This window comes from Ranitomeya variabilis, chromosome 1, assembly GCF_051348905.1.
Source record: "Ranitomeya variabilis isolate aRanVar5 chromosome 1, aRanVar5.hap1, whole genome shotgun sequence".
NCBI classification, from domain to species: domain Eukaryota; kingdom Metazoa; phylum Chordata; class Amphibia; order Anura; family Dendrobatidae; genus Ranitomeya; species Ranitomeya variabilis.
The window spans coordinates 710223597-710511954 of record NC_135232.1 but is presented as its reverse complement, the minus strand read 5'-3'; the positions used below and the strand labels follow the sequence as shown (position 1 = coordinate 710511954).

The 288358-nt window shown below is 47.6% G+C and overlaps 5 protein-coding genes across 9 annotated transcripts; 3 read left to right on the top strand and 2 right to left on the bottom strand.

Annotated features, from left to right (window-relative positions):
* The first annotated feature begins 63343 nt into the window (after positions 1-63343).
* On the top strand, positions 63344-100125 carry LOC143778220 (B2 bradykinin receptor-like). 2 transcript variants are annotated; one of them, XM_077267367.1, is made up of 3 exons: positions 63344-63765; positions 74992-75075; positions 98878-100125. In XM_077267367.1, exons 1-3 carry the CDS (start codon positions 63414-63416, stop codon positions 99975-99977), a joined length of 1536 nt encoding a protein of 511 aa, XP_077123482.1. In that variant the 5' UTR covers positions 63344-63413; the 3' UTR covers positions 99978-100125. The 2 variants fall into 2 exon arrangements, with proteins under 2 accessions (XP_077123482.1, XP_077123483.1); XM_077267368.1 differs by lacking the exon at positions 74992-75075 and having other exon boundaries at positions 63346-63765.
* Positions 100126-106804: 6679 nt separating this feature from the next.
* Positions 106805-124121, bottom strand: LOC143759233 (uncharacterized). 2 transcript variants are annotated; one of them, XM_077248945.1, is made up of 3 exons: positions 110052-111059; positions 109885-109963; positions 106805-109534 (listed from the first exon to the last, which is right to left on the bottom strand). In XM_077248945.1, the coding sequence occupies exons 1-3, from the start codon at positions 110659-110661 to the stop codon at positions 109174-109176; spliced, it is 1050 nt and encodes a 349-aa protein (XP_077105060.1). In that variant the 5' UTR covers positions 110662-111059; the 3' UTR covers positions 106805-109173. The 2 variants fall into 2 exon arrangements, with proteins under 2 accessions (XP_077105060.1, XP_077105052.1); XM_077248937.1 differs by adding an exon at positions 124005-124121 and having other exon boundaries at positions 106805-110279.
* Positions 124122-125584: 1463 nt separating this feature from the next.
* Positions 125585-216396, bottom strand: ATG2B (autophagy related 2B). Of its 2 annotated transcripts, none has more exons than XM_077267366.1 (43): positions 216237-216396; positions 213371-213732; positions 209086-209248; positions 208860-209009; positions 207647-207749; positions 207410-207572; positions 206896-207075; positions 206110-206206; positions 204882-205064; positions 204636-204790; positions 204368-204470; positions 196867-197128; positions 196574-196724; positions 194588-194680; positions 193321-193509; positions 192867-193140; positions 192665-192776; positions 190762-190957; positions 190475-190617; positions 189988-190145; positions 189253-189425; positions 188920-189070; positions 188590-188789; positions 186947-187027; positions 186736-186842; positions 186362-186454; positions 186187-186257; positions 185558-185625; positions 185088-185258; positions 184865-185006; positions 184361-184563; positions 183793-184022; positions 183518-183626; positions 181947-182141; positions 181018-181119; positions 159225-159303; positions 158425-158614; positions 158282-158351; positions 129775-129857; positions 129015-129136; positions 127914-128068; positions 127643-127792; positions 125585-126624 (listed from the first exon to the last, which is right to left on the bottom strand). In XM_077267366.1, the coding sequence occupies exons 2-43, from the start codon at positions 213530-213532 to the stop codon at positions 126394-126396; spliced, it is 6213 nt and encodes a 2070-aa protein (XP_077123481.1). In that variant the 5' UTR covers positions 213533-213732; positions 216237-216396; the 3' UTR covers positions 125585-126393. The 2 variants fall into 2 exon arrangements, with proteins under 2 accessions (XP_077123481.1, XP_077123480.1); XM_077267365.1 differs by having other exon boundaries at positions 185088-185261; positions 216237-216374.
* Positions 216397-216465: 69 nt separating this feature from the next.
* On the top strand, positions 216466-221294 carry GSKIP (GSK3B interacting protein). Its single transcript, XM_077267369.1, has 3 exons — positions 216466-216685; positions 218143-218403; positions 219911-221294. Exons 2-3 carry the CDS (start codon positions 218146-218148, stop codon positions 220070-220072), a joined length of 420 nt encoding a protein of 139 aa, XP_077123484.1. The 5' UTR covers positions 216466-216685; positions 218143-218145; the 3' UTR covers positions 220073-221294.
* A 6554-nt stretch (positions 221295-227848) lies between these two features.
* Positions 227849-274571, top strand: AK7 (adenylate kinase 7). 2 transcript variants are annotated; one of them, XM_077267363.1, is made up of 18 exons: positions 227849-228055; positions 229679-229861; positions 230570-230678; positions 231940-232034; positions 232117-232227; positions 234306-234389; positions 234508-234596; positions 235602-235692; positions 263807-263884; positions 264179-264328; positions 264676-264804; positions 266314-266428; positions 268512-268640; positions 270295-270363; positions 270987-271184; positions 271794-272014; positions 273546-273704; positions 274425-274571. In XM_077267363.1, exons 1-18 carry the CDS (start codon positions 227930-227932, stop codon positions 274461-274463), a joined length of 2175 nt encoding a protein of 724 aa, XP_077123478.1. In that variant the 5' UTR covers positions 227849-227929; the 3' UTR covers positions 274464-274571. The 2 variants fall into 2 exon arrangements, with proteins under 2 accessions (XP_077123478.1, XP_077123479.1); XM_077267364.1 differs by having other exon boundaries at positions 227851-228016.
* Positions 274572-288358: the final 13787 nt, after the last annotated feature.

Here is a 288358-nt window from a genome sequence, read left to right as displayed (position 1 = left end):
GAGGACCCACAGCCTATAATGGAGTGGACTTGTGAAATTTGACAGACTTTTCCGGGTGCAGCAAGAGTGGCTGTCCTGTGTGAGTTTAAGAAGCCACGAAGATACCAAGAAAGGGATTTACAGTTTCCAGGAGCACCTCCAGGACCCAGAAGCAACAAGAAGACCACGTTTCACGGAGCTGGCAGAAAGCCATGCGCACCACCGTACTAGACTTTTGGGGGCCCCACGGGACTGGATCTCAGCCCCCAACATCACCGTGAGTTTGTTCCTGTTTTGTGCACATGTTAGGGCCTAGTGTAGGCTTCAAAAGTCAGTACACGGGAGCCGTGTGGCCTGCTTAGTAAAGGCCAGGGAGGTTGTACGTAGAGTAGCATCATTATTTGTTTATTGTTGTATTTACTTGTGTGACGTATGTTGATTCTGTAATAGTTGGAGCACCGTGCTATTTTACGGACAAGCTAAAGAATATAACTCTTTTAAATTATGTTTTGCCATTGCATACCCCTGTTTGCATCTTCCTCATCCACTTCATTCCTTGCCTTCCAATAAATCTACCCTTTATTGTTTGCACCTCATCTTGTGTACGGTAGTCTTCCTGTACTGTGGTGGTCCCCCGGCCATCGCTTCACTCACACTGTACTAATTGTATTTGTCACTGACATCTATTTAGCTACTTATTGTATATGTATTTGGAGCGCCCCCACTGCCACAGGGCCGAGGGGCACCCGGTACCGGTCCTCTGTGTCTCAGTTCTGGGGTTGTCACGGTGGCTAGACCCGGTCCGTGACCCTGCTGAGGGGCGTCCAGCGAAGATAGAACGTGATGATGTTGGGGTGTGGGGTGCGATGAATAACAAGGACACAGAGTTGCAGTCTCTTTACCTCTTTACTGAAGGTCTCGAGGTACTCAATCCAGAGCACTGTTAACAGGGCTGTCTGAGACCGGCCGGTCCGAAGGCACATCAGGAGTCCCCTTAACAGGTGGGAATCAGTGTCTACCTTCTAGCGCCTGTGTGTTGTAGTCCTTCCCTGCTGAGCACCCCGGGATAGTCCTCACAACTGATTCTGTCTGTCTCTGATGTTCGTTCTCTCCGTCCCCCAGATGATATGGTCAGGACGCACCCGTATGACGGGGTAGGCGTGGAGTTCTTCCGGGACCCTAGAGTCGCCCCTCTCCCACAGCTGCCTCCGTTGTCTGCTTAGGTGATTTGGGTGAGACAGCCAACCTATAATTGGCTATCCTGCCATGGTTTGAAGTAATGCTTAGAGTCTCTTACTTGCTCGGCGTTCCGGCCACCAACTGCGCCTCAGAAGGATGTTGCCTTGATCTTACAGCACGACTCCTTCTGGTCCTATCGCCTCTTTGCTGTATTCCCGTTTTCTCACTTTTTGTCCTTTCTTAGGAATCTGTCAGGATCCCATCCCTGACAGGTCCTCTCTCTAGCTCTTCCCAGTTACTTCTCCCTGTCTTCCTGTCCAACCCCCAGTTTTACCAGAGTGTGAGGAGTGGCCTACTAGATAGAACCACTCCCCCTGGTGGCTGGAGTGTGAAGTGTAGTGTGTGTGTTACCTGGTCAGGTGAACTCCTTTAGTGCAATCAGACGTAACATCACTTCCCTTAGTGGCAGAGCGACGTTATTGCAACGACCAGGACTCTGGGGCGCTGCACTCCCCCCCGGTTAAATCCAGTACTCCCGGACTGGGAAAACAAGAACAACAATACATGTTAACAGAAAACACAAAATTTTGAAATATCATAAACAATTAAACATAACAGTGCTTCCCTTTATGGGAGGTGAGGACTCTTGAACGTTGCGAAAGTTAGGTCATGCACAGTTTATGACTCTCAGTTCAGTGGTTGAAACAGCGGGGACCCCGGGTAAACAAAGGGGTCCCCTTTGTAGAAGTTTTTGGAGCAATTCACTGTCCATTACTCCGTTTGTCCATTTTAAAACCTGTAACAAAAGATATGCACACAAACATTTTCAACTAAATAGCAGCCCTCATTAATATCTCCAAGTTTTGTAGCGGAGGGGAGTTTGATTCTGAGTGCTGCGTGTGGACCTTCGCAGCGCAGGGGTTGCTATTGGCCTAACAGGGCCCGCTATGCTTGCTACCACTGATGTAGTGCACTGTCTTCTAGCTACGCCTCTAGTGAGTCTGGGTAGCACTGGCAGGCTGGAGCTCTCAGAGCTGCTGTTACCAACAGTGGGTACGGCAGGTTCGCCAATAGCAGAGGGAGGACTTGCCGGTTCAACGATTGGCATGGCATCTTCGGGCGGGATCTGCTGAGGTTGCGGGCCTGGACGATCCGGCACCACCGTTAGTTCTAGTGGATTTGGTTGATGGAACATTAGGGCAGGTACCACGATGGCCTGATTTATCTGAGTCCAGGACTGGGGAAAATCGCCAAGAACAGTGTGTATCATCTTCTCTTTTACAGGTGGGGAGGTTCCTGGATCCGTTTCCCTCTCTCACAACTTATCAGGGCAGACTTTAAGGTGGTCCCTGGATATCGCCGTCGAGGTCTCCCCTCCATCCTTGCTGATGAGACAAACCTTTGTGTTGTCGAAATCGGATGGCAGGACGGTATACGGTTCCGCTTCCCATTGGTCGTCGAGTTTGTGTAGCCTCATCTTTTGCTTGAGTACGTGCTCACCGGGTGACAAGGGAATCGCAGGAGCATGGTTGTAGTCTCTTTCTTGTTTTTGTCTAGCCTGGGCGAGACTCCTTTCCACGCATTCCTGTACTCTGCGGTACTTTCGCTGCCTTTCTGCATCCCAATCTGCATCCGGCGAGGTATCTTCGGGGACTAGGACCCCCATGTCCAGGTCAACGGGTAACTTGCTAGATCTTCCTCGCATCAGGTACGCTGGAGTGCAGTTGGTGGAATTTACTGGGATATGATTGTATATGTCCACCAAGTCAGGCAACTTTGTTGGCCACAGGTTCTGCTCCTCTACGGGTAAGGTCTTCAGTAAGACAAAAGTGGTGGTCAATCAAATAACAAAAAATAATAAAGCCACAATTGGGCTGCAATGATAATTTGTGTAAAATTGTACAATTACAAGAAGACCACTACTTATTAGATGAATGGCAAACCATTCGGTGTAAGAGTAAAACAAAGATCCTAAAACTATGGAATCCAAGATATAAAAATAATAAAACTTAAAATAAATCAATAAAAAATCTAAAAAATTTTTTTGAGAAATAATAATGAGGAAAGGTACAATGCACTAAAATGCCTTTATTACATAAATATGTATTTATACAGGGCAACAATAGGCAACTCAAAAGTGTGCCTGTAACTGGAGGACAAAATGGTAAAATTAAACAGCAAAAATAGCACCAATATTGTAACGGACACCGAGAAGGCAGAATATAAAAGAGAAAAAGTTCATACATATATGTAAGAAAGTATAAAAACATATATATATGTATATATTATGTATATAAATAACAAATTTAGTAAAAAATCTGTATATAAAAAGATGGCCGTAAAAAAGGGGGGGAGGGGAGATATAAACACTGAGCAAAGCTGAATAAGGTACGATCATAAAATATATATATGTGCAAAGACGTGTATAGTAAACACATACTACATATAAGGTGCACACAATGAGTAATAAGGTGCAAATGAAAGTGCAAAGTGTAATGCAAGCTGGTTGAAACAAAAAATATATATATATATATAAAACAAAATGAGTGATAAGATACAATTGAACACACAAAGTGTTAAAGTGGTGAGGGATAAACTCTAAATCACGAAACTTGCTCAATGTGAAAATTACATACGGCCACAAAAAATATATATATATTTACCAATGCCCGCTAAGTGTCCAGGTCCTCCAGATAACGCACACCCCAGGACACTTAGCGGGCATTGGTAAATATATATATATTTTTTGTGGCCGTATGTAATTTTCACATTGAGCAAGTTTCGTGATTTAGGGTTTATCCCTCACCACTTTAACACTTTGTGTGTTCAATTGTATCTTATCACTCATTTTGTTTTATATATATATATATATTTTTTGTTTCAACCAGCTTGCATTACACTTTGCACTTTCATTTGCACCTTATTACTCATTGTGTGCACCTTATATGTAGTATGTGTTTACTATACACGTCTTTGCACATATATATATTTTATGATCGTACCTTATTCAGCTTTGCTCAGTGTTTATATCTCCCCTCCCCCCCTTTTTTACGGCCATCTTTTTATATACAGATTTTTTACTAAATTTGTTATTTATATACATAATATATACATATATATATGTTTTTATACTTTCTTACATATATGTATGAACTTTTTCTCTTTTATATTCTGCCTTCTCGGTGTCCGTTACAATATTGGTGCTATTTTTGCTGTTTAATTTTACCATTTTGTCCTCCAGTTACAGGCACACTTTTGAGTTGCCTATTGTTGCCCTGTATAAATACATATTTATGTAATAAAGGCATTTTAGTGCATTGTACCTTTCCTCATTATTATTTCTCAAAAAAATTTTTTAGATTTTTTATTGATTTATTTTAAGTTTTATTATTTTTATATCTTGGATTCCATAGTTTTAGGATCTTTGTTTTAAGGTCTTCAGTAAGTCGATCACCACTTGGTTCATCTTTTCACACATCCCGTTGGTTTGGGGATGGTACGGTGTGGTTCTGATCTTCTTACACCCGTACAGATGGCAGAACTCTTGGAACACCTCTGCTTCGAATGCTGGTCCCTGATCGGTCAGTACCTTCTCCGGGTACCCATAGGGCCTACAAAAGTACTGCTGGAAGGCCTTGGCAGCCGTCCTGGCCGTTAGATCCTTGACAGGTACAACCACCAAAAATCTGGAGTAGTGATCTACGATGGTAAGAACGTAGAGATAGCCTGACCAGCTAGGTGTCAGCTTCACATGATCCAGCACGACCAGTTCGAGCGGCCGTTTGGTGATGATGGGCTGCAAGGGAGCCCGTTGGCTGTAACGGTCCTTCCTGCGTAGGCTACATGAACCGCACTCCCGACACCACTTCTCAATGGCTCTCTTCATGCCAATCCAATAGAACCTCCCTCGGAGTAGCCTCTCCAGCTTCTTCCATCCGAAGTGTCCGGCTCCATCGTGGTAGGCTCCCAGAACCATGGGCGCATCTCGCCTCGGCACCACTATCTGCCATACCAATTCATGAGTACACAGGTCAATACTCCTCCGGCACAGCTTGCCATCATGGATAAACAGTTTGCTTCTCCCCTTCCACAGCTGTCGTGTCTCCTGTGGATCATCTGGGCTGGGATGCACCCCTGCCTGCGTCAGGAGCTCTTTCACCCGACGGACCCCGGGGTCACCATCCTGGGTCTCCGCCCATCCGTGATGCGGCAGGGGATTCAGCGTGGCATCCTGTTGGTTCTTGTACCAGTTCTTCACATGATGGGAGTACTGAGCGGCTTTGGGGCGATGGAACGCAGGCAACTCTACCTCTTCAAGTGCCTCCGGGTCCTCCCCCGTTTATGGCAAATTGGGCATCCGGGACAAGGCATCGGCGTTCGCATACTTGCTCAGCGAAGTAGCAAAGATAGACTACTCAGTTTTTACATTTGCAAAGCGAGGGTGATGCAGCAAATCTGAACAGGTGCTGTAAGTCCCGACTTCCCCACAGCTTGAGAACCCATGCAAAGTTTCATCTGGACGCCGGGACAGTCTTGGGCTTGAGGTCCAGAAGGAGTATTTAGAGCCATACCCCTGTCCCCAGTGACGAAGATGTTTGCCGGATCACAGAGAAAGGGAAGGATGGTGGTTCTCGGGGAAGCTGTTATGCCAGAAGGAAGGTCCCTAAAATCAGCAAGAACAGTTGGCTAGGGACAAGTCAGGCAGAAAGGAGACGGAGATTTATAGGCCTGGAAACATCACTAGAATGGGACTCTGTCTTATTCTGTATGCTGCAGCAGTGTGTAACCAAATTGCACGGTAAAGCTGAACCTGACAGTCTCCTGTCTTGTCTGAAGCTACCACCAGACCCACAGTCTCATGTATTGTCTGAAGCTACCGCCGGACACATAGTCTCCTGTCTTGTCTGAAGCTACAGACAGACCCAATCCCATGGACGGAGAGGTAGAAGGTACTCCTGAAGGAATAGTGAGTAAAGAACCAACTCCACTGCCACATTACACACACCTGTCATAATCCTGTTTAAAAGAGGGGTTTCAGGGCAACCAGAACTCCTTTCCGGTCCACAGTAAACAATCAGAGACGGAGTGAGAAAACTGGTGAAGTGATAAGAACAAGTTACAATTGCTTTCTAGGGTAAAAGCACTTATCTTACTGGACTACAGTGTAATCTCAGATGTAATGACTGTTGACTGTTACCAGTCACATTGTATTGTAAGATCTATATTCATCATGTGATTAACAACACAAATACCTTTAAGTTATTAAAAATTGCATCTAAAATCTAATTTACAAGGTCTTAGAAAATAGAGGAGTATATTGTAGCTTGGAGAGTTATAGTTTGGACAAGGCTATTTTACACCCTCAGGTATACACTGGCCTGGCCAAACTGTACCCAGGTTTTATCTGGACAGGGGTTAATTTGGCCTGTTACACCTGTACTATGTTGGGGCGAGACAAGCCAGAGAACAGTGCTATGTGGCTTAGGATGATTGTGTCACGGAAAGCCTAGGTGGGCAAGAGCTAATAACCCGGGCCCCTGCAATTTCCCTCAGACTAGGGAAATCCTGACTGACCCTCTCCTAGAGTTTACACTGATGGTGTGCATGTCTAGGCCTCCACCCTCACCCTATCTCCTGTTTCAACCCTAGGCTGAAACCACCACCCACCACCCAGTGAAGAGATCATACACCAATACCCACAGTTGGCACAGACAAGGATAACTGAAAATATGAACCAAGACGCAGTCACTCAGGAATACACTATAAATGCACAGGGCAAAACAAATACAAATATAGGAAGGAGCAAATAAGACAAAGGGAAATACACCACCAGATACGATACTCCAACTCCTAGCTCACCACTCCAGACTGAGATAACCAAGCACTAGACAGAAGCTATAATCGGCGACGCCCAATGTTCAAAAGAACTATTTAAAGGCAGTGGGCTTGGCCCAGCTTCCAATCCGAGCACCAGCTAAATTAACCCCGGACCAGCTAGATGAAATCTAGCCGACGCTACTGAGCGCATAGTGGACAAAAGCGGAATTACCGCTGTCTGTCGAACGCCCTAGTATGAACAGCGCCGACATGACATTACCCCGCCTTCTACGAGGGACCCCAGGGCCCTCACGACTTATAGGACCCGGCTTGTCCGGATGGCGGCGGTGAAACATACTGACTAGCCGATCTGCATGAACATCCGAGGCTGGTACCCAGGACCTCTCCTTAGGCCCATAACCACACCAGTGTACCAAGTACTGTAAAGTGCGACGCACTACACGAGAGTCAACCACCTTGGAGACTTCAAATTCCAAATTACCATCCACCAAGACTGGAGAAGGCATTGGTGTCGTATCCACAAGACCCACCGTCTTTTTTAGCAACGATCTGTGGAACACGTTGTGTATCTTATACACCGTAGGAAGTTCCAATCGGTACGCTACTGGGTTAATGACGGCGGCGACCCTAAATGGACCAATAAACCAATTTAAGGGATGGTATCTTGAGTCTTATGTTTTTTTGTGGATAACCACACCCAGTCATCCACACTCAGATCCGGACCTGGCACACGCCTACTGTCAGCCACACGTTTGTACCTAGCACCCACACTCAACAGGCGCTGTTTAACTCTCCTCCAGACTGATGACAATTGTGCTCCTAACTGGTCTTCCTCCAGAACGCCGGAAGAGCCCCTCTGACTCAAAGTACAAAATTGAGGATGTAGCCCGTAAACACAAAAAAAGGAGACTCCCCAGACGACTCCTGGTGGTGATTATTGATGGCAAACTCAGCCAAAGGAAGGAATGTCGACCACTCCTCCTGGTTATCAGAGACAAAGCAGCGTAAGTACTGTTCCAAATTTTGGTTCATACGCTCGGTCTGACCATTTGACTGAGGATGAAACGCAGAAGAATGAGACAACTTGATCCCCAGCCATGAGCAAAATGCTTTCCAAAATTTTGCCACAAACTGAGTACCCCTATCAGACACGATGTCAGACGGAACCCCATGAAGTCTGACCACCTCCTGCACAAATACCTGAGCCAGAGTCTTAGCGTTAGGCAACGAAGGCAAAGACACAAAGTGCGACATTTTTGAAAACCGATCAACAATCACCAAGATGACCGTGTTCCCAGCTGAGGAGGGCAAATCAGTGATGAAATCCATGGAGATTTCCGTCCATGGCTTACTAGGTACCTCAAGAGGAAGTAGTGTGCCAACAGGACGGGAGAGGGGCGTCTTAGCCCTAGCGCACGTGGTGCAAGCTGACACGTATGAGACCACGTCCTGTCGGATCTTGGGCCACAAAAACCGACGTGACACCAACTCCAAGGTACCTCTATCCCCTGGGTGGCCAGCCAGGACAGCATCATGATGCTCCGCCAAAACCTTTAAGCGGAGATGAAGCGGTACAAAAGATTTGTTGATGGGAAGTTCTGGTGGTACCTCCTCCTGAGCCTCGGCAATCTCAGCCTCAACCTCGGTAGTGAGAGCCGAAACCACAACACCCTTTTGGAGGATGGGTACTGGATCCTCTCGAGGTTCTCCCCCCGGAAAACACCTGGACAGAGCATCCGCCTTAGTGTTTTTAGACCCCGGTCAGTAAGTGACAACAAAGTTGAACCGCGTGAAAAACAATGCCCAGCGAGCCTGCCTGGGAGACAGACGCTTGGCAGACTCCAAATAAAGCAAATTCTTATGGTCGGTAATAACAGTAACCTGATGAACTGACCCCTCCAAGAAGTGTCGCCATTCCTCAAAGGCCAACTTGATTGCCAACAACTCCCTGTTGCCGATATTGTAGTTACGTTCGGCGGGCGACAGTTTCTTGGAAAAATAGGCGCATGGACGCAAATCACTCAAAGATGAGCCTTGTGATAGTACCGCCCCCACACCAACCTCAGACGCATGGACTTCCACAACAAAAGGTTTTGATACGTCTGGCTGCACAAGAATGGGGGCTGAAACAAAACTGTTCTTAAGAAATTCAAATGCGCGCACAGCAGCCTCAGGCCAAACGGAGAAATTGGTACCCTTTTTAGTCATGTCAGTTAGCGGTTTAGCAATGATGGAAAAATCTTTGATAAACTTCCTATAGTAGTTAGAAAACCCAAGGAACCGCTGAAGTGCTTTCAGGTTATCAGGCCGTTCCCAATGCAGCAGCGCTTGTGGAGCGCCCCCACTGCCGCAGGGCCGAGGGGTACCCGGTACCGGGCCTCTGAGTCTCTGTTCTGGGGTTGTCACGGTGGCTAGACCCGGTCCGTGACCCTGCTGAGGGGCGTCCAGTGAAAGGTGGTGCTAAATGGTGATGATGCTGTGGTGCAGTGAAGTGCCGGTCGCAGTAAATAACGAGGACACCAGGTTGCAGTCTCTTTACCTCTTTACTGAAGGCTTCTGGGTCCTCAGTCCGGAATACAGTTAACCGGGCTGCGCAAGTCCGGCCGGTCCAATGGCACCTCCAGAGTTCCCTTTGCAGGTGGAAATCTGTGCCTACCTTCTAGCACTTGTGTGTTGTGGTCGTCCCCTGCTGTGCTTACGGGATAGTCCCCACAACTGTTGTGTCTGTTTCTCGTGTTCCCTCACAACTCGATTCTGATGTTCTTCCTTGTCCCCCCAGATCTTATGGTAAGGACGCACCCGTATGATGGGGAGGCTCGGAGGTTCTTCCGGGACCCTCGCGTCGCCTTACTCCTGTTGTTACCCCCCTGTGTCTTCCTAGGTGATCTTCGTGAGACAGCCCACCTCTAACTGACTGTCCTGCCGTAGGTTTGAAGTCTGGCTTGGAACCTAGTACTTCCTCGGCGTTCCGGCCACCGGTTATGTGCCTCAGTAGGATGTTGCCTCGTCTTACAGCACGACTCCTACTGGTATTCTCCTTGTTGCGTTGATCTAGTTTCTCACTCAGCACAATAAATATCGCTCCTTATCCTTTCTTGGGGCACCGCCGCAATTTCGTGCAGGCACGGTCCCGTAACGTTCTCTCTGTTCGCTAGGCCTCTGTCAGGATCCCACCCCTGACAGGGACCCCTCTGATTCTTCCCCTGCAACACCCTCTGCCACAAGGTGTTGCCTGGTTCCAACCCAGTCAGCTTTCTCTCTAACTTCCTGCCTAACCCCCAGTTTTACCAGACTGTGAGGCGTGGCCTAATGAATAGTACCCTTAGCTCCCCCTGGAGGCCAGACTGTGAAATATATTGGTGTCTGTGATACCTGGTCAGATGAACTCCTTCAGTGCCATCAGACGTAACATCACTCCCCTTAGTGGCAGAGCGACATTACTGCAACGACCAGGACTCTGGGGCGCTGCACTTGCACCTTAGCGGCGTCCATTTTAAAACCAGAAGAAGACACAATATAACCCAAGAAGGGCAACTCTTGAACAGAAAATACACATTTCTCAAGTTTTGCATACAGCTTATTCTCTCTGAGAAGCTGTAAAACCTGCCTGACATGATCTAAATGAGTATCACGGTCGCAAGAATATATGAGAATGTCATCTAGGTACACGATAACGAATTTCCCAAAAACATGTGAGAACACATCATTAATGAAATGTTGGAACACTGCAGGTGCGTTAGTCAGCCCAAATGGCATCACCAAATTTTCAAAATGACCCTCAGGGGTATTAAAAGCCGTCTTCCACTCATCACCTTGACGAACTCTTATGAGGTTGTACGCCCCCCTGAGGTCAAGCTTGGTAAACCATGTAGCACCTGCCACCCGATTGAACAAATCCGGTATCAATGGCATAGGGTATGGATCACGAACCGTAATCTGGTTCAACTCCCTGAAATCCAGACACGGGCGTAGTCCGCCATCTTTCTTCTTAACGAAGAAGAACCCTGCTGCCACAGGCGAGGATGAAGGTCTGATGTGCCCTTTGCTCAAACTTTCAGCAATGTAATCCTTTAACGCTTGTCTCTCCGGACCGGAGATGTTAAACATCCTTGCTTTAGGCAATTTGGCCCCTGGTTTAAACCTGATAGTACAGTCATAGGGGCGATGTGGTGGCAACTCTGAACAACCCTTCTCAGAGAACACATCCACAAAATCCAGAAGTGACTCCGGAACGCTTGAAGTCACAGCAGACGCACATGTGGCCAGGCAATTCTCCTGGCAGAACTCGCTCCACTGAATTATGTCCTGAGTTTTCCAGTCAATAACCGGGTTGTGCATAGACAACCATGGAATACCCAAAACCACCTGTGCAGGGAGATTCTTGAGTACCTTACATGTAACCTGCTCGAAATGTAGAACCCCAATGTGGAGTTTCACCTCAGCCACAAACTCAGTAATCTCCCCCTGTGAGAGAGGAGCAGCATTGATGGTGACCACACGGATAGGATGAGGCAGTTTTTCGATCTTAAAACCAGAAGTGCGCGCAAACTCCTCATCAATGAGCTTTGTGGCAGAACCACTATCCACAAAAACAGTAATTGGCAGCTCACTGCCAGCGATAATAACCTTAGCAGGGAGCATGCATTGAGAAACCACCATGGAGGATATACATAAGCTCAGATTGGCCTCCTCCACACCCTCTGAGCTTAGAAGTTTTCCGCCGTTGCGTTTTTCTTAGACAGCAGAGGACAAATGTTAACAAAATGACCAGTTTTACCGCAGTAAAAACAGGCTCCCTGCTTCCTGAGCACAGGGGCTCGACGCTTAACCTGTGACACCCCTGCGATTTGCATAGGCTCCGTGGGCTCACCTGCAGCAACCTCACGTGAACCTAAACCCTCTCCCATAGGCGGCGTCTCATGCTCCCCCTGACGCAAACGGCGATCAATGCGGACAACCAGACTCATAGCGGAATCTAGAGAAGCAGGAGTCTCGTACATCAGAAGGGCTTTTTTAACCCTTCCAGAAACCCCATGAATAAACTGACTCCGCAGCGCTGGATCATTCCACTGTGTGTCGACCACCCAGCGGCGAAATTCAGAACAGTATTCCTCTGCAACTCGCTCCCCCTGGTGAATAGTGCGTATCTTAGATTCTGATATAGCCATTCTGTCAGGCTCATCGTAAATGTTTCCAAGAGAAGAAAAAAACTCTCCACAGAGTCAAATGCAGCAGAATCAGATGGCAAAGAAAACGCCCATGCTTGGGGATCCCCGTTTAATAATGACAACACCAGGCCCACACGCTGAGCCTCATTACCCGAGGAGATCAGGCGCATACGGAAATATAGTTTGCAAGCTTCACGAAAAGAAACAAATTTACTGCGTCCCCCAGCAAACTTTTCAGTGACCTGTAGGGACAGCACCTCCGACTGGCGGGTTATGGAAGTCATGGGATCCATGACAAAAAAAAAAAAAAAAGAAACCCTTTTTTTTTTTTTTTTTTAAAGGCCGATTATAATGTCACGGGAAGCCTAGGTGGGCAAGAGCTAATAACCCGGGCCCCTGCAATTTCCCTCAGACTAGGGAAATCCTGACTGACCCTCTCCTAGAGTTTACACTGATGGTGTGCATGTCTAGGCCTCCACCCTCACCCTATCTCCTGTTTCAACCCTAGGCTGAAACCACCACCCACCACCCAGTGAAGAGATCATACACCAATACCCACAGTTGGCACAGACAAGGATAACTGAAAATATGAACCAGGACGCAGTCACTCAGGAATACACTATAAATGCACAGGGCAAAACAAATACAAATATAGGAAGGAGTAAATAAGACAAAGGGAAATAAACCACCAGATACGATACTCCAACTCCTAGCTCACCACTCCAGACCGAGATAACCAAGCACTAGACAGAAGCTATAATCGGCGACGCCCAATGTTCAAAAGAACTATTTAAAGGCAGTGGGCTTGGCCCAGCTTCCAATCCGAGCACCAGCTAAATTAACCCCGGACCAGCTACACGAAATCTAGCCGACGCCACTGAGCGCATAGCGGACAAAAGCGGAATTACCGCTGTCTGTCGAACGCCCTAGTATGAACAGCGTCCGACATGACAGATTGTTTCGATTGTGAAACCCATTGCACAGAAGTGAGCCCGTAATGAAATTCCCCTCAAGGGAACTGTGTTGCCAGTATGGCCCGTAGTTAGCTTCTCTGCTTCCGATACCTTGGAATTCCCACCCGGGACACTCACTTCATCTCATGTTCTCTGTCTCGTCTTGGCCCGTTAGCTCTCTTCCTCCAGGACCCATATGCATTTGATCGCTCTGTCCTACTGTCGTTTTTCCTTTTTTTTTGTTAATCACACTAACCACCGTCTCCATTTCCCCTCACTTCAGGACACCCTCGTCATGCGGCACTGCTTACTGTCCAGACCTTAGTTTGGCTTGCTTCAGATGCACACTGGGTCGTATCTGAGGTCCTGATTGGAAATTATTGACTCTAGCTCTCCTTACTGTCAGGCAGAACAGAATAGCAACACTATTAATGCATTTCACAGTTTACATTACATGAGACAACAATACATGTGTTTTTCAAGGGGGATTGTGGGCAGTATGTCCATCTCCTTACATTTCCCCCTTTTTTAATGATGGCTGTCCCCGGCCATGCAAAACCTGAAAGACATCAATGCGTTCTCTTGCACATAACATATATTAGACCAGTTGGAGTCCTTTTCTTATTCTGAGAGTGACTCTGACCTGGTCCTACTTGGCTAGGACCCTGAAACCACGACTATCTAAGTGTCTTCTTTTTTATCTTTCTCCTAACCCAGCACCAAACTTTTGGGTTAATTTGGCCCATCTGAGCTGCAATGTCTCTTAATCCAGCAGGAGGAAGTGCAACAAGCGCAATAAAAATGGGGCAGGGGACACAACTTGGCCATTTTGGCCAACAACGTAAAGTAGTCCTGGATACTTGTGGGTCCTAGACCCGCAGCAATGTGGCCCTCAGGAACATCAAACTGCTCTTCTTATTAGGTGAAACTAGCACAAAGCAGCCTTCTCCATCTTCCAACTCCATTCTCTTTTCCTTTACTGGTCTTCCGCCGAACTTACTTAGGCCCAGGGTTTATTCCTTGTCCCGGCCTCCTGCACATATATCGCCAAGTCCGCACTCTAGACCACATACAGAATGGCTGGGTTTGACACGATCACCAGCAGTTTGGTGGACACCTTGCATGTGGCTCCTAAACTCCTCCATGGACCTGTGGAGACTCAGGATGGTTTATGTTATGATCCTTAATGGCTGAGGATCACAAATAGACCAGCCAGTGAAAAAACTAAGGACGAGCTCTAGGGAGATGGTAACTGGACTGATCGCAAATCTGAACCTATCCAACACAACTAGAGGTAGCCGGTGAACGTGCCTAAAAAATTTCTAGACGTCTCGAGCCAGCCTGAGGAACTAGCTACCCCTAAAGAGAAAGAAAGACCTCGCTTTCCTCCAGAGAAATAATCCCCAAAGATATAGAAGCCCCCAACAAATATTAACGGTGAAGTAAGAAGAAGGCACATACATAGGGATGAAATCAGATTCAGCAAAAGAGGCCCAGAAAAGCAGAAAATAGAGCAGGGGTCTATGCGATCAATAAAAAACCCTTACAAAATATCCATCCTGAGATTTCAAGAACCCACACACCAACTAACGGTGTGTGGGGAGAAACTCAGCCCACTAGAGCAACCAGCAAGCGAGGGAATTACATTTTAGCAAGCTGGACAAGAAAACATGATAAACACTGCTGATCAAAAAATGAGCAAACAAAACTTAGCTTATCCTGGATGGACTGGGAGCAAGGTAGACAAAAGGAATCTGAGTAACACTGATTACATCGACAGCCGGCAACAAGTGGAAGTAACACAGAGCTATATAGGAACCTCCCAGAGGATAACGAACCAGCTGATAGCCAGAGACCAGCAGGATAACAGACAAAGCCACCAGGGGGAGCCCAAAGCAAAAGTCACACCATACCACCAGTGACCACAAGAGGGAGCCTGAAAACAGAGCTCACAACAGTACCCCCCCCTTGAGGAGGGGTCACCGAACCCTCATGAAAACCGCCAGGGCGATCAGGATGAGCCACATGGAAGGCACGAACCAAATCGGCCGCATGAACATCAGAGGCGACAACCCAAGAATTATCCTCCTGACCATAGCCCTTCCATTTAACCAAATACTGGAGCCTCCGTCTAGAAATACGAGAATCCAAGATCTTCTCCACCACGTATTCCAATTCTCCCTCAACCAGCAGCGGGGCAGGAGGCTCAACCGGAGGAACCACAGGCACCACATACCTCCGCAACAACGAGCGATGGAACACATTATGAATAGCAAATGATGTTGGGAGGTCCAGACAAAATGACACAGGGGGAGCCCAAAGCAAAAGTCACACCATACCACCAGTGACCACAAGAGGGAGCCTGAAAACAGCTCACAACAGTAAAGAGCTGAGCCTTCTCTTGAGACAGCTTCAAATTGTCCACCACATGATTCCAAATCTGATACAACCTATCAACCACAACATCCACTCCAGAACAGTCAGAAGGTTCCACCTGACCCGAGGAAAAACGAGGATGAAACCCCGAATTACAAAAAAAAAGGAGAAACCAAAGTAGCAGAACTAGCCCGATTATTAAGGGCAAACTCGGCCAACGGCAAAAAAGTAACCCAGTCGTCCTGATCAGCAGAAACAAAACATCTTAAATAAGTCTCCAAGGTCTGATTAGTTCGCTCGGTTTGGCCATTCGTCTGAGGATGGAAGGCCGACGAGAAAGACAAATCAATGCCCAATTTAGCACAAAAGGTCCGCCAAAATCTAGACACAAACTGGGATCCTCTGTCAGAAACAATGTTCTCAGGAATCCCGTGCAAACGAACCACATTTTGAAAAAACAGTGGAACCAACTCGGAGGAGGAAGGCAACTTAGGCAAGGGCACCAAATGGACCATCTTAGAAAAACGATCACACACCACCCAGATGACAGACATTCTCTGAGAGACAGGAAGATCTGAAATAAAATCCATGGAAATGTGCGTCCAAGGCCTCTTCGGGACAGGCAAAGGTAACAGCAAACCACTGGCTCGAGAACAGCAAGGCTTAGCCCGAGCACAAATTCCACAAGACTGCACAAAGGAACGCACATCCCACGACAAAGAAGGCCACCAAAAAGACCTGGCCACCAAGTCTCTGGTACCAAATATTCCAGGATGGCCAGCCAACACCGAAGAATGAACCTCGGAGATGACTCTGTTGGTCCATCTATCCGGGACAAACAGTCTCTCCGGTGGACAGCGATCAGGTCTATCCGCCTGAAACTCTTGCAGCACACGTCGCAAATCTGGGGAGATGGCAGACAAAATCACCCCTTCTCTAAGGATACCAGCCGGCTCTGAATCTCCAGAAAACAACTCCGGAATAGGTATTCTAGGCTCAGACATAGGACTGTGAGCAACAAAATCCTGAATACTTTGAACCCTATCAGCAAGATGATCCAGACTGGAAGCCAAGCTCTGGACATCCATGTCAGCAGCTGAACTCAGAGCCACACCAAGATTAAGAGGAGAGAAGCTAGCAAGCAGCTAGACACAAGGCAACAACAAGAAAAAAAAAAAAATTCTCAAGGCTTCTTTTCTCCTGCTTCTGCCATGCAATTAACACTTTGTAGGCCGGCTGTACTGTTATGATCCTTAATGGCTGAGGATCACAAATAGACCAGCCAGTGAAAAAACTAAGGACGAGCTCTAGGGAGATGGTAACTGGACTGATCGCAAATCTGAACCTATCCAACACAACTAGAGGTAGCCGGTGAACGTGCCTAAAACATTTCTAGACGTCTCGAGCCAGCCTGAGGAACTAGCTACCCCTAAAGAGAAAGAAAGACCTCGCTTTCCTCCAGAGAAATAATCCCCAAAGATATAGAAGCCCCCAACAAATATTAACGGTGAAGTAAGAAGAAGGCACATACATAGGGATGAAATCAGATTCAGCAAAAGAGGCCCACTAGTACTAGAAAGCAGAAAATAGAGCAGGGGTCTATGCGATCAATAAAAAACCCTTACAAAATATCCATCCTGAGATTTCAAGAACCCACACACCAACTAACGGTGTGTGGGGAGAAACTCAGCCCACTAGAGCAACCAGCAAGCGAGGGAATTACATTTTAGCAAGCTGGACAAGAAAACATGATAAACACTGCTGATCAAAAAATGAGCAAACAAAACTTAGCTTATCCTGGATGGACTGGGAGCAAGGTAGACAAAAGGAATCTGAGTAGCACTGATTACATCGACAGCCGGCAACAAGTGGAAGTAACACAGAGCTATATAGGAACCTCCCAGAGGATAACGAACCAGCTGATAGCCAGAGACCAGCAGGATAACAGACAAAGCCACCAGGGGGAGCCCAAAGCAAAAGTCACACCATACCACCAGTGACCACAAGAGGGAGCCTGAAAACAGAGCTCACAACAGGTTTATCTAGCTTGATCCCCCACATGAGCCCTCAGGTATGGGGGGACCAGGACCCTTGGGATGGACACCTCCAGTCAGGGTTGTACTGCTGTGGACTGTCTTTTGGTCTCTGGTCTGATCTTCACCCTGGAGTTGGCCACCGTTAACTACCCTCTCCGACCTTCTACCTTTAGAAACTGGACCCACCCCAGGTTGTAAAACTTGGGCATGGGAGGGAAGAGAGCCGCACCATACAGAACAAACATTCACATATACTGTGTGCTTGGTGTTCGTGGTCAAAGAACAAGACCATTTCCTTCGTCATACGCTGGACCAAGTCCTTTCCTCCAACACCATCCAGTTGGGCCTGCATCTGTTCCTCCGTCTTCTTTCTCAGATCACCGCACATTGGTGGTAGGAGGTGCTCGCTCAAGGGTGGGGACTATTATTGGCGTCGGCAGGGAACCCACCAGCCTCTGGGCCCATAAGACTTCCAGCTGTTTGGCCCTTCCTCTGGCTATGAACCAGGCCAAGGTCAGGGGCTCAAACTCTGGCTGGCGTCGAACCTCTGGTTCTCCCCAAGGGGTCCAGACCTTCTCTGCCCGACCACTCAGCCTCATCTCTTCCTTTATCAGCACCATTAACTGCGGCAACCGACTGTGTCCTATCCTATCATCGGACTGCTTGTCAAAAGTAAGGCCTCCTCTTGCCAGTCTACCATTATCAATTTTGTCTTCGACATTGTGCAGTACTGCGTTCTCCTCCACATCCAGCAGACAAATGGCGCCGCCTCTCAGCGTCCTACGTCACTGCTCCACCTTTCGCTGGGTGGGATTCTATTCGTCTCACCATCCCATTCTGTTATTTACACCGCTCATTTCCCTGTGTCACACCTCCATGGGCGGGCCTTTTCCTTCCAATTTACTTTACTGAAGGAGCCGCTCCCCACTGTGGCCTGGCACTTCCAGTCACGACACTCCCTCTGATATGTGTAACCTCTGGAGGGCTGGATGGCGCTTTGCGCCTTTTTGTACCTTCTACGCGTATAATCGGCAGGACCTTCTTGTTGTTCTGTGCCACAAAGTGCCATTTCAAAGTTCATGCTCAGCGCCATTTTAGACCGAATAATGGTCATTATGCTCCACATAACTCGAGTCTTCCCAGCATCACTCTACTCTTCTGGCTGTAAGAATCGATCCTGACAACTATGTCAAGTGTAACGTGGCCTGAGGCTGTAGCCGTGGGTAAGTTACTTGTCTCTTAGGTCCCGCACGTTACATGAAGGTGGGGATCCTAGATGGGGTTGTAGACTTGTGCTCTGGGGGTATTACTCCCTTGCAGGTCGCATGTTACCGACTTTGGTTGGCCAGGACCAGATATTGAGGGCTTCAATGTGGAGCCCACAAGTCGAAAATAAACTTTTTACTTAACGATATCTTTGTGGGAATTATGTACAGTAGGTAGCGGGCACACATCTTTATGAATGTTTCCTTTATAACACCGAGCATTTTTCACAAACAGTCTCAATTTATTGCTGCAATATTGTAGAGGCTTCCTTCCTTCCAACTTTATATCAACTTCTACCCATATTTATCTTTTAACCCCTGCTTGCTCTACAAACCAAGTCATGGGTCATGCCACCCATGGCTTTGCTGAGGACTGTGCTGTTTCGTATATGTTCTTCAGTTTCTATGTATGTTGTTATATTTTACTCTGCTGCCACCCAATGGTCCTTTTCTGTATGGCAGCTTGTTATTCATTTATTCTTGTGGGCATGTCTTTCCCTTCCGGTTCAGGGGTCAAGTCTTCTCTTCCTCTGGCAGCCATTTCAGTTTCAGTTTCATGCTGTTGTGAGAGGACGCTTTTGAACCAGGCTTAGGAAGGCATCAGTCTTTCGACCACACACTCTCTCTTGCTGCTCACACTTGCAGTCATACTTGGTGCTACAGATTACTGTACCTTGTCTACACCTGCATTTCTGGAGAAAGTACTGTATTACCAGTTATACGTTGACGATGCTGAAGTTGGTTTCTTATTCGTTCAGTTTCTTATTCGGGCTGAAGTTGGTTTCTTATTCAGCAGTTTCTTATTCGGCTATTTTTTATTTTCTGTTTTTTTCAGGTTTTTGTATAAAAATAAACCATTCTGAGTATATAATAATATGCGGTCATGTGTCCTTTTGTGAATACACTTAAAAACAGATACAAAATTTAGAAGGCTGGCACAAAAATGGGCATCAAAGTGGGCAATGAGGTATGGTATTGAAGGGGTTAAATGCCTTTGTGCCACTGATCTAACACCTGATTTACATACCTACTGATGCCCCACATGAAATCCATGTCACTCCAGCCTGGCACAAATGGGTTCTGGGCATCAAAACTGGCATCAAAGTGGGCAAATCGCCCATTTTCACAGATTTGAATAAGTAACAGCTATTTTTAAGGGGTTAAATGCCTTTGTGCCACTGATATAACACCTGATTTACATACCTACTGGTACCCCACATGAAATCCATGTCACTGCAGCCTGGCACAAATGGGTTCTGGGCATCAGAACTGGCATCAAAGTGGGCAAATTGCACATTTTCACAGATTTGAATAAGTAACAGCTATTTTTAAGGGGTTAAATGCCTTTGTGCCACTAATCTAACACCTGATTTACATACCTACTGATGCCCCACATGAAATCCATGTCACTCCAGCCTGGCACAAATGGGTTCTGGGCATCAAAACTGGCATCAAAGTGGACAAATCACCCATTTTCACATATTTGAATAAGTAACAGCTATTTTTAAGAGGTTAAATGCCTTTGTGCCACTGATTTAACACCTGATTAACATACCTAATGATGCCCCACATGAAATGCATGTCAATACAGCCTGGCACAAATGGGTTCTGGGCATCAAAACTGGCATCAAAGTACTCAAATCACCAATTTTCATAGATTTGAATAAGTAACAGCTATTTTTGAGGGGTTAAATGCCTTTGTGCCACTGATATAACACCTGATTTACATACCTACTGATGCCCCACATGAAATCCATGTCACTCCAGCCTGGCACAAATGGGTTCTGGGCATCAGAACTGGCATCAAAGTGGGCAAATTGCACATTTTCACAGATTTGAATAAGTAACAGCTATTTTTAAGAGGTTAAATGCCTTTGTGCCACTAATCTAACACCTGATTTACATACCTACTGATGCCCCACATGAAATCCATGTCACTCCAGCCTGGCACAAATGGGTTCTGGGCATCAAAACTGACATCAAAGTGGGCAAATCGCCCATTTTCACAGATTTGAATAAGTAACAGCTATTTTTAAGGGGTTAAATGCCTTTGTGCCACTGATATAACACCTGATTTACATACCTACTGATGCCCCACATGAAATCCATGTCACTCCAGCCTGGCACAAATGGGTTCTGGGCATCAGAACTGGCATCAAAGTGGGCAAATTGCACATTTTCACAGATTTGAATAAGTAACAGCTATTTTTAAGGGGTTAAATGCCTTTGTGCCACTAATCTAACACCTGATTTACATACCTACTGATGCCCCACATGAAATCCATGTCACTCCAGCCTGGCACAAATGGGTTCTGGGCATCAAAACTGGCATCAAAGTGGACAAATCACCCATTTTCACAGATTTGAATAAGTAACAGCTATTTTTAAGAGGTTAAATGCCTTTGTGCCACTGATTTAACACCTGATTAACATACCTAATGATGCCCCACATGAAATGCATGTCAATACAGCCTGGCACAAATGGGTTCTGGGCATCAAAACTGGCATCAAAGTACTCAAATCACCAATTTTCATAGATTTGAATAAGTAACAGCTATTTTTGAGGGGTTAAATACCTTTGTGCCACTGATATAACACCTGATTTACATACCTACTGATGCCCCACATGAAATCCATGTCACTCCAGCCTGGCACAAATGGGTTCTGGGCATCAAAACTGGCATCAAAGTGGGCAAATCGCCCATTTTCACAGATTTGAATAAGTAACAGCTATTTTTAAGGGGTTAAATGCCTTTGTGCCACTGATATAACACCTTATTTACATACCTACTGATGCCCCACATGAAATCCATGTCACTCCAGCCTGGCACAAATGGGTTCTGGGCATCAGAACTGGCATCAAAGTGGGCAAATTGCACATTTTCACAGATTTGAATAAGTAACAGCTATTTTTAAGGGGTTAAATGCCTTTGTGCCAGTGATATAACACCTGATTTACATACCTACTGATGCCCCACATGAAATCCATGTCACTCCAGCCTGGCACAAATGGGTTCTGGGCATCAAAACTGGCATCAAAGTGGGCAAATCGCCCATTTTCACAGATTTGAATAAGTAACAGCTATTTTTAAGGGGTTAAATGCCTTTGTGCCACTGATATAACACCTGATTTACATACCTACTGGTACCCCACATGAAATCCATGTCACTGCAGCCTGGCACAAATGGGTTCTGGGCATCAGAACTGGCATCAAAGTGGGCAAATTGCACATTTTCACAGATTTGAATAAGTAACAGCTATTTTTAAGGGGTTAAATGCCTTTGTGCCACTAATCTAACACCTGATTTACATACCTACTGATGCCCCACATGAAATCCATGTCACTCCAGCCTGGCACAAATGGGTTCTGGGCATCAAAACTGGCATCAAAGTGGACAAATCACCCATTTTCACATATTTGAATAAGTAACAGCTATTTTTAAGAGGTTAAATGCCTTTGTGCCACTGATTTAACACCTGATTAACATACCTAATGATGCCCCACATGAAATGCATGTCAATACAGCCTGGCACAAATGGGTTCTGGGCATCAAAACTGGCATCAAAGTACTCAAATCACCAATTTTCATAGATTTGAATAAGTAACAGCTATTTTTGAGGGGTTAAATGCCTTTGTGCCACTGATATAACACCTGATTTACATACCTACTGATGCCCCACATGAAATCCATGTCACTCCAGCCTGGCACAAATGGGTTCTGGGCATCAGAACTGGCATCAAAGTGGGCAAATTGCACATTTTCACAGATTTGAATAAGTAACAGCTATTTTTAAGAGGTTAAATGCCTTTGTGCCACTAATCTAACACCTGATTTACATACCTACTGATGCCCCACATGAAATCCATGTCACTCCAGCCTGGCACAAATGGGTTCTGGGCATCAAAACTGACATCAAAGTGGGCAAATCGCCCATTTTCACAGATTTGAATAAGTAACAGCTATTTTTAAGGGGTTAAATGCCTTTGTGCCACTGATATAACACCTGATTTACATACCTACTGATGCCCCACATGAAATCCATGTCACTCCAGCCTGGCACAAATGGGTTCTGGGCATCAGAACTGGCATCAAAGTGGGCAAATTGCACATTTTCACAGATTTGAATAAGTAACAGCTATTTTTAAGGGGTTAAATGCCTTTGTGCCACTAATCTAACACCTGATTTACATACCTACTGATGCCCCACATGAAATCCATGTCACTCCAGCCTGGCACAAATGGGTTCTGGGCATCAAAACTGGCATCAAAGTGGACAAATCACCCATTTTCACAGATTTGAATAAGTAACAGCTATTTTTAAGAGGTTAAATGCCTTTGTGCCACTGATTTAACACCTGATTAACATACCTAATGATGCCCCACATGAAATGCATGTCAATACAGCCTGGCACAAATGGGTTCTGGGCATCAAAACTGGCATCAAAGTACTCAAATCACCAATTTTCATAGATTTGAATAAGTAACAGCTATTTTTGAGGGGTTAAATACCTTTGTGCCACTGATATAACACCTGATTTACATACCTACTGATGCCCCACATGAAATCCATGTCACTCCAGCCTGGCACAAATGGGTTCTGGGCATCAAAACTGGCATCAAAGTGGGCAAATCGCCCATTTTCACAGATTTGAATAAGTAACAGCTATTTTTAAGGGGTTAAATGCCTTTGTGCCACTGATATAACACCTTATTTACATACCTACTGATGCCCCACATGAAATCCATGTCACTCCAGCCTGGCACAAATGGGTTCTGGGCATCAAAACTGGCATCAAAGTACTCAAATCACCAATTTTCATAGATTTGAATAAGTAACAGCTATTTTTGAGGGGTTAAATGCCTTTGTGCCACTGATATAACACCTGATTTACATACCTACTGATGCCCCACATGAAATCCATGTCACTCCAGCCTGGCACAAATGGGTTCTGGGCATCAAAACTGGCATCAAAGTGAGCAAATCACCAATATTCATAGATTTGAATAAGTAACAGCTATTTTTGAGGGGTTAAATGCCTTTGTGCCACTAATCTAACACCTGATTTACATACCTAGTGATGCCCCACATGAAATCCATGTCACTCCAGCCTGGCACAAATGGGTTCTGGGCATCAAAACTGGCATCAAAGTACTCAAATCACCAATTTTCATAGATTTGAATAAGTAACAGCTATTTTTGAGGGGTTAAATGCCTTTGTGCCACTGATATAACACCTGATTTACATACCTACTGATGCCCCACATGAAATCCATGTCACTCCAGCCTGGCACAAATGGGTTCTGGGCATCAGAACTGGCATCAAAGTGGGCAAATTGCACATTTTCACAGATTTGAATAAGTAACAGCTATTTTAAAGGGGTTAAATGCCTTTGTGCCACTGATCTAACACCTGATTTACATACCTACTGATGCCCCACATGAAATCCATGTCACTCCAGCCTGGCACAAATGGGTTCTGGGCATCAAAACTGGCATCAAAGTGGGCAAATCGCCCATTTTCACAGATTTGAATAAGTAACAGCTATTTTTAAGGGGTTAAATGCCTTTGTGCCACTGATATAACACCTGATTTACATACCTACTGATGCCCCACATGAAATCCATGTCACTCCAGCCTGGCACAAATGGGTTCTGGGCATCAGAACTGGCATCAAAGTGGGCAAATTGCACATTTTCACAGATTTGAATAAGTAACAGCTATTTTTGAGGGGTTAAATGCCTTTGTGCCACTGATATAACACCTGATTTACATACCTACTGATGCCCCACATGAAATGCATGTCACTCCAGCCTGGCACAAATGGGTTCTGGGCATCAGAACTGGCATCAAAGTGGGCAAATTGCACATTTTCACAGATTTGAATAAGTAACAGCTATTTTTAAGGGGTTAAATGCCTTTGTGCCACTAATCTAACACCTTATTTACATACCTACTGATGCCCCACATGAAATCCATGTCACTCCAGCCTGGCACAAATGGGTTCTGGGCATCAAAACTGGCATCAAAGTGGGCAAATCGCCCATTTTCACAGATTTGAATAAGTAACAGCTATTTTTAAGGGGTTAAATGCCTTTGTGCCACTGATATAACACCTGATTTACATACCTACTGATGCCCCACATGAAATCCATGTCACTCCAGCCTGGCACAAATGGGTTCTGGGCATCAGAACTGGCATCAAAGTGGGCAAATTGCACATTTTCACAGATTTGAATAAGTAACAGCTATTTTTAAGAGGTTAAATGCCTTTGTTCCACTAATCTAACACCTGATTTACATACCTACTGATGCCCCACATGAAATCCATGTCACTCCAGCCTGGCACAAATGGGTTCTGGGCATCAAAACTGGCATCAAAGTGGGCAAATCGCCCATTTTCACAGATTTGAATAAGTAACAGCTATTTTTAAGGGGTTAAATGCCTTTGTGCCACTGATATAACACCTGATTTACATACCTACTGATGCCCCACATGAAATCCATGTCACTCCAGCCTGGCACAAATGGGTTCTGGGCATCAGAACTGGCATCAAAGTGGGCAAATTGCACATTTTCACAGATTTGAATAAGTAACAGCTATTTTTAAGGGGCTAAATGCCTTTGTGCCACTGATTTAACACCTGATTTACATATTTAATGATGCCCCACATGAAATCCATGTCACTCCAGCCTGGCACAAATGGGTTCTGGGCATCAAAACTGGCATCAAAGTGAGCAAATCACCAATTTTCATAGATTTGAATAAGTAACAGCTATTTTTAAGGGGTTAAATGCCTTTGTGCCACTAATCTAACACCTGATTTACATACCTAGTGATGCCCCACATGAAATCCATGTCACTTCAGCCTGGCACAAATGGGTTCTGGGCATCAGAACTGGCATCAAAGTGGGCAAATTGCACATTTTCACAGATTTGAATAAGTAACAGCTATTTTTAAGGGGTTAAATGCCTTTGTGCCACTAATCTAACACCTGATTTACATACCTACTGATGCCCCACATGAAATCCATGTCACTCCAGCCTGGCACAAATGGGTTCTGGGCATCAAAACTGGCATCAAAGTACTCAAATCACCAATTTTCATAGATTTGAATAAGTAACAGCTATTTTTGAGGGGTTAAATGCCTTTGTGCCACTGATATAACACCTGATTTACATACCTACTGATGCCCCACATGAAATCCATGTCACTCCAGCCTGGCACAAATGGGTTCTGGGCATCAGAACTGGCATCAAAGTGGGCAAATTGCACATTTTCACAGATTTGAATAAGTAACAGCTATTTTAAAGGGGTTAAATGCCTTTGTGCCACTGATCTAACACCTGATTTACATACCTACTGATGCCCCACATGAAATCCATGTCACTCCAGCCTGGCACAAATGGGTTCTGGGCATCAAAACTGGCATCAAAGTGGGCAAATCGCCCATTTTCACAGATTTGAATAAGTAACAGCTATTTTTAAGGGGTTAAATGCCTTTGTGCCACTGATATAACACCTGATTTACATACCTACTGATGCCCCACATGAAATCCATGTCACTGCAGCCTGGCACAAATGGGTTCTGGGCATCAGAACTGGCATCAAATGGGGCAAATTGCACATTTTCACAGATTTGAATAAGTAACAGCTATTTTTAAGGGGTTAAATGCCTTTGTGCCACTAATCTAACACCTGATTTACATACCTACTGATGCCCCACATGAAATCCATGTCACTTCAGCCTGGCACAAATGGGTTCTGGGCATCAGAACTGGCATCAAAGTGGGCAAATTGCACATTTTCACAGATTTGAATAAGTAACAGCTATTTTTAAGGGGTTAAATGCCTTTGTGCCACTAATCTAACACCTGATTTACATACCTACTGATGCCCCACATGAAATCCATGTCACTCCAGCCTGGCACAAATGGGTTCTGGGCATCAAAACTGGCATCAAAGTGGACAAATCACCCATTTTCACAGATTTGAATAAGTAACAGCTATTTTTAAGAGGTTAAATGCCTTTGTGCCACTGATTTAACACCTGATTAACATACCTAATGATGCCCCACATGAAATGCATGTCAATACAGACTGGCACAAATGGGTTCTGGGCATCAAAACTGGCATCAAAGTGGGCAAATCGTACATTTTCACAGATTTGAATAAGTAACTGATGTTTTTAAGGGGTTAATTGCCTTTGGGCCACTGATCTGACACTTAAAATACACAGACAGTGATGCCCTGCATCAAACCCAGGTCCCTTCAGCCTGGCCCAAATGTTTTCTGGGCATCAGAACTGGCATCAATTTAGGCAAACAGCCCATTTTCGCAGATTTGAATAAGTAACTGATGTTTTTAAGGGGTTAAATGCCTTTGGGCCACTGATACCACAGTGCATACATATAAAACAGGGAGCCCCACATCAAAAACAGGTGTCTTCAGCCTGGCCCAAATGGGTTCTGGGCATCAGAACTGGCATCAAAGTGGGTAAACAGCCCATTTTCACGGATTTGAATAAGTAACTGATGTTTTTAAGGGGTTAAATGCCTTTGGGCCACTGATACAACACTTAAAATACACAGACAGTGATGCCCTGCATCAAACCCAGGTCCCTTCAGCATGGCCCAAATGCGTTCTGGGCACCAGAATTGGCATCAAAGTCGGCAAACAGCCCATTCTCGCAGATTTGAATAAGTAACTGATGTTTTTAAGGGGTTAAATGCCTTTAGGCCCCTGATCTGACACTTAAGATACACAGAAAGTGATGCCCTGCATCAAACCCAGGTCCCTTCAGCATGGCCCAAATGGGTTTTGGGCACCAGAATTGGCATCAAAGTCGGCAAACAGCCCATTTTCACAGATTTGAATAAGCAACTGGTGTTTTCAAGGGGTTAAATGACTTTGGGCCACTGATCTGACGATTACAATTCACAGATAGTGATGCCCTGCATCAAACTCAGGTCCCTTTAGCCTGGCCCAAATGGGTACTGGGCATCAGAACTGGCATCAAAGTGGGCAAACAGCCCATTTTCACATATTTGAATAAGTAAGTGATTTTTTAAGAGGTTAAATGCCTTTGGGCCACTGATCTGACACCATTATTACATGCATTTTGATGCCCTGCATGAAATTCATGTCACTTTAGCTTTTCCCAAATGGGTTCTGGCCGTGAGAATTGGCATCAAAGTTGGCATTGATTTTAATGATTTGAATAAGTAACTGAATTTTAAGGGGTTAAATGACCTTGGCCACTGATCTCACACCACTATTACATACACAGGCTGGAGACACACGAGCGATTTACACACTAGGAAAGTCTGACGAGTGCAATGCAAGTGTCATGTGAGTGTCAGGCGGTTTTTGTGCGAGTACAATCTGACTTTTCACACCTAACACCCGATCTACAGCCGACTGCAGTGCGATTTTAACATGAGATTTTACATACAGAAATGTTATTAATCATTTACACATAGTTTTAAAACGTAATATTCTTCAAAATGTATATATATATTCTAGATAGATAGATAGATTAAAAGCCTGCAAATGATCAGCCACGTACATTTTAATCAGAGTGACAGGTTAGATTACGATAGAATAGAGATATACACATAGAATAAATGTGTGGTGTGGGTGTGTGTATACATATATACAGTATATATATACAGTGGTGTTCAAAAGTCCTGCATAAGTTAGGATAAATTGATTTTTCAAGTTTTAAACGTTTTCTGTCGAATATCTTCAATGCTAATATGACATATTATATATGGTTTTGTTCAGAATACAATTTTGCATTCTCTCCCTGTAATATTTTTAGCTTTTGAAGCAGTTTTGCCTGATATTATTGCAACAATATGGGAATTGAAAGCACAACTAAATATTGTACAGCTTCAGATCCAAAATTAGCCAATCACAGATGAGGTTCTTGTGACCACTCATAACCTGGATATGGCAGCCAATCACATTACATCCCATCTGCTGCTTTGTTTGTTTGTTTTATCTGTTGGTCTATCTAGTGAATCATACTGTAGAGTTTTATGATGGGAGCCTTCAGATTTTTGTCAGCGGAGGATCGTGTGCGAGTTGTGGTGCTACATGAAGAGGGTTATACTGGCCCCCAGATCGCAAGGAAGGTCGGCTGTAATCAGAGTACAGTCGTAAGAATTTTGCAGAAACATAAGCAGCTTGGAATTACCCAGGACAGGCCCAGATCTGGTCGGCCCAGAAAGTCAACTAAAAGGGAGGATAGAGTACTAATAAGAACATCCCTTGCCAATCGAAAACTCACCTCTCCTCAGCTTCTGCGAGAATGGCAAGAAAAGTGCAATATTGAGGTAGCAACATCAACTGTTAGGAAGAGATGTTTGGAAGCAGGATTGAGAGGGTGCAAGGCCCGAAAGAAGCCATTGATGACATCCATACAAAGACAAAGGCGAAAACTGTGGGCATTGAAATATTTAAAATGGAGGAAGGAGGAGTGGGGAAAAAGTGCTAATTAGTGATGAAAGCACTTTTTGCATTTTAGGAAATGATGGCAAGTCTTATGTGAGAAGGTTCCCACATGAAGAGTACAAGCCAGAGTGTTTGAGCTTCTCTGTGTTACATCCGATGAAAGTAATGGTCTGGGGCTGTATGGCAGCCAATGGTGTTGGAAGGCTTCATATTGTGGAGGGTATGGTTAATGCAAAAAAATACATAGACATCCTTAATAAGAAAATACTTCCTTCTGCTCAACACCTCTTTTCAGGGGATTACATCTTCCAGGATGATAATGCTCCTTGTCACAGAGCTAAGACAGTAACGGAAAGGAAAAAAAAGAACAAGGTGGCTACTATTGACTGGCCAGCTCAGTCCCCGGACCTCAATCCAATTGAAAATTTGTGGCACAAGGTATCATTAGAGATATCTAGAAAACAGCCAAGGACCAAGAGTGAGTTGATTGAGGCTCTGATACAGGCCTGGAACCACATCATCACTCGTGAACATCTGCAGAAGCTTGTTCACTCAATGCCACAGAGATGCAAGCTGGTGCTCAAGAGCAAAGGCTGGCCAATAAAGTATTAGAAGCTAAAGATGCACTCAAAAGGCCCTTTTCAGGACTCTGAATTAAATAAAAAATAATAAATCTTAAAAAGTTAAATTTAAGTCTGTGTGAACTTGTATTGGAAGTTAATGAACTTAGAAACCTGTTCACCATTCTACACACTGTACTGGTGTAGGTATGGTTATGCTGTAAAAAAAATTATCAAAAATGCGCATACCATAACAATTTATACACTTGGGACATTCAAAAATGAGTATGGCATACGATGAGGGATTACAAAAACATATATGTCCCACCAGTTTCACTGTAGAGATGCAGAAGTATGAAACATATAGTTTTCTTCACGCCTATGCAGGACTTTTGAACACCATTGTATATATATATATATATATATATATTATAACGCTGATAGTGTCACTCTGTCCAAAGCCTTTATAGACTGCGCAAGCGCGACGCGTCTGCAAAGTCTGGATCCCACAGTGTGACGCATCCGGGGAGGAGGATTGTGGCCCAGGAGATCGCGGTATGAGTAAGCACTGAACGCATACCGCTATCTCCAACGGAGAAGCAGAGACGCACCAGGAGGGTGAGTATGAAGGGGGAGGGTGAGCCATGCTATATTCACCTGTCCCCGTTCCACCGCCGGGTCTTCCGCATCCTCTGGCTGTGACGTTCAGGTCATAGGGCGCGATGACGTGGTCAGTGCGTGCCCCCTGCCTCAACAGTCACAGCCAGAGGACACGGATGACAGAGTGGCGCGCGGCGGTGGAACAGGGACAGGTGAATATCGCAAGTGCCGGGTGTGACGGGGCATGCGACAGAGCAGGAAGAGACACCACGCCAGTAATCAATCCAATAAAATTTATCAGAACAGGGAACTGGGACAACACAAATCAAAGTAATTCTGCAGCGTCCGTAATTAGTCTACAATGAGTCCACACAAAGGGAGCAGATCCGGGGGCGCCACCTGGCAATCCGAAGCCAGGGAAAAGAAAAATAATCCTGGGATGGGTTTACTGGATCCAGCAGATGAGGGACACAACACCATTTCACGTGGCAGCTTTAATCCTCCACACACGGGCACCAGGATCTCGCCTCAGCATACGATCCCAGCCCTTCGCAAGTCACCACACAATTGAATCAGCCAACACATGAGTCTATTGTTCTTTGTCCTGGGATCCATCCCTCCATGAGGGAAAGCTCCCCCTTCTGGTTGTTGACTCAAGCCTGATTACATAGCAGTCCAGGGACACAGGCCGGGGGAGGGACACGCTGTTACACCGGGGGCCTTAGCCAGCGGCGACTCCAGCACCTGACCCCCATAGTGCGCTGGTGTTCCCGCCTGCTTAGGCACTCGGCGCCCAGCGACGAGAGGTGAGTCTGTCATTTTTTTTTTTTAAATCGCAGCATCAGCATACGGGGCATATTATGCTATGGAGCATCTTATGGGGGCCATCAACGATGGGAGCAGCACATGACAGAATGGGGGCGCAGAATGGGTGCAGCACATTACAGAATGGGGCGCAGGATGGGAGCAGCACATGACAGAATGGGGGCACAGGATGGGAGCAGCACATGACAGAATGGGGGCACAGAATGGTTGCAGCACATGACAGAATGGGGGCGCAGGATGGGAGCAGCACATTACAGAATGGGGGCGCAGAATGGGAGGAGCACATGACAGGATGGGGCGCAGGATGAAAGCAGCACATGACAGGATGGGGGCGCAGGATGGGAGCAACACATGACAGGATGAGGGCACAGGAAAAGAGTAGCACATGACAAGATGGAGGCGCACAAAACAGGATGAGGGCGCAGGATGGGGCTGCACATGACAGGAAGGGGGCGCAGGATGGGAGCAGCGTATGACAGGATGGGGGTGCAAGATGGTAGCAGCACATGACAAGATTAGGGGGCAGGATGGAAGAGGCGCATACCAGGATGGAGACCATATACCAATATAAATGCTCGCCACCCGGGCGTAGAACAGGTTCAATAGCTAGTGGGTGTGCGTATATATATATATATATATATATATATATATATATATATATATATATATATATATATATATATATCTAACGCCAAGAAGACCAAAAACGAACGGCACTGTCTGTGAAACGAGGTTATTCAAAAATTTTATTAATGAATAATAGTCCTAGCATCAGCCATGCATCAAGATCATAGGTGCTCTTCTGAAAATACACGAAAATCCATGACCATATGCAAGAAGAAAGAGAAGGCACTCACCGATCTAAAATTCCCAACTTTATTTCATCTTCATGTTAAAAAAATACTGACCTGTGGAAGCGCAAGCACAAACGGCCGTCGTCTATCCCTGCTCACAAGAACTCCGCTCCTCACTCCCCCGGCCATGGAATTTTTTTAACATTAAGATGAAATAAAGTTGGGAAATTTAGATCGGTGAGTGCCTTCTCTTTCTTCTTGCATATGGTTATATATATATATATATATATGTATATATATATATATATATATATATATATATATATATATACACACACTGTATATATATAGTCTTTATATTGCAGAGAGAGATACATAGAAGAATAGCCGGTAATTCATTTGTCAGCCTCTCTAAAATCACTGCTGGAGCCGACAGGATAGAAGACATGGTTTACATACACTAAGTAGATGCAGAATAGTTAGATATGTACTGTATATGTCAGTGATCAATACAATTAGTATAGTGTGTGTGCAAATTAGAGGACATGTATGTAATTAATAAAAGATTATTTTGGGGGGAAAAAATGTTGCGGGCTCCCGCATAATTTTCCAATCCAGAGAGGGAAAGCCAGCGACTGGAGGCCAATGTTTATAGCCTAAGAAGGGGTTAATACCCATGGATCTCCCCAGGCTATGAATATGAGCCCACAGCTGTATTTTTAGTGTTTACTAGCTATTAAAATAGGGTGGCCCCCCAAAAATGACATGGGGTACCCTTATAATTAAATTCCAGAAAAAGCTATGCAGACAGCTGCGGGCTGATATTCATAGCCTAGGAAGGGGCCATGGATATTGACCCCTCATGGCTACAAACACTAGCTCTCAGCCTCCCCAGAAATGTCGCATTTTTAAGATTCACCAATTTCAGCACTTAGCCTCTCTCTTCCCGCTGCCCTGTATCGGTGGTATATGGGGTAATAGTTTGGGGGTTGATGTGACCTTTATATTGTAAGGTCACATCAAGCCCGGCTTAGTAATGGAGAAGTGTCAAGAAGACACCTATCCATTGCTAATCCTATAGTTGTTACAGGTTCAATAAAGACGCAGCCAGGATAAAGTCTTTTAATGAAATAAAACACTAAACACAGTTTTTCATCCTTATTATGCAGCTAATACATACAACGCCCTTGTTCTCCTGTAATTAAAAAAAAACAAAAACAAAAACCCAACAATATACCATACCTGTCAGTCGTTCTGTCCCACGCAGTAATCAATATCTGGGGAAAATACAGTTTGCAACTAGGAGCGGTGCTGAAATGCAACCGCCATGGCTGCAAACTACTGGGGAATGAGGAGATGCTGCCAGTGCAGCTACAGAGACTAGTGCTGATGTCACATAGTCTGCCCTCCCTTCCGGCTTGAACTGCAATGAACTCTGCAGCGTGGGAAAATGAACTGGCATTTTCCCACGCTCCAGAGTTCAGCGCGGGTCAGGCAAGCAGGGAGGGTAGACTCAGTGACTTCACCGCTAGTCACTGAGGCTGCGCTGGCAGCATCTCCTCATTCCCCAGTAGTTTGCAGCTGGGCTGGTAGCATCTTAGCACAGTCCTGGTTGCAAACTGTATTTTCCCCAGATATGGATTACTGCGTGGGACAGAACAACGGACAGGTATATTGTTGTTTTTTTTTTTTTTATTCATTACAGGAGATCTATAGGATTAGTAATGGATAGCTGTCTTATTGACACCTCTCCATTACTAAGCCGGGCTTGATGTGACCTTACAATTCAAAGGTCACATCAACCACCCAACTATTACCCCATTGCCACCGCTACAGGGCAGTGGGAAGAGAGAGGCTAAGTGCCATAATTGCCATAAATCATGCAGCTGCGTCAACAAAAACTAAATCTCTGAGCAGTCACAAATACTCGGAGATTTCCCGAGCAACAAGTATATTCGCTCATCACTATTAACTACCTGCAAAAAACACTTGATGAACTTTCGATAGTAGTTTGCAAACCCCAAGAAGCGTTGCAAATAGTGATGAGCGAGTATACTCGTTGCTCGGGCTTTCCCGAGCACGCTCGGGTGGTCTCCCGAGTATTTGTGACTGCTCAGAGATTTAGTTTTTGTTGATGCAGCTGCATAATGTATGGCTGCTAGCCAGCCTGAGTACATGTGGGGGTTGCCTGTTTGCCAGGGAATCCCCACATGTAATCAAGCTGTCTAGTAGCTGTAAATCATGCAGCTGCGGCAAGGAAAACTAAATCTCTGATCAGACATAAATACTTGGAGACCACCCGAGTGTGCTCGGGAAAACCCAAGTAACGAGTATACTCACTCATCACTAGTTGCAAACCCTTCAAGTCACAGGGCTGAACCCAATCACTAATAGCCTGCACCTTCTTGGGATCCATGTGAAACCCCTCATTGGAAACAATCAAACCCAAAAATGATAACTCCTGTACAAAAAATTAACATTTCAAATTTGGAAAAAAGTAGTTTTTCCCTGAGTCTATGAAGGACAGTACGCGAATAGTGAAAATGGGTTTCACTGTCAGGGGAGTAAACCAAGATGTCGTCAAGGTAAATAATCGCAAAGTGACCGATCAGATCAGCAAACACAATATTAATAAAATTTAGAAAAATGGCCAGGGGTGTTTGTTAGCCCGAAGGACGTAAAAAGATTCTCAAAAAGAACTTCTCACGTGAGAAACGCCGTCTTCCACTCGTCTCCCTCTCAAACACTTATCCAATTATAGGCTCCCCACAAATCCAACTTTGAAAATCATTTGGCCCCAGACAACTGGTTACACAAGTCAGGAATGAGAGGAAGTGGGTAAGTGTTTCTCACAGTGATTTTGTTGAGTTCCCGAAAGTCGAGGCAAGGACTCAAACCACCATCTTTTTTCTTTACAAAGAAAAAGCCAGCTGCCATAGGAGAAACATAAGGGCGGATATGCCCCTTACGAAGACTCTCGGCAATATACTCCTTCATGGCCAGCCACTCAGGACAAGACAGATTAAATTGATGGCACAATTAAAAGATGGATGTGGCGGTAGAACCTCAGCCTCGCTTTCAGAGAACACGTCTTCAAAGACCTTCAGATACTCCGGAATAGCTTCCAGACCGACAGACAACACAGATACACACTTCAAGGACTTAGATAAGGACCATTGAACAATTTCCTCAGTAACCCAGTTAATAACAGGGTTTTGATGCTGTAACCAAGGCATTCCCAACACCAACCCACTATATTTGCCCACTTTGATGCTAATTCTGGTGCCCAGAACCCATTTGGGCTAGGCTGGAGGGACCTGGGTTTGATGCAGGGCATCGCTATTTGTGTATTTTAAGTGTCAGATCAGTGGCCCAAAGCCATTTAACCCCTTAAAAACAGCAGGTCCCTATTCAAATCTGTTAAAATTGGCTGTTTGCCCAGTTTGATGACAGTTCTGATGCCCAGAACTAATTAGGGCCAGGCTGAAGAGACCTGGTTTTATTGTGGGGCTCCCTGTTCTATATGTATGCACTCTGGTATCAGTGGCACAAAGGAATTTAACCCCTTAAAAACACCACTTACTTATTCAAATCTGTGAAAATGGGCTGTTTGCCCACTTTGATGCCAGTTCTGATGCCCAGAACCCATTTGTGCCAGGCTGCAGTGACATGGATTTCATGTGGGGTACCAGTAGGTATGTAAATCAGGTGTTAGATTAGTGGCACAAAGGCATTTAACCCCTTAAAAATAGCTGTTACTTATTCAAATCTGTGAAAATGTGCAATTTGCCCCCTTTGATGCCAGTTCTGATGCCCAGAACCCATTTGTGCCAGGCTGCAGTGACATGGATTTCATGTGGGGTACCAGTAGGTATGTAAATCAGGTGTTAGATTAGTGGCACAAAGGCATTTAACCCCTTAAAAATAGCTGTTACTTATTCAAATCTGTGAAAATGGGCGATTTGACCACTTTGATGCCAGTTTTGATGCCCAGAACCCATTTGTGCCAGGCTGGAGTGACATGGATTTCATGTGGGGCATCATTAAATATGTAAATCAGGTGTTAAATCAGTGGCACAAAGGCATTTAACCCCTTAAAAATAGCTGTTACTTATTCAAATCTGTGAAAATGTGCAATTTGCCCAATTTGATGCCAGTTCTGATGCCCAGAACCCATTTGTGCCAGGCTGGAGTGACATGGATTTCATGTGGGGCATCAGTAGGTATGTAAATCAGGTGTTAAATCAGTGGCACAAAGGCATTTAACCCCTTAAAAATAGCTGTTACTTATTCAAATCTGTGAAAATGTGCAATTTGCCCCCTTTGATGCCAGTTCTGATGCCCAGAACCCATTTGTGCCAGGCTGCAGTGACATGGATTTCATGTGGGGTACCAGTAGGTATGTAAATCAGGTGTTAGATTAGTGGCACAAAGGCATTTAACCCCTTAAAAATAGCTGTTACTTATTCAAATCTGTGAAAATGGGCGATTTGACCACTTTGATGCCAGTTTTGATGCCCAGAACCCATTTGTGCCAGGCTGGAGTGACATGGATTTCATGTGGGGCATCATTAAATATGTAAATCAGGTGTTAAATCAGTGGCACAAAGGCATTTAACCCCTTAAAAATAGCTGTTACTTATTCAAATCTGTGAAAATGTGCAATTTGCCCAATTTGATGCCAGTTCTGATGCTCAGAACCCATTTGTGCCAGGCTGGAGTGACATGGATTTCATGTGGGGCATCAGTAGGTATGTAAATCAGGTGTTAAATCAGTGGCACAAAGGCATTTAACCCCTTAAAAATAGCTGTTACTTATTCAAATATGTGAAAATGTACGATTTGCCCACTTTGATGCCAGTTCTGATGCCCAGAACCCATTTGTGCCAGGCTGGAGTGACATGGATTTCATGTGGGGCATCAGTAGGTATGTAAATCAGGTGTTAAATCAGTGGCACAAAGGCATTTAACCCCTTAAAAATAGCTGTTACTTATTCAAATATGTGAAAATGTACGATTTGCCCACTTTGATGCCAGTTCTGATGCCCAGAACCCATTTGTGCCAGGCTGCAGTGACATGGATTTCATGTGGGGCATCATTAAATATGTAAATCAGGTGTTAAATCAGTGGCACAAAGGCATTTAACCCCTTAAAAATAGCTGTTACTTATTCAAATCTGTGAAAATGTGCAATTTGCCCAATTTGATGCCAGTTCTGATGCCCAGAACCCATTTGTGCCAGGCTGTATTGACATGCATTTCATGTGGGGCATCAGTAGGTATGTAAATCAGGTGTTAGATCAGTGGCACAAAGCACAAAGGCATCTAACCTCCTCAAAATAGCTGTTACTTATTCAAATCTGTGAAAATGTGCAATTTGCCCCCTTTGATGCCAGTTCTGATGCCCAGAACCCATTTGTGCCAGGCTGGAGTGACATGAATTTCATGTGGGGTACCAGTAGGTATGTAAATCAGGTGTTAGATTAGTGGCACAAAGGCATTTAACCCCTTAAAAATAGCTGTTACTTATTCAAATCTGTGAAAATGGGCGATTTGACCACTTTGATGCCAGTTTTGATGCCCAGAACCCATTTGTGCCAGGCTGGAGTGACATGGATTTCATGTGGGGCATCAGTAGGTATGTAAATCAGGTGTTAGATTAGTGGCACAAAGGCATTTAACCCCTTAAAAATAGCTGTTACTTATTCAAATATGTGAAAATGTACAATTTGCCCCCTTTGATGCCAGTTCTGATGCCCAGAACCCATTTGTGCCAGGCTGCAGTGACATGGATTTCATGTGGGGTACCAGTAGGTATGTAAATCAGGTGTTAGATTAGTGGTACAAAGGCATTTAACCCCTTAAAAATAGCTGTTACTTATTCAAATATGTGAAAATGTACGATTTGCCCACTTTGATGCCAGTTCTGATGCCCAGAACCCATTTGTGCCAGGCTGCAGTGACATGGATTTCATGTGGGGCATCATTAAATATGTAAATCAGGTGTTAAATCAGTGGCACAAAGGCATTTAACCTCTTAAAAATAGCTGTTACTTATTCAAATCTGTGAAAATGGGTGATTTGTCCACTTTGATGCCAGTTCTGATGCCCAGAACCCATTTGTGCCAGGCTGCAGTGACATGGATTTCATGTGGGGTACCAGTAGGTATGTAAATCAGGTGTTAGATTAGTGGCACAAAGGCATTTAACCCCTTAAAAATAGCTGTTACTTATTCAAATCTGTGAAAATGGGCGATTTGACCACTTTGATGCCAGTTTTGATGCCCAGAACCCATTTGTGCCAGGCTGGAGTGACATGGATTTCATGTGGGGCATCAGTAAGTATGTAAATCAGGTGTTAGATTAGTGGCACAAAGGCATTTAACCCCTTAAAAATAGCTGTTACTTATTCAAATATGTGAAAATGTACAATTTGCCCCCTTTGATGCCAGTTCTGATGCCCAGAACCCATTTGTGCCAGGCTGCAGTGACATGGATTTCATGTGGGGTACCAGTAGGTATGTAAATCAGGTGTTAGATTAGTGGCACAAAGGCATTTAACCCCTTAAAAATAGCTGTTACTTATTCAAATATGTGAAAATGTACGATTTGCCCACTTTGATGCCAGTTTTGATGCCCAGAACCCATTTGTGCCAGGCTGCAGTGACATGGATTTCATGTGGGGCATCATTAAATATGTAAATCAGGTGTTAAATCAGTGGCACAAAGGCATTTAACCCCTTAAAAATAGCTGTTACTTATTCAAATCTGTGAAAATGTGCAATTTGCCCCCTTTGATGCCAGTTCTGATGCCCAGAACCCATTTGTGCCAGGCTGCAGTGACATGGATTTCATGTGGGGTACCAGTAGGTATGTAAATCAGGTGTTAGATTAGTGGCACAAAGGTATTTAACCCCTTAAAAATAGCTGTTACTTATTCAAATCTGTGAAAATGGGCGATTTGACCACTTTGATGCCAGTTTTGATGCCCAGAACCCATTTGTGCCAGGCTGCAGTGACATGGATTTCATGTGGGGCATCATTAAATATGTAAATCAGGTGTTAAATCAGTGGCACAAAGGCATTTAACCCCTTAAAAATAGCTGTTACTTATTCAAATCTGTGAAAATGTGCAATTTGCCCCCTTTGATGCCAGTTCTGATGCCCAGAACCCATTTGTGCCAGGCTGCAGTGACATGGATTTCATGTGGGGTACCAGTAGGTATGTAAATCAGGTGTTAGATTAGTGGCACAAAGGTATTTAACCCCTTAAAAATAGCTGTTACTTATTCAAATCTGTGAAAATGGGCGATTTGACCACTTTGATGCCAGTTTTGATGCCCAGAACCCATTTGTGCCAGGCTGGAGTGACATGGATTTCATGTGGGGCATCATTAAATATGTAAATCAGGTGTTAAATCAGTGGCACAAAGGCATTTAACCCCTTAAAAATAGCTGTTACTTATTCAAATCTGTGAAAATGGGCGATTTGACCACTTTGATGCCAGTTCTGATGCCCAGAACCCATTTGTGCCAGGCTGGAGTGACATGGATTTCATGTGGGGCATCATTAAATATGTAAATCAGGTGTTACATCAGTGGCACAAAGGCATTTAACCCCTTTAATACCATACCTCAGTGCCCACTTTGATGCCCATTTTTGTGCCAGCCTTCTAATATTTTTATCTGTTTTTAAGTGTATTCACAAGAGGACACATGACCGCATAATATTATATACTTAGAATGGTTTATTTTTATTGAAAAACCTGAAAAAAACAGAAAATAAAAAATAGCCGAATAAGAAACTGCTGAATAAGAAACCAACTTCAGCCCGAATAAGAAACTGAACGAATAAGAAACCAACTTCAGCATCGTTATACGTTGTATGTCCGGATTTACAAATAAACAAGTCTGGATTGCACAATCCCTGGTGTGCATCATCTCTTCGGACGCGGAGCAGCATTGGTCCTGTCTGCCTCACAGCGAGGAAAATACGGAAGGTACGGTTATCTCTCTCACAACGCTTATTAGTCAACCACACCTCCATTCGCCTCATGTGGGGACAGAACAAGGACTACGTTTTTCCTTTCTCATTACTCATTTGTTCTCTGTTTCACTTTCCTTCACAACCCAGCTCAGTACTACAGTCCAGCTAGAAGGAGTCCTTTTCTCAACCCGTAGTTCCGCATCTTCTTTCCGCTCAAGGGATCTATGTTGCCAGTATGGCTGTTACTTAGTTTCTCTGCTACTGACACCTGGGAACTCCCGCCTGGGCCACTCTCTTTGTTTCATGCTCTCTATTCCATCTTGGCCTGTTACCTCTCGGAGTTATAAACTCTGGGCCGTACTGCTAGGTGTTCTGCCCCAGGACCCATCTCCATTTGATCACTCTGTCCTCCTGCCAATTTTCCTTTTCTCTCTATTCCAGTTCACGCTAACCACCGTCTCGGTCTTCCCTCACTTCAGGACACCCTGTCATGCAGCACTGCTTACTGTGCAGACCTTAGGCCCTGATGTCTTGACAGGATATTGTCTCTGTCCCTTCACCTTAGTCCCTCCCACTCTGGGCTAGGCCCACACTTTAACTGAAACTCTCCCTACTGCCGAGCAGAACACAATACCAACACTGTTAACACATGTCACAGTTCACATTACGCTATACAATAAAATGCGTGTTCTTCAAGGGAGAATGTGGGTGGTATGTCCATCTATTTACACCATTCATCTGATCGCACATGTCAAGGTATTTTATTCAGCTGTGTATGACCTGCATGCCCATACACACAGCTTAGGAGGGTTAATTCTACTGACAGATTCCATTAAGTGGAACAAGACTTGTAGACCAGCAGAAGGAATGCCCTTTGCGAATGAGCCCCACCATTGACTTTACAACCATCTAACTGGTGACTGTGAACTGTCATGGTGGCCAGAAATGGCTTATGAACAGCACAATTACGCATTGTAAAAGTAGAAGGACTGATGCAGAAGCTGGACCCTGGGAGTGACACCATCAAGCTTGTTGCCTCCTTGTAAATAAATAAAGATGACCTGGGCCACATGCTGTGCGTGCTGTCTCAGAAATAATGTGTAGGGTCACATATACAATATATGCTCTGATAAATACTAGGTGCAGCAAGAAAGGTTGATTTGGTGCAAGATATGTGTAATAAATTGGTGGAAATGTGGCCAAGTGGATGAGCGAGACCTACAGTGGAAAACTACCATCCTGTAAGTAATGTACAGAAAGCCGAGGAGCAGTGCATGTGGTTGGAGAAGCCTCCCAAAAAAGGAAGGATGGAGGACGACATTGAGGAGGTGTTCATCCACCAGACATCTATCGAGTGGGGACTATAAGCTCCATGTAGCAATGTAGCGGAGGGGAGTTGGGAATCACATATCTGCTCCCATCACAGGTGCACAGAGGCCATTGCTAACAGATATTTCCTTATTTCACAGTCATGTTCAGGATTGCCTGAAATCAAAACATGAGGAATCAGTTGGGAACGTTTCCAGCAAGAGGTCACACTGGGAATAAGTCAAGGGATGCGCGCTGCCCATAGTTCAGATGATGATCAACGTCCAACCATAAGTCATGAAAAGGAAATGTCCTACCTGGTAATCCCGAGTCCGCGAACGAAAACTACCTCAATAGGAGAATTGGCCAATATCCAGAAGCAGGTTAACAAGCTCCTTATAAGGGTTGGATATTGACCGATAGGGCAGCCACCACCACTAGGTAGATCTAGTGAGATAGTTCTAGTTAGTTACAGGAGAGAGCTAATTTGCATGTTTTTCCCATGGAGCATTGCCGGTAAGACTCCATATACAGCTGGTCATATGGACATGCAAATTGGTTCTCTCCTGGAGGGAAGGGAAACTAGCGCCAACTAGTGGAGGTGGCTACACTGTAAGTCTGATCCTTTAATGTGTCTTGAAATAACTTCATACTCAGGTTGCCTCTTTAAGGAGAGACAATCCTTCAGCCCCTTCCGAAGGAGACATGTGGACAGGGTGTTACTCAGACCCCCTTTTTACAAAGAGATAAAAAACTCTTGGTACCACCATGTATATCATAGTCAGCCGTTGGTTGAATGGGTGCAGTGTAATATTCCTCAATAATCCCATGACCAGCAGCAATCACCAGATTCAAGGGTTCCTCCTAGTGGTGGCCGCATGTTCTGTACATGGGGACCCCTGTGCACAATCAGAGGTGGCAGCACATGCACAGATCTCTATTCATAAGAGAGGAAAAACTGTCCAACACGGGACACCCCCTTATAGGAGGCTTTTATTTTTTGTGGGTTTTTATTCTCTGTATGATCTAAGAACCCTGAATTGTAAAATGTTTTTTCTCCACAAGTTTCCCGATTTCAGTGAAGTGGATGAGTGAGATCAAATTTTGAGAATTCATAAACTATTCTCTGGGATTTATCATCACAGGAAAGTCAAACAGTCAAACATTACAACTATTCGGGATATGGGCATTCCACCGCAGGCGGTCATTTATAATGCATGAAGTTCACAGCCTGTGCCAGAATCCTACAGGCAGCCGTGCGTTCAGCCACAGAAAACTTGTTATAAAGCCCCCTGAATCCTAAAACCTATAGAAATCTGTTCACTGGGATGTAGCCATGTCACAGTCCTTAATCATGTGATAGAAGCGAAATAGTGCGCACGGAATACTGCAGTAGTGCACAGGGATAATGCAAAGAAACACTAGTGTCACAGTACAGGAATAATACTCTGATATCACAGTACAGAGAGAACTCACACAGTGATGTCAAAGTGCAAGGATAATACACACAGTGATGTCACAGTACAGGGATAATACACACAGTGATGTCAAAGTGCAAGGATAATACACACAGTGATGTCACAGTACAGGGATAATACACACAGTAATGTCACAGAACAGGAATAATACATTGATATCACAGTACAGAGAGAATACACACAGTGATGTCACAGTACAGAGAGAATACACATAGTGATGTCACAGTACAGGGATAATACACACAGTGATGACAGTACAGGGATAATACACACAGTGATGTCAAAGTGCAAGGATAATACACACAGTGATGTCACAGTACAGGGATAATACACACAGTAATGTCACAGAACAGGAATAATACATTGGTATCACAGTACAGAGAGAATACACACAGTGATGTCACAGTACAGAGAGAATACACACTGTGATGTCACAGTACAGGGATAATACACACAGTGATGTCACAGTACAGGGATAATACACAGCGATGTCACAGTACAGAGAGAATACACACAGTGATGTCACAGTACAGGGATAATACACACAGTGATGTCACAGTACAGGGATAATACACACAGTGATGTCACAGTACAGGGATAATACACAGCGATGTCACAGTACAGAGAGAATACACACAGTGACGTCACAGTACAGAGATAATACAGTGATGTCACAGTACAGGGATAATACACACAGTGATGTCACAGTACAGAGAGAATACACACAGTGATGTCACAGTAAAGACATGATACACACAGCGATATCACAGTACAGACATACACACAGTGATGTCACAGTACAGAGAGAATACACACAGTGATGGCACAGTACAGAAAGAATACACAGTGATGTCACAATGCAGGGATAATACACACAGTGATGTCACAGTACAGGGATAATACACAATGATGTCACAGTACATAGAGAATACACACAGTAATATCACAGTACAGAGAGAATACACACAGTGATGTCATAGTACAGGGATAATACACAGAGATGTCACAGTACAGGGATAATACACAGTGATGGCACAGTACAGGGATAATACACATAGTGATGTCACAGTACAGGGATAATACACAATGATGTCACAGTACATAGAGAATACACACAGTAATATCACAGTACAGAGAGAATACACACAGTGATGTCACAGTACAGACATGATACACACAGTGATGTCACAGTACAAGGATAATACACACAGAGATGTCACAGTACAGGGATAATAAACAGTGATGTCACAGTACAGAGAGAATACACATAGTGATATCACAGTACAGAGAGAATACACACAGTGATGTCACAATGCAGGGATAATACACACAGTGATGTCACAGTACAGGGATAATACACACAATGATGTCACAGTACAGAGAGAATACATACAGTGATGTCACAGTACAGGCATGATGCACACAGTGATGTCACAGTACAGGGAAAATACACACAGTTATGTCACAGAACAGGAATAATACAGTGATATCACAGTACAGAGATAATACACACAGTGATGTCACAGTACAGAGAGAATACACACAGTGATGTCACAGTACAGGGATAATACACACAGTGATGTCACAGTACAGAGAGAAAACACACAGTAATGTCTCAGTACAGGGATAATACACACAGTGATGTCACAGTGCAGGGATAATACACAAAGTGATGTCACAGTACAGGGATAATACACAATGATGTCACAGTACAGAGAGAATACACACAGTGATGTCACAGTACAGAGATAATACACACAGTGATGTCACAGTAAAGACATGATATACACAGTGATATCACAGTACAAACATGATACACAGTGATGTCACAGTACACAGAGAATACACACAGTGATGTCACAGTGCAGGGATAATACACGCAGTGATGGCATAGTACAGAGAGAATACATACAGTGATGTCACAGTACAGGGATAATACACACAGTGATGTCATAGTACAGGGATAATACACACAGTGATGTCAGTACAGAAAGAATGCACACAGTGATATCACTACAGGCATGATACACACAGTGATGTCACAGTACAGGGATAATACACACAGTGATGTCACAGAACAGGAATAATACAGTGATATCACCGTACAGGAATAATACACACAGGGATGTCACAGTAAAGGGATAATACACACAGTGATGTCATAGTACAGGGATAATACACACAGTGATGTCACAGTACAGGGATAATAATAATAATAATAATCTTTATTTATATAGCACCAACATATTCCGCAGCGCTTTACAGTTTAACAGTTTCAAACAACAATCATAGGTAGCAATGTTAGCAATACAATAATAAAGCAAAATAAGAAGACCCTGCTCGTGAGAGCTTACAATCTACAATGAGGTGGGGGAGATACAAAGTACAGGAGTGTATTTACAATGATGTATTAGTAATGATGGTCCAGCCATTTTCAGGGGGTGGGGGATAGATGGAGATAGTGAAAGGACTACACACACACACAAAATGACCTTGATTAGTTAATGTGGTAGGCAGCTCTGAACAAATGTGTTTTGAGGGAGCGCCTAAAACTATGTAAGTTGTGGATGGTCCTAATATCTTGTGGTAGAGCATTCCAGAGGATTGGCGCAGCACGGGAGAAGTCTTGGAGTCGGGAGTGGGAGGTACGGATTAATGCCGAGGTTAGTCGAAAGTCATTTGCAGAGCGCAGAGGTCGGTTAGGCCGATAGACAGAAATGAGGGAGGAGATGTAAGGGGGTGCCGCACTGTGGAGAGCTTTGTGGGCGAGAACAAGAACTTTGAATTGTATCCTGTAATGAATGGACAGCCAGTGTAATGACTGGCGAAGAGCGGATGCATCCGAGTAACGATTATCCAGATGGACAACCCTGGCTGCTGCATTAAGGATGGACTGGAGAGGGGAAAGTCGAGTAAGGGGAGGCCAATTAATAGAGCGTTACAGTAGTCCAGGCGGGAGTGGATCAGGGCAACAGTGAGGGTTTTTGTTGTCTCCATGGTGAGAAAAGGGCGGATTCTAGAGATGTTCTTTAGGTGTAAGCGGCACGAGCGGGCAAGAGATTGTATATGGGATGTGAAGGAGAGATCGGAGTCAAACAAAACACCCAGACAGCGCGCCTGCTGCCGGGGTGTTATTATGGTGCCACTCACGGAGAGGGAAATGTCAGATTTAGGGAGGTTAGTAGATGGCAGGAGCAGAAGAAGTTCAGTTTTGGAGAGGTTGAGTTTCAGATAGAGAGCGGACATGATGTTGGAGACTGCGGACAGACAGTCAGTGGCGTTCTGTAGTACAGCGGGGGTAAGGTCAGGGGATGACGTGTATAGTTGTGTGTCATCATCATAAAGATGGTACTGAAAGCCAAATCTGCTGATGGTCTGTCCAATTGGGGCTGTGTAGAGGGAGAAGAGAAGGGGGCCAAGGACTGAGCCCTGGGGTACCCCGACAGTGAGAGGAAGAGGAGATGAAGTGGAACCAGAGAACAGAACACTGAAGGAGCGGTCAGAAAAATAGGAGGAGAAACCTAGATGGGTCCAACTGGAGTCATTTCTATTAAAACCTTACTCTCTGATGGGCCTACTGTGGACTGAAGCTAAGCTCCCTAAACATATTGCTAACATCCCACCTTACGCAGCTCAGTCCCTGCTCCTCTGGAGGAAAGAGAGGTTTAAAAGGGAGTTGCAAACTAGGAATACACCACTAAATTCATTATTTTGCAACCCAGCTTTCCCCCCGGGCCTTAACCCCCAATCCTTTTCCTGGTAGATCCTGAGAGGAATAACTACAATACGACGTCTTTGTTCCCCGTTAACCAAATCTTTGATTTTATTAGAAAGAGTGTACAGAGTGGGAGGCCTTTCCGATTCACTGGATTTGAGCAAAAATGCTCAAGTGATCCATTGGGCGGAGGGGTTATTTCTTATTTATACTCTTCCATTGCCATTATACAGGAGGAGAAAAAGCTTACATTTATGCAGCAGTGGGGGGAGGATCTGGGGTTCGATATCTCATTGAGGGAATGGCAAAGCTGTTGTAACGCCTTATCAAGAGGCTCCCACCAGGTATCTTTAGTAGAATCTTCCCTCAGGGTTTTACATAGAACATACCTGGTCCCTACGAGATTGCATGCCATGTATCCTCAGATCTCTGACAAATGTTTTAGAGGCTGCGATACACCTGGAGATATGGGTCATATTTGGTGGACATGCTCGGTAGTGGCTGGTCTATGGAGGGAGGTGGGACTCTTGGTCGATAGGATGTGTGGGAAAAAGACACCAGTGAGCCATCTGACCTTCATCCTGGGACTAAAACCGCAGGGACTACCCAAAAATCTACACAGATTGGTGGTACTATTGGGAATGGCGACTAAAATTCACATAGCGTCAAAATGGAAGTCTCCTTCGCTCTCAATATCTATTGTCAAAGATAGAATGAACACTATCATGATATATGAGCGTATCCAAGCGACGAGAACTGACAATTGGAACTCCTTTTTTCAAATATGGTCACCATGGCTAGAACTATATCCGAATGATCAGATGAAGTTGGCTCTCACCCTCTCTCCGTGAGGTGTTGACTCATTTCTTACCCTATGATGAACGGAGAGTACCTGACCAGGCCGGTGTTAATGTCCGAGCGATATCTGCTGATATGAGAGAAATTTTCTTTTTGTAAAAGTGTAGAGTGGTTTTATATTATACACGATTTGGAATTTATCCCCCTTTGTTTCTGTCTTGTCTCCGTCCTGTCTTAAACTAATTGACATTTATAGCTCCCCCATGTAATTTTCTGTTATTGTTGATATTTCCGAGATTTATGTACATTTAATACTCCCAGATTGGGAAATCTCTGTGTTATCTTTCAAATAAAAATTATTGAAACAAAAAAAAAAGAAAAATAGGAGGAGAACCAGGAGAGAGCAGTGTCCTTAATGCCTAGTGACTGGAGCCTAGAGAGTAGGAGAGGGTGGTCAACAGTGTCAAAAGCTGCAGAAAGGTCGAGAAGAATGAGCAGAGAGTGGTCACCGTTACATTTTGCTGTCAGAAGGTCATTGGACACCTTGATGAGTGCAGTTTCTGTCGAATGTAGGGGGGGAAACCGGACTGTGAAGGGTCTAGGAGGGAATGAGTGGAGAGGTAACGGGTAAGGCGGGAGTAGATCAGGCGCTCCAAGATTTTAGAGATGAAGGGGAGATTGGAGACCGGTCTGTAGTTGTTTGTGCAGGATGGGTCGAGGGTGGTTTTTTTTTAGCAATGCAGTAATGATAGAGTGTTTGAAGGAGGAGGGGAAAATGCCAGAGGAGAGGGAGAGATTAAAGATTGTGGTTAGGTGAGTTGTGACAACTGGAGAGAGAGACTGGAGGAGGTGTGAGGGAATGGGGCTGGTAGTGCATGTAGTCGGACAAGAAGAGAAGAGGAGCTTGGAGACTTCTTCTTCTGTGATGGGATCAAATGTGGAGAGTGAGCCAGGGGAGACGCAGGGAGGGATGGGAAACATTGCACTTGGTGTCTGGGAGCGGATTTCCTGACGGATATTGTCTATTTTCTCTATAAAGTGGGAAGCCAGGTCATCAGCACAAATGTCTGTGATAGGATCTTGTGCTTTTGGCCTGAGGAGGGAGTGAAAGTTGTTAAAAAGTTTCTTGGGGTTGCTGGATAGTGAGGAGATCAGGGTGGTGTAGTAGGTCTGTTTGGCGAGGTGAAGGGCAGAGTTATAGGTTCTTAACATAAATTTGAAGTGTGTGAAGTCTTCTGGTGTGCGTGTTTTCCTCCATAAGCATTCAGCACTCCTAGAGCATCGCTGGAGAAATAGGGTTTGCGATGTGAGCCAGGGCTGTTTCACTCTGTGTTTGGAGGTTCTGAGGGTGAGGGGAGCTACTTGTTCAAGGGTGCTTCTAAGAGTGTCGTTGTAGTGATGTACAGCCAGATCAGGACATGAAAAAGAAGAGATTGAGGACAATGATGAGTGTAGGGAGTCTGAAAGTGTATGAGGGTTAATGGCATGTAGATTTCTGAATGTGTTGTAGGTAGGAGAGTGCTGGGGTGGGGGAGGAATTGTGAGTGTGAAGGATAGAATGTTGTGGTCAGAGAGGGGAAGCGGTGAGTTATCTAGGTAGGAGATTGAACAGAGCCGGACAAAGACCAGGTCCAGGGTATTACCGTCTTTGTGTGTTTCAGAGGTTGAGAGCTGTGAGAGGCCTAGGGAAGTGGTTAATGATAGAAGCTGGGATGCAGACGTGGAAGTGGGGCTGTTAGTGGGGATGTTGAAGTCTCCCAGAATAAGGGTTGGAAGTTCTGAATACATGAAGTGCGGCAGCCAGGCTGAGAAGTGGTCCAAGAAGTGGGTGGGTGAGCCTGGGGGCCGGTATATGACCGTTACTCTGAGGGAGAGGGGACGAAAGAGCCTGATGGTGTGGACCTCAAAAGAAGGGAATGAGAGTGATGGAACTGGGGGCGATGACCTGAAACGTGCATTGTGGGGACAGGAGTATGCAGACTCCACCACCAGGTCTGTTTGTGGGTCTCGGGGAATGGGAGAATTGTAAGCCACCATGAGAAATGGCAGCGGGGGAGACAGTGTCAGAGTCCTGGATCCAGGTTTCAGTGATGGCCAACAGATTCAGAGAGTTGTTCACAAAGTAGTTGTGCAGGAAAGGACCTTGTTACATACAGACCGTGGATTCCAAAGGGCACAATTGAAAGAGAGAGGTGAGGGAGTGCAAGTAATATTAATAAGGTTAGTATGGTTTTGATATGAGGTAGGGTAGCGGTTGAAGTTGGGGGATGGGGACCGGGGTTTGGGGAGATGTCCCCCGAAATCAGTAGGAGTAAGAAGATATAAAGCAAGTAGTTTTTGGAAGAGTATGAAGTTTTTTTGTGCGGTGTGTTTGGGCAAGATGGGCTGAGGTTTTCCAGGAAGGTGAGAAGTGCATGGGAGCTGTACATGGGAGAGGGAAGAAGAGAGGAGCTGATGTATATGAGTCGTGGTGGAGGGGGGATTGGGCGGTGAAAGTGGATTGCAAGGGAACACAGGAGGATAGGAATTAATCACATGGATAAAAGGGAGAGCAGAGTGTGGGTTACCTGACTCCTGCCCTGATTAACTGCCATGGAATAACTGCTGTATCACGACGCTTATCTTCGTGATGCTTTCATTCTGGGACGCTTGCGTGCACCCCTTAGGATGGTTCTACATTTATAGTCCAGTGATGGGTCAGAAGAGATGGATTATGGGACCAGGGTGGGGATAATTTGGCAGCTGGGGCCAGCACACCAGGGGGTTGTTAAATGATCAAACACATTGTGGCTGGCAACATGCTATAACACCTTCACCTGATAGTATGTAGAAAGGCCACAGTAATGGAAATACTGTACATCAAACAGTGAGTAAATCATACAATGCAACAAATGAAGTATACCAATCATTAAGCAGGCACATTAAAATATGTTGCTAGATGGTAGAGTGGTAGATGACAGACAGCAGACACAAAGCAGATGAAGTTTATACCATTAGAGTCTATAGCAGCAGATGAGACAGCAATCAGAGGTAGGAAGTTGCACCATTTGAATATGTTGCAGGAGACAGCAAGCAGAGGGACTTTATACCTGTCACAGAGTGATGTCACAGTACAGGGATAATACACACACAGTGATGTCACAATACAGGGATAATGTGCACAGTTATGTCACAGTACAGGATAATACACGCAGTGATGTCACAGTACAGGGATAATACACACAGTGATGTCACAGTACAGGGATAATATACACAGTGATGTCACAGTACAGAGAGAATACACACAGTGATGTCACAGTACAGACATGATACGCACAGTGATGTCAGTATTCTGAGATGCATTAAATAAATCACAGAATACAAATAGTGCACCAAGTTATAACATACACAGCCATTACCTTGGCCTCATTGTGCCCACTTATATGCTTACATGAGTCCTGCAGCAGCTGCCATTAGTTACACTGGTGCCCGCTATGATATTATTTGGGTACTGTTGTGTGTTAAGAAATGACACCATGATATATCCACTTGATGGCGGACACTGTATGGAACATTTAGTCAGTCTAATGGCAGTAACTATCCGAAACAAGGATCCTCGAATGGCTGGAGGAAGCTTGTGGATCCGCAGCACAATAATCCTTATTATATGGTGACTATTTTGGAGAATGATAGGTAGTTATTGGGGCTATCTGCTTTGGATTTGTACTTCTAGTGAAATGCTTGGGGACGGTGGTGTCACACCAGACCTTTCTTCTCCTGACGCTGGTACTGCAGCGCCCCAGAGTCCTGGTCGTTGCAGTACTGAAGCTCTGCTGCTAAGGGGAGCTAAGGTACGTCTGATGGCACTGAAGGAGTTCATCTGACCAGGTATCACAGACACCAATACATTTCACAGTCGGGCCTCCAGGGGGAGCTAAGGGTGCTATTTATTAGGCCACTCCTCACCACTGTGGGTAAACTGGGGGTCAGGCAGGAAGTTAGATGAGAAAGCTGACTGGGTTGGAACCAGGCAACACCTAGTGGCAGCGGGTGTTGTGGGGGAAGATTCGGTAGGGTCTCTGTCAGGTTTGGGACCCTGACAGAGGCCTGGCAACACGGAAGAACGTCACGGGACCGTGCCTGCTCAGCATAGCGGCGGTGCCCTAAGAAAGGATAAGAAGCGAGATTTATTGTGCTGAGTGAGAAACGAGATCAAAGCAAGAAGGAGAATACCAGTAGGAGTCGTGCTGTAAGACCGAGGCAACATCCTACTGAGGCGCACAACCGGCGGCCGGAACGCCGAGGAAGTATTTATATATCTAGCTCCAAGCAATACTTCAAACCAACGGCAGGACAGTCAGTCACAGGCGGCCTGTCTCACATACATCACCTATGAAGACATGGGGGGCACGCTAGGAGAGGGGCGACTCTAGGGTCCCGGAAGAGCTCCGAGCCTACTCGTCATACGGGTGCCGTCCTAACCAGAACATCAGGGAGGGACGGAGGAGAAGAACATCATCCGAACGAGTTGTGAGGGAACATGAGAAACAGACACAACAGTTGTGGGGACTTTCCGTAAGCACAGCAGGGAAGGACCACAACACATAGCGCTAGCAGGAAGGCACAGATTTCCACCTGCAAAGAGAACTCTGGAGGTGCCATTGGACCGGCCGGACTTGCGCAGCCTGGTGAACCGTATTCCGGACTGAGGACCCAGAGACCTTCAGTAAAGAGGTAAAGAGACTGCAACCTGGTGTCCTCGTTATTTACTGCGACCGGCACTACACCGCACCACTACCACCATTCACATCCATTATTCACTGTACGCCCCTCAGCAGGGTCACAGACCGGGCCTAGCCACCGTGACAACCCCGGAGCAGAGACTCAGAGGCCCGGTACCGGGTACCCCTCGGCCCTGCGGCAGTGGGGGCGCTACAACTTGGCGTCACGAACAGGATCTACTTAAGCCTGAAGAATCGGGTCATGTGTGCCTTGGAACTGTGATTTACTGTACTTGGACTGTGACTTATTGCAAAGACTGTGCTATTGCCATTTGCCGCCAAAAGCGCCGCCATTACAGCGCTAAGAGGAGCGCAGGAGAAGAAGAAGGGCGTGGAAGTGGGCGTGAACAAGCTGAAGAGCGCGAAAGGCAATGGCCGCCCAGTCTAAGTATTTCTGCCCCTTGAGGACGTGTCCATCAGCAGCCGAGATCCGCCTCCTCATCCTCAATGGAGGGCGGAGACAACGAAAACGAAACTGCCCACGAAGGAGAGAGCGGGAAAAAGACCAGGAAGAAGAAGTCAGCGACATGGAGTACGCCATGGCCAGCCGCTCGGAGCCGGAGCGTGGGGTCGGAGCCGAGGACTCCCCCAGCTACCCAGAGAGGCACCGCAGCCAGGCCTCCACAGTTGACGCTGACCTCCTGCAGACTGGAGCGGACGAGCTGACCCACCAACTCCTGCAGACGCAGCTGAGCACTAAGGCCGGGTGGAAGAAGACCATCGTCGGGAGCCTCGCCAGACGTCTGTCGGCAGCCTCGTCTGGTCCGGAGCAAGAAAGAAGTTCCCGCGCTCCGAAGCCAGAAAGCAAGGCCCTGCCGGAAAGCGAGATGCTGCAAGCAGAGATGACAACGTCGCAGCACGAGGCCCTGCAGCCAGCATTCCAGACCCCAGCGGAGGAAGAGCAGACCGGCACCGGAGGGACGGCATCTGAAGCAGGTAGGAAGAACGACCCTGCCCTGATGATTGACACCACTCCAGTGACTGCTAGTGCCACCGCTACTGACTCCGTTCCAGTGACTGATCTTGCAGCAGCGCTACCTGCTGCCCTGACTAAGACTACCTCTGAACCGACGAGTCCCAGCACTACTACTACAGAGTGCATTATCTCTACCACTGAACTTACTACCAAAATTGACATTCGAACTCAGACTATACCTGAAAGACCGACTAGTGACCTCGATGCTGCATCGGATGAGAAGGCGAATACAGATCTTCCCAGGCCAGGGAGTGTTCGCTACCAACTGATGCCTTGTAACCTACTATGAGGATAAACCTCGGAAACCTGAAAATGTACATAGTTAACTGTTCTACTGTCTTGCTGCTAAAACCCGTCCTGGGTTAACTCTTAAAGGGATCCCTTTGTTGACCCGGGATCCCTATTGTTTTGTTTGTTTTCTAATTTTTGCACAAGTTCCAAAGACTGCTGGAATCATGAACAATGCATGATACAAACTTCTTGTAAATAGTTTGCACCTTCTTAAAGGTGCTCCTTACTGGTTTTACATAGAAAAAGGACTCTTTGCGAAGATACCGCACCGGAGTCCTTACTGTGTATGGACTGGTAGCTGAAGAAGCTGCGCTACCTCATAAAGACTTGGTCCCCTCTTAAAGGGGATGTTCACGCGTTGCACTTAGGAATGGTATTGCCTTAAGACAGCAAGAGGGCAATAATGTCTTAGAAGAAAGAAAGCAATAATGTTGATATGTAAACGTTAAATGTAACCAACTAGTTAAATGTGAAAAGTGTTTGATAATGTTGATGGAAGAAGGAGGACAGAAAGTGAACCCGGGCGGGGTTAATTGGTGAGTCCTCTTAGGAGCCATATAGAGATGGCTCAGTGCTCTCAAACTGAAAGAAATGATATGTTCTATACTGTGTATAGTGGTGGAAGGGCAGTAGGCCCGGGCTGAACGGGGCGGTCCTGCAAAGAAAGGAGAGGCAGTAGGTCTGGAGCCGTTAGGACAGGCGGTCCTGCAGACTTAAAGAAGGAGAATTAAGTTAATTGCCTTATAATGTGATTATAAGAAGGTCTTTTGTGGATGCAGAGTGTACGTCCTTAAAGGCAATGTTAAATTATTGTTTGAGAATTTGCACTAAGTAGAATACCCGGTTGGGTAAGAAAAGTTATTTATACTAAGTTATTCACAGTATTTAACCATGTTTGTAACGTTCAATTGTCCTCACCTCCCATAAAGGGAAGCTCTGTTCAAGTATGCTTATTGTTATTGCACTCACAAAAATTGTATGTCTTTTGCTAACCTGTATTGTTGTTTTCTTCCCAGTCCCGGAGTACTGGATTTAACCGGGGGGGAGTGCAGCGCCCCAGAGTCCTGGTCGTTGCAGTACTGAAGCTCTGCCGCTAAGGGGAGCTAAGGTACGTCTGATGGCACTGAAGGAGTTCATCTGACCAGGTATCACAGACACCAATACATTTCACAGTCGGGCCTCCAGGGGGAGCTAAGGGTGCTATTTATTAGGCCACTCCTCACCACTGTGGGTAAACTGGGGGTCAGGCAGGAAGTTAGATGAGAAAGCTGACTGGGTTGGAACCAGGCAACACCTAGTGGCAGCGGGTGTTGTGGGGGAAGATTCGGTAGGGTCTCTGTCAGGTTTGGGACCCTGACAGAGGCCTGGCAACAAGGAAGAACGTCACGGGACCGTGCCTGCTCAGCATAGCGGTGGTGCCCTAAGAAAGGATAAGAAGCGAGATTTATTGTGCTGAGTGAGAAACGAGATCAAAGCAAGAAGGAGAATACCAGTAGGAGTCGTGCTGTAAGACCGAGGCAACATCCTACTGAGGCGCACAACCGGCGGCCGGAACGCCGAGGAAGTATTTATATATCTAGCTCCAAGCAATACTTCAAACCAACGGCAGGACAGTCAGTCACAGGTGGGCTGTCTCACATACATCACCTATGAAGACATGGGGGGCACGCTAGGAGAGGGGCGACTCTAGGGTCCCGGAAGAGCTCCGAGCCTACTCGTCATACGGGTGCCATCCTAACCAGAACATCAGGGAGGGACGGAGGAGAAGAACATCATCCGAACCAGTTGTGAGGGAACATGAGAAACAGACACAACAGTTGTGGGGACTTTCTGTAAGCACAGCAGGGAAGGACCACAACACATAGCGCTAGCAGGAAGGCACAGATTTCCACCTGCAAAGAGAACTCTGGAGGTGCCATTGGACCGGCCGGACTTGCGCAGCCTGGTGAACCGTATTCCGGACTGAGGACCCAGAGACCTTCAGTAAAGAGACTGCAACCTGGTGTCCTCGTTATTTACTGCGACCGGCACTACACCGCACCACTACCACCATTCACATCCATTATTCACTGTACGCCCCTCAGCAGGGTCACGGACCGGGCCTAGCCACCATGACAACCCCGGAGCAGAGACTCAGAGGCCCGGTACCGGGTACCCCTCGGCCCTGCGGCAGTGGGGGCGCTACAGTACCACACATCCAGCTGTGTCTCACTGCTGTTTTTCAGGAAGGTGCTGAACAGAAGACAGCATTATCCTTCTCCAATGAACCAGACGATGTTTGGATTTTCTGCACAATGTTCTCTCTGAGTCTTTTCTGTTGGAAAGAAAAATGTTCTCAATTCCACTTCATGTAAATTGAAGAAGCTGCACAAGACTAGAAAATGAAGATCTTTTACAATGAGTGCAGCTCTGGAGCATAATACAGGATATAACTCGGCATCAGTACTGGATCAGTAATGTAATGTATGTACACAGTGACTGCACCAGCAGAATAGTGAGTGCAGCTCTGGAGTATAATACAGGATGTAACTCAGGATTAGTAATGTAATGTATGTACACAGTGACTGCACCAGCAGAATAGTGAGTGCAGCTCTGGAGTATAATACAGGATGTAACTCAGGATTAGTAATGTAATGTATGTACACAGTGACTGCACCAGCAGAATAGTGAGTGCAGCTCTGGAGTATAATACAGGATATAACTCAGCATCAGAACAGGATCAGTAATGTAATGTATGTACACAATGACTGTACCTGCAGAATAGTGAGTGCAGCTCTGGGGTATAATACAGGATGTAACTCAGGATCAGTAATGTAATGTATGTACACAGCTACTACACTAGCCGAATAGTGAGTGCAGCTCCAGGTCAAATGAGAAAAAATATATTATATTTAGATTCATCTTTGTATGTATTTTACTGTGTTGGTTTTATACTGAATGTTACACCAATAGTAAATTACGTTTATCATGTAGATTGACTCTGTGCCCCCATGCTATAGTAATTTTAGTAACTTTTACCACTGAGTCATTTATTATATGAGCGATCTGGAGCTTGGACACGACTATTGTATCGGACTGTACCTAGGGCCCCGCAGGGTCCTCCATATTGTGTGAAGCTGTAGATATCTGGGTCGTGTTCACTATGAGGTACAGCGGCTGCGCTGATTTCTGGGTTCCGGTGACTGGAAGGTGATGGACGTTGTGCAAGGACGTGAACAGCTCTTGGATTGATTTGTTTCTTCTCTGATCACCACCTCAGGGGCTGTCTGACCTTTTTTCTGGATATTACCCTCCTGTTCTGTTCTGTGTGGGGGTCATATTTACGACCCAGAAGGGTAGTTGGCACGCTAGCAAGGATTAGGAACCCTTCTCCCCAACCATTAATCAGGCTTTATGCTGAAGGTAATTAGAGAGGAATCTGCCTCCAACTTTTTATCTCCACTTCTTTCCTGGGTGGCCCAATTAACGTCCATATTTTACTAACACTTGTTTTTCTCCATCGTAGGAGTCTCTGCTCAGTCTTCATCCACCAGAACATCCAGAGTTATGTTTCCACTATTAGGTAACAGATTATCGGAAATGCGGAACAGTGTATGGGCCCTTTCCTGGTGGACAGTGAGAGACAATGGCCCCTGTGCAAGAACCGTGTATGAGCCCTTCACTGGTGGACACAGAGAGATGAGACCCCCTGTGCAAGAACAGTATATGGGCTCTTTCCTGGTGGACACTGAGAGACAATGGCCCCTGTGCAAGATCCGTGTATGAGCCCTTCACTGGTGGACACAGAGAGATGAGACCCCCTGTGCAAGAACAGTATATGGGCTCTTTCCTGGTGGACACTGAGAGACAATGGCCCCTGTGCAAGATCCGTGTATGAGCCCTTCACTGGTGGACACAGAGAGATGAGACCCCCTGTGCAAGAACAGTATATGGGCTCTTTCCTGGTGGACACTGAGAGACAATGGCCCCTGTGCAAGATCCGTGTATGGGCCCTTCACTGGTGGACACAGAGAGATGAGGCCCCCTGTGCAAGAACAGTATATGGGCAGTTCACTGGCAGACACATAAAGAATAAGGTCCATGTACAAGAACAGTGTATGGGCCCTTCCCTGGTGGAAACAGAGAAACGAGGGCACCTGTGCAAAAACAGTATATGGGCCCTTCACTGGTAAATACAGAGAGACGAGGGCCCTGTGCAAGAACAGTGTATGGGCCCTTTGCAGCCCAATAGTTCTGTCCATGACAGACACTCCTTGCTGTTTGGTGGTGGATGTGGCCCCCTTACTTCTTGGGCCGCTATTCAGCTGCACCAATGATTTTTCCGCCCCTGTCGCTGATCCCCTACCAGGACATGGACACTTTGGACCCCTCTAAGTTCTATATAAGGGACCAATCTTATAACTAGAGATGGGGGGACACCTGGATGTTCGGGCCCGGCAGGTTCAGCTGAACAGTTACAAAAAGTTTGGGTTCAGGTACCAAAACAGTACCCGGACCCGAACTTGGACCCCATTCTCTTGCATGTGGGGCCCAAACACCCACTGTTTACCACGCTGTCATGTGCATGACAGTGCGTCAAACACCGCTTCTGATCGGCGGTGAAATCATCCCCGCTGATCAGAGAGCCGCGGTTCCCACGCTGTGATCGGAGGTATAAAGTTTACCTCCAGTCACTGGTGTCAGTGGATGGGACTACAGCTCCAATCATCTGACACCTGCTGCTACTAATAACAGCGAGAGCAGGGTCGACTGATGGGTGTATTCATTTGCCGGCTCCTGAGCTGTAAATAAATAATTTTAAAAAAAGGACGTGGGTACCCATGTATTTTTGATAACCAGCCAGACAAAACTCACAGCTGGGGGCTGCAAGTCTCAGCTGTCAGCTTCGGCAAGGTTGGTTATCAAGAATAGAGGGGTCCCCACGCTGTTTTTTAAAATTATTTAAATAAATAATTTAAAAAACGGCATGGGGTCCCCCCCATTTTTGACAACAAGCCTTGCTAAAGCAAACAGCTGGGGACTGGTATTCACAGGCTGGTAAGGGGCCATGGATATTGCCCCCCAGCCTAAAAATAGCAGCCCGCAGCTGCCCAAAAAAGGCACATCTACTAGATGTGCCAATTCTGGCGCTTTGCCCGGCTCTTCCCACTTGCCCTGTAGCGGTGGCAAATGGGGCTCATGTTTATGGGGTTGATGTCACCTTTATATTGTCAGGTGATATCAAGCCCCACCTTCCTTATGGAGAGGCATCTATAAGACACCTATCCATTACTAATCCTATAGTTATATGGTAAAAAAAGACAGCCAGAATAAAGTCCTTTGTTAGAAATAAGACTAAACACAGTTTTACTTTATTATTAAAAAATAACAAACACAGTTATATTCACCTTACGCCTATTCCACCGAAGGTCTCTGACAGGGTGACTCCAGGCTCTATCTGCTGCTGTACTTCAGGTATGGTTTGGGCAATTAACATACAGTCTTATGCCCTCCGGTTCTACTGTGGCCTTGCAGTTATCCACAATCTCAGGCTCCCGATGCCCGGTTTCTGCGCTCTGGCTCACAGGAGGCCCAATTGCAGCCTTCCTGAGTTCCTAATCACTCCTCTCCCTTCACTGTCTGCTCCAGACTGAAATAACTCCTCCTCCAGACCAGGATGGAAATCAGGGAAGTTACCCTAAAACAGGGTTTTGAGCTCCTCCTTCTGGCCTGGAGTTAGAATATGTCGTGTGTAAGATTTACCTGCCAAAGGGATCCCACTTGTCTCCAGGCATGGCACTACCCTCCCCGAGAGGAAGGCAGCATCACTGTGGTACCCGAACTCCTGGGGTGCCACATCTCATCTGCGATATTTTTCTCAGCGGAAATCGGACTGAGAAAAAAATCGCAGCATGTTGCGATTTGCTGCATATCTCGGATGAGACTCGCCAATGCAAGTCAATGGGTAAAATGCACAGCACTCACACCATGCGTGTGCTGTCCGTTTTTTACGCATCGGTGTCCTTTGAAAAGCCGGCAATTCATATGCGGCTACTGTAAAAATCACACTAACAGGTTATAGTAGAAAAGATAGAATAGATATATACACATAGAATACATATATATATATATATATATATATATATATATACATGTCAGTAACTCACACATGTATATATATATATGTATTTATATTACATAGCTAGAGAGAAGAGAGATAAATAGAAGAATAGCCTGTAATTCATTTGTCGGGTTCTGTAAATTTACTGCAGGAGCTGACAGGATAGAAGAGATGGATTACATACAGTAAAAACATATAGAATAGGTAAGTATATAGATATCAGTGACAAATACAATTAGTACAGTGTGTGCGCAAATTAGGGGACATGTATGTAGTAATGGAGAGGTGTCAATAAGACACCTATCCATTACTAATCCTATATTTGGTAAGGGTTAAATAAAGACACAGCCAGAATAAAGTATTTTAATTAAGTAAAACACTAAACACAGTTTGACCATTTTATTCTTACAGCTAATCCATGCGATGCTCTTGATCTCCTGTAATACATGAAAAAATAACAAACCAAAAATATACCATACCTGTCCGGCGTTCAGTCAGTCCCATGTTGCAATCCATATCTAGGGGATATACAGTTTACAACTGGGAGCAGTGCTAATGCGACCGTCCCAGCTGTAAACTACTGGTGAATGAATGAGAAGCTGCTGGCGGCAGTATCAGTGACCAGCGCTGACGTCACTGATGCTGCACTGACTCACAGCTTGACCGGCGGTGAACTCTTGAGCGTGGGAGAATGAACTGGCATCTTACAGATCCTCCTTTTCTGGGGTGGCTGACTGCTGATGTTTTTAGCCAGGGGGGGCAATATCCATGGTCCCTTCCTAGGTTATTAATATCAGCCCGCAGCTGTCTGCATAGCCTTTGCTGGTTATTAATTATAGGGGAACCTCACGTCATTTTTTTTGAAGGGGTCTCCTATTTTAATAGCCAGTAAAAGCGAAGTATGCAGCTGTGAGCTGATATTAATAGCCTGGGAAGCTCCATGGGTATTACCCCCTTCCTAGGCTATAAACATCTGCCCCCAGTCTCTGGCTTTCCCTCTGCTGGTTTTGAAAATTACGCGAGAGCCCACGCCATTTTTTTTTTTCAAAAAAATAACCATTTATTAATTAAATACATGTCCCATAATTTGTGCACACACTATACTAATTGTATTGATCACACCCATCTATATATCTAACTACTCTGTATGGATTTACTGTATGTAATCCATCTCTTCTCTCCTGTCGGCTCCTGCATCAACTTTACAGAAACCGGCAGATGAATTACCGGCTTTTATTCTATCTAGCTCTCTCTGAAATATAAAGAAATATATATATATATATATTATATATATATATATATATATATATAATATATAAAGCTGAATGTGTGTCTGGACCCCGAGAGCGTCATAGGCTATGTTGTGAGGTGAAATTTTAACCCCGCGCTTTCCAATTCACCAAACAATTTTGCCCATATCTACATAATGGGGAAAAAGTGAAAGGAAAAATGTTGGAGGCGTCGCAGCTACAGCCACAAAATTTTGCACAGTCACACGTCTGGACCCCGAGAGCGTCATAGGCTATGTTGTGAGGTGAAATTTTAACCCCGCGCTTTCCAATTCACCAAACAATTTTGCCCATATCTACATAATGGGGAAAAAGTGAAAGGAAAAATGTTGGAGGCGTCGCAGCTACAGCCACAAAATTTTGCACAGTCACACGTCTGGACCCCGAGAGCGTCATAGGCTATGTTGTGAGGTGAAATTTTAACCCCGCGCTTTCCAATTCACCAAACAATTTTGCCCCTATCTACATAATGGGGAAAAAGTGAAAGGAAAAGTGTTGGAGGCGTCGCAGCTAAAGGCACAAAATTTTGTACAGTCACACGTCTGGACCCCGAGAGCGTCAAAGCTATGTTGTGAGGTGAAATTTTAACCCCGCGCTTTCCAATTCACCAAATAATTTTGCCCCTATCTGCATAATGGGGAAAAAATGAAAGGAAATTGTTGGAGGCAAATTAACAGCTGCCAGATGTGAACAAGGGGGACTTAAAGAATGACAGCGATGGCGCCAAAGAGTATATACTGTACAGTTGCTAAGGTGGGGCCCCGACATGGGATAATCACCACACCACCACGGGGATATGAACACACACAAAATGCGCCACACACTACCACGTTCTCGAACACATATACCACCCTCAGCGCACATTTCACCACACATACACCAACCTCGCCACATAAAAGTCGAAACACAAAAGTCGCAGCTCAAAACTCGCCACGCGCAAAACTCTCCACATGCAAAACTCGCCACACGTGCAAAACTCACCTCATGGAAAACTCGCCACACGCAAAACTTGCACACGCGGAAAAATTGCCACATGCACAAAAGTTGCAACACGTGCAAAAGTTGCCTCACACAAAACTTGCACATACTCAAAAGGCACCACACATAAAACTCGCCACGCGCAAAACTCGCCATGCGCAAAACTTGCTGCACACAACTTGCTACACTAACCTGTCACATGCAACTCGACACTCAAAAAGTTGCTACACGCATGTCGCCACACAAAACTCATCTCACAAAAGTCGCTACATGCATGTCGCCACACGCAACTCAACACACACAACTTGACACACGAAACTTGCCCTAAAACACACACAAGTCTGGTATTATCCTTCAAAAATAAAAATCTGATTAATAAGCAGACAAACTATATAGGAATCCGGCAGCTGTCAGTCACATGACCAGTCTATTATGTGTATGTGTGAGCTAATATATACTGCCAGGGGGTGGGCTTACTGTTGGCTGGGGATTTATCAGGCTGCCAATTTAGCTTACAAATACTGAGGTAAAAATACTGACAAAATAACATGTGAACGAGGTCTAATATAGGAGGAGATGACATACAGATATATACTATATACAGGAGGAGATGACACACAGGTATATACTATTTACAGGGGAGATGACACACAGGTATATACTATATACAGGAGGAGATGACACAGATATATACTATATACAGGAGAGATGACACACAGGTATATACTATATAGAGGAGGAGATGACATACAGGTACATACTACACACAGTAGGAGATGACATACTATACTATACTATAAAATACTATACTATAGGTATATACTATATACAGGAGCAGATTACCTACAGGTATATAGTATATACAGGAGGAGATGACATACAGGTATATGCTATGTATAGGAGGAGATGACATACAGGTATATACAGGAGGAGATGACACACAGATATATACTATATATAGGTGAGATGACACACAGGTATATACTATATACAGGAGGAGATTACATACAGGTATATACTATATATAGGAGGAGATGACATACAGGTATATACTATATACAGGGGACATGACACACAGCAGGTATATACTATATACAGAGGAGATGACATACAGGTATATACTATATACAGGAGATGACATACAGGTGTATACTATATATAAGGGAGATGACAAACATGTATATACTGAGGTGAAAATGAGAGGTGTGAGGTGAAAATGAAAAGGTGTGAGTGCAAAATGAGAGGAGTGAGGGAAAATAGTGGAGTGATCGGAAAATGACAGATGTGAGGTCGAAATGACAAGTGTTAGGGGGAATGAGAGGAGTGAGGGGGAAAATAAGAGGAGTGAGGGGGAAAATGAGAGGTGTGAGGGAGAAAATGAGAGATGTGAGGGGGAAAATGAAAGATGTGATGGGGAAAATGAGAGGCGTGATGGGAAAATAAGAGAAGTGAGGTGCTATAACTAACCACAGATATTTACTATGCCCAGGCAACGCTGGGCATTTCAGCTAGTATATATATATATAAAGAAAAAACTTTTTGTTTCTCCAGCGATCAGTCCAATGGTAGAGTAAAATATACCTTTTATTTATCCATTAACAAGTTCCAGATTTCTTCAGTTACAATATTGCATACATTCAATTCCTATCTGGGAGCCCGGCTGTGAGACCCCTCCTCTCGCTTCCAGGCAGGGGTGTGATGATAACAAGTTCTCCGTGTATAACTTCGTGCTCACATCTCTCCCTGGCACAAACACTCCAAACTTACAGAGGATTCAACAGCAATCAGAAGACCCCTGTGTCCGGGAGAGAAGACCCCTGTATCCAGGACAGTAGAGAAGACCCCTGTTTCCAGGAAAGAAGACCCCTGTATCCAGGAGAGAAGACCCCTGTGTCCGAGAGAAAAGACGACCCCTGTATCCAGGAGAGAAGACCCCTGTGTCCGAGAGAAAAGACCCCTGTGTACAGGAGAGAAGACCCCTGGGTCCGGGAGAGAAGTCCCCTGGGTCTCGTAGAGAAGACCCCAGAGACCACCCTACACTGCTCACACAGTAAGCCATTTATTATACTATTTTACTTTTATATTTATTAACATTTCAGTTAAATATTTGCATTATATATTTTTTTCCCCCAAAGTAGAAAAATTGTTGTGAAATAACTGGGCTTGACGTCTTACTTTTTGGGCAGAAAGCCATAAAAATGTATTAGGTAAAAATGTTTTTTTTTTCCAGGATGATTTTGTGTTTAGGATTTTTTATTTTATGTGTTTTAATTTCACTTTTACACATTTTTATATATATTTTTTTGCATTTACTGTTTCAATTGTAAACACATCAAAACACTTGAAATTTAGAAAACGGACATAAAATTATTTTCTTTTTGTTTTGTGATATGTTTGACACTTCCATAAAGTTAATAACTATAAAGACATAAAGTTGTGTAATATAATAAATATAATATAATATATGTGTAGTGTAATCTAATATTTCCCCTACGGGTTTTCTGGACTTACACCTCTGGCAGAAGGGCAATACATCCTATTGTATAGCGGCATATATCAACTATAGGACGCAATGGTAAAAATAACATAAGAAGACATTTGGCCCAATTTTACTGCATGGAATAGTGTGGTCTCAGCAGGGAAATCGGCCATATTGGCCGGTCGTCTGCTTGTATCCCTAGAGGACATCCCTTTGGCAGGTGGCGGTTGCGTGGAGCTCTCTTTGGCAAATTCCTGCTGCAAATATCGGAAGTTCTCAAACTTTTGCTTTCAGTTTAATCCACCTTTTTAATGGCGTGAAAAGTTATAAAGTTTAACATTGCACGTGTGCCACGCAGCAACTATAATGCACAGTGATGGCTTTATCTAGGTGTCCAGATGTAGAATTTAGTACAATGCGGCTTTTCTTAAAGGGCCTTAACACCAAAATTAATATATCATTTGGTATCCATTAGTAAGAAACATACATACATTATATCTAACGTATGGATTCTGTTGAAAAATGACATCTCTGGGCATGCAGGGAGTTGTAGTTTTTCAACAGTTAGGGCTCTCTTCACACGAGACTATAACACTGCCCAGTGCTATGACATAAAACATGGCACAGCACTCAGCCCAATGTTATTCGATGGGGTAGCTCACATCTGCGATTATTTTTTCATGCCGATTTGTCATGGGAGAACAATGGCAGCATGCACGGCACACACACCCATTTAAGTCAATGTGTGCAAAACATCGGACTGCACTCGGATGTCATCTGAGTGCAGTGCGATTACCGCGAATGGAGGAGATGGAGAAATTACTTCCTCCTGAGCTGCCATTCTCTGACGCGAGAGGATCTGAGCACTGACACTTGGTTCCCGCATCCAACGCCATACGCTAATGTGACTCCAGCCTGACACAGACTATTGCATTACCTTGTAATAGAGGTAATGATGGCTGCTCCAGGCAAAACAGTCACCAATACCCAATCCAGCATATCTCTTTAAGAAATGATGCATATATGTCTCCGCTTCTTTACTTTATATCTTTGTCATTGTGGAACGTCCCTTTAAGAGTTGGATAAAGCACCAGCATTTCTGAGTGAGCTAATAACTCTCTGTGCTCTGCTCCATCTGCATAATATGTAGCAGGAGACATGGAAATGGCTGTGACACTACCAGGAGCAGTAATTTCTACCATCTGTGGTCATTACTGTGACGCCAGGCCTCCGACTGCTGAAATATTCAATAGCAGAAGCCACAAGAAACCTCAACTCCTGAAACACTGGTCGCCTGTTATACTGAGGCCAGTTTACAGCGCCCTGGAAAGTGATAAATCGCTGCACGATACAATGTTTTGTAACTTTTCCATTTCCTTTGTGTCCCCAGTTTCCAGATGTCCGCTTGTTGTCAGTGAATAGAAATCAGTTCATTTACACCTAAAAGTAAAAAAAACCAAACCCTCATACATCTCACAGCTGAGGGTTTGTTACTCTTGTATCTAGTCCTATAATCCTCTGTGTGGTCTTCAGTTGTTACAATGTATCAGTCTGGAAGCCACAGAGGATATCATTGTAGGATAAAGCTGTGCTGCAATAAGTTGATGTGCTGTCACTTTATGATGGGTTGGGGTCTGACCTCTGGGACCCTCATCAGTCCTGGAGATGAAAGGACCGTACATCTTGGTTACCTGCAGCGTCTCTCCATATTGTCAGTAGACAGTCAAATAATTGGGCTGCTCCTTCATTCTCAGGAATATGGGGGTCCTAGTGGTCAGACCCCACCGATCATAAAGTGATTTCATATCCAAGTAATATGTCATCATTTTATAAGATAACAAAACCTCATTAATCTCCAAGGTCACTTTGAGGTGAGATATAGGATGCTGTTTGTTTGGGGGTCCCCTATCAGTGCGGCAGTCCTTTGTGCTCCTTTTGACATGGAGGAAACAATGAGGTCTCACTGATTGGCTTGACCTAAGGAAATAGCGGCGGCGTAAGGATGGAGGGATCGAGAATGTGTCATACAAGCTCCATATTGTGTATCAGCTTCCTCCAGCCCAGCGAGCGTCAGTGCAGAGGAAGAGGATATGTGGGGGGATATTACAAGTAGGGGGATACTAGAGATATACCGTACATGTAGGTAGATAATTACAGAGATCAATAAAAGATGGCAAGATAATAGATTAATCAATATGAGATAGCGAATGATGCAAGATAGCAAGGAGTGTGATTAATGGGTATAGGCTGAGAGGGAGATATATAAATAGATAATAGATAGAAAGATGATAGATAATAGATAGATTTAGATAGATATAGATAGATAGATAATAGATGATAGATAATAGATAGGTAGATAGATAGATAGATACAGTAGATAATAGATAAATTATAGATAATAGATCGATAGATAGATAGATAGATAGATGATAGATAGATAAATAGAAAAGACAGATAGCAGCACAAACTTTAGCAGATTTTGGTGCAATAATTCCTGAATAATGCGGTTGTCCAATGCAAAATATAAATGGAAAAAAATCAGGCAGCACTCCAGTTCAGGGAAAAATTGTGAGCTTTAATCCAGCATCAAGTGGTGCAACGTTTCAACCTCACAGCACGGTCTTTGTCAAGCACAAAGACAGATACATAGATAGATAGATAATAGATAGATAATAGAAAGATAGATAACACTGGTCAACAGCATTTTTGGTGCCAAAGATATTTCATCGAATTTGGGGTATTTTTGGGGTGCTGATTCTGAATATGTCATCAGTTTTGCCAGATTGGCTCAAGTTTTTGAGATTTTTGGTATCTTATTTATAGCACTTGTTGGTAAATGCGACGCATCATCTCATTAATTTCTTTGGATTAGTACTTGAACTGAGCAGTTCTCAATATAGTTTTGTGTTAATTAGTGTTCTAAAAGTTTGTTCATAGCTTGATTTTTGCACTAACTTTATGTTGTTGTCTGTTTTCCAGTGAAAAGCATGAACTCATCAAGAAGTTGTCTTAACGATCCAGACTCATTCTGTTACATTTGTGGTGAATACACACTGCCAAAACATAGAAGAAACATAACAGACTTCGTAAAAAAAAGTGTATTTTGCCTATTTTGGGGTTATGCTTGGGGACCAAGACAAGTTTTGGGCACCACACATAGTGTGCAAAGCATGTATCGAATTATTACGAAAATGGAGCAAAGGACAAAGAAAAAGCTTCAAATTTGGTGTTCCAATGGTGTGGAGAGAGCCAAAAAATCATCATGATGACTGTTATTTATGGTAAACACAGGTACAGGCACATCTTCACAATGAGGGACAGGCCTTCTTGCAGATTCCATGTTACTCCCATTTTCGTTTCTTATGCTTATTGAATCCTTGCACTTGCACTGCACAGAAATAACAGTCATCATGATGATTTTTTGGCTCTCTCCACACCATTGGAACACCAAATTTGAAGCTTTTTCTTTGTCCTTTGCTCCATTTTCGTAATAATTCGATACATGCTTTGCACACTATGTGTGGTGCCCAAAACTTGTCTTGGTCCCCAAGCATAACCCCAAAATAGGCAAAATACACTTTTTTTTACGAAGTCTGTTATGTTTCTTCTATGTTTTGGCAGTGTGTATTCACCACAAATGTAACAGAATGAGTCTGGATCGTTAAGACAACTTCTTCTTGATGAGTTCATGCTTTTCACTAGAAAACAGACAACAACATAAAGTTAGTGCAAAAATCAAGCTATGAACAAACTTTTAGAACACTAATTAACACAAAACTATATTGAGAACTGCTCAGTTCAAGTACTAATCCAAAGAAATTAATGAGATGATGCGTCGCATTTACCAACAAGTGCTATAAATAAGATACCAAAAATGTAAAAAACTTGAGCCAATCTGGCAAAACTGATAGCATATTCAGAATCAGCACCCCAAAAATACCCCAAATTCATTAAAATATTTTGGACACCAGAAAAAAAATTTTTTGTTGTTGACCTGTGTAATAGATAGATAGATGATAGATAATGGATATATGGATAACTGCCCATTCAAATTGTAGGCTTGCAGCCCAGAAGAGACATGTTTGCCCATTATTGTAGGCTTTTTAGCCCGAAAGTGGCATGTACAGTAGGATAAGAAAGGGTTATGTCACAGGGGAACTGGGTAGACTTAGGTTGGTTACCCGGGCCCCTGCGATATCCCTTAGGCTAGGGAAACCCTGTCTGTCCCTTTCCCAGAAGTTACACTAAAGGTGTGCATGTCTGGGCCACCAGGCCTGACCCTGAGTCCTGTTTCAGCCCTAAGCTGAAACCACCACCCGCCACCCAGTGAAGAGACCACACACCAATCCCCACAGAAAGCACAGACAGGGAAAACTGAAAAACGCACCACGCCACAGTCACACAGGAATACACTATAATGTGCACAGGGCAAAACAAATACAAATAGGAAGGAGGAATATGACAAAGGATAATACACCACCAGATATGATATTCCTACAACAAGACCACCACTCCAGACCGGAATCACCAGGCATAAAGCACAAGCTATAATCGGCGACGCCCAAAGTGCAGAGCGACTATTTAAAGGCCGTGGGCGTGACCTAGCCTCCAACCTGATTACCAGCTAGATTAACCCCGAGCAAGCTGGATAAAATCTAGCCGACGCCACTGAGCGTGTAGTGGACGTAAGTGGAATTACTGCTGTCTGTCGGACGCCCTAGTGTGAACAGCGTCCGACATGACAGGTTATGATCGGACCCATCAGAGAAGTGTCACCTTGCCGTGGTTGATGGGCTCACATGAATTTGCCAGTTTATGCGCTAAGAACCTTCGCTTTCTTTGTAAGTACATCTTGCTGAGGGACAATGCGGTCGGAAGTTGTTATTTCTGTTGACACTATATGTCTTGGCATTCACAGAGTGCTGCTGTGCTTTTTTATACATATTTTGCAGTCACAACTTGCACCTATTCACACTTGAGAGGTGCTGGTTAGGTTTTTTTGTATAGATATATACACTGCTCAAAAAAATAAAGGGAAATCAAACTTCTGTGAAATCAAACTGTCCACTTAGGAGCAACACTGTTTGACAATCAATTTCACATTCTGTTGTGCAAATGGAATAGACAACAGATGGAAATTATTGGCAATTATCAAGACACACACAATAAAGGAGTGGTTCTGCAGGTGGGGACCACAGACCACATCTCAGTACCAATGCTTTCTGGCTGATGTTTTGGTCACTTTTGAATGTTGGTTGTGCTTTAACACTCGTGGTAGCGTGAGATGGACTCTACAACCCACACAAGTGGTTCAGGTAGTGCAGCTCATCCAGGATGGCACATCAATGCGAGCTATGGCAAGAAGGTTTGCTGTGTCTGTCAGCGTACATTCCAGAGGCTGGAAGTGCTACCAGGAGACAGGCCAGTACACCAGGAGATGTGGAGGGGGCCATAGGAGGGCAACAACCCAGCAGCAGGACCGCTACCTCAGCCTTTGTGCAAGGAGGAACAGGAGGAGCACTGCCAGAGCCAGTGTCGGACTGGGGTGTCAAGGGCCCACCAATAACATTGACTTTCGGGGGGCTCACTTTTCACCTGCGTTTTAATATTATACTACCTTCGTTCACAAATTTACCTATATCTCTATATAATAATAAACTGGGTAGCATGGTTAATGAATGATGAGATGCTGCTTTTTCTGTTCAGAGTGAATAGAGTGAATTATGCCAAGTACTGCCCATACAGTGGGGTCGGGTTCCCAGATCTACACAGGGGCCCACCGGGGGATTCCCCTGTTACCCTGTGGGCCAGTCCAAGCCTGGCCAGAGCCCTGCAAAATGACCTCCAGCAGGCCACAAATGTGCATGTGTCTGCACAAATGGTTAGAAACCGACTCCATGAGGATGGTCTGAGTGCCCGACGTCCACAGATGGGGGTTGTGCTCACAGCCCAACACCGTGCAGGACGCTTGGTATTTGCCACAGAACACCAGGATTGGCAAATTCACCACTGGCGCTCTGTGCTCTTCACAGATGAAAGCAGGTTCACACTGAGCACAGATGTGACAGAGTCTGTAGATGCCGTGGAGAGCGATCTGCTGCCTGCAACATCCTTCAGGATGACCGGTTTGGCAGTGGGTCAGTAATGGTGTGGGGTGGCATTTCTTTGGAGGGCCGCACAGCCCTCCATGTGCTCGCCAGAGGTAGCCTGACTGCCATTAGGTACCGAGATGAGATCCTCAGACCCCTTGTGAGACCATATGCTGGTGCGGTTGGCCCTGGGTGCCTCCTAATGCAGGACAATGCCAGACCTCATGTGGCTGGAGTGTGTCAGCAGTTCCTGCAAGATGAAGGCATTGATGCTATGGACTGGCCCACCCATTCCCCAGACCTGACTCCGATTGAACACATCTGGGACATCATGTCTCACACCATCCACCATGGACTGTCAGGTGTTCAGCCTGCACCTAGACTTTGATCTACAATGTGCACATCATTCTTTTTGGATATCACACCATCCACCAACGTCATGTTGCACCACAGACTGTCCAGGGGTTGGCGGATGCTTTAGTCCAGGTCTGGGAGGAGATCCCTCAGGAGAGTATCCGCCGCCTCATCAGGAGCATGCATTGTAGGTAGGTCATACAAGCATGTGGAGGCCACACACACTACTGAGGATCATTCCTTCTCTTCAGGCATTTCCACTGAAGTTGGATCAGCCTGTAACTTAATTTTCCATTTTGATTTTGAACATCATTCCAACTCTAGACCTCCGTGGGATATTAGTTGTGATTTACGTTGATCATTTTTAGGTTTTATTGTTCTCATCACATTCCACTATGTAATGAATAAAGATTTACAACTGGAATATTTCATTCAGTGATATCTAGGATGTGGGATCTTAGTGTTCCCTTTATTTTTTTGAGCAGTGTAGATAGATAGACAAGACATAGACAATAACAATAGAAATGCAGGAACAGGGTAAGGTGGATGTGGAGCCTCCCTGGCAAAGACCAAACCATCTAGTTAAGAAGTAACGAATGTAGGCACACCAACTAATATGGCAAAAAATAGTGGTTTATTAGCCCATACTGGCAACGTTTCAGTTCTGAGGTTTGAACCTTTCTTGTTACTTCTTATCTAGATAGATAGGTTGATAATAAATAGAAGGTGGATACATATGTTAATAGGTACGAGAAAGTAACAGTGCGGACAATAAAGAAACAGTGGTACGTAAACAACTATTTATTTGATTAACACAATTACAGGAGGTCTTCAGCACAATATCAGGGAATAATGGTGAAAATGTAGCAAGTTATGTTACAAGAAACCAGTAATTCAGATGAGCAGGATATTGACATACTTACCCACTATCGTTCTATTATTACCTTGAAATAACTGTAATCATCAGTGATGTCTTAGTCCTAATACCCCAAGGCTGTCACTGTCACTACTGGGCCAGTCACTGTCGACACTCTCTAGGCCAGTGTTCCCCAACTCCGGTCCTCAAGAGCCACCAACAGGTCATGTTTCAGGATTTCCTTAGTACTGCACAGGTGATTGAATTCTTGCCTCTCCAGGTGAAGCAATTATCACCTGTGCAATACTAAGGAAATCCTGAAAACATGACCTGTTGGTGGCTCTTGAGGAGCGGAGTTGGGGAACACTGCTCTAGGCAATACACAATGTCAAACAGACCCTAATGGTAGTTGACAATACTGCCTGCTAGGCCACAAATCCCAGGTTGGTGAGTTCCTTGGCCCACTCGTCACACTGGCTGCTTTCGTTCCCTGAAGCACGGCCCCAATCTCCACTTTGTACCGTACGTCTACACTGGAAGCGACGACACACAAGCGTCCCTCCGCTGTGGCCTAGTCGTCTTTCTCTCTTTGCTCTGACTCTGCTCACTCGACTCAGCTCTTAGTGTTCTGGTCTCTTTCTGGATTTTATTCAAATCTGGTCTCTCAACTCATCTACTCGGATCTGGGATCTTGGCTCCTTTACTCAACTCTGGTCTGTCGACTCCTTAAGGGTATGTGCACACGTCGCGGATTCCATTGCGGATTTTTCCACGCGGATTCTGCAGAATCCGCAGGTAAAATGATCTGCGTTTTACCTGCAGATTCCCTGCGAGTTTTTATGCGAATTTTGTGCAGATTTTGCCTGCGTTTTTACACCTGCGGATTCCTAAAAAGGAATAGGTGTAAAACGCTGCAGAATCCGCACAAAGATTTGACATGCTGCAGAAAATAAACCGTTGCGCTTCCGCGTGGAACTTTACGCAGCATGTGCACTGCGGATTTGGTTTTCCATAGGTTTACATGGTACTGTACAATGCATGGAAAACTGGTGCGGATCCGCAGCCAAATCCGCAACGTGTGCACAAAGCCTTACTCAGATCTGGTCTCTCAACACCTTTACTCGGATCCAGTGTCTCTATTCCAATACTCGGATATGGTCTCTTGACTCCTTTACTCAGATCTGCTCTCCTGACTCCTTAACTTGGATCTGGTCTGTTGTAATGGTGGCTATTAGCCAGCTAGCTGTACTGCATGTCTGTCCTGCTACAGGTTCAGGCGCCAACTCCTCCCCTTCACTGTGCTCCTGGTCCTTAATAATTAATAACTGTGCCACAGCTAAAACCTCACCTGGTGTCTCCTCCAATTTCTTCCCCCTTTTCCCTGAGGAAACATGCACTCCACTCTTGAGTTCCTCTTAATGCAATTCTTTCTGATTTCACTTTCTCTCGAGTTTTTGACCAGCAGATGGCAGGGTTGCAGAAACTCTGTTAGGCATTAACTGTTGCGTCTTCTCACTTGTCCATCTCCTTACACATACACAAAGAAATAAAAGGATATAGATGGGCGATAGATAAAAAGAATGGAGATGAGTTGGTGATATATAGGCGATGGATGATTAAAGAGAGAGACACAGTAGATAAATAGGCGACAGATAAGAGATAGATATGGGATAGATAGATAAATAGAAGGGAAAAGGATAGATAAGAAGGATATAGATGCATATGATAGATATTAAATCTATATGAGATAGATATGAGGAGAATACATACATATGATATACAGTAGATAGAAGATGGATAATACACAGGTTATGGATGGTCTTTACTCCCTGATATTTCTGTACACTGGCAGTTCTGGACATTTGTCTTGAGATCTGATATGATTGCACTGAGTGTAAAGAGACCGTTGCCAATTAATTCAGGATTTCCCTCGTGGGCTGAATACTGCACACTCCATCCACACCAAAAACAAAGAAATGAGCCGGAACATATGTTGGTATACGTGCAATGTGATACATGATCCATGATCAGTATAATTAATGGATGCATTAACGCCCTGATTGATCATGTAATGTACCATGGAATAACAATTATCACTTAGTGACAAATCCACTGGTAATTTCCTCCATTACTGGGAATTCTGACATCTGCCTTCCTTCCTCACCACTGGGGAGGCGTCGGCGCATTAGCCGGATAGGTGTAATGATCCCGGGCGTCTTCTGGACCGGTTATTAGGAAGTGAGAGACTTGTAATTAGCTTCATTAAACACATAAGAGCTTGGAGAATTGGGGTCTCAGGTCCTTGGAGTCGTCTCCTGAGATGGTGGTTGATGTGTTGGATCTCTAATGGGCCCCAGTTCTCTACCATAGGGATAAGCATTGGAATGATGTTTGCAGATGCAGTCAACCAGCCTTAACCCATTAAGGACATTTACAATTTTAGTTGTTCCCTTCTTCCATGAGACATAACATTTTTATTTTTTGCATCTCCATAACCTTATGAGGACTTGTTTTTTGCAGTATAAGTTGTAGTTCTGAAGGACATCTTTCACTTTGATATATAATGTCCTAAGAAACTGGTAAAGAAAAATCCAAAATGTTGTAAAAATTATGACCTTCTATCAAGTCCAGCCACACCAGGTGGTGTATTGGCGATGGATACCCCCATTGGAATCACGTCACTTAATTTCCACTTTCAGCAACTGACCGCAGCAGCAATTGGAGCCAGATCTGGTTGCTGCTGGTAGAGCTAAGTTATCTGCTCTGTACATAGCGAGCGAAGCTCCTGATCCTCTCCATGTCTGATATATGCAGTGGGGAAAATAAGTATTTGATACACTCCCTAATTTGCAAGTTTTCCCATCTACAAAGAATGGAGAGGTCTGTAACTTTTATCAGAGGTACACTTCACCTGTGAGAGACAGAATCTAAAAACAAAATCCAGAGAATCACATTGTATGATTTTTACATAATTAGTTTGCATTTTATTGCTTGAAAAACAGAATTTAATATTTGGTACAGAAACCTTTGTTTGCAATTACAGATGTCAGACATTTCCTGTAGTTATTGACCAAGCTTGCCCACATTGCAGCAGGGATTTTGGCCCACTCCTCCATACAGAGCTTCTCCAGATATTTCAGGTTTTGGGGCTGTCACTGGGCAATATTGAGTTTCAGCTCCCTCCAAAGATCTTCTATTGGGTTAAGGTCTGGAGACTGGCTAGGTCACTCCAGGACCTTGAAATGCTTCTTATGGAGTTATTGTCATGCTGGAAGACCCAGCCACGACCCATCTTCAATGCTCTTACTGAGGGAAGGAGGTTTGCAGAAAAGCAACCCCAAAGTATGATGTTTCCCCCACCATGCCTCATAGTTGGGACGGTGTTCTTGGGGTTGTATTCATCCTTCTTCTTCCTCCAAACATGGCGAGTGGAGTTGATACCAAAAAGTTTTATTTTAGTCTCATCTGACTACATGACCTTCTCCCATGTCTCCTCAGGATCATCCAGATGGTCATTGGTGAGCTTCAAACAGGCCTGGACATATGCTGGCGTGAGCAGGGGGACCTTGTGTGTTACTAACGGTAATGTTTGAGATTATGGTTCCAGTTCTCTTCAGGTCATTCACTTTCATTCTTTCTCAGAATCATCTTTACCCCACGAGGCGCAGTCTTGCATGGAGCCCCATACAGAGGTGGATTGACAGTCATATTGTGCTTCTTCGATTTTCTAATAATTGTGCTAACAGTTGTTGCCTTCTCCCCAAGCTGCTTGCCTATAGTCCTGTAGCCCATCCCAGCCTTGCATAGGTCTACAATTTTGTCCCCATTGTCCTTAGACAGCTCTTTGGTCTTGGCCATGGTGGAGAGGGAGGATTGTGATTTATTGTGTGTGGACAGGTGTCTTTTATACAGGTAATGATATCAAACAGGTGCAATTAATCCAGGTAACAGGTCTGTGAGAGACAGAATTTTTGCTGGTTGGTAGGTGATCAACTTATTGCATGCAATAAATTGCAAATTAATTACGTAAAAATCATACAATGTGATTTTCTGGATTTTTTTTAGATTCTGTCTCTCACAGCTGAAGTGTCCCTACAATAAAAATTGCAGACCTCTGCATTCTTTGTAGGTGGGGAAACTTGCAAAATCGTCAGTGGATCAAATACTAATTTTCCCCACTGTATTTATATCATGGAATGTGGAGGGGTAAAAGAATAATTCTACCCTAATGGCATGAGTTGGGCTAGCATAAACGCTTGTGGTGCCCCAAGTCATTCATTTGGGGTAAAGATTGCGCTTGCTGCCCCGTTTCTGCCTCCAGCAGCTGCACAGACCTTCTCTTTCAGGAGGACCCAGCAAGTTTCCACTTTACGTGGATGACCCATTGATTTCAATAGGCATTGTGTAATACTTTATACCTCCTGTGGTGGTGCCGCAGGGAAATTAAATAATTGGCCACCAGTCCCCTGGCTATTCGACAGGATTGAGGGGTGAAGAACATTCTCCTAATGTGTGGTTGAGGAATTTATGTATTTACCAGTCATGGTCCCAATTTTTTGGGGCCATAAAAGCCATTTAAGGTCCCTAAATATTATTTGCACCAGTTATGGTAGTTATGTATTGGTCTCTAATCCTGTTTTTTATTTGTTTTTTTAAGGGAACGGGTCACGTTTAATCTGCAGACATAATGATACAGCGCAGGAGGAGCTGAGCGGATTGATATATAGGTTAGTAGGAAAAGATTCAGGATAATCCATATTTTATTCATTAAAATACTTTCTCATTCTGTAGTCCAGTGGGCGGTCTTATCAGTAATTCCTGCAATTGGCACCTCCCACTGGACTAGCAAGAATTAACATGACTTTATTTCAAGTTATCCTGAATATTTTCCCACAAAACCATATATTAATCCGCATGTCTCCTCCTGCTCTATAGCCTGATCATTACAGAAAGGACGTATATAATATATGACAGGTTCCCGTTAAATAAAGTAGCCCTTGACAGGAGGATGTGGGACTGACCGTGTATGACAATGGGAAGGGGACAGTCATGTCTTCTTTAGTCCTTTTGACTACCTTCGGTAATAAATAATTGGTAGTGCATGCCACCACCGATAGCTGCTGTTATGTAGCTTTAAAAGTTTTTTTTTAGCTTGTATAAAAGACCCTTTAAAGCAAAGACAGAGAATTTAAAAGGGCTGTCCAATTTGGACAATGCCTACTTATCAGAGGAATACCTTAATAAGTTCCCCTGCTGGGACCCCCATGATCGGCAGTAATTTGTTGGTAAATTTGGCACTAAGTGTTCAATTTCCCTGCAGCGCCACCACAGGAGAAAGGGAGCATTGCACAATGTCCATTAACATCCATATATTACAGGACAGGTCGGGTCCTCCACAGCGAGAGGCGCTCTTTGTAACCGATCTCCATTCTGGCCAAGAGATCAGGATCCTGAACCTATTTACCCAGAATTCCCTAATATGGTGTATGACAATGGATTTTCTAGACTGGATAACCAACTTAATGGCGGCACGCATGTCTTATTTTTGTGCACTGATTGAAGAAGTTGTTGAGGTTATGGGTGCTTTACCCATCAAGCGTCAACATCTCAAGTTTTGGGACCATAAAAAGCAAATGTTATCAGTAGATATTGGGGTGGACGGGGCATTTTGCCCCTTTTTTCTTGCTTTAATACATTAAATTCATTATGGAACTTCGTGAGGTAATAGAGGGGGGTTTCTTGCTTAGACTCTCCTTTATTAATAGACAAAGGTCCATACTCTGGAGGAGCGTTATATGAGCACTGTGTAATACTTCACTCCTCCTCTGGGGGAGCTGTTGGGTGATTGAACCCTTTCAGCACAGTTTCTTTGCAGATCAAATTTGATTGCTTAAAAAAAGCACACCCTAATGATCAGCTTATGATTATGGGATCATAAAAAAAAAATAATTGAATTGTCCATAGCAGAAATTGGTGTAGCAGAGCTGAGTCTGTCACCACCACCGTTGCACCTGATCCGCCTGCATGCAGGTCTGTGGATAATGCGGAGCGCACATAATGCAATGCGTGAGATGACCAGTCCGGCTCTGCTACATCTGGACTTTCTGGGTGGTTGCATGACTCTTTCCTGCCTGCTGTAAATAACATTATATGCGCTATGTAAATATTAGACTTTCCTTCTCTGCTCATCATCCGCTCAGTAAATACAACCGCTGTGTTTGAAATTTGGAAGTAAGGACATCAATTTTACATCCTCCGAAGCCAAAATCTCTCAATTTCCTCTCGTGCAACGAACTGGCAAATTGTCCATTTTTATAGCCATTGGATGAGACTTGGACGTGTTGTTGTCTCGTGTAAACATGTTGTTCAGAAATGTCCCATGTGTTATGTACAAGAGCGGGCGGCGGTGATGTCATCACCTGACCGGGTCAGAACGTCCAGCCAAGACATCCTTACAGGGCTGATTGCGTCCACAAACAGCGCCACACCTGTCCACTGGTCGTGTCTGGTATTGCAGCTCCGCTCCATTAAAGTGAATAGTGCTGTGCTGCAATTCCCTGCACAACCTGAGGACAAGGGTGGCAATGGGAGAAGTAATGGGCAGAGATGATGTTAGGCTTATACATTTCTGACTGTTCATCAATGTCTGGAAGATTCTCAGGAAAAGTCTACTGGGGTGCCTCAAGAACTGAATTCTCATCCCTCCTTTGTCCTGCCGTCCTACTAACTCCTGGCTAAAAAACAGAGAGGATGGTGGCAAACTGACGGAACGAGAAGCGAGGATCTGCAAAGTCTGCATTGGCTCTGTCTTTGTATATACAGTTGTGCTCAAAAGTTTACATACCCCGGCAGAATTTTTACTTTCTTGGCCTTTTTTTCAGAGAATATGAATGATAACACCAAAACATGTTCTTCACTCATGGTTAGTGGTTGGATGAAGACATTTATTGTCAATCTACTGTGTTTTCTCTTTTTGAATCATAATGACAACCCAAAACATCCAAATGACCCTGATCTAAAGTTCACATACCCTGGTGATTTTGGCCTGATAACATGCACAGACGTTGACACAGATGGATTTGAATGGCTACTAAAGGTAACATCCCCACCTGTGACCTGTTTGCTTGTAATCAGTGTGTGTGCATAAAAGCTGAGTGAGTTTCTGGATCCAGACAGACTCTTGCATCTTTCATCCAGCCACTGAAGTTTCTGGATTGTGAGTAATGGGGAAAGCAAAAGAACTGTCAACAGATCTATGGGAAAAAAAGTAGTTGAACTGTATAAAACAGGAAAGGGATACAAGTAATTGATAATGACAGTCAGCAACATCAATCTGTGATTAAAAAATTGAAAATTAGGAGCTCTGTAAAAACGAAACCACGATCAGGTAGACCAACAAAAATTTCATCCACAACTGCCAGGAAGATTGTTCAGAATGCAAAGAAAAACCCACAAATAACATCAACTGAAATACAGGACTCTCTGAAAACTATCGGTGTGGTTGTTTCAAGATGCACAATAAGGAGGCACTTGAAGAAAAATGGGCTGCATGGTCGAGTCGCCAGAAGAAAGCCACTACTGTGCAAATGCCACAAAGTATCTCACCTACAATACGCAAAACAGCACAGAGACAAGCCTCAAAACTTCTGGAACAAGGTAATTTGGAGTGATGAGACCAAAATTGAACTTTTTGGCCACAACCATAAATGTTACATTTGGAGAGAGGTCAACAAGGCCTATGATAAAAGGAACACCATTCCTACTGTAAAGCACGGAGGTGGATCGCTGATGTTTTGGGGATGTGTGAGCAACAAAGGCACAGGAAACTTGGTCAAAGTTGAAGGAAAGATGAATGAGTACGTTATTGGCAAATACTGGAGGTAAATTTGCACTCATCAGCCCGAAAGCTTCGCATGGGACATACTTGAACCTTCCAACATGACAACAATGCAAAACGCAAGGCAAAGTCGACCTGTAATTGGCTACAGCAGAACAAAGTGAAGGTTCGGGAGTGGCCATCTCAGTCTCCTGACCTCAATATCATTGAGCCACTCTGGGGAGATCTCAAGTGCGCAGTTCATGCTAGAAAGCCCAGGAATTTACAGGAACTGGAGGCTTTATGCCAAGAAGAGTGGGCAGCTTTACCATCTGAGAAAATAAAGAACCTCATCCACAACTACCACAAAAGACTTCAAGCAGTCATTGATGTTAGAGGGGACAATACACGGTATTAAGAAATGGGGTATGTAAACTTTTGATCAGGGTCATTTGGATGTTTTGGGTTGTCATTATGATTTAAAAAGAGAAAACACAGTAGTTTGACAATAAATGGCTTCACCCAACCACTAACCATAAGTTGAGAAAAAGTTTTGGTGTTATCATTCATATTCTCTAAAAAAAAGGCCAAGAAAGCAAAAATTCTGCTGGGGTATGTAAACTTTTGAGGACAACTGTAAAGGGGTCTGGTTTGGGGTCTATACTAGTTTAAAGTTTCTGGTTTGGGGTCTATTTTAATGTAAAGGGACTGGTTTGCGGTTTGTACTAGTTTAAAGGGTTTGTTGCTCTCTCCTTTAATAGTGCCCGAGAGAGATTATGGTAGCAAGCTGAAGGAATGAGAAGTGAATATCTGCAAAGTCTGACCTGTGCTCTGACTTTATTTAGGGGTCCGTACTTATTTAAAAATTTTTGCCTGTAGTCTGTTTTTTAGTTTTTGAGAATCTTGTTTATAGTAAACAAGTATGGACCCCAGACCAGACCTTTGAAATCTGCATAGATCCCAAACTAAACCCCATAAAGACAAAGCCCAGGACAGACGTTGATACTTAGTTCTTCTCATTCCTTCCGCTTACCAGCCTCCTGGCTCTTGGGCACTACCCAGGAGAGAGATGTGTAAACCCCAGACCAGTCCAATTAGCGGATCTGGTCTGGGGTCTGTATTTATTTAGAGGATCTGATTTTGGGGTCTGTATTTGTTTTGGGGTCTATATTTACGTAATCTGTGATGTATAAAAAGTCTGTCTATATTAAGAGGATCTGGTCAGGGGTCTTGGTTAGTTTAGGGGGTCTGCAGAGTACATTTGTTTTGGAGTTTGTATTGATTTGTGGATTGGGGTTTATTATTTATTTGTGGATTGGGGTTTATGCACTACGTATGCACTACAATCTGTGCGGAGCTTATGTAGAGACCCTACAAGGGATTTTGGGGGGATTCCTCACGGTCACTCATTATACCCCAATGTATTTTCACACACCCAATCTGCTGCATCCGTTTTTGCAGATTTCCAGATCATGGTTTTATGCCTTGAAAACCATAAAGTTACTGAATATAAACACTTCTAAAGTGTCAGGAAAATAAATCTTTTAGAAATTTTCCAGAAGTGGAGAATTCCTTTAAGACTTTCGAGGTATTGTGAGCAAAACCCGAAGTCATGGAGGAAACCACAATCCAGTAACAATCTGGGATAGAAGAGCAGATGGGTAGATCTCCGGCCTGGCAGATTTAGGCCATTCTCCCACCCCACTGCCTGCCTGCAGCGCCCATGGAAGTCGTGCACCGTTTCCTGCCCACCCTCGGCTGACGTTGCTCATTAGGTGGCTGTGTTGCTCTTTGCACATAGCAGTCGTCATTCATTCCTCTGCTTTACCCTCCAGATCAGATTATACTATGAAAACTAATCCAGGAAATGTTTCATGATGCCGCATGAATCAGATGCCTATGAATCCGCTGCCGACTGGAATTATTGCTTTTTTTGGCAATTGCAAATAGAAAAACTAAGAAAAACCAGAAAAAAAGTTTGTTTTTTTTTTTTTTTACAAAATTGGCATCAGAATATACCGTATGTATAATAAGTAAAGATGTAGCAGAGCTGGAACCTCCGTTCAGTAACATATTGGCTGACAACATACGGAGAAGGTGCTATGTCTGCATTATGGCAGAGATTGGCTGTTATAATGTCTTCTACAAACAGGCATGAGGGATAATTTCTCTTCTGTCCATAAGTAGTAGATGCTCAGTAGCAGCAACAGTAAGGAGGACATTACATATCAATACTGAACAGTGTAGCTGTGAATCCAGCTCTGGGGTAAGATAAACATTTACTATATAGCAAAACCAAAAGAAATGAGCCAGAGCACAAGTTGGTATACATGCAACACATAAGAGCATGATCACACAGGCCATTAAACACAAAACCCAAGATAGAATCAAAATGAGCACATAACCTGCTGTAAGTAAGTAAAAAGCAGAACTGAACATAAACAACATAGGGCACTTAGTAAATACTGTTTTTGGAAAAAAAAGAAAAAAGCATGAAAACCATCCCACCACTGACAAGGTGTATCCGGGTAGCACAGTCCTATCCTTTGGTATTAAAACCTTACCATGTGTAAAAAATTGCCTCAATGTCAATAATGGTCGAGCAGTATAAGGGCCCAATTGTGAACACACAGCAATGGCGCTGGTGGGATGGATTTTATGTTTTTTCTTTATAAAAAACAGTGTTTACTAAGAACCCTATGTTATTTATATGTACTATTGCATTTTCCTTACTTATAGCAGGATGTATGTTCATTTTGTTTCTATCTTATTTGCTAGAATGTAGTAGCATGGAGAACATTATACAGCAGCACTGAGCAGTGTAGCTGTGAATCCAGCTCTTGGGCAAAACATTTTCTAGAAATCAGCAGCACGGTGGATATTACACATCAGTACTAAGCGGTGTAGCTGTGTAGCTGTGAATCCAGCTCTTGGGTAAAATAAACAATTACTAGAAAACAGTAGCTTGGAGGAAATTATAGAGGAACAATGAGCGATGTAGCTGTGAATCCAGCTCTACAGTTAGATAAACAGGAACTAGCAGTATGTGTGACATTACACATCAGTACTGAGCAGTGTAGCTGTGAATCCAACTATGGGGAAGATAAACATTTCCTAGAAAGCAACAGCATGGAGGAGATTATAAATCGGCACTAAGAAGTGTAGCTGTGAATCCAATTTTGTGTTGAGATAAATATTTACAAGAAATCTTCAAGCATTACACAGAAGGTACTGATCACTGTAGCTGTGAAACCAGCTCTGGGTTGAGATAAACAGGAACCAGCAGCTTGGATGACATTACACAACAATACTTAGAAGCTCAGCTGTAAGTCCAGCTCTGTGGTGAAATAAACATTTACTAGAAAGGAGCAGCTCCAATTCCATTTCTGGGGTGAGATAAACATTTGCTAGAAACAAGCACATGGAGATCACTACAGATCATTACCAAGAAGTATAAATGTTAATTCAGCTATGGGGTGAGGTAAACTGCTTACTAGAAAAGAGCTGCACAGTCTGTGCTTTTATTTCACTCCACTTCTCACTTTGTTCTCCCCTCCATAGACCTCAATATGCAGCTGTAATCTGCTCCCTCAGTGAGCACCTGTTTTATTCAAGCCAAATCAGGTTTTAACAGTTTTTCAGAGTGAATGATGCATTCATAAGGTGGGGGAGTGAAGACAAGGCTGATTTCTTTTGATGAGATAAAGTGGTGGACATAAGTATTTGATCACTTGCTGATTTTGTAAGTTTGCCCACTGATAAAGACATGAACAGTCTATAATTTTAAGGGTAGGTTAATTTTAACATTGAGAGATATAATATCAAAAATAAAATCCATTAAATCACATTGTATAAATTATATAAATTTATTTGCATTTTGCAGTGAGAAATAAGTATTTGATCCCCCTGGCAAACAAGACTTAATACTTGGTGGCAAAACCCTTGTTGGCAAGCACAGCAGTCAGCCGTATTTTGTAGTTGATGATGAGGTTTGCACACGTCAGGAGGAATTTTGGTCCACTATACTTTTCAGATTGTCTCTAAATCATTAAGAATTTGAGGCTGCCACTTGGCAACTCGGAGCTTCAACTCCCTCCATAAGTCTTCTATGGGATTAAGGTCTGGAGACCGGCTAGGCCACTCTATGACATTAATGTGCTTCTTTTTGAGCCACTCCTTTGTGGCCTTGGCTGTATGTTTTGGGTCATTGTCTTGCTGGAAGACCCAGCCACGACCCATTTTTAATGTCCTGGCGGAGGAAAGGAGGTTGTCACTCAGTATTTTACTTTACATGGCTCCATCCATTCTCCTATTCATGCAGTGAAGTAGTCCTGTGCCTTTAGCAGAGAAACACCCCCAAAACATAATGTTTCCTCCTCCATGCTTGACAGTGGAGACGGTGTTCTTTGGGTCATAGTCAGCATTTCTCTTCCGCCAAACATGGCGAGTTGAGTTAATGCCAAAGACCTAAATTTTTGTCTCATATGACAACAGCACCTTCTCCCAATTACTCACAGAATCATCCAGGTGTTCATTGGCAAACTTCAGACGGGCCTGCACATGTGCCTTCTTGAGCAGGGGGACCGTGCGGGCACTGCAGGATTTAAAACCTTTACGGCGTAATGTGTTACCAATGGTTTTCTTGGTGACTGTGGTCCCAGCTGCCTTGAGATCAATAACAAGTTCCCCCGCGTAGTTTTAAGCTGATCTCTCACCTTCCTCATGATCAAGGATACCCCACAAGGTGAGATTTTGCATGGTGCCCCAGATCGATGTCGACTGACAGTCATTTTGTATTTCTTCCATTTTCTGTCTCCTTCTCACCCAGCCTCTTACTTATGGTTTTGTAGCCCATCCAGCTTTGTGCAGGTCTATGATCTTGTCCCTGACATCCTTAGAAAGCTCTTTGGTCTTGCCCATGTTGTAGAGGTTAGAGTCTGACTGATTGAGTCTGTGGACAGGAGTCTTTTATAAATGTGACTATGTAAGACAGCTGTCTTAAATGCAGGTAATGAGTTGATTAGGATCGTCTAACTGGTCTGTAGGAGCCAGAACGCTTAATGGTTGGTAGGGGATCAAATACTTATTTCTCACTGCAAAATGCAAATACATTTATTTAATTTATACAATGTGGTTTTATGGATTTTATTTTTGATATTCTATCTCTCAATGTTAAAATTAACCTACCCTTAAAATTATAGACTGTTCATGTCTGTGTCAGTGGGCAAACTTACAAAATCAGCAAGGGATCAAATACTTATTTCCCCACTGTATATGGCAAAATTTGTTGTATTTGTTTGTAGCTTTGGTTTATGCAAACTTTGTTGAAATGACAATGGCCATTTGGTAATTGACGCCAAAGTATTCATCCAACCCTACATGCAAAGACCCAACCAGGTACGTCTTTGTACGGTGAGATTGAAGGAAGGGGTTCCCTTGTTGTGATTGGCTGCCCGAAAGAACTGAGAGAATGAAGGGGAGGAGCCTCTGAGTGACAGAGAACTCAGGTGCTAATATGGCCGACAGTAGTAGCTGCCCCTACTTGTCTCCCAGAAACTGAAGGCAGGTGCAGAGACAAGTGCTCAGTTTTGGATTTAAAAAAACAAACAAACAAAAATAAATAATCCTTCACTCCTTTATATGTCGCGGTGTAATCCTTTCGGGGAATAGTTAAGTGACTTAAAACGGGAAAGCGTCCAAAATGCTCAGTGGGGAACGTCTCAGAATAGTCTGTTTATCTCAGTTCCAAAATCTGATGCGGCTGAGGAATCAGTCCTCGTATCTGTGTAATAATTAGTGACATTTATATGTCTGTGTTCTTCCCATCTAAGCTTCATCTTCATTAAAGTTTTTTTTTTTTATTTTGTCTGTAAATTTTCTTAACAAGATGTAAACAGATGACTAATGGCAGCAAATATTGCCGTACAAGGCTAGGGCCACACTGCACATAAAATTCTGGTGGCCCCCCACCTCTTACCTTCATGTCATTTTAGGTTAAAAACCAGACAAGAGGAACTCCTGCTCTCCTGCCATTCTGTAGTACATAGACACGAGGGACTGCTGCTCTCTTGTCATGATGTAGCGCACAGATACGAGGGGCTCCTGCTCTCCTGTCGTGATGTAGTGCACTGACACTAGGGGCTCCTGCTCTCCTGTTATTATGTAGCTCACAGACACGAGGGACTCCTGCTCTCCTGTCATTCTGTAGTACATAGACACGAGGGGCCCCTGCTCTCCTGTCATTATGTAGCTCACAGACACGAGGGGCTCCTGCTCTCCTGTCATTATGTAGCTCACAGACACGAGGGGCTCCTGCTCTCCTGTCATTATGTAGCTCACAGACACGAGGGACTCCTGCTCTCCTGTCATTATGTAGTACATAGACATGAGGGGCTCCTGCTCTCCTGTCATTATGTAGTACATAGACACAAGGGACTCCTGCTCTCCTGTCATGATGTAGCGCACAGACACGAGGGGCTCCTGCTCTCCTCTCATGATGTAGCACACAGACATGAGGGACTCCTGCTCTCCTGTCATGATGTAGCGCACAGACACGAGGGGCTCCTGCTCTCCTGTCGTGATGTAGCGCCCTGACTCTAGGGGCTCCTGCTTTCCTGTCATTATGTAGCACACAAACATGAGGGACTCCTGCTCTCCTGTCATGATGTAGCATACAGACACGAGGGTCTCCTGCTCTCCTGTCATTATGTAGTGCACAGACATGGTGGGCTCCTGCTCTTCTGTCATGATGTAGCACACAGACACGAGGGACTCCTGCTCTCCTGTCATTATGTAGCACGCAGACACGAGGGGCTCCTGCTCTCCTGTCATTATGTAGCACGCAGACACAAGAGACTCCTACTCTCCTGTCATGATGTAGCACACAGACATGAGGGACTCGTGCTCTCCTGTCATTATTTAGCACACAGACATGAGGGACTCCTGCTCTCCTGTCATTATTTAGCACACAGACATGTGGGACTCCTGTTCTCCTGTCATTATGTAGCATACAGACATGAGGAACTCCTGCTTTCCTCTTTTTTTGTATTCAAACCAAGTATGTTTCATTACATTATTGCCATGTGTGGTGGTCCTGAGGAAGGAGTCGGTGGATAATAAACCTTAATTTTTACCCCATCGCTGGTTTGTAGTGACTCGAGAGGGTGCAATTCTCTAATGTGATATATTATAAAGTTTCATGCTGTCTGCTGTACACGCTCTTTGTAGAGGTCCTCCACTATGGTACATTGTACGGGGTTCAGAGCGGTGGTCTCCCTCCTTTTAATTCAGAACACAGGACCTAATAGGGCAGATGGAACAAGCCCTTTAAGCAGAGCGGGTCAGAGTGTCAGAACATTGCTCCCTTTCGCCCACAGCCTAGAGCCGGATTCCTTGGCCCCATCTGGTGTCTGGATATTCTCATTTATTCCTCCTATATATTAACATTGATAGTTTCACAATTTTTTTGCAAAAAACAAAAATGTTCGCACCCCCACATTTCTCCGGAGATTAGCTAATGTCCTGACAAGAGTCTGACTCACTAGAAAAAATATCTTTGGGTGGTGCGTTAGCCGGCCCGTACTCCATTTTTCTCTACTCTTGACTCACCGGACGCACTTTCACTCTGGCGATCCCCATTCCAAAACATATTGCATAATTTTCCGCAGACTGTGCACGGATAACACTTGTATAATGGGGGCAGTGGGCGGCACATATTGCACAACGCTTCTCTTTTACACCGATGGTCTGAAAATTCACATGTGACTGGCATCAGGTGGCGCTGCGACTGGTCGCCGATACAAAATCTGCTGCAGTGCTCAATAATGTGCCATTTACACTTCCAGTATTTAATGTGGCAGCCCCTTCCTCCAAAACAAGGGGAGACCTTGCGGATCCAAGGAAGGGGGAGGCTTTATCTCCTGGTTTGAGTAGTGCCAGCAGGAGCAGTTTTTTTGTTCCGGGTGCCCTAGGATTTGAGCACTAGTAGCGGGCATGAGCAGGCAGGTGTGTACAAGAAGGGATAGTTGGGCAGGCACTGCTGCGTATTCAATGGGATATGATTTAAGGTTCAGAACATAAAAAGTGGGCCTGCCTTAAAGGGGTCTTCCAACAACTCTTTTCCGCAACAGGAGATGAGACAGATTTCCTAGAGACATCGTACCAATCACCTGTCGATGCAGCACTATCAGCTCCTCTTAACTCCTGGTGTGGGGAAAAAGAAGTCGGAGGACCCCTTTGAGAAAGAAAATTTGCCAAATTTAAGGGGCAACCCATTTGCATCAGATTAAATCTGCATTCAGTCTAGGTTTTTGCAATCCCACAGAAAATTTCAGCGCAGCTTTTTGGATGCGCCACAGAGTAAATTAAAATACCGTGGATCTGTGGCACACTCAAAATCTATTCTGGCCATGGATCAATTAGTAACTAACTGCTTTTTTTCTAAATCCGGCATTAACTCCAGAGTGCCGCTTTCCCAGTGTTCCCAGTTTTCCCAGTCCTGGAAGGGTTTCTATATTAGTAGACGACGTGTTGTGTGTGTTCGGTTGTTAGGAGCATTTCCCCCCTGTGTGCTGCCTGTAAATCCCAGTGGGAGGACGGTCAGGACCTCTCCTCATACACAAAGTACAGGAAAGTCTCTCCATTGACCGTTTCCTGGTATTTCCTCACCTTCCTACCTCTGGCCCTGTATGAGCCCTTAAACCGCCCCCCTCCTGCTCAGCACAACACGTCTTCCAATAATCCAGGAATTCGCTGCTTCTTTGCTTCCTGTTTGGGTTTTCAGTTTTCTGTACTGGTTTTGGGGTGTGGGGGCGTTTTATAGGGGACGTAATATAAATATAACATCTGAGCTCATCGTGTTTTTCTACAACCAAACCCAGGAACTTAGATTTTAAGGCTTTCCCAGATTTACACAAGTTAAATTTAATGAGTTTACCATTAAAAAAAAGTTTTGGAAACTTTGTAATATAACTTGTGATTTGATTTGACATAATTTCCTTGATCTCTGCTTGCTGTTGGTATAAGTGAGCCTAGCCGAATCTGTCCTGGTTAATGTATAATTAGAAGTTCTGCAACTTTCTAATATTTATTGCCTTCAACTTGTTTTTGTATATGAGGATTTTTTTAATCTTCCTTTTCATTGACAGCAAGCAGAGATATTGTAAAATAAACCCCCCACACACGTTTATGTGATTCCTTCTCGTTATAAAGCAGAAAACTTTTAATGAACTATTTATGAGTCAATAGTTTTGAGTTTCAATTTCTTACCATTTCAGGAACTTTGATTGCTGTCAATGAATGGGAATGTTATAGTGTCAGATGGGGGAATATCTGCACACGTCTGATACTTCTGCCAGGAGAAGGTTTCCAGCCTACGATAAATACTGTAAATTAATTGAATGAATTCCCCAATTCACTGACAGCAAGCAGAGTTATCGAACATGTTATCAAAAAAGTTGCAGAACTCGTCCTTTCTGAATGGCAGGAGAACGCAAAGTAGAAGGGTTGAATGATTTACTCTGAGATGAGCAGCATCAGGCAGATACACTTATCTCCCTGCTTATTCCTAAGTCCTGGGTATCTGCCAGGTGTAAGTAATGATCTCTGCCGCCCGCATCCTCCACCTTTGTGGCTGCACTTTTTTACTTCCCTCCTCTAGTTGGAGCGCCCCCACTGCCGCAGGGCCGAGGGGTACCCGGTACCGGGCCTCTGAGTCTCTGTTCTGGGGTTGTCACGGTGGCTAGACCCGGTCCGTGACCCTGCTGAGGGGCATCCAATGAAGGGTGTGGATGGTGATGAGGTTGTGGTGGTGCAGTGCAGTTCGCAGTAAATAACGAGGACACCAGGTTGCAGTCTCTTTACCTCTTTACTGAAGGCTTCAGGATCCTCAGTCCGGAATACGGTTAACCGGGCTGCGCAAGTCCGGCCGGTCCGATGGCACCTCCAGGGTTCCCTTTGCAGGTGGAAATCTGTGCCTACCTTCTAGCGCTTGTGTGTTGTGGTCCTCCCCTGCTGTGCTTACGGGATAGTCCCCACAACTGTTGTGTCTGTTTCTGAAGTTCCCTCACAACTCGATTATGATGTTCTGCTTCGTCCCCCAGATGATATGGCTAGGACGCACCCGTATGACGGGTAGGCTCGAAGTTCTTCCGGGACCCTAGAGTCGCCCCTCTCCAAATGTTGCCCCCTATGTCTTCTTAGGTGATTTGAGTGAGACAGCCCGCCTATAACTGACTGTCCTGCCATAAGTTTGAAGTAAGGCCTGGAGCTTAATACTTCCTCGGCGTTCCGGCCACCGGCTGCGCGCCTCAGTAGGATGTTGCCTCGACTTACAGCACGACTCCTACTGGTGTTTCTCCTTGTTGCGTTGATCTCGTTTCTCACTCAGCACAATAAACCTCGCTTCTTGTCCTTTCTTGGCGCGGTCCCGTAACGTTCTTTCTGTTCGCTAGGCCTCTGTCAGGATCCCACCCCTGTCAGGGACCCCCCTGAATCTTCCTCTGCAACACCCTCTGCCACAGGATGTTGCCTGGTTCCAACCCAGTCAGCTTCTGACTAACTTCCTATCCAACCCCCAGTTTTACCAGATTGTGAGGAGTGGCCTAATACATAGCACCCTTAGCTCCCCCTGGAGGCCAGACTGTGAAGTGTATTGGTGTCTGTGATACCTGGTCAGGTGAACTCCTTCAGTGCCATCAGACATACCATAGCCCCCCTTAGCGGCGGAGCATCAGTACTGCAACGACCAGGACTCTGGGGCGCTGCACTCCCCCCCGGTTAAATCCAGTACTCTTGGACTGGGAAGAAAACAACAATACATGTCAGCAAAAAGACATACAATTTTGAAATGCAATAACAATAAGTAAATTTTAACAGAGCTTCCCTTTATGGGAGGTGAGGACACTTGAATGTTACAAACATGGTTAAATGCTTTAAATAACATACTATAAATAACTTTTTCTTACCCAACTGGGTATTCTACTAAGTGCAAATTTTTGAACAATAATTTAACGTTGCCTTTAAGGACGTACACACTGAATCCACTAAAGACCTTCTTATAAAACACTATAAGGCTAATCAACTTTTCTTCATTTTCCATCCTTACATCTGCAGAACCGCCTGTCTATCTGCCCCAGGCCTACTGCCTCTCGTTCTGTTGCAGGACCGCCCCTTTCCGCCCGGGCCTACTGCCTTTCTGCTACTATACACAGTATAGAACTTATCAACCTTCTCTCAGTTCAAGATCACTGAGCCATCTCTGTATGGCTCCTAGGAGGACTCACCGACTAACCCCATACGGGTTCACTTCCTGTCCTCATTCTTCTAGCAACACCATTAAACGTTTCTCACAATTAACTAGCTCACTACATATAACTTTTATATGTAAGCATTATTAGTACTTCCTTTTAAAGCATCATCATTCTTTAAGTGCTATTGATGAACATCCCCTTTAAGAAGGGACCAAGTCTCTATGAGGTAGTGCAACTTCTCAAGCTGCAAGTCCGTATGCAGCAAGGACTCCGGTAATGCTTCCAGGAACAGTTTCTTCGCAAAGAGTCCTTTTCTTTGTAAAACCAGTAGAGGGCACCTTTAAGAAGGTGCAAACTATTTACAATGAGTTTGTAATCATGCAGTGTTCATGATCCAGCAGTTCTTTCAACATTGATAAGACGAGAAACAAAAACAAAAACAGAAGAAGGGATCCCGGGTAAACAAAGGGATCCCTTTGAGAGTTAACCCTAGTCGGGTTGTAGCAGCAAGAAGACACATCAAAAAGGACAAACAGTTAACTATATACAAATGATGAAGCATTCTTGCTAACTCAGTTTCTGGCTACCCCCCACCGAGGCTTTACCTGGCAGGTGGCCTCTGCGGCCCAGGCAGGCCGGACTCCAAGTCTACTCCCGATGCCAGGTGTACCCCATGGGTTCAGGTCTTCTGCACGACCAGGTCGTGCGCTGCGATGAGTGTCTGCGTGGGTCGATGGATGATGCTGGCGGCGGCAGAGGCTGCAGCAGCGGCTTCAGCGGCAAGCTCCTCACCATCGGTTCGGGACACCGCCAGAACGGCCGTACAGCGCTGCATATCCCGGGCCCACCAGCTGCTTTCCTTTAGACGCTGGCGATACGTCACCACATCCCCCGGCTTCAGGAGGGACTTGGCGCCGTCTCCACACAGGCAGGGCTCCACTTCGTCCCGGGTGATGCGGACCCTCAGGGCTGTTCCAATCTCCTGCACGAAGCCCTTCCCTTCTTGGGGCTGGTAGACGATTACGACGCCCCATTTCGGCAGGGAGCCCTCCAGCAGCTCACCACGCGCCTCCCGCTCCACTTCCCGCTGGAACTCCGCAACCAGGTGGCTCCTGTATTCTCCCCAAGGGAAGGGCCCCAGGTCTGGCCCCCCCCCGGTACTTTGGGGCCAGGCTGCGGGAACGCTGGGGCACCAGTGGTCGCAGCGGCGGCCGGGTCTGGTGCAGAGGTGAGGCGGCCTCCCTGGGGGTCGCGGCACTCAGTACCCCTACTTGGGGTAACTCCTCCAGCACCACCCCACTCTCCTGAGGGAGGCACACGGGCTGGGGACCGCGCAGGCAAAGGATGCCCCATCGACAGCTCCCACGGGTCTAAATCCTCCAGCGGGGGCATATCGGAATAATCCTCCGGTGACGGGGATCGATGCGGGGCCATCCTTTTCCGCAGGCCTTCTCTGGTCTCTAGTCCCACCTCATCTGAGTCATAGTTTCGTTTCTTCGGTCTCCGCCCGCCATAGAGGATCAGGAGGCGGATCTCCCATGCTGACGGGCACGTCCTCAGGATGCAAAAATGTTTAGACTGGGCGGCCATTGTCTTTCGCGCTCTTCAGCTGGTCCACGCCTACTCCACGCCCCTCTTCTTCTCCTGCGCTCTCCTCAGCGCTGTAATAGCGGCGGTTTTTGGCGGCAAGTGGCAATGCACAGTCTTTGCAATAAGTCACAGTCCAAACACAATAAATCACAGTTCCAAGGCACACATGACCTGATTCTTCAGGCTTAAGTAGATCCTGTTCGTGACGCCAAGTTGGAGCGCCCCCACTGCCGCAGGGCCGAGGGGTACCCGGTACCGGGCCTCTGAGTCTCTGTTCTGGGGTTGTCACGGTGGCTAGACCCGGTCCGTGACCCTGCTGAGGGGCGTCCAATGAAGGGTGTGGATGGTGATGAGGTTGTGGTGGTGCAGTGCAGGTCGCAGTAAATAACGAGGACACCAGGTTGCAGTCTCTTTACCTCTTTACTGAAGGCTACAGGTTCCTCAGTCTGGAATACGGTTAACCGGGCTGCGCAAGTCTGGCCGGTCCGATGGCACCTCCAGGGTTCCCTTTGCAGGTGGAAATCTGTGCCTACCTTCTAGCGCTTGTGTGTTGTGGTCCTCCCCTGCTGTGCTTACGGGATAGTCCCTACAACTGTTGTGTCTGTTTCTGAAGTTCCCTCACAACTCGATTATGATGTTCTGCTTCGTCCCCCAGATGATATGGCTAGGACACACCCGTATGACGGGTAGGCTCGAAGTTCTTCCGGGACCCTAGAGTCGCCCCTCTCCAAATGTTGCCCCCTATGTCTTCTTAGGTGATTTGAGTGAGACAGCCCGCCTATAACTGACTGTCCTGCCGTAGGTTTGAAGTAAGGCCTGGAGCTTAATACTTCCTCGGCGTTCCGGCCACCGGCTGCGCGCCTCAGTAGGATGTTGCCTCGACTTACAGCACGACTCCTACTGGTGTTTCTCCTTGTTGCGTTGATCTCGTTTCTCACTCAGCACAATAAACCTCGCTTCTTGTCCTTTCTTGGGGTACCGCCGCAACGAAGTGCAGGCGCGGTCCCGTAACGTTCTTTCTGTTCGCTAGGCCTCTGTCAGGATCCCACCCCTGACAGGGACCCCCCTGAATCTTCCCCTGCAACACCCTCTGCCACAGGATGTTGCCTGGTTCCAACCCAGTCAGCTTCTGACTAACTTCCTATCCAACCCCCAGTTTTACCAGATTGTGAGGAGTGGCCTAATACATAGCGCCCTTAGCTCCCCCTGGAGGCCAGACTGTGAAGTGTATTGGTGTCTGTGATACCTGGTCAGGTGAACTCCTTCAGTGCCATCAGACGTACCATAGCCCCCCTTAGCGGCGGAGCATCAGTACTGCAACGACCAGGACTCTGGGGCGCTGCATGTACATAAGTCACGTGCGACCCTAGTAAGTCACAAGTGCTGAATGACCCCCGAACGTGATGGCTGTGACCCCTCAAGAAACATTCAGGAAATTATCGGATTTATTATAAGGGCAGGTTCAGACGATCAGTAAACACTGCAGGTTGGAGGCTCTGTACTTATGCAGCATCCAGATGTTACAGCATAGTGGATTTCTAGAAATCCCACATCCACTATGGGTGCACAGACGGCCGCGGATCACCTGTGGAGACGGACATGAGGCGCGTCTTCCCAGACCGCAGTGCAGCGCCCCAGAGTCCTGGTCGTTGCAGTACTGTGGCTCCGCCGCTAAGGGGGGCTATGGTACGTCTGATGGCACTGAAGGAGTTCATCTGACCAGGTATCACATACACCAATACATTTCACAGTTGGGCCTCCAGGGGGAGCTAAGGGTGCTATTTATTAGGCCACTCCTCACCACTGTGGGTAAACTGGGGGTCAGGCAGGAAGTTAGTGGAGAAAGCTGACTGGGTTGGACCAGACAACACCTGGTGGCAGAGGGTGTTGTGGGGGAAGATTCGGTAGGGTCCCTGTCAGGTTTGGGACCCTGACAGAGGCCTGGCTACAGGAAGGAACGTCACGGGACCGTGCCTGCTCAGCATAGCGGCGGTGCCCTAAGAAAGGATCAGAAGCGAGATATATTGTGCTGGGTGAGAAACGAGATCAAAGCAAGAAGGAGAATACCAGTAGGAGTCGTGCTGTAAGACCGAGGCAACATCCTACTGAGGCGCACAACCGGCGGCCGGAACGCCGAGGAAGTATTACTATATTCAGCTTCAGGCAATACTTCAAACCAACGGCAGGACAGTCAGTCACAGGCGGGCTGTCTCACTTAAATCACCTATGCAGTCTTGGGGGGCAACTTGTGGAGAGGGGCGACTCTAGGGTCCCGGAAGAGCTCCGAGCCTACCCGTCATACGGGTGCCGTTCTAACCGTAACATCAGGGAGGGACGGAAGATTAGCAGAACATCATCTAATCGAGTTGTGAGGGAACTTAAGAAACAGACACAACAGTTGTGGGGACTTTCCGTAAGCACAGCAGGGGAGGACCACAACACCTAGCGCTAGCAGGTAGGCACCAATTTCCACCTGCAAAGAGAACTCTGGAGGTGCTATTGGACCGGCCGGACTTGCGCAGCCTGGTGAACCGTATTCTGGACTGAGGACCCAGAGACCTTCAGTAAAGAGGTAAAGAGACTGCAACCTGGTGTCCTCGTTATTTACTGCACCGCACCACCACCACCACCATCCATTACATCTATCACTGTACGCCCCTCAGCAGGGTCACGGACCGGGCCTAGCCACCGTGACAACCCCAGGGCAGAGACTCAGAGGCCCGGTACCGGGTACCCCTCGGCCCTGCGGCAGTGGTGGCGCTACAGCAGCATGTCTATTTATCTTGTGGAGACGTTGGTATCCTCAACAGAAATTACATCTATACGATGTATTGGATGCAGTGAATCCGCACGGTTCAGTGATTACAGACATACGCTGCATCCAAAGATCTGCCAGTTCCAGATCGTGGGTACCTGGCCTTTGAATTAGTATTTATGAGCAGAGTTGGCATCCACAGCTGACACAGGGGGCATCCATAGCGGGCACCGAGGGCATCCCCGAGAAAGAATGACAGGAATGGACTGCTGGGATATCACTACAAGTCTCCTGTTATGTCGTAATCGTGCTATAACGCTACAGTAGATTATTATGGTTGTTACATTGTGGCCGCCCCCTATGATACCCTCATACTGATCAACGAGAGTCCGATCGCTGCATTCCCACCTATCCGGAGAGGGGGCTGAAAGTGTCCCATAAATAATCATAGATTCTGTGCATACACCGCATTTCAGAGACCCCTATATCTGCATTTTTTAGAATTGGAAAAAAGAACCAAATGGAAACTGTCAGCAAGCTGCTGTTGATGGATCCGTGTGACAACAGAATATTTGTACTGAATACTACTGTTGGAAAATGTGCATTCTCTAGTCCAGGATTCCTTTTTTTTTCCTTCCGTGACAGCTGCGTGCTGGGAGTTGTAGTTCTACACCAGCTGGAGAATGTTGTAAAACGTTGCGACTCTTACCGCAGTTTATATCTCAGTGTAAACTGGAGGAGACGTGTCCTAATCCTCGGCAATGGAGGTGCAGTGAGTGCGAGCCAAGATATACAGGCTGTGTCGTCTTACTGGGAAACTAGGAGAGGCTCGTAATGTATATCACATCTCTATGGCCCTTTCCTGTCAGCCGATAGGACGCCCCCCATATGGCATCTGCATTCAGTGTGGGGGCTAAATTGTCGTTCTACATTTCATTATCTTCCATGAAAATCACATTTTTACTTACGTTTCTATAAATGTTTTCAAAATCTATTAATGGGAAACCATCAGCAAGCAGCTGCTGCTGGATCCCAATATGTTATTTCTATTCTCTGGGTCTGTGCATCCAGGGACGGCTTCCACCCCGCGACTTCCCTGTGCAGCTAACTCCGGCACGTACCCAGCGCTGTCAGTTCTGTTCAGAGGAACCATTTTGGTCCGATTCTTGCAGATGAAAGCAGATCGGACTCAGTCTTCAGCACTGAGCACTCAGAGTACTAAATGTAGATACACAGAATTGAAGATCCGCTAACAGCAGCTTGTGGATGGAGATCCGTTAATAAAATGCTGTATATTGCATGGATGGTATTTACAAAACAGTATAATGAATATTAGAGGTGACGGAGCTATATTTATCTACTACAGAGCCCATTATCACAGCACTTTAAGGGTATGTGCACTTGGCGTTTTTGTCAGGCGGTCCGCTCAGCAACCCACCCAACAATCCGCTCCGTAAACGTTAAAAAGAAAACCACTTTGCGCAAGTTCCATCTTTTCAGCTTTTAAATATGTATTGTGAGAACTAATAAAGATCTTAAACAGGTTTTCTGGAAAGATCGGTGAGGACCCACACTAATTAGCAATGTGGGGCACTTTTACCCCGCCTGGAATGGAGCAGCAGTGCACATCCTCGACCGGTGCCATTCATTCCCTGTGGGGCTGACGAGTTCTGCGTCACTTCTCCCCGAGAGAATGAAGCGGCGGTCAGGGAATGCACAGAAATAAGTGTCCCGCAAGGGATAAAGATTCCCCGCTCTGCCGATCAGTGCAGGTCCCAGCGGCCGGACCCTACTTTAAGTCCTTGGAAGAACCCCTCCAATCAGTTACTTATCTTCACCAGGTAACCCCTTTTAAGTCCTCAAATTGGGCAGCAACTTTAAGTCCTCAAAGCTGGACACACCTTTAAGACATGAGTAGACCCCTGACAATCAGTTATCTTCGTCACACAACCCCTTTAAGTAATAAAACTGTGAAAACCCCTTCAAGTCCTGAAACTGGGCAACCCCTTTAAGTCCTTGGTGGACCCGACAATCAGTAAGTTATCTTCACCAGACAGCCCCTTTAAATCCTCAAACAGGGCAATCCCTTTAAGTCCGCAGCAGACCCCCCGCTGATCATTAAGCTATCTCCACCGGCCAACCCCTTTAAGCCCTGCAACCTGCACGTCCGCAGTCGTCACACATCACATCAGGCGTCCCCCAGACAAGAGCTTAGATAATCCTCAGAGCCCCTGGGACCCCGGTAATCGGCAGACGGGCGTTTCCTCTTCTTTCTTTGCAGATGTTTCTCTTATTATTGTGGTTGTCACAAATCCTTTTTCTGAGGATTTCTCCGCACAGGATTCTTATTTTGTGCCTTTTTTTCTGGGAAAGTGATGCATAATTCATGCTGGATCTCCGCGGATCGGAGCTCACAGACGTCACTTCGGTGTCTCGTCCGCCGGCTTCACCGCTCTGCTGAATAATTTAGACTTTTAGAAGAATCTGCAAATTCTAATTCCTGCCCAATATTGGAATAAGCTTCTCTGACTAATGTAATTAATTCATTAATGGAGGCAGAATCCGGGAAGTCGTCCGAGCTTTGCCACGTGACTAGAGCGACAGTTTTCTTCTTTTCGGACATAACACATAGACATAGACCCTTTTCAGTGTCTGGTGGAAGGTCGCCATAAGATGCGCCAGCCTCTTCCAAAAGTATCTCATTCACCAAGCCAAACCTGGTCTACAGGGAAGGTTAATAAAAATTACAAAGTGTTGGTAAAAAAAAGCCATTCTGGGAACCAGGAAGCTGCGAGGCCGGGGAGCGCTGTGCTCCTGAAGATCAGTAATGAGAAAACCCCTATGAATGGATATGGTCACTGATTAGAGTAGCTGTGCTGCAAGTCCAGCATCCAACTCTTTACCCTTTGTTGTAGGCTGGTTCTCCTTAAAGGGAACCTGTCACCCCCCCAGTCGTTTCAAACTAAAAGAGCCACCTTGTTCAGCAGTAATGCTGCATTCCGACAAGGTGGCTGTTTTAGGTCTGGGTGCTGTAACTAGAGAAATAATCAGTTTTTTTTAATTTGTGAGAAATACCTTGTCTTCAGTCAGGGAGGCAGGCCTTTCCCCCCTGCTTTAGACGCCACACAGCTGTCGCCCACATCTTCTTGGCGCCGGGCGCCGCCTCCTCACCGCTGTTTTGAAAATAACCGGAGCCTGCGCTCTTTTCCCCAGCCCCGCAGTGACTTATGATTTATTCACATTGCGGGGCTGGGATTCACAGGCAGGGCAGCCGCGCAGGCGCAGTCAGCTGGGCTGCATATGAGGAAAGACGGGCAGCGCTCACTGCGCCTGCACCAGGCAGGGGAAAAGAGCGCAGGCACTGGCTATTTTGAAAACAGCGGTGAGGAGGAGGCGGCGCCCGGCGCCAAGAAGATGTGAGTGACAGCTGTGTGGCGTCTGCAGCAGGGGGGAATTTCTCACAAATTAAAAAACTTATTATTTCTCTAGTTACAGCACCCAGAACTAAAAGAGCCACCTTGTCAGAATGCAGCATTACTGCTGCACAAGGTGGCTTTTAGTTTGAAACGACTGGGTGGGGGGGGGGGGGGTTGGGGGGGGGGGACAGGTTCCCTTTAAGCATGGAGTATTATTGGCAATGCTCCTTGGGACAAAACATGCAAATTAGCTCTCTCCAAAAATAGGAAAATATGCTACCTGTTGAAGGTAGTTGCCCTGCGAGTCAGTTTTTTTTCTCCTTGTCAATCTTGAGACCAGGGCTACGACAATTTTTGGCATCTGTGCATTCTTGCCAGCATGCGCCGTGGCCTCGTTCTCATGATAGATGTTCCAACAACTGAAACAACCCTTTTAAGAAGCAAGATCTAAATATCAGTGCCTGGATGAGCTGGGCCCACCCTTCTAGTTTGTTCAGACCTGACCTGATGCAGGAAAACATTGTTACCTTCCTAAATTTCTTCTTCTTTATTTAACAGGATCAACAATGGGGATAAACATCAACAACATGACGGCCGCCGTGTCCGGCACCAATAGAACGTTTTTGGAGAACGGCACCGAGGAGCTTGAAACCTGCTTCGTACCCGAAAATGCCGAATGGGTCTTCACCTACCAACCCATCTACATGTGGTTCATCTTCGTCCTGGGCTTCATAGAGAACTTATTTGTCATCCTGGTCTTCATCCTTCATAAGAGCCGCTGCACAGTGGCGGAGGTTTACCTGGGCAACATGGCGGCTGCCGATCTGATTTTCATCAGTGGCTTACCCTTTTGGGCAGTATCTCTCTCCAACAGGTTCTATTGGCCCTTCGGGGGCTTCATGTGTGTGACCGTCAACTCATTGATTCAACTCAACTATTACAGCAGCATCTACTTCCTGATGATGGTCAGTATCGACCGGTATCTAGCCCTGGTGAAGACCATGTCTGTCGGTAGGATGAGAAGACCTTGGTGTGCGAAGATAAACTGCGTCATCATCTGGATTTTTGCACTGGCAGTAAGCTTACCCAAGGTGGTGTTCCGAAAGGTGACCTTCGTTCCGGCTCTCAACGCCACGTCCTGTATAATTTTTCCTCCTTTTGACAGCTGGCACGTGGCCACCAACATTATCACCAACCTTGTTGGCTTCTTGATCCCATTTGTCGTCATTGCCTTCTGCACTTCTCAGATCATTGGCGTTCTCCGGAACAACGTCATGCAGCAATTCAAGGAGATTAAAAACGAGAAGAAGGCCACGTGGTTGGTGCTGTCTGTACTCTTGGTCTTCGTCATCTGTTGGCTCCCCTTTCAAGTTTTCACTTTCATCGACACGTTTTATCTGCTCGAAGTCTTCGAAAATTGTGCTATCATTGAGATTGGAAATCAGATTTCATCCTACATCGCTTACAGCAACAGTTGCATCAACCCCCTACTCTACGTCATGGTCGGCAATCATTTCCGGAAAAAGGCCAAGGAGGTCTACCAGCAACTTGTAACCAGGATAAAGTTCCCGAAAAATGAGCCCATGCCCATGAACTACTCGGGGGTCACCGTACGAACCTCCATTTCTATGGGGCAGCAAAATCTAATCAAGCGGTGAAACACGTCGGCTCTGTCCAGAAGAGGCTCGGTAACAACCAAACATGTCGCGGAATAAGCTGCCGTTATTTATTTCTACGTCTTGTCTTCTGTACTGACTCGCAGTTCCCGATTGTTCCAGTTGGGGCTCCTGTACGGGGTAGGACATGGGCACGTCCCAACTAGGGGAAGGTGGACATTATTTAGGTTCTCATTAGATTGTCAGGGACACTCCATTACATGGTGAAAGCACGTCAGGGAAATCAGTGCTTGCGTGATATTTATGATGTTTTCTTTTAAAGGGGAGCAGTGAATAAATTAAATGGATGGGGCTTTGTATCTAATGTGTTTATAGACTGCAATTAATAATGTACTATTAGAAATATCAGCAGTAATATGGCCACAACAAGGGGCAACAATGGCTCTTTATTCATTAAAAGCGCCCACCAGGAGTTAAAGGGATTATTCAGTACCCTTGTCTTTACATCGGGGGAAGAGAGAAGCTTTTGACGTTGCATTAATGGCCGCCTTTCCGGCTTTACCAAATCTTGCTCACCTGTTCTACTAATCAGAATAGGATGTGCAAGGGACCGCCATGGGTCATTGATGCAATGTCTGTAACTCCTCTCCTACCAATGAAGAACTGAGAGATGCCAGATGATTCCTTTAAGGTCGCTGCTACACTGCAACTTTGGCCATGACATAGGGAGTGCATCCGATGATTGCTCCGTGTCGCCGCTACATCATGAAGGTGAATCTGGTCTCATTGCGACCACTTGGGAACCGCGACAAGCTAGTCAGACAAAGTTGGATCTCACAAGGCTGGACAACCCCTTTAAGCTTAATATACAGAGGGCTGGGCAAAGCCACTGAATTGTGACTTTTCTTTTTACTTCTTCGGCCTTGTTTGATATCAAAAGTATCAGGAATTAAAGGTGCTGTCTGGCCACTTAGCCTCTAAGAAATAGACACTCAAAATTATTTAAAAAAAAAAAAAAAAAGAATACTGATCCCCTGCCAATCCCATCCCATTGCTTCCCAGGTTCTCCAACCGGTCTTTCTGCCTCCCATTTTGGCTGAACTGACATGTGACCGCTGTAGCTAATCACTACATACTGTTTAGAAGCGATGGTCACGTCTGTCAGCACTGAGGACCTGGAAGACATCAGAACGGAAGAAGTGGTGGGAGGAAGGGGAGAGAGGGGGTCATAAAAGTGAGTTATTCCATTTATTAGTTTTATGCAATTCTACACCGTTTTCTATACAAGTATTAGTGGCTGGAAAATCCCTTTAATGTGGACCGAATGCTAAGGCGAAGCAAAGAGATCCTCTAGGATTTGTATTAATGCAGAATAATGTGAATGTTTTCTACATGGTCTGATGTATTTGTAATAAAGGGCGGTGGGGTGTATATACGGGGGCCTATAATGTCTGTCTGGTACATTGTGCACTTAACTTACTAATTCCTGATACCTCATTACTGATAATAAAAGTGGAGTTTTACCAGATTCCTTGTGTGGGATGACTGCGCTGTCCTGTGGCACCATATGGCGGCACTAATTAAAATGATAAAATAATGTGACTCTGGATGATTGACTCTTGGATCACCCAGCTTTCCCATACACCTGTGCCATAGACATGGAGCACGAGTCCATACAAATGGCACATACTACAAATTAAAGGGGCACTAAACCGGGAGTTCATGTAGTGCAGTTACAGACAATTATTCTCTGTTATCAGCCACATTCTTTATTACTTTTTACAACTTTAGAGATTATAAGAGCCTTGCGTGAATGGAACAGAGGTGGATCATATGCTCAGCCGCAGATCCACGTCACTCGGCCAGCGTTGGACTGGAGCTCCTTGGGCCCACCAGAGAAAACCATTCTTGGGGCCCACTATGTAGCTAAATAGAAATAAATACAAGACCACCAATTGTGCGGTAAAACGTGCTAATATCCGGGTATAATATAAGGTAACTAGATGGTAGCCCGATTCTAACGCATCGGGTATTCTAGAATATGTATGTAGTTTATTTATGAAGATTTTAGAATAATACATTGAATACACAGGATTCGTCCGGCCGCGACCAATTAGCGAAGCGTGGTTCAAATCCCACGCCAATTTGCAGCCGGACTGCGCCTGTCGCTGATTGTTCGTGGCTGGCCATGTAGTATATAACAGGCCACGTAGTATATTGCACAGCCACGCAGTATATAGCACAGCCCACGGAGTATATAGCACAGCCCCATAGTATATAACACAGCCCATGGAGTATATAGCACAGCCACGTAGTATATAGCACAGCCCACAGAGTGTATAACAGCCCACATAGCATATAACACAGCCACGTAGTTTATAACAGCCCACGTAGCATATAACACAGCTCACGTAGTATATAACAGCCCACGTAGTGTATAACACAGCCCACGTAGTGTATAACACAGGCCACGTGTATAACACAGGCCACGTAGTGTATAACACAGCCCAAGTAGTGTATACCACAGCCCACGTAGTGTATAGCACAGGCCACATAGTGTATAGCACAGCCCACGTAGTATATTGCACAGCCCACGTAGTATATTGCACAGCCCACATAGTTTATTGCACAGCCCACATAGTATATTGCACAGCCCACGTAGTATATAGCAGCCCACGTATTATATTGCACAGCCCACGTATTATTTTGCACAGCCCATATAGTATATTGCACAGCCCACATAGTATATAGCACAGCCCACGTAGTATATTGCACAGCCCACGTAGTATACTGCACAGCCCACGTAGTATATTGCACAGCCCACGTAGTATATTGCACAGCCCACGTAGTATATAGCAGCCCATGTATTATATTGCACAGCCCATGTATTATTTTGCACAGCCCACGTATTATATTGCACAGCCCACGCACTACATTGCACAGCCCACGTAGTATATAGCAGCCCACGTATTATATTGCACAGCCCACGTATTATATTGCACAGCCCACGTATTATATTGCACAGCCCACGTAGTATATAGCACAGCCCACGCAGTATATAGCAATGTGGGCATCATATCCCTGTTAAAAAAAAAAGAATTAAAATAAAAAATAGTTATATACTCACCTTCCGTTGGCCCCGGATCCAGGCGAAGTGGTTACCGACGCTTCTCGCGCTCTCCGGTCCCAAGAGTGCATTGCGGTCTCGCGAGACCGCTACGTCATCATCTCGCGAGACCGCAATGCATGGAGCGGTCACTGGAGCGTGGCGAGGAGCGGGGAAGGCCTGTTCCTGATCTGGGGGCCGATGGACGGTGAGTATATAATGATTTTTTATTTTTTTAATTATTTTTAACATTAGATCTTTTAACTATTGATGCCGCATAGGCAGCATCAATAGTAAAAAGTGGGTCACACAGGGTTAATAGCAGCTGTAACGGAGTGCATTACACCGCGGCATAACGCGGTCCGTTACCGCTGCCATTAACCCTATGTGACCGCTGACTGGAGGGGATTATGGAGCGGGCACTTACTGCGGGGAGGAAGGAGCGGCCATTGTGCCCGTCGCTGATTGGTCGTGGCCGTTTTGCCGCGACCAATCAGCGACTTGGATTTCCATGACAGACAGAGGCCGCGACCAATGAATATCCGTGACAGACAGAAGGACAAACAACGACAGACAGACAAGAAGTGACCCTTAGACAATTATATAGTAGATACACGTCTTAATTATGTAATAGGGGTTGGGGTAGTCCCTCATAGAATATAATGCAGCCCCATCATAGAATATAATGCAGCGCCCCCAGAGTATAATGCAGCCCTCATAAGGTATAATGCAGCCCCCGTCAAAGGGCATAATGCAGAATGCAGCTCCCCCACACAATATAATGCAATCAGGGCTCAGTGATTATGTATGTGTGTGTGTATATATATATATATATATATATATATATATATATATATATATATATATATATATATATCTACTATATAATTGTCTAAGGGTACTTCCGTCTGTCCTTCTGTCTGTCGCGGTTATTCGTTCGCTGATTGGTCTCGCCAGCTGCCTGTCATGGCTGCCGCGACCAATCAGCGACGCGCACAGTCCGGAAAAAAATGGCCGCTCCTTACTCCCCGCACTCACTGCCCGGCGCCTGCATACACCCCTCCGGTCACCGCTCACACAGGGTTAATGCAGGCGGTAACGGACCGCGTTATGCCGCGGGTAACGCACTCCGTTACCGCCACTATTAACCCTGTGTGTCCCCAACTTTGTACTATTGACGCTGCCTATGCGGCATCAATAGTACAAAATGTAATGTTAAAAATAATAAATAAAAAAAACCAAAACTGCTATACTCACCCTCTGTAGTCCGCTGAGCCGCTCGCGCCGCCCGCCATCTTCCGTTGCAGGTTGCGGTGGCAAAGATGGTATGGCACAAGGACCTGCCATGACGTCACGGTCATGTGACCGCGACTTCATCACAAGTCCTGCGCGCCAAGGACCTGACGTGACGTCACGGTCATGTGACCGCTACACGGTCATGTGACCGCGACGTCATCACAGGTCCTGCGCTCAGACCAACCCTGGGACCGGAAGCTGCCGTGGACAACAAGGGGCCCTCGGAAAGGTGAGTATATGTTTATTTTTTATTTTTTAACCTGTGACAAACGTGGCTGGGCAATATACTACGTGACTGGCCAATATACTACGTGGCTCTGTGCTGTATACTACTTCGCTGTGCAATATACTACATGGCTCTGTGCTGTATACTACGTCGCTGGGCAATATACTACGTCGCTGAGCAATATACTACGCCGCTGGGCAATATACTACGTCACTGGGCAATATATTACGTCGCTAGGCAATATACTACGTCACTTGGCAATATACTACATGGCTGGGCAAAACACAAAATACTACGTGGCTGGGCAATATACTACGTGACTGGGCAATATACTACGTGACTGGGCAATATACTACGTGACTGGGCAATATACTACGTGGCTGGGCAATATACTACGTGGCTGGGCAATATACTACGTGGACATGCATATTCTAGAATACCCGATGTGTTAGAATTGGGCCACCATCTAGTGTATGTATATATATATATATATATATATATATATATATATATATATATATATATATATATATATATATATATATATATATATATATATATACTAGCTGCACTATCCGGCTTCGCCCGGGTTAATAACTGCTGTTAGCAAAATAGAATGTGTTAACAAAAATTTATTCTGCACACAAAAACCACAAAACAGATAGACATGAAAATATATGTTGTGAAATGCTTCTATTAGCTTAGTTTTTGCCTTTTAATAATTACAACACCAGAGATAATCCACACAGAGTTAACTAAATTGGCCAAGTAATGTGAAGTAATCTTCTACTACTTATTCGAGAGACTTTTGATAAACAACATTCTTAGTTTTTCCTTCAGGTGCCACCAACACACCCTAACTGACATGCTATTACCTCACACAAGCTTTGTTATACTGAGAATGTCCTTTGGTGCCTATATTAACCAATCAGAGCTCAGATTAATTAACTGTAGCAAAACAGAAGCTGAGCTGTAATTGGTTGCTATTGGCAGCCTGATAAATCCCCAGCCAACAGGAAGCCCTCCCCCCTGGCAGTATATATTAGCCAGACCTCCCAACTGTCCCAAATCCAGCGGGACTGTCCGCCCCGTGATCACGGGTGGGACATTAGTTGTCCCGCACTGGTTGGGAGGTGTGTAATATCACCCGGTCAGCTCCCTGAGTCCCTGCACCCGCAGAGCAGCACACCACATATTGGCTGCTCTGTGTGCACAGGACTTGTGATGAGGTCACAGGATGGGAGGAGCCAGGGGGTCACATGATCTGGAGGACCTCTGTGTACAGGACTCTGCTGGTTGTCACGGAGCTGGACGAGGGTATGCGCACTGTGTGAAGTCAGGAGGTGTTTACAGTGTGGATGTAGCAGAGCCGTGTGTGAACGAGGTGTATGGATCGGAGCAGCGTGAGAAAGGTGTATGGAGCAGAGCCGTGTGTGTAAGAGGTGTACGGAGCGGAGCAGCGTGTGAAAGGTGTATGGAGCGGAGCCGTATGTGTACGAGGTGTATGGAGCAGAGCCGCGTGTGTACGAGGTGTACGGAGCAGAGCCACGTGTGTACGGAGCGGAGCTGTGTGTGTACAAGGTGTACGGAGTGGTGCAGAGTGTGCAATGTGTATGGAGTGGAGCCGTGTGTGTACCAGTTGTATGGATCGTAGCAGCGTGTGAAAGGTGAATGGAACGGAGCCGTGTGTGTAAAAGTTGTACGGATTGGAGCAGCGTGTGAAAGGTGTATGGAGTGGAGCCGTGTGTGTAAGAGGTGTACGGATCGGTGCAGGGTGTGAAAGGTGTATGGAGCGGAGTCGTGTGTGTACGAGGTGTACGGAGCAGAGCTGCGTGTGTACGAGGTGTACGGAGCAGAGCCACGTGTGTACGGAGCGGAGCTGTGTGTGTACAAGCTGTACGGAGTGGAGCAGAGTGTGCAATGTGTATGGAGCGGATTTGTGTGTGTGTACGAGGTGTATGGAGTGGAGCCATGTGTGTAAGAGGTGTTCGGAGCAGAGCCGTGTGTGTACGAGGTGTACGGAGTGGAGCCGAGTGTGCAAGGTGTATGGAGCGGATTCATGTGTGTACGAGGTGCATGAAGCGGAGCCGCGTGTGTAAGAGGGATACGGAGCGGAGCCGTGTGTGTACTAGGTGTACGGAGCGGAGTCATGTGTGTGTACGAGGTGTACGGAGTGGAGCCGTGTGTGTACGAGGTGTACGGAGCGGAGTCGTGTGTGTGTACGAGGTGTACAGAGTTGAGTCGTGTGTGTGCACGAGGTGTACGGAGTGGAGCCGTGTGTGTATGAGGTGTACGGAGTGGAGCCGCGTGTGCAAGTTGTATGGAGCGGATTCGTGTGTGTACGAGGTGTACGGAGCGGACGATAGCTGTGTCGGATCGGAGCAGATATTGCTCCTTGCTCTGACTGGCACAGGAGACACGGAGAGGTCTTTATCAGTGGCGTATCACAGCTGCAGCGACGTGAGCAGTCAGCAGTGCAGCTGGATGACATCATTCAGCACCGCGGGATTGGAAGCTGCCGGCTGCTGCGAGGGAGAGCGGTGAAAGGTGTGTGTAGTGATGGAGAAGGCAATGATGGGGGTGGGGTAACCATGTGTGGCCATTATACTGTACCCAGCATCATGTGGGGCCATTATACTGTACCCAGCATTGTGTGGGGCCATTATACTGTACAAAGCATCATGTGAGCCCATTATACTGTATGGACCATCACGTGGGGCCAGTATACTGTACGCAGCATTATGTGGGGCCAATATTCAGTATGGAGCATAATGTAGCCATTATACAGTATGGAGCATCATGTGTGGCCATTATACAGTATGGTAAACAGAAAGAAAAGAGACATGCAATACTGCAGGGATCATCAAATAGTAGTAAATTTTATGAAGTCATAATCCTCAAACCACACCACTCACAATTAAAAACATTTAAAAATACATAAAACAACAAAAGTCTACCCAAGAGAATAGTGGGAAGACAAATCTATACACGCAGGTGCGGGCCCTCCTATGAATATACCTCCATGTTTATAATACAACAAATTATTCTCCCTAAAGCAGATACAAAAAATAGATTGGTATCCAATATATATGAATAAGAAATTCAATGGCTAAGATAGTACGAACAGACACTCACGTTTTAGCCACTCAAACTGCCAGTAAAGTACCACAGCTAAATAAAGAAATAGTCAGAAAAAATTATTATAATAAACTGGCTGTGAAGGCAAAATTGAAGGTCTATAAGCAAATGCTGCTTCTGGCAAAAATTAGATTTCTAATGAACATGCTCATACCATAAAAGCGGCCAGGGAGACTGAAGTAAGGAGGAAGGGGACCGAATCCTGCGTGGTCAACCCGACGCGTGTCGTCACCACTGTGACTTCATCAGGGGTAAGAACAGTGTGGTGACCAAAGGACCCCAGTATATATAGTACTCACAATTTATCATCCATAGTACAGCTGCAGCTAGAGATCACGCTATCAGGCATGTTGGCTCCCTCAGCGTCCCGGAAGTCGCTACTGCGCATGGTCAGGCGTTACTAAGGATACCCTGTGATGCATGTCATACTGCGCAGGCGCTATTTGCAGCTGAAGATCGTACGAACAGGCAAAACGGCTCCTTCGGCGTACAGGAAGCTGCTATTACGCAGGGTTAGGTGTTACCAGGGAAACCCTGCGATACATATTGCATTGCGCAGGCGCTCCCACTAATTGCCGATTATCATTCTTAGACCAGCTGAAAGTCACATTGACAAGTACACCGGCTCCTTCGGCGTACCGGAAATCGCTACTGCGCATAGTGAGATGTTACCAGGGATACCTTGCGACGCATATTACACTGCGCAGGCGCTCCCACTTAGAAATCTTGGAGATAGTCTGACCCAATTTGGAAGATATCCGGCAATAGCTACCTCCAAAATGGATATGCAATATCCTAAATTGCCCTAATGGCAATTTTTACTAAACACATTAAGGCGAAACACATGGCAACTGCACATAGCAAGGTATTACCAGGGGTAACCAGTAATACATGTTACATAAGCGCTACATTTAGAAGCTAATGCGTGTAAAACAACAGTCTGCCATATTGGTCAACGTTAGTCTATACACCCGACTTCGTGCCGCAGTTGTTCCATGTAGTTCCACCCGCACCCCAGCATGGGACAGACAGTATAACAAAACCCAAACTAATGTTAACATGCACTATATGATTCACCAATACAACAGGTGAGAGAGAGAAAGATATTCCCAAGATGCAAAACAGTAACACCCTTTAGTCAGGAAATATTCAAAGTATATATAACCTAGAGGAGACGTTGTTTACGGATCAATTCCAGATGTGTTTAAGTCCTCAAGTACCCACAGTGCTTCAAAAGGGACTAAAGGAGAGAAAACACCAGAAGCCTCCCATAAGATCTCACGCTAAATTCACTCGAATTATAAACAGACCTTTAATACCCAAGATATATACATTAGGAGTCAGCAAGATTAGAGTGCTTTCAAAGGGAGGGAATGAATACTCCACCAAACTAAAAAAATCCCATTACATCAAGAATGAAATATAGGTATAAAAGGAGGGGCTATATTGGATACCAATCATGTAAAAGACAATCATAACTGTTTATAATAACCAGTAAATAGGAGCTCCTCATTAAGTCCAACCGGAGAAAGGCTCCGTAACTTATAGATCCACTTGGACTCACATCTCAACAGCTGATTAGTTAGATTACCCCCTCTGATAGTTTCATTTATGCCTTCTAATCCCATAATCTTCAAGCCTCTGATGTTACTTCCATGTGCTTCAAGAAAATGTGCCGCAACTGAGGTTAAGGTCTTCCCTTTCTCCCGATCTCTTTTCGCCAGACTGATATTAGAAAGATGTTGTTGACATCTCTTCCTCAGCTCCTGCGATGTCTGGCCCACATAGAGCTTGGGGCAGTCACATAGAATTGCATACACGAGATTTCTCGACCTACAATTGAAAAAAGATTCCGATTTTATTGGAAAAGGTAACGTAGAAATACATATTTGCTCCCGTGCAACTAGAAATTGGCATATATTACACCCCCCACAAGGGTATGTGCCACGGGTCCGTTTACCAATTCTTAATTCCCTTTTTGGTCTTTGATAGTGGCTATGGCAGAGTTGGTCCTTTAAATTCTTGGCTCTTCTTGCCACCACTTTGGGAGTAGATGCGATATGCAAAGAAAGTTTTGGCTCACATAACAGGATATTCCAATTTTTATTCAGAATCCCATATATATCTGACCATTGATTGTTGTAAGTCGTAATGAGAGATAGCGGTCGAACTGAATCACGCACCTGTTTAGTGAAGAGACTTTGTCTATCCTTTTGTTCAGCTTCTTTGAAGGCTCTTGATACGATTTTTTTGGGATATTGTCTGTTGGTGAAACGAGTAGTTAGATCTTTCGCTAACCTATGAAAATCTGTTGTTGAGCTACAGTTTCTACGGAGTCTCAAGAACTGACCTTTTGGTATTCCATTCTTCAAGTGGGTCGGATGAAAGCTGGAATAATGTAAAAGGTTATTTGTTGCTGTCTTTTTCCGATAGAGGCAGGAGGAGACCCGGTTTTCTTTTATAGTTAATTTAATGTCCAGAAAATCCACAGTCGATTCTGATATGGTGGAGGTCAGGTGGATATTCAAAGAATTCGTATTCAAATCTGCGACGAACTTTTTGCATTCTTCAAGTGTTCCTGTCCACAAAAACAGAACATCGTCTATATAACGTCGCCAGATGGCTATTTTACTGGAAAACATTACATGTTGATAAACCACCAACTCCTCCCACCAACCCAAAAACAGGTTTGCGTATGAGGGCGCACAACGCGCCCCCATAGCAGTCCCAGTAATTTGCCTGTAATATTTTCTATCAAAGGTGAAATAGTTTTTATCAAGGACAAAATGAAGCAGCTCCAACAAGAAGAGGTTATGCTCACCATTCTCTTGATGTCTCTCCAGAAAAAATGCAGCCGCTTGAACTCCCTGATCATGGGCTATATTCGTATATAAGGACTCCACGTCTAAACTAACCAGCAACGTTTCCTCTGGGACCTCCAGTTCCTCCAAATCCATCATTAGATGTGCCGAATCTCTTATTAAATGTTTTTAATTGTGAGTGGTGTGGTTTGAGGATTATGACTTAATAAAATTTACTACTATTTGATGATCCCTGCAGTATTGCATGTCTCTTTTCTTTCTGTTTACTGTACTGTTTTGACATGTTGCGGGTAGAGCATCCTTAATTATTAGCTAGATGGTGCCCTCTATTTCTAGTGTTTCATTATACAGTATGGAGCATCATGTGTGGCCATTATACAGTATGGAGCATCATGTGGAGCCATTATACAGTTTGGAGCATCATGTGTGGCCATTATACAGTATGGAGCATCATGTGTGGCCATTATACAGTATGCAGAATCATGTGGGTCCATTATACTGTATGGAGCATCACTTGGGGCCAGTACACTGTACGCAGCATCATTTGGGGCCATTATACAGTATGGAGCTTCATGTGTGGCCATTATACAGTATGGAGCATCATGTGGGGCCACTATACAGTATGGAGCACTGTGTGGCCATATTTTTTGTTTATAATTATTGTTTATGAAACATTGTGATCAGCAGTGCTAAATGGGTGTGGTTGGGGCGTGACTAGTTGTGAAATGGGTGTGGTCAGAGGTGTGGCCTAAACTTCACCCCTCTTTCCCTTCCTCAAAAGTTGGGAGGTATGTATTAGCTCACACATACACATAATAGACAGGTCATGTGACTGACAGCTGCCGTATTTCCTATATGGTACATTTGTTGACTTGTAGTTTGTCTGCTTATTAATCAGATTTTTATTTTTGAAGGATAATACCACACTTGTGTGTGTTTTAGGGCGAGTTTCATGTGTCAAGTTGTGTGTGTTGAGTTGGGTGTGGCGACATGCATGTAGTGACTTTTGTGAGATGAGTTTTGTGTGGCGACATGCGTGTAGCAACTTTTTGTGTGTCGAGTTGCATGTGACAGGTTAGTGCAGCAAGTTGTGTGCAGCAAGTTTTGCGCATGGCGAGTTTTGCGCGTGGCGAGTTTTATGTGTGGTGTGCGTTTTGAGTATGTGCAAGTTTTGTGTGAGGCAACTTTTGTGCATGTGGCAATTTTTCCGCGTGTGCAAGTTTTTGTGTTGCGAGTTTTCCATGAGGTGAGTTTTGCATGTGGCGAGTTTTGCGTGAGCCTAGTTTTGCATGTGGCGAATTTTGTGCGTGGCGAGTTTTGAGTTTCGACTTTTATGTGGCGAGGTTGGTGTGGTGAAATGTGTGCTGAGGGTGATATATGTGTTCAAGCACGTGGTAGTGTGTGGCGCATTTTGTGTGTGTGTTCATATCCCCGTGTGTGGTGAGTATCCCATGTCGGGGCCCCACCTTACCAACTGTACGGTATATACTCTTTGGCGCCATCACTCTCATTCTTTAAGTCCCCCTTGTTCACATCTGGCAGCTGTTAATTTGCCTCCCACACTTTTCCTTTCAATTTTTCCCCATTATGTAGATAGGGGCAAAATTGTTTCGTGAATTGGAATGCGCAGGGTTAAAATTTCGCCTCACAACATAGCCTATGACTCTCTCGGGGTCCAGACGTGTGACAGTGCAAAATTTTGTGGCTGTAGCTGCGACGGTGCAGATGCCATACATACATACACACACACACACGCATACATACAGTATATCTAAATATATACAGTATATCTAACATATAAAGCTGAATGTGTGTGTGTGTGTGTGTATATATATATATATATATATATATATATATATATATATATATATATATATATATATATATATATATATATATATATATATATAATCCACAATACTCACCTCTCTTCCTCGCTCCCACACTGATTCCGGCTCTGTTCCGGTATCAGCAGCCGCACTGCCTGCCCGGCACACAGTGGGTACACAATGAAGTGACGTCATCATGCACACGCAGTGTCAGAGGGGACTGATGGGACAGGGAGCCGACACAGTTGAATGCGGTGTAAGGAGGTTGCTTTCTCTGCTCCTTACCTGGAACCACTTAGTCAGACAGCTGGGTGGTCGGGGGGAGACGTTCTGCCCTGGACAGAAGGGACCATGTGACGACTGGGAGCAGAAAGAGGAAGAGAGGGGGGTGTGGTCAGAAAAGTGCGGGAGAGCAGAGGGCGCCAGACAGAGGGGACAGCGCGCCAAACTGAGGGGACAGCGTGCCAGAGAGAAAGCAGGCTGCAGCGCCGCGCTCCCCATGACAGAGTGCTCCCTGTGAGGGCACTAAGGCTGGAGTGAGAGTGGGGACTTGGAAGCCTCCATAATCAGAGACTACGTATCCCCTTACAGTGACCTGAGCGCGCAGCCCCGTTGACCGCACTGACAAGCCAGGACCCCTGAGCGTGACTAAGGAAACTGCTCAGTGTGTGTGTATTGTTGCTGCAGAGAGAGAGAGACTGTCAGCCTGGTGTACAGAGATTCCCAGCAAAGTGGCTGTGTGACTTTCTGCTTGCAGCTTCACTTGGACAAAAGTCTTAACCCCGGAGTTTCCAGTTCCCAGGAAACAGAGAAGAGACTTCGATCCCCTGGTCCCCGCAGTATCAGTACAGAGACTGTGATTCTTGGTGAGAGACTTAACAGTGCGGAGCCCCTGATTCCTGACTGTGCTGTAAAAGCTAAAGACTGCATCTTGTGAGTACATGAAAGCGGACTCTGCTGGTGACTGTACCCACGCTGGAATCAGGACCCTCCAGTCAGGAGCCCCCTGGACTGATAAGTTACAAGAACACTCATTAACCCTTTTGTTTTCGCTTAACTGTTTACTGTTTGATTTACTTCTATTAACTCCCTGTTTACTCCCTGCGAGGAGAATCTTACCCCTGTTAATAAATTCCCCTCAACAGTTGGTCTGTCTGTTCCGTGGTGACATACTCAACCCTGCACTCTATTACAGCGGCACACACTGGGGGGGGCGGAGCTGGTGCTGGGCCCCCCTGACTTACGGCCCCATAGTGGTCTGGAGGCCCCTGGGGAGCGGGGGCCCCTGGTCTGCCAGCCCTGATAGCGGGCAGAAGCGTCGGATTGGAGCACCTTGGGCCCACTAGAGAAAACTATTCTTGGGGTCCACTATGTAGCTACATAGAAATAAATACAAGGCCACCAACTGTGCGGTAAAACGCGCTAATATCAGGGTATAATATAAAGTAGTACATGTCTTAATTATGTAACAGGGGTTGAGGTAGCCCCCTCATATAGTATGATGCTGCCCCCTCATAGAATATAATGTAGCCCCCCCATAGAATATAATGCAGCCCCCCACAGAATATAATGCAGCCTCCCCCCACAGAATATATTGCAAACAGAACTCAGTGATATATACACTGCTCAAAAAAATAAAGGGAGCACTAAAATCCCACATCTTAGATATCACTGAATTAAATATTCCAGTTTAAATCTTTATTCATTACATAGTGGAATGTGTTGAGAACAATAAAACCTAAAAATGATCAACGTAGATCGCAACTAATATCCCACAGAGTTCTGGAGTTGGAATGATGCTCAAAATCAAAGTGGAAAATGAAGTTACAGGCTGATCCAACTTCAAGACAAGGAAATGATGCTCAGTAGGGTGTGTGGCCTGCACGTGCCTGTATGATCTCACTACAACGCCTGGGCATGCTCCTGATGAAGCAGCGGATGGTCTCGTGAGGGATCTCCTCCCAAACCTGGACTAAAGCATCCGCCCACTCCTGGACAGTGTGGTGCAGCGTGACGTTGGTGTATGGTGTGAGACATGATGTCCCAGATGTGTTCAATCAGATTGAAGTCGGGAGAATGGGCGGGCCAGTCCATAGCTTCAATGCCTTCATCTTGCTGGAACTGCTGACACACTCCAGCCACATGAGGCCTGGCATTGTTCGGCATTAGAAGGAACCCAGGGCCAACCGCACCAGCATATGGTCTCACAAGGGGTCTGAGGATCTCATCTCGGTACCTAATGGCAATTTCAAAGCAATGCCACCCCACACCATTACTGACACACTGCCAAACCGGTTATGCTGAAGGATGTAGCAGGCAGCAGATCACTTTCCACAGCGTCTCCAGACTCTGTCACGTCTGTCAGATGTGCTCAGTGTGAACCTGCTTTCATCTGTAAAGAGCACAGGGCGCCAGAGGCGAATTTGCCAATCCTGGTGTTCTGTGGCAAATGCCAAGCATCCTGCACGGTGTTGGGCTGTGAGCACAACCCCCATCTGTGGACGTTGGGCCATCAGACCATCCTCATGGAGTCGGTTTCTAACCGTTTGTGCACACATGCACATTTGTGGCCTCCTGGAGGTCATTTTGCAGAGCGTGGGAGCGAGGAGGAGAGGTGAGTATTGTTTTTTTTTATATATACATTGCTCAAAAAAAATAAAGGGAACACTTAAACAGAATATAACTCCAAGTAAATCCAACTTCTGTAAAATCAAACTGTCCACTTAGGAATCAACACTGATTGACAATCAATTTCACATGCTGTTGTGCAAATGGAATAGACAACAGATGGAAATTATTGGCAATTATCAACACACCCTCAATAAAGGAGTGGTTCTGCAGGTGGGGACCACAGACCACATTTCAGTACCTATGCTTTCTGGCTGATGTTTTGGTCACTTTTGAATGTTGGTTGTGCTTTCACACTTGTGGTAGCATGAAATGGACTCTACAACCCACACAAGTGGCTCAGGTAGTGCAGCTCATCCAGGATGGCACATCAATGCGAGCTGTGGCAAGAAGGTTTGCTGTGTCTGTCAGCGTAGTGTCCAGAGGCTGGAGGCGCTACCAGGAGACAGGCCAGTACACCAGCAGATGTGGAGGGGGCCGTAGGAGGGCAACAACCCAGCAGCAGGACCGCTACCTCAGCCCTTGCGCAAGGAGGAACAGGAGGAGCACTGCCAGAGCTCTGCAAAATGACCTCCAGCAGGCCACAAATGTGCATGTGTCTGCACAAACGGTTAGAAACCGACTCCATGAGGATGGTCTGATGGCCCAACGTCCACAGATGGGGGTTGTGCTCACAACCCAACACCGTGCAGGACACTTGGCATTTGCCACAGAACACCAGGATTGGCAAATTCGCCACTGGCGCTCTGTGCTCTTCACAGATGACAGCAGGTTCACACTGAGCACAACTGACAGATGTGACAAACTCTGGAGATGCTGTGGAGAGTGATCTGCTGCCTGCTACATCCTTCAGCATGACCGATTTGGCAGTGGGTCAGTAATGGTGTGGGGTGGCATTTCTTTGAAGGGCCGCTCAGCCCTCCATGTGCTCGCCAGAGGTAGTCTGACTGCCATTAGGTACTGAGATGAGATCCTCAGACCCCTTATGAGACCATATGCTGGTGCGGTTGGCCCTGGGTTCCTCCAAATGCAGGACAATGCCTGACCTCATGTGGCTGGAGTGTGTCAGCAGTTCCTGCAAGATGAAGGCATTGAAGTTATGGACTGGCCCGCCCCTTCCCCAGACCTGAATCTGATGGAGCACATCTGGGACATCATGTCTTGCTCCATTCACGTTGCACCACAGACTGTCCAGGAGTTGGCGGATGCTTTAGTCCAGGTCTGGGAGGAGATCCCTCAGGAGACCATCTGCCGCCTCATCAGGAACATGCCCAGGCTTTGTAGGGAGGTCATACAGGCACATGGAGGCCACACACAATACTGAGCATCATTTCCTTGTCATGAGGCATTTCCACTGAAGTTGGATCAGCCTGTAATTTGATTTTACACTTTGATTTTGAGTATCATTCCAAATCGAGACCTCCATGGAATATTCATTTTGATTTACATTGATAATTGTTATGTTTTATTGTTCTGAACACATTCCACTATGCAATGAATAAAAATTTGCAACTGGAATATTTCATTCAGCGATATCTAGCATGTGGTATTTTAGTGTTCCCTTTATTTTTTTGACCAGTGTATATACCAAGATGGAGGATATAAGTACAGAATTGACCACATTTTTTGATTTACTCTTTTTTTCTATTTTCCTACTTTAAAACCTATGGACATGACTACAATATGAGGACATGACAACAATACGGGGACCTGGATGGGGAAATGACAACAATACAGGGACCTGGATGGGGACATGACAACAATACAGGGACCTGGATGGGGACATGACAACAATACAGGGACCTGGATGGGGACATGACAACAATACAGGGAACTGGATGGGGACATGGCAACAATATGGGGACATAACTACAATATCGGGACCTGGATATGGGGACAATACTACAATATCAGAACCTGGATGGGGACATGACAACATTACAGAGACCTGGATGGGGACATGGCAACAATATGGGGACATAACTACAATATCGGGACCTGGATATGGGGACAATACTACAATATCAGAACCTGGATGGGGACATGACAACATTACAGAGACCTGGATGGGGACATGACTACAATACGGTGACCTGGATGGGGGCATGACTACAATATGGGGACATGACTACAGTATGAGGACCTGGATATGGGGACATGACTACAATGAGAACCTGGATGGGACATAACTACAATATGGGGACATAACTAAAATATAAGGACCTGGATGGAGACATAACAATATGGGGTCTTGGATGGGGATATAAATAGAATATGAGGACCTGGATGGGAAATAACTACAATATGGGGACCTGACTACAATATCAGAACCTGGATGGGGACATATCTACAATGAGGACCTGGATGGGAAATAACTACAATAAGGGGACATAACTACAATATGAGGACCTGGATGGGACATATCTACAATATGGGGACATAACTACAATATGAGGACATGGATGGGACATATCTACAATATGGGGACATAACTACAATATGAGGACCTGGATTGGACATATCTACAATATGAGGACCTGGATGGGACATATCTACAATATGGGGACATAACTACAATATGAGGACCTGGATGGGACATATCTACAATATGGAGACATAGCTACAATATGAGGACCTGGATGGGACATATCTACAATATGAGGACCTGGATGGGACATATCTACAATATGGGGACATAACTACAATATGAGGACCTGGATGGGACATATCTACAATATGGGGACATAACTACAATATGGGGACATGACTACATTGTGGTCATGTCCAGGTCCCCATATTATCAGAACCTGGACGGGGACATGACAACAATACAGGGACATGACTACAATATGGGGACCTGGATGGGGACATCTACAATATGGGGACCTGGATATAGGGACATGACTACAATATCAGAACCTGGATGGGGACATATCTACAATATGGGGACCTGGATGGGGATATAACTACAATATGAGGACCTGGATGGGGATATAACTACAATATGGGGACCTGGATATGGGGACATGACTACAATAGGAGAACCTGGATGGGGACATTACAACAATATGGGGTCTTGGATGGGGATATAACTAGAATATGGGGACCTGGATGGGGACATATCTACAATATGAGGACCTGGATATAGGGACATGACTGCAATATCAGAACCTGGATGGGGACATATCTGCAATATGAGAACATAACTACAATATGGGGACATAACTACAATATGAGCGCATATTTGTTATCACCCCATCCATAAAGACCCAAGGTAGATGTCGGGCGGGTGAGGAAGCTGTAATATCGTCTGTTTTGGCTATGGATAAAAAGAAGAAGCTGCTGGATGTGACTGCGTCCTCGTTGGTCGACTTAAAAGCTGAACTTTTCCGCAAACAAGAGGAATTTAAACATGAGAAGTTCGCCAAAGAGGCCGGCGTCGCCCCCAAGGCCATCCCCAAGAAACCCAATATCTGGAATAAGCAGAATATCGGAGTCACTGCTCGAGCCAAGAGGGACTTAGAGGAGAAGACCGAGGAGGACGACTTGCTGGAGAAATCCAGGAGAAGGTTGGAGGAGAAGGCTCAGCTGTACGAGAAGATGACCAAGGGAGACTTTCCTAGTAAATGTGCGGCGTTGTCTTGCTGCAGCATAACCGGCTGCTAAAATGTCCTGTTCCGGTGATAACAAAATGGAAAAAGGGCTTTAAAGTGCAGTGACACCATATTAAAGGGATCAGCCATGGACCCTGCCTCTTTGTACGGTGGCGCAGTGGTTAGCACAGCAGCCTTGCAGCGCTGGAGTCCTGGGTTCAAACCCCACCATAACATCTGCAAAGAGTTTGTATGTTCTCTCCGTGTTTGCTTGGGTTTCCTCCGGGTTCTCCGGTTTCCTCCCACACTCCAAAGACATACTGATAGGGAATTTAGATTATCATCGCTGTCCCTGATGGGGCTCACAATGTGTGTAAAGCGCTGCGAAATATGGCTACTTCCACACTAGCATCGTACTCGGCCCGTCGCAGTGCGTCGGGCCGACGCTAGCAGAGAATGCGCCGCACAACGGGGGCAGCGGATGCATTTTTCCAGCGCATCCGCTGCCCCATGGGGAGGTGGGGGCGGAGTTCCGGCCGCGCACACGCGGTCGGAAATGGCGGTCCGTCGGCAGCAAAAAATGTTACATGTAACGTTTTTTGCAGCCGACGGTCCGCCACAACACGGCGGAACCGTCGCATGACGGTTGCGACGTGTGGCAATGCGTCGCTAATGCAAATCAATGGAGCAAAAACGCATCCTGCAAGCACTTTTGCAGGATGCGTTTTTACTACCAAACGACGCATAGCGACGTGCAGTGCACGACGCTAGTGTGAAAGTAGCCTAAGTTAGCGCTATATAAAAATAAAGATTATTATTAAGATTATTAAGTGCTAAAAAAATAAAATAAAACACGTCAAAAAGTGTATAGAAAGAAACATAGTATCACTAAAAATATCACTTTGTCCTGCTCGTTCAATCCAGGACGTTTAATAGGATAAAAAAAAAAAAGTAAGTATTAGGAACATTCCAATTTGATTATTATTTAGAAAAGAGACAAAATCCAAGATAATACCAATTAATCGCCATTCCCCTTGGGTGGCCATTTGGCTCTGAATATGTCTTTTGGTCCTCCAGAACTGTTCTTCCTCCTGTAATTGGGGACCAGAAGTTAACACCTAATTTTGATCCCCCATCGCTCCGAAAGTAGACTCAGAGGTTTATGTGATCTGCTTCTGTTCTCCCCAGAGGGGCACATAAAGGTTCAGGACGGTCCTAGCTCTGGAATCCTAGCTGATCCCCTGGTGCACCCACATGTGAGAATTGGCCACTTATGTTCAGTGGGAAGAGACAGGCAACATGATTGTCAAGAGCCACAAATTTGCCAAAACTATCAGATACAATCATGGTAAATTGGAAGCTGTTGAGGGGAAAAAAATAAAAATATCGCGAGCAGGAAAACAGACAGCACATCCCTTGATTTAGACTCCTGCCCAGTCTAACTTGAGGGCATTCATGGGCGCAGGACTAAGGCTACGTTCACATTTGCGTTGTGCGCCGCAGCGTCGGCGACGCAACGCACAACGCAAATGTGAACGCATGCACAACGCAGCGTTTTGTGACGCATGCGTCCTTTTTTTGCTTGATTTTGGATGCACAAAAAATGCAACTTGCTGCGTCCTGTGCGCCCTGACGCGTGCGCCGCAGCGACGCATGCGTCACAAAACGCAAATGCAACGCATGTCCATGCGCCCCCATGTTAAATATAGGGGTGCATGACGCATGCGGCGACGCAGCGGTGCCCGACGCTGCGTCGCACAACGCTAAGGCTACGTTCACATTTGCGTTGTGCGCCGCAGCGTTGGCGCCGCAACGCACAACGCAAACAAAAACGCAGCAAAACGCATGCACAACGCTGCGTTTTGCGCCGCATGCGTCCTTTTTTTCACTGATTTTGGACGCAGCAAAAATGCAACTTGCTGCGTCCTCTGCGGGCGCCGCAGGGACGCATGCGGCGCAAAACGCAAGTGCGACGCATGTCCATGCGCCCCCATGTTAAATATAGGGGCGCATGACGCATGCGGCGATCGACGCTGCGGCGCAGACCGCAAATGTGAACATAGCCTAATGTGAACGTAGCCTTATATGTCCCTCTTTTGGCAAAATTGGAGACAGTCCACACCATGGACTCAATTAAAGGTGAGCGAACTTGCTCGGAAAACATTTGCCAAACTCAAATTCGGCATGAACATAGCACATTCGGATTCACATTCGCTGTCACAAACATTTTTACTCAAAGTTTGGTCACAGTTCGGTAAATCGTTGTGTTTCAACGAATGCTTTTGTTATTACTTTGGCTAGGATATACACTCACCGGCCACTTTATTAGGTACACCATGCTAGTAACGGGTTGGACCCCCTTTTGCCTTCAGAACTGCCTCAATTCTTCGTGGCATAGATTCAACAAGGTGCTGGAAGCATTTCTCAGAGATTTTGGTCCATATTGACATGATGGCATCACACAGTTGCCGCAGATTTGTCGGCTGCACATCCCAAAGATGCTCCATACAAGGCAGGATGGATCCATGCTTTCATGTTGTTTATGCCAAATTCTGACCCTACCATCCGAATGTCGCAGCAGAAATCGAGACTCATCAGACCAAGCAACGTTTTTCCAATCTTCTACTGTCCAATTTCGATGAGCTTGTAGAAATTGTAGCCTCAGTTTCCTGTTCTTAGCTGAAAGGAGTGGTACCCGGTGTGGTCTTCTGCTGCTGTAGCCCATCTGCCTCAAAGTTCGACGCACTGTGCGTTCAGAGATGCTCTTAGGCCTACCTTGGTTGTAACGGGTGGCGATTTGAGTCACTGTTGCCTTTCTATCAGCTCGAACCAGTCTGCCCATTCTCCTCTGACCTCTGGCATCAACAAGGCATTTCCACCCACAGAACTGCCGCTCACTGGATTTTTTTTCTTTTTCGGACCATTCTCTGTAAACCCTAGAGATGGTTGTGCGTGAAAATCCCAGTAGATCAGCAGTTTCTGAAATACTCAGACCAGCCCTTCTGGCACCAACAACCATGCCACGTTCAAAGGCACTCAAATCACCTTTCTTCCCCATACTGATGCTCGGTTTGAACTGCAGGAGATTGTCTTGACCATGTCTACATGCCTAAATGCACTGAGTTGCCGCCATGTGATTGGCTGATTAGAAATTAAGTGTTAACAAGAAGTTGGACAGGTGTACCTAATAAAGTGGCCAGTGAGTGTATATGATGAGCGGGGGGGAGGAGGTGTTTGATGAGGGGAGTGGGTGGAGAGGTTACAGGAGCGGCAAGCTTTTTTTTTTCCCCCCTTAACTTCGTGTGTTGATTCCGGCAGCCAATCAGGGCATAGACACCATCCACAACAACATGACACAAGATCTTCTGTGACTGGCTGCCGAAGTCACGTCCCTGCCATATAAAAAGCGGAAATCTTGCTTTGCTTGCGCAAAGTGCAGAAAAGCCGCACCTGATAGGACAAACTGCGGCTGTTTTTCGCACTCTGCCCTCTCAGCACAGCAGTCAGTCCTCGGTCCCACAGTTGTGGTCATGTAAAAGAATGTTTCCTCCTGCACATGCCAGCGCTAAGAGATTGAACTCCACCAACTCTAGTCTGTTGGCCACGGAAATGCTGCCTTTCTGCCTGGTGGATACAAACGGTTTCAGAAAATTGATGGCAATACAGAAGGTTTCAGAAAATTGATGGCAGTCGCAGTCCCCCAGTGCCAGTTGCCATTACTTCTCTAAGAAAGCTGTGCAGGCGCTAGACCAGCATGTCGCAGACATCACCCATTCCCTGAAAAAATCTATGTCTGCCAGGGTGCATTTCACCACTGACACCTGGACGAGCAAACAGGGCAGGGACGTTACATCTGACAGACTGGGTATTGGGTGACTGGTGGCTGTGGGGGCAGGCGGAAAAGGGGCTGCTCCACAAGTATTGGAATCCCCAAGGCTTGTAGTACAAACCTCTGTATCTAACAGTTTCTCTACTGCGTCTGGCTCCTCCACCTCTATGCCCTCAACCTCACCTTTAATCAGACACGCGTTCCAACAGTGAAGAGAAAACATCCTCCACCTCCGTACTGAGCAGCCAGGGCTCAACACAATCATGCAGTGTTCAAATTAATATGCCTTGGAGATCGCAGTCACAAAGCTCAAGAGTTGTGGACAGCTCTCCAGGCCGAGTTAGAGCAATGGCTGTTTTCATTGAACCTGGAGCCAGGGAAGACAGTGTGTGATAACGATGCAGACCTGGTGGCGGAACTACTTCTCCGCAACTATCCCGGCCTGCACTGCTGCAGAAAGCATGGTCACTGTGGGATCACTTCCACTGATCACACCCTGCATGTCCTCGACTTGCATCACTACAGAGGTCTTTCGGCCTACCAGTTAACCGTTTGATTTGCGATGTTCCGACACAGTGGAATTCCACTCTGCATATGTTACAGCGATTGTGGCAGCAGCAACAAGCCCTGATGCAGTATGTCCTTTTGTGTAGCCTGGGCCAATGCAGTACAGACGTCACGCTTGCGGAGTGGGCGTAGATGAAGGACCTCTGCATCCTTCTGCAGTGTTTCAAAATGGCTAAGATGGTTAGAACCAACAATGCAGTCATCAGCATCACTATTCCGGTCATCTACATGCTGAAGTACACTTTGAGATATTGTTATCCTTTCTACATCTTCCAATGGGACCACCTCCTCATACAGACTAATCAAATTTCCGGACTGTCGTTGCACAGGTGGATGACATTGGAGAGTGGCTTACAGCAATCAAGAGGGGCTCATGGTACCAGACAAACAGTTTGTGAACTTGCAGGATCCAATGAACAAATGGTCAGGAGATGAAGAGGATAATGATCCCCTCTCCGTGGTTGGCGGGAGGTGACGGAGGAAGCAACCTTGAGTGCTACCCTGCCACCAACACAACACCGACTTGGACCGCATGGAAGCGCTTGATACATGAGCACCTTCTTGCTGCGCTAGTTTCAAAATGAGGCTCGTATTCTTAGGGTTAGAAATAGTGCTGACTACTGGGTTGCCACTAGATCAACGGTACAAGAGTAAATTTAGTCAGATGCTTCCCTCCGGAAAGGGACGTGTGCATGTTGGAGTATCAAAACAGGCTTGTAGACAATCTTAAGAGAGGTTTTCCCTAAGAAACAGTGTGCATCCCAGTTCTAGACATCCAACCCCAGGAACGTCAAGGTGTCATCACAAAAACATTAACAGCAGCATTAGTTGCATAAGCGATTTCTGTGAGTAGTTTCACACATAATTTAGCCTGTACACTAGCAGAACAGAGTACAAACCTGACACATAGTGCACAACTGGAGAGGATGGTGCAGGAGTATCTTAAGCTCAATATCAATGCCATCAGGAGGGGGAAGGGGGGTTGGACCCTTTTACATATTGGTCTTCAAAAATGGAAAGGTGACCTGAACTCACCTGTCATGCTTTGGAGGTTTTGTCATGCCCGGCAGACAGCGTTCTCTCAGAACGTGTTTTCAGCACTGCTGGTGGGGTCCTGACGGATAAGCGCTGTCCCCTCAATGTGTAGGAAGCCTAAGTTTCATCAAAATGAACAAATCATGAATCTCCAATGACATCTGCACCCCATTCATAGACTGTGCAGACTAGGCGATGGTGTCATTTTTAGTGTCATGCATTGATCTCATCTCACGTTATTGCAGTCTGTGCCACCTTTGTGGTGTCTTCTGTGCCTGCTGTTGCTGCTGATGTTACAATTTTTTGAAATGTGGAGACTCCAAGTTGGGTTTCCATCTGGTGTGTTACCTGTAGCAGTAGGGCTCCCAGACCAGCAGGCCTGCACTTACTTTCAGCCAACTAGCTGTGTTACTTGCTTTACGTTTTTCTATCAATAGTACTATATGAAACTCATGTATGCGCCATCTGAGTGCTGGGAAAAATAATTGGAGCTGTTGCATGAGATATCAGGGCTCCCAGCTAAAAAGGCTTATACCACTTCCTTAACCACCAGGTCTTCATTGAATCTTCAATTCCAAGCTGTAAATCATGGGCCAGACCCTGATATCTCATGCATGGCCCATGGCTGACTGATTCTGTGCAATTTGCAAATTTCTACTCTGGGTCAATTAATGCCACTTTTCTTGGGATTTGCCCCTAATTTTTCCTGTTTGGGAAGCGGTTTGTTACCCCTTTAGGTGTTGAGTATACGTTTGGTTTGGCCTTCCATTGACTTGGGGTTTGCGTACGTTCGGCAAATCTAACTAAACCTTGAAAGGTTCGTTCATCACTACTCTTAATAGAGCCATGAAGTCTAGATTTCCTGAGAAATAGGGGGTCTTAGAAGTGCAGAGAATATACACTACCATGTAATAGATGGTACTGGAACGGAGACTGTTAGTTCAGGACATGGGAACGCACGATTGGCCAGAGTATTGGGGTCCAATAATATGAACGTATAAATTCAGTCTAAGTAAGACCGAAGACTGTGGTGAAACATTAAAAGAAATGATCTACAGTTAATCAGTTCTCTTGATACCTCGGGACCAGTTTGGCCTCTAAGAAGGACTCGATGGGTGACCAGGTGACAGAGGACTCATCCCCATGAGAGTCAGTGGCAGATGGTAGCTATGTCCTGTCCCAGGACCTGACATACAGCTGACCTTACAAGAACGAATGCTGCGTAGTGTTGGGGTTATGACGTGGAGAATTAGAACGTTTGCTCCACATGAGCGTTCAGCCATATTTCTATGGACAATGACATTTATGGATGTTGTCATTATCATCTCAGATGGAGGAGGTGACATTTATTCATTTTTTTTTTTATAAAAAGTACCAAAAATCACTGCCAGCTCTTTGCAAGTCTCACGGCCATCACATATCTGCCTACATGTGACTTCCCAGGGAGGCAGAACGTCGGGCACTCGCACATGATTTGCAAACATCCAGAGGTGATGTCGCTCTACAAATCAGATCACCCACATGATGAGAGGGAAGATTAACTTGGGGAAATCAACACCCCCCAAAGAGTGACACGCGCATAAAAGCTAATTTTGCATTTATTCAACAATCTAGGAGCAGCAAAAAGCGCGACTGCAGGAAAAGGTGCCGTACAGACATGGTGGTGGATAACGGGGGCCAGGACAGCTTCCCCTTAAGCCAGGAGGGGGCTGGCTGATGGATCAGCTCCACAGCTAGGAGGGGGCTGGCTGACGATTTGGCTCCATAGCTAGGAAGGGGTTCTCTTAGCTACCGATATAAGCTGTCAGTAACTCGCCCACTACTACACTGTTCACACTGGAACTTTTCATGTGTTTGGAGCTAAACATGGGTCCCTGGATTAAAGGACCTTTCCGCCGCCTGTGCAGCAATGAGTGACTCCTCCGCCTGCGGCGCACACTCACCATAACACAAATGTTTTATTAACACTATAAACAGATTACAAATGTACAGACTAAATGTAACACATGACTTTATACCTCCGCCATTCGGAGGACTTGGGGAATCTACATACGACAAGGAACGGAATTATTATTCACTTTCAGCCATGTGCAAAGCTGAGGGGGAAAAAAAAAGGAACAAAGTGTGCAGAGTAACACTTCTAGAAAGCTGCTGCCAAAATAGAGATCATTTTGTGGAACTGAGCGAAGACGGGGAGAGGAGGGAGCTGAAGCTGAGGAGCCGAGATGGCCGAGCTGCATCTGACACAGTACAACCAGTGTCCTGTGCACCCGGGAAGGATCCACATGTGGTCGGGGTTACACCCATTCCTGAGCTGTTTGTTAGTTATGAGTCACAGTATTCACCGGCTCCTAGTGCGCAGGTCCACAGCCCTGCCAGCGCCCGGGCTCTATCCTTCTTCTAATCTCCATTTCTGAGACTCTTCTTCCCGGACATCGGGTCTGATCTGATTCCTCATTCCACCTAGCACATTGGATGTGGCTTCTGTGGCCACGATTAGTGGTTTCACGACAGCAGGGGGGATCTGACGGAGGACTCCCCCCACAGCGCCGGTGACCCCTCTGTTCTCATGCTCACGTGCCGCCGTCTCGTAGATGGTTTGGGCGGTGTCTGTGATGCCCTGGAAAAGAGGCATTAGGGGGAAGACTTTAATCTCACGTTGAAACAAGAACATAACTAACAGGGTGGTCCAGCGCTATTCACTTCCACATTGGGAGGAAGGAGGTGCAGATGACGTGGAGGACGCTTGCCTGATCGCTATGTGCGGTGCACAAGTCCTGGCAGGAACAATGTCAGCAGCACCACCTACCTCCCAATGCGGAGCTGAGCGGTGCAGGACAACCTCTTTAATGGTAAGGTGGGAAAAGAAGATTGAGAAAATGCGCAATAGATTAGGTATATGCCTTAAAGGGGTTGTCTGGAATTGGAAAAAAAAAATCCCAATCCTCAGCAATTCCTATAAAGGGTTATTGCCTATTTAGGCATTTATGGAATATCCTTTGAATAGGCCATACATGTCTGCTAGGTTCTGACCCCAGGGGTGGAAGAATGGGGGTCCCCGGCCAACTACCTGGTGAGGCAGCTGGCACAAATGAATGGGGAGGTAGTGTGCACAACTCACAGAAGTGAATAGAGTCAAAGGGTCATTGCCACCATCAACAAGTTATCGCCTATCCATACGTTAGGTGATAATTTGCCGATCACAGGTGGTCTGACTGTTGGGACCCCCACCGATGCCAGGAGTCGGACACATGGAGTAACAGCCGGACATTATTGTACCTCTGCACCATTCTCTATGGGGCCGCTGGGAATGGTCAGGTACAGTGCTGGCCTTTACTCTGTGGTCCTACAGACAATGAATGTCCGCCGGCCCCCCAGACAGTGAATTTCTTATATTCTTTGTGTATTAATTATTAAGCTTTACTAATCTCTGCTTTCAGTCACTGAATGGAAACCTTCATAAGGGCTAGAGGGTGGAACTCATGATGGGCACATGACTGGCACAACGGGCGCGGCTCGATGTAAGAGAGAAGTCCACGGGCCGGGTACTTGTGTGACCTCCGAACTATTCATTGACGAGAAGCAGAGACCTTACAAAGTACATAACGCCCTTGCAGTGGCTCAGTCTACGCTGTCACCTCTTTAACCACGGTATAAGCTTTGGCGACTCCTTCTCTTAGGTCCACAGGTTGGTGCATGAGGCGATGATGAGAAAAGCGCTTGGCTCTTCTCAACTCCACAGGACTGGGTCCCGGTGACACCATGTCATAGGCGGTCTCTGCGGCGGCCTGAGCACAGGAAGGAAAGGTCAGAATATGCACCAGTAGGACCAGAACTACCCACTGACGGGATTGGTAATGGCACATGTGGGGCAGGTGGGACCCCCTCATCACATGAGGAGGGGGATACCTGTATCGTCTGCACCACTCTGTTGGTCAGTTCCAGGGCAGCCATGGCGGTGGATGTCCCGAATGATGCAGCACCTCTCTGGAAGCCTCGAACAATGCGGCCATCTTTATAATACTGCTCTATGGGCAGCCACACCAAATCCTTAAGACCCTGAACTGAAAAGGAAAGAAGAGAGTGAGGAGGTTCAACAGAGACCACGGTGAGTTATTACTTACAGGATTAGTTATTTATGTGCAGATGTCCTAGATGGACCCTTACATAAAAGAAAAAGATGTTCAATATCATTCCCTCCAAACTGTTCAGGCTGTAAGGGGTTGAAGGGCAGCTGGACATATAGGATAAAAGTCTCCGAACCCGCAGGTATCTGTAGGACCAGCCGATATGTATGGGAGGTCTCTAGCCCTGAAACAGCAGAAGTCAGGGGGAAGAATGGCAGCAAATGTCGGATGTAAGATATGCAGCCCCCGCATCATTGCTGCCGATTACCTACAGTTTCGGCTTCAAAGGTGAAGCTGTGGGTCAAAGTTTGCATTCCTGGTGGTCTAGAGCGAGGGTGTCAGTCTGTTACGAATAGTCTAAAAGCGAGGGTGCGCTAGTGTCAGGGTGTCTCTCTCAAGGTCTGTACCCCTAAAAGTCTACAGCAAGAGTGCGTGTGTGTGGCAATGTTTGTATCCTTGGTGGTCTAGAGCAAGGTTGGGTGAGTATGTTTCTACATCTGTATCCCTGGTGGTCTAGAGCAAGGTTGGGCGAGTATGTTTCTACATCTGTATCCCTGGTGGTCTAGAGCAAGGTTGGGCGAGTATGTTTCTACATCTGTATCCCTGGTGGTCTAGAGCAAGGTTGGGCGAGTATGTTTCTACATCTGTATCCCTGGTGGTCTAGAGCAAGGTTGGGTAAGTAGGTTTGTATCTCTGGTGGTCTAAAACAGATGGTTATAACCTCCTCCCCATCAGCTCTGGACCAGCCACAAGCTCCTCTAAACCAGCAGGGATGCCGATAGTGATGCCCCACTTTTGCCTTAGTCTACCTGGTTTTGAGTTAGGGGGGTACAGCCCCCCTTCAAACCTCACACCACAATGATAGCAGCCATGTGTGGATTACCCAGCTGCACCAGAGAATGCATCGGCCCCACTCCTCCCAGGATGCCCGGCAGCTGGTTCTTCTTGATGTCCGTCAGCCATTCATTAATGGCATAAGAGAATAGCTTGTCCACGCCTAATAACCTGGAGGAGAGAGAAGCGGGGGAAGTCTCACTCTAGGAGGAGGAACATGGGGGTCACTGACCATATCCTAAATACATCTACAGGAGACGTCAGGACCGGCACCGGAGACAAGGAGCAAGGACGGGGAGGAGAGCAGCGGTTGGTCCGGGCATTGTGGTCTCTACTGGGGTCATGAATGCTAGACGTATGAAGCCAGCCTTACAGAGAAGCCGGCAAATCTCACGGCAGCGTCAGTAATGACATATATCCGCTGTGACATACATAACTAGGTGGCAGAGGAGCAGATGCAGGGGAATCAATGTCGGACCCCTGCTCCCTCCATGTCTGCTCTTGACCAGCAGTAATATAAAGTCCGTTTTTCTTATGGACAAGGATCAAATAGGGGGTCAACTATTAGGAAAAATGTCTCTCCCACCAGAAACAGATCACGGGCTGAACAAGAACAAAGGGGTGGCCCGGATTCTAATCTAGGGCAGAGAGACCCCCTTACTGAAAAGGGACCAGTGACACTCACTGGTCTACTAATTCTTACATTTCAAGGAGGGACAAACAGAGGAGCAGTGCAATATAACCTAGGCAGACGGTCAGCATTTCCTACGCCCATCGCCCCTTTACTGGCGGTGACGATGACCACTTACCCGTGCCGGTAGCAGAGTCTCTTCAGCTTCAACTCAGAGTTGTTCAGCTGGGCCAGTCCAATTAGTATGCCAGTTAATGTCCCCTAAACAACACAGACATAACGGTATTGATTCCCATCAGGATCTGCCCATACATCAGTCATGGCTTCTGACGGATTGGGTCTGGGACAGATCATACATGTAGACGCCGCCAATACTAGGAGTCGTATTGTCTTGTTTGATGAGTGAAATTGAACAGTGCTTGTAAAAAGAAGGAACTTTGCAATTTATCCCTAATTAAAACTCTTAATCGTTCTTAAGAATGTACATTTTCAGATCAATGTCAAGGTTACTGGCCACCTCTGTAATCTATCAGCAGTGGACGATTTCTATGGCAAAGAAAGCACGCTAGCAAGTCGTTTGCTATAAAGGCTCCCTGCACTTCTCCCATGATGCGTCGCAGAAAAAAAAACAGTTTAAACCATGCGGTGTGACCTTGCAAGGAAGTGAACAGTTTTTCCATCAGGAGCACACCGCTACCCAGACAAGGAGAAGCCGGGAGGAAGGGGAACAGTGCGCGCTTGAAGACCATATATAAAGAAGAAGAAAGAACTACGTAACGATAGGCACACCTGATAGTTCTTAATAATCTAATGACGGTAAACTTTATTGGCAAAGAGTGGACAAAAGGTTAACATTTAATTCTGTACAACATACCCCAACGCCATTACTGCATATAGTTCAATTCAACCAAATAATTTTCTCCATTGATTAAACATCTGAACAATCAGAAGGATCCCCTGAATGCACCGCTAGTCCCAGCATCACAAAGTAATATACCAAAAAACAATCAAGTAATATACCAAAAAACAATCAAAGTAAGAGGTTATATATAGCCAAGAAAGTAGATATAGTACTGTACACATTATATATTGTTAGGGGCAGCATGGTGGTGCAGTGGTTAGCACTGCAGTCTTGCAGCGCTGGAGTTCAAGTCCCACCAAGGACAACATCTGCAAGGAGTTTGTATGTTCTCCCCTTGTTTGCGTGGGTTTCCTCCGGGTACTCCGGTTTCCTCACACATTCCAAAGACATACTCTCACTCTACCCCTCCACCAGGCCTATACATCAATGTCAATGGCTGCTCACTTTCTCCAGTCCCACACGCCCGGGGCCTCAGGGTGATCCTTGACTCTGCCCTCTATTTCAAGCCACATATCCAAGCCCTTGCCTCCTCCTGACAACTCAAACTCAAAAATATTTCCCGGATCCGCGCATTCCTTGACCATGAAACTACAAAAACACTAGTGCATGTCCTTATCTCCTGCCTTGACTACTGCAACCTCCTACTCTCTGGACTCCCCTCTAGCACTCTGGCACCACTCCAATCCATCCTACACTCTGCTGCCCGACTAATCTACCTGTCTCCCCGCTACTCCCCAGCCTCTCCCCTATGTCAAGCCCTTCACTGGCTTTCTATTGTCCAGAGGCTCCAGTTCCAAACCCTTACTATAACATACAAAGCCATCCACAACCTGTCTCCTCCATACATCTGTGACCTCGTCTCCCGGGACTTACCTACACGCAACTGTCGATCTTCACAAGATCTCCTTCTCTACTCCCCCCTCATCTCTTCTTCCCACAACCACATACAAGACTTCTCCTGTGCTTCCCCCATACTCTGGAACTCTCTACCCCAACACATCAGACTCTCACCTACCATAGAAACCTTCAAAAGGAACCTGAATACCCACCTCTTCCGACAAGCCTACAGCCTGCAGTGATCCTCAACCTACTGAACTGCCGCACGACCAGCTCTACCCTCTCCTAGTGTATCCTCAACCATCCCCTGCAGACTGTGAGCCCTCGCGGGCAGGGCCCTCCCTCCTTATGTACCTGTGTGCCTTGTTTTTTTGCTCATGTTTAATGTACTTGTCTATATTCGTCCCCTTTTTCACATGTAAAGCGCCATGGAATAAATGGCGCTATAAAAATGTATAATAATAAATGTATAATAATAATAATAATAATAATGAATTTAGATTGTGAGCCCCATCGGGGACAGCAAAGATAATGTGTGCAAACTGTAAAGCGCTGCGCAATATGTTAGCACTATATAAAAAGATTATTATTATTATACAGTTAATAAATTCAAGGTTAAACAGATATCTCAAAAACCCAGCAAAACTCATGAGAGACACAAGGCCAATAAGGTAACTGGACTGCTGAAAGGACATCACCAGAACAGGTATCTCCAATACCGGATGGTCAATCTCAGGGTAACAACCAACTATAAATGAGAACCTGAGCAGAGGATAAAATATACCTACTGGCACCTAGATTATGGGAATGCCTAAAACTGAATAGAGCAACATAATGTAAAGAAGCATAATATGGCGGGGGATGAGACCCCATGCAGGTTGCCCTGTAAAGCATGGCTTTGTCAGGAGAAGTGGGACCATGTGGGGCCCACTACACTGTATGGAGGACCATGTGGGGCCCAGTACACTGTATGGAGGACTACATGTGGGGCCCACTACACTGTATGGAGGACTATATGTGGGGCACACTACATCATATGAAGGACCATGTGGGGCCCAATACACTGTATGGAGGACTATGTGGGGCACACTACACTGTATGGAGGACTATATGTGGGGCCCACTACACTGTATGGAGGACTATATGTGGGGCCCACTACATCATATGAAGGACCATGTGGGGCCCACTACACTGTATGGAGGACTATGTGGGGCCCACTACACTGTATGGAGGACTATATGTGGGGCCCACTACACTGTATGGAGGACTATATGTGGGGCCCACTACATCATATGAAGGACCATGTGGGCCCACTACACTGTATGGAGGACCATGTGGGGCCCACTACACTGTATGGAGGACCATGTGGGGCCCACTACACTGTATGGAGGACCATGTGGGGCCCATTACACTGTATCTCTCGTTGAATTTAGGGTGCCAACCTCCGCAAGTAGGAAGGTATTCAGCAGGCTCTAGTTTAGGAGATAGTGCACCTCTCCTTACACCTAGCCTTTGTATGATTGTGTGCTTAGGCTACGTTCACATTTGCGTTGTGCGCCGCAGCGCACAACGCAAACAAAAACGCGGCAAAACGCACGCTAAAACGTCGTTTTTGGCCGAAAGTTGGACGCAAAAAAAATGCAACTTGATGCGTTTCTTGCGTCCAACGCTTGCGGCCATGCGGCGCAAAACGCAGCACAACGCATGTCCATGCGCCCCCATGTTAAATATAGGGGCGCATGACGCATGCGGCGCCGCTGCGGCGCTGACCGCAAATGTGAACGTAGCCTTAACCATTTCCTGCACCGTGCTACTCCAAAATGCATTTAGATTCACTTAGACATAGTTTTTTCACTGGCATAACTATCATGTAATGACCATTGTCCCTAAGGCTACTTTCACACTAGCGTTAACTGCAATACGTCGCAAATGCGTCGTTTTGCCGAAAAAACGCATCCTGCTAAAGTGCTTGCAGGATGCGTTTTTTCAGCATTGACTAACATTAGCGACGCATTTGCGATGCATTGCCACACGTCGCAACCGTCGTGCGACGGTTGTGCCGGGCCGTCGGGACCAAAAAACGTTACATGTAACGTTTTTTGCTCCCGGCGGTCCGCTTTTTCCGACCGCGCATGCGCGGCCGGAACTCCGCCCCCACCTCCCCGCACTTCCCTGCACCTCACAATGGGGCAGCGGATGCGCTGGAAAAATGCATCCGCTGTACCCGTTGTGCGGCGGAGACAACGCTAGCGTCGGTGACCTCGGCCCAACGCACTGCGACGGACCGAGCCCGACGCTAGTGTGAAAGAAGCCTTAGCTGGTTAATCCTTCAGACTTTGGGTCAGTGCCATTGTGCATCTTCCCTTGCACATCCCTTATTTATATTCTCCTCTACATATGAGAAGTTTATGAGGGGCATTGTCGACTTAAATTGGTCCCTTAGGAATGTTGAAATGTGAGTGGTAGCGCCACCTGCTGCATATTTATAGTGAGCGCCTACCCCCATAGTCGGCTATATCTTCTGTAGTGTAAGGTTACACTCACTACCTGTGTCTTTGCCCCTATTTTATTGATACTCTCTACTGGTTTTGCACATCTGCACTTTATTCACCCTCATAGGGTTTATTTTTGGTATTTTTTGTTCATTAAAAGTAAATTTTTAAAGCGTCCATAATCTACTATATAATTGTCTAAGGGGTACTTCCGTCTGTCCTTCTGTCTGTAACGGTTATTCGTTCGCTGATTGGTCTCGGCAGCAGCCTGTCATGGCTGCCGCAACCAATCAGCGACGTGCACAGTCCGGAAGAAAATGGCCGCTCCTTACACTGCGCAGTCAGTGCCCGCTCCGTACTCCCCTCCAGTCTGCCCTCACACAGGGCACTCCGTTACCGCTGCTATTAACCCTGTGTGACCAAGTTTTTTTTTTTACTATTGACGCAGCCTATGCAGTGCCAATAGTAAAAACATCGAATGTTAAAAATAATAAAAAAAATAAAAAATGATTATATACTCACCTACGCTGCCTTTCCCGCTCCTCGCGATGCAACCGGCACGTTCCGGTCGCACGGATGGTCTGGCAGAAGGACCTGCCATGACGTCACGGTCATGTGACCGCGACGTCATCACAAGTCCTGCGCGCCTGCGTGGAAAGGACCTGCCGCGACGTCACGGTCATGTGACCGCGACGTCAGCACACCCTGGGACCGGAAGATGCCGCCTGCACCCCACACAGGCGACAGAGCTACAACGCGCCTGCGGAAGGTGAGTACCGTATATACTCGAGTATAAGCCGAGATTTTCAGCCCAAATTTTTGGGCTGAAAGTGCCCCCTCGGCTTATACTCGAGTCACGGTCGGCGGGTGAGGGGGAGAGGGCGCTGAGGCATACTCACCTAGTCCCAGCGTTCCTGTCACTCCCCCTGCCCGTCCCATTGTCTTCGGTGCCGCAGCCTCTTCCCCTGAGCGGTCACGTGGGACCGCTCATTAGAGAAATGAATAGGCGGCTCCACCTCCCATAGGGGCGGAGCCGCATAATTCATTTCTCTAATCAGCGGTGCCGGTGACCGCTGATAGAGGAAGAGGCTGCGGCACCCGGAGACCAGCTGTCCGGGGGAAGGAGCGGGACGCCGGGAGCAGGTAAGTATCGCATATTCACCTGTCCTCGTTCCACACGCCGGGCGTCGCGCCATCTTCCCGGCGTCTCTCCGCACTGACTGTGCAGGTCAGAGGGCGCGATGACGCAGATAGTGTGCGCGCCGCCCTCTGCCTGATCAGTCAGTGCGGAGAGACGCCGGGAAGATGGCGCCGAGGAGCTGCAAGCAAGACAGGTGAGTATGTGTTTTATTATTTTATTGCAGCAGCAGCACAGCTATGGGGCAATAATGGACGGTGCAGAGCACTATATGGCACAGCTATGGGGCAACGGTGCAGAGCACTATATGGCACAGCTATCTATGGGGCAACGGTGCAGAGCACTATATGGCACAGCTATGGGGCAACGGTGCAGAGCACTATATGGCACAGCTATGGGGCAACGGTGCAGAGCACTATATGGCACAGCTATGGGGCAACGGTGCAGAGCACTATATGGCACAGCTATGGGGCAACGGTGCAGAGTACTATATGGCACAGCTATGGGGCAACGGTGCAGAGCACTATATGGCACAGCTATGGGGCAACGGTGCAGAGCACTATATGGCACAGCTATGGGGCAACGGTGCAGAGCACTATATGGCACAGCTATGGGGCAACTGTGCAGAGCACTATATGGCACAGCTATGGGGCAACGGTGCAGAGCACCATATATATGGCACAGCTATGGGGCAACGGTGCAGAGCACTATATGGCACAGCTATGGGGCAACGGTGCAGAGCATTATATATATGGCACAGCTATGGGGCAACGGTGCAGAGCATTGTATATATGGCACAGCTTTATGTGGAGCATCTATGGGGCCATAATGAACGGTGCAGAGCATTATATGTGGCACAGCTTTATGTGGAGCATCTATGGGGCCATAATGAACGGCATGGAGTATCTATTTATAGTGCTTTGGAACAAAGCACTATACTGTTATTCCATCGTGGATAACTTCTTATTATTATAGTGCTTTGGAACAAAGCACTATACTGTTATTCCATCGTGGATAACTTCTTCTTATTCTTATTATAGTGCTTTGGAACAAAGCACTATACTGTTATTCCATCGTGGATAACTTCTTCTTATTCTTATTATTATAGTGCTTTGGAACAAAGCACTATACTGTTATTCCATCGTGGATAACTTCTTCTTATTATAGTGCTTTGGAACAAAGCACTATACTGTTATTCCATCGTGGATAACTTCTTCTTATTCTTCTTATTATTATTCAGTCCGCAGTTAATGCGGCCCGAACCGCTTCACTCACAGACTCCAGTGAGGTGTCATTTCGAAGCCAGCGTCCCCAAGAGGTGTGCTAAGTATTTTTCGTGTCGATCGGATTTGTAGTTTTGGCGCAATTTGCGTTTGAAAATGTTTTTTCCCCTCATTGTAATGCATTTCAATAGGGAAATTTTCCCATAGGTTATAATGGCCGGGTTTCTGAGGCAATTTGAAATGTACCTGCCACCTGGCTGATTAGCTCATTGATATGCGCAGTCAGGCCCAGTTACTATGCCAACGCCTGCGAACTGTACATGACCACACCAGCACAGTTTTGCCAGATAATATCAGCTCTTAAAGTGATAGCACAGCACAATTTCAAAGCACTATCTGTAGTCTTATTATAATTATTGCCCCGCTCACCAAATCGGACCCAGAGTGGCGCCGCCCGCCAAATCGGACCCAGAGTAGTGGCGCCGCCCGCCAAATCGGACCCAGAGTGGCGCCGCCCGCCAAATCGGACCCAGAGTGGCGCCGCCCGCCAAATCGGACCCTGAGTGGCGCCGCCCGCCAAATCGGACCCAGAGTGGCGCCGCCCGCCAAATCGGACCCAGAGTGGCGCCGCCCGCCAAATCGGACCCAGAGTGGCGCCGCCCGCCAAATCGGACCCGGAGTGGCGCCGCCCGCCAGAGTGGCGCCGCCCGCCAAATCTGACCCAGGGTGGCGCCGCCCGCCAAATCGGACCCAGAGTGGCGCCGCCCGCCAAATCGGACCCAGAGTGGCGCCGCCCGCCAAATCGGACCCAGAGTGGCGCCGCCCGCCAAATCAGACCCAGAGTGGCGCCGCCCGCCAAATCGGACCCGGAGTGGCGCCGCCCGCCAAATCGGACCCGGAGTGGCGCCGCCCGCCAAATCGGACCCGGAGTGGCGCCGCCCGCCAAATCGGACCCGGAGTGGCGCCGCCCGCCAAATCGGACCCGGAGTGGCGCCGCCCGCCAAATCGGACCCGGAGTTGCGCCGCCCGCCAAATCGGACCTGGAATGGCGCCGCCCGCCAGAGTGGCGCCGCCCGCCAAATCGGACCCGGAGTGTCGCCGCCCGCCAAATCGGACCCGGAGTGGCGCCGCCCGCCAAATCGGACCCGGAGTGGCGCCGCCCGCCAAATCGGACCCGGAGTGGCGCCGCCCGCCAAATCGGAGCCGGAGTGGCGCCGCCCGCCAAATCGGAGCCGGAGTGGCGCCGCCCGCCAAATCGGACCCGGAGTGGCGCCGCCCGCCAAATCGGACCCGGAGTGGCGAAGCCCGCCAAATCGGACCCGGAGTGGCGTCGCCCGCCAAATCGGACCCGGAGTGGCGCCGCCCGCCAGAGTGGCGCCGCCCGCCAAATCGGACCCGGAGTGGCGCCGCCCGCCAAATCGGACCCGGAGTGGCGCCGCCCGCCAAATCGGACCCGGAGTGGCGCCGCCCGACAAATCGGACCCGGAGTGGCGCCGCCCGCCAAATCGGACCCGGAGTGGCGCTGCCTGCCAAATCGGACCCAGAGTGGCGCCGCCCGCCAAATCGGACCCAGAGTGGCTACAACTACCAAAACAGCGCCTGAGGGGCATCCAAGTGTGAAAGTCTTGCTGGGGTAACCCGGGCACCATTCCAAAGCACTATCTGTAGTTCCTTCAGGAAATACCCATCTAGTTCTTCTTATTATTCAGTCCGCACGTAATGCGGCCCGAACCGCTAAACTCACAGACTCCAGTGAGGTGTCATTTCGAAGCCAGCGTTCCTGAGAGGTGTGCTAAGTATTTTTCGTGTCGATCGGATTTGTAGTTTTGGCGCAATTTGCGTTTGAAAAAAGTGTCTCAATGCGTTTCAATAGGGAAATTTTCCTATACGTTTATAATGGGCCTGATTTCTGAGGCAATTTCTAAAAATAACTGCCAACTGCCAGCTGGCTGATTAGCTCATTGATATGTGCAGTCAGACACAGTTACTATGCCAACGCCTATGAACTCTACATCAGCCCACCAGGTCACAAGTTGTCAGATAATATCAGCTCTTAAAGTGACAGTACAGCACAATTCCAAAGCACTATCTGTAGTCTTATTATTATTATTACCAGATGGTGGCCTGATTCTAACGCATCGGGTATTCTAGAATATGCATGTCCACGAAGTATATTGCACAGCCGCGCAGTATACAGCGCAGAGCCCTGCAGTATACAGCGCAGAGCCCCGCAGCATACAGCGCAGAGCCGCGCAGCATACAGCGCAGAGCCGCGCAGCATACAGCGCAGAATACAGCGCAGAGCCGCGCAATATACAGCGCAGAGCCGCGCAGTATACAGCGCAGTCAGACCCAGTTACTATGCCAACGCCTATGAACTCTACATGAGCCCAGCACACAAGTTTTGTCACATAATATCAGCTCTTAAAGTGATAGCACAGCACAATTCCAAAGCACTATCTGTAGTCATATTATAATTATTGCCCCGCTCACCAAATCGGACCCGGAGGTGCCCCGCCCACCAAATCAGACCCTGAGGTGCCCAGCCCACCAAATCGGTCCCTGAGGTGCCCCGCCCACCGAATCGGACCCAGAGTGGCTCCGCCCACCAAATCGGACCCAGAGTGACCCGGCCCACCAAATCGGACCCAGAGTGACCCGGCCCACCAAATCGGACCCAGAGTGACCCGGCCCACCAAATCGGACCCAGAGTGACCCGGCCCACCAAATCGGACCCAGAGTGACCCGGCCCACCAAATCGGACCCAGAGTGACCCGGCCCACCAAATCGGACCCAGAGTGACCCGGCCCACCAAATCGGACCCAGAGTGACCCGGCCCACCAAATCGGACCCAGAGTGACCCGGCCCACCAAATCGGACCCAGAGTGACCCGGGCCACCAAATCGGACCCAGAGTGACCCGGGCCACCAAATCGGACCCAGAGTGACCCGGGCCACCAAATCGGACCCAGAGTGACCCGGCCCACCAAATCGGACCCAGAGTGACCCGGCCCACCAAATCGGACCCAGAGTGACCCGGCCCACCAAATCGGACCCAGAGTGACCCGGCCCACCAAATCGGACCCAGAGTGACCCGGCCCACCAAATCGGACCCAGAGTGACCCGGCCCACCAAATCGGACCCAGAGTGACCCGGCCCACCAAATCGGACCCAGAGTGACCCGGCCCACCAAATCGGACCCAGAGTGGCGCCGCCCGCCAAATCGGACCCAGAGTGGCGCCGCCCGCCAAATCGGACCCAGAGTGGCGCCGCCCGCCAAATCGGACCCAGAGTGGCGCCGCCCGCCAAATCGGACCCAGAGTGGCGCCGCCCGCCAAATCGGACAGAGTGGCGCCGCCCGCCAAATCGGACCCAGAATGGCGCCGCCCGCCAAATCGGACCCAGAGTGGCGCCGCCCGCCAAATCGGACCCAGAGTGGCGCCGCCCGCCAAATCGGACCCAGAGTGGCGCCGCCCGCCAAATCGGACCCAGAGTGGCGCCGCCCGCCAAATCGGACCCAGAGTGGCGCCGCCCGCCAAATCGGACCCAGAGTGGCGCCGCCCGCCAAATCGGACCCAGAGTGGCGCCGCCCGCCAAATCGGACCCAGAGTGGCGCCGCCCGCCAAATCTGACCCAGAGTGGCGCCGCCCGCCAAATCGGACCCAGAGTGGCGCCGCCCGCCAAATCGGACCCAGAGTGACCCCGCCCACCAAACCTGACCCAGATTGACCCAACCCACCAAATCAGACCCAGAGTGACTCCGCCTACCAAATCGGACCGCCTGAGGGGCACCCAAGTGTGAAAGTCTTGCAGGGGCAGCCCTGGCACCATTCCAAAGCACTATCTGTAGTTCCTTCAGGAAATACCCATCTAGTTCTTCTTATTATTCAGTCCGCACGTAATGCGGCCCGAACCGCTAAACTCACAGACTCCAGTGAGGTGTAATTTCGAAGCCAGCGTTCCTGAGAGGTGTGCTAAGTATTTTTCGTGTCGATCGGATTTGTAGTTTTGGCGCAATTTGCGTTTGAAAAAAGTGTCTCAATGCATTTCAATAGGGAAATTTTCCAATACGTTTATAATGGGCCTGATTTCTGAGGCAATTTCTAAAAATAACTGCCACCTGGCTGATTACCTCATTGATATGCGCAGTGAGACCCAGTTACTATGCCAACGCCTAGAAACTCTACATCAGCCCACCAGGTCACAAGTTTTGTCAGATAATATCAGCTCTTAAAGTGACAGTACAGCACAATTACAAAGCACTATCTGTAGTCTTATCATTATTGCCCCGCTCACCAAATCGGACCCAGCCCACCAAATCGGACCAGAGTGCCCCCGCTTGCCAAATCGGACCCAGAGTGACCCGGCCCACCAAATCGGACCCAGAGTGACCCGGCCCACCAAATCGGACCCAGAGTGACCCGGCCCACCAAATCGGACCCAGAGTGACCCGGCCCACCAAATCGGACCCAGAGTGACCCGGCCCACCAAATCGGACCCAGAGTGACCCGGCCCACCAAATCGGACCCAGAGTGACCCGGGCCATCAAATAGGACCCAGAGTGACCCGGCCCACCAAATCGGACCCAGAGTGACCCGGCCCACCAAATCGGACCCAGAGTGACCCGGTCCACCAAATCGGACCCAGAGTGGCCTCAACCCTGAGGGGCTACAACTACCAAACCAGCGCCTGAGGGGCACCCAAGTGTGAAAGTCTTGCAGGGGCAGCCCGGGCACCATTCCAAAGCACTATCTGTAGTTCCTTCAGGAAATACCCATCTAGTTATAGTGCTTTGGAACAAAGCACTATACTGTTATTCCATCGTGGATAACTTCTTCTTATTCTTATTATAGTGCTTTGGAACAAAGCACTATACTGTCATTCCATCGTGGATAACTTCTTCTTCTTATTATTATTATTATAGTGCTTTGGAACAAAGCACTATACTGTTATTCCACCGTGGTAAACTTCTTCTTATTATTATTCTTCTTATTATTCAGTCCGCACGTAATGCGGCCCGAACCGCTAAACTCACAGACTCCAGTGAGGTGTCATTTCGAAGCCAGCGTTCCTGAGAGGTGTGCTAAGTATTTTTCGTGTCGATCGGATTTGTAGTTTTGGCGCAATTTGCGTTTGAAAAAAGTGTCTCAATGCGTTTCAATAGGGAAATTTTCCAATACGTTTATAATGGGCCTGATTTCTGAGGCAATTTCTAAAAATAACTGCCACCTGGCTGATTAGCTCATTGATATGCGCAGTGAGACCCAGTTACTATGCCAACGCCTATAAACTACATCAGCCCACCAGGTCACAAGTTTTGTCAGATAATATCAGCTCTTAAAGTGACAGTAGAGCACAATTCCAAAACACTATCTGTAGTCTTATAATTATTGCCCCGCTCACCAAATCGGACCCAGCCCACCAAATCGGACCAGAGTGGCGCCGCCCGCCAAATCGGACCCAGAGTGGCGCCGCCCGCCAAATCGGACCCAGAGTGGCGCCGCCCGCCAAGTCAGACCCAGAGTGGCGCCGCCCGCCAAGTCAGACCCAGAGTGGCGCCGCCCGCCAAGTCGGACCCAGAGTGGCGCCGCCCGCCAAGTCGGACCCAGAGTGGCGCCGCCCGCCAAATCGGGCCCAGAGTGGCGCCGCCCGCCAAATCGGGCCCAGAGTGGCGCCGCCCGCCAAATCGGACCCAGAGTGGCGCCGCCCGCCAAATCGGACCCAGAGTGGCGCCGCCCGCCAAATCGGACCCAGAGTGGCGCCGCCCGCCAAGTCGGACCCAGAGTGGCGCCGCCCGCCAAGTCGGACCCAGAGTGACCCGGGCCACCAAATCGGACCCAGAGTGACCCGGGCCACCAAATCGGCCCCTGAGGAGCCCCGCCCACCAATTCGGCCCCTGAGGGGCCCCGCCCACCAAATCGGACCCAGAGTGACCCGGGCCACCAAATCAGACCCAGAGTGACGCGGCCCACCAAATCGGACCCAGAGTGGTCCGGCCCACCAAATCGGACCCATAGTGGCCCGGCCCACCAAATCGGACCCAGAGTGGCTCCACCCACCAAATCGGACCCAGAGTGGCCCCGCCCACCAAATCCTCAACCCTGAGGGGCTACAACTACCAAACCAGCATCTGAGGGGCACCCAAGTGTGAAAGTCTTGCAGGGGCAGCCCGGGCACCATTCCAAAGCACTATCTGTAGTTCCTTCAGGAAATACCCATCTAGTTATTATAGTGCTTTGGAACAAAGCACTATACTGTTATTCCATCGTGGATAACTTCTTCTTATTCTTCTTATTATTATTCAGTCCGCAGTTAATGCGGCCCGAAGCGCTTCACTCACAGACTCCAGTGAGGTGTCATTTCGAAGCCAGCGTCCCCAAGAGGTGTGCTAAGTATTTTTCGTGTCGATCGGATTTGTAGTTTTGGCGCAATTTGCGTTTGAAAATGTTTTTTCCCCTCATTGTAATGCATTTCAATAGGGAAATTTTCCCATAGGTTATAATGGCCGGGTTTCTGAGGCAATTTGAAATGTACCTGCCACTTGCCACCTGGCTGATTAGCTCATTGATATGCGCAGTCAGGCCCAGTTACTATGCCAACGCCTGCGAACTGTACATGACCACACCAGCACAGTTTTGCCAGATAATATCAGCTCTTAAAGTGACAGCACAGCACAATTTCAAAGCACTATCTGTAGTCTTATTATTATTACAGTACACAGCGCAGAGCCCCGCAGTATACAGCGCAGAGCCCCGCAGTATACAGCGCAGAGCCGCGCAGTATACAGCACGGAGCCGCGCAGCATACACCGCGGAGCCGCGCAGCATACAGCGCGGAGCCGCGCATTATACAGCGCGGAGCCATGCAGCATACAGCGCGGAGCCGCGCATTATACAGCGCAGAGCCGCGCATTATACAGCGCAGAGCCGCGCAGCATACAGCGCAGAGCCGCGCAGCATACAGCGCAGAGCCCCGCAGCATACAGCGCAGAGCCCCGCAGCATACAGCGCAGAGCCCCGCAGCATACAGCGCAGAGCCCCGCAGCATACAGCGCAGAGCCCCGCAGCATACAGCGCAGAGCCCCGCAGCATACAGCGCAGAGCCCCGCAGCATACAGCGCAGAGCCCCGCAGCATACAGCGCAGAGCCCCGCAGCATACAGCGCAGAGCCCCGCAGCATACAGCGCAGAGCCCCGCAGCATACAGCGCAGAGCCCCGCAGCATACAGCGCAGAGCCCCGCAGCATACAGCGCAGAGCCCCGCAGCATACAGCGCAGAGCCCCGCAGCATACAGCGCAGAGCCCCGCAGCATACAGCGCAGAGCCCCGCAGCATACAGCGCAGAGCCCCGCAGCATACAGCGCAGAGCCCCGCAGCATACAGCGCAGAGCCCCGCAGCATACAGCGCAGAGCCCCGCAGCATACAGCGCAGAGCCCCGCAGCATACAGCGCAGAGCCCCGCAGCATACAGCGCAGAGCCCCGCAGCATACAGCGCAGAGCCCCGCAGCATACAGCGCAGAGCCCCGCAGCATACAGCGCAGAGCCCCGCAGCATACAGCGCAGAGCCCCGCAGCATACAGCGCAGAGCCCCGCAGCATACAGCGCAGAGCCCCGCAGCATACAGCGCAGAGCCCCGCAGCATACAGCGCAGAGCCCCGCAGCATACAGCGCAGAGCCCCGCAGCATACAGCGCAGAGCCCCGCAGCATACAGCGCAGAGCCCCGCAGCATACAGCGCAGAGCCCCGCAGCATACAGCGCAGAGCCCCGCAGCATACAGCGCAGAGCCCCGCAGCATACAGCGCAGAGCCCCGCAGCATACAGCGCAGAGCCCCGCAGCATACAGCGCAGAGCCCCGCAGCATACAGCGCAGAGCCCCGCAGCATACAGCGCAGAGCCCCGCAGCATACAGCGCAGAGCCCCGCAGCATACAGCGCAGAGCCCCGCAGCATACAGCGCAGAGCCCCGCAGCATACAGCGCAGAGCCCCGCAGCATACAGCGCAGAGCCCCGCAGCATACAGCGCAGAGCCCCGCAGCATACAGCGCAGAGCCCCGCAGCATACAGCGCAGAGCCCCGCAGCATACAGCGCAGAGCCCCGCAGCATACAGCGCAGAGCCCCGCAGCATACAGCGCAGAGCCCCGCAGTATACAGCGCAGAGCCCCGCAGTATACAGCGCAGAGCCCCGCAGTATACAGCGCCCACCAAATCGGCCCCTGAGGGGCCCCACCCACCAAATCGGACCCAGAGTGGCTACAACTACCAAACCAGCGCCTGAGGGGCACCCAAGTGTGAAAGTCTTGCTGGGGCAACCCGGGCACCATTCCAAAGCACTATCTGTAGTTCCTTCAGGAAATACCCATCTATTTCTCTCTGTTATCAGCCATTCCACGTACTGCTGTCAGTCTATTTCTCTCTGTTATCAGCCATTCCCCTGTCCTGCTGTCAGTCTATTCTCTCTGTTATCAGCCATTCCCCGTCCTGCTGTCAGTCTATTCTCTCTGTTATCAGCCATTCCCCTGTCCTGCTGTCAGTCTATTCTCTCTGTTATCAGCCATTCCCCGTCCTGCTGTCAGTCTATTCTCTCTGTTATCAGCCATTCCCCGTCCTGCTGTCAGTCTATTCTCTCTGTTATCAGCCATTCCCCGTCCTGCTGTCAGTCTATTTCTCTCTGGTATCAGCCATTCCCTGTACTGCTGTCAGCCTATTTCTCTCTGTTATCAGCCATTCCCCTGTCCTGCTGTCAGTCTATTCTTTCTGTTATCAGCCATTCCCCGTCCTGCTGTCAGTCTATTCTCTCTGTTATCAGCCATTCCCCGTCCTGCTGTCAGTCTATTCTCTCTGTTATCAGCCATTCCCCGTCCTGCTGTCAGTCTATTTTTCTCTGTTATCAGCCATTCCCCTGTCCTGCTGTCAGTCTATTCTCTCTGTTATCAGCCATTCCCCTGTCCTGCTGTCAGTCTATTCTCTCTGTTATCAGCCATTCCCCGTATTGCTGTCAGTCTATTTTTCTCTGTTATCAGCCATTCCCCTGTCCTGCTGTCAGTCTATTCTTTCTGTTATCAGCCATTCCCCGTCCTGCTGTCAGTCTATTCTTTCTGTTATCAGCCATTCCCTTATCCTGCTGTCAGTCAGAGTGACCCGGGCCACCAAATCGGACCCAGAGTGACCCGGCCCACCAAATCGGACCCAGAGTGACCCGGCCCACCAAATCGGACCCAGAGTGACCCGGCCCACCAAATCGGACCCAGAGTGACCCGGCCCACCAAATCGGACCCAGAGTGACCCGGCCCACCAAATCGGACCCAGAGTGACCCGGCCCACCAAATCGGACCCAGAGTGACCCGGCCCACCAAATCGGACCCAGAGTGACCCGGGCCACCAAATCGGACCCTGAGTGACCCGGGCCACCAAATCGGACCCAGAATGACCCGGCCCACCAAATCGGACCCAGAGTGACCCGGGCCACCAAATCAAACCCAGAGTGACCCGGGCCACCAAATCAAACCCAGAGTGACCCGGGCCACCAAATCAAACCCAGAGTGACCCGGGCCACCAAATCGGACCCAGAGTGACCCGGGCCACCAAATCGGACCCAGAGTGGGGCCGCCCGCCAAATCGGACCCAGAGTGGCGCCGCCCGCCAAATCGGACCCAGAGTGGTGCCGCCTGCCAAATCGGACCCAGAGTGGCGCCGCCCGCCAAATCGGTCCCAGAGTGACCCCGCCCACCAAATTGGTCCCAGAGTGACCCCGCCCACCAAATCGGACCCAGAGTGGCCTCACCCCTTTAGGGGCTACAACTACCAAGCCAGCGCCTGAGGGGCACCCAAGTGTGAAAGTCTTGCAGGGGTAGCCCGGGCACCATTCCAAAGCACTATCTGTAGTTCCTTCAGGAAATACCCATCTAGTTCTTATTATTATTCAGTCCGCACGTAATGCGGCCCGAACCGCTTCACTCACAGACTCCAGTGAGGTGTCATTTCGAAGCCAGCGTCCCCAAGAGGTGTGCTAAGTATTTTTCGTGTCGATCGGATTTGTAGTTTTGGCGCAATTTGCGTTTGAAAATGTTTTTTCCCCTCATTGTAATGCATTTCAATAGGGAAATTTTCCCATAGGTTATAATGGCCGGGTTTCTGAGGCAATTTGAAATGTACCTGCCACCTGGCTGATTAGCTCATTGATATGCGCAGTCAGGCCCAGTTACTATGCCAACGCCTGCGAACTGTACATGACCACACCAGCACAGTTTTGCCAGATAATATCAGCTCTTAAAGTGATAGCACAGCACAATTTCAAAGCACTATCTGTAGTCTTATTATAGTGCTTTGGAACAAAGCACTATACTGTTATTCCACCGTGGTAAACTTCTTCTTATTCTTATTATTCAGTCCGCACGTAATGCGGCCCGAACCGCTAAACTCACAGACTCCAGTGAGGTGTCATTTCGAAGCCAGCGTTCCTGAGAGGTGTGCTAAGTATTTTTCGTGCCGATCGGATTTGTAGTTTTTGCGCAATTTGTGTTTGAAAAAAGTCTTTCAATGCGTTTCAATAGGGAAATTGTCCCATACGTTTATAATGGGCTGGTTTCTGAGGCAATTTCTAAAAATAACTGCCACCTGGCTGATTAGCTCATTGATATGCGCAGTCAGACACAGTTACTATGCCAACGCCTATGAAGTCTACATCAGCTCACCAGGTCACAAGTTTTGTCAGATAATATCAGCTCTTAAAGTGACAGTACAGCACAATTCCAAACCACTATCTGTAGTCTTATGATTATTAGACTGTGGCCCGATTCTAACTCATCGGGTATTCTAGAATATGTATGTCCACGAAGTATATTGCACAGCCACGCAGTATACAGTGCAGAGCCGCGCAGTACACAGCGCAGAGCCGCGCAGTACACAGCGCAGAGCCGCGCAGTACACAGCGCAGAGCCGCGCAGTACACAGCGCAGAGCCGCGCAGTACACAGCGCAGAGCCGCGCAGTACACAGCGCAGAGCCGCGCAGTACACAGCGCAGAGCCGCGCAGTATACAGCGCAGAGCCGCGCAGTACACAGCGCAGAGCCGCGCAGTACAGAGCGCAGAGCCGCGCAGTATACCGCGCAGAGCCGTGCAGTGCACAGCGCAGAGCCGCGCAGTACACAGCGCAGAGCCGCGCAGTATAAAGCGCAGAGCCGCGCAGTATAAAGCGCAGAGCCGCGCAGTACACAGCGCAGAGCCGCGCAGTACACAGCGCAGAGCCGCGCAGTACACAGCGCAGAGCCGCGCAGTACACAGCGCAGAGCCGCGCAGTACACAGCGCAGAGCCGCGCAGTACACAGCGCAGAGCCGCGCAGTACACAGCGCAGAGCCGCGCAGTACACAGCGCAGAGCCGCGCAGTACACAGCGCAGAGCCGCGCAGTACACAGCGCAGAGCCGCGCAGTACACAGCGCAGAGCCGCGCAGTATACAGCGCAGAGCCGCGCAGTATACAGCGCAGAGCCGCGCAGTACACAGCGCAGAGCCGCCCAGTATACAGCGCAGAACCGCGCAGTATACAGCGCAGAGCCGCGCAGTACACAGCGTAGAGCCACGCAGTATACAGCGCAGAGCCGCGCAGTATACAGCGCAGAGCCGCGTAGTATACAGCGCAGAGCCCCGCAGTATACAGTGCAGAGCCCCGCAGTATACAGCGCAGAGCCGTGCAGTACACAGTGCAGAGCCGCGCAGTACATAGCGCAGAGCCGCGCAGTATACAGCGCAGACACACGCAGTACACAGCACGGACACGCGCAGTACACAGCGCAGAGCCGCGCAGTACACAGCGCAGAGCCGCGTAGTATACAGCGAAGAGCCACGCAGTATATAGCGCAGAGCCGCGCAGTACAAAGCGCAGAGCCGCGCAGTATACAGCGCAGAGCCGCGTAGTATACAGCGCAGAGCCGCGTAGTATACAGCGCAGAGCCACGCAGTATACAGCGCAGAGCCACGCAGTATACAGCGCAGAGCCACGTAGTTATACTGCCCAGTCACGTAGTATATTGTCCAGTCACATAGTATACTGCATATCCCTGTTAAAAAAAAAAAAAAGAATTAAAATAAAAAAGTTACACTCTCACCTCCTGGAGCGGCCGGTATCTGATGGTTGTTGCACCTCCTAGAGCGGCCGGTACACGATGCTTGTTGCACCTGGAGTTGCCGGTACCCGATGCTTGTTGCGCGCTCCGGTCCCAAGAGTGCATTGCGGTCTCATGAGATGATGACGTAGCGGTGTTGTGAGACAGAAAGACGGAAGTGCCCTTAGACAATTATATAGTAGATTACCCCGCTCACCAAATCGGACCCCGAGGGGCCCGGCTCACCAAATCGGACCCAGAGTGACCCCGCCCACCAAATCGGACCCAGAGTGACCCCGCCCACCAAATCGGACCCAGAGTGGCTCCGCCCACCAAATCGAACCCAGAGTGACCCCTTCCACCAAATCAGACCCAGAGTGACCCCTTCCACCAAATCGGACCCAGAGTGACCCCACCCACCAAATCGGACCCTGAGGTGCCCAGCCCACCAAATGAGACCCTGAGGTGCCCAGCCCACCAAATCGGACCGAGTGACCCCACCCACCAAATTGGTCCCTAAGGTGCCCCGCCCACCAAATCGGACCCAGAGTGGCTCCGCCCACCGAATCGGACCCAGAGTGGCCGCGCCCACAGAATCGGACCAAAAGTGACCCCGCCCACCGAATCGGACCTAGATTTACCCCGCCCACAAAATCAGACCCAGATTGACCCAACCCACCAAATCGGACCGCCTGAGGGGCACCCAAGTGTGAAAGTCTTGCAGGGGCAGCCCGGACACCATTCCAAAGCACTATCTGTAGTTCCTTCAGGAAATACCCATCTAGTTATTATAGTGCTTTGGAACAAAGCACTATACTGTTATTCCACCGTGGTAAACTTCTTCTTATTCTTATTATTCAGTCCGCACGTAATGCGGCCCGAACCGCTAAACTCACAGACTCCAGTGAGGTGTCATTTCGAAGCCAGCGTTCCTGAGAGGTGTGCTAAGTATTTTTCGTGTCGATCGGATTTGTAGTTTTTGCGCAATTTGTGTTTGAAAAAAGTCTTTCAATGCGTTTCAATGGAGAAATTTTCCTATACGTTTATAATGGGCTGGTTTCTGAGGCAATTTCTAAAAATAACTGCCACCTGGCTGATTAGCTCATTGATATGCGCAGTCAGACACAGTTACTATGCCAACTCCTATGAAATCTACATCAGCTCACCAGGTCACAAGTTTTGTCAGATAATATCAGCTCTTAAAGTGACAGTACAGCACAATTCCAAACCACTATCCGTAGTCTTATGATTATTAGACTGTGGCCCGATTCTAACTCATCGGGTATTCTAGAATATGCATGTCCACGTAGTATATTGCACAGCCACGCAGTATACAGTGCAGAGCCGTGCAGTACACAGCGCAGAGCCGCGCAGTACACAGCGCAGAGCCGTGCAGTACACAGCGCAGAGCCGCGCAGTATAAAGCGCAGAGCCGTGCAGTACACAGCGCAGAGCCGCGCAGTACACAGCGCAGAGCCGTGCAGTACACAGCGCAGAGCAGCGCAGTATAAAGCGCAGAGCCGTGCAGTACACAGCGCAGAGCCGCGCAGTACACAGCGCAGAGCCGCGCAGTATAAAGCGCAGAGCCGCGCAGTACACAGCGCAGAGCCGCGCAGTACACAGCGCAGAGCCGCGCAGTACACAGCGCAGAGCCGCGCAGTTTAAAGCGCAGAGCCGCGCAGTACACAGCGCAGAGCCGCGCAGTACACAGCGCAGAGCCGTGCAGTACACAGCGCAGAGCCGCGCAGTATAAAGCGCAGAGCCGTGCAGTACACAGCGCAGAGCCGCGCAGTACACAGCGCAGAGCCGCGCAGTACACAGCGCAGAGCCGCGCAGTATAAAGCGCAGAGCCGCGCAGTATAAAGCGCAGAGCCGCGCAGTATAAAGCGCAGAGCCGCGCAGTACACAGCGCAGAGCCGTGCAGTACACAGCGCAGAGCCGCGCAGTATAAAGCGCAGAGCCGTGCAGTACACAGCGCAGAGCCGCGCAGTACACAGCGCAGAGCCGTGCAGTACACAGCGCAGAGCCGCGCAGTATAAAGCGCAGAGCCGTGCAGTACACAGCGCAGAGCCGTGCAGTACACAGCGCAGAGCCGCGCAGTACACAGCGCAGAGCCATGCAGTACACAGCGCAAAGCCGCGCAGTATAAAGCGCAGAGCCGCGCAGTATAAAGCGGAGAGCCGCGCAGTACACAGCGCAGAGCCGAGCAGTACACAGCGCAGAGCCGCGCAGTAGACAGCGCAGAGCCGTGCAGTACAGAGCGCAGAGCCGCACAGTATAAAGCGCAGAGCCGCGCAGTATACCGCGCAGAGCCGTGCAGTACACAGCGCAGAGCCGCGCAGTACACAGCGCAGAGCCGCGCAGTACACAGCGCAGAGCCGCGCAGTACACAGCGCAGAGCCGAGCAGTACACAGCGCAGAGCCGAGCAGTACACAGCGCAGAGCCGCGCAGTACACAGCGCAGAGCCGCGCAGTACACAGCGCAGAGCCGCGCAGTATACAGCGCAGAGCTGCGCAGTACACAGCGCAGAGCCGCGCAGTACAGAGCGCAGAGCCGCACAGTATAAAGCGCAGAGCCGCGCAGTACACAGCGCAGAGCCGCGCAGTACACAGCGCAGAGCCGCGCAGTACACAGCGCAGAGCCGCACAGTACACAGCACAGAGCCGCGCAGTACACAGCGCAGAGCCACCCAGTATACAGCGCAGAGCCGCGCAGTACGCAGCGTAGAGCCACGCAGTATGCAGCGCAGAGCCGCGCAGTATACAGTGCAGAGCCCCGCAGTATACAGCGCAGACACGCGCAGTACACAGCACGGACACGCGCAGTACACAGCGCAGAGCCGCGCAGTACACAGCGCAGAGCCGCGTAGTATACAGCGAAGAGCCACGCAGTATATAGCGCAGAGCCGCGCAGTACAAAGCGCAGAGCTGCGCAGAGCTGCGCAGTATACAGCGCAGAGCCGCGCAGTATACAGCGCAGAACGCGCAGTACACAGTGCAGAGCCGCGCAGTACACAGCGCAGAGCCGTGCAGTACACAGCGCAGAGCCGCGCAGTACACAGCGCAGAGCCACGCAGTATACAGCGCAGAGCCACGTAGTATACAGCGCAGAGCCGCGTACTATACAGCGCAGAGCCACGCAGTATACAGCACAGAGCCACGCAGTATACAGCGCAGAGCCACGTAGTTATACTGCCCAGTCACGTAGTATATTGTCCAGTCACATAGTATACTGCATATCCCTGTTAAAAAAAAAAAGAATTAAAATAAAAAAGTTACATACTCACCTCCTGGAGCGGCCGGTATCTGATGGTTGTTGCACCTCCTAGAGCGGCCGGTACACGATGCTTGTTGCACCTGGAGTGGCCGGTACCCGATGCTTGTTGCGCGCTCCGGTCCCAAGAGTGCATTGCGGTCTCACGAGATGATGACGTAGCGGTGTTGTGAGACAGAAAGACGGAAGTGCCCTTAGATAATTAGATAGTAGATTACCCCGCTCACCAATTCGGAACCCGAGAGGCCCGGCCCACCAAATCGGACCCCGAGGGGCCCGGCCCACCAAATCGGACCCAGAGTGACCCCGCCCCCTAAATCAGACCCAGAGTGACCCCGCCCACCAAATCGGACCCAGAGTGGCTCCGCCCACCAAATCGGACCCAGAGTGACCCCTTCCACCAAATCAGACCCAGAGTGACCCCTTCCACCAAATCGGACCCAGAGTGACCCCTTCCACCAAATCGGGCCCAGAGTGACCCCGCCCACCAAATCGGACCCAGAGTGACCCCACCCACCAAATCGGACCCTGAGGTGCCCAGCCCACCAAATCAGACCCTGAGGTGCCCAGCCCACCAAATCGGACCGAGTGACCCCACCCACCAAATTGGTCCCTAAGGTGCCCCGCCCACCAAATCGGACCCAGAGTGGCTCCGCCCACCGAATCGGACCCAGAGTGGCCGCGCCCACAGAATCGGACCAAAAGTGACCCCGCCCACCGAATCGGACCTAGATTTACCCCGCCCACAAAATCAGACCCAGATTGACCCAACCCACCAAATCGGACCGCCTGAGGGGCACCCAAGTGTGAAAGTCTTGCAGGGGCAGCCCGGGCACCATTCCAAAGCACTATCTGTAGTTCCTTCAGGAAATACCCATCTAGTTATTATTATTATTCAGTCCGCACGTAATGCGGCCCGAACCGCTTCACTCACAGACTCCAGTGAGGTGTCATTTCGAAGCCAGCGTTCCTGAGAGGTGTGCTAAGTATTTTTCGTGCCGATCGGATTTGTAGTTTTTGCGCAATTTGTGTTTGAAAAAAGTGTTTCAATGCATTTCAATAGAGAAATTTTCCAATACGTTTATAATGGGCCTGATTTCTGAGGCAATTTCTAAAAATAACTGCCACCTGGCTGATTAGCTCATTGATATGCGCAGTGAGACCCAGTTACTATGCCAACGCCTATGAACTCTACATCAGCTCACCAGGTCACAAGTTTTGTCAGATAATATCAGCTCTTAAAGTGACAGTACAGCACAATTCCAAACCACTATCCGTAGTCTTATGATTATTAGACTGTGGCCCGATTCTAACTCATCGGGTATTCTAGAATATGCATGTCCACGTAGTATATTGCACAGCCACGCAGTATACAGTGCAGAGCCGTGCAGTACACAGCGCAGAGCCGCGCAGTACACAGCGCAGAGCCGCGCAGTATAAAGCGCAGAGCCGCGCAGTACACAGCGCAGAGCCGCGCAGTACACAGCGCAGAGCCGCGCAGTACACAGCGCAGAGCCGCGCAGTACACAGCGCAGAGCCGCGCAGTATAAAGCGCAGAGCCGTGCAGTACACAGCGCAGAGCCGCGCAGTATACCGCGCAAAGCCGCGCAGTACACAGCGCAGAGCCGCGCAGTACACAGCGCAGAGCCGCACAGTATAAAGAGCAGAGCCGCGCAGTATACCGCGCAGAGCCGCGCAGTACACAGCGCAGAGCCGCGCAGTACACAGCGCAGAGCCGCGCAGTACACAGCGCAGAGCCGCGCAGTACACAGCGCAGAGCGGCGCAATGCAAAGCGCAGAGCCGCGCAGTACACAGCGCAGAGCCGCGCAGTACACAGCGCAGAGCCGCGCAGAGCCGCGCAGTACACAGCGCAGAGCCGCGCAGTACAAAGCGCAGAGCCGCGCAGTACACAGCGCAGAGCCGCGCAGTACACAGCGCAGAGCCGCGCAGTACACAGCGCAGAGCCGCGCAGTACACAGCACAGAGCCGCGCAGTACACAGCACAGAGCCGCGCAGTACACAGCACAGAGCCGCACAGTATAAAGAGCAGAGCCGCGCAGTACACAGTGCAGAGCCGCACAGTACACAGCGCAGAGCCGCACAGTATAAAGAGCAGAGCCGCGCAGTACACAGTGCAGAGCCGCACAGTACACAGCGCAGAGCCGCGCAGTACACAGCGCAGAGCGGCACAGGGCAAAGCGCAGAGCCACGCAGTACACAGCGCAGAGCCGCGCAGTACACAGTGCAGAGCCGCGCAGTACACAGCGCAGAGCCGCGCAGTACACAGCGCAGAGCCGCGCAGTATAAATCGCAGAGCCGTGCAGTACACAGCGCAGAGCCGCGCAGTATACCGCGCAGAGCCGCGCAGTACACAGCGCAGAGCCGCGCAGTACACAGCGCAGAGCCGGGCAGTACACAGCGCAGAGCCGCGCAGTACAGAGCGCAGAGCCGCACAGTATAAAGAGCAGAGCCGCGCAGTATACCGCACAGAGCCGCGCAGTACACAGTGCAGAGCCGTGCAGTACACAGCACAGAGCCGCGCAGTATACAGCGCAGACACGCGCAGTACACAGCACGGACACGCGCATTACACAGCGCAGAGCCGCGCAGTACACAGCGCAGAGCCGCGTAGTATACAGCGAAGAGCCACGCAGTATATAGCGCAGAGCCGCACAGTACAAAGCGCAGAGCCGCGCAGTATACAGCGCAGAGCCGCGCAGTATACAGCGCAGAACGCGCAGTATACAGCGCAGAGCCGCGTAGTATACAGCGCAGAGCCGCGTAGTATACAGCGCAGAGCCACGCAGTATACAGCGCAGAGCCACGTAGTTATACTGCCCAGTCACGTAGTAAATTGTCCAGTCACATAGTATACTGCATATCCCTGTTAAAAAAAAAAAAAAGAATTAAAATAAAAAAGTTACATACTCACCTCCTGGAGCGGCCGGTATCTGATGGTTGTTGCACCTCCTAGAGCGGCCGGTACACGATGCTTGTTGCACCTGGAGTGGCCGGTACCCGATGCTTGTTGCGCGCTCCGGTCCCAAGAGTGCATTGCGGTCTCACGAGATGATGACGTAGCGGTGTTGTGAGACAGAAAGACAGAAGTGCCCTTAGACAATTATATAGTAGATTACCCCGCTCACCAATTCGGAACCCGAGGGGCCCGGCCCACCAAATCGGACCCCGAGGGGCCCGGCCCACCAAATCGGACCCAGAGTGACCCCGCCCACCAAATCGGACCCAGAGTGACCCCGCCCACCAAATCAGACCCAGAGTGGCTCCGCCCACCAAATCGGACCCAGAGTGACCCCTTCCACCAAATCAGACCCAGAGTGACCCCTTCCACCAAATCAGACCCAGAGTGACCCCGTCCACCAAATCGGACCCAGAGTGACCCCGCCCACCAAATCGGACCCAGAGTGACCCCACCCACCAAATCGGACCCTGAGGTGCCCAGCCCACCAAATCAGACCCTGAGGTGCCCAGCCCACCAAATCGGACCGAGTGACCCCACCCACCAAATTGGTCCCTAAGGTGCCCCGCCCACCAAATCGGACCCAGAGTGGCTCCGCCCACCGAATCGGACCCAGAGTGGCCGCGCCCACAGAATCGGACCAAAAGTGACCCCGCCCACCGAATCGGACCTAGATTTACCCCGCCCACAAAATCAGACCCAGATTGACCCAACCCACCAAATCGGACCGCCTGAGGGGCACCCAAGTGTGAAAGTCTTGCAGGGGCAGCCCGGGCACCATTCCAAAGCACTATCTGTAGTTCCTTCAGGAAATACCCATCTAGTTATAATTATTGCCCCGCTCACCAAATCGGACCCGGAGTGGTGCCGCCCGCCAAATCGGACCCGGAGTGGCGCCGCCCGCCAAATCGGACCCAGAGTGACCCGGGCCACCAAATCGGACCCAGAGTGACCCGGGCCACCAAATCGGACCCAGAGTGACCCGGGCCACCAAATCGGACCCAGAGTGACCCTGGCCACCAAATCGGACCCAGAGTGACCCGGCCCACCAAATGAGGGGCTACAACTACCAAACCAGCGCCTGAGGGGCACCCAAGTGTGAAAGTCTTGCAGGGGCAGCCCAGGCACCATTCCAAAGCACTATCTGTAGTTCCTTCAGGAAATACCCATCTAGTTCTTATTATTATTATTATTCAGTCCGCACGTAATGCGGCCCGAACCGCTTCACTCACAGACTCCAGTGAGGTGTCATTTCGAAGCCAGCGTCCCCAAGAGGTGTGCTAAGTATTTTTCGTGTCGATCGGATTTGTAGTTTTGGCGCAATTTGCGTTTAAAAATGTTTTTTCCCCTCATTGTAATGCATTTCAATAGGGAAATTTTCCCATAGGTCATAATGGCCGGGTTTCTGAGGCAATTTGAAATGTACCTGCCACCTGGCTGATTAGCTCATTGATATGCGCAGTCAGGCCCAGTTACTATGCCAACGCCTGCGAACTGTACATGACCACACCAGCACAGTTTTGCCAGATAATATCAGCTCTTAAAGTGATAGCACAGCACAATTTCAAAGCACTATCTGTAGTCTTATTATAATTATTGCCCCGCTCACCAAATCGGACCCAGAGTGGCGCCGCCCGCCAAATCGGACCCAGAGTGGCGCCGCCCGCCAAATCGGACCCAGAGTGACGCCGCCCGCCAAATCGGACCCAGAGTGGCGCCGCCCGCCAAATCGGACCCAGAGTGGCGCCGCCCGCCAAATCGGACCCAGAGTCGCGCCGAACGCCAAATCGGACCCAGAGTGGCGCCGCCCGCCAAATCGGACCCAGAGTGGCGCCGCCCGCCAAATCGGACCCAGAGTGGCGCCGCCCGCCAAATCGGACCCAGAGTGGCGCCGCCCGCCAAATCGGACCCAGAGTGGCGCCGCCCTCCAAATCGGACCCAGAGTGACCCCGCCCGCCAAATCGGACCAAAAGTGACCCCGCCCACCGAATCGGACCTAGATTTACCCCGCCCACAAAATCAGACCCAGATTGACCCAACCCACCAAATCGGACCGCCTGAGGGGCACCCAAGTGTGAAAGTCTTGCAGGGACAGCCCGGGCACCATTCCAAAGCACTATCTGTAGTTCCTTCAGGAAATACCCATCTAGTTTTAATTTTGAAATTCACCAGTACCTGCTGCATTTTCCACCCTAGGCTTATACTCGAGTCAATAAGTTTTCCCAGTTTTTTGTGGCAAAATTAGGGGGGTCGGCTTATACTCGAGTATATACGGTATATGTTTATTTTATTTTTTTTTTAACCTGTGTCATACATGGCTGGGCAATATACTACATAGATGGGCAATATACTACATGGGCTGTGCAATATACTACGTGGCTCTGTGCTGAATACTACGTCACTGGGCAATATCCTACGTAACTGGGCAATATACTATGTGGCTCTGCTGTATACTATGTAACTGGGCAATATACTACGTCACTGGGCAATATACAATGTAACTGGGCAATCTACTACGTGGCTGGGCAATATACTACGTGGCTGGGCAATATACTACGTGGACATACATATTCTAGAATACCCGATGCGTTAGAATCGGGCCACCATCTAGTATTAGATAATTCGGTTGTCCAGCACTATATGAATGCACCTCACAAGGAAAGATGCCTCAATGCACCCAGCTTTATGCTATAGTCTCTATAGTGCGCTAATGTACGAGCTGTTTTTCTAAACGAAAACCTCAGTATTCATGTTAAATTGCCGTGTTGGCACTAAATAAATAAGTGGCTTTGGATGGCAGTTTGGGCACTCTGTCTCTAAAAAGGTCCACCACCACTGGTATAAAACAATATATAATATACAGCTCTGGCAAAAATTAAGAGACCACTGCAAAATGTTCAGTTTGTCTGATTTTTCTCTTTATAGGTATATTTTTGAGTAAAATGTAAATTGTTCTTTTATTCCATAAACTAGTTTATACAAGTAAAGACTTGCGGGCACCACTACAAGGGATCTCCCATCACATGCCAAAGGTACATATAAATAAAGAGCTAAAGAAAAAGAAGGCATGTACAATGTGGGGATCACCAAGTTAGGAATCATATAAATATAATAAATTTTATTGAAAGATCAAGACACACAACACTACAAAGACCTTTAAAAACATATAAAACAACCATAAACATGGTGGATACAAAGACCCATAATAGGGTCTATAACCCTGGTTCACAACACCCCCACATCTGATAATATGTTCAACATCAGTATAATGTACTGAAAGTAGATATGCTATGCAGTCCCAAATGCAAAAGTATTGAAATTAGCAGGTCTATACTTACACCTAAGCAAAAGGTGCCCATTCAAATGTACCTATGCAGCAATAAAGGTTCCAAACCACAAGCGATTATATGCAAAGCCAAGATGGTGCATTGGGCAGGTATAAAAGTATAAACCCTATGTAAGGCAAGGTTCCGATCTCCATGAAATATCAAAGAGATATTGAGGGACAAGCAAGGAGGGTGGAAAACCAGGGCACAAGACGCCCAACGCGTGTCGCCAGTAAGTCTGGCTTCCTCAGGGGCCTCAGGTCTCAATTTTTGCCAGAGCTTTAAGTATAGTATACCTACTTTCTTGGCACTAACATCTCTCTTTGATGTTTTTTTTGGCATATTACTTTGTGATGCTGCACTCCTGAAGATACTTGATAAGTTGAACCAACTCTTGGCTTGTTAAGGGGGGAAAGCATCGCACCTAAACTTATACGGCTTATACAGCAACACGTACCTGATCCATGGAGACGTGCTTCCCATGATAATCCAGTCTTATAGGAACTTCAGAGGTGAATCTGAACTCCCTGGATAACAAAAAGAAATGTTAGATGTGCAGAGAGATGAAAACGGGATGATCGACAGTCAGATGTCACACACCGGAAAAACACGGGCTGGTCATCGAACGATGAGACGTCACTGATAGACTCATCGCCAAACTCTGTACAAGTCACATCACCATTTCTGACCGGCTGATTCTGTCCAATAAATGAAATTACAGGGATTCGTTCTTGGAGGTTCAGATGCTTTGGCAAAGTGCAGGTGACGTCAGATCCTGGAGGTCTTTTAACTGCAAGAAAAAAGTGCACAAAGTCAAAAAAAGAGCAAAAAAACTACAATACTGCACCTAGATACAAGAATATACCTACTATAATACTGCTCCCTATGTACAAGAATAAAACTACTATAATACTGCCCCCATGTACAAGAATATAACTACTATAATACTGCCCCCATGTACAAGAATAAAACTACTATAATACTGCCCCCATGTACAAGAATATAACTACTATAATACTGCCCCCATGTACAAGAATAAAACTACTATAATACTGCCCCCATGTACATGAATAAAACTACTATTATACTGCTCCCTATGTACAAGAATAAAACTACTATAATACTGCCCCCATGTACAAGAATAAAACTACTATAATACTGCTCCCTATGTACAAGAATAAAACTACTATAATACTGCTCTATATGTACAAGAATAAAACTACTATAATACTGCTCCCTATGTACAAGAATAAAACTACTATAATACTGCTCTTATGTACAAGAATATAACTACTATAACATTGCTCCCTATGTACAAGAACATTACTATAATACTGGTCTTATGTACAAGAATAAAACTACTATAATACTGTCCCCCTAGGAACAAGTACAGAACTTACCCTCAGGATCTGGAGTCACCAATATTTCCACTTCTGCAGAAAGACTTGTGAAGAAATCTTTCAAGAAAAACAAGGCATCCTAAAAAAAAAAAAAACAAAAACGTAAACTGAGAGAAGGAGGGTAAAGAACCGCCAGCCGTTCAAAACAGTGTAGGAATTTTCCTGGTAACATCGTTTTCTGACAATCTTGTCAATCTTATTTGAGAATAATTATATAAGAGATTTCCTACATAACGACTCTCGTCCTCCCAGGAGTTTCATTGATTACACACTATAAATACATAGGAAATGGCTGGAACCTCTCTATCCAGTGCACAAGAAACTGGATGTCACTTTGGGGTGAACATATGATAATTAATAAGAGAAAACAAAACGGAAATATTGGAGAATATATTTCTAAATATTCCTAATAAGCCGAATATGTAATTATAAAAGCAAAACACCAAGGTTACTTACCGGTAGCCGTTTTTTTCCCGGAACCCATGACAGCACACCTGAGAGAGGGATCCGCCCAGCCAGGACAGGAAACCTACTGAAAATAAGAGGGCAGTACCTCTCCCTCGCTTCAGTTGGTTTGCAGAGCATGAGAAGCCCCTTAGTTAGTTCACATGTCAAAACTATCACCACATTATATTAACAAAAGGCACCCAAACTATAGTGCACACCAAAGGAGTGAAAAAAGGGGGGGGTGAATATATGGGTGCTATCAGGGGTTCTGGAAAAACCGGCTACCGTTAAGTAACCTTGGTTTTCCCTTCACCCATGACAGCACACCTGAGAGATTTTGGGAGAAATGAAAACACCTTAGGGAGGTACCACCGCTTGCAGCCTCTTTCTACCAAAGGTTAGATCAGTCGACGAGGTCAGATTCAGTCGGTAGTGTTTAAAGAAGGTAGATGGTGAGGACCAGGTAGCAGCCTTACAGATCTGATGAATAGATAAGTCCACCTTTTCTGCCCAGGAAGTAGCCACGGCTCTGGTGGAGTGAACCTTGAAGCCTTCAGGAACAGAAGCACCACTCGCAGAGTAGGACAAGCTAATGGCCTCCCTGATCCATCTGGCAAAGGTACTTTTATATACCCTCTACTCCTTTCTGCTACCCTGGAAGGCAACAAATAGGGACTGATCTTTCCTCCATTGACTAGTCATGGACATGTATTCTAACATGGACCTCCTCACATCTAAAGTATGGAATTTGTTTCTCCCCTGGATTTTTAGGGTTATTACAGAATGAGGGCAAGGTGATTTCCTGGCTCCTATGGAATTTAAGAACTACTTTGGGGAGATAGGTTAGATTTGGTCTTAGAATGACCCTGTCCTCAAACACTTTTGTGTATGGGGGGCAAATAGACAGGGCTTGTATGTCACTCACCCTACGGGCTGATGTTAAGGCCACTAGCAACACCGTTTTAACCGAAAGGGCTCGAACGGATTCCTAGTTAGTGCCTCTAAAACTAGTTTCAGATCCCATGAGGAGTTTTCAGAACTATAACCGGTCTAGATCTACTACAGGATTTAATAAACCGTGACACCCACTTATTGGATGCTAGGTTGCAATTATACAGGGCACCCAAGGTCGACACCTGTACCTTGAGAGTATTAGTTGCTAACCCTAGGTGCAATGCCGACTGTAGAAATTCTAGAATAGCTCCTACCGGAGCTTCATCCCTCAAAGGTTGCCATAAAAACTTCCATGTTCTACCATAGATTTTTGATGTAATAGGTTTCCTACTCTTCAACAGGGTGGAGACTAGCCCTGGTGAGAACCCCGTCGACTCAGTAACGCCCTCTCAAATTCCATGCTGCCAGTTGGAAGCCCTTCACTTGAGAGTGGCACACTGGTCCCTGGGTAAATAGGTCTGGAATCTCTGGAATCCATGGATCGGTAACAGACATCTACCTTAGAAGGGAGAACCATGGTCTCCTCGGCCAAAATGGAGCAATGAGAATCACACTCGCCTGATCCTCTCTGATCCTCCTCAAGACCGTGGGAATCATTCCTATCGGGGAAAACACATAGGCCATGCTGAACTTCCAAGGTATTTGAAGGGCATCTGCCACAAACGGATTCTCTCTCGGATCTAACGAGCAGAAGTTCTTCACCTTCCCGTTGTGTAAAAACCGGCAAACAGGTCTATGTCTGGCCTGCCCCAAGCCTGCACTATTTGCTGGAACACTCGAGGGTTTAGAGACCATTCCCCTTGTTTCAGTTTCAGGTAGTCTGCCTTTGTGTTTTCTATACCCCTTATGTGAAGTGCTGTGAGAGATAGCAGGTGTTGTTCCGCTAGCTGGAACAGGATGCTGGCTGCCCCCATAGGGGATTGGGACCTTGTTGCCCCTTGGTGGTTGATATAAGCCACCACAGCACGGTTGTCCGACATGACCTGGGCATGGCGACCCCGAAGGAAGGGGAGAAATGTCTTAAGGCCCTTTCCACAGTCCACAGCTCCTTTACGTTTGAACCCTGATCCCCTTCTAGAGAAGACCAGGTTCCCTGCACTGAGTGGAATCTTAGATGTGCTCCACCACTTGAGTCTGTCGTGATCACATCCTCTACCAGCCTCAACCACTGGACCATAGATGCCAAATGTTCCCTTACAGTCCACCAGATCAGGGAATCTCTTACCACTAAGGAAAGATGTATTTTTCCCTCTAAATGTCCTTTCAATGACCTCTGTGTCGTCAGAACCTCCCACTGTAGCTGCCTTAAGTGAAATTGTGCCCAACCTACTGCTGTTATACAGGATGTTAGGGATCCTAGCAGGGACATCGCCCTTCTCAGTGTCATTACAGGCTGCTGTATTGCAGACAGTGCCAGTCCCATTATTTTGACTATTTTGTTCTCTGGTACGAGACAAAGCTGGCACTCGGGAGTTCAGAACGAACCCGAGGAAGGATTGTATTTTTTCCAGTGCTAGCTTTGACTTGAGGGCATTTACCACCTTCACCTGGTCTACACAGTGATCCTCTGACCCCTCCCAACTATAAGGAAGTCGTAAAGGTACGGGATGAGACCGTCCCGAGAACGAAGGTAGGACATCACCTCCGACATTACCTTGGTAAACACCCTTGGAGCTACTGACAGACTGAATGGGAGAGCTGCATACTGGTAGTGCCTAACCTGTCCCTGGACATACAGAGCAACCCTTAGAAACTTTTGATGGTCCCGATGGATTGGGATTTGGTAATAGGCATCTTTCAAGTCTATGACCACCATGAAGCAGTCCTGAAACAACAGCTTTATAGCCGTGTTTACCGACTCCATCTTGGAGGAGTAATTAATAACCCACCGGTTGAGCTTCCTCAGGTTGACAATAGTTCTCAAAGAACCGTTCGGCTTTTGTATCAAAAAGAGGGGGGAATAAAATCCCCTTCTTTCCTCTTCCCTCGGGACTTCTCGTAGAATCTGCTTTTGCACCAGTCCCAAAACATCAGCCTCCAGGACTAGTTGTTCTCCTGGAGACTTCCTGCGGGGTGTTAACACAAAAGTCTGTTGGGATGGACAGACAAAGTCTATCATTAGGCCGTCTCTGATGACACTCAGGACCCAATGACTGGGGGAGAGGTTCACCCAGGCAGCGATAAAGAGAGCGTCTTCCCCTACCTCTGACCTAACGTCATTGGGGGGCTTTGACGATGTAGAGGGTCCTCTAAACATATAACTCGACCACTTTCTGTCTTTGAAGTCCCAGCTCTTCTTTTCTCCAGGGGAACGACCTCTTGAAATTTTCTCCTCCTTAAAGAAGGTTTCATGGTCTCCCCCGGGAAATGGTGAAACCCCTTCTTTTTATCCCCTATCTTCTCCAAGATGTCCTCCAGCTTCTGACCAAAGAGAAACTGACCGTCACACAGAATGGAGCAGAGTCTATTTTTCGAAGGCAGGTCACCCGGACACCCTTTTAGCCACAAGGCCCGTGTAGTCGCATTGGATAGATCTGCCGCACTAGCAGTCAGCCTTACCGAATCTGCTGAGGAGTCTGCTAGGAAGGCAGCTGCCCCTTGCACCAGAGTCATATTGGCCAAGATCTCCTCTCTTGGAACTTTACCTCTCAGCTGTTCCTCTATCTGCTGCAGCCAGACAATAAGGGAGCGGGTAGTACGAGTCCCAGCTATTGCCGGTTTCAGACCCCCTGCAGCTCCCAGGTGTGCCTCAGGGATCCATATGATTTGTTGTCTAATGGATCTCTTAGCATGCTGGAGTCCTCTAGAGGCAGGGACAATTTTTTAGAGGACTTAGCCACTGCCCCATCGATTTCAGGGATTTTAACCCAACTCTCCGAGTCCATTTCCTCAAAGGTGTATCTACTTTTGGAAGACGAGGGCAGGCTACAAGACTTCTCTGGCTTCTTCCACTCTTCCTCTATAAGCGCTTTTACCCTAGAATTTACTGGAAAGGTGTGCTTCCTTTTTCCTCCAGGCCCCCAAACATAACATCCTCTAAGGATTTCTCCTCCTTTATGCCCATTGTAGACCTGACTGCCCTAACCAGTCTATCCGTGTCATCGGCCGGAAAGCAAGGTCAGATGCATACATCACTGTTCGAGGAGGAGTAGGAGGATGGGGAGAAGGTAGACTGGGATTCCCCGTGATATTCCCCATTGAATTGTGAGTCCTCAGTCTCCCTTTCTCAAGGTTGACTTCAGGGAACCTTTTGCTTCCGCCCTGATTATGGCCCTAAGGCTTGTGGCCAAGTCAGGGGTCTCTTCCCGTATTGTTATTTTGTATACAGTCAGCGAATAGATCCTTTGCCACTGAACTGCCAGTGGGGTTTTGCAAAGGGCACATTCTTTATTCTTTACTTTGGTTCTAGCCTTCCTCAGCCCCTGGTGATAAAGCATAAAATGGCCCCCATTAAAACAAAGGTGACATTCTCGTAGATCACTCACCACCCACTGTCAATCAAGGGTACCGAATTCGGTCCCTCTTGAATACGAAGTAGTCCTGCGACCTCTGGATGGGACGGCTGTCAGTCAAGCGACTGCTCCTCTTAGTGCGCCCCAGCTGGTGACTAGCATGGAACCTGGTGAGAGCTTCTGCTGCTGCTGTAAGGGCTTCTGCTGCTGTCCACCACATTTCTCCATAATGGGGAGCTTCGGACACGAGTGCCTCTTCTGTGGTCATCCTCCCTTCTAAGAGGGATCCACTGCACTTTCCGCCGCCCATCTATGCCCCTCATCCCTTCCGCCGGGATGCGTACAGAATCCACGTGCCCCGGCCGGCATTTTTGTTGAGGAGAGCCATAAGATCAAATACTTAATTAACCTCAACACATAAGACATAAGGTAATTGAGAGAAGTAACCCATAACATGTATTGTTTAACCTTACATAAGTTTCCTCAGATCAAAGTGAGACCCTAAAGATGGCTGCCATTTCCTGTATCAGAACCATGTGCTGGTATCCAAGATGAACAAACAGACACTAAAGATGGCTGCCATTTCCTGTATCAGCATGCCATGTGCTCTGGTATCCAAGATGACGCCCACCCTGATGACCTCATGGATCCACCCACAGTGACGCCCACCCTGATGACCTCATGGACCAACCCACCCTGATGACCTCATGGATCCACCCATGGACTTGCTCATTGCCCAACCCACTAACCAATGAAATATATCCGATCACTCCCATTTTAGCGCTAACCGAGCCCCCTTACAGAAAATATATAAGATGTGTTTTAAGCCAAATAAAGTCCTTCTTGAAGCTGAGCCACAGATTGATCAAGGAGTATACATCCAACTGTGTGGTGTATTTCTTTTGGTGCGCACTTGATCAATATCCATTAGGCCAGGAGTAGGCAACTAGAGAATTGAATATTTTATTAATTGTTCAACCCTAATATTTGGCGCCCAACGTGGGGCCAGCAGAGGAAGAGCCCTGAGACCCTGAGGACCGGCGAGTGGAACGGCAAGACACGCTGAGTACCCCGAACCTGGAGACTGATCACCTCCTTAACAGAACACGGTAAGTCTGCTGATTATTTATAATCTGTAGTCTTTACCTGTGTCCTTCGGGGTATCCTGTGCAGATTGCCTGACCGTGTCCGGTTTTCTTGGTATCTGTAAGACGGCAGAAAGGGTCTCTCCGCTGCTGGTCATTTAATTGCAAGATCCGTCACATATTTTAGTTGCCTACTGCCTGTTACATGTTGTGAAGAGGGGAGATGACTGGTAGTTAAGAGAAGCAGGTGTTTAGAACAGGAAGAGCAGGTTTTTAGAAAAGAGAAGAAGCAAGTGTTTACAGAAGGAGAAGCATGTGTTTAAAACGGGAAAAGCAGGTTTTTACAGAAGGAAAAGCAAGCAAGTAGAAAAAAAATAAATAAATAATAATTTTGTCTGTGGTATACGGTTGTCGCCTGGGATAAGATTTTCAGTTCTGTATAAGAGACTAGGACCTGGAGTGATTGACTCGGCCTAGGGGGGCCCGGTAAAGCTTGGAGTGAATGACTCAGTTCGGGCCTAATAAATTGTGTAGCGGCTCATTAAAACTTGGAGTGAATGACTCAGTTCGAGCCAAATAAATAAATTTATAGTTTTTGCCCTGTGACATCGAGTGAGTTGACTCTGCACAGGGACTGGTAAGTTAGGGAGCAATTTGACAAGGTAGGGAATAATTGGTTTGTAAAGTACGGAGCACGGAAGTCAGACAGGGACCATGTGACAAGAAGCAATAGGAACTGAGTACTGCAGACTCAGTTCCCTTTAGAATCTCAGGTTTGAGTCGTCTCCCCCGTCTTGTTTGTTTGGTTTGTTATCTTGATAGATATATATATATACTGTATATCTATAGAAAAATTGAGAAATTAATGCAGTTCTGCCGTATTGGAACTAAGCCAAATTCAGATGGCAAGTTAGACTCGTGCACATTAGTAGCGACTCGTGAAGGGAAGAGTCATATTAAGCAATGTAAAAAGCTTATGAAGTTGTGTGGAATGCCAGAAGGGGGAAGGTTGCAGCCCCTGGACTGGAAGATTGTCTTGAAAGAAAGAAAAGGTATCCTAGAAGATAATGGATTGTTGTCTACTGCTAGGGCGTGGGAAAGAGTCTCTGAAAGTCTGTATAGAGAAAATTGGGTAGAGGAGGAAAGGAATAAAAAGGGTAGAGTTTTGACTTATGTGTATTACAAAAATATATCCTGTGAGCGGCCACCACCGTATAATGGTGGCCCAGAGCCATGTGCTAAATGTAATAGCAGCCATTTTGTTGATGGCAAATGTGTTAAATGTAATAGCAGCCATAATGGTGGCCCAGAGCCATGTGCTAAATGTAATAGCAGCCATTTTGTTGATGGCAAATGTGTTAAATGTAATAGCAGCCATAATGGTGGCCCAGAGCCATGTGCTAAATGTGACAGCGGCCATTTTGTGGATGGCAAATGTAATTCTGATGGCAGCCATTTTGTGGATGGCAAATGTTTTAATTCTAATAGCGGCCATTTTGTGGATGGCAAATGTAATTCTGACGGCAGCCATTTTGTGGATGGCAAATGTAATTCTGACGGTAGCCATGTTGTGGATGGCAAATGTGTTAACGCTGGCAGCGGCCATTTTGTGGATGGCAAATGTGCTGCTCCTGGTGGTGAACATCTCAGACTAAGGCTACACACCACATCACCAAATCCTTGTTACCCAGTAATGACCACTAACGGCCAATACTATATTCCTTCGGGAAGTGAACAGGCTTTACCCATGTTTCCTATCTCAGTGGTTTCCAATGGGGCACCAACCCTTTCCCCTATCACTCCTGTCGTGAATCCAGCAATACTCCCACCTGGATTGTCCCCGGCACCAACCCTTTCTACTGTCACTTCCACTGCCAATTTAGCTGCACACCCACATGAGATGCTCCAAGCAGCGGCCTCTCCTCCCAATGCTTCCACTACAACAGCTCTCTCACGCAGCCTACATAACCCTATACCCAGTACCTCACAGGCTGTCTCGCAGCCAAGCGCACACCTGTATGGGACGGTGGCGACTGTATCAAGGGGGGGCTCAATCTGGGAGGGGGATACCAATAGCCCAGGAAGCACAAAGGGGAGGGAATGTTGGCAACCTATTTTTGAAAAAGAACTTCCTGAGGGACCCTTGCTAGTGGTGGGAAAGGGTGACATAACAATGGAGACAGATGCTATTGTTAATGCTGCCAATTCTCGGTTAGAGCACAATGGAGGTGTAGCTAGAGCTATAGTGGAAGCAGGAGGGGCGACTATTCAAGCTGACAGTCAAATCATTGTTGAGTCACGTGGTCAGATAGCTGTTGGGGACATAGCGGTGACTAAAGCTGGCAATCTTCCGTGTAGAATGATCATACACGCTGTGACCCCTACTTATGACCCTATTCATCCAGACGTTAGTGCTCAACAACTTCGTGCAGCAATAACTCGCATTTTAGAGTATGCAAATATTAGTGAGCACCTTGAGACCTTGACAATTCCCGCCATTGGTGTTGGCATTTTCGGTTTCCCTGTTCATGCATGTACAAGGGAAATAGTTGAAATTATAATAAACAAGTGTAGCCCCCCAAGCATTTGCTGCCTCTCTGAAATCAGGTTAATTAGTAATGAGGACAGGACTGTTAAAGCTTTTAAGACTGCCTGCATTACCTGGACCTCACACCATGATACTGGAGCTGCCCAAATAGAGCCCCTCATTCCAGGACTGTTACCTCCTCCTGCTCCTCATAAACAAGGGATTACATCTGTACTCCCGGTGACATCTCTACTCCCGCCTCAGGTGCCACCACCAACAGTGCCGATGCTCATGTTTGAAGAGCCCACCCTCTATGTCAAGTTTACACCCCAGCAAGCTGCTACTCTGTTGAACCAGCTTCCAGATCCAGAAAAACAGCCGATGCCTGTCTACAGAAGCATGCTTCAAATACAAAGGAATTACTCAGCCACGTGGCAAGATCTCATTTCCCTGGCAAATCTTAAAGCGGGCGATGCATATTGGCCTGTTATGGAGGCCGCATTCAATGATGCCTCACTTGCCAGTGACACCACATGGGACTCTGGTATTTTGTTCTGCCAACAACTTAAGACATGGGCCTTGGATAAGTTGGCTGATCAGTCAACATCTTTCAAGGATGTCACGCAGAAACCAGGGAAATCGGTGGAGAGATATCATGCTCGCTTAGCCCAAATGTTTTATGACCTTGGCTTCAGTAACCAAATAAAAGTTCAACGGACACTGCTAGTCTCCTCTTTTGTTGAAGGCCTTCGAGAAGCCCTGAGAAAGCAATTTCAAGCAATCAGACCTGAATATGCTACATTGGATACTAAGGATGTTTTAACAATAGCTAAGGGATTCGAAAAAACACTCCCTGAGAAATCGATAACCTCGAACAAAAAGACCCATATTCTATGGACTGATGTGCAATATCAAAACCAGCAACTTCTATCACCTCGTAGCAAAGACGTCTGCTTCAATTGTGGCAACCCAGGTCACCAAAAACGAGATTGTAGGGTCCCTTTTCCAAGACGCAGGTTCAGGAATTACAACGAGGATAATCGCAGATTCAACTATCCTCGTTACAATGACCAATACTACGAACGACCACTACAAGCTCAGATGCATCCCGATGTCAATCACACCACAGCTCTGATGGATCTAAGTACCCGATAGGACAAGGGCAAGCCCGTGTCCACTACTTTGGCTTCTATGTCTGGTCCTATAGCCAAAGTAACGATCAACGTTCAAGGCAAACCCTTACCGTTTCTTGTGGATACAGGTGCAGCCAGAAGTGTTATCAGATTACAGGACCTGCCTTTTCCCGATCTGATATCCTCTGAAGCCGTGACATGCGTGGGAGTGGATGGCAAGCCTACTTCTAACAAGCTCACCCGTAAGATACAGGTTGGACCCTACGAAGATGTGTTTATGCATCTAGTGGTGTCCCCCACTTGTCCTACCAACCTTCTGGGAGCAGACCTTCTCCAAAAGCTGAGAGCAACTATAACCTATTCATCAGATGGTCTCACCATCACCATCACTGACCCGCTCGATCCGAGCGAAGAGTGTCAACTTCAAGCTGCACCTCTGCTTATGATGATGGGTGAAGCTGCTAAAACAGTCTTGAGTGTTCCGCCAGAAGTGATGTCACAAGTTCCATCTACTCTATGGTCTACTGGCCCTGAATATATTGGACGTCTTGCTGTGCCCCCGGTACGGGTCATTCTTAAACCTGGAGCTCAGCTTCCAAGGGTGCCCCAATATCCACTCAAATCTGTCCAGGAAGAGTCTTTGGCCACTCAAATCAAGACTCTCTTGGAGAACGGGGCACTAGTCAAATGTAACTCTCCCTGTAACACACCTTTGTTTCCAGTAAAGAAGAGGACATTAAAAGGAGAAGCTCCAAAGTATCGTATGGTTCAAGATCTCCGGGCTGTTAACGCAGCAACTGTACTGGAAAGTCCAATTGTGCCCAATCCACATACATTGCTGTCGGAAATACCATCAGATGCAGAACGTTTCACTGTCATAGACCTGGCCAATGCTTTCTTCAGCATACCACTGCATTCAGAAGATTGGTACCTGTTTGCTTTCACTTACAGAGGATCACAATATACCTGGACGGTCTTACCACAAGGAGCACAGAACTCACCAAGTCATTTCTCTCAGGCCCTTGCCACTTGTCTACAGCCGTGGAGAGAGATTAACCATCAAGTTGTCCTCCTTCAATATGTGGATGATCTACTATGCTGTCTAACCAGGCGACCGCTGAAGAGTCAAGTCTCAGTCTTCTTCTTCATCTTGCACAACAAAACTGTAAGGTGTCCCTCAACAAAGTCCAGTGGTGTCAGCCTAAAGTCGTGTTTTTAGGCCACTGTCTCTCTCCAAAATTGAAACACCTAACGGATGAAAGGAAGCTTGCTATTAAGACCGTTCCTCTACCAAAAGGACCTAAGCGGTTACAAGCTTTTTTAGGACTTATCACATATTGTCGCCAATGGATTCCAGACGCCTCCAAGCTGATGCAACCATTGTACGATGACCTTAAGACGTCAGCGTTTCCACTATGTCCCAAATCTGTTGAAGCCTTCTACGCTCTTAAACAGGCCATACAGTCTGCACCAGCTCTTGGAATCCCAAATTATCAACTACCTTTTCACTTGTTTGTCAGTGAAGTAGCAGGACATGCTTCCGGAGTCTTAGCACAAAAACATGGGGGAAGAACAAGACCAATCGGCTACTACTCTGCCCACCTGGACTCTGTCTCAAGCTTCCCCGACTTGCCTCAGAGCCGTTCATGCTGCACATATGCTTCTGGACAAAACTTCTGATATCATCTTAGGACATCCGGTTCTCTTAATGGCTCCACACGACATAAAAGCTATTCTACGCCAGACTCAACCTAAACACCTGTCGCTACAGCGTCATATGAGACTCCAATGTTCCCTCTTGATTCCGGATAATGTCACTCTTGTCCGCTGCACCATCCTTAACCCGTCCACGCTGCTTCCTCTTGCCAGGGGGGATGTGGATGATGTGGATGATGATACTGATGCTCTAGAAGAAGATGCCTCTACACACTCAGAGGATCATGACTGTCTCGAACAAATGCAGGAAGAAGCAGCCTCCAAGAAAAACGTGTCTGAAGACCCACTCCCACATGCTGACCTGACGTTCTTCACTGATGGTTCCAGATTTGCAGATGAAACAGGAAGATTCCATACGGGATATGCCGTGGTTACACATGACCAGGTCATCTCAGCTGGATCGCTACCACCGCACATGTCTGCACAAGAAGCGGAACTTAAAGCTTTGACGTTGGCTTGTCAGGAAGCGACGGAGAAGGTGGTCAACATCTACACGGATTCAAGATACGCTTTCGGAGTGGCTCATGACTTCGGCAGTATCTGGGCAGCCAGAGGATACCTAACGTCCAGTGGAACTCCTGTAAAACATGCTGCTATCATACAAGAACTTGTGGCCGCTCTAGATCTACCTTTGGAGGTTGCAGTGATCAAGATCAAAGCTCACGGGAGATTGGATTCTCCAGAAGCAAGGGGGAACTTCTTTGCTGACAAAACAGCAAAAACCTATGCTGTGGATCCATTTGGGAAAGAGAAAGCAGCGGTGTACGTGTCACAAGACACTGAAGAAGGGACTAAAGGCTCTCTTAAGAGGATCATCCATCTACATCAAGACAAGACATCAGATGATGAAAAGAAGTCATGGCAAGAAGGAGGAGCTAAAAAGGATGAAGATGGAGTCTGGAGGATGAACAAAAAGGTCTGTCTACCCCGTAATCTGTACCCCTCAGTGACAGAACGGGCACACGGTATCACCCACAGAGGCAAGAATCAGATGAATGACCTAATTTGGAAGACTTATATGGCACCTGGAATCTCTACGGTCACCCAAAAATATTGCAAATCCTGCCTTGTGTGTGCAACATGCAATCTAGCACTGCCTCAGAAAGTTACTCAAACATTTGGCTAAACCACTTTATCCCTTTCAGAGGATTCAGATTGATCACATTCAAATGCCAAAAGTAGGGAAGTACGAGTATGTACTGGTAGTGACTGACATGTTCTCAGGATGGCCCGAAGCCTATCCAGTAACAAACATGACTGCCAGAGTGACTGTTAAGAGACTGATGACTGAAGTGGTATGCAGATATGGGGTCCCAGAGGTAATTGAGAGTGACCAAGGACCTGCGTTCACTGCAGCACTGACTAAGGAACTATGGACACTGGCGGTAGCAGATTTGGGTTTACATACTCCATATCACCCCCAGAGCAGTGGGAAAGTAGAAAGATTGAATGGCACCTTGAAAAATAAAATACTGAAAGCCAGTCAGGAGGTCAGACTTCCTTGGACAGACATTTTGCCCATTGCCTTATACTCAGTCAGAAATACTCCAAGGGGTCCCACTAAACTCACACCATACGAGATTCTTTTTGGGGGGCCTCCAAGGTTGGGTCAATATTTTCCACAACAGCTAGCCTTAGGAAGTGATACTCTGGTAAAATATGTCATTGCCCTTACTAAAGAACTGTCAGTAACACATGCACGAGTTTTATCATCCATTCCAGATCCAGATTCCAGTGAAGGTACCCATACTTTCCAACCTGGTGACTACGTGCTGGTTAAGAAGTTCGTCAGAAAGACTTCCCTGGAGTTGAGATTTGAGGGTCCCTACCAAGTGCTTCTGACAACTCCTACTTCGGTCAAACTCGAAGGAAGACCGACGTGGATACACGCCTCTCACTGCAAGAAGTTCGTGCCTCCGTCAGAACCCTCTACATAATGTTGCATATCCTTTACTTTGTGTGTTGTGCCATTCTATACTCCTTTGTAGGAGCACAACAGGTCGCAATCACCCAAACTGGGGGGGGTGATCACATTCTGGTATAATACTACTGCACACGTTGCTTCTTTTAAATTTGATTATTGTGATGTAGTACAGTGCGACACTAAGTGGGTTTCCTCACCTTCCACAATGAGTCAACCAGCACAGCTGAGATCAGGACAACAATATATATGTGTTACGGGTGATGAATGGGGACAAACTTGTAGTTCATGGAGGGCGGTCGGGTGGAACACTGGTGAAGATTGGGGGTATAGACCAAACACAGCCTCAAGAAAACAGGACTCACAGGGTAAATCCCTACTCACTAGGATGACACTCTCCCGTACAAAAGTCCTCAAGCCCTGTGATGCCATTGGCCAATGCAACCCTTTAGTCCTCAACCTGGAGAACCCTCAACCTGGCGATAATGGCACCTATCTGCTGGGTACATATGTAAATGGTGTGTGTGTCAGTTGCGCCCATCTAGGTCAATTCATATTAACAGATATAAAAGAAATGTCCCCAAAAGATAAAAATAAGCATTCAAACCCTCTAATGTTCCGTATCCAAAAACTTAACAAGATGACAGCCACTGCAAACCCCACATTTGAAGATATTCTTGCCAATGAAACAGGATACACTGAGACCAACTTATGGTTGAAGTGGATGAAATATACAGCCAATCAATATAATAAATCTAATTGCTTTGTCTGTGCAGGAGCGAGACCCCACTTAGGATCTGTCCCTCCAGACTTACCCCCAGATGTGGAAAAATGTTTCCTGAGTCTGTTTACTAACAAATCCCTTGATGAAACAAATTGCGAAAATTGGAAAAAGAAGTATCCCATAGTCACAAAAACACCTAATCCAGGTGAAGGCATTACCATATACCCAGGAAAATACACCTGTTACACTAATACTGAAGGGAGCATATTTTTGGGTAATTTCACAAAGGGATATTGCAGCAGATACAGTAATGCAAGCAGGGGGGACCTGATTAACCAAACCCAGTCTATTTCTGATGTTTTCTGGATATGTGGAGACATGAAGATCAGAACTCATTTAGAAGGAGAGTGGATAGGAGAATGTACACTAGCCAAAGCCATAATGCCCTTCTACATAGCAGCAGAAGGTGAGGAAGCCCTAACTTCAGAAAATCTCCACAGAACAAAACGGGAAACAAATTTGCAACCAAAAGGCAGTTTTGACCCCCACATTTATATCGATGCTATAGGAGTCCCAAGGGGAATACCAGATGAATTTAAGGCCAGGGATCAAGTCAAAGCAGGTTTTGAATCGTTTATCTTACCCCTAGTGACTATAAATAAAAATGTAGACTGGATCAATTACATCTATTATAATCAACAGAGATTTGTCAATTACACTAGAGAAGCTGTTCAAGGTTTGGCAGACCAACTAGGCCCTACGTCAATAATGGCATTTCAAAACAGAATGGCCCTTGACATGATATTGGCAGAAAAAGGAGGTGTTTGCAAAATGGTGAAATCTGCATGCTGTACCTATATTCCAGATAATACAGGTCCCACAGGAAAGGTTACAGTAGCCATAAAAAAGCTGAATTCCTTACAAAAAGAATTAAAGAAAAATTCAGGTGTAGAAGATCCCTGGGACCAATACTTTTCATGGATGAAGGGGTGGCAAAGATGGCTAGCTCAGATAGGCGTAGTTATCCTTGTCGTCCTAATCATTGCAGCTATTATTGTTTGTTGTGTTCTTCCCTGAGTAAGGAAGATGATCGAGAGAGGAGTAAAAACATCAGTGCCCATTTTCCTAGCTCAAGAGGTTATTCTGCAGACATAGAACAGCTAGGCCCTCTTCAGTCTTTTACAGTCCACAACTAGGCAGTCAGAGCAGCTGTATGCAAGTTTGTGCCTACTTCGGTCAGGGTTGCTGATCGCCTCCTGGATCCATCTCTCACATTGTAAACTTCTTAGACAGGTAGGCACAGAGTAGGATCTGACCTGCTTGTCAAAGTCCAGCTACAAAGGGAGGTTTTCCACAAGGGAAAACTTGTCTCAAACTGGTGAAAACTCAAATTCCCCCCTCCCGGGCGAGACGGTCAGATCTAGGATGTGTACATCAGGGTGAGTGACATGTGTACTTTATGTAACCATGGAGATGGGAGATTGGGAGTAATAGATCCAGCAGGGGGGAAAGTCCCGAGGACACTGGTAACGCGCACACATTCTCTGGTGTCTATAGCATCCATATTGTCATGAAGCCTCTGATGTCATAGTGACACTTAACACCGGTGGGTTAGGGAACCACGGTGGGATCAAGATAAAAAAAAAAAAAAAAAGGTTAATAAAGTATTTAGGGGGGACTGTTGAGGAGAGCCATAAGATCAAATACTTAATTAACCTCAACACATAAGACATAAGGTAATTGAGAGAAGTAACCCATAACATGTATTGTTTAACCTTACATAAGTTTCCTCAGATCAAAGTGAGACCCTAAAGATGGCTGCCATTTCCTGTATCAGAACCATGTGCTGGTATCCAAGATGAACAAAGAGACACTAAAGATGGCTGCCAATTCCTGTATCAGCATGCCATGTGCTCTGGTATCCAAGATGACGCCCACCCTGATGACCTCATGGATCCACCCACAGTGACGCCCACCCTGATGACCTCATGGACCAACCCACCCTGATGACCTCATGGATCCACCCATGGACTTGCTCATTGCCCAACCCACTAACCAATGGAATACATCCGATCACTCCCATCTTAGAGCTAACCGAGCCCCCTTACAGAAAATATATAAAATGTGTTTTAAGCCAAATAAAGTCCTTCTTGGAGCTGAGCCACAGATTGATCAAGGAGTATACATCCAACTGTGTGGTGTATTTCTTTTGGTGCGCACCTGATCAATATCCATTAGGCCAGGAGTAGGCAACTAGAGAATTGAATATTTTATTAATTGTTCAACCCTAATATTTTCACCATGGACGTCACCATCTTGGTTCCGGTGCACACCCACTGACGTGCGCACATTCCCAGCGTGCCCCGCGTGCAACATCAGCAGCACGCTCCCCGGAAGCACGGCTCACTATGGAGCGGTGGACAGCAAGCAGAGGAGAAAGAGTGGTGCGGCGGCCGCAGAAGAGTCACAGGACCCCTGACTGCTACGCCCTATGCCTGCACGTGCGTCAAGGCCCCACCGGACCCATGGACGGCGCTTCCACCACCTGAAAGCTGGCATACAAGTGCTCTGCCTGTTCTTCCAGTGCCAGGACAGGCGTGGGTGAGTGGATAAAGAAAGGTCTTTCAACCGCCATTTCCAGCACGAGGGTCAGGACAGGAAACCCAACTGAAGCGAGGGAGAGGTACCGCCCCTTTATTTTCAGTTTCCTGTCCTGGCTGGGCGGATCCCTCTCTCAGGTGTGCAGTCATGGGTGAAGGGAAAAAAGTTACTTATAATACACTGTGTGCAGAATTAGTAGGCAAGTTGTATTTTAGAGGATTATTTTTATCATTGATCAACAACTATGTTCTCAATCAACCCAAAAGACTCAAATATCAAAGCTTAATATTTATGGAAGTTGGAGTGAGTTTTTTTTTAGATTTGGCTATCTTAGGAGGATATTTGTTAGTGCAGGTAACTATTACTGTGCAGAATTATTAGGAAACTTAATAAAAACCAAATATATTCCCATCTCACGTGTTTATTTTCACCAGGTAAACCAACATAACTGCACAAAATTTAGAAATAAACATTTCTGACATGCAAAAACAAAACCCCCAAAAATTAGTGACCAATATAGCCACATTTCTTTATGATGACACTCAGCAGCCTTCCATCCATAGATTCTGTCAGTTGCTTGATCTGATTACGATCAACATTGCGTGCAGCAGCCACCACAGCCTCCCAGACACTGTTCCGAGAGGTGTACTGTTTTCCCTCACTGTAGATCTCACATTTTATGAGGGACCTCAGGTTCTCTATGGGGTTCAGATCAGGTGAACAAGGGGGCCATGTCATTATTTCTTCTTTGAGACCTTTACTGGCCAGCCACGCTGTGGAGTAGTTGGAGGCATGTAATGGAGCATTGTCTTGTATGAAAATCATGTTTTTATGGAACGATACCGACTTCTTCCTGTACCACTGCTTGAAGAAGTTGTCTTCCAGAAACTGGCAGTAGGTCTGGGAGTTGAGCTTCACTCCATCCTCAACCTGAAAAGGTCCCACAAGTTCATCTTTGATGATAACAGCCCATACCAGTACCCCACCTCCACCTTGCTGGCGTCTGAGTCGGAGTGGAGCTCTCTGCCCTTTACTGATCCAGCCTCTGGTCCATCCATCTGGCCCATCAAGAGTCACTCTCATTTCATCAGTCCATAAAACTTTTCGAAAGGCAGTCTTAAGATATTTCTTGGCCCAGTCTTGACGTTTTATCTTATGTTTCTTGTTCAAAGGTGGTCGTTTTTCAGCCTTCCTTACCTTGGCCATGCCCCTGAGTATTGCACACCTTGTGGTTTTTGTTACTCCAGTAACGTTGCAGCTCAGAAATATGGCAAAACTGGTGGCAAATGGCATCTTGGCAGCTTCACGCTTGATTTTCCTCAATTCATGGGAAGTTATTTTGCGCCTTTTTTCCCCAACACACTTCTTGCAACCCTGTTGGCTATTTGCCATGAAAAGCTTGATTGTTCGGTGATCACGCTTCAAAAGTTTGGCAATTTCAAGACTGCTGCATCCCTCTGCAAGACATCTCACAATTTTGGACTTTTCAGAGCCCGTCAAATCTCTCTTCTAACCCATTTTGCCAAAGGAAAGGAAGTGGCCTAATATTTACGCACACCTTATATAGGGTTTTGATGTCATTAGACAACACCCTTCCTCATTACAGAGATGCATCACCTGATTTACTTAATTGGTAGTTGGCTCTCAAGCCTGAACAGCTTTGAGTAGGACAACATGTATAAAAAGTATCACGTGATCAAAATACAACTTGCCTAATAATTCTGCACGCAGTGTACATAATCCACATAAAAGCAAAGAGCCTGAGAAGTCACTGTGTACATCCTGTATTATACCCCAGAGCTGCATTCACTATTCTGCTGGTGCAGTCACTGTATACATACATTACTTATCCTGTACTGATCCCGAGTTACATCCTGTATTCTCCTGAAGAGTTGCAGTTACATCCTGTATTCTCCTCAAGAGCTGCACACACTATTCTGCTGGTGAAGTCACTGTATACATATATTCAGGGGCAGACATACAGCATGTGCAGCCAATGCGGCTACAATGGGGTCAAGAGCTGGAGGGGGGCTAACAATGAGGACAATCTAGACCGTTTCTCTGGTCAGATTGCCCTCATGTGTGGCGGGCAGGGATCCGTGCTCAGTTTCATGTCTCACACAGCAGCGCGGCTGGATGATGTCATCATTCAGTGTGTGGCTGTGACAGAGAGAGGAAGCTGCCAGCAACGGTGATTCTGTGGCAAACGTGCAGAGAGGTGAGTGGTAGTGTGAGTGTGTGTGTTGGACAGGGCAATGATGGGGGTTGTGGAAAGGACAATGATGGTGGTGATGGGGGAGAAGGCAATGATGGAGGTGGTGGAAAGGGCAATGATGGGGGTGAAGGCAATGCTGTAGGTGGAAAGGGCAATGATGAGGGTGGTGAAGGGTATGATGATGGAGTGGTGGGGGAGAACAATGGTTAGGGTGTTGGAGAGGGAAATGATGGGGGTGGTGGGACAGAAAAATGATGGGGGTGGTGGGGTAGAAGGCAATGATGGAGGTGATGGGGAGGGCAATGATGGGGAGGGGGAGAGTACAATAATGGGAGCGGTGGGGGAGAGGAATGGGCTTTGGAGAGTGCAATGATGAGGTGGTGGGGAGAACAATGATTGGGGTGGCGAAGAAGACAATGATGGAGGTGGTGGAGAGGGCAATGAAGGTGGTGGAGAGAACAATGATGGATGTGGGGGATTGGTATGGGAGTAAGGTAGACTTATAATGGACTTATGAACAGGAGGAGGGTGAGAAGGACATACGATATGGATGTGAAATGAATTTGGTAGTAGAGGAGGGTGCTAATCCCCCGATAGCGGCCTCCCACATCTCACAATTCATTGTGATGCTATTGGGGACTTAAAATGTATTGGGGAGAGAAGGTGATAAGGTGCATAGGACACTTTATAATGAACTAAAGGTGGGAGAAGACTGTCAGGGGACTTGTAATAAATTGGGAGGTGGTAGAGGATGCATACACCCGGTTTCACCATTATCTTCAGTCTCTGGACCCGTGTCCTGCAGCAGCTGATCCATGCTTTTTACATGTTGCTTAGTTGCAACAAGACGAGGTGAGCGTACCTCTCCCCGATGCACCAAATGATTTTAACCAGTTAGGACGCTATTTGCGCTTTATTTGCTCTCCATATTTTCTACTTCCAGTACTTGATGTCTTCTCCCACCCCCAAATTCATTATGCTATAAAGGACTTATAATGAATGGGGGGCACAGGACAGGGATTAAGGCTATGTGCACACGTTCAGGATTTGCAGCAGAAAATTCTGCTACATGTCCTAATGTGTTGGCAGGAAGGACGCTGCGTAAAACATTTATTTTTTGGTAACATTTTTGCCATGCTTTTGTTACGTATTTTCCCCCACTCATTAGTACGGGTGAAATACGCTGCAAGAATTGACATTATACAGATTCGAATTTTCTGCAAATCTGCAAGGCAAAAATTAGCAACGTGTGCAGAAAACTTCAGGGATCTCATTCACTTTGCCTGTACTGTAAAACATTCTATATATTCCGTGTGCACATACCCTTACAGGTATTTGCGGAGAGTCACAGACTGAATAAATTTATATTATTGGGAGTCGGATTAAAGTTAATGGGGCACAGTGCTGCTTATCAGGTTATATTTTTACTGGTGCATGGCTAATAGAATATTAATGGTGGGGTACATATTTACATTCCGGGGGAGACACATGTATATATACAATGTATGTGACCTTGTTATTTTCAGGGCTGCGATGATCATCGTGACAAGACGAGTCGTGGCTGGGAGATATCGACATGAAGGTCTGACCAGATGGAGAACAAACAGGAGAAGGTGGCTCTAATCAGACGAGACGTCAGCGGTAAGTGCCTGGATATAAATATTAATTGGACGGCACACGGACTCCGTTTTATAGGTCCATTCACTCATACATGAAAATCACAGATCTGAAATGTTTTGTTCTGATGCGATTTTGAGGATTAGAATAGAACATGCTCAATGCGTCTGTAAAAGCAGGCAGCACACTGACACTGCACACAGATACAAGGCTGTAGCCTTATTATGTATAGCACAGTCCCTAAGTATATAGTGTACTCATAATGTAGAGCACACTCTTAGTATATAGTGTATTCACTTATTATGTAGTGTACTCATTATGTATAGCACACTCCCTTAATATATAGTGTACTCACTTATTATGTATAACAGTCCCTTAGTATATAGTGTACTCATTTATGTATAGCACAGTCCTTACTTACATAGTTTCCTCTTTTATTATGCATAATACTGTCCCTTATTACGTACCATCCTCTCTAGTTATAGATGGTGCCGTCCCTTATTATATAGCTTCCTCTGCTGTAATGTACAGTGCTGTGTCTTACATAGGGTATTCTTGTTATTCACAGCTTCCTCTTTTATTATATAGTCCCCTCTTTTGTTAGATATAAAATGACTGCTGATGGAGGAGCTGGTGACCAGACGACCAGCCCATTATCCCCTCCATTAGAAAAGCTTTCAAATGCTCCATCAGCAGTCATTGCATTATATATCTAACAAGAGAGGTGGGTATGTAATAAAGACAGGGCTCTATATAATCCAATATGTAAGGGACGGTGCTATACATAGCAAGAGAGGGCACTGTGTAATACAAGACAGCAATATACATAATAAAGGAGACAAGTAGGGGGGGCCCAGACACATTTCTTGCACAGGGGCCCCAAGCTGTTAATGGCCGCTCCTGCATACATTATATTACTGATCCTGAGTTACATCCTGTATTATCCTCCAGTAGGGTTGAGCGACCTTGACTTTTTTAGGGTCGAGTCATGTTTCACGAAACCCGACTGTTGGAAAAGTCGAGTCGGGCGAAATTGGCCGACTACTGCGCAAAGTCGAGGATCAGCCGGAAAACGAAACCCTGTGCACGTCAATGGGGGATCTCTCTCTCTCTCTCCTGTATTATACCCCAGAGCTGCACTCACTATTCTGCTGGTGTCCAGTCAGTAGGTAGCAGATTGTGCAGTGATAAATTACCTACAGGGAGACTGACAATTTATTCTTACATTTCCAGGAGGAATAACAGAGGATCAGCACGATGCAAGTTTACAGATTTGTTACTTTTGGGTTATTTGTGAGGGCTCAGACCCCAGGAGCAGTGACCGCCTCCTTATTAATTGTCGATGTTGCCCCCTGCTGGAGACATGAGCACATTGCCCTCGTCTCCCCATTGGAGCGTTACCTGGTCGATGTTGAGGCGCAGCGGCAGGAGCGTCACCCGCAGACAACATTCCTGTGGGGAGTGGGAAGACTCAGGTCGGACATGTAAGGCTTTGACTGTCAGCTGAGGAAAGAAGAGAAATGGAACCAGGGTTTTCTGGAAAGAACAATGTAACAAAGTTGATCCGCTGCTCCGAGACCGGAGCGATACAGAGCACAGCGAGACGGTACAGAGGTCTTACATCAGGGGTCAATATGGGCCGTGATGGACAGACAGACGCCGGGGAGCTGTCTATGTGGGCACCAATGGGCGGCGGTGGCATGTGCCTGCTAGGAGCTGCCGGAGAGAGTCAGGCGGGCATTTATTCACTTATATTCATAATTACTGCTGTGTGGGGGGAGTGCAGCTCCGCAGCCCCATCAGTAAGTGCAGTCTCACCCTGGCGAGTTCCTAGAAGTGGACTAATAAAGGACGGAAATAAGGCCCCTCTTATGGTCACGGGCCCCTCGCATGGCTGCTGGTTGTATGTCATCTGGAGATAAACAAGGATACCGCCTCCGCATATGTCGGAGAGTCTGCACTATGTCACAGACAGGGGCAATGTATATGACATGGATGTCACTGCTTCCTCTGCAGTGATTCTCCCAAGATCAGTACCGCTCGCCCATTACCAGTCATGTGCTCACTCTGTACGTTATCACCCTGCAGGCTTTATAATCCCCCCATATGGACCAGTACGACTGATAAACTGTACAGACCCCCTGCATCAGGACAGGAGGAGGAAAGCGCAGAGACCTGGGACCGATGCAGAGTGTGTGGTTATAGCAGATGCTGCATCAAAGTTTGTGCCCCCAACATGTGGGGGTAGTGCAGCTCCTTCATCCTCAGTGGGGGTCCAGGAGGACCAGATAGTGACGGCACATGCCAGCGATCTGTCACGGCGGTCTTACCATGTTGGAGTGCGCCTTCCTTGGCATCTCCTTACTGCTGTACAGGTGGAGGAACTTATTCATCTGAGACGAGGCCAGGCGGTCGCGGATCTCCAGGTCCTGGACGATGAACACCTGGCGTGACACCGGCTGTTCAGATAGCGAGCACTCGGCCATCTCGTCAGCCTGCGGGTAAACTTCATGCTGGAACTTAACCTGGACACAAAAGAAGGATCATTGCTAAAAAAGACAAAAAGTCCTGAGAATCTGCTCACACGGCGCCTCTTGGCTGGAGCGGAGCACAATAGATCTGCACAGGTCTGGTCCTGTCCGCTTCTCCCAGGCAGCACGGTGACCTCACACCACGGCTAGTAGATGCCAGATGGGGCAAGGACGCCGGCAGCAGGATTGGGGATTGGTCTGGATGCCAGACTGCGGCAGAGAAAATCAGTTTTGCTTAACTCTACTCTTAGATCAGGAGAAACCTGAGCAGCAGCAGAGTTTACATTAACCCCTAAATGACAGCCAATACGTCTTTTAACTGACCTGAGATACAAGAGAATAGCATCTTCATACAGGTGACAATCCAGCAGCTGTTGGCTGTACACTATAGCTGACAACTTGTTGTATCAGCCATGATCACTGTTTGCACCGTCCAAATCTGTTTAACCCCTTAGATGCTGCTGTCCATAGTGACTACATCATTATAAATGGTTAACAGAGTGCGGGGGCTTCCTCTTTATCCAAATTGGTGCCCTCAGATCATGATTGTGTGGTCCTGATGTTTGCCATGGCAATTCATGACAAATAGCGGCCTTAGAGTCTGACTGCTGTAGTAATCTGTTCAGAAGTTATAGGCATTTAGGTGGTAAAAATACACATTTCCATTTCTGTCATACCTCTTTGCATTAATTCCTGTAAAGCACCTGAAGGGTTAATAAACTACCTGACTGCAGTTTTCAATATGTCAGGGGGTGCTGTTTTTAAAATGGAATCACGTTTGGGGGTTTCCCAATATATGGGACCCCTAAAGGCACTTCAAACATGGATAGGTCCCCAAAAAAATAAATTTAATACATTACCTTGAAAAAATGAAAAATTGCTGCTACAATTTTAAACCTCCTAAAATGCTAACAAAATAAAATAACATTTTACAAATGGTCCTGATGTAAAGCTGACATGGGGGAAACGTTATTAATGGTTTGCTGTGGTATGGCCATCTGGATTAAAGGGATAATCATTCAAATTTAGAAAATTGCAAATTTTTTAACATTTTTCTCAATTTGTTTATATTTTTTATGAATAAACACAAAACATATTGACCTAAATTTACCATTATCATAAAGTATAATGTGTCATGAAAAAACAATCTCAAAATCACTGGGATTTGTTGAAGCATTGCAGAGTTATTACCACATAAAGCGACACTGGTCAGATTTTAAAAAATTTGGCTCCGTCACTAAGGGGTTAAAGCAGAACTTGTCTGCTGCAGTACTACAACTCCCAGCATCCTGGAGAACTCAGACTTGAAGTGAAGAGAGAACACAGAAACTGCACGCAGACGAAGCCCCTGTATGCACACATTGCCGTACCTTGGTCAGCTGGATCTCCATCAATAAATCTTGATTTCTCCCCCGGCCCCCGCGGACCACGCTGCTGTTCCTCCTGGTCGGAGTACTCGATGGCGAGCTGTGCGGACTCCTGAGCACAAATCAATCAATGGCTCCATTATGGCACAAGGACTAATACCGTCAGCGATGCAGAATCACTATTTTGCGGTAGTTTCCACCTCCCGAACTAATAATTCTAAGTCTCTATGGAACTTGTAAAAAAAAAAAAAAAACATAACTGCACCCAAAATACTTACATGTAATGTTTTGCAGGGGAACTACAAGATGCAGCATTCCCAAAGTCTTTACCCCCATACAGATGCCATACTAGGGAGACTTCTTTTACCACATATCGGACCACCGGGACTGGAAAGTGTAGGGGGGCTTTACTGGTGTCAGACTTTCTCCCAGGAGAGCAGAAATAGTTGTCCTTAATCACGATGTCGTCATCGACGAGTTTCTTCACCGATGGCTCCTCGTTCTTATCCTGAAACACGGAGCGATATCGCATGGACGATCGGAGCGGCTCAGGCTTACAGAATTTGGAAGGAAAGTGAAAGGGGTTGTGGTGTGTGTCATCCAGCTAAAAAGGACTTTGCAAGGAGTGTTGTGATAGGATATGCCCTGCTGCGGTCAGCCAATCAGTGATGCCAAGAGTAACCCGGATACTGATGAGTGTGAGATGGCAGGAGCACAGAGAGTCCTTTCCAGCTGAATGACAGGTGGAGCACAGATCACTACATGGTGAAATATTTTGGGTGTTATTGTTTACATCTCGCATAAATTGCTGGCAGGCATACGTTGTAAGGAGTGCAGAGGACTTACTGAGACTGGCGTCTTGGGCGCGTACAGGATGCAGAAGTCGTCGCTTTCCAGTGGAGCATCGAGAATAGCGTCACGTATAAGATGCGGCGTCGCAGTCATGAACGTGGGACTGGATTCTTCAGACAGAGTACCACTTTCATCAGGAAACAAAAAAAGGTCGGAGCAGGGCGCCTTCTGCAGACTGGATCGGCCGTCAAAGGCACCTGAGAAATGTAGGTCACATGGTCAGAGCCCCCGATTACAGCAAACACCCCCTTTTCCAAAGCATTGAAAATAAAGATTACACCAGTTTGGAAATGGCCTTGACTAAAGAAAGAAAATAATAATCTTCCGTTTTGTGTATACAGCTCCCCTACAGAGCAATGTGTCATGTGTCAACCCATTAAAGGGCGTATTTAGCATAGACATGAGACCCGCTTCTGGTTACACAGTAAGGCTCCATAGCAGACTTCGGCCAGTACCGTCCCCTTAGTCTCACACTTGATGTCATATTTTCTGCGTTACCGTTCAGCTGTGATCCTGCTGGTGCAGCATCTTGGTAAATATCTGTGTCTTCCATGGCGTCGCTCATTAGATCCCGCAGGATCTGCTGCTCTTCCTCGGCCAGCATTGGCCCCCGGGCTCCGGGACCAGTAGATGCATCAGTCTGCAACATAACTAGAAGTTATAGGAAACCCTTCATCTCCGAGACCTGCCCCCATAACAAATTGACACGTTGTCTTTTGACCTTTTTGGCTTTCTTCTGAGCTCCGGGTGAAGTGTGGGGTCTCGCGGGCGGGTGCAGATCTCCGTAGCTGGCGATGTACTGGATGAGGTTCATGAGCGCAGCGCAGGAGTCGGAGCATGTCCTGATATGGATCACGTCGCTGGAGCAGTACATCTCGAAACGCGGTCTGTTCTGCTAGAACGGAGGACAAGGAGTTAACGCCGGGCATAAAGATCATTACCGTGGATGGAGAAGATTCTCCATTTGTAGGAAAGCAAAAGCACCGAAGTCCGGCGTAGCCTCCAGCCAAAAGGCCGGGATCGGAGTCGCCTGTCATCATGGCTGCCAACCCCCTTAAAGGGAACCCTTTCCCTCCTATCACCCAACCAGTACCCAGGTTGTGGATGGGTTTACATGGCGGCCGGGGGTCTGACAAATGCCCCCCAGGTCACATACACAGTGGCAGCCACCATATATGCAGAGAAGGTTACCTCTTCTCCAAACTTTACCGCCAGTATCGTCAGTTCTAGTAGCCCCATGTCCAGAACACGGACGTAATCTGGAAAACAAAAAACAAAAGTGTCAACGAAAAGACTGACTACTCCTCCTCACCCTTGTGTTAATATCTCTGCCTGCTGTCAGTGAATGAAAACTCTTTCCCCACCACCAAAGGCTGTAAAATGTCACCGGGTCTCACACCGCCGTCTGAAATGCTTATGTGCCCCCAGATAAAAGTAAAAATGTGCTCTCCTGCAGGACCCACACAGTTCCAGCAATGTCAGCGCAGTCGTGACGAAGTTGTGTAGCCTGCAGTCAATCACAAGCTGACGATTGGCTGCAGCAGTTCGAGACGGTGCCAACGATGCTGATCCGGGAAGGATTTTTTTAAATTTTTCTCTGGATACTTTGGAAGGGGATTATGTGCACTCCCATTACGGTAAACGAAGAAAGTGACCACAAGAAAACATCATGGAAAGGATACAAAATGGAGGCACACATACATTAGCAAGGTGCAGAAACTAAGACCGGATGGAGTACTAAATAAGACGTTTCCACATCTTGGGGCTTAAAGGATCGGATGATCGTTATCTCAGGCCGTCCGTGCAATTATCACTCTCACCTCGGCTCAGGTTGACTGACACGGCGTTACACCGGTCCGATAAATGCAGGGCCGCCTCGTCCAGGATTATCCTAAAAATGAGAGGAGGTGAAGGAGTCATCGTGCTGAGAATCTCCGGCATAGAGTGGACCACCGCAGCTGGGTCAGAGAAGGGGATCCATGGACAGGTCCTTACCGGAGACTGGAGGAGGATTTATCCAGAGCAACGCTGCAGGAAATGCTGAACGTCTCCACCGTCAGCAGCGCTCTTATCGGCAAGTACAGAGGCCTGCGAAAGACGGGACGGATCAGGACACGTCGGGATCCATTAACCCCTGAGAAATGCAGACACTTCTCGATTTTTTATTTTTCATTTCTATCCTCTTCAATGCCACAGCCATGATTGACAGCTGCAGCGCAGAGGTTAGGCTGCCGTGATTGGGTCTGGCACTGATCACAGGGGTTGCTCTCGGGTGCCAGCTGTATAGCACAGCCGCCGCCTGCACCATACAGAGAGGGCTGAGCTCACAGCTCTATGGCGGCTCAGTTGTGTGTGATGAGGTTCATTACCTGTAATCCAAAGCACAGCTCCAGAGGTGAACATGGAAGGTGGTGATGGAGGTAGGAGGGCTATAGCCCAAAACGGGCTCATCCGAAATATTCAGGAACTGTAATATCTACAAAGCACATACAAACACATAATTTGATCAGTATGGGCCGGTTCTACCAATATTCAGTCCCTTTAAATGCAGCCATATTAATCAGACAAGATAAAGGTGACCTGCTCATGCCACGTGTGCTCTGACTGAAGAACCCGGTGTTTCAGAGTCGCCCCTCGCAGTCCCACGGCAACAAGGAATTCCTGGAAATAGACAAAGAAGGATTCAGGAATACACTGTATATAGTCTACAGCCCCCAGACACCATTCCTTACTCATCTAAAGATGGTGAAAAACAAAGTCAGAACTTCACATATCTTTATTGTGGTCAGAAAGGTGTTATTCTGATACAGAGCTCCAAATACCCAGCATAGATCGATGTGTAATACCTGCAGCCACCACTAGAGGAAGCCCAGCGCATGCACATTGACCTTAATATCCCAGTATGCAGGCAGCTCCCTCTACTGGTGGCTGCAGGGAGACTATGCCATCACTTAAAAGATCGCTGGTGTTTCAATTAAGTCAGGCTAAATTCATGGCAAATGCAACAGCAAAATCTGCACAAATAATATTGTTTTCAGCCTACCCTCCACCCACACACACAAAGCACTGGCTTTGCACCTAAGCACCTGAACCAGATTGCAGAAACAGGCCTCTATCCCATCCTTTGGCCCCCCCACCTCTGCAGAAAGCATAGGCCGGCCTTTGCCACCTTGCTATTCTGCCTGCATCCACATACAACAGACGTGTGGACAGTCCAGGACAGACAAGCCCTTGAACAACGCAGACTATGCAGCTCTGTGGCAGGAGGGGTCCAGTGTTAATAATTACGTCTCCCCATGGTCTCTGCAGCAATCGGATCTGTGACTTCTCACATTATTCCATTTCTTTGCCACTTGCTCTTACTGTTGTACTTTTTCCAGCTGTGTGTTGGTGCCATCTACTGGCCACATTGCTGTACTACTCTGGATGTCCTATCATGTTCCATACCCTGTAGACATCTATGAGGTGCATCCATTTACTGCTCCTCTGTAAATCCGCTTCTTTCCCACCACTACCGTCACCTGATTTTGACATTTTATCAATGACTAAGTAAAGTTTGGGATACATTCTGACCATATAGAAGGCGGTGGCTCCATGTATTTCCTTGCAATGGTTTCTTGGCTTGGTTACATTAGAACAATGTTTCATAGAGATTTTGGTGCTGGGACTGTGATTGGAGAATGGAAGGAGCAGAGATGGCAGGCCGCTGCTGAAGATCAACTGCACCACGTTCCTGCACGTGGGAAGATGGGAGCGTGCACCAGAATTGTCTTTCACGCGGCTATGCGTTTACTTTGGTTCTAGGAGGAATGGCGGGCGAGCACATCAGGATGGGTCGGTACTAAAGCTGAGCAAAACAAGTCTCATGATCTGCTCCGGCGGCCACGTCAGTAGTCTGCACACCTCGGCCGACACCCCTGATGCCTCCCCATATTACTAGGCTCGGCACGGTGTCATGAGAGTCTTCTCAAGACCTACTGATCAGAATAGGTGCAGGTCATACTGGCAGGTAGGGGGCGTTTCAGGGGGCTCCAGAGACCAATGTGCCCAACTGACCAGAGTCCTGGAGATCGTTTTACCCAACTCTAATTGTTATCCTTTGATTCTACATAGGTTTTCACACACTGACAGTTATGGATCTTCAAAAATTGAAATTAAACGTTCAGACACTTGATGAGGACAACAATATATCAAACCGTAAACTCTGGAACTCAACAAGAGACCTTGGTGTTCCTGTCGGATTTCTCGGACTGGATTTTCACCGCCACGGTCAGCATGCTCATGGTGTCCATTCCCACGCCGTTACTAGACGCACGATGACTGCCATCTTCTCCAGAGGGATAAATGGTCGGCTCCAACCAGTGCGGCTGGGGCAGGCTGGGCAGCCTGAGGTCCGCAGAAACCACGACGCCATCTACAACACCTATCCGAGAGATGGTATAGGTATGGAAGGCCTGCGACACTGCTGTGTGGTACAGAGGGGCCGCTGCGGGGCACCGCTACCCGCACACGAGGGCGGCATATTCCATAACTACAATGGGGGGCCAGGTTACCTTGATGGTACAGGCTCAGGCTGCTGGCGTGGAGACATAAGAAGTGCTTGTCCTCCAGTCCTTCATATTTCGTCACCGTGAAGAGAGACCCGCTGGTGAACTCCAGCCACAGCTCTCCGTGCTTGTCCTTCACTACTCGCCCATCTGACTGCTGCAAGGTGATGGAAATCTGGTTATAACCAATAGCGCTTTACCCAAATCACCATATAAAAGTAGATAAATCAGTGTGGAATGGCAGGGGTGCAACCTAGGACTTCCCCCAATGTGAGGAACCATATATAGATTATTCTTCTTCCTATAAAATAATATAAATGACTGAGCGCCTTCTCAAACCTTGACATCTGTGAATATGGATGCCAGGCCATGGTTCACGTTCACCAGGATGGACAGGAAGCTCTGGGACTGTTTGCTCGGACATTCAAGTTTCCGCTTTCTCCGACTGTGGTAGTTGGAGTCCAGGATGTAATCGTATTGTAGGGTCTCTTCTTCTGAGCCGCTGTCTTCATCTGCGAAGAATCATCGCTTAGGTAAAAACGCAGCATTAAAGGGATTGTTCAGGATTTAGGTCGTCGGTATCAGTGTGGAGGGGGTCTGATAGCCAACACCCCCACAGATCAGCTGTTACTGGGCCCATGGAACAGAACAGCTCCATTCACTTGAGTGGAAACCGGGCTGCAGTGCCCAAGAACGGCCGCTACAAAGTGAATGTGAGCCAAGCTGTAGAACGGCCACCACACCGTGTACGGAGACGTCCTGATCTGGTTCCATACATAGTGCATCCAGCCGTCACGGGAGCCCCATCTGATATACACACATGCCGCACAATCCCTTTAACGCAAAATCTAAACTGCAACCTTTCCGTCATGTAGGATTTCACTCCTACAGTGCAAACGAAAGAAACCACGTCCTGGGGCAACTTAATACACGTGCGGCAGGTGAGGGAGAACTGGCTGCCACTGTAAAAGCACCAGCAGCCCCCGAAGCAGCCACAGAGGGGTCTATGATGAGCAGAGGACCCATGTAAATCCACTCCGCCGTCCACTGCTCCTATACTTGGGAAACACTCACCGTAATGAAGCGTGGACTTAAATGCTCCGATGGAGTCTTTGCTGAAAGTGTTAATGAGCTGGCTCGCCACCGACAGGCCGATACCATAGGACAAGTTCTCAAAGGTCTCGACCGGCGACGGGGCGGTGGGCTCCCAGAGCAGCAAGTCGTTACTGATCCTGAAAAAGAGATGCATGATCAGCAACAGCGAGGACGACGCAGCGACACGGCCGGAACTGCAAAATCGACCACAACGGTATAACCAAACGGTTGGTTCGTTCTCATTATAGGCGATGCCGGATTAAAGGAATTTCACTTATAATAAATAATCACATTTAACCCCTTAGGCACTGAGATGCCAGATTTATACAGAGGTGTTGGCCAACGACGGACAGCTCCTGATCGGCCAGTCAGTGCCAGTAGCTAACTAAAAAGTGGGAAAACTTTTCATAAACCTTTAAACCAGAGAACATTTTGTGTGATGGATCCCAGGAACCCTCGGAATCACCTGTTGTAGAGCTTCTCGTAGAAGACCTTGTTCGGCAGCATCAGGGAGACGCTGGGCAGCGTCAGCTCCAGCACATAGTGGGAATTACTGATGGCTTTCTCCTGGAACTCAGTCATTTCTATGGCGTCTCCAGGCATCACCATCTGCAAAAGGATGACACTGACAGAAGAGTCGCCCCCTGCCCTGAACAGAAGGTCTGATGGCGGACCCCTCACTTGTAGGATGCAGGTGCATGTGCTCTCAGAAAGGGGCGAGTCCCGAGAGTCCCACTTTATGCCTTCACATACCTCTTCATTTTCAAACATGACCCTCCGAGAGGAGAACGGTGACGGCTTTGGACGTCTGAAGTCGCACACGTCTTTAAGAGAGTGGGAAGTTCCTTCATCATCCTCCTGAAACCTTCCATCACCCTCATCATCCTCCTCAGCAGACACTCGCTCCAGGATGGAGTGCACGGCGATGGGATTGATTCTCAGCACAATCCTGAGGACGGACACACAAGGTTTACAGGAAAGGACGAGAAAATGGCCGCAGATAAATCTCTACAATATAAAGAGTTCCACGAGTTTCTAATAAGACTCCAAATGTTGATTCCTCATTAGAGACAGTAAAGTTCAGCGTCGGTACCAAACACCTACAGTTCAGGCACGGGCACAGACTTCACCAGGAAGTATATGGGGTCGGCTGCCTGAACGGGTGGCTGTCACGCCGTCATGTGCATGACAGTGCGGCAAACACCTCTTCTGATCGCCGGTGAAATCATCCCCACCAGTCAGAGCCGCAGTTCCCACGCTGTCAGAAGACAACGTGCGCACTCAGCTGTGATCGGAGGTATGAGGTTTACCTCCGGTCACTGGTGTCAGCTGATGGGACTACTGCTTTTTCTCATGGTGCTAGAGGGGATCTCACCGCAGCTAAGCCTGGCTGGGAAAGCAGCCTCAGTGACTGGAGGTAACCTCGATGATGTCACCCCCGATCACTGAGGCTGCACTCACAGCAGCTCATTCACCAGTGGTTCTCAGCCTGGACGGTTGCATCTTGGCACCGTCCAGGTTGAAAACAGTTTTTCCCCCAGACATGCATTACGGCGTAGGACAGAACGACGAACAAGTATGGTATATTGTTGTTTTTTTATTTTAGTTTTATTACAGGAGAATGAGGGCGTTGGGGAATTAGGCGTTAGGTGAATATAACTGTATTTGTTATTTTTAAATAAAAAAGGAAAACTGTGTTTTGTTTTACTTCTAATAAAGGACTTTATTCTGGCCGTGTCTTTATTTATCATATAACTATAGGATTAGTAATGGATATCTGTCTTATAGACGCCTCTCCATTACTAATCCGTGGGCTTGATGTCACAGGACAATACAAAGGTGACATGAACCAGACAAATGTGAACCCCACTTGCCAAACCTGAACATCCAGGTGTCAGCCCATCTCTATTCCTCACCATTATCAAGACCACTGCATGCTGACAGTGAATAGAAACCATAAGTAGGCTGTAAACCTGTACATCGCTAATATGTCACAGGATCAGTGCAGGAAAAACGTACACAGCAACTGCTCCAGCAGAATATTGAGTGCAGCCCTGGGGTATAATACAGGATTTAACTCAGGATCAGTACAGGATCAGTAATGTAATGTTTGTACACAGTGACTGCACCAGCAGAATAGTGAGTGCAGCTCTGGAGTATAATACAGGATGTAACTCAGGATCAGTAATGTAATGTAATGTATGTACACAGTGACTGCACCAGCAGAATAGTGAGTGCAGCCCTGGAATATAATACAGGATGTAACTCAGGATCAGTAATGTAATGTATGTACACAGTGACTGCACCAGCACAATAGTGAGTGCAGCTCTGGAGTATAATACAGGATGTAACTCAGGATCAGTAATGTATGTACATAGTGACTGCACCAGCAGAATAGTGAGTGCAGCTCTGGAGTGTAATACAGGATGTAACTCAGGATCAGTACAGGACCTGTAATGTAATGTATGTACACAGTGACTCCACCAGCAGAATAGTGAGTGCTGCTCTGGAGTATAATACAGGATGTAACACAGGATCAGTAATGTATGCACACAGTGACTCCACCAGCAGAATAGTGAGTGCAGCTCTGGAATATAATACAGGATAAGTAATGAAACATGTATTTTCCCGAATACAACACATAATGAGGACGGACCTCGGCCAGTCAAAGTTGTCTGATGTGGTCATGTCTCCATCAACTTCATCGCTCTTCTTCACCACCCTTATGAAAAGGGTCTGTGGGCCGTCACTCTCCTCCTGGAAGGCCCCTGGAGAAGACACAGAGTGAAGCAGGGATAGACTTATCAGTACCGGTAGACCGGTTGCTGCTCATTGGATTCTCTACTGCGGCCACTCACCAGTTAACTCCTTGAATGTGAACTCCAGCTTTAATTGTTCTGGGGAGCAGCCGCCAAGCACCTCAGTCTTAAACTCCGCATCTGAAAAGTTTAAATGCAAGACTTCTTTTTGGAGGGATTTCTTGAACCAAGGACCTCGCTCCTGGTCTGATCTGAGGTCCGGAATTGGGAAGCGCACGGCAAGATGGAGCGATGGTGCGGAGACCAGCACGGAGATCCTCGTGTTTGCTGGAGATCGGGAGTCATCCAGAAGGACCTCTGGAAAATCTTTGTGCTGGAAGAAAAAAAAAGAAAGTTAAAAATAAATTGTACAAGATGCCATATTAATAAAGTATGGACCACATGACACTACAGCATTAGTTAACCACTTGCCGTTGTGGTTTTGCATTTTTTTTTCTTCTGATCCACAACCTGTGGTCTTCTTCCTTGCCTGGCTACATATACACACACTCACCAGACTAATGTGCTTGTTGTAAGACGTAAAGAGATGAGACGTCATCATTTCTACGGTTCCCAACTTCTGAGCCTGCAGCAGTGAATTCAGTCTATCTACAATGGTGATATCGAGCTCACAGGAGGCAGCCGTCAGGTGGACGAGCAGCTCTGACCTCTGCGGGAGGGAACTCAGCCGCCCAGAGCTGCCCTATAGAAAAGACAAGGTGTTACTGCAGACCGGGCCTTATACTCATACAACGCAAACCTAACCACAGAGCGATATACTGCAGGCAGGGTCCAAAGGAGCTCAGCTACACCGAGGAGAGGGATGAACACCTGGATTGTGCCCGGATATTCTCATCCCTATGATAACACCACCTGGGACTGATATTATTGAGAAGTGGAAGGAACCGCAGCAGCTCAGCTAGATGTGGAGACCCTGTCACATTACAGAGCAGGGGGCTGAGCGCTGAAGAGCAGATGGCAGAAAAGTCAACGCTCTGTCCACCCCATAACTGCAGAGGCCAGATCTCCTCTGGTATCAGCACAAACACTGCGCCCCCACCGGGAGCTTCATGGCCGAGCAGACGCATGCCACCTTACATCACCAAGCACAATGCCGAGCATCGGATGGAGTGGTGTAAAGCAGCCACCACTGGACTCTGGAGGAGACATGTCCTGTGCAGTGACGGATGACACTTCTGTGATGGAGGAGTCTGGGTTTGGTGATTCCAGGAGGACGTTACCCCCTGACTGCTGCATTGTGCCCCCAGTACAGATGGTGGAGGAGGATAATGCTATGGGATGTTATCAGGGGGCAGCCTCAGACCTTCAGCTCCAGTGAAGGAAAATCTTAATCTTCAGCACATGACACTGTGGACAATTATCACTTCCAGCTTTGTAGGAACAGTTTGGGATTCGTCCTTTTCTGTTCCCCTTGACTGTGCCCAGAGCATGAGGTCCATACAGACATGGAGGGTGAGGACATGAGCGGTTGCACAGCGCTTGGACCTCAGCCCCAGAGATTATGAGCCCAGACCACCCAACATCAGTGTCTGACCCCACAAACGTATGGTCGTAGGATGGGAGGTGAGAAAAGCTTCTAAAGGCAGATGAGGGGGCACATATTTCTCTCCAAATAGTGTATAATTATTATGATCGTGCTCTGGTCATAATGGGTGAAGCCCCCGATAGCTCGGAAGCAGAGATGCCGTATGTAGAGGTTTTCCATTATCCATGCGGTTTTGGACAACCTGTGAGAATCCACCAAAAACCAAGCATCTCACCTGTGCCCCCCGGTTCTCAGAATGCTTGTAGTGCAAGTGGACACATGGTGACGACCGACGGTCCGGATCTGAATCCAGGGTAAATTTTAGCAGCTGTAAAAAAACAAAGGCAAAAAATAAAAATAATAATCTTTATTTTTATATAGCGCTAACCTATTCCACAGCGATTTACAGTTTGCACACATTATCATCGCTGTCCCCATTGGGGCTCGCAATCTAAATTCCCTATCAGTATGTCTTTGGAATGTGGGAGGAAACCGGAGAACCCAGAGGAAACCCACGCAAACACAGGGAGAACATACAAAAAAAAAGCCAATAAACAAATACATTGAGAGCTTGAATAAAAGTGAATTCTAGCAGCTGTTCCTACCAGATACTGGGGAGATATGGAGCTGTGCAAGTGATCAGAATAAAAACTACTGGAATCCTAATAGATTTGTGTTTCCTAGATCTCCGCTTGCTGTCAGTGAATAGAAAGGCCCATGACTTACATTAAGAGGCAGAAGGGCCATTGTTATGTGCTTGTGTGGTGTTATCTGAGCTCCCGGGGTCTATAAGCCCATAAATAGGGGGGCAGGTCATCATCCACCTAATATTTCGGGGCAGGTCATCATCCACCTAATATTTCCTAATCACTAAAAGCAAGCAGAGCATCATGGAATTATTTAACCCCTTAATGATGGGGCAATTTTCTTTATTCTCTTCTTCTTCGATCCGCATCCTTTTTGTTTTATTCCTCTGGCTAAGTAGCTGTATTCTCTTTAACACATATTAAGAAACATAACACAATATTCTGCCATGGTTTTTTGGGATTCATTTTTAGGGCATTCATTGTGAGGTAATTATCATTGGTAGCATTTTATTTATTTATTTTTTTGGGGGGGGGGGGGAGGGGGGGGGGAAGGTGCGGTGACGATATTGGCGCATGTTTATGCCATTCATTATGAGGGCCATACATGCATCTAAACTGAATGGCAAGACATGATGGGAGTTGTAGTTTTCCCAGCAGTCAGACAGCTGTATGTTGATTTCCCAAAAAGCGAAGATGAAGGGAACCCGAGATAAGACTCATGCTGCCCGAACCACGAGGAGAATGAATCTCAGTCTGTCCGGCGGAGTTTCTAGGGTGAAGCACCTACCCAATCCGTTCCCATGCACACATATGGGGAAGTGGGCTGGGAAGAAGCCAAATGGGACCTCCATCAGACTAACCACCCGAGATGCATGATCCCCAGACGTTTTTTTTTTTAAATTAGGTTTACTGTGAAATGCAGCAGTGTGGGTAATTTTTTTTTCACATTAGTTAACGTATTTTGGCTGAAAAATTATTTTTTGTAGTTGGGTTTCATCAAAAATGTTGCCCCAATTGCCTTCAATAGTCTTTATGTTGCACTGTTTAATGCTGGCTGTAGAATGAGTTCTCTGAGGATCCATCAGTGAGCTCGTTCTGACCGTTTAATGGGAGAGCGTGCAACTCTTCTCTCTTTTTCCTTGCTTCTCTCAGCTCTGATTTATGAACTCAGGCCATATCAAAATTGAATGTGTAGGAGGAAAAAAAAAAAAAAAAAAGAAAACAAAGACTGTAAAAACCAAGCAGAGCAAATTTTTAATGAAACCCAAATGCAAAAATGATTTTATAAACAAACAAACAAACAAACAAAAAACAAACACACCATCACCAAAAGTGAACAACTAAGAATCAATCCTTTTAGACTCTCCGTTATAGACAGCGGTATAACAGAGGATTATCGCAGCGCCCGGACCGGCCGGCGGCTCTCCTCACCCGAGGGTAACATCTGCATGGTCATAGAGTGTCTTGCTCGGGTCAGGGGAGCCGCCAGCCAGTCCGTGCATGGTGATGCAATCATCGTCCGTGTTATACAGCCGTCTGACTGTGGCCATAGATGCATAACAGGAGTAGTATTCCTCCCCGTAGGCGAGGATGCTACACAAGTGTAATATGGTACTGCTATAAGGAGTTTTTACCTCTGTGTACTGAGGAGGAGCGGACTGCGAATCACTGGGGAAGAGACACTCCAGGAGCTCCGTCTGACCGATGCACACGTCCGTGCTGTAACAGCGAGAGCCGGACCGCTGCCGTTGCTCGTGGGAGATCTTTATTTGTGTCCCAATGAACCTGGTAGGAAAAATGCGCAAATTGGGAAAGTCTGACATTATAGGATACGACAAAACCTTTTCCATGTTCTACGTGAGCCGGTCAGAATATGAGACCGGCACTGAATTATCAGAGTGCTCGCTCCTCCCGCTACACTCCATACCTGAGGTGGTCGTGCCTGCACGCTTCTGCAAAAACACTGCGGAAAAGGCTAAAGTCGTTTTGTGCAAAGGTCTGCGGATCCAGCGTCTCAATGCGGGTGAAGAAGCTCAGAGACAGAGGGGTGAGCGGATTGGGGCTGGACGTGCTCGCCGTCGGAGGCAGAGGGTCGATGTGAAGGACAGAGAAAGACAACGAGCCCAAAGCAAGTCTGAACACCAGCTCAGGCCGGGAGTCGTCCACCGAGACCGATCGATTGGGCAGTGCTGCAATACAAAGAAAATAGGGATTTTTGTGTGTACTCACCGTAAAATCCTTTTCTCCGAGCCACTCATTGGGGGACACAGGACCATGGGTGTAATGCTGCTGTCACTAGGAGGCTGACACTAAGCTGAGACAAAAAAAGGTTAGCTCCTCCCCTGCAGTATACACCCTCATGCTGGCTTCCAGAGACCCAGTTCAGTGCAAAAGCAGTAGGAGAATAACAACAAAGTACCAAGAAACAGTAGAGTACAACATGTCAAAGAAAGTCATAAACTGAAAAACGGTAAAGAGCCGAACAGGCTAACAGGGTGGGTGCTGTGTCCCCCAATGAGTGGCTCGGAGAAAAGGATTTTACGGTGAGTACACACAAAAATCCCTATTTCTCCATCGCCACATTGGGGGACACAGGACCATGGGACGTCCAAAAGCAGTCCCTGGGTGGGAAACAATACAACCCAACAACTCCGTGTACCATCTGACTTACAAATGCGCGACGGCTGCTTGTAGAACACGTCTGCCAAAAGCCGCGTCCGCAGAAGAATGGATGTGGACATTGTAGTGCCTTGTGAAGGTATGCAGGCTGGACCACGTTGCGGCCTTGCAAACCTGCTCCGCCGTAGCCTGGTGCCGAATGGCCCAGGAAGCACCCATCGACCAAGTGGAGTGGGCTCTAATCCCCGCCGGGATAGGTCTGCCCCTGACTCGATAGGATTCTTGGATAGCCGAACGAATCCATCTGGCTATCGTGGCTTTAGACGCAGCCAAACCCTTTCTGTGACCCTCCGGGAGAACGAAAAGGGAGTCTGATTTTCTGAAAGGAGCCATTCTGGAAATGTACCTCCGAAGGGCCCGTACGATGTCCAGAGTATGAAGGGCTTTTTCAACCCTGTGTTTTGGCTGCGGACAAAAAGAGGGGAGAATGATGTCCTCGTTAAGGTGAAAAGAGGACACCACCTTAGGGAGAAAATCCGGAGATGGGCGAAGGACTACCTTGTCCTGGTGGAAAGCAAGAAAAGGAGCTCGGCAGGATAAAGCGGCCAATTCTGAGACCCGTCTGATAGACGTTACGGCCACAAGGAAGGCAACCTTCCAGGATAGGACAGTAAGCGGGATGTCCTGAAGAGGCTCAAAAGGAGGTTCCTGAAGAACCCCCAGAACCAAGTTGAGATCCCAGGTCTCCAACGGCATTCTGTAGGGGGGTACGACATGTGAGACCCCCTGAATGAAAGTTTTAACTTGAAGGTTGGCAGCGATCCTACGTTGGAATAACACAGATAACGCTGAAATCTGACCTTTGAGGGAACTCAGAGCCAAGCCGGAGTCCAAACCGGACTGAAGAAAATCCAAAATGCCAGGAATAGAGAATACGAGCGGAGGGCGACCTCGGAGCCTGCACCACGAGAAGAAAGTTTTCCAGGTGCGATGATGGATAGAAGCAGAAGACGACTTGCGAGCGCTTAACAAGGTGGGAATGACCTGCTGAGAGAAACCGGCTCGAGTTAGAATCCAGGTTTCAACAGCCACGCCGTTAAACGTAGGGCCCCTGAGTTCTGGTGGCAGATCGGCCCCTGAAGAAGAAGAAGATCTGGGCGGTCTGGTAAGCGCCAGGGAACGTCGGCTACGAGCTGAACGAGCTCCGCGTACCAAGCGCGACGAGGCCAATCCGGCGCGACCAGGATGACCGGAACCCCCTCCGTCTTGATCTTCTGGATTACCTTCGGCAGTAAGGGAAGAGGAGGAAACACATAAGGTAGTCGGAACTGATGCCACGGGGATATCAGCGCGTCCACTCCGATGGCAAGGGGGTCCCGGGAACGTGCAATGAAATTGAGAACCTTGGCGTTCAACCTGGACGCCATCAGATCCACATCCGGGGTCCCCCAGCGAAGGCAAATCTGCCGAAACACCTCCGGATGAAGTTCCCACTCCCCCGAGGCAAGGCCCTGACGGCTTAGAAAGTCCGCGGCCCAGTTTTCGACGCCTGGAATGTGCACCGCGGAAATGGTGGAATGGTTGGCTTCGGCCCAACGAAGGATGTGTGAGACTTCCTGCATCGCCGCCCTGCTGCGGGTACCCCCCTGGTGGTTTATGTAAGCCACCGCTGTGACATTGTCCGAATGGATTCGGAGGATCGGGTGACCCGCGAGCAGGGGATGAAAACGAATCAGGGCGAGCCTGATTGCCCGAATCTCCAGAATGTTTATAGGGAGCCTCGACTCCCGAAGAGTCCAGCGACCCTGGGCAGAGTGGTGAAGAAACACCGCACCCCAGCCGAGAAGACTGGCATCGGTGGTTACCACAAACCATCGGATCGGGAGAAAGGATTTCCCCTGGAGGAGAGAGGGACCCAGGGTCCACCATAACAGGGCTTGTCTGGTCCGCAGAGATAAAGGACATGGACGGTCGAGTGATAAGGGACTCCTGTCCCAGTTGTCCAATAGAGCCCGTTGCAAGGGGCGAAGATGGAGTTGGGCGAAAGGGACCGCTTCCATCACGGCTACCATTTTGCCCAGGATCCTCATGGCGAAGCGAATGGTACGGGGATGAGGATGGCAGAGCGTCCGAACTCCAAGTTGAAGCTCTCGGGCCTTGGACCGAGGGAGTAAGACCAGACCCCTTGAGGTGTCCAGGATCATTCCCAAAAAGGAGATCCGACGGGCAGGAACGGGGGAGGACTTCTCCCAGTTGATCAACCAACCCAGGCGCGAAAGCGAATCCAAGGTAATCTGGACGCTTGCCTCGCAGGCCTGAAAAGACGGACCCTTTATAAGGAGGTCGTCTAAGTAAGGCAACACGACCACTCCACGAGAGTGAAGAATTGCCATGACGGCCGCCATCACCTTCGTGAAAACCCTGGGCGCCGTGGCAAGACCGAAGGGTAAAGCTGTGAATTGGAAATGGTCGTCCAGGATGGCAAAACGGAGGAACCTTTGATGAGGCGGGAATATTGGAATATGGAGATAGGCATCCTTGATATCTATTGATGCCAGGAATTCCCCCCTCTCCATTGAGGTGATGACCGACCGGAGAGATTCCATTCTGAAGTGCCGTACCTTTACGCACTTGTTCAGGAGCTTCAGGTCTAAAATGGGACGCATTGTTCCGTCCTTTTTTGGCACGACGAAGAGATTTGAGTAAAAACCTCTGAACCGGTCGTGTTCCGGAACCGGAACAATGACCCCGCACTGGCGGAGGGAATGAATGGCGCAAAGAAGTGCGCGAGATTGGGCACCCGAACTGGGGAGGCGAGAGGGAAAAAACCGAGCTGGGGGGGAGGCGGAGAACTCTATTTTGTAGCCAGACGACACCAGATCCCTGACCCATTCGTCGTGTATGACGGAGAGCCAGACTTGCTGAAAAAGAAGTAGGCGTCCGCCTACCTTGGAGGTGTCGCCTGGACAAGTTCGCGAGTCATTGCGAAGGGAATCTGGCAGGCCTGGACCCTCTGGTTCTGGGCTGCCTAGGCTTTCCTCGCCAGGACGGGTTTGGCCTAAAAGAGGGACGAACGTCTCTGTCTGAGCGAGTGGATCGGTCCAATCTGGAAGGGGCGGCAGGATTGGACCAGGCTGGACTGCTACGAAAGGGCCGAAAGCGAAAATATGGTTGACGCTGGAAAGTAGTCTTGGGCCTCTGTTGGGGAAGGAACTTGCTCTTTCCCCCTGTAGCGTTGGAGATAAGCTGGTCTAGTTTTTCTCCAAAAAGACGCCCACTCTGAAAAGGGAGAGAAATGAGCAACTTTTTTGAGGAGGAATCTGCGCGCCACTCTCTGAGCCAAATAGCCCTTCTGATGGTGATGGCATTAGAAGCTGCCGATGCTGCACAGTTTGCTGCATCGAGAGAAGCGTACATTACATAATCACCGGCCATGGCAATTTGTCTGGCGAGGTCCGCCATCTCAGAGGGAAGATCCTGATCGTGAACAGATTTTGCTAGGGCATCTGCCCAGGAAACCATTGCCTTGGCCACCCAAGCCGCGGCAAAGGAAGGAGAAAAGGAAGATCCTGAGGCTTCGTACACTGAGCGAGCTAGGGAATCTAGCTGGCGCTCTGTGGGATTTTTAATTGAGGCGCCATTAGGAACGGACAAAAGAGTATTGGACGCTAGGCGCGAAACCGGAGGATCTACCAAAGGGGATTCCGTCCAGTCTTTAACCAGATCTGCGGGAAAAGGATATTTCGATTCCAGGGTCTTTTTGCCTATGACACGCTTATCCGGGCGCTCCCTGTGTCGCTTGACAATATCCAGAAAATCTGGGTGAGAGGCGAACGTTTTATGGGAACGCTTGTTTCTAGTAAAGGAAACTGAATGTTCCGGAGCAGGATTAGGGTTATCGTCCACTTTAAGGGCGTGATTGACAGCCTCAATGAGGGAGTCAACTGTAGATCTAAACTCAGGAGCATCCGGGTCTAAGGATACGTCAGACTCATATTCAGAGTCGTGAACGCTACGACCCCCTAACGAGGGTGAGCGAGAGGCGGAGCCGCCAGAAGCTGAGTGGCGTGGGGAGTGTTCAGGAGAGGTAGAACGGATCCGTTTTCTGGATGACCGTGCCTCTTTCTGGAGAGAGCGGCCCCTGCTGGCCGACGATTCCCCTGCTACGGAGGGATCTCTTAATCCGAGAAAAGGATTGCCCCGCTCCCCAGGAGGGTGCTGAATGGATTTGATAGCATTGGCTAAAAAATCCACAGAGTGAGACAGAGAGGCGACCCACGCGGGGGGACTAGATACACCAGAGTCGGTGGCGGTGGAGGGCTCCTGGGCACTTGGGGCATCGCAGGTTGAGCAGAGGGGGGAAATCTGAGGCCGAGGAAGTGGAGCCTGGCAGGTGGTACACGCAGAAAAAAAGGTAGTATGCAATTTAGAGGTTTTAGACCTTGTCTGTGACATGGTGTACCCTAGTGTAACAGATTGCAGGGTCTAAGATAAAGTGAGGGCGGCGCTGCTGGGGAGGACCTGACGTGGTCTCCTTACCCGAGGTCCTGTGTCCCACCAAGAAGAGAGGAAGAGCGGTGGAGTTGGAGAAGGTCGGTGTTCGCAGCGCTGCACGTGGAGAAGCTGCGGCAGGAAGATCTGAAGCTGCAGCGTGCAGGAGAAGATCCAAGATGGCCACCGAGAGTAAAGTAGGAAGTCTCGCAGAGAGTGAGAAGCGCCAGGACCGGGGGGCGGCGCCGCCGATGATGCGAAAAAAGGGGCGGAGCCTATCGGAAGAACCGAGCTAGGCCAAAGCCGGGGACTAAATTTGCGGCTTCGGCCCGGCGCGACGCCGCTGCGCGCCGGAGGCTATGGGACCCGTACCACTGCTAAAAGGGAGCCCTCCGACCGCCGCGGGTGACCCCCCCCCCCCCCCGAGGCACTTACCCCAATAATGCTGCCCACAGATCCAGGTGAGCAGTGCCCGGGGTTATAAGGACGGTGCAGGGATTGGGGAGCCTCTAAGCCACTATCCCCTGAAAAGGGGGGTGGAGAGGGAACCGTCCGCCACCATCCATCAGCCGCATAATCAGTGGTGATGCAGTGGGGGCTGCACGGACGCCACAAGATGAGGTGCCTCTGAACAGCCGAGGGTGAAACCTGGTGGGCAGGGCATATGTCCGGCAATAGAGCCTGGCTGCAGAAGAGGGTACTGGAGGTGATACTTCAGTGCTCGTCTGTAAAGTGAGGGGGGAGATCGGACCCTTGAAGGGGCCCGTCGCCCCTAGAATCAGCTCAGGCAGTGGCATCCCGCGTCGCAGGAGAGGGTACGGAGAGGTGAAACTCCCGTGCTCGCCTGTTGTTGGTTCGGTGGAGAACGGAACATGAAAGAATCCGTCGCCCCCTTCGTCCGGAAATAGAAAGGATTTAAAGAAAAAAATTCCAGTGTGCCTCCTACGGACACTAAGCTTGAACTGGGTCTCTGGAAGCCAGCATGAGGGTGTATACTGCAGGGGAAGAGCTAACCTTTTTTTGTCTCAGCTTAGTGTCAGCCTCCTAGTGACAGCAGCATTACACCCATGGTCCTGTGTCCCCCAATGTGGCGATGGAGAAACATATCCAGGATACTGTACTCTGGGTTAGGACTACCAGTCCCAGCAATCCTTGAGGAGGTCTCCTTGCTATCATAGGAGGCAGTTAAATCCTTATGCTGCGCTCTCCTCCATTTCCTTATATTGTGACTTCTACCTCCCAGCACATACATGAATCAGTGCTGATGCTGCGGTGATCACAGGAGTTCATTACCTAGTAAGGTCCTTTAACAGACACATGTTCAGCTTTGGAAGCGTTACTCCTCCACCCCTCAAAAAACAAACAAAAAACAACTTATTCTCTATCCATATACCCTGCTGAGACATATTTCTGGGGTCTCGGTGCCTTGATCTCCAAGAGTTCAGTAATTTATCCCCTACCCTATGGACAGAGAATAACTATTACTAGGGAATTATCCTTTAACCTCTTAGATATTTACTTTATTTCAGCAATCTCAATCAATCTCTTTTTTTCACATTTGGAAGGGAATTGAATTGATTGCAGATAGGCGGTGGCCCATGTCCCAAGACCCCCACTGATTACTCATTAGGCCTCCGAAAAGAGACAACATTTTTAATTAAACTATTGCAAAAATGCATGCATGGGGAACTATACTTCCATGCAATTTTTCAGAATAACCGGTCCCATTTGGGCACAGGAGGAACTACACTATACCATGATATAACTTGTATTCTGCGTCTCCACCACTTTTTCCCTATGCAGACTCCATACCCAATTTGTATTGGACTATGAGCTGAGTGGGAAAAGACTAGGTCTAATGAGGTCTCCCAAAAAGAGGGACTCCTACTTCATTCCGTTTTTTTTAGCACACAGAAAAGCAGCAGCATAAATTACATTTTACAGCACCAGTGAGCAGTGTAGCTGTGAATCCAGCTGGGGGGGGGGGGTAAAAGACTTGTTAGAAAGCTCAGCATGATCTTTCTGTTTATCCTTATGCCCACTTTGCTCACTATGGTACTCCATAAAGTATAATAGGGGGTGGAAGGAGAGTTCAGGAAGCAGAACAAAGAGTAGAAAGTGTCTCATAAGTGGAGAAACAAGCAGTTTTTTTATATAAAGATATATTACAAAGTTTCTTATATTCACCTAGACTACTTATTAATAGATAGTTTGTTAAAAAGTACAGATCCCTTTTAAGTAAAAGAAAAAAAAAAGAAGATGCCCTCAAGGTTTCGGTAGATTTTTTAAAGAATACTTTAATATTTTCTATAACTTACAGGTTCTTCTAAGGGAATTTTGGTGCACGCTGGGTTTGAATGAAGCTCCTTGTACTACGGACTCTTCGGATCTACCGTGGTCCTGGTAGTCACTCCATGCTGCCTGCAAATAAAACAAATATTCTAATAAGGCCGACTGGTAAATCAGAGGTTGGCGTTTATGCCTTACACAGATATTATCAGTTTTGCTTTTGTTGTGGTGTCCCATTTTGCAAAACTTGGCAATACAAGGAAGTGCATGTATTGGAGCAAGATGGACGGTACCTACCGCAGCGCCCCCTAGTGGTGACCCAACAGGAGAATTGTTATAAGTGCTAGTCAACGACAGGTCCAAATCCACAGTGGGTGGATCTCCGAGGGGTGGGAGGGAGGAGAGGCTGTGTGACATGTCCATATCTGCCATTGAGAAGAAAACTTCTTCATCTAGATGGGGTGGGGGGAAAAAAAAAAAAATGACAAAACACTTGCACACAACAAATGCTCCAGATACACAGGGGGGTGCCGGTCTCCATACCGTGGCTAGAAGGGGTCTTTGCGGTGTCCGTTTCATAAAAGCTGTGATCGGCAGAAGCCCCTCCAGACAGGTCTTCCTTTCTCAGATAACGTTTCAGCTCCATCTGAAGACGCATCTCATCTTCTTGTTGCATTGGGCGACTCTTCCGGTCTTTTCTGGACATGCCCAATCGGCTGGAGGTTTCTGGGAACAGTAATGTGGGACGAATAAGTGTTCTAGTAACGGCCCGTATAGTGGGGAGGTAATCATTAGTCGCTCACTATATGTGGCTCACATCAGCAGGGAGGAAGTAAAGAAACTACAGGGACCAGCAATCACAGAGGATGTCTCCTTGGAATAATATGTTATTACCCATCGCTGCGCCCTTTCCTCTGGTTATACCTCACATTGTAGAGCAGTGCCGATGCTGCTGTAAGTACATGACTTTACTAGCTAGAAGATACCAATAAGACCAGCTTCTGTAGACAGATATTCACATTACGTCAGCTATCAATCTCTGACTATATCAATCTATTAATGGCTCACGTCAGCAGGGAGGAAATTAAGTGTTGCAGTAATACACTATCCTTTTTGATACTCTTCCTCATATAGAAATGTATGGAAAACATAGGTTGGGAAGTTGATCAAATTAACAAACATCATTGAGAATTCTATGTTGAGCTTTCAAATACATTTACACCATCTGTTACGGAACAGCCGTAAAGTGCAACTGCTGCACAACAGTACATACAATTTGGCTAAAGAAACCCTTTTTTAAAAGCAAACCTCTCAGCTTTTCTGGAGTATGTACAACTGGGTCCTATAACCTCTGGGACTCCAGCTGTTGTCAAACTACAGCTCCCAGCATGTCCTGACAGCACAAAGTTGTAGTTTTGAAATCGCTGGAGCGCTGCAGGTTGCAGACCCCTGACGTATTCAGTGATATTACATGTTAGCATGAAGGATTAGCGGCAGCTTGCGACGATACAACGAGCGTTGATGCATCAGATAATATTCCCCTTTTGCACAGATTTAGATAAACACTCCTACTGATGCAGCATTTTAGTTGGAAGCCCATTAACAGGAGATAGCAGCCCCCTAAGGTGAGGGCAGCCCCCCACACAAAGATGAACAGCTGCTTTTCGGAAGGGTCAATGAGAGGATAGGCCTGGAATAACAATGTGGATGTGAGACTTATCCTGCGGCTTGGGAATGCGAGCGCAGTACACGGGCGATACGTAATCCTTACCTGGCCCAGCGATCGATGACAACATGTCTAGCAGCAGGTGAACTTGTCGGGGAGAAAGGAAGACGTGAAAAGAATCCACACGGCCATCCACGTCCAGCTGAAGAGAAGCAGAGGCGGCGATCAGTGACCGTACGGCACAGAAAACCAAACACCGTCCGACTTTGGATCTTTAATGGATGGAAGATTGGAGAGGGTCCCACACCCTGGACCCCCAGCGATCAGCTGATAGCAGTTCCCACGGCCACCAAATATTCATAGCGGACAGCGACAGACTCGCACACGTCATTGCAGTTCCCATTGCTGCCATGTAAAAGCCATTGGTGTCCCTCCCTCTGCTATAAACCCCGAGATGCTGCTGACGCTTTTAACCGTGGCATGTAAGGGGTTATTTGGCCAGAATATGAGGCATCTGATCTCAGCTGTAACATTGGGTGCCAGGCCATTAAGTCCCACAGGGCACAACCAGTCAGGCCCCGGATGGGGGTGCGCCACCACTTTTTGTCACTTTATTTGCTTAGGGATAGTGCGCATTTAGCTGAATGTATAAGACGAAAAGTTCTTCTGGCGTCTACTTACATTACCAGAGACCCCTAATTACCAGAGGGAGGCCAAAAAGGAGTGCCTTTATGCCCCTCTGGCTGGATCATACAGTTTTGTTTTTTTTGCAATGGACCTCTATGGTGCACGGGTGTGAGGACAGATCAGTGGTCGCCATGGTCTTACCGAGTGTACACATCAGATAGTGGCCCAAACACAGTGTGAACTTCGTCTTAGATCGTCACTGACCTTCGCTCCAGGAAGAACTTCATTCTGTTTCAGGATTAGCCCCAGCTCAATCCTGCCAACCAGAGAGGCGATCTGTACCGGCTCAGAGGGGGCGACTTCCGTTACACTCCTTGTGAACTGGGGGTGGGGTTCAAATACTGGTTTGGGGTTCCAGCTCGGTGACAGCTTTGGCTCTGTTTCCTGAAGAATGGTCATAAATATGATGCGTTAGTGGCTGCGGACAGCCCAATATTCAATACCTGTCATTTACAGAGCGCCAGCCGATCGGAACGCCCTTGTATAGGGGAGGGGAACCCGTGACTGACAGCCGCTCCGATACGCAGGGCATGGACTCCAATGGGTGATAATTAGGGACCCCACTACTGTAAAGCAGCTGTGGAAGGGGGGGGGGGGGAAGGCGTCCAAACAGCATTTTTTTAAAAATATAGCCCTGAAAAATGGACATCCCCCTTAAACAAGCGCCAGATAATCCATCTTTCTGCATTGTCAGATGCCGATACAGAAGACATGTTACCACGTGCAATGTTGAAGACACGGGCGAAGATCTCGCCGATGCGTCAAACTCGTCCCAGAAGAAGGAGACCCCGCTCAGCTCCAGGACTTTATGGGCGAAGGCGGAAGGTCTGTGGACGTTGATACCGGACTGATCATCCACGGTCTCGTCAGAATACACAGTCCTGCGGGTACAGGATCGGGGGGGTGAGCTACACCGCCTACCAACAGGGGGCGCGTCACACGTCCCGTCACCTACCTGCTGATGCGCATTTCCAGGGCACATCCGGTTTTGGAGTTCTCGGGGATGTTCTCTATCCTGAACACTGTGTCGATGAACGTGACGCGGACTCGTCGCAGGACTGTAAAATGACATCAGTGAAAGAAGACGGCTCATGAAAACGGGATTATAGTAATACCTCTGCTTACATTAACAATACGCGGCAGACGGGGTGCCATGTTAGGAGGGGATTCCATCCAGAGGACCACCCTTCCCTATAGAATGTGTAGGGTAAAATGAAGGCATCAGTCTGTACGAGCCATATGCCTTCGAGTTGTTCCTGGATGAATTATTTCTATTCACTGACAGCAAGCAGGAATATTACATAAGGTGAACACTAGCAATGCATCCCCTAGGGCCGGGGATGTATAACAGTGAGGTGCCATATGGCCGTCAATACAACGCATTGCCTGTCGCACCTTAACGTCAGTGATTAGTTTTATAATCTCTGCTTGCTGTCAGTGAATGGGAATAATACTTCCAGAGGCTTACAGAATGGTGGGCACAGTATCCTTACACTGTCTGCTCCTGCATCTAACAAGGACACCAAAGGTGCAAAAAATTGCACATGAAAACCGACATCCCTGCCTCATTGATACCGGGTACTACCCAGCTCTCCGGGGCTCTTCCCTCCACCTGGTGCCAGCCGCTATCCTCTCTCCCTTCCTTTCTGTGATCTACCCGTCTTTACTCCATAGGGAACTTTGCAGCTTTATTACATACAGGGTTCTAAGGATTACATAGGAATTGGGATGTCGGTTTTCATGTACAATTGTTTGCACCTTTGATCTTCTTGTTAGATGCAGGGGCATACAGTGTAAGGGCACTGTGCCCACCACTCTGTCCCCCAGGACAATTATTGTCCATCTCTATCTTCATATGGACAGAATATCAAAATGGTTTACTGATCTTAGCCTGTTCCATCACCTGTGATTCATCACATGAATATATATGTATCTCTTTGTCCTGGTTACTGTGTTGCCATACTATAGTATGTTCTATATATTGTGCAGGTTACACGCCTCAGTCGGTGATGGCAGAGTTGTTCCTTGTAGATGTTTTTAATGTTGGCCATGTTGTCTTCTAATAAATATTGATCTGTTTTTCTAGGATTCTGGTGTGGTATTAAGCAGTTCTTTTTACCTCTTTTGACACAACGGTGAAGTCTGACACTAAAAACACAAACACTTACCAGTCTCTATTGTTTCTGCAAACTTCTCCAATCCCTCGAAAGGCTGAGACGACTCCTGGTCATCGGTGAGCTTCTGGCTCAGACACTCGCGGGCCAGCTGCATGCTGCTGGTCATAAAGCTGGACCAGTACATCGGCTCCGAGGCCGAACCTGCGCAGGAAAGAAGAAGTGTCAGAGCGACCAATCAGGAGCAGAGGACTGGCGCCATCCAGACACTTTTACATACGCGGTCGTGGTCTTGGCCTGAAAACCATCTCTAGCCCCTTCACCTCCAGGGCACAGTTATCTTGTAGTAAGGACCCCCAGGGCACCGACAGAGAGATGGTCTGTATGAAGCCCTCAGTCACTTCCAGGGGGGCATCCGCCGACTCCAATATTTCATTAAGACTCTGGAAATGGGAGACAACAGTGAGTGCAGCTCTGCAGCATAATACTGGATAAGTATTATATGTACACAGTGACTGCACCAGCAGAATAGTGAGTGCAGCTCAGGACTATAATACAGGATGTAACTCAGGATCAGTAATGTAATGTATGTACACGGTGACTGCACCAGCAGAATAGTGAGTGCAGCTCTGGGGTATAATACAGGATGCAACTCAGGATCAGTAATGTAATGTATGTACACAGTGACGGCACCAGCAGAATAGTGAGTGCAGCTCTGGGGTATAATACAGGATGTAACTCAGGATCAGTAATGTATGTACACAGTGACTGCACCAGCAGAATAGTGAGTGCAGCTCTGGGGTATAATACAGGAAGTAACTCAGGATCAGTAATGTATGTACACAGTGACGGCACCAGCAGAATAGTGAATGTAGCTCAGGACTATAATACAGGATGCAACGCAGCATCAGTAATGTAATGTATGTACACAGTGACTGCACCAGCAGAATAGTGAGTGCAGCTCTGGAGTATAATACAGGATGTAACTCAGGATCAGTAATGTAATATATGTACACAGTGACTGCACCAGCAGAATAGTGAGTGCAGCTCTGGAGTATAAGGGTATGTGTCCACGTTCAGGAAACGCTGAGTTTATGACGCAGCGTTGAGCAGCATGCATAAAAAAAGCAGCGTCCAGATGTTACAGCATAGTGGAGGGGATTTCATGAAATCCTGTCTCCACTATGCAGTAAAAGACGCATGCGGCACACCTGAGAAAACTCACATGCGGCGCGTCTTAAGAACGCAGCATGTCCTTACATTGCAGAAAAAAACTTAAGGACAACGCAGGTGACCTGCCAGTGACCTCAGGTGCAGATTTGGTCAGGATTTTACCTGCATAAAATCCTGACCAAATCCTGAACGTGGACACATACCCTAATACAGGATGTAACTCAGGATCAGTACAGGATCAGTAATGTACCGTATGTACACAGTGAATGCACCAGCAGAATAGTGAGTGCAGCTCTGGAGTATAATCCAAGGATATGTGTCATTAGCTGCAGTGATCTCTCATTCCCCCCCATTGGACTTTGTCCCTATTTCTCAGCTCCATTGTGCAGGTATGGTCCATTTCCCAGTGTGATGGTACAGCAGAGTGAATATGCAGTTTTGTTTTCCTGCACAGACCCCTCATCTGTGGGGTTCAGCTTGCATCTCCCCAATGCTGCACATGAGGAGCTATCACCTCTTACAGGGTGATACATAGCAGCAGAGGGTCGGCTCTCGCCAGCTGCACACTGACAATCTTTGTCCCAGATGATCCCATTCCGGCTGACTTTGTGATGTGATTTTTGGACACAGAGCAATAAGAAGATGCCATTCACCCTGTGTGACGTATCCACGGCATTACCAGTGGCGACATCTGCCTGCGGCATAAACTGACTCACGACAGACAAACTCAGGAATAGATGCTGATCACTGACTGCAATGAGAGATCGCACCCACAGATCACAGGGACTTGTGCCGCCACTATTCATGGAGGCGATAAATGGAGCAGTCCCCAAAGATAGCGCTGCCATATCTGACCTGCCCCCCATCCAGCCATCGGTGATTACCTAATCAGTGCATAAGTGATACAGCCTTAAGTAATACCCCTTTAAGACAACCTGGCGCCTGAGCAGGGAGCCGCTGCAGAGACCCAAGTCCTGCCACATGCAGATATAGATCTGTACCCAAGCAATGGACTTTTGGGACGTTGCCACCTCCTCTATTAATCTTGCTTTTACTCCGAGAATAGATCCCCGCATCATTCATATTTAATATCGGCCGAACCACATCTACTTGTAGCGAGAATGATCAGCCACGTAGTAATGTGCCGGGAACATTAACCCTCTGGCATCCACCAAATTGCCGAAACCTGATCTGGTGCAACATGCGCCCCATTTTATTGGAGTTTTCAGAATAGTGACAATGTGTTGTTTTTTTTTGTCTAGTCAGAAAGGCAAGTGAACCGCCACACTCCGGGTCTACAATGCCCAGTGCAGCGGCCGCACTATGGGAACCTCTCCCCCCCCCCCCCCCGCCAAGAGCCACCGCTGCACTACGGGGACACCCCACAAAGAGCTGCCACCGCCCTACAGGGACGCCCCGCCAAGAGTTGCCGCCGCACTAAAGGGACGCCTCATCAAGATCTGCCACCGCCTTACGGGGGCGCCCTGCCAAGAGCTGTCATCGCACTACGGGGGCGCCAGCAAAGAGCTCCTGTCGCACTACGGGGACGCCCTGCCAAGAGCTGTCGTCGCACTACAGGAGCGCCAGCAAAGAGCTCCTGTCGCACTATGGGGACGCCCCATCAAGAGCTGCCGCCGCACTATGCGGACGCCCTGCCAAGAGCTGCCACACTTACAAGGACCCCGCCGCACTACAGGGACGCACCACCTAGAGCCGCCGCACTACACGGATGCCCCGCTTAAAGCTTCCGCCGCACTACAGGGACGCCCCGCCAAGAAATGCCACTGCACTACTGGGATGCCCAGCCAAGAGCCGCTGCATTACGGGGATGCCCCGTCAAGAGCTGACAAACACCAGAAATGCTCTGACTCATCATAATTCAGCCCTTTGTCACAGCCACTCAGATTGCTGGACTCCTTTCCATTTTTTCCCTGTTTCCGACACCTCAACTTCAAGAACTCACCCTCATTGGCTGCCTCTCATCCTCCCCTTCCCAGGAACCAAATATTCCAAATACTCATGTATTAAGAGAAGCATAGAGTTTAGTCATTATCTCCCTCTACTCCTCCTTGGTCAGGCATCATCTGGAATACTGTGTCCAGTTCTGGGCAAATTTTAAAAAAGACATTGAAAAACTGGAGCAAGTTCAGAGAAGAGCGACCAGGAAGGTGAGCGGACTGCAAAGTATGTCCTACGAGGAACGACCAAAGGATCTGGGAATATTTAGCTTGCAAAAAAGAAGGCAAACAGGAGGATTAATAGCTGTCTACAAATATCTGAAGGGCTGTCACAGTGTAGCGGGATCATTTTTCTCATCTGCACATGGAACCAGAGAAACAATGGAATGAAACTGAAAGGGAGAAGACACAGATTAGACATTGGAAAAAACATTTTGACACTGAAGGTGATCAATGAGTGGAACAGGCTGCCACAAGAGGTGGTGAGTGCTCCTTCAATGGAAGTCTTCAAACAGAGGCTGGACAGACATCTGTCTGAGATGGTTTAGTGAATCCTGCATTGAGCAGATGGTTGGACCAGATGACCCTGGAGGCCACTTCCAACCTAAAATTCTAGGATTCTATGATTAAGAATATGACTTTGGTTTCGCCAGATTGTCTCTAGTTTCTGAGATATTAAATTGTTAATTAAAGTAGAATTCTGGCTTCAAAAAGTGGCTTTTATAGCACTGTAAGCAACAAATTGAAAAACAAAATAATTATATGGGATAATTCATTACTTGTAAAGAGTCAAAAGACCCAAAGATATTGCAGCTGCCATCACACACAAGTCGCATTGGGGGAATTATTTTCATGGATGAATTCTCTCAATAACTAGAACTACAGTAATTCAGCAAAATACCCAAAATCATTCAAAAAACCTTGGCACCGATTGTTTTCTTTTTTGTAGACCTGTGTAATCAATGCCCCTCTTCCTATGTTCTGGCGGAGCTCTGGACATCTGCAGGGAGCGTCTTCTGCCGTCTCCCACAAGCAGGGCATTGTACAGGGGTCTCTACGCTGACAACCTCCTGCCAGTGTTTAGTGTTAACGTTCACTGACAACAAAGATCTTGAAAATTGTGGAGAAAAAACCCAAACAATTGCAATCCCCTGAGACTGCTCCCAAAAACAGAGAAACGTGGTCATCTCTGCTATTTCTATTTGCACCTCACAGTTGAGGGCTCCCTACAATTGCATCCAGTATAGCTGCAGGGCCGGGTAACTGATGACTGGCAGCGACCACCAACAGTCAAAGCCCCAGTCTGATACAATGTAACAACCCATCAGCAGTAGGTGGACTCTACTGCAGAAACCCCTGTCTGTTACTATTCACTGATGGCAAAACAGAAAGGATATTAAGTAGTGCACCTCCCCCAAGGGACGAGAGACATACCCACTTGTCCAGGGGCACCTGTGACAGTGTGCCGGTGCCTTGGTACAGGTCCAGGGTGAGCTGCTCCAGGCTGAGCTTCTCCTGCAGGAAGTGGCCCAGGTATCTCTGGAGAAGGTACCTGCAGGCCCTCTTCTTGATGGACTCGGAGAAGGGCCACGGCATGGTGACCACAGGAGAGCTGGCTGGGTTATAACGCTGAGCTGCCAGTCATCAGTGCAGGGGGGAGTGATCAGTCACGTGGGGTCCGGGAATCAAGAAATTCTGGTGTGTGTGTGTGTGTGGGGGGGGGGGGGGGAATCAAAAACTCTCAGTCTTCTGCCTGAAAATATCCATCTATTCCTGGTCACGCAGTCACATCCAATCTGCAACAGATCAAATACAATAAGTGATACAACCAAAGACAATCAGGTAATACCAGAGATGTAATAATAAAATCAAGAACAATCGCAATCAGCAGCACAATCAGGGGACAGTCACGTGCAATCAGCAATACAACCGCAACAATAGTAGTCAGCGGTACAAAACTAAATTGCAAATCATAGCAATGTGCAACAAAGTCAGAGGCACAACCCCGTACAACCAGGAACAATCAGCAACAGATGCAGCCAGGACACAACCCTAACACTGGAAACCCATGATCACTGACCCAGCACCCAGATCAGTGACAGGGTGCCGCGCAATCAGAGACAGGGTTCCGTACGTTCAGAGACAGAGCGCCGCCGTACGATCAGCGACAGGGCATCATCGGCGACAGGACGCTGTACGATCACATGCAATCCCAATCGATCATACAATCACATGCAATCAGCGACAGGGCGCTGTACGATCACATGCAATCAGTGACAATCAGCGACAGGGCGCTGTACGATCACATACAATCCCAATCGATCATACAATCACATGCAATCAGTGACAATCAGTGACAGGGCGCTGTACGATCACATGCAATCCCAATCGATCATACAATCGCATGCAATCAGTGACAATCAGCGACAGGGCGCTGTACGATCACATACAATCCCAATTGATCATACAATCGCATGCAATCAGTGACAATCAGCGACAGGGCGCTGTACGATCACATGCAATCCCAATCGATCATACAATCACATGCAATCAGTGACAATCAGCGACAGGACGCTGTACGATCACATACAATCCCAATCGATCATACAATCGCATGCAATCAGTGACAATCAGCGACAGGACGCTGTACGATCACATGCAATCCCAATCGATCATACAATCAGCGACAGGGCGCTGTACGATCACATACAATCCCAATCTATCATACAATCACATGCAATCAGTGACAATCAGCGACAGGACGCTGTACGATCACATGCAATCCCAATCGATCAATCACATGCAATCAGCGACAGGGCGCTGTACGATCACATGCAATCCCAATCGATCATACAATCAGTGACAATCAGCGACAGGGCGCTGTACGATTACATACAATCCCAATCGATCATACAATCACATGCAATCAGTGACAATCAGCGACAGGGCGCTGTACGATCACATGCAATCCCAATCGATCATGCAATCAGCGACAATCAGCAACAGGACGCTGTACGATCACATACAATCCCAATCGATCATACAATCACATACAATCAGTGACAATCAGCGACAGGACGCTGTACGATTACATACAATCCCAATCGATCATACAATCACATACAATCAGTGACAATCAGCGACAGGGCGCTGTACGATCACATGCAATCCCAATCGATCATACAATCACATGCAATCAGTGACAATCAGCGACAGGACGCTGTACGATTACATCAATCCCAATCGATCATACAATCACATGCAATCAGTGACAATCAGCGACAGGGCGCTGTACGATCACATGCAATCCCAATCGATCATGCAATCAGCGACAATCAGCAACAGGACGCTGTACGATCACATACAATCCCAATCGATCATACAATCACATGCAATCAGCGACAGGGCGCTGTACGATCACATGCAATCCCAATCGATCATGCAATCAGTGACAACCAGCGACAGGGCGCTGTACGATCACATGCAATCCCAATCGATCATACAATCAGTGACAATCAGCGACAGGGCGCTGTACGATTACATACAATCCCAATCGATCATACAATCACATGCAATCAGTGACAATCAGCGACAGGGCGCTGTACGATCACATGCAATCCCAATCGATCATGCAATCAGCGACAATCAGCAACAGGACGCTGTACGATCACATACAATCCCAATCGATCATACAATCACATGCAATCAGTGACAATCAGCGACAGGACGCTGTACGATTACATCAATCCCAATCGATCATACAATCACATGCAATCAGTGACAATCAGCGACAGGGCGCTGTACGATCACATGCAATCCCAATCGATCATGCAATCAGCGACAATCAGCAACAGGACGCTGTACGATCACATACAATCCCAATCGATCATACAATCACATGCAATCAGCGACAGGGCGCTGTACGATCACATGCAATCCCAATCGATCATGCAATCAGTGACAACCAGCGACAGGGCGCTGTACGATCACATGCAATCCCAATCGATCATACAATCACATGCAATCAGTGACAATCAGCGACAGGGCGCTGTACGATCACATGCAATCCCAATCGATCATGCAATCAGCGACAATCAGCAACAGGACGCTGTACGATCACATACAATCCCAATCGATCATACAATCACATGCAATCAGTGACAATCAGCTGCAGCCCCACAATCACACAACTAGAACACAATCATGCATTTTCAGACATCGGTCTGCAAATGACAAGGCGATGCGACCACATACAACAGGTCCCGCAGTCACTATGACACAGGGATACACCGAGTCGCACCGGCGGCGCCGCAGACACACGTGTCCGTCCAGTCAGCCTCGCAGGGGGCCGGGGTCAGTGTCCCGAGAGCAGTCAGGGCTCCTCCGCGCAGCCGGGGGCAGAGAAACGTCCGGTGCTCCCCGGCTCGGCGCGCGCCTGGTGGTCGCTACTAGACATAAACAATGACGTCACGTCATGTGACAGGAAGTGGCTGCATTGCCATAAGTCGCCATTTTATTCCAGGGCATCTGGTGTCACTTTGCACCGACAGTGAAGCCAGTTTGTCTACGGTTATTCCCCTCTATTCTATAGAAAATAATCTACCAGAAAATGGCCGCACATCCTACAGTTAGGTGACAATCATTCATCCAGTGGTTTATTTGGACAGGAAGTGACGTCAGGTGACATGGTCACACTACCGGAAGTGTCGTGATTGTACGGAATCGTTCGCAGTTGACGGAATTGAGCAGGTGAGAGGCGCTTTGTTATCTCTTATTCTTTATTTCTGCGTTAGGTTGTGTGTCTGTGTCTACTGTTGCAATCCCTACGCTGGCCCTCTGGTCTTGTTACCCATAGCAACCAATTAGCGTGCAGCTTTCATTTTCACATCTCTACTGAGGAGATATAAGCTGCTCTCTGATTGGCTGCTGTCAGTATAGTGCTGGTGATGGGTGAACCCGTGGGTGTTCGGGTCTGGCTGAACAGTTAAAAATAAAAGTTTGGTTCAGGTACCAGAATGGGGCATGGACGCCATTCACTTAAATGGGGGGCACAAAGCATCCAGTGTTTGCCACGCTTTCATGTGCATGACAGTACGGCAAACACTGTCTCTGGTTGGCGGTAAAATTGTTCCCACCGGTCAGAGAGCCTCGGTGCCCATGCTGTGAAATGACAGCGTGCGCCTGCAGCTATGATCAGAGGTATAAAGTTTACCTCCGGACACTGGTGTTAGCTGATAGGACTACTGATCTAATCATCCGACGCCTGCTGCCGCTAATAACAGTGAGAGCAGGAGCTGCTGATGGGAGTATTCATCACCCGGCACTTGTACGCTAAATAAATAATAAAAAAAACCCACAATGTGGGACCCTTCTATTTTTGATAACCACCCAGGAGGGTTGTCGCCCGCAGCTGTCAAGTTTTGCCTGCGCTGGTTTGCAAAAATAGAGGTGACCCCCACGCCATATTTTTATTTATTGCACAGGCGCCGGCTGATGAATACTCTCGTCATCGTACGCCTGCTCTTTACCGTTCAGGTTCGCCCATCCTTAGAGGTCAGCACTGTGAGGGCGAGCATGCAGTCATCCATTTTACACCAGTGCACGCCTTCTTGAGAATATGTCTAATTGGCTGGATAACCCCTTTAAATAATTCTCTTTGTATGAAAAACACCTTTAAATATCTTAAACTTGCACTTGGTTTTCATTTTTTTTTCTTTAATTTTTCCCTTTACCTTCTTCCAAGAGACATAACTTTTATTTTTATAATTCCGTCCATATCTACACAGTTGTAGTTATGAATGGTGCCATCCACTTTACCAAACTACTGAAAAAGACGGGAAAATAAGTGCTGCGTGGCGTCAGCAGAGATGGCATATCGTACAGAGCGTATGGGCAGAGGGTGTCATTCTGAGACCCCCGAACACTTCATGTCCGAGCAAGAAAGTTGTAGAACGTTTTGTATTCTATTTTGGCTTCTATAAGACATCCCCTATAAATGAGTTGTCCAGGACCTAGATATGGATGGCCGGCTCTTAGGTTATGCCATTAATACCGGATAAGTGGAGGTCACCCAGAACACCACATGCTGCTCCTCGGCCGCTCATGGGTACTGCCATGTTAGGAACATCCCTTTTTAAGTCTTGTTTCTATTAATCTGGGCACCCATCGCTGGTTTTATTTCTCTGTTCTCATTTATCTCCATGCAGAGAATGGAAGTGGACTGTAATCCTCTAGAGCTGCCGATTAACGTCATCTACGACAGCGATTCGGACCTGCGAGACGTGGAAGGGACGGACGTGAAGGACATGAGGATGGAGGCTGAAGCTGTCGTAAATGATGTCTTGTTCGCCGTCGCCAACATGTTCGTGTCCAAGAACTTACCATGTGCTGTGGACGTGGCCTACATCAACGTGGAGATAAAGGAGGGGGCCAGGTACTGCCTGGAGCTGACCGATGCCGGCCTTAGGGTGAGTCGTGGTACAGGTGAGAGCTGCTATCTGATGGCGGATTCGACCCGTCCCTTTAGTACAATAGCGGGTGAACGGCTGACACACGCCACCTCAGAAGCAGCTGTAACCTTCTTATGCGGATGTGAGAGGAGCAGGATTATCCCTTTAAATCTTATATAGCTGGCACTAGAGAGTAACAGCTGCGATCAACGCTAGGTTCAAACCCGAAAGTTTACTAAATGACAGCCGCATTTAAGAGAAGATTCGGTTGGGGGGAGGGATGTCTGTTTGACAACTACACCCCCTTTAATTTTATCATGATGCTATGGGTTATCGTGGCAGCTGGGGGCCTACTGTAAGCCCCTGAATCTACCTTGTTAGCCTGTAAGCAGGTGCCACAGATCGGATTTACACTGCTGTATTTTCTAAGCCCTCAGGCTACGTGCACATGTTGCGGAAAGTCCTGCGGAATTTTCCACACTGATTTTGGTAAATCCGCAGGTAACCCGCACTGCGGAATGTCCGCGGATTTACTGCGTTTTTTTGAGGTTTTTGTGCGGATTTCACCTGTGGTTTTACACCTGCGGATTTCTATTATGGAGCAGGTGTAAACCGCTGCGGAATCTGCACAAAGAATTGACATGCTGCGGAGTAAACAACGCTACGTTTCCGCGCATTTTTTGTGCACTGCAGATTTTGTTTTTCACAGGTTTACATGTTACTGTAAACTCAGGGAAAACTGCTGTGAATCCACAGCATCAATACCGCTGCGGATCCGCAGCAAAATCCGCTGCGTGTGCACATAGCCTGAGACGGCTGCAGGTTTATGTCCCCTATAGGGTGGAACCATTAACAAATGTAAAAAATATAGATGGAAAAAAAAAAGGATGAAAAGTATATATCAGTTCATATCATCGCCCTTTATCCCAAAACATAAATAGCGAAATCTAGATTAAAAAACAAACCAAAAATGATCTTTACCCCATGCAGCGAACACTGAAACAGAATAAGAATTGAAATGTCAAAATCGCAGTTTGTTAAAAGAAAAAAAAAATGAATAAAAAGAGATCAGAAAAAGTCGTATAACCCCCAAAACGGCCAAGATAGAGACGACAGCTTGTACCGCCAAATATGGCGACCGGAACCAAGATTTTTATTTATTTAAAGTAATAAAACAAAAAAAATATAAATTTGCTGCCCCCATCGCCGTCCTGACCTGTAGAGAAAAGTTACTGGATTTATTTTAGCGTTTGGCATCAAATCTAAACTGAAAAATCCGATGGCAGGATTTCGGTACCTTACGTGGTAAAGCGAACGGTGTCTAATAAAACATCAAATTCATACCGCGACGCCGTTAGAAAAATAGAAAAAGTGATGGCTATGGATGAAGGGAAGGAAAAAAGGAAAGTGATAAGTGGTTGCCCGGGGAAGGGTCTGATATTGTTGGCAGGGTGTGGACGCTCGTCATTGCAGCTTTTTATTTTCAGTTTCCATTCATTGCTCCTTCCCTGGCTTGTCCCCTCAGGTGGTCGGCTTTGCATATGACTACGTGGATGAAGGCTGCTGCAGTCAGTACCACGAGACCGTCTACTCCTTACTGGACTCTCTCAGTCCTGCGTACCGCGAAGCATTCGGGAACGCACTACTCCGGAGGCTAGAGGCGCTGAAAAACGATGGACAGTCCTGATCGCTGCACAGATGCGGATTTTATTCTTATTTTTAATCCCCATCTCGTATTTCACCCGCTGGCTATTCCCTACACACAGTATTTTAGCAAAAATCAAATCACTTGCCCTATAGACAGTGCGCCATGGTGTTGGTCAGTTTCGCCCCATGTCATTGCCTGCACCAATACATTGTAGCAAGCCCTCAGCTGCTAAGACTAAGCAAACAGCAGAATGTCGCCCTTCACTGACTGCAAGCAGAGATCTTGAAGGCAGGAAATTACAATGTACATGGAAGATTGCAGGATATAAGATTGTACTAAAAATGTATTATTGGTTTAGTCTTGCGCCTATCTCCTCCTCCACTCCCGGCTTTACTCAAGCCCATAAAGGGTTAACTCGTAACTTGTTAAAAGCCCTAGGAATAAGGGAAGAGGGAGAAAAAAACAATGGCGCTTATACTGCATGGCTGATAGTCACCGTGTACCTGTAGTCCTAGGTAGTTGCTGCGTGGCTTTTGCTAAACTACAACTCCCAGAATCCTCTGCCTTCTGGCCTCCATTGCGGCCTCCTCTTCAGTCTTAGAACACGGAGCTGTCCAATCTGTGGGATTTTTAATATGGTGTAAGTATTAATCCACGAGGTGCAGATAAAATCCGGAGCGGAAATTGACGCACATTTGGGTAATGTCAGATTCACAGGGTAAAATCCGCTGCGCTTCGCCCTTGTTCACACACAGAATGCAGACTCATTTAAAGAGGAACTCCACTTTTCACCATCAATCTGTGAACTTCGCTTGCCTTTCCAGAAAACAAAGGGTTGTTAGTGTAAATCCTTATGAAATTATTGATTCCCTCCCCCCTAGAAAGATGCCTCTCCTTGTCCATTGGTTGCATCTTGTATTGTAATTGAAAAGGGCCGGATTGTAATACCAGATGCAGCCACGGACTTGGGTGGCGCTGTTTCTGGGAAAACCAAAGCTGATCCGTTTTTCTTAGTCTCACAGATTTCATTCCTGCCTTCAGTTTCCCCCTTTTTCCCTCTGAGCCGAGGATTGCAGCATTTTCTTGGTAGCTCTTTAATATTATTTTCCTGCTATTTATAGTGGACAGTTATTGTCTCATCAGATTGTAATAATCATGTACTGTATGAATGTGTGAAGATATCGGGACCGGTCGGTTCTGGCTATTGTTTCTTATTGTCTTGGCCTAAAATAAGAAAAAAATAAAATTTTATTTATGCAGAGACGTCTGGTCCGAGTTCTTGACTGGATGTAAAGGAATACAAGACGTGTGGTGGCCGGAAGCTTCTAGCTCCAGGCACGGGACAAGTTGCCCCTTGTTGACAGTTGTGTGCATCCAAGCACTTGTGTGGTATTAAATGGACCGGCTGCACCAAGCAGCCGTCCACGATGGGCCTTAAAGGGGATGTCTGGTCTGTGATATCCAGACTTTCTATAGGGCACGTAAAAGGGATTGTCAAGATAAGGCAACCCCTTTAACGAATTTACAAAATGGGGGAGAAGCATAGAATACGTGGCCATATTAACATGTCACTTTTACCAGAATTTGCAGCAGGCAGCCATAAAGCAAAGCACTCAGATTGCCAGATTTTTCTTTCTTTTTAGAAATGTTCTGAGCCGCCGATGCTGTTGGAGAGTCAATTTTTACAACCTCCCCTGAAGAACCCCAGTTGGCTATTATCACCATTGGATGCACCCCTTTAACTCCTTAACGTACATCGTGCACTGCCTTCTATGTTTACAATGGATGGTCTTTGCTAAAGGCAACGTGCCATGGATGTGTGCTATCTCAAGCCCTGTGATCAACAGCAGGAACCCAAGGGTGAATGACAACAGCCCCCCCGATGGATCAGAGATATTACCAAGGCTGTGGCTACTATGTAATGGAAGAGTCAGATGGCCTTATAATCCAGACGGGGCATCATAACGCGATGCCTGGACTGACCGGCGACCTTCCTGACCCAAGCATGAAGCGGTCACACTTCCATGATGCAGCGCACTAAAGCGATCTTTGTGTTAGGGAAAAGTCAGACAGATGTATAACCCAGACGAGGATCTCAAAGCAATGCCTGGACTGACCAGGCGACCTTCCTGACCTGAGCATGAAGCTGGCACACTCAGGTCGGTGAAGCCGCCGGCCAGTCCAGGCACTGCGTTGCAATCCTCGTCTGGGTTATATGTCCGTCTGACTTTTCCCTAACACAAAGATCGCTTTGTTACACTGCATCATGGAAGTGAATGTGGTCACATTACGAGCTGGAAGATACTGCGATAAGCAAGTTACAAAAAGCCTGAGCCATCGGTAGCAGTACCTTGAGGTTTGCAGTGCGACTACATTGTCGTTGTGGCCAAAAAAGCCCCCAGCCTAAACCTGGTAATGATCAGCAGCTGTCAGCGGTGGTCAGGATTATGAAGGTAGCGGAGCGTGCTGGTGTTTCCTAGAACACCATTCACATGGCCACGTGTTTTTCAGGTCGTAATGCCCGACCTCGGGTCTTCTCTGATTCTGTTAGTTCAGGGCAGAACCCCGGCTATTGGCCTGAACCCAGAATATATGGTCAGATCGCTGGACCCTTACAGTATTTTCGCACTTCTTCTCTGCAGTGCTTTTTCCTGTCCTTATGGGGCATAAGCAGGTCCTGCTGTGGTGCTCTGTGACAGACTGCCTATTTGACCTGTTTTGAGCCGGGCAGCTGAGGTCCATCGCTCTGGCCTTGCCCTCCTGTGAGCTGTTCCCGTCTACTTTGGACACGGGAAGCTTCCACCCTTCGTGTAAAGCAGGGCAGCCGGAGCTGGGGGCCTCTCTGAGCTCCCCGGCTCTCCTCCTCCTCTCTTCTGCCTCGGGCGGTAGCCAGAAGTGATATCAGATGCGAAGTTTCGGACGTGACGTCACTTCCGTTTGCGATCCACAATGGAACGCACCACTGGAAAAACTTGCCGGGGAGATTTCTGGAGCGCTTGGCCAGGGCATAATCTTTTGGTGCTCTCTGAGTTGGAGCACACCAGTAATAGTCTGGAATCATCCGCACCTGGAGACGTTCCAAGGAGAGGGCGAGGATCATCCTATCAAGATGTCGCGCTGGGATCTCAGCTCCTCCATAAGGAACTCAGATTGAAGACACCACAAGGTTGGGTCTCTGTTATGATGGAGGGTGGTCGTGCTTCATGCTTTGCATCTACAGAACCCAGCGCTGTCCCGAATTCAGTAAGTACCGTATTTCTTACTATAAGACGCACCGGACCATAAGATGCACCTAGGTTTTAAAGGAGGATATTTGAAAAATTGAAGCAAAAAATGTAAAACTCTCGATTTAATATCCCCCATCCTGGTATGCATGGCTCCCTTATCTCTATCCTGGCATGCAGGGCCCCCATCTCTGTCCTGGTATGCGTGGCCCCATCATTCCCATCCTGGTATGCATGGACCCCATCTTATCCTGGTATGATTGGCCAAATCCCAATCCTGGTATGCATGGTACCATCATTATCCTGGTATGATGGGCCCCCATCCCCATCCTGGTATGCATGGCCCCTAGCAGAAAAGAAAAAAAACATTGTTACCTTCTCTGCGCGCTCTTGCAGCATCCTGCTGCGGTGCCAGCAGCTGCTTTATGCTTGTAAGCAGCGCATGGCAGGGATGTCATGCGCTGCTTACAAGCCACCAAGGGCAGCTGCCGGAATATTCACTTTTATCCATGCAGGACTGTGTGCGTGGAGCGCAGTGAGTATTCATTGCTCTTTAGCGAGCAGTGTCAGCCGCAGGGATTTCAAGTGTGCCGCTTTTAAAGGGAAGGAATATTCACTGCATTCCATGCCTATGGGAGTGGAATTAATATTCATTGCCTAAGTAGCCGGCACACTCGAACGCTGAGCAGCGGCGCATAATACTGTACTCGCTATTAAAGAAAAATGTATATTCACTCCTTTCCATACCCATGAGCGTGGAATGCAGTGAATATTCATTTATCTTTAGCAGCGGGCACAGGAGTTAGCCGCAGCAGCCGGCTCCTGCCTCTGTGACCCGCTGCTCCATCACTCCCCCACCTCCCCACCACAGCCGGTACATCCGTACTATAAGACGCACCCCCCATTTTCACATTTTTGGAAGAAAAAAAGTGCATCTTATAGTCCGAAAAAAGGTACCTGGCTTTGGTGTCTCTTTATCTTTGGAGCAGTTATACTTACTGGTACTTCTCTCCTCTTTTTAGGGAGACAACGGTCCTGCTCCAAAAAGGAAAGACAAGTTTTCCCATAAATGTGCCATCTGTCTTAAACTACCTTCTTCTCACAAGAAACGCCTGTGTCAAGATTACACAAAAAAAATGTTAAAGAGGAACAGCCCTCTTTGATAGAAGAGTTAAGGGGAATGGTCCACCAGGAAGTCCAGTCATCCCAAGCCTCTTTTTCCCAGTCGTTTCCAGTAACGCCATCAGGGGAAAAAAGTAAGATATCCATGGAGGAGCAGTCTGACTCTTATGGAAGTAAAGGCACAGATGATTGTCCTCGGCGAGACCAAAACATCCAATACCGCGGAGACACCATCACGTGTTTCTCAACGCAAGCAGTGAATAGCCAGGCCTTTCCCCGGGAAGGAACAACCACGGGAAGGGCAGCATCCAATACAGGAAAACCACCTATGCCAAGCATGGTATCCATCCACAGACAGCTGTTTCGGGGTGTTTGCCCCTCATCAGTGTGGAGTAGGAATCTGGCTCTTAGGAGCAGTGCCTAGTAAAAAGGCTGTAAAGGCACACCATCACGTGTTTCTCAACGCAGTGACCCAGAACACTGCCCCCATCCCTTATGGGAAATATGCAAATGCATCCTACTCCACACTGATGAGGGGCAAAAACCCCGAAACAGCTGTCTGTGGATGGATACCATGCTTGGCATAGGTCGTTTTCCTGTATTGGATGTTTTCCTTTATTGGATGCTGCCCTTCCCGTGGTTGTTCCTTCCCGGGGAAAGGCCTGGCTATTCACTGCTTGCGTTGAGAAACACGTGATGGTGTCTCCGCAGCTATCCTACATGACTCTTAGGGAAGTCTGGGATCCTTCACTAATGAGTGGTGGAAGGAAGGCGAATCAGTTTCAAGGGCTGAACAGTCCCAAGTCAGAAAAAAAAAATTACTTTTCATCGGGGAAGGGGGGGGGGGGGGGATGTCTGGTGCTTTGGGGTCTGGGTTGTGGCCCTCGGCTCTTGTTTTGGTTAGGGTCTGGTTGACCATTGCTGGGTGTGTAGATGTGTGATTGTAGCCTCTCGTCTATGAAATCGCCAGGGAGGTGGGACTTTCCTTCCTAATCAGATGCAGCACAGCCGTCACTCCTCCTCTTACTGCATTATCGGCGCCTGCGCTGTAAGTACGAAGGGCAGTGCAACTGCGCACGCCCGAAAAAAACTTCATGTGCGGGCGCTGGGGACAATAATGAAGGAAGAGGAGGCGGCGCCCAGAGGCCATGAGCGACGGCTGTGCTGCGTCTGATTGGGGGGAAAGACCCGCCCCCGGGACGATTTCAGGGTATGAGGGGGCACATTGTATAAGCGTTTATTTCAGCGTGTGCAGGGAGCATAACTAAAAGAGCCACCTTGTCAGAATGCAGCATCAGTGCTACCCAAGGTGGCTCTTTTAGTTACAAACGCCTGGGGGGGGGGACAGGTTCCCTTTAAGGGGGTTGTCCTCTGCCTAGGCAGCCCCATTTAGCACTACAGCCGTCTCCCTGCTCTCACTTTCTTTGGACACACCTCGGACAAGCAGCAGGGCCCGATTGGCTGCACTGGGTCACGTTTTAGAACATAAACTTGCATGATTCAGTAAAAAGTTGCACCAACTTAACATTTGCACCAAAAAATTGGTGTACAACAAAATACCTGGGGGAGGATTTGCTCTAAGGGGTAAAAATAGGTCTACTCTTAAAGGGTGTTAACAAAATTGGGCTCTTTCACTGACAGCAAGCAGATATATTAAAGGGACTCTGTCACCTGAATTTGGAGGGAACAATTTTCAGCCATAGGGGCGGGGTTTTCGGGTGTTTGATTCACCCTTTCCTTGCATGCTGGCTGCAATATTGGATTGAAGTTCATTCTCTGTCCTCCATAGTACACGCCTGCACAAGGCAATCTTGCCTTACGCAGGCGTGTACTATGGAGGACAGAGAATGAACTTCAATCCAATATTGCAGCCAGCGGGTAAGGAAAGGGTGAATCAAACACCCGAAAACCCCGCCCCTATGGCTGAAAATTGTTCCCTCCAAATTCAGGTGACATAGTCCCTTTAAGGCCCTTTAGGGCCGAGGTTACCGACGCTAGTGTTGTCTCCGCCGCACAACGGGTGCAGCGGATGCATTTTTCCAGCGGATCCGCTGCCCCATTGTGAGGTGCGGGGAGGTGGGGGCGGAGTTCCGGCCGCGCATGCGCGGTCGGAAATGGCGGACACGACGCAGCAAAAAACGTTACATGCAACGTTTTTTGCGGCCGACAGTCTGCCACAACACGGCGCAACCGTCGCGCGACGGTTGCGACGTGTGGCAATCCGTCGCAAATGTTAGTCAATGGAGAAAAAACGCATCCTGCAAGCACTTTTGCAGGATACGTTTTTTCTGCAAAACGACGCATTGTGACGGATTGCAGTTAACGCTAGTGTGAAAGTAGCCTAGGCCATGTGCACACGTTCAGTATTTTTTGCGGGTTTTTTCGCTTTTTTCGCTATAAAAACATGATAAAAACGCGAAAAAAACGCTAACATATGCCTCCTATTATTTACAGTGTATTCCGCATTTTTTGTGCAAATGTTGCCTTTTTTTCCGCGAAAAAATCGCATCGCGGAAAAAAAAGCAACATGTTCATTAAAATGCGGAATTGCGGGGATTCTGCACATCTAGGAGTGCACTGATCTGCTTACTTCCCGCACGGGGCTGTGCCCACCATGCGGGAAGTAAGCAGATTATGTGCGGTTGGTACCCAGGGTGGAGGAGAGGAGACTGGGCACCATATAATTGGTAAAAAAAAAGAATTAAAATAAAAAATAGTGATACTCACCTTCGATGGCCTCCGGAGTCTTCCCGCCTCTCAGGTGCATGCTGCTGCTTCGGTTCCTATAGCTGGTGTGCGGTGAAGGACCTGCGATGACGTCGCGGTCTTGTGATTGGTCGCGAGACCGGTCATGTGACTGCTCACGTGACTGCGACGTCATCGAAGGTCCTGAACCACACCGGCATCTATAGGAACGGACGCCGCTGAGGAGATCCGCTGTCTGCAGGTGAGTATAACCATTTTTTTAATTATTTTTAAACATTCTATCTTTTACTATAGATGCTGCATAAGCAGCATCTATAGTAAAAAGTTGGTCACACTTGTCAAACAGTATGTTTGACAAGTGTGACCAACCTGTCAGTCAGTTTTCCAAGCGATGCTACAGATCTAATTTCGCTTGCAGAATGCTAAAAAAAACGCGGAAAAAAAACGCAAAAAAAAAATGCGGATTTCTTGCAGAAAATTTCCGGTTTTCTTCAGGAAATTTCTGCAAGAAATCCGGACGTGTGCACATACATAAACAGTGCAGAATAGTTGAAAGAAAAAACTGCGTTCCGTCTCCCACATGACGGGGAGGGTCAGAGACAGCAGCACACCTCCCGCCCCGGGCCCGCGCGCGCACCACGCAGCAGCGTCAGACCTCACTGTTTATGGCATAGGTGTCCGCCGCGCTGCCTGTTTCTGGGAAGCCCCCATAACCGCCTGCTGTAGGTGTCCCTGGTGGCGCCTGACTAGCGCGGGTTTCAAGCTACCATGGCAACGCGGAAAGCGACGCCTACGCCCCGCCCCCTAGCGACCGCTGTGCGACCTTAGCAACCAGCAGAACAACATGGCGGAAGAAGGGGAAAGAATCGTGAGACCTAAAAGGATCTTCATCAATAACTTAGATTCTTACGTGGCGCGGAACATCGGCCAGGTAACGGCGGCAGTTAGACTGTATGATCTCCAGATCCAGGTCTGTCAATGTGAATAGCAATCCCATAATGTCTAGCATTTCACATCTATGTGTCGGGGGTAGGAAGGAGTTAAACATATTACCAGTCCTGGGCCCTCACCTGACCCCGTCCACCCCTGCAGAAAAGGGGGTCAGCTGCGGATCCTGGAAACAACCGGGTGGTCGGGAGTGATGCTCTGCAGGAAAGGGGGTCAGCTGCGGATCCTGGACACAGCCGGGTGGTCGGGAGTGATGCTCTGCAGAAAAGGGGGTCAGCTGCGGATCCTGGACACAGCCGGGTGGTCGGGAGTGATGCTCTGCAGAAAAGGGGGTCAGCTGCGGATCCTGGACACAGCCGGGTGGTCGGGAGTGATGCTCTGCAGAAAAGGGGGTCAGCTGCAGATCCTGGGCACTGCCGGGTGGTCGGGAGTGATGCTCTGCAGAAAAGGGGGTCAGCTGCGGATCCTGGGCACAGCCGGTGGTCGGGAGTGATGCTCTGCAGAAAAGGGTCAGTTGCGGATTCTGGGTACAGCCGGGTGGTCGGGAGCGATGCTCTGCAGGAAAGGGGGTCAGCTGCGGATCCTGGAAACAACCGGGTGGTCGGGAGTGATGCTCTGCAGGAAAGGGGGTCAGCTGCGGATCCTGGGCACAGCCGGATGGTCGGGAGCGACACTCTGCAGGAAAGGGGGTCAGCTGCGGATTCTGGGCACAGCCGGGTGATCGGGAGCGACGATCTGCAGGAAAGGGCATCAGCTGTGGATCCTGGGCACAGTCGGGTGGTCAGGAGCGATGCCCTGCAGGAAAGGGAGTCAGCCGCGGATCCTGGGAACAGCCGGGTGAACGGGAGAGATGCTCTGCAGGAAAGGGGGGTCAGCTGCGGATCCTGGTCACAGCCAGGTGGTCGGGAGCGTTCCTCTGCTGGAAAGGGGGTTCAGCTGCAGATCCTGGGAACAGCCAGGTGATCGGGAGCGACGCTCTGCAGGAAAGGGGGTCAGCTGCGGATTCTGGGTATAGCAGGGTGAACGGGAGCGATGCTCTGCAGGAAAAGGGGTCAGCTGCGGATTCCGGGCACAGCCGGGTGATCGGGAGCGACGATCTGCAGGAAAGGGAGTCATCTGCAGATCCTGGAAACAGCCGGGTGAACGGGAGCGATGCTCTGCAGGAAAGGGGGTTAGCTGCGGATCCTGGGAACAGCCGGGTGAACGGGAGCGATGCTCTGCAGGAAAGGGGGTCAGCTGCGGATCCTGGGCACAGCCAGGTGGTCGGGAGCGATGCTCTGCAAGATTCAGGGTCAGCTGCGGATCCTGGGCACAGCCGGGTGGTATACCAGCTCTGGATCCCCCTAGTTGTCAGGATCGGCGGGGAGTCTCAGAAGTCGGCCCCCCATCTGTCATGTGATTGGAGGACCACAGCCGTATCATTGAGAATCAGCTGTTTCCTCCCAATCCTGCGCCTCTCGTATCCAGCGGTCTTGTCTGGTGTTGTAGCTCAGCTCTAGTAGAGCTGCAATACCATACCCAACCTATGGCCGGGGGGCGCTGTGCTGTGTCTATACCTCGTCCTCCCTGTGATAGGCAGCAGATCGGGGACATGCTCTGTGTGCTTTTCCTGGAGGGACTTGATCTGTTTTCCTTCCTGTCGCAGTATCTGTCCTCTTGTGTGTCCGGAGCATCGCTGGAGGAAGCAGAAGAAGGAGCTGAGGAGGAGGAGGAGCAGTCAGTACTGGAGGCGGCCGGAGGTGACACCAGACCGGGGCTGCTCCAGGTTGTGGGGTCTCTGTCCGAACCTTGTGACAAGAAGCTGCATTTCCCGTTGGAGTCTTACGTGGTAATGAGCGTCCTCTTCTCTGCGCACAGCAGCGCTCCCTGTACTGTATGGAGCGGGGGGCCGGGGGTCTGCCCCCACCCATCAAACAAAAAAGCAGCACACTGCAGCGCCATAGCATGCAAACATGAAATATGAAAATTGAATTGGATTACTGCATTAGAAATATGAAAAAATTGAAAAAGTTTAGCTCTTAAATTGGCCAATTCATGTGTACCTGGAGGCCATGATGAGGCATTTCTCGTTTCCAGGACCTAACAATGACTTTCCTCACTTGCAATAAAGTCTTCATCTGTATGGGAACCTAATATGAGTCCTCTCTTAGATTTCAGTCTAAGAGAGGACTCATATTAGGTTCCCATACAGATGAAGACTTTATTCTAAAAGAGGAAAGGCATTGCTAGGTCCTGGTAACGAGAAACGCCTTAACGTGGCTTCCAGGTACATATGAATTGGCCAATTTATGCGCAAAACTTTCTCAATTTTTTCATATTTCTAATGCAGTAATGCAATTCAATTTTCATGTTTCATGTTTGCAAGCTATGGCGCTACAGTGTGCTGCCTTTTTGTTTGAGTGTATATGAGTTGGTGACTCTAGGTCAGCACCTATTTACACTTAGTCTATGCTTGGATGTGACGGTCAGTTTTTTGAAGTTTGCCCCCACCCATGTGATATGGTTGTGATCCGGCACCACTTCTCCTGTGTTTCAGATATCGAGCAGAGACGAGCTCTTACATCATCTCCTGGAGAGTGATGTCATCGTCTACAACGTCACCGAGGACCCCGCGCAGATCGAGGAGGCGTCGTGGGCCGTTTCCGGTGGGTGGATCTCTTCTACCATAGTAGATCCCAGTGAGGATCCTGTAATCTGTACATTATTTAAAAGGAAGGTCCATTAAAGGAAATGTTTCTCGGCTTAATTTAGAGAAACTAATGAATACACAGCACGCACCGAGACTAGGCAGCGCCAAAGATGGCAGGCGGACCCCCATCTCCAGGGGTGATCACACTGTGGGGACCGGCACATTGTCACCTGTTCATTCTTAAAGGGTTGTCTATGAAGTAGACAATAATGACCCAGATTTATCTGCACTGGTGTGCCAAGTGGCCAATCCCTGATTGTGGGCTGGCTGTCTCATTTGGTATTGCCGCACCTGTGTAGTCGCCATCTTTACTCGGGCCCGCTGCACTATGTTAGTGCATTTGATTTGAGGCCTGGACAGGTAAGCATCTTTGCCTGTTTTTTCTGTGGTGCTTTCTCTAGAATAGTGGAGCTTTTTTCCTGCTTTTTTTTCCTCCTGTTGTGGTTTTTAATGACCCAGATTAGTGGGGTCCTACATTGTGGCTGCCGGATGTATCGTGCTCAGACTTAGAACAACTCCGTACTCCGTGCAGTGGACGATCCTGGTACTACAGCTCCGATCGCATTCACTACCATAGGAACTCAGCTGCAGTACTTGAGAATAGCCACTACACAGTGATGGCGCTGTGCTGTACACTGTGGTCATCCAGCCACTGAAGGAGCTGCAATCAGCGGGTCTCGTGTGTCCGGCCATCAGCCATCTGATATTGATGACCTGTTGTAAGGATAGAACAACCCGTTTAATGCATTAATAAGCAGTAAACCCAATGGTAAACCTTTCTTATAGGGGTATTCCCACTTTATAAAATGATGATATATTGCTAGGATATGCCATCACTTGATGATTGTGGTGGTCTGACTTTTGGGACCCCCTCCGATCCTGCACATTGTACCAGGTGCGGCATATGCAGTTTGCTCAATTAAAGGGGTATTTCCATCTTATAAAATGATGCCTTATCTGTTGGATATGTAGCCAGGTTATGATCACTGGGGGGTAGTCACGGGGCGATCACTGGGGGAATCACTGGGGGAGTCACGGGGGGGATCACTGGGGGAGTTATGGGGGGAATCACTAGGGGGACCTAAGAAAGAATGGCACAGTAAATGACCACTAATCCGTTATCCTTAGGACCACAGGGGTGCCGGATTATCAGGCCAGTATGGAGCAGTGTGAGGGGTCTATAATCACACATCTCCGCCATTTCTTGTATTTTCCAGCTCTTTTCACTGAGATTGCAAACTTTGAGAGCCAGAAGCTGTTCATATTAATATCGTCGGTCCTGACTTGGGCGCGGAGCAGACCCCTGGATCCGGTAGGTGGTCTGCAGTCAGTGTGTCACAGCCTGTAACTCTGTCCCCAACAGTGGCACTTTCACGGTTTCTCTCTTTATAAAGGATGATCCTGAAATCCCTTTCACTGAAGATGATTATCGCAGAAGGAAATGTCACCTAAACTTTAAGGATCACCTAAGTGTTGAGAAGCTGGTGATTAAGATGGGGAAATCTGTGAGTATTATGTGGGGAGCAGCGGAGAACATGCAGCTGATTGACTGTGAGTATTATGTGGGGGTAGGGGAGAACATGCGGCTGACTGACTGTGAGTATTATGTGGGGTTAGGGGAGAACATGCGGCTGATTGACTGTATTATGTGGGGGTAGGGGAGAACATGCGGCTGATTGACTGTGAGTGTTATGTGGGGGCAGCGGAGAACGTGCGGCTGACTGACTGTGAGTATTATGTGGGGGCAGCGGAGAACATGCAGCTGATTGACTGTGAGTATTATGTGGGGGTAGGGGAGAACATGCGGCTGATTGACTGTGAGTATTATGTGGGGGTAGGGGAGAACATGCGGCTGATTGACTGTATTATGTGGGGGCAGCGGAGAACGTGCGGCTGATTGACTGTGAGTGTTATGTGGGGGAGAACATGCGGCTGATTGACTGTGAGTGTTATGTGGGGGAGAACATGCGGCTGATTGACTGTGAGTGTTATGTGGGGGGTAGGGGAGAACGTGCGGCTGATTGACTGTGAGTGTTATGTGGGGGAGAACATGCGGCTGATTGACTGTGAGTGTTATGTGGGGGGTAGGGGAGAACATGCGGCTGATTGACTGTGAGTATTATGTGGGGGCATCGGAGAACGTGCAGCTGATTGACTGTGAGTATTATGTGGGGGAGAACATGCGGCTGATTGACTGTGAGTGTTATGTGGGGGAGAACATGCGGCTGATTGAGTGTTATGTGGGGGAGAACATGCAGCTGATTGACTGTGAGTGTTATGTGGGGGGTAGGGGAGAACATGCGGCTGATTGTGAGTATTATGTGGGGGGTAGGGGAGAACGTGCGGCTGACTGACTGTGAGTATTATGTGGGGGCAGCGGAGAACGTGCAGCTGATTGTGAGTGTTATGTGGGCGGTAGGGGAGAACATGCGGCTGACTGACTGTGAGTATTATGTGGGGGCATCGGAGAACGTGCGGCTGACTGACTGTGAGTATTATGTGGGCGGTAGGGGAGAACATGCGGCTGACTGACTGTGAGTGTTATGTGGGCGGTAGGGGAGAACATGCGGCTGACTGACTGTGAGTATTATGTGGGCGGTAGGGGAGAACATGCGGCTGACTGACTGTGAGTGTTATGTGGGCGGTAGGGGAGAACATGCGGCTGACTGACTGTGAGTGTTATGTGGGGGAGAACATGCGGCTGACTGACTGTGAGTATTATGTGGGGGGTGGGGGAGAACATGCGGCTGACTGACTGTGAGTATTATGTGGGGGGTGGGGGAGAACATGCGGCTGACTGACTGTGAGTGTTATGTGGGCGGTAGGGGAGAACATGCGGCTGACTGACTGTGAGTGTTATGTGGGCGGTAGGGGAGAACATGCGGCTGACTGACTGTGAGTGTTATGTGGGGGCAGCGGAGAACATGCGGCTGACTGACTGTGAGTATTATGTGGGGGGTGGGGGAGAACGTGCGGCTGACTGACTGTGAGTATTATGTGGGGGGTGGGGGAGAACGTGCGGCTGACTGACTGTGAGTATTATGTGGGGGTAGGGGAGAACATGCGGCTGACTGACTGTGAGTATTATGTGGGGAGTGGGGGAGAACGTGCGGCTGACTGACTGTGAGTATTATGTGGGGGGTGGGGGAGAACGTGCGGCTGACTGACTGTGAGTATTATGTGGGGGTGGGGGAGAACGTGCGGCTGACTGACTGTGAGTATTATGTGGGGGTAGGGGAGAACATGCGGCTGACTGACTGTGAGTATTATGTGGGGAGTGGGGGAGAACGTGCGGCTGACTGACTGTGAGTATTATGTGGGGGGTAGGGGAGAACATGCGGCTGACTGACTGTGAGTATTATGTGGGGGGTGGGGGAGAACGTGCGGCTGACTGACTGTGAGTATTATGTGACCCCACATTCCCGCAATTGACACAATGATGCTTAATCTCTATTGCTAAAAAAGAGCCAGTAGTGCCACCTGATGGTGATCAGCAGAATTGCAGTTACATTTTGAGGATTGTGTTTGCTACTTTTCAACCTATTTATTGAAGCATTGACTATCATTTTTATCTCTTGCGCAGAACAAAAGCAAATTTTCCACTTATGTAATTGCATCCGGGATCCCGTATGGAGCAGAAGAAGGCATTCTTCATACAATCTTTAAAGTAAGTCTCTGAGAAGAACCAGAGTCATTCATAGGCTCTGTAGAAGAAGGGCACCTTTGTATCTTACATATCTGTACAATCACATTGTGATGACTCTGTGTTTCTTTCCTGGTTGTAGGAGGCCTGGATGGGGGAGACGTCTGCAATATCCATCTATGGAGATGGACAGAATATCGTCCCAATGATCCATGTTGCGGATTTGGCCGGGTAAAGATTTCTGCTACTCTTCATCAATGGCTTCTTCAGTGCACAGCGCCACCTCTAGACAGGCAGCCGTTTTTGTTACTGCAGCTCAACTTCATTGGGAAGGGGTTAAGGGGAATCTGTGACCAGGTTTCTGTTACCTAATCTGAGGACAAAATGATGTAGGTGCAGAGACCCTGATTCCAATGATATGTCACTCACTGGGCTTATAACTGTAGTTTTGATAAAATCCAAGCTTTCTGTGCTGCAGTTGTAGCAGTGCTCTGAATGCTGAGCCCTGTATAACCCCACCCACACCATTGATTGGCTGCTTTCTGTGTAGACTGTGTATAGGCAGAAAGCTGCCAATCAGTGTTGGGGGCTGGGTTAGACTACTTGACAGTAGGTTTACTAGTCCTCTAGTCATAATCTCTTGCTGATAAATTGGGGATTTTATCAAAACTACAGCCAGCAGCCCAGTAAGTGACACATCACTGGAATCAGGGCCTCTGCCCCTACACCATGCTGCTATCAGATTAGGTGTCAAAAACTCCCCCTGCTCCGTGGGTGCAGGGGGAGGGGATCGCCGATATCAGCAGAGGGCACCAGGTGGAGTGACTACATGACATATGTTGGATGGTCACTATAAGCTGGTGCTGAGGGGCCATACTAAACACAGCCATGTGGACCTGAGTGGCGCTGTTTCCACTCCTTCAGTGAGGCCCTTTTTCCCCTTGATACAGTGAATTCCCATCAGTCACATAACACTGAGGAGAGGCCACCAGCTTATATGCCAAGATTCCTGTTATAGGGTTGTCCAGAGGCCCTCACATCAGGAGGTGAGAGCTGCTGCTGGTGTGTCCAGTCTTATCCTAAGTAATAGGGCAGGTGAACAAGACCTATATCTGACACGTGGCCGACAGAAGTCACATCACAACAGAAGCCACGTCAACAGCACCTCGCACCATGCCGCGGGGAAGTGAGAGCCGCTGGATGACATGTAATAACGTATGTATGTGCTGATTACAGCGTGGTGCAGAACATAGTGGACCAGAGGCCGAGGACTCATTACCTGGTGGCCGTGGATGATGCCGTGCACACGCTGGAGGACGTCGTCAAGGTATGGAAATATCATCTATAGAGAGCTCATCTACAGCTATGTGAAAGTGTCTGCCCCTTCCTGATTTCCTGTCCTTTTCCATGTTTGTCACACTGAAATGTTTCAGATCAGCTAACAAATGCAAATATTAGACATAGGTAACATAAGTAAACACAAAATGCAGTTTATAAATGAAGGTCTTTATTAAGGGAAAAAGAAATCCAAACCTTCAGGTCCCTGTGTGATAAAGTGATTGCCCCCTAAACCTTATAACGGTAAGATGGCCGGACATTCTCCGTCAGGATCTTTTGGTAGACAACAGAATTAGTGATGAGCGAGTGTGAAACTCGAGTTTTCTGAGCATGCTCGGGTGTTCATCAAGTATCTTGGGCATGCTCTTAGATTATGTTTCAGTCCCCGCAGCTGCATGACTTGTGGCTGTTAGACAGCCTGAACACATGCAGGGATTGCCTGTTTGTTAACTTTGGAGGCTCTGCGCTGTCCTCTCCTGTCTTGTTGGCCACCTTTTTGTATTCTAGGCTCCGACTTCAGCACGGCCTAGCCCGGGCGGTTAGCCCCTCTTCCCGGCATCATCGGGCGGGCTTATCTCCCACCCGTTTCAGTCACGTCCCCTTCTCCTGGCAGCGGCAGTTAGCCCCGCCCCTTCCTCCAGCCTCATCTTGCAGGTTTTTCTGTGCATGCCCCCTTCTTCCCCTTCAGTGGCGCGGAATCTGTGCCCTCTTTTTCTCCCTGTGGGCCCTCCTCTTCCTCCCTGCAGTCGCCATTTGCCAGCATCTGGACCCGGAAGGTGGCATTCGTCTGCAGGAAGTTCTGTATCCCTTGTGCAATCCTCCTGCAGCCCTGCTGGTCTCCTGGAGCCCTTTACAGCCTGGAAGCAGACTTCTGGACCTGCACCTTCCCATGAGTAGCTCTGCTCTGCAGTCTGACACTCTCCTCCGCATATTCTTTACTGTCCTAACCTTCTGGCATTAGTTAGTGGTTCTGCCCTCTAACATGCCTAATCCTAAGGGGAGGGCTCTCACCCTCCTGCTTCTTCTTCCTCTGCTCTTGTCACTTTGTCTGCTCTTCTTGTAATTACAAACTTCCTTCAGGTCAGTCTTCTCCCCTCTGTCAGGACTGTAGCAGCCCCCCTCGAGCCTGCTACCCAGGAGTCCCCTACTGCCCCAGGAGAGAGTGGTGCCTCTTTTCTCTTCGCCACGACAGCACCCACTGAGAGAGGGGATCCGCCCCTAGGAACAGGAAACCCTACGGAGAGATAAAAGGGGCGGTCCCCCTCGCTCCCACAGTTTGGTTTCCTGTTCCTACGGGAATCCACAGAGAGAAGAGGATGCCTAGCCTGGATGCCGCTTGCGCAGTTTACCTTTGAGGACGGCAAGGGCTCCAGAGCTGGAAGCGGCGTCGGGGGTCCTGGCTCAGTTTCCCCCCTCTGCTGGCAGACGCCGTGAGGCCAGGACGGGCGGTTGCTGGCTCACGAGGTGCCATCCGGAATCGTCTGCGGGAGCAAGCGCTGTGGTACGGTCGGCGGGTGCATAGACAGCGTGGAGCCCCAGTGTATTCCCCCGGAAGTACAGGTAAGCTTCCGGGGTTATGGAGGAGGAGGACGGCGCCTGCGCTGATACCGGTGGCAGCGCAGGCGCATGGAGATGGCGGCCCCCATGTGAAAAGACGCCGGCAATATCGCCCCGGCATCCACTATGGATTCTGCGCAGGACCCTGGGATGTCTTCTATTGAAGCCACCGCATCCACTCCACGCAGCCATGCCAGCACCAGCCGCTCTAAACAGAGCGGATCTTCTAGGAAGAGCAAGTCGGATCGAGCTATTCCTCAACCTGTGCCTCAGTCTCCTCCTCATCAGCCGGTACCTCCACAGACAGCTTCACTGGGGTGAGTGTATATCTACCCTATTAGGCTGATTATTGTTCCCTCTCCCTCTATACACCCTAGGCCAAAAGGACTGAAAAAACGAAACACAGGCAGTGTGCGTTATGTCTCCAGCCCCTTCCGGATAGTCACAAAAAGGGGCTTTGTAAACCGTGTATTGACTCTACCTTACGGGAAGAAGCCTCGGTTAAATCAGAAGACATTAGAGTCATGATCAGGGAAGAATTACGAGCCCTACGTGGTTCTGACAAAGAGCCGCGTACTAAGGGAAGAAAGGGGTATGTTTCCCCTATGTCTGACCAGTCGTCTGATAGAGAAAATGCAGACTCTGACATCTCCCGCGAATACGTTTCCTCAGATGAGGATCAAGATACATGCTTTCCCACCGATAGCATCGATAACCTGGTAAAATCCGTTTGCAACACCATGGGCATTGAGGATTCTAAGGTCCCTAGAACGCAGCAGGATATTATGTTCGCTGGTCTGTCAGAAAGGAAAAGGCCCTCCTTTCCTGTAATGGCAGCGGTAAAAGATCTAATCAAAAAAGAGTGGGAAAGCCAGGGGCAAAGGGGTTTACCACCAACCTCAAAAAGGCGTTATCCCTTCAATGATGAAGAATTCTCATCATGGTCAAAAGCCCCGAAGGTGGATGCAGCAGTGGCATCCACATCCAAAAAATCCTCACTGCCTGTGGAGGATTCGGGCTCATTGCAAGACCCACTGGACCGTAAAACCGACTCTCTTTTAAAAAGAGCCTGGGAGTCATGTACGGGAGCCTTTAGGCCGGCAATATCGGCTACATGCACCGCCAGGTCCATGCTAGTCTGGCTGAATGACTTGGAGGAAGGACTAAAAAGCGGTCTCTCTAGAGACAAATTAATGTCCTCTATACCCCTGATCAGAGGGGCTACAGCCTTCCTGGCGGACTCATCTGCTGACTCCATACGCTTGGCAGCCAAGTCAGCGGGCCTCACGAATGCAGCACGTAGAGCCCTGTGGCTTAAAGGATGGAAGGGTGACCCCCAGACAAAATCCAAATTGTGTGGCCTCCCATGTCAGGGTGAGTACCTGTTTGGTACTAAACTGGACGAGATCTTAACCAAAGCGGGAGAGAGAAAGAAGGGCTTCCCTAATAATAATTACCTTCCGTCCTATAGGAGAGCGTTCCGGAAGCCCGTGTTTAATAGAAGGAAAGATTTTAAGAACCAAGACCGCTGGGCCACTAGAGACACCAAACAAAGAGGTGCATTCTTTGGGAAGCGCCCTTTCAAACCTGAGGACAAACCCCGTTAGAGCGGATCTACCTGTGGGAGGTAGATTGTCCTCCTTCTCTGATAAATGGCGGCAGATAACATCAAACAGTTGGGCAAATAATCTCGTCACCTCTGGCTTAAAATTAAAATTTTCCCGAGTCCCTCCGGACTCATTTCTATTGACTTCATTAAAATCACAATCGCAACAGGAGGCATTGGAGCAAGAAGTAATGAATCTTCTATCCAAGGGGGTTTTGGTGGAAGTTCCATTTCTTCAGGAGGGTAAAGGGTTTTATTCCCCTTTATTTTTAATACCAAAACCGGATGGATCATTCAGAACCATTATAAACCTTAGAAAGTTAAACACCTTCTTAGAAAATCAAACCTTTAAAATGGAGTCTATCCGATCCACCATAAAACTCCTGTTTCCCCATTGCTTTATGACGGTTCTTGACCTTAAAGGGAAGGTGCCACCAGTTTTCTTGTAGTTTGTTTTTTTGTGAAATTAAGCTTAACCCCTTCCCGACCTGTGACGCATATGCTGTGTCACAGAATGATCGCGTCCCTGCAGATCGGGTGAAGGGGTTAACTCCGATTTCACCCGATCTGCAGAGACAGGGGGAGTGGTGCTTCAGCCCAGGGGGGGTGGCTTCACCCCCCCGTGGCTACGATCGCTCTGATTGACTGTTGAAAGTGAAACTGCCAATCAGAGCGATTTGTAATATTTCACCCAAAAAAACGGTGAAATATTACAATCCAGCCATGGCCGATGCTGCAATATCATCGGCCATGGCTGGAAAACCTAATCTGCCCCCACCCCACCCCACCGATCGCCCCCCCAGTGCTCCGGTGCGCAGTCCGCCCCCCTAATTCGTTCTGTCCGCTCCTCCGTCCTCCTGTCCGCTCCCCCCGTGCTCCGGTGCCCCCTCCCTGTGCTCCGGTCCCCCCCCCCTGTGCTCCGGTCCCCCCCCCCGTGATCCGATCACCCCCCCTTCATACTTACCGGGCCTCCCGATGTCCGTCCGGCTTCTCCATGGGCGCCGCCATCTTCCAATATGGCGGGCGCATGCGCACTGCGCCCGCAGAGTCTGCCGGCTGGCAGATTCATTTCAGAAGTATTTTGATCACTGCGATATAGCCTATCGCAGTGATCAAAATGAAAAAAAAGTAAATGACCCCCCTTTATCACCCCCATAGGGACAATAATAAAAATAAATAAAATATTTTTTTTTTTTTCTGCTAGGGTTAGGGTTAGAACTAGGGTTAGAATTAGGGTTAGAATTAGGGGTAGGGTTAGGGTTAGGGGTAGGGTTAGGGCATGTGCACACAGTGCGGATTTGGCTGCGAATCCGCAGCGGATTGCCGCGGATCCGCAGCGGATCGGCCGCGGATCGGCCGCGGATCCGCAGCGGATTGGCCGCTGCGAATTCGTAGCAGTTTTCCATCAGGTTTACAGTACCATGTACACCTATGGAAAACCAAATCTGCTGTGCCCATGGTGCGGAAAATACCGTGCGGAAACGCTGTGTATTTTCCGCAGCATGTCAATTTTGTGCGGATTCCGCAGCGTTTTACACCTGTTCCTCAATAGGAATCCGCAGGTGAAATCCGCACAAAAAAACACTGGAAATCCGCTGTAAATCCGTAGGTAAAACGCAGTGCCTTTTACCTGCGGATTTTTCAAAAATGGTGCGGAAAAATCTCACACGAATCCGCAAAGTGGGCACATAGCCTTAGGGTTAGGGTTGGAATTAGAGTTAGGGTACCGTCTCACAGTGGCACTTTGATCGCTACGACGGTACGATCCGTGACGTTCCAGCGATATCCATACGATATCGCTGTGTCTGACACGCAGCAGCGATCAGGGACCCTGCTGAGAATCGTACGTCGTAGCAGATCGTTTGGAACTTTCTTTCGTCGCTGGATCTCCCGCTGTCATCGCTGGATCGTTGTGTGTGACAGCTATCCAGCGATGCGTTCACTTGTAACCAGGGTAAACATCGGGTTACTAAGCGCAGGGCCGCGCTTAGTAACTCGATGTTTACCGTGGTTACCAGCGTAAAAGTAAAAAAAAAAAAAACGTACATACTCACATTTCGGTGTCCTTCAGGTCCCTTGCCGTCTGCTTCCCGCTCTGACTGTCTGCGGGCCGGAAAGTGAGAGCACAGCACAGCAGTGACGTCACCGCTGCGCTCTGCTCTCACTGTACGGCGGCACTCAGTCAGAGCGGGAAGCAGACGGCAAGGGACCTGAAGGACACCAAAATGTGAGTATGTACGTTTTTTTTTTTTACTTTTACGCTGGTAACCACGGTAAACATCGGGTTACTAAGCGCGGCCCTGCGCTTAGTAACCCGATGTTTACCCTGGTTACCCGGGACCTTGGCATCGTTGGTCGCTGGAGAGCGGTCTGTGTGACAGCTCCCCAGCGACCACACAATGACTTTCCAACGATCACGGCCAGGTCGTATTGCTGGTCGTGATCGTTGGTAAATCGTTATGTGAGACGGTACCCTTAGGGTTGGAATTAGGGCTAGGGTTGGAAATAGGGTTAAGATTAGGCTTGTGGTTAGGGTTAAGGATAGGGTTAGGGTTGTGTTGGGGTTACAGTTGTGGGTAGGGTTGGGATTAGGGTTAGGATTAGGGTTGGATTTAGGGTTACGGGTGTGTTGGGGTTAGGGTTGTGGTTAGGGGTGTGTTGGGGTTAGGGTTGTGATTAGGATTATGGCTACAGTTGGGATTAGGGTTAGGGGTGTGTTGGGGTTAGTGTTGAAGTTAGAATTGAGGGGTTTCCACTGTTTAGGCACATCAGGGGTCTCCAAACGCAACATGGCGCCACCAATGATTCCAGCCAATCTTGCGTTCAAAAAGTCAAATGGTGCGCCCTCCCTTCCAAGCCCCGACGTGCGCCCAAACAGTGGTTTACCCCCACATATGGGATACCAGCGTACTCAGGACAAACTGGGCAACAACTATTGGGGTCCAATTTCTCCTGTTACCCTTGCAAAAATAAAAAAATACTTGCTAAAACATAATTTTGAGGAAAGAACAATTATTTTTTATTTTCACGGCTCTACGTTATAAACTTATGTGAAACACTTGGGGGTTGAAAGTGCTCACCACACATCTAGATAAGATCCTTTTGGGGTCTAGTTTCCAAAATGGGGTCACTTGTGGGGTGTTTCTACTGTTTAGGCACATCAGGGGCTCTGCAAATGCAACGTGACGCCCGCAGACCATTCCATCAAAGTCTGCATTTCAAATGTCACTACTTCCCTTCCGAGCCCTGACGTGCGCCCAAACAGTGGTTTACCCCCACATATGGGGTACCAGCGTACTCACAACAAACTGGGCAACAAATATTGGGGTCCAATTTCTCCTGTTACCCTTGTGAAAATAAACAATTGCTTGCTAAAACATCTTTTTTGAGGAAAGAAAAATGATTTTTTATTTTCACGGCTCTGCGTTGTAAACTTCTGTGAAGCACTTGGGGGTTGAACGTGCTCACCACACATCTAGATAAGTTCCTTGGGGGGTCTAGTCTCCAAAATGGGGTCACTTGTGGGGGGTTTCTACTGTTTAGGCACATCAGGGGCTCTGCAAACATAACATGATTCCCGCAGACCATTCCATCAAAGTCTGCATTCCAAATCGTCACTACTTCCCTTCCGAGCCCCGCCATGTGCCCAAACAGTGGTTTACCCCCACATATGGGGTATCAGCGTACTCAGGAGAAACTGGACAACAACTTTTGGGGTCAAATTTTTCCTGTTACCCTTGGGAAAATTAAAAAATTCTGGGCTAAAAAAATATTTTTGAGGAAAGAAAACACATTTTTTATTTTCACGTCTCTGCGTTATAAACTTCTGTGAAGCACTTGGGGGTTCAAAGTGCTCACCACACATCTAGATAAGTTCCCTTGGGGGTCTAGTTTCCAAAGTGGGGTCAATTGTGGGGAGTTCCTACTGTTTAGGCACATCAGGGGCTCTGCAAACGCAACGTGACGCCCGCAGAGCATTCCATTAAAGTCTGCATTTCAAAACGTCACTACTTCCCTTCCGCTCCCCGACGTGTGCCAAAACAGTGGTTTACCCCCACATATGGGGTATCAGCGTACTCAGGAGAAACTGCACAACAACTTTTGGGGTCCAATTTCTCCTGTTACCCTTGGGGAAAATAAAAAATTGTGGGTTAAAAAATCATTTTTGAGGAAAGAAAAATAATTTTATATTTTCATGGCTCTGCGTTATAAACTTCTGTGAAGCACTTGAGGGTTCAAAGTGCTCACCACACATCTAGATTAGTTCCTTGGGAGGTCTAGTTTCCAAAATGGGGTCACTTGTGTGGGAGCTCCAATGTTTAGGCACACAGGGGCTCTCCAAACGCGACATGGTGTCTGCTAATGATTGGAGCTAATTTTCCATTCAAAAAGCCAAATGGCGTGCCTTCCCTTCCGAGCCCTGCCGTGTGCCCAAACAGTGGTTTACCCCCACATATGGGGTATCATCGTACTCAGGACAAACTGGACAACAACATTTGGGGTCCAATTTCTCCTATTATCCTTGGGAAAATAAAAAACTCCGGGCTAAAAATCATTTTTGAGGAAAGAAAAATATTTTTTTATTTTCATGGCTCTGCGTTATAAACTTCTGTGAAGCACCTGGGGGTTTTAAGTGCTCACTATACATCTAGATTAGTTCCTTGGGGGGTCTAGTTTCCAAAATGGGGTCACTTGTAGGGGAGCTCTAATGTTTAGGCACACAGGGGCTCTCCGAACGCAACATGGTGTCCACTAACGATTGGAGCTAATTTTCCATTGAAAAAGTCAAATGGCGCGCCTTCCCTTCCAAGCCTTGCCGTGCACCCAAACAGTGGTTTACCCCCACGTATGAGGTATCGGCGTACTCAAGAGAAATTGCCCAACAAATTTTAGGATCCATTTTATCCTGTTGCCCATGTGAAAATGAAAAAATTGAGGCTAAAAAAATTTTTTTGTGAAAAAAAAGTACTTTTTCATTTTTTACGGATCAATTTGTGAAGCACCTGAGAGTTTAAAGTGCTCACTATGCATCTAGATAAGTTCCTTGGGGGGTCTAGTTTCCAAAATGGGGTCACATGTGGGGGAGCTTCAATGTTTAGGCACACAGGGTCTCTCCAAACGCGACATGGTGTCCGCTAACGATGGAGATAATTTTTCATTCAAAAAGTCAAATGGCGCGCCTTCCCTTCCGAGCCTTGCCGTGCACCCAAACAGTGGTTTACCCCCACATATGAGGTATCGGCGTACTCAGGAGAAATTGCCCAACAAATTTTAGGATCCATTTTATCCTGTTGCCCATGTGAAAATGAAAAAATTGAGGCTAAAAAAATTTTTTGTGAAAAAAAAGTACTTTTTCATTTTTACGGATCAATTTGTGAAGCACCTGGGGGATTAAAGTGCTCACTATGCATCTAGATAAGTTCCTTGGGGCGTCTAGTTTCCAAAATGGGGTCACTTGTGGGGGAGCTCCAATGTTTAGGCACACGGGGGCTCTCCAAACGCGACATGGTGTCCGCTAAAGATTGGAGCCAATTTTTCATTGAAAAAGTCAAATGGCGCTCCTTCGCTTCCGAGCCCTGCCGTGCCCACAAACAGTGGTTTACCCCCACATATGAGGTATCAACGTACTCAGGACAAATTGGACAACAACTTTTGTGGTCCAGTTTCTCCTTTTACCCTTGGGAAAATAAAAAAATTGTTGCTAAAAGATCATTTTTGTGACTAAAAAGTCAAATGTTCATTTTTTCCTTCCATGTTGCTTCTGCTGCTGTGAAACACCTGAAGGGTTAATAAACTTCTTGAATGTGGTTTTGAGCACCTTGAGGGGTGCAGTTTTTAGAATGGTGTCACTTTTGGGTATTTTCAGCCATATAGAACCCTCAAACTGACTTCAAATGTGAGGTGGTCCCTAAAAAAAATGGTTTTGTAAATTTTGTTGTAAAAATGAGAAATCACTGGTCAAATTTTAACCCTTATAACTTCCTAGCAAAAAAAAAATTTCTTTCCAAAATTGTGCTGATGTAAAGTAGACATGTGGGTAATGTTATTTATTAACTATTTTGTGTCACATAACTCTCTGGTTTAACAGAATAAAAATTCAAAATGTGAAAATTGCGAAATTTTCAAAATTTTCGCCAAATTTCCGTTTTTTTCACAAATAAACTCAGAAATTATCGACCTAAATTTACCACTAACATGAAGCCCAATATGTCACGAAAAAACAATCTCAGAACCGCAAGGATCCATTGAAGCGTTCCTGAGTTATTACCTCATAAAGGGACACTGGTCAGAATTGCAAAAAATGGCAAGGTCATTAAGGCCAAAATAGGCTGGGTCATGAAGGGGTTAAAATAGTAAATAAAATGTATTAATGCAATGTTTGCACTGTTTGCAAACATTTCTATATGAAAAATATTATATATTTTCTTACAAATATATATATTGACCACTAGGGGGAGCATTTTCCGTTTTAGACCTCAAGCAGCTATAGTGAGACTTACCAGCTTTACTGTTAGCTGGAAAATCGGGGCAGTAACTGCTGACATCAGCATTTCCCTCCCCTTTTGGGTGGTCTAGTATCCCTGGGGCAGAATGAAGAGCAGCATCACAGGGCAGAGCCATTTTGTGTGTGACTGCCCTGTGATCTGCTATCACCAGCAGTTACTGCATCAGAAGCACAGCTATAGAGTTTATGTGGTGTGTATGGAGCAGCATTGTCTGTGCAGAGCCGTCTGTGACTCATCCCTCAGTAAGATAAGAAGGAGCTCCAGGTCTGCAGTGAATGGCCAGGCATTGTGGAGGGAGGGGAGAGATACATTGTATGGCTGAGAGGTGTCAGGTGTCACCTCTCTCTGCAGGCTGTGAATGCAGCTTAATGGAGTGAATGAAGCTCCTGTGATAGAGAGTAAGTGTATCTGGGCAGAGAGCACTGGGCTATAGTAAAATGGCTGCTAGTCACACCTACAGCAGTGAGTTGTGCAGCCCACAGAGGCGTGCCCAGCTCACTGCTAACACCTCTCCAATGTTATAGATAGGGTCCTTGCCAGTCTATTATCTCCTATGTCCATGGGGTGCTGTAAAATGACACTGTTAGTGTCGTGAACTGCTGTGACACCAAGATGTCAGCCCCCAGTTCCTTCTTTAAACACATATAACACACGAAATCTGTTTCACATGCATTTAAAACTTGGTTATAGCAGCATGTTATGCTACATTACAGTGATTTATTAATGATCTACAAACGCGGTACCTTACCTTTAAAGATGCGTATTATCATCTACCAATCTTTATGGAACACCAACAATATCTCCGCGTGGCAATTGTATTGAAGGGATGTATTCGGCACTTTCAGTATACAGCAATGCCCTTTGGACTATCAATAGCCCCAAGAGTATTCACTAAACTAATGTCGGAGGTAATGTCATATCTAAGATTAAAAGACACCCTAATAATCCCATACCTAGACGACCTTTTGGTAGTGGGAAATTCCCCTTCTCAATGTCGGCAACGATTGAGTGATATGATTTCAACTCTACAGAGATTAGGGTGGCTAATAAATTGGGAAAAATCTAGGCTATTCCCAACAACTCGGCAAACATTTCTGGGGATTATATTAGACTCTATAAGCCAGAGATGTTTTCTCCCAGAAACTAAACAAATAACGGTTAGAAATAAGGTCCAGTCGGTAATAAATAAACCTTTAATTTCCTTGCGGGAAGGCATGTCCCTTCTTGGCTCCTTCACATCGTGTATCCCAGCTGTACCTTGGGCTCGGTTCCATTCGAGGCGTTTACAGTATGCAATTTTACATGAAGAGGTAAAATTACAAGGTCATTTGGACGGTAAAATCTCCCTTTCTAGTGAAGTAATCCAATCTCTAAACTGGTGGCTAGAACCAAATCATCTGGTTACCGGAGTTCCCTGGGTAATTAAACCCTCGAACACAATATTTACGGACGCCAGTCCTAGTGGTTGGGGAGCACACTTTGGGGACCAGTTAGTCCAAGGACTATGGTCAATTGCGGAGTCAGACGACTCATCTAATAAAAGAGAGCTAAAAGCTATCTATCATGCCCTATGTGAATTCCTTCCGCAGCTACACGGAACACATACCAGAATTCTATCAGACAACATGACATCAGTAGCTTATATCAATCATCAAGGAGGAACAAGATCAGGCTCTCTCATGTCTATAGCCGAAGACATCCTAACTATGGCCGAAGAACATCTTCCGTCCCTATCAGCGCTTCATGTCAGAGGAGTGGACAACTCAAAAGCAGACTTCCTCAGTCGTCATACCCTCCACCAGGGCGAGTGGGTTCTAAATCATCGGATTTTCAAAATGATAGCCATGAAATGGGGCATACCCGAAATAGATCTCTTCGCTACGAGATAGATTCGCTTCAATGTTCCAAACCGACAATCCCGATATTCTCGATGCTCTCCAGGTTCCATGGACATTTCAGAAAGCATATGCCTTTCCTCCGCTGATACTTCTTCCAACAGTGATCAGGAAGATAAGGGAGGACAGAGCGAATATAATCCTTATTGCTCCGTTTTGGCCGAAAAGACCATGGTTCTCCCTGCTCAGAGCCATGTCCATCTCAGATCCATGGATTCTCCCAGAGGATCAGGATCTTCTCTTCCAGGGGCCCTTCAACCACCCTCAAGTGAAGGGTCTACGATTGACAGCCTGGAATTTGAGAGGCAGCTGTTAAAATTAAGAGGCTTCTCTGATAACGTGATCAATACCTTATTATTAAGTAGGAAAAAATCCACTACATCTATCTATGTAAGAGTGTGGAGAAAATTCCTAAGCCTCTATCCATCGGCCCTGTCGAATGAAATTCCAGTCTCTACTATTTTAGAGTTTCTCCAGAAAGGACGTGATTTAGGCCTTTCAGTTAGTACCTTAAAGGTACAAGTCTCTGCATTAGGGGCCCTGTATAGTCACAACGTTGCGGGTGATAGGTGGATAGCCAGATTTATTTCAGCCTGCCAAAGATCAGAACCAGTTCAAATTCCCCGCTTACCTCCTTGGGATGTTAATTTAGTCCTTGAAGCCTTGACAGATCACTCTTTCGAGCCTCTACACTCGGCTCACATTAAACACGTTTCCCTCAAGACTGCTCTTCTTGTCGCTTTAGTATCGGCAAGAAGAGTAAGTGACATGCAGGCACTATCAGTAGATCCTCCCTTTATGTCAATATTTCCAGATAGAATTGTCCTGAAAACAGACTCTTCCTACCTACCTAAAATGTGTACTAAATTCCATAGATCTCAAGAAATTCTTCTTCCTACCTTCTATAATAATCCTACAAATCAGGAAGAAGAAAAGTACCATACTTTAGATGTGAGAAGGGCTGTAATAACTTATCTAGACAGGACTAGTCCCTGGAGGAAGAGCAGGGCTCTCTTTGTTTCCTTCCAGGGTCAAAGGAAAGGAGCTGGTGTTACAAAAGGCACATTATCCCGATGGATTCGGGAAGCGATATACCTGGCCTATTCGTCTAAAGGGGAGAATCCACCTGAGACTGTAAAGGCACATTCCACCCGGGCGATAGCATCATCTTGGGCTGAACGAGCAGAGGTTCCAATAGAACTCATATGTAAGGCCGCAACCTGGTCTTCTCCTACTACCTTCTATAGTTACTATAGACTAGATTTATCTGCCTCCACTGACTTGTGTTTCGGTAGATCAGTTCTTAACACGATAATCCCCCACAAATAACTATCTCTGAAAGTCTCTCAGTGGGTGCTGTCGTGGCGAAGAGAAAACACCGGATTACGTACCGGTAATGCTCTTTTATAGAGCCACGACAGCACCCCTTCACTTCCCTCCCTTATATATATTAATTTGCATATAAGCACTGTTAAGGGTGATTGGTTCTTGTAAATATACGTAATTACGTTAAGATAAATGATGGTATAAGAATTACCTACTAAAACTGTTGGGCGGTTCCTCGCAATCTCTGTAACCCAAACTGTGGGAGCGAGGGGGACCGCCCCTTTTATCTCTCCGTAGGGTTTCCTGTTCCTAGGGGCGGATCCCCTCTCTCAGTGGGTGCTGTCGTGGCTCTATAAAAGAGCATTACCGGTACGTAATCCGGTGTATCCCAGTGTGGACTACCTCTCTGTCACAATCTGTGGCAGACCTCACCAAGGTGTCACAGACCCTGGTGTCCGTTCTTGACAGATTGCCTGTTCCGCCCTCTGCCATTGCTAGCGGATCGCATGACTCATTGGCTTTGCCTACCAACAGGGGCCATCAGAGATCTAAGCAGTAAATATATATCTATCTGCGCTGTAGATTACAAGGAAGACCTATTAATGAAAACAATATTGTCACCCAACATGTACTCTACCGTGAGTTGCCCAGTTGAAAATTAGTTGCTAGCTTGCTATAAAATATATATATTGATATTTACCGGGCGGTTGCAGTCCAAGTCTCCTGGATTGATATCACAGGTTGCCACGTGTAGCGCAGTCAGAATCTTCTGAATAGCTGAACAGTAATGGTGTTTCCAACGTTCTTTCTTTTTGCCAAAAAGGTGAGGAACGGGTGAAAAAGATCTGTCCCGGCCGGTGACAGTCACCCCTTACCTCGTTAATAATGAGCCTTAGTCTTCAGCGTGAGCCGGCGCTTCCACCCGCTTAATGCCGACGAGGCGCAGAGAAGCTGCAGGACCTCGTGTGACGTCACTACCACGTGATGTTACACGTGAACGGCTGAGAACTGCACACAGAACCGAAAAGGAACTATCCTATCCAACGCGTTTCGAAGTCGGCAGACTTTTTCCTCAGGGTATCCCAGTGTGGACTACCTCTCTGTCACAATCTGTGGCAGACCTCACCAAGGTGTCACAGACCCTGGTGTCCGTTCTTGACAGATTGCCTGTTCCGCCCTCTGCCATTGCTAGCGGATCACAGGACTCATTGGCTTTGCCTACCAACAGGGGCCATCAGAGATCTAAGCAGTAGTGTTGTTCTAGATCTTCCTCCCACTCTCCCCCTAGTCTCTCCTGGCGGACAACTTCTTCCCGATCCTCCTCCCCTGAATCAGGCGAGGCGGTTTCTGATATACCATCAGAGGATGACTCGGACCTGGATTCTGACCAAGCCTGTATTATGAGAGACATGGTCCAGAGCTTCATTGTGATGGTCAACCAGACCTTTAATATTAAGGATATCGCTACGGAACCCACAGAACAAGAGATTCTGTTTAGATGGTTGAGCCCAGCTCCAAAGGTCTTTGCCCCTCATAGGGAATTTGGTACTTTCCAGGGAACGGGAAAACCCGACCAGACGCTTCCAAAGAGGGAAGCGACTTGGGATTCTATATTCCTTAGCCCCTGAACTGGACCGCTTCTTTGACTGTGGACCCTCCAGTTTCCAGACTATCCACCAACACGGTCCTCCCTCTCACGGATGGAGCATCCCTCAAGGGCTCCAATGACAGGCTCATAGAGTCCTTTGCAAAGTCAGCCTTTGAAGCTGCTGCTTCTACATTGTGGCCTGCTTTTGCCACCACCTGGGTGTCAAAGTCGATAGCCGCATGGGCTAAGCAGCTCCATCAGGGCATTCTTTCTGTGGCCCGATTGAAGGAATTGGCTGACCTCAAGGACCATATTTCTTATGCAGGGAAGTACCTGGTATCCGCCTCACTGGATGCTGCTTTATGCGCTGCTCAGGCGTCCAGCAATATAGTGGCCATCCAACGGACCATTTGGCTTAAGGCCTGGCAGGCGGACTTATCTTCAAAAAAGTCCCTTACCAGCTTGCCTTTCCAGGGTTCCCATCTATTTGGCGCCAAGCTGGACCAAATTATTAAGGAGGCCACTGGAGGGACGAGCTCTCTCCTTCCTCAATCCTTTGAAGCGTGAGTTTCGGTCCTTTTGGCTCTTTCGCCGTTTCTCTTTGAGGAAGGATTTCTCCCACCAAGAGAGGCCACAGGCTGGCCAGGATAGGAAAAGGGCTTCTTTTAAACCTAACCCCTCTTGTCGTCTCCGAAACGCGCAGGGAAGATCCACCAGGACCAGACCTGGTAGATTTTCTTCTGCATGACTCATCTCCAGATCCCAGCGAATCTCCCAGACTGGACATCTGCCTTTGGATTTTCAAGGACGTCTGGCTCGCCTCGGTGGAGGATGCATGGGTCAGGGAGGTTGTATCTTCAGGATACAAAATAGATTTCCTTTCGTGGCCCAAAGATCGATTCTTCGAATTCTGTCCTCCAAGGGATGCTTCTCTGGTTCCGGGGGGTTCTTCACATCCATTACCTCCCTTCTCAGTTCAGGAGTCATCGTTCCCGTCCCACCCCAGAAATGTTTCACGGGGTTTTATTCTAACCTATTTGTCGCGCCGAAGAAAGACGGTGCGGTTTGACCCATCCTGGATGTAGTTAGTGAACAAAAGGGTCCGACTGCATCATTTCAGGATGGAGTCCTTTCGTTCAGTAATTGATTCCATGGAGTCGCAGGAGTTCCTGTGCTCCATAGAAATCCAAGACGCCTATCTCCATGTCTCTTTTTTTTTCAGGGCATCAGAAAATTCTGCGTTTTGCAGTGCGGGAGGACCATTTTCAGTTTGTCACCTGGCTCGCAACCGCTCCCAACCGCTCCCAGGGTCTTCACAAAGAGCTTGGCAGCGGTAATTGCCATTCTGCGAATCAGAGGTCTAGTGCTCATTCTATACATCGATGAATCATCAAGGTTACGTTCTTTTACCAGGCCCAGTAAAGTCTGTACATTGTTCCTGGAACCCAGTCTCGACTCGGCTGGCTAATCAACAGGGCAAAGTCTTGCCTTGTCCCGACTCAGCACCTCATTTTACTAGGCATGCTGTTCAACACCCAATGGGGGGTTCGCTTTCTGCAGGGCCCTTGGCCTCCATCTTTCCGCTCAGCCATGACAGTCCTGGGAAGGATGGTGGCTGCGTCAGAAGCTATTCCTTTTGCGCAATTTCACTTCAGCAGGCCATCCTATCTCAGTGGAACAAGTCCGTTCTCTCTCTGGATCGTCCGGTTCGGATCTCCTCCCGAGTCAAGAAATCTCTCAGTTGGTGGCTGTCATCCCCTGTCATCTTCCAGGGTCGGTCCTTCCTTCCTGTTCATCGGCAGGTGGTGACGAAGGACACCAGCCTTCTCGGCTTGGGTGCGGTCTTTCGCAACCTAACTGTTCAGGGACGTTGGTCGGCAGAGGAATCTTCCCTCCTGATCCACATTCTCGAGATAAAGGCCATTCTTCTGTCCCTCCGCCACTGAGAGAGACCTCCCAGGGTCCTGCCAATTTGAGTTCAGATAGACAATGTCACAGCCGTGGCATTTATCAGTGACCAGGGAGGAACTCGTAGTCTCTTGGCGATGGCCGAGGTATCCAAGATTCTCCTCTGGGTAGAGGTGACGGTTACGGCGATATCTGCAGTGCATATCCCCGGCGTGGACAACTTGGCTGCCTACTTTCTCAGCCGCAAGGGTTTCGTTGTGAGAGAATGGAAGTCTTCCATCAGATTTGCCTTTGACGGGGCACTTCATATGTAGACCTCATGGCGTCCTGGCTGAACAGGAAGGTTCCACAGTTCGTTTCCAGGTTCTGCGATCCTCTCACGATTGGCACCGACGCTCTGGCAATACCCTGGTCGCAGTTTGCCCTTCCCTATCTGTTCCCTTCCCTCCCCCTTCTTCCCAGGCTGTTGAAAAAGTTCAAGGCGGATGGGGTGCCAGTCATTCTGATAGCACCGGATTGGCCCAGGAGGTTTTGGTTCGCAGAGGTCGTCAATGTTCTCGCAGACGCCTCCTGGAGGCTCCCAGACAGACTGGATCTTCTGTCCCAAGGGCCGATCTTCCACCAGAATTCTCGATCGCTCGATTTAACGGCATGCCTGTTGAAACTGCGGTTCTAAGAGTGTCCGGGGCTTCAAATCAGGTGATTCAGACCATGATCCGGGCTAGGAAGTCGTCATCGTCCCCGGTCTATTATTGGACTTGTGTGACTCTAGTCGCCTATGTCCTTTGCTCTCCCTCCTATTCTGACGTTTCTTCAGGGGGGACTTTTGATGCTGGCCTTGCTCTTAATTCGCTAAAGGGCCAGATGTCAGCGCTTTCCATTCTTTTTCAGGAGAACTTATCCTCCCGTTCTCAGGTCACAACTTTTCTCCAGGGGGTAGCGCACACCGTACACCTGTGGACCCCTCTGACCTCAATCTAGTCCTGAGGTGTTCTCCCATTCAACCTCTCCGAGAGGTCTCGCTGTCCTTTTTGTCTTGGAAGGTGGTGTTTCTTGTAGCCATCACCATCACGCGTTTCGGAGTTGGGGCTCTTTTCTTTCGTCCCCCTTTCCTGCTTCTCCACTCCACCAGGACAAGGTGGCTTTGCCCCCTCTACCTTCTTTACTTTCCAAGGTAGTGTCCGCTTTTCACCCAAATGAGGATATTGTCCTCCCTTACATTTGCCCAGTTCCGACTCCTCTTTTGGAGCGTTCACTGAACAGGTTAGATCTAATCGGGGCGGTGCGGGTCTATCTGGCTAGGATCGCCCCCTTCCGGAAGACAGACTTTCTCTTTGTCATTCCTGAGGGTGCACGTAGAGGCCTCCCGTTCTCCAAGGCTACGATTGGTCGCTGGATCCGGATGGCAATTTTGGAGTTATACCGGATCAAGAGCAGAGCGCCTCCCCCTGGGTTTAAGGCACACTCTACCTGGGCAGTGAGCGCCTCCTGGCGGTACACCATAGGCCATCCGCCCTGCAGCTCTGCAAAGCGGCAACCTGGTCCTCCATCCACGTTTGCAAATTTTACAGTGTCCATACCTATGCTTCAGCGGACGGCAGCCTAGGTAGAAGGATCTTGCAGGCGGCAATGCTGTGTTCTCCGACCTGAACTGAGTTTCTGCTGTTCTCTCCCCAGTGACTGCTTTGGGACATCCCATGGTTTCCTGTGTACCTCAATAAAGCAATAGAGAAAACAGGATTTCTCCTTCGCCTCATTGGGGGACACAGACCATGGGTGTATGCTGCTGCCACCAGGAGGCTGACACTAAGTATTACAAAGAAATTTAGCTTCTCCCCTACAGTATACACCCTCATGCTGGCTCCCAGAGAACCAGTTCCTGCTTAGTGTCTGTAGGAGGCACACGGACGGGTCTGCTATTCAGACCCAAAACTCTTTATTATTTTATTTTTACATTTTTACCTTTTACATTTTTTATTTTACTTTTTACAACGGACGGGGCGACGGATCCTTTCAAGGCTCCGATCTCCCCCGAACCATCAACAGGCGAGCACGGAGAGTTTCGCCTCTCCGTATCCTCCCCTGCAACGTGAGATGCCACGCCTGAGCTGATTCTTAGGGGCGACAGGTCCCTTCAAGGGCACCGATCTCCCCACACCTTCAACGGACGAGCACATGGAGTGTCGCCTCCACGTATCCTCTTCCGCAACCAGGCCTATTGCCGGACATTCAGCCCTGTCCCATCCTAGGTGATTAACCCTTTGGATGTACAGAGGCCCACCTCGTGGCGTCCGAGCAGCCACCACTGCACCACCACTGTTAAAGCGGATGATACAAGGAGGCAGACGGTACCGCTCCACCTCCCTACTAAAGGTATGATGGATTGAGGTTTTTTCTTTTTATCCCTGCACCGTCCAAACAGCAGCAACAGCAGAGAATCTTTTCAACTTTTCTGACCTGCTGAATAGAGCTGCGTACTCTGCCTTCCAGCAGCTTCTTGGGTAAGTGCTGGGACTGGAGTGGCTGGAGGGCTCTGCGCAACCGGTGGATCCCCGCTTTTTGCAGCGGGGGGGATGCCTTTCTTTTCCTGCTTGGCGCTCGCTGGCACCAAAGATTTAGCCCCTGGCTTCGGGTTTGTGTAGGCCAAAGCCCGCGCTATTTTGCGCTTCCATGGCTCCGCCCCCTATTCAGGCACTTCTTGTAAAGGACGAGAGCACCGCATATTCTCGGCGGCCATCTTCATTCTCCTGCAGCTTCCGGACACGAGCTCATCCGGAAGCTGCTGCTGCATAGAACCCGGCCGTATTCAGCGCTGAAGACAGCGCTAATCCAACATGGACTCGGGGGACCCAGGATCTGGGTAAGGAGCCGCCGCTACCTCCCTCCCCCTCCCCACTCTACCTCCGGCAGCATAAAGGCCATGACCAGTATTTCCTGGTCTTAAAGGCACATGTACAGTATTTCCTGGTCTTTAAGACCAGGGAATACTGGTCATGTGCCTTTAAGACCAGGGAATACTGGTCATGTGCCTTTAAGACCAGGGAATGCTGGCCATGTGCCTTTAAGGCACAGAACCAGTATTCACTGGTCTCAAAGGCACACGACCAATATTCCCTAGTCTTAAAAGCACATGACCAGTATTCCCTGGTCTTAAAGGCACATGACCAGTATTCCCTAGTCTTAAAAGCACATGACCAGTATTCCCTGGTCTTAAAGGCACATGACCAGTATTCCCTGGTCTTAAAGGTACAGAACCAGTATTCTCTGATCTTAAAGTCACACGACCAATATTCCCTAGTCTTAAAAGCACATGCACAGTATTTCCTGGTCGTAAAGGCACATGACCAGTACTCCCTGGTCTTAAAGGCACAGAACCAGTATTCACTGGTCTCAAAGGCACACGTCCAATATTCCCTAGTCTTAAAAGCACATGACCAGTATTCCCTGGTCTTAAAGGCAGATGAGCAGTCCGGAGCCGGTCACCCCATGAGCTCAGGAGCCGATCCTTATCCCAGAGTACCTAGTTCCCCTAAGTGGGCTTCGTCACTGCTGCAATCCATGGCTTCTCTGACCAAGAGATTGAATTGCTCTGTGAACCCTCTGTGGCTCGGCGTGCTCGCAGGACCGATATAGATGGACCCTCTCCTACATAGGAGCCGTCGGCTAGCAGGGGCTAGAAGTATTCTAGAAACGTACAGGCGTCTAGAAATGTACAGGCGTCTAGAAAACGGGATCTTCATTTCCTGATCTCCCTCACCAATGATTTGCTGAGAACAAGACTCTGAATATGGATCTGATATTGCCTTGGATCTGGACTCACCAGAGCTTCAGAAAAGGATGGATTCGCCTATTTAGACCATCAACCAATCTCTGTAGATTGACGAGGACTCCGGTTCTACTCTAGATTACACAGTGTCCCTCACAAGGAGACTAAACTCTCTCGCAGAGCATTTGCCGTTCACCCAGACAGGGAGCGTCCGGATAAGCGATTCACTGACAGAAGCCTCTTCAAGTGTGGTATCCTTTTTCAGCCAATATGCAAACACGTGGAGTGTCCCCTCCACGTATACCCCCCTATGACGTGGGATGCCATGCCTGGTCTGATTTTTAGGGGCGACGGGTCCTTTAAAGGGTATCGATCTCCCCACACCATCAACAGACGAGCACATGGACTGTCGCCTCCATGTATCCTCTTCTGCAGCCAGGCCTAATGCCGGACAACCAGCCCTGTCCACCCGGGCACCTGAACTCTGTGGATGTACAGAGGCACCCCTTTTGGCTTCCGAGCAGCCCCCTCTGCATCACCACTCTTTAGCAAATGATGATGCAAGAAGGCGGACGATCCCTCTCCACTTCCCTATTAAGAGGATGGTGGATCAAGAGTTCATCATTTTAACTCTGCACCGTCAAAAGACAGCGGCGATAGCAAGAGATGGCTTTTTCCTGACCTGCTGGATGCTGCCGCGCATTCTGCCACTTGGCAGCTTAATTGGGTAGAATCTCCTGTGGTATACCTACCAGTATCCCTGCCCAATGGGTCATCAATTAAAAATACCACGGACTGTCAGATAGCAAATCTGTCTTGTTCCGTCTTGCGGCCTCGGGTTCAGCGCTCTACCCTTCCTTAGCCGCCACATGGGTTGCTAGAGCAATGGTCTCCTGGTCGGAGACCTCAACTACTTTGATTCACATCAGTAACCTTTTCCCGCAGACAGTACAACTGGGCAATCAAATCTCTTGAGCAGGAGACTGTGTTTCACGCCTTTTGCATGCGGCTAGTTGCGCGGCGCTGTCAGCAGCAAATGCCATTACATTCAGAAGGGCATTATGGCTCAGAGAATGGAAGTGTACTCTGCGTTCAAAAAGCCTCTGACATCACTCCCTTACCAGAGTGGTTGGTTATTCGGGGAGAAGTTGGGGGCGTTCCCCACACAGCAACAAAGGATCGCATGTTTCCTATAGACCCAACCAGCAGTGGAAGGGTTGTCCAAAACAGTCTAGATCTGAGGAATCTTGGTCCCAAAAAGAGGACGGAAAAGTAAGACCGATACTGGACCTCAAACTTCTAACAAGCTTTACAAGGTTCTCCTTCTTTGCATGGAGTTCCTCAGTTCGGCTATTACCTCAATGGAAAAAGGTAGAGTTTCTGGCATCCATCGACATTCAGGATGCTAACCTCCACGTTCCCATTTTTCCCCTCTCCAAAAAAAAATTTCTTGCGCTTTTCCATTCACGACCTTGCCCTTTGACCTTGCTACCGCTCCCAGAGTGTTCACAAAGGTCATGGCGGCTGTCATGTCCATCTTGCACTCTTGGGGCGTGTTCGTCCTGCCCTATCCGGTCGACTTTCTAGCCGTCCTTCCAGGACTACGTTGAGTCCTACTATATCACTTGCAAGACCCTTTCTCACCTGGGCGGGCAAATAAACTTAGACAAGTCTTCCTCATTTCCAGCCCAGCAGATATCCTTTTTGAGGATGATCCTGGACACCTCCAGAGGGTTGGTAATTCTCCCTTAAGACAAGGCCTTGGCCCTTCAACAGGGAGCTCACGCCCTTGGTCACTCATCCCCTCATTCCATTCGATTTGCTATGAGGGTTCTGAGGAAAAATGGTGGCGGCAATAGAAGCAGTTCCCTTCACTCTGCTTGTTTTCTGCAGGTTATACAGGCTTTCAGAGGGTAGACTCTGAGCTCCTTCCTCATCCAGGGGGAGATCCTTTCTACCGGTTCAATAGTTATTAGTGACTGCCGATGCCAGTCTTCTGGGCTGGGGAGCGTCACCACACTGCTCAAGGCCGCCGGTCATCTCAGGAATCCAGTCTCCCGATCATTGTTCTGGGGATCCGAGCGGTAAAGCTAGTCCTACAGCAGGTCCTCTGCCTTCTGGCGGGTCCCCCCATGCGAATTCAATCAGACAATGCCACGGCTGTGCCGTACGTCAATCATCTAGGAGGTACCGGCGGCCATGGCCAAGGTACCTCACATTATCCGATGGGCCAAAATCAATGACTCGGTGATCTCGGCAGTACACATCTCAGGAGTAGAACTCTGGGCGGCAGACTTCTTCAGCCGTTAGGGTCTCACCTCAAGTGAGTGGGAACTTCATCCGGAAGTCTTCCATCACATCTGTCTTCACTGGAGCACTCCAGATGTAGATTGGATGGCGTCCAGACTGAATGCCAATGTACTCGAGTTCATAGTTCGGTCTCGGGATCAAAAAGCCATCGCAGTGCATGCTCTGGTTCTTACATGGTACCATTTCCGTCACCCCTCTTCCACTACTTCCGAGAGTCTTTAGGAAGCGGAAATTGTCCCAGTGATCCTGGGCGATCTGCACTGACCACGTCAGGTTTTGTTTGTGGAGCTAGTACAACTCATTGCCGATTTTTTTTCTGGCTGTTGTCGGATCGTCCAGATCTGCTCTCCAGGAACCGGTTCTGACCCAGGCGGGACTCTCACAACAAGTTGTCAGCGACTAGTGCTTGTAAGCCCGCCTCAGTATGCATTTTGCATGGGGCAGAAGTAACGGACGCCTTCCCCCTTTTTTAGTTTTCCTTCAAAACAATTTAGATTCAGGCCTGAAGCTCAGCTCGCTGTAAGTCTAGATTTTAGCCTTTTCGGTCTTATTGCAACAAAACTGCAAGTAGGGACTTTCTCGCAGGGAGTTTTCACATGCGGTTCTTCCCTATCGCCTACCGTTAGACCTTTGGGACCTTAATGGTCCTGGGGGTTCTTACAGTAGACTCCTTTTGATCCGATCAGACTTTACTGTCATGGAAGGTTGCCTTTTTCTCTGAGGTCACGTCATTCAGGTGAGTCTTCGGAGCTAGTCGCTCTGTCCTTTCAGACTCTTTTCCTTATTGCCATCAAGGCAAGGTTGTCCTCAAGCCGTCCTCGTCCCTTGTTACCAATGTGGTATCGTATTCCCTCTGTTTCGAGGACATCGTTCTTCCCTTGTCTTGTTCGGCACCAGTTCACAAAACGGAGCGGGTTCCCCATACTCTGGACGAGGTGAATGCTCTGAGTAGGTACGTATCGAGGACGGCGTCCTTCCGAAGGTTGGACACCTTATTTGGGCTTCCTGACGGTCACAGGAAGGCTTCCTGACGTTTACAGGAAGGATTTAGATGCTTCATCGGCCATGTTAGCCTGGTGGATTCATTACACCATCCAGGGATCCTTCCGCGTCAGCCTATCCCAGCGGGGATCAGGGCACTCCCCACTTCGTCGATAGTGGCTTCTTGGGCCATTAGGCACCAGGTGTCGGCAGAGCAGGCCGACAAGGTTGCAGTTTCATCCAGTCCGCACACATTCATGAAGCACTACAATATTCACACCCAGATTTCCGCAGATGTGAGTCTGGGCAGGTGGACTCTGCAGGCCCTGGTAGCACATTCTTAAGAAGCGGTTACGCAGGGCCTGATCTGTTATGTTGTCCCCACCCAGGGACTGCTTTTTGTGTACTCACTGTAAAATCCTTTTCTCCGAGCCAATCATTGGGGGACACAGCACTCACCCTGTTAATGGCTCTGTGCTTGTTCTGTAATTGGACATGTTTTACTCTTATATGTTATTATTGATCTCCTACTGCTTTTGCACTGAACTGGTTCTCTGGGAGCCAGCATGAGTGTGTATACTGCAGGGGAGGAGCTAACTTTCTTTGTAATACTTAGTGTCAACCTCTTGGTGGCAGCAGTATACACCCATGGTCTGTGTCCCCCAATGATTGACTCAGAGAAAAGGATTTTACGGTGAGTACAGAAAAATCCCTATTTTTGATTACTCACTGTAAAATCTGTTTCTCGGAGCCTTCATTGGGACACAGCACCCTCCCAAGTTTAACATTTCGGGTTACTGTATTATATTGTTACAGTTTGAGTTGTGTTTGTTTCTTTTACTTGTTGCTTCTCCTACTGCTTTCAGACTAACTGATTAACCTAGTGCCAGTTGGTGGGGTGTACACTGCGGAGGAGGCGATCATTTTTTTGTGCATAGCATTAGCCTCCTAGTTGCAACAGCAGCATACCCCAATGGTTTCCTGTGTCCCCCAATGAAGACTCCGAGAAAAAGATTTTACGGTGAGTAACCAAATATCATGTTTTTGTCTTGTCAGTCCACAGAGTATTCTTCCAAAAGTCTTGGCGATCACTAAGATGTTTTCTGACAAAACTGAGATAAGCCTTTATGTTCTTATTGCTCAGCGGTGGTTTTCGTCTTGGAACTCTGCCATGCAGGCCATTTTGCCTAGTCACTTTCTTATGGTGGTGTCAGGAACACTGACCTTAACTGAGGCAAGTGAGACCTGCAGTTCTTTGGATGCTGTTGTGGGGTCTTTTGTGACCTCTTGGATGAGTCCTCGCTGCGCTCTTGGGGTAATTTTGGTCAGCCAGCCTCTCCTGGGAAGGTTCACTACTGTTCCATATTTTCACTATTTGTGGATAATAGCTCTGACTGTGGTTCGCTGGAGTCCCAAAGCTTTAGAAATGGCTTTATAATCTGTTCCAGACTGATGGATCTCAATTACTTTGTTTCACATTTGTTCCAGAATTTCTTTGGATCCCAGCATGAGGATCTTTTGGTCTACTTCACTTTGTCAGGCAGGTCCTATTTAAGTGATGTCTTGATTGGGAACAGGTGTGGCAGGACTCAGGCCTGGGTGTGGCTAGGGAATGTTAACTCCGCTTCCCAAAGATGTGATAAACCACAGTTAATTTATGTTTCAAGGGGGGGAAAATCACTTTTTCACACAGGGCCCTGTAGGTTTGGATTTCTTTTTCCCTTAATAATAAAGACACTGCTGTATACCCCGCCGTATACCATGCCGCATAACCTGCTGTATACCCTGCTGTGCACACTGCCATATACCATGCTGTACACACTGCCATATACCTTGCCGTACACAATGCTGTATACCCTGCCGTACACACTGCTGTATACCCTGCCGCACACACTGCTGTATACCCCGCCGTATACTGTGACGTACACACTGCCGCATACCCTGCTGTATACCCCACCATACACCATGCTGTACACACTGCCATATACCCTGCCGTTCACACTGCGTATACCCTGCTGTATACCCTGCCGTACACACTGCTGTATACCCTGCCGTACACACTACCGTATACCCTGCTGTACACACTACCGTATACCCTGCCATTCACACTGCTGTATACCCTGCTGTATGCACTGCTGTATACACTGCTGTATACCCTGCTATACACCTTGCTGTACACCCTGCCGCATACCCTGCCGTACACCCTGCTGTATATCCTGCTTTATTCCCTGCTGCATACCATGCTGTATACCCTTCTGTACACACTGCTGTATACCCTGCTGTATTCCCTGCTTTATACCCTGCTGTACACACTGCTGTATACCCTGCCGCACACACTGCTGTATACCCTGCCGTACACACTGCTGTATACCCCGCCTTATACTGTGCCGTACACACTGCCGTATTCCCTGCTGTATACGATGCTGTATACCCTGCTGTTTATTCTGTTGTATTCCCTGCTGTACACATTGCTGTATACCCTCCTGTAATCTCTGCTGTACACATTGCTGTATACCCTGCTGTAATCTCTGCTGTACACATTGCTGTATACCCTGCTGTTTATTCTGTTGTATTCCCTGCTGTACACATTTCTGTATTCCCTGCTGTAATCTCTGCTGTATTTCCTGCTGTACACACTGCTGTATTCCCTGCTGTACACACTGCTGTATACCCTGCCGTACACACTGCTGTATACCCTGCCGTACACACTGCTGTATACCCTGCCGTACACACTGCTGTATACCCTGCTATTCACACTGCTGTATACCCTGCTGTTCACACTGCTGTATACCCTGCTGTATACCCTGCCGCACACACTGCTGTATACCCTGCCGTACACACTGCTGTATACCCTGCTGTATACCCTGCCGCACACACTGCTGTATACCCTGCCGTACACACTGCTGTATACCCTGCTGTACACACTGCTGTATACCCTGCTATTCACACTGCTGTATACCCTGCTGTTCACACTGCTGTATACCCTGCTGTTCACACTGCTGTATACCCTGCTGTATACCCTGCCGCACACACTGCTGTATACCCTGCCATACACACTGCTGTATACCCTGCCGCACACACTGCTGTATACCCTGCCGCACACACTGCTGTATACCCTGCCGCACACACTGCTTTATACCCTGCTGTACACACTGCTGTATACCCTGCCGCACACACTGCTGTATACCCTGCCGTACACACTGCTGTATACCCTGCTGTATACCCCGCCTTATACTGTGCCGTACACACTGCCGTATTCCCTGCTGTATACGATGCTGTATACCCTGCTGTTTATTCTGTTGTATTCCCTGCTGTACACATTGCTGTAATCTCTGCTGTATTTCCTGCTGTACACACTGCTGTACACATTGCTGTATACCCTGCTGTTTATTCTGTTGTATTCCCTGCTGTACACATTGCTGTATTCCCTGCTGTAATCTCTGCTGTATTCCCTGCTGTACACACTGCTGTATACCCTGCTGTACACACTGCTTTATACCCTGCTGTATACACTGCCGTATTCCCTGCCGTACACACTGTTGTATACCCCACCGTATACCGTGCCGCACACACTGCCGTATTCCCTGCTGTATACCAACTGTTTATTCTGTTGTATTCCCTGCTGTACACATTGCTGTATTCCGTGCTGTAATCTCTGCTGTATTTCCTGCTGTACACATAGCTGTATACCCTGCTGTAATCTCTGCTGTACACATTGCTGTATACCCTGCTGTTTATTCTGTTGTATTCCCTGCTGTACACATTGCTGTATACCCTGCTGTTTATTCTGTTGTATTCCCTGCTGTACACATTGCTGTATACCCTGCTGTTTATTCTGTTGTATTCCCTTCTGTACACATTGCTGTATACCCTGCTGTTTATTCTGTTGTATTCCCTGCTGTACACATTGCTGTATACCCTGCTGTTTATTCTGTTGTATTCCCTGCTGTACACATTGCTGTATACCCTGCTGTTTATTCTGTTGTATTCCCTTCTGTACACATTGCTGTATACCCTGCTGTTTATTCTGTTGTATTCCCTGCTGTACACATTGCTGTATACCCTGCTGTTTATTCTGTTGTATTCCCTGCTGTACACATTGCTGTATACCCTGCTGTTTATTCTGTTGTATTCCCTGCTGTACACATTGCTGTATACCCTGCTGTTTATTCTGTTGTATTCCCTTCTGTACACATTGCTGTATACCCTGCTGTTTATTCTGTTGTATTCCCTGCTGTACACATAGCTGTATACCCTGCTGTTTATTCTGTTGCATTCCCTGCTGTACACATTTCTGTATTCCCTGCTGTAATCTCTGCTGTATTTCCTGCTGTACACATTTCTGTATTCCCTGCTGTACACATTTCTGTATTCCCTGCTGTAATCTCTGCTGTATTCCCTGCTGTACACATTGCTGTATTCCCTGCTGTACACATTGCTGTATTCCCTGCTGTACACATTGCTGTATACCCTGCTGTACACATTGCTGTATTCCCTGCTGTACACATTGCTGTATACCCTGATAGAGGCCTCAGACATGTAACTGTATCATGTTATACCACCTACTAGTGCTGGCTTAAAGGGCTTTTCCACTATTTTCTAAAAAAAAGGGCCAATCAGAGAAATAACTTTCACTGTAAGTGTATATATGTTCTTGCAGTGTATCAGCGCTCACCTGGGGCCTGGAAAAGCACAGAAAGTATCTAAGGAGATGGCGTTCCTGAACAAAGAGCTGACGGTAATAAGGGTCCATGTCTCCTCTATATGATGGACCCCGTGTCTGACTGACCCTGTGTATGACGGACCCTCTGTCTATGATGGACCCTCTCTATTTGACGGACCCTGTGTATAATGGACCCTCTGTGTATGACGGGCCCTTTGTGTATGACGGACCCTCTGTTTATGATGGACCCTCTCTGTATGACGGACCCTCTGTGTATGACGGACCCTCTGAGTATGACGTCCAGGGGGAGCGCGACCGTCCAGTACCAGTTACTGTCTGTACCAGTCATTCACCCTCATTGTGTTTCAGCAACTGGACATTGACCATTTACTAGTGAACCTGCGGATGGAGGCCGTCTTCTTAAAGGAGAATTTCAACATTCACTGGGTGTCGCAGAGCGGGATTGTGGAGAACATTGAATCCGTCATCAAGGAATATAAGCAGAGCCGAGGATTACTGGTAAGTGAGGGACTGAGTGATTCATCTATCACCTATCCACGGGAAAGTGATCAATGTATGATCACTGGGGTTCAGAAGATCAGACCACCACAGATCACAAGGAAGATGGTCCCACAATTCCCTGCATGGATGGAGCAGTAGCGCCCTCACTGTCTGTAGGAGAGAGCGCTGTATGAGAACACGAGATAGGAAGATGACGAACTGTAGTGTGAATTGTGACAACTATCAGACGGTTCCTGGATCATATACAAATATAGATGTTAGTTGTCCATTGGGAAGAGGGGTCACCGTGTTCTGGGCAGAGGGCCGAGCACTGATCACATTTCCACCTGCGTTTTGTTTTTTAGCCCGTACGAATCTGTATTCTTGGTCCCCCGGCTTCAGGAAAAACAACCGTCTCCAAGATGCTGTGCAAGAAATACAAACTGCATCACATCCATATAAAAGATGTCATCACAGAAGCCATAGACAAGCTGGTAAGTCATTCCTCTGTATGTACCGGAGAGGGCGGCGAGGCGAGGCTGTGGGGCCTATACCCAACTCCCCCACACACATTAACGCTCATCCCAGATCCCACTGCCCTCCTCCTCTCATCTGTCTGTCCTCCTCTGGTCACCTCTCTGTCCTCCGGTCACCTCTCTGTCCTCCTTCTCTCACCTCTCTGTCCTCCTTCACTCACCTGTCTGTCATCCTCCGGTCACCTCTCTGTCCTCCTCTTGCCTCTCTGTCCTCCTCCTCTCACCCCCCTGTGCTCCTCTCACCTCTGTGCCCTCCTCCTCTCACCTCTCGGTCCTACTCCAGTCACCTTTCTGTCCTCCTTCAGTCTCCTGTCAGCACTTCTCTTCTCACCTCTCTGCCCTCCTCCAGTCACCTATCTATTCTCCTCCTACCTTTCTGCCCTCCTGCTGTCCTCCTCCCAACTCTCTGTCCTCTTCCTATCAGCTCTCTACCCTCCTCCAGTCACCTGTCTGCACTCCCCTTCTTTTTTTAATCAGATACATTTTTATTAAGGAAAAACAATTATAACAAATGACATCAAGCTGTTATTCACAGATAATCATATATTTTATGAACAACCCCCCCCTTTCCCCCCTATCCCCCCCCCTTCGAGACCCCTTTAATGCCTTCCCAATTTCCCATCCAATATTCCTTCCCCAATTCAAATACAATGTCTGCACTCCTCTTCTAACCTCTCTGCCCTCCTCCTCCTCTCACTTCTCTGACCTCCTCCAGTCACCGCTCTGCCCTCCTACTCTCACCTCTGTCCTCCTCCACTCCTCTGCCCTCCTCCTCCCACCTCTCTGCCCGCCTCCTCTCAGCTCTCCTCTCACGTCTCTGCCCTCCTCTCACCTCTCTGCCCTCCTCCTCTCAGCCCTCCTCTCACCTCTCTTCCCTCCTCCTTTCGCCTCTCCGCCCTTCTCCTCTCACCTCTTTGCCTTCCTCCTCTCACCTCTCTGTCCTTCTCCTCTCACCCCTCTGCCCTCCGACGATCACTTCCCTGACCTCCTCCTCTCACCTCTCTGTCCTCCACCTCTCACCTCTCAGCGCTCCTTCAGTCACCTCTCTGACTTCCTCCTCTCACCTCCCTGTCCTCCTCTAATCACCTCTTTGTCATCCTCCTCTCACCTCTCAGCCCTCCTGCAGTCACCTCTGCATCCTCCTCCTCTCACCTCTCTGTCCTCCTCTGTTAATCTGGACCTGCATGTTTGTGGGAGAGAGAGGCGGTGGAGGTCTCGCGTCTTATGGCCACCTCTACTATTTCCCTTTCCCTTCCATCTCTCACAATTTGGCACCCTGGACCTCCCAGCCCCATGCTGTACATCAATCCTTCCCAACCTGTTGTATACATCTGCTGCAGAACTACAGCTTCCAGCTTCTCCAGCAGCCTTTGGATAGTTGTCGTCTCATTTTCCTTATGTTTCACTTGTGAAAGATAAATTGATGACTCCATCTACAATCACATTGTTATTATCTGTCCTGTAAAGGAACGTCTGGTGAAATCACCTCCAGGAGAGGAGGAGGAGGAGGAGGGAGAGGAAGGGCCAGAAGCCTGGCAGGAACTGCTGGACAATGTGAGAGAGAACATGGAGCAGAATGGCGGTATGTCCACATCAGTACTACTCCTGTGTCACGCTCAGGTAGGAAAGACTAAGTGCAGCACAAAGGGATAAGGGGAAGGGAACCCAACACTAGGGAAGGGGGAGAGGAGACTCCTAGGCAGATCTAACGTCACCCTGTATTCCCTAAGCGTCTCTGTATAGGTTCCGCATCTATCGCCGAGCTGGATACCGAACGCCTGCCTGACCCTGGCTATAAGTCCTGCATAGGGAAGGAAAGGATGAGCGCTAGTCAATCCCCTCTATCACTAAAGACAGATTGGATACACAAACAAAGGGAACACTTAGCTTGAGTAGACTCAGAGAGAAACACGGACATCATCCAAACACTAGAGAGGAAAATCGGTAATGTAAAGTATGTACACAGTGACTGCACCAGCAGAATAGTGAGTGCAGCTCTGGAGTATAATACAGGATGTAACTCAGGATCAGTACAGGATCAGTAATGTAATGTATGTACACTGTGACTGCACCAGCAGAATAGTGAGTGCAGCTCTAGAGTATAATACAGGATGTAACTCAGGATCAGTACAGGATCGGTAATGTAATGTATGTACACAGTGACTGCACCAGCAGAATAGTGAGTGCAGCTCTGGAGTATAATGCAGGAGGTAACTCAGGATCAGTAATGTAATGTATGTACACAGTGACTGCACCAGCAGAATAGTGAGTGCAGCTCTAGAGTATAATACAGGATGTAACTCAGGATCAGTACAGGATCGGTAATGTAATGTATGTACACAGTGACTGCACCAGCAGAATAGTGAGTGCAGCTCTGGAGTATAATGCAGGAGGTAACTCAGGATCAGTAATGTAATGTATGTACACAGTGACTGCACCAGCAGAATAGTGAGTGCAGCTCTAGAGTATAATACAGGATGTAACTCAGGATCAGTACAGGATCGGTAATGTAATGTATGTACACAGTGACTGCACCAGCAGAATAGTGAGTGCAGCTCTGGAGTATAATGCAGGAGGTAACTCAGGAACAGTAATGTAATGTATGTACACAGTGACTGCACCAGCAGAATAGTGAGTGCAGCTCTAGAGTATAATACAGGATGTAACTCAGGATCAGTACAGGATCGGTAATGTAATGTATGTACACAGTGACTGCACCAGCAGAATAGTGAGTGCAGCTCTGGAGTATAATGCAGGAGGTAACTCAGGATCAGTAATGTATTGTATGTACACAGTGACTGCACCAGCAGAATAGTGAGTGCAGCTCTAGAGTATAATACAGGATGTAACTCAGGATCAGTACAGGATCGGTAATGTAATGTATGTACACAGTGACTGCACCAGCAGAATAGTGAGTGCAGCTCTGGAGTATAATGCAGGAGGTAACTCAGGATCAGTAATGTAATGTATGTACACAGTGACTGCACCAGCAGAATAGTGAGTGCAGCTCTAGAGTATAATACAGGATGTAACTCAGGATCAGTACAGGATCGGTAATGTAATGTATGTACACAGTGACTGCACCAGCAGAATAGTGAGTGCAGCTCTGGAGTATATACAGGATGTAACTCAGGTTCAGTACAGGATCAGTAATGTAATGTATGTACACAGTGACTGTACCAGCAGAATAGTGAGTGCAGCTCTGGAGTATATACAGGATGTAACTCAGGTTCAGTACAGGATCAGTAATGTAATGTATGTACACAGTGACTGTACCAGCAGAATAGTGAGTGCAGCTCTGGAGTATATACAGGATGTAACTCAGGTTCAGTACAGGATCAGTAATGTAATGTATGTACACAGTGACTGTACCAGCAGAATAGTGAGTGCAGCTCTGGAGTATATACAGGATGTAACTCAGGTTCAGTACAGGATCAGTAATGTAATGTATGTACACAGTGACTGTACCAGCAGAATAGTGAGTGCAGCTTTGGAGTATAATACAGGATGTAACTCAGGATCAGTACATGATCGGTAATGTAAAGTATGGACACAGTGACTCCACCAGCAGAATAGTGAGTGCAGCGCTAGTAGAAATGTTGCCAAGGTTTTTTCTTACAAAAGACGCAATTTTAATATTTCAATATCTCTCACATATATTACAGGGCGCCTGGATGACACCTACGTGATCCGCTTCATGAGGGAAAAGCTAAAATCCATGCCTTGTCAGAACCAGGGTTATGTCCTGGATGGATACCCTAAGACCTATGAACAAGCTAAGGAGTTGTTTAGATGTCAGTGTTCTTGTCCCCTGTAGCTGCGAGCATCTCTGTATACAGCGACCTCATCAGACATACAGATGCTTCTCACAACATTAGAATATCATAAAAAAGTTAATTTATTTCAGTTCTTCAATACAACAAGTGAATCTCATATATTATATAGAGTCATTACACACAGAGTGACGTATTTCACGTGTTTATTTCTGTTAATGTTGATGATTATGGCTTATAGCCAATGAAAACCCAAAAGTCATTATCTCAGTAAATTAGAATACTTTATAACACCAGCTTGAAAAATGATTTTAAAATCCGAAATGTTGGCCTACTGAAATGTATGTTCAGTAAATGCCCTCAATACTTGGTTGGGCTTCATTTGCATAAATTACTGCATCAATGCGGTGTGGCATGGAGGCGATCAGCCTGTGGTACTACTGAGGTGTTATGGAAGCCCAGGTTGCTTTGATAGCAGCCTTCAGCTCGTCTGCATTGTTGGGTCTGGTGTCTCATCTTCCTCTTGACAATACCCTATAGATTCTTATAGGTGAGTTTTCTGGCCAATCAAGCACAGTGATATTGTTGTTTGTAAACCAGGTATTGGTACTTTTGGCAGTGTGGACAGGTGCCAAGTCCTGATGGAGAATAAAATTTCCATCTCCAAAAAGCTTGTCGGCAGAGGGAAGCATGAAGTGCTCTAACATTTCCTAGTAGATGGCTGCGCTGACTTTGGCCTTGATGAAACACAATGGACCTACACCAGCAGATGACATGGCTCCCCAAACCATCACTGAGTGTGGAAACTTCACACTAGACCTCAAGCAGCTTGGATTGTGGCCTCTCCACTCTTCCTCCAGACTCTGGGACCTTGATTTCCAAATGAAATGCAAAATTTATTTTCATCTGATAACCCCTTGGACCACTGAGCAACAGTCCAGTTCTTTTTCTCCTTGGCCCAGGTAAGACACTTCTGGCGTGGTCTATTGGTCATGACTGGCTTGACACAAGGAATGCGACACTTGTAGCCCATGTGATGGATACGTCTGTGTGTGGTGGCTCTTGAAGCAATGACTCCAGCAGCAGTCCACTCCTTATGGATCTCCCCGTTTTTGAATGCCTTTTTCTTAACAATCCTTTCAAGGCTGCGGTTATCCCAATTGCTTGTGCACCTTTCTACCACACTTTTTCCATCCACCCAACTGTCCATTAATATGCTTGGATACAGCACTCTGTGAACAGCCAGCTTCTTTAGCAATGACCTTTTGTGGTTTACCCTCCTTGTGGAGTGTGTCAGTGACTGCCTTCTGGACATCTGTCAAGTCAGGAGTTTTCCCCATGATAGTGGAGCTACTGACACAGACTAAGGGACCTTTATAAACACTTAGGAAGCCTTTGCAGGTGCTTTTTCTTAATTATTCTACTTTACTGAGATAATTACTTTTGGGTTTTTATTGGCTGTAAGCCATAATCATCAACATGAACAGAAATAAACATGTGAAATGGATCACTCTATATAATATATGAGTTTCACTTTTTGGATTGAAGAACTGAAATAAATGAACTGTTTGATGATATTCTAATGTTGTGAGAAGCACTTGTATGTATAGCCTTCTCATCATCCCCTACAATATTCCGTACATCATCCTTTACATTTGCTTTGATTTGTTTTTAGCAGAAGAAAGTGAAGAAGAGGAGGAGAGCAGGAGTAAGGCTCCTCGCTTTGATCCAACCATCACACCAGGTGGGTATAGAGGGACAATTGTGCTAACGTATTCCTCTTTAGAGAATCCCCTTTATAAGCGTCTGGGACCCCAGTGATCAGTTTCTATCGATAAATGAATCTGGCAAGTTTTCATGTTCACGTTGGCATACATGTCACAACCTAACAGCTATGGAGACCACCCAACAAGCTGGATTTCACCCCACCTAATTTTATGGTGGATGTGCAGATAGATCGGTGGCGACAGTCACACCTGGCAGACACTTTTTATAGAAACAAAATCCCTGCACAGCTGAGCAATCAGGAAACTCACTGTCGCTGACTTATGTGTTGATGTCGCCCTTCTGTTGTTGGACTTCTGAAGAATAGTCCTTGTCTAAAGATGGCCGATTTCAGCAAAATCATTCCAACATCTATAGGTGTGCTGTGATCCAGCTTCTGCCGTAGGTGGGAAGAACGATGAGGCTGTTGGATTTCAATAGGCCCAATCCTTTTGTTCTCAGGGGAGATGAGACGAAAGCAGAGATGTCTGGCAGCGACTTGTTTTCCTCTCCTGATACAGAATACGTGCACACACAGCCAAGTAGAGCATGCATGTGTTTGAGAAGGTCAGGACCTAATGTTTGATTGTTATTTTTTTGTAGATTTTGTTATTTCATTGGATGCATCTGATGAGTTTCTTAAAGACCGGGTGATTAATCTCCCGGAGAGCACAGTGGCCGGGACACATTACTCTCAGGATCGTTTTCTCCGCACTCTCGCCACATTTCGGGACCTGAATACCGAAGACGAAACTGTTCTTAACTATTTCGATGAAGCTGAGATCCACCCTCTGCATATTGGTAGGTTCTGTGAATGTTACTTTTCAGCCAGCATGGTACATGGGCAGTGCCAAGCTCAGGTGGGCCAAGTCCGCCGTCCCTATGGGCAGGGTGGGCCTGTACAAAGCTTCTGTTACCCACGGAGAGGCCGGCAGCAGGGTCATGTTTCATACCTCTCTAAGTCCCCAGTATTCATTAGACCAACAGGAGCAGAACCCGCTGATATTAGGGAGACACTACTGTAAATGGGGGTTCCCGGATCTTTTGTGACATCATGATTTTGGATGCCGAGATAACTGCTACCCAAGCAGTAGTTCAGCAGACCGCTTTCTACAGTGTATGGGGGGCTTCAGGTCATGCTCACACTGAGTTTTCCTATGTGGATTTTAGAGTCAATTCTGCTGTAAAATCTACAATAAAATGCTTAAAAACTAAAAAATGAGCTTCATATTGATTAATGTATTATGAAAAATTCTAGAAAATGCTGTGTGTGAATCCTGCCTTACATAGCACGTTGGGTCACGGTGTGGTACAGCAGCTCCACAGAGGAGAGGAGCAACTGTGAGTGTAACTACGGGGCCCCGTCTGCTATGTGTTCACCACTGATGCCACTCATTGATTTTAACACAGATGTCTCTAAAGACGACGATCTCGAATATAGAGCAATTATAAAGCAAATTACTAAGGAGGTCGGGGAACCTCGGAACTACGGACTGACCCCAGAGGAGTCGGCAGAGCTGGAAAAGAAACAGGCGGAGGAAAGTCTTACTCGTGAGGCAGAAAGGATGGCTGAATTAACCAGGCTGGAGGCTGAGGAGGAAGCTGAGAAATTCGCCCGATGGGAAGAGTGGGTGAGCTGGGCCATCAGCGTAGTGTGACCTGAGGGTTATTGGCATATATCGCATATCCACTGAATATGCTGTATATGTCTGATAGGCGCAAGTCCTATTGTTGAGATAGGATCTGAAATGACCCTTCACGGTTGACTCAGTGATTTTCAAATTGATCCACAGGGCGTTGCCGGCAACTGAAAATGACCAGATGGAGACGTTTGTCTCTGTTTGCGAAGATCGAGCAGATCTCTGGCCCCCATTTATTGTGTATCACTTATCATAATCATAGAAGTTATACTTCAACCAATCAGCATAAGAACACGCTCACAGTTCTTAACCTATAAGAATGCAGGAGCAGTCTGTACGTCAAAGTCTCGTAGAACAATACACCCTCAGTCTCATGTCCTGTCCAGATTGCAACAATCAAGGTCTCATAACAGCTGTGAACTTTACCTAGTAACAAAATTTATCTCAAAAGAGCAAGATAGAGTTGAAAAGCACAAAATGAAGCCTGCTTTAATTTTGATCTTAGTTTAACCCTTCACACTACGTGTGAAGATTGTTCCGACTGTGTTACTGTGAATAGAGAGGTGTCCGCAACAAGCACTAGTATAAAATGGAGCGTCCCCTCTACATTGACAGCACGTCCCCCTCTACATTCACAGCTCGGCCTCCTATACATTCACTATGCATCCCCCCTCTACATTCAGTGCGTCCCCCTCTACATTCACAGTGCGGCGCTTTCTACATTCACAGCGCGGCCCTCTCTACATTCACAGCGCGGCCCTCTCTACATTCACAGCATGGCCCTCTCTACATTCACAACGTGGCCCTCTATATATTCGCTGTGCAGCCCCCCTCTACATTCACAGCTCGACACCCTCTACATTCACAGCTCGACCCCCTCCCTACATTCACAACGTGGCACTCTATACATTCACTGTGCAGCCCCCCTCTACATTCACAGTGCGGCGCTTTCTACATTCATAGCGCGGCCCCTCTACATTCACAGCGCGGCCCTCTCTACATTCACAGCATGGCCCTCTCTACATTCACAACGTGGCCCTCTATATATTCACTGTGCGGCCCCCCTCTACATTCACAGCTCGACACCCTCTAGATTCACAGCGCGTCCCCCTCTACATTCACAACGTGGCCCTCTATACATTCACTGTGCGGTTCCCCTCTACATTCACAGCGTGGCCCTTTCTACATTGACAGCGTGGTCCCCTCTACATTCACAGTGCAGTCCCATCTCGTCCTCCTCTACATTCACAGCGCGGCCCCTTCTACATTCACAGTGGAAAGAGATAATGTGCGATGCTTCCGGGTACTGGTGAGCGGATCTCCTTTCCAAGATCTGTTGTTTCTGGCCCTTGATAGGAGCTGCGTGAACTCCTTTACCTTTCTGCATCCCAGGCTCGGCGTATGATTTGCCTCTCTGGCAGATATCGTCTGTGCAGCACCAAAGTGATCGGCTCATCTATTCGTCTGGATTTACTACATATAACCCCAGCACTACAAGTCACATCCATCTCTAACTTTACAGAACAGTCGCCTCGAAGAGGTAAAACGCCAAGAACATGAAATGTTGGAAGCCCAGTCCGTCCCTTTAAGGAATTACTTAATGAAGAACGTCATGCCAACACTGATAGAGGGGCTGAATGAATGCTGCAAGGTCCGACCGGACGACCCTGTGGATTATCTGGTAAGATCCCACTCGGGATGGTTACAGGTGTTTTGACTCCTCCAAAAACTAAAAATTTACCATGGACGTTAATGAACCATTGATATGTCCTCCATTAATGCTAACTGAGAGGGCGCCGGACCCTACCAATCTGGTATTAATGACCTCTCCTAAGAATAGGTATTCGATATCATAAGCCTGACCAGCCAGAATGTACAAATGTCCATGATTTTTGCCATTGCCTCTGTGCATGGGGCGCAGTCTGCTCCATACGGACCTGTCAGTGCTGCCGGTACGGAGGTCAGCGAGGTATCATAACTACACACAGTTTTCTGCCCCTAGTGGCTGACTTGTGACGTAGACATATCTGTATAAGGGGAGTCTGCTAGGCAGCGTCCGCTGATGGATGCATGCTCCAAGCTCAGGAGTGTCCCCTGACCACACATTTCCCTGCAGCAGAGATGTAGAGATGATAATGTGTGCAAACTGTAAAGCGCTGCGGAATATGTTAGCGCTATATAAAAATAAAGATTATTATTATTATTATTTAGCGTTACTTGGTGCCCATTTAGATGCAGCGACAAGCAGACACTCTGCGGCCCCCGTCTGACTGCCCATTCCCTGATTACTAAGGCTTGTTCTTCATGTTATTATTTATGGAGCACAGACTTCAATAAGCTGTAGACAATCACTGACTAATCTCATTGCTGAGCGGCGCTGTACTCATTTCTCTTCTTACAGGCAGAATATCTGTTCAAGCGAAACCCTCAGATAGAATGAAGACGTCTCTAGAAGTTAGCTGTCCAATAAAAAGCCATGCAATATGAAATCCGGTGTAGTGTTTCCTCTTTGTGATAAAAAGACTAAAAAATAGAATCAATGAAGAATGAAGTTACCAAATGGAAGGAGTGAGCAAAGTCTGATCTCTGGAGACCATCTGATCCAATAAATCGTCATACAGTGGAGGAAATAAGTACAGTGTGCTCGTAAAGTCATGGTGCACTTCTGACCAGTCACAGGATTTATTTATAGTTTACATTTTGGTGCCCTTTCTCTGGCCCAATCATATTCATGAGGAGAGATAAGAACCAATCAAACAACACAAACTCTTTTAAGCTGTTGCTGAGTCCCCAGCCAGATTACCCCCTGATAACCTGAACTCTGATTAATACACTGCCAGGTCAAATTGCGGCTGTAGCATGCTATCAAACCAGCAGATAGACCCAAATGATGCGCGTTTACTATAGATATGCTTCAAGAGATCGACAATGATGCAAGATTTTTGCAGAAGATCGTGTTTAGCGATGAGGCGACCTTCCATATCTGTGGACATGTTCGCCATAACGTCCGAATATGGGATGCTAAACATCCTCATGCCTACGTTAAGTACGAACATAACACCACTAAAGTGAACATGTGGAGTGTCCTGATGCATGATTAGGTGATAGGCCCATTTTTTTTCGTGGAGCAGTGTGAGACGGCAAACACGTATCTTGACATGTTGGAATTGTATGCAGTGCCACAATTTACAGAAGGTGTCATCTTTCAACAGGACGGCGCTCCTCCACACTACACCACCATTGTGAGTTTCTGGATAGAACATTCCCCCGATGGTGGATAGGCAGGGGTTCTGTCAAGCCATGGCCACCACTATCCCCGGATCTGACGCCCTTAGACTTTTACGTTTGGGGTTATGTGAAGCAACATGTGTACATGGAACATATCAACGACATTAATCACTTAAAACAGAGAATCACAGGCGTTATTCACACTGCTACACCAGACGTCCTTACCCGTGTGTGGCAAGAACTTCACTATCTTTTGGATGTGTGTAGGTCAAAAAATGGAGCCCACATCAAACTGCACTGAATAGGTATGAAACTGGGAGAGTTTTTCTTTTATTTGGAGCAGATTTAACATTTCTATAGTTTTTTGTTGCTTTCCAGTGACTGGTCAGAAGTGCACCATGACTTTACGGACACACTGTATTTGATCCCTTGCTGCTTTTGTAAGTTTGCCCACTGACATAGACATGCACAGTCTATAATTTTAAGGGTAGGTTAATTTTAACATTGAGAGACAGAATATCAAAAATAAAATCCAGGAAATCACATTGTATAAATTATATAAATTTATCTGCATTTTGCAGTGAGAAATAAGTATTTGATTCCTCTAGCAAAAAAGACGTAATTCATGGTGGCAAAACCCTTGTTGGCAAGCACAGCAGTCAGACGTTTTTTGCAGTTGATGATGAGGTTTACGCTCATGTCAGGAGGAGTTTTGGTCCACTCCTCTTTGCAGATCATCTCTAAATCATTAAGATTTTAAGGCTGTCACTTGGCAACTCGGTGCTTCAACTCCCTACATAAGTTTTCTGTGGGATTAAGGTTTGGAGACTGGCTAGGCCACTCCATGACCTTAATGTGCTTCTTTTTGATCCACTCCGTTTTTCCTTGGCTGTATGTTTTGGGTCATTGTCTTGCTGGAAGACCCAGTCACGACCCATTTTTAATGTACTGGTGAAGGGAAGGAGGTTGTCACTCAGGATTTTACTTTACATGGCTCCATCCATTCTCCCATTGATGCAGTGAAGTAGTCCTGTGCCCTTAGCAGAGAAACACCCCCAAAACATAATGTTTCCTCCTCCATGCTTGACAGTGGGGACGGTGTTCTTTGGGTCATAGGCAGCATTTCTCTTCCTCCAAACACGGCGAGTTGAGTTAATGCCAAAGATCTCAATTTTTGTTTCATCTGACTACAGCACCTTCTCCAATCACTCACAGAATTATCCAAGTGTTCATTTGCAAACTTCAGACGGGCCTGCACATGTGCCTTCTTGAGTAGGGGGAACCTTGCGGGCACTGCAGGATTTTAAACCTTTACGGCGTAATGTGTTACCAATGGTTTTCTTGGTGACTGTGGTCCCAGCTGCTTTGAGATCATTACCAAGGTCCCCCCGTGTAGTTTTAGGCTGATCTATCACCTTCCTCATGATGAAGGATACCGCACGAGGTGAGATTTTGCATAGTGCCCCAGATTGATGTCGAACCTAACCATTACAGTAAATGGCTGCCCACTCTCCCCAGTCCCACAAGCTCGCTGCCTCGGGGTAATCCTTGATGCTAATCTCTCCTTCAAACCACATATCCAAGCCCTTTCCACTTCCTGCCGACTTCAACTCAAAAATATTTCACGAATCCGTTCATTCCTCAACCAAGAATCTGCAAAAACCCTAGTTCATGCCCTCATCATCTCTCGCCTTGACTACTGCAACCTCCTGCTCTGTGGCCTCCCCTCGAACACTCTCGCACCCCTCCAATCTATTCTAAACTCTGCTGCCCGACTAATCCACCTGTCCCCCCGCTACTCCCCGGCCTCTCCCCTCTGTCAATCCCTTCACTGGCTCCCCATTGCCCAGAGACTCCAGTACAAAACCCTAACCATGACGTACAAAGCCATCCACAACCTGTCTCCTCCATACATCTGTGACCTCATCTCCCGGTACTTACCTACACACAACCTCCGATCCTCACAAGATCTCCTTCTCTACTCCCCTCTTATCTCCTCTTCCCACAATCGTATACAAGATTTCTCTCGCGTATCACCCCTACTCTGGAACCCTCTACCACAACACATCAGACTCTCATCTACCATTGAAACCTTCAAAAAGAGCCTGAAGACCCACCTCTTCCGACAAGCCTACAACCTGCAGTAACCACCGATCGACCAAACCGCTGCATGACCAGTTCTATCCTCACCTACTGTATTCTCACCCATCCCTTGTAGATTGTGAGCCTTCGCGGGCAGGGTCCTCACTCCTCCTGTACCAGTTATGACTTGTATTGTTTAAGATTATTGTACTTGTTTTTACTATGTATACGCCTCCTCACATGTAAAGCGCCATGGAATAATTGGCGCTATAACAATAAATAATAATAATAATAATAATTTTGTATTTCTTCCATTTTCTTACTATTGCACCAACAGTTGTCTCCTTCTCACCCAGCGTCTTACTTATGGTTTTGTATCCCATTCCAGCTTTGTGCAGGTCTATGATCTTGTCCCTGAGATCCTAGCTCTTTGGTCTAGCCCATGTTGTAGAGGTTAGATTAATTGAGTCTGTGGACAGGAGTCTTTTATAAAAGTGACTTATTTCTCACTGCAAAATGCAAATAAATTTATACAATTTATAGAATGTGATTTTCTGGATTTTATTTTTGATATTCTATCTCTCAATCTTAAAATGAACCTACCCTTAAAATTATAGATTGTTCATGTCAGATTTACAAAATCAGCAAGGGATCAAATACTTATTTTCCCCACTGTAAGACACTGGTCAGGTGTGGCACACACTGACAGCGAAGGGATAGCGAGGAGACAGGCAATGCTGGAGCCTGAAGTGATGACAGCAGGAAAAGTATTCAAGAGTAAGGTATACGGCAGGCCTGATTGGATGGTCCGGGTATACGTCGGGTCTTAGGTGTTCCCGGTATACATCAGGTCTTGTGGGGTGTTCCCGGTATACGTCAGATCTTGTGGGGTGTTCCCGGTATACGACACGTCTTGTGGGATGTTCCCGGTGTATGGCTGGTCTTGTGGGGTGTTCCTGGTATACAGTAGGTCTTGCTTGTTTCCGGTATTCGGCGGGTCTTGTGGGGTGCTCCCGGTATAAGGTGGGTCTTCTGGGGGGTGTATCCGGTTTTCAGCGTATCTTGTGGGGTGCTCCCGGTATACGGTGGGTCTTGTGGGGTGTTCCTGGTATACGGTGGGTCTTGTGGGGTGTTCCTAGTATGTGGCGGGTCTTGTGGGGGGTGGTACTGGTGTACGGCAGAACTTGTTGGGTGTTCCCAGTATACGACGGGTCTCGTCGGGTGTTCCCGGTCTGCCTACAATGGCCACATGAGCATAAGAACGGGACCACGGAGCAATGGAAGAAGGCACCTGGTGTGATGAGTGTTGAAGGCACCTGGATGCTCTAGGGGAACGTAACACGGACCACCTACCTAACCCTGTATAGGCCAAGCGCCCCCTTCTAGGCAGCCAGATCCCCTACTGAAGTGCCTCTTTTCCAGGTAGTCGTGGGTCAGAATTGGTGTGAGAGCATGATAAGACGTGCCGGCTGTCGCTCCATAGAGTGTATTGGTAACGTACCCAGATAAGTGATGCCGGTGACGAGCCGCTGCCTCTTCCTAACACTCCATTTGCTGATCGCTGGTGACAGGCGTCTGATCTGCTTTCTTCTTTCATTTGTACAGAACATGTTTTTCACTCAGACAGTTCAGTATTCTGCGGCTTTTATCACTAGTGTAAAGCCTCCATAATTACCTTTGAGAGCTGGAGCTCTTTGCCAAAAGCGAAAGTAGCACAATGTCCACAAGATGGTGCTAAGTGACTGTGCAACTGCAAGAATCCTCGGTCTATGACTATCGAAGCGTCAGAACAAGTTATAAAGTGTGGAAGTGAAGAAAGTCTCCAGAAGCGAAATTATAGAAGACACAGGTCTGTCATCTACATTAAAGGGACGGTCCTTTTTAATCAGCTCTGTCATGATCCAGGTCGGGGCTTGCTTTATTCCATCTCTTCTCCGTCCTGGTCATGTGTGGGTTAACCTTTCTCTGAATCTCTTTGGTGCATAGTTGGCTATTTCTGTGCTTCTGCTGACAGCCCATGTCAGTTATAGTTCTAATCTTCGGCTTGAGCTTCTGACCCCGTTACTCCCTGATATGTCTTCTTGCTGTTTCTCGACTCCCAGTGCTTGCACGCTCTCCGTACCCATCCCGTTACCGGACCCCATTGTGTTTTGACTCGGCTTGTTTTCTGACCTGTGTCTCCGTCTAATGTCCTCTGTACTCTCGCTCCCGACCAGCTCTGACCTTCTGTCTTGTTTCTGATTACACGTTCGTTTCTCCCCACTGGTACCGCGTTCCTGTCTGTTACCGACCTGGCTTTATTGACTATCCTTCCGCCCCTTTGTGGAGGCCGCTGCAGCACCGCGGGTTTACGTTAGTAGTGCTAGTGAGCCCTCCACTCTATTGCCCTCTGGTGGAGGTCTCTTGTACCCGCTGAGCAGCGGCAGGACATTATAACTGACCATGCACCAAAGAGAGGCAGAGAAAGGTTAACCCACACATGACCAGGATGGGGAAGAGATGAAATAAAGCAAGCCCCAACCTGGATCGTGACAGGCTCCCTTTTATTGAGCTGCACCCTATTTCTGCTGGGAAAGTAAAGTGTAAGGGTACAGTTGTTGTCAAAAGTTTACATACCTCGGCAGAATTTTTATTTCTTGGCCTTTTTTCAGAGAATATGAATGATAACACCAAAACTTTTTCTCCACTCATGGTTAGTGTTTGGGTGAAGCAATTTATTGTCAAACTACTGTGTTTTCTCTTTTTAAAACATAATGACAACCCAAAACATCCAAATGACCTTGATTAAAAGTTCACATACCCCATTTCTTAATACTGTGTATTACTCCCTCTAACATCAATGATGGCTTGTAGTCTTTTGTGGTAGTTGTGGGTGAGGTTCTTTATTTTCTCAGATGGTAACTCTGCCCACTCTTCTTGGCAAAAAAAGCCTCCAGTTCCTGTAAATTCCTGGGCTGTGTGGCATGAACAGCGCACTTGAGATCTCCCCAGAGTGGCTCAATGATATTGAGGTCAGGAGACTGAGATGGCCACTCCTGAACCTTCACTTTGTTCTGCTGTAGCCAATGACAGGTCGACTTGGCCTTCTGTTTTGGATTGTTGTCATGTTGGAACGTCAAAGTACGTCCCATGCGCAGCTTCCAGGCTGATGAGTGCAAAATTGCCTCCAGTATTTGCTGAAAATGTGCTGCAGTCATCTTATCTTCAACTTTGACCATGTTTCCTGTGCCTTTGCAGCTCACACATCCCCAAAACATCAGCAATCCACCTCCGTGCTTTACACTAGGAATGGTGTTCCTTTCATCATAGGCCTTGCTGACCTCTCTCCAAATGTAATGTTTATGGTTGTGGTCAAAACGTTCAATTTTGGGCTCGTCACTCCAAATTACCCTGTTCCAGAAGTTTTGAGGCTTGTCTCTGGGCTGTTTTGCATAAAGTAGGCGAGATACTTTGTGGCATTTGCACAGTAATGGCTTTCTTCTGGCGACTCGACCATCTTGAAACAGCCACATCGCTAGTTTTCAGACAGTCCTGTAATTCAGCTGATGTTATTTGTGGGTTTTTCGTTTCATCCCGAACAATTTTCCTGGCAGTTGTGGACCAAATTTTTGTTGGTCTACCTGACCGTGGTGTTGTTTTTACAGAGCCCCTGATTTTCCATTTGTTAGTCACAGTTTGAATGCTGCTGACTGGTATTATCAATTCCTTGGATATCTTTTTGTATCCCTTTCCTGTTTTATACAGGTCAACTACCTTTTCCCGTAGATCCATTGACAATTCTTTTGCTTTCCCCATGACTCACAATCCAGAAACATCAGTGGCTGGATGAAAGATGCAAGAGTCTGTCTGGATCCAGAAACTCACTCAGCTTTTATGCACACACACTGATTACAAGCAAACAGGTCACAGGTGAGGATGTTACCTTTAGTAGCCATTCAAACCCATTTGTGTCAACTTCAGTGCATGTTATCAGGCCAAAATCACCAGGGTATGTGAACTTTTGATTCGTGTCATCTGGATGTTTTGGGTTGTCATTATAATAATAATAATAATAATAATTTTTATTTATATAGCGCCAACATATTCCGCAGCACTTTACAATTAAGCGGGGACATGTACGAACAATAAATTCAATACAAGTTAAGACAATTTAAACAGTGACATTAGGGGTGAGGTCCCTGCTCGCAAGCTTACAATCTACAAGGAAATGGGGGGACACAATAGGTGAAAAGTGCTCGTTATTTCAGGTCTGGCAATTATAATACATAGGGATTTTCATACAAAGCTGCATGATCCAGTCATCAGCCCGTGTGTTTAAGTGCAATAGTCAAGTATCAAGTGCAGTTATCGTGTGCATGGAGGGTGTGGAGACAGATGAATAGTAGGGGGCAGATTCAGAGTAATATTTGGAAGGTGGGAACAGGGCAAAGTTAGTTTACTGAGTAGTTGATGTGGTAGGCTTGTTTGAAGAGATGGGTTTTCATTATGATTTAAAAAGAGAAAACACAGTAGTTTGACAATAAATAGCTTCACCCAACCACTAACCATGAGTGGAGAACAAGTTTTGGTATTATCATTCATATTCTCTGAAAAAAAGCCAAGAAAGCAAAAAATATGCTGGGGTATGTAAACTTTTGAGCGCAACTGTATGTGCACACGATCAGTAAATGCTGCGTACTTCTGCAGCGTCCAGATGTTACAGCATAGTGAATGAGATTTCTAGAAATCTAATGTCCACTATGTGTCCACAGACGGCTGCGGATCACCTGTGGAGACTGACATGAGGAGCGTCTCTCCGGACCACAGCATGTCAATTTATCTTGCGGAGACATGAAACCCTGCAAGATAACTTTCACCCCTACAAAGTATTGTACACAGGGAATGCGCGGTTCAATTAACACATGTGGATTCACCTGCGTTCAATAGTCGGCCACAGAGATGTGCAGTGTCCAAAGCACTGCCAATTACTGACCGCGTGCACATACCCTAAAACTACATCCATCCATATTAAATCTAGTGAGTGAGTGCAGGGCGAGAATATACTCAGCTGCTATGTACTGACCTGTCACACTGGAGAGATCAGATTGCACTGATCGCCGATCAGTGCATATGGCATTACAGATCAGTGCATACAGGATCTCAGATCATTGCATACAGGATCGCAGATCAGTGCGAACAGGATTGCAGCTCAGTGCGTACGGCATCACAGATCAGTGCATACAGGATCGCAGATCAGTTCATACGGCATCACAGATCATTGCATACAGGATCGCAGATCAGTTCATACGGCATCGCAGATCATTGCATACAGGATCGCAGATCAGTTCATACGGCATCGCAGATCATTGCATACAGGATCGCAGATCAGTGCGAACAGGATCGCAGCTCAGTGCGTACAACATCGCAGATCATTGCGTACGGCATCGCAGATCATTGCATACGACATCACAGATCATTGCGTACGGCATCGCAGATGAATGCGTACGGCATCGCAGATCAGTGCGTACGGCATCACAGATCAGTGCGTACGGCATCGCAGATCATTGCATACGGCATCGGAGATCATTGCATATGGCATCGAGGATCGTTGCATACGGCATCGCAGATTAGTGCATACAGTATCGGAGATCATTGCATTAAGGATCGCAGAGCAGTGCCTAAACAGGTTAAATAAGGAACTGCATTGTATCTATTAAGATTGGCGACGGGTCCCTCAGAGGGTCACTCTTTTAGATGAGGGTCCTGGGAAAGTGAGTTGTATTATGGTTACAGTAATATACATTACTAGCTATTGAACCCGTTCTACGCCCGGGTGGCGAGCATTTATATTGGTATATGGTGTCCATCCTGGTATGTGCTGCTCCATCCTGTGCCCCCATCCTGTCATGTGCTGCTCCATCCTGCATCCCCATCCTGTCATGTGCTCCCATCCTGCGCCCCGATCCTGTCATGTGCTGCTCCATCCTGCATCCCCATCCTGTCATGTGCTGTTCCATCCTGCGCCCCCATCCTGTCATGTGCTGCTCCATCCTGCATCCCCATCCTGTCATGTGCTGTTCCATCCTGCGCCCCCATCCTATCATGAGCTGCTCCATCCTGCGTCCCCATCCTGTCATGTGCTCCCATCCTGCGCGCTGAGTGCGGGCGGCTGTGCTGAGTGCGGGCGGCTGTGCTGAGTGCGGGCGGCTGTGCTGAGTGCGGGCGGCTGTGCTGAGTGCGGGCGGCTGTGCGTGGCTGTGCTGAGTGCGGGCGGCTGTGCTGAGTGCGGGCGGCTGTGCGTGGCGGTGCTGAGTGCGGGCGGCTGTGCTGAGTGCGGGCGGCTGTGCTGAGTGCGGGCGGCTGCTGAGTGCGGGCGGCTGTGCTGAGTGCGGGCGGCTGTGCTGAGTGCGGGCGGCTGTGCTGAGTGCGGGCGGCTGTGCGTGGCGGTGCTGAGTGCGGGCGGCTGTGCTGAGTGCGGGCGGCTGTGCGTGGCAGTGCTGAGTGCGGGCGGCTGTGCGTGGTGGTGCTGTTCTTGGCGGTGCTGAGTGCGGGCGGCTGTGCGTGGTGGTGCTGTGCTTGGCGGTGCCGAGTGCGGGCGGCTGTGCGTGGCTGTGGTGAGTGCGGGCGGCTGAGCGTGGCGGTGGTGAGTGCGGGCGGCTGTGCGTGGTGGTGGTGAGTGCGGGCGGCTGTGCATGGCGGTGGTGAGTGCGGGCGGCTGTGCGTGGCGGTGGTGAGTGCGGGCGGCTGTGTGGCGGTGGTGAGTGCGGGCAGCTGTGCGTGGCGGTGGTGAGTGCGGGCGGCTGTGCGTGGTGGTGGTGAGTGCGGGCGGCTGTGCGTGGCGGTGGTGAGTGCGGGCGGCTGTGCGTGGCGAGTGCGGGCGGCTGTGCGTGGCGGTGGTGAGTGCGGGCGGCTGTGCGTGGCGGTGGTGAGTGCGGGCGGCTGTGCGTGGCGGTGGTGAGTGCGGACGGCTGTGCGTGGCGGTGGTGAGTGCGGGCGGCTGTGCATGGCGGTGGTGAGTGCGGGCGGCTGTGCGGGGTGGTGCTGAGAGTGCGGGCGGCTGTGCTGGGCGCCGAGTGCTGGCGGCCTGAGCAGGCGGGGACACCGGCGCGCTGGGGGTGGTCAGGTGCCGGAGTCGCCGCTAGCTCAGGCCCCCGGCACTTGCTATATTTACCTGTCCCCCGTTCCACTGCTGCGCTCCGCTCCATCTTCCGGGTCCTCTGCCTGTGACTGTTCAGTCAGAGGGCGGCGCGCATTAAGCGCGTCATCGCGCCCTCTGAACCATTCAGTTCAGAGGGCGCGATGACGCGTTAATGCGCGCCGCCCTCTGACTGAACAGTCGCAGGCGGAGGATGGAGCAGGGCGCAGCAGTGGAACGGGACAGGTAAATATACTCACCCTCCTGGCTCGTCCCTGCTTCTCCGTTGGAGATCGCGGTGTGCGTTCAGTGCTTACGCATACCGCGATCTCCTGGGAGCGTCACTCTGTGGGGTCCAGACTGCGCCGGCGCAGTCTATAAAGGCTTCGGACAGAGTGACACTCCCAGCGTTATATTATAGATATGGAGAAAAGTATAGGGCCACACAACTTCATCACTGAATTCCGTTTTTTTTTATTTAGTTTCGTTTCATCCCGAACAATTTTCCTGGCAGTTGTGGACCAAATTTTTGTTGGTCTACCTGACCGTGGTGTTGTTTTTACAGAGCCCCTGATTTTCCATTTGTTAGTCACAGTTTGAATGCTGCTGACTGGTATTATCAATTCCTTGGATATCTTTTTGTATCCCTTTCCTGTTTTATACAGGTCAACTACCTTTTCCCGTAGATCCATTGACAATTCTTTTGCTTTCCCCATGACTCACAATCCAGAAACATCAGTGGCTGGATGAAAGATGCAAGAGTCTGTCTGGATCCAGAAACTCACTCAGCTTTTATGCACACACACTGATTACAAGCAAACAGGTCACAGGTGAGGATGTTACCTTTAGTAGCCATTCAAACCCATTTGTGTCAACTTCAGTGCATGTTATCAGGCCAAAATCACCAGGGTATGTGAACTTTTGATTCGTGTCATCTGGATGTTTTGGGTTGTCATTATAATAATAATAATAATAATAATTTTTATTTATATAGCGCCAACATATTCCGCAGCACTTTACAATTAAGCGGGGACATGTACGAACAATAAATTCAATACAAGTTAAGACAATTTAAACAGTGACATTAGGGGTGAGGTCCCTGCTCGCAAGCTTACAATCTACAAGGAAATGGGGGGACACAATAGGTGAAAAGTGCTCGTTATTTCAGGTCTGGCAATTATAATACATAGGGATTTTCATACAAAGCTGCATGATCCAGTCATCAGCCCGTGTGTTTAAGTGCAATAGTCAAGTATCAAGTGCAGTTATCGTGTGCATGGAGGGTGTGGAGACAGATGAATAGTAGGGGGCAGATTCAGAGTAATATTTGGAAGGTGGGAACAGGGCAAAGTTAGTTTACTGAGTAGTTGATGTGGTAGGCTTGTTTGAAGAGATGGGTTTTCATTATGATTTAAAAAGAGAAAACACAGTAGTTTGACAATAAATAGCTTCACCCAACCACTAACCATGAGTGGAGAACAAGTTTTGGTATTATCATTCATATTCTCTGAAAAAAAGCCAAGAAAGCAAAAAATATGCTGGGGTATGTAAACTTTTGAGCGCAACTGTATGTGCACACGATCAGTAAATGCTGCGTACTTCTGCAGCGTCCAGATGTTACAGCATAGTGAATGAGATTTCTAGAAATCTAATGTCCACTATGTGTCCACAGACGGCTGCGGATCACCTGTGGAGACTGACATGAGGAGCGTCTCTCCGGACCACAGCATGTCAATTTATCTTGCGGAGACATGAAACCCTGCAAGATAACTTTCACCCCTACAAAGTATTGTACACAGGGAATGCGCGGTTCAATTAACACATGTGGATTCACCTGCGTTCAATAGTCGGCCACAGAGATGTGCAGTGTCCAAAGCACTGCCAATTACTGACCGCGTGCACATACCCTAAAACTACATCCATCCATATTAAATCTAGTGAGTGAGTGCAGGGCGAGAATATACTCAGCTGCTATGTACTGACCTGTCACACTGGAGAGATCAGATTGCACTGATCGCCGATCAGTGCATATGGCATTACAGATCAGTGCATACAGGATCTCAGATCATTGCATACAGGATCGCAGATCAGTGCGAACAGGATTGCAGCTCAGTGCGTGCGGCATCACAGATCAGTGCATACAGGATCGCAGATCAGTTCATACGGCATCACAGATCATTGCATACAGGATCGCAGATCAGTTCATACGGCATCGCAGATCATTGCATACAGGATCGCAGATCAGTTCATACGGCATCGCAGATCATTGCATACAGGATCGCAGATCAGTGCGAACAGGATCGCAGCTCAGTGCGTACAACATCGCAGATCATTGCGTACGGCATCGCAGATCATTGCATACGACATCACAGATCATTGCGTACGGCATCGCAGATGAATGCGTACGGCATCGCAGATCAGTGCGTACGGCATCACAGATCAGTGCGTACGGCATCGCAGATCATTGCATACGGCATCGGAGATCATTGCATATGGCATCGAGGATCGTTGCATACGGCATCGCAGATTAGTGCATACGGTATCGGAGATCATTGCATTAAGGATCGCAGAGCAGTGCCTAAACAGGTTAAATAAGGAACTGCATTGTATCTATTAAGATAGGCGACGGGTCCCTCAGAGGGTCACTCTTTTAGATGAGGGTCCTGGGAAAGTGAGTTGTATTATGGTTACAGTAATATACATTACTAGCTATTGAACCCGTTCTACGCCCGGGTGGCGAGCATTTATATTGGTATATGGTGTCCATCCTGGTATGTGCTGCTCCATCCTGTGCCCCCATCCTGTCATGTGCTGCTCCATCCTGCATCCCCATCCTGTCATGTGCTCCCATCCTGCGCCCCGATCCTGTCATGTGCTGCTCCATCCTGCATCCCCATCCTGTCATGTGCTGTTCCATCCTGCGCCCCCATCCTGTCATGTGCTGCTCCATCCTGCATCCCCATCCTGTCATGTGCTGTTCCATCCTGCGCCCCCATCCTATCATGAGCTGCTCCATCCTGCGTCCCCATCCTGTCATGTGCTCCCATCCTGCGCGCTGAGTGCGGGCGGCTGTGCTGAGTGCGGGCGGCTGTGCTGAGTGCGGGCGGCTGTGCTGAGTGCGGGCGGCTGTGCTGAGTGCGGGCGGCTGTGCGTGGCTGTGCTGAGTGCGGGCGGCTGTGCTGAGTGCGGGCGGCTGTGCGTGGCGGTGCTGAGTGCGGGCGGCTGTGCTGAGTGCGGGCGGCTGTGCTGAGTGCGGGCGGCTGCTGAGTGCGGGCGGCTGTGCTGAGTGCGGGCGGCTGTGCTGAGTGCGGGCGGCTGTGCTGAGTGCGGGCGGCTGTGCGTGGCGGTGCTGAGTGCGGGCGGCTGTGCTGAGTGCGGGCGGCTGTGCGTGGCAGTGCTGAGTGCGGGCGGCTGTGCGTGGTGGTGCTGTTCTTGGCGGTGCTGAGTGCGGGCGGCTGTGCGTGGTGGTGCTGTGCTTGGCGGTGCCGAGTGCGGGCGGCTGTGCGTGGCTGTGGTGAGTGCGGGCGGCTGAGCGTGGCGGTGGTGAGTGCGGGCGGCTGTGCGTGGTGGTGGTGAGTGCGGGCGGCTGTGCATGGCGGTGGTGAGTGCGGGCGGCTGTGCGTGGCGGTGGTGAGTGCGGGCGGCTGTGTGGCGGTGGTGAGTGCGGGCAGCTGTGCGTGGCGGTGGTGAGTGCGGGCGGCTGTGCGTGGTGGTGGTGAGTGCGGGCGGCTGTGCGTGGCGGTGGTGAGTGCGGGCGGCTGTGCGTGGCGAGTGCGGGCGGCTGTGCGTGGCGGTGGTGAGTGCGGGCGGCTGTGCGTGGCGGTGGTGAGTGCGGGCGGCTGTGCGTGGCGGTGGTGAGTGCGGACGGCTGTGCGTGGCGGTGGTGAGTGCGGGCAGCTGTGCATGGCGGT

What these genes read in the sequence shown, in the direction of transcription:
- GSKIP (XM_077267369.1), top strand. Translation starts at nt 218,146, where the DNA reads ATGGAAGTGGACTGTAATCCTCTAGAGCTGCCGATTAACGTCATCTAC. An exon ending in TGACCGATGCCGGCCTTAGG is followed by an intron (nt 218,404 to 219,910) that starts GTGAGTCGTGGT and finishes TTGTCCCCTCAG; the next exon opens with GTGGTCGGCTTTGCATATGA.
- LOC143778220 (XM_077267367.1), top strand. Translation starts at nt 63,414, where the DNA reads ATGATAACAAGTTCTCCGTGTATAACTTCGTGCTCACATCTCTCCCTG. An exon ending in CACCCTACACTGCTCACACA is followed by an intron (nt 63,766 to 74,991) that starts GTAAGCCATTTA and finishes ATGTCTCCTCAG; the next exon opens with GATCATCCAGATGGTCATTG. An exon ending in GACCTTGTGTGTTACTAACG is followed by an intron (nt 75,076 to 98,877) that starts GTAATGTTTGAG and finishes TTTATTTAACAG; the next exon opens with GATCAACAATGGGGATAAAC.
- ATG2B (XM_077267365.1), bottom strand. Translation starts at nt 213,532, where the DNA reads ATGCCGTGGCCCTTCTCCGAGTCCATCAAGAAGAGGGCCTGCAGGTAC. An exon ending in AAATTCCCTTAGAAGAACCT is followed by an intron (nt 197,129 to 204,367) that starts GTAAGTTATAGA and finishes TTTGTATTGCAG; the next exon opens with CACTGCCCAATCGATCGGTC. An exon ending in ACAACAAGCACATTAGTCTG is followed by an intron (nt 193,141 to 193,320) that starts GTGAGTGTGTGT and finishes TTTTTCTTCCAG; the next exon opens with CACAAAGATTTTCCAGAGGT.
- AK7 (XM_077267363.1), top strand. Translation starts at nt 227,930, where the DNA reads ATGGCGGAAGAAGGGGAAAGAATCGTGAGACCTAAAAGGATCTTCATC. An exon ending in TGATTAAGATGGGGAAATCT is followed by an intron (nt 232,228 to 234,305) that starts GTGAGTATTATG and finishes TCTCTTGCGCAG; the next exon opens with AACAAAAGCAAATTTTCCAC. An exon ending in ACGACCCTGTGGATTATCTG is followed by an intron (nt 273,705 to 274,424) that starts GTAAGATCCCAC and finishes CTCTTCTTACAG; the next exon opens with GCAGAATATCTGTTCAAGCG.